The sequence below is a fragment of the Heterocephalus glaber genome, unplaced genomic scaffold (assembly GCF_053883595.1).
Source record: "Heterocephalus glaber isolate CG9 unplaced genomic scaffold, H.glaber_assembly_v1.0 deba00001687, whole genome shotgun sequence".
In the NCBI taxonomy this organism is placed as follows: Eukaryota; Metazoa; Chordata; class Mammalia; order Rodentia; family Bathyergidae; genus Heterocephalus; species Heterocephalus glaber.
Window position 1 is genome coordinate 1,957 of NW_028258412.1, and position 288,358 is coordinate 290,314.

The window sequence follows — 288,358 nt, forward strand, 5'->3', positions numbered from 1 at the left end:
CTGTTCCCCACCAGAACCAGAAGGATCCTTACCAGACCAGATGAGCTCCAGAAAATTTGGAGGGCGTCTCAGGTGTCTGCAGTCCCTTCAGTGTCAGCAGTGAGACTACGGGGCCCTGGAACATCTCAGGGGGCGCCTCCCCTGTAGTTTGCTGCCACAGATGGTAGGGATCACAGCGCGGCCAGTCCACCCACTGTGGCCATCTCACTGGGGCCTCCAGCTGTTGTGGATGAGTGAGTTCGGACGATAGAGATGTGCCACACTCTGTGCCAGATTCAAGCCCATTTATTATAGGCAGTGGCCACAGGGGACTAGTGCCCCGAATCTTTCCTCAACAATGGGAAGCAGTTTGATTTCACCTTTTAAATCATGCTTTCAGTTGGGGAGGGCTCAGGGGAGAGCAAGCAGAATCTTACAGAAGCAGAATCATGCCAGGTTAGTGGGGAGTTCAAGGAAGTTTCACACACACTAGGTGAGCTACAAAACATCCTGCAACTGTAGCAAGTTTACTGCCAAGCAGGATGTGGGGGTTTTGGGTGCTTTGTTTATGTGCAATCACTTTGTTCAAGCACAGGTACAAAATGGCATTGAGGCACAAGATAGAGTCGGGTTGGCCATCACACTAGCAGGAGCCCCATTGTGCAGCGGAGGAAACAGGCTCAGACCTGCCCCCAGCTAGTGGGAGGCAGTTTTTCTCACTGGATTATTGCCTGAGTCTGATCGGATCACAGACATCACTGAGGTGTAAGTGCTTCTGAAACCATCAAACACTAAACCCACACTAGCAGTGGCTGTTATTCCTTTATGGGTTCAAAAACCCTGAGTGTGGTTATATGGCCCCACATCTCCCCACAGGGATGATAACGGTTTTGTAGAATAGGACCAGGGCTTTCAAACTCAGTTAAGGGAGCCAGGCACACTGGGAAGAGAGTACTATCTTAATGAAAAAAAAGGCCTTGATTAATGAAGATGATTCTTAATATAATTTAAAATGATCCGTTATGACACAAAGCAAAGAGATTTCTATGTGACTGTGAAATTCTTAATAGCTGACTTTGGAACAATCTATCATGAAACCTTCCAAAGCAGAATATATAGTGGATAGATCACTGGGCAGGGGCTCCAGGCAGACCAACAGCTGCTCTTCTTAAAATAACTTAGGAGGGGAAGGGGGAGAAATTATTGCCATAATCATGTGTTAATAAAATATTCATAAATGTGACTTTCCCTTTTATCATTATAGGCTTGTAGGACAAGGACATAGGACAGGGCAAGTCCTGAGCCCACATCAGAGGGGATGCCCCCAACCTCGTCCCGGGAGAGAAAGGAATTACCCCGCGTTCCTTTCCTTCTCTGGTGACAGACTGCCAGGCCAGGGGGCTCCCATTGTCTCTGCTGTGCGGACTTGCAAAGAGGCTGCAAGGGTGAGCATGGACACTGGAAAGCAGGTCCCAGGCATCCCGCCTGGCTCCCCAACCTCTTCCCAGGCCCACTGAGGGCCTCTCCCAAATAAAGTACACATCCCCAGGTTTTCATCTGGAGCCTGCTTCTGGGGAGCCCAGCCGAAATAATCACCTTCCTTGTCTTTATTTCACTCAGCGCTCACATCGCTCCCTCCTTGTAACCCACAGGAAGAGGACACAGAAGCTCAGCGAAGTTTGGTTTGAACCCAGATCTGGGAGCCCACGCCCTGCAGTTCAGGCACCTAGGCCTTCTGGCCTCAGTATTCCCATCTGTTAAATGGGGTTGCTTCCTTTCACAAATCTCCAAGCTAAAATGTCCAGGCCCCATTGGAATTTCCATGCCTGCCTGCACTGTGCTATATAGCAGTATAGCCTCAACTGCCACTAGTGAACACAAACAGCTGATAATTTCAAGTTCAGAAATCTCATCTCTCCCAAGATGGCAAGCTCTCAAGGGGGACAGTATCCTCAACTGCCTTTCCTTTCCCACCTTCTGTCCAGCACAGAACTAGGCACAAAGTCAATGCTGATTCATCTCAGCATGACTGATCCAACATAGGCCAATCAGATGCTTCCACCCTGGTCCTAGTATCTTCAAGGTCCTTTATGAATTTGGAAGACAAGCTCCTGCCTTTCCTCCCTGCCATGAAAATCAGTAACCCTAGAGTGGAGAAGGTTTGGGGGAATCCCTCTAGTCTGGCCAGTCCACATGCTCAGGATGAAGGGAGTCTCACTTCTGGGCCTGGGGAAAGGGGCTGTGCTGAGATGTATTCTGGGAAAACCCAGAAGGCTCCTTTCTGCTGCCTGTGCAGCTGTTAGGAGCACAGATTCTGGAGCTAGATGGATGAGGTTCTGATCCCAGCCTTGCCACTCCCTTGCTGTGCAACTTTGAACAAGTCATCCAACCTTTCTGTGCCCCAGTTTTCTTTTCTATAAAATATGGTAATGATAACACCCACCTGTTGGCTTTGCTGGGTGGACATCATGAGTGAATATATATGAAATATATATGAACATGGCCAGGTGTCCAATCAGTGCTAAGTACATGCTGGCTCCTCCTGCTGTGGTTACTATGACTACCATTACATCTTAAGTAGTATGTGATGCTCCTCTCTGAGGTCCTTTCTAGGTTTAAAGTGCTATAATGACGCAAAAGGGAAAATCTCACTCCAGGCAGGTGTATCTGGAATGTCCTCCAGATTCCGTAGGTTCTGGTAGTTCCTGAACTTCTAAGGCCAAGTGTATCCACTTGGTGAAAGCTACAGAATCCATTCTGTCTGACTCCCCATTGTGAGTTCAGTGGTGGGCCACACATTATGTACACATCCTAACTGCCAGAGCTCATGAATATAACTGATTTGGAAAAGGGGTCTTTGCAGGTATAATTCAGTTAAGAATCTCATGATGAGATCCAGGATTACCCAAGTGAGCCCCAAACCCAGCAGTAAGGATGCTTAGAAGAGGTTACAGGTGGTGCAACACAGAGGAAAAGACCACAAGAAGCCAGAAGCAGCGGTGACACGGCCACAGGGCAAATAATGCCCAAAGCCACTCACCAGAAGCCAGTGCTTCCTCTACATGCCTGGGCCTGCTCTTGTTTCCTGTGCTTGGGCATTTCTTGCTCACATGTTACAAAGATCCATCACAGAAGTAGGCCATAGCTCACCCCCCCCCCCCCACCACCCCCCCAGCTGGCAACCAAAACAAAACACTCAGATTCAAATTTTCTATGCCAAGGATCAGAGGTTATTTTGTATTAATTTAAACTAAATTGTTGCATAGTTCAGATTTAATGGGCACCTCCAGATTAGGTGCTAAAGTTTGCATGTTGGAGGCCCCACAAAGGCCCATGTGCTAAAGGCCGCCCCCAGAGTGGTGCCCTGGGAGGGGCTGGAACCTTTAAGAGGTGTGGCCTAGTGAGGGGTACTTTGGTCACACAGGCGAACCCCCGAACCGGAAACGGACCTGGAGTGTGCTGCCACTTCCCCTTTCTCTTCCACTTTGACTTGTCTCCATGAGGCAAGTGGTTTTTCTCTGCCACATACACTCACCATGATGTGCCACTTGCCAAAGGCATAAAGCAGTGAGGACAACATGGGGTAATCAACCCTGGACTGGAACCTTGTAAACTATGAACTGATGTATGTCATTTCTCTTTATAACACGATCATCTTACACATTTGCTATATTAGAAGAAAGCTAATGTGTTAACCAATACACATTTCTAAAGATACTCAGAAAAGGAATTGAGGAGGGAACCAAACTGATACACTACCAAAGCAAAATAAAAACACGAAACAATAACGGAAGAAATGAGGAAAAACAATAAAGACATAAAACGTGAGAGACAAAGGTCAGTGCAAATAAATATCAATGGAATAAAATTTCCAATTCAAAGGCTGAGACTGGCGAATAGTAACATGATCTGACTCTATACTGTCAGCAGGGCATGCCGTTTAGAGCCTAAAACACAAATAGGTTGCAAGTGAAAGGACGGAAGGCATACTCCACACAACCAGTACCCAGAGATAGATGGCAAGAACTTTAAGCCAAAAACTGCTACAAGAGACAAAAAAGGATATCATATTTAAAAGGGGGGCTATCTGCCAGGCATGGTAGTACACACCTGCAACCCCAGCCACTTTAGGGGGTGAAGGCAGGAGGATCCTAAGTTATAATAATAGAATACAGCACTTACCTGGCAGTCCAAAGGCCGTGACTTCAGTCCCAATACCACAGATAAAGTGCATGTGTGTAGGGAGAACTCATCAAGAGATATAACAATCATAAGCAAATCTGCATCCAACCATAGAGCTTCTAATTACATGAAGAAAAACTTGACATTATTGAAGAAGACACAATTAAACAATTATAATAGGAGAATTCTATACTGAAAATTCAGAATGAATATTTTAACCAGAAAGAAGAGCAATAAGAAAATAAAGAACTGGAATAAAACTCTAAAGCAATTAGACCTCAGAGATATCTAATGTGCACCACTCAGGAGCCAAAAAATATGTATTTTCCTCAATTTTATATAAAAGTTTCTCTCAGTCAGACCCACAGGTTAGGCTCAGGCTCAGAAAATTGTGAAAGCCAGAAGTCATATAAAGTAACTTCTCCTCCTCTGCTCCTCCTCCTCCTCTAACAGACATCGCTGGCTCTCTCCTCCTCCTCTTGCTCCTCCTCCTCCTCCTGCTCCTCCTCCTCTCTGCTCCTCCTCCTCCTCTACCAGACATGCCTGCCTCTCTTCCTCCTCCTCCTCCTCCACCTTCTACTCCTCCTCCACCAGACATCCCTGCCTCTCTTGTCCTCCTCCTGCTCCTCCTCCTCTGCCAGACACTGATGGCCCTTCCTCCTCCTCCTCTTCCTCCTCTACCAGACATCGCTGGCCCTCCTCCTCCTACTCTTCCTCTACCAGACATTGCTAGCCTTCCTGCTCCTCCTCCTCCTTCTCCTCCTTCTCCTCCTCCTCCTTCTCTATGAGACATCACTGGCCCTTCTCCTCTTCCTCCTCCTCTTCCTCTTCCTCCTCTACCAGACATTCCTGCCCCTCCTCCTCCACCTTCTACTCCTCCTCCACCAGACATCCCTGCCTCTCTTGTCCTCCTCCTGCTCCTCCTCCTCTGCCAGACACTGATGGCCCTTCTCCTCCTCCTCCTCTTCCTCCTCTACCAGACATCGCTGGCCCTCCTCCTCCTCTTCCTCTACCAGACATTGCTAGCCTTCCTGCTCCTCCTCCTCCTTCTCCTCCTCCTTCTCTATGAGACATCACTGGCCCTTCTCCTCCTCCTCCTCCTCCTTCTCTACCAGACATCGCTGGCCCTTCTCCTCCTCCTCTACCAGACATCGCTGGCCCTCCTCCTCCTCCTCCTCCTCTACCAGACATTGGTGGCCTTCCTCCTCCTCTCCTCTTCTCTACCAGACATCGCTGGCCCTTCTCCTCCTCCTCCTCCTCTACCAGACATCACTGGCCTTCCTATTCCTCCTCCTCCTCCACCAGATATTCCTGGCCCTCCTCCTCATCATGATCCTCCTCCTTATCCTCCTCCTCCTTCTCTACCAGACATTGCTGGCCCTCCTGCTCCTCCTCCTCTGCCAGACACTGATGGCCCTTCTCCTCCTCCTCCTCTTCCTCCTCTTCCTCCTCTACCAGACATCGCTGGCCCTCCTCCTCCTCTTCCTCTACCAGACATTGCTAGCCTTCCTGCTCCTCCTCCTCCTTCTCCTCCTCCTTCTCTATGAGACATCACTGGCCCTTCTCCTCCTCCTCCTCCTCCTTCTCTACCAGACATCGCTGGCCCTTCTCCTCCTCCTCTACCAGACATCGCTGGCCCTCCTCCTCCTCCTCCTCCTCTACCAGACATTGGTGGCCTTCCTCCTCCTCCTCCTCCTTCTCTACCAGACATCGCTGGCCCTTCTCCTCCTCCTCCTCCTCTACCAGACATCACTGGCCTTCCTATTCCTCCTCCTCCTCCACCAGATATTCCTGGCCCTCCTCCTCATCATGATCCTCCTCCTTATCCTCCTCCTCCTTCTCTACCAGACATTGCTGGCCCTCCTCCTCCTCCTCTTCTCTACCAGACATTGTTGGCCCTTCTCCTCCTTCTCTTTCCTCTACCCAGACATTGTTGGCCCTCCTCCTCCTCCACCACCACCACCAGACATCGCTGGACCACTTCCTCCTCCTCCTCCTCCTCCTCCTGACAACGCTGGCCCTTTTCCTCCTCCTCCTCCTCCACCAGACATTGCTGGCCCTTCCCCCCCCCCCCCCCCCCACCCCCCCCCCCCCCCCCCCCGCGAGCCTCCGGCCCCCTGCGTGTACACACACACCTGCAGGCCCGGCAGGAAGAAGTGATGCTCAACGGGGCCTCCACACATCCCCATAGCGCCTTGGGCGCACCAGGGTGGCAGGTGGGAGGAAATATTGGGGCGACGCGGCTCGGAGTTCACCCTAAAATGGGCGCCTGGGCAGCCCCTAGAAAGAAACTCAAGCAGGGCGCCGCTCACCCGCCACCCTCTGCAGCTCCCACCGCAGCCAAGATAAAAACGTTAGCGGGTGAGAGCGGGGAGGAGCAGAGAAGAAGAAAGTATATTTTTTTCTAAAAAAAGGAAGGAAACACCGCCCCCTTCTCCATAGGGAGGAGGGAAGCGCCCCTACTTCGGGAAGTCGCCTTTTCCCGCTGACAAGCTGCCCCCGCCGGTTCGCAGCTCCGGGCTCTGAGCTCCAGATCGCAGCCCCTATCCCGGAGCGAAGCTAAGGCAACTGCGTCTCCTCTCACCGACAAGACTCCGGCTCAGACGGGTGGGCGGCGAGTAGGGCTCCAGTCACAGACTGGCGCTAGCAAAATGGAGGAGGAGAGGCAGTGTGATGTGTGGTAGAGGAGGAAGAAGAGGAGGAGGAGGGCCAGCGATGTCTGGTGGAGGAGGAGGAGGGCAAGCAAAGTCTGGTAAAGGAGGAGGAGGAGGGCCAGCGATGTCTGGTAGAGGAGGTGGAGGAGGAAGAGGAGGAAAAGGGCCAGCAATGTCTGGTAGAGGAGGAGGACGAGGGCCAGCAATGTCTGGTAAAGGAGAAGGAGGAGGAGGAGGAGGAGGGCGGCCAGCGATGTCTGGTGGAGGAGGAGGAGGAGGAGGAGGGCCAGCAATGTCTGGTAAAGGAGAACGAGGAGGGCCAGCGATGTGTCTGGTGGCGGAGGAGAAGGAGGAGGAGGAGGAGGGCCAGCGATGTCTGGTGGAGGAGGAGGAGAAGGAGGGTCCGTGATGTCTGGTGGTGGAGGAGGAGGAGGAGGGCCAGCAATGTCTGGAGAGGAGAGGAGGAGGAGGAGGAGGAGGAGGGCCATCGATGTCTGGTGGAGGAGGAGGAGGAGGAGGGGGGGGGGCCAGCGATGTCTGGTTAAGGAGGAGGAGAAGGAGGGTCAGTGATGTCTGGTGGAGGAGGAGGAGGAGGGCCAGCAATGTCTGGAAGAGGAGGAGGAGGAGGAGGAGGAGGAGGAGGGCCAGCGATGTCTGGTGGAGGAGGAGGAGGAGGAGGAGGAGGAGGGCTAGCGATGTCTGGTTAAGGAGGAGGAGAAGGAGGGTCAGTGATGTCTGGTGGAGGAGGAGGAGGAGGAGGAGGAGGAGGAGGAGGGCCAGCAATGTCTGGAAGAGGAGGAGGAGGAGGAGGGTCAGTGATGTCTGGTGGAGGAGGAGGAGGAGGAGGAGGGCCAGCAATGTCTGGAAGAGGAGGAGGAGGAGGAGGAGGGCCCTCAATGGCTGGTAGGGGAGGAAGAGGAGGAGGAGGGCCAGTGATGTCTGGTAGAGAAGGAGGAGGAGGAGGAGAGGCAGCGAAGTCTGGTAGACGAAGAAGAGGAGAAGGGCCAGCAATGTCTGGTGGAGGAGGAGGAGGAGGAAGGCCAGCAATGTCTGGTGGAGGAGGAGGAGGAGGAAGGCCAGCAATGTCTGGTAGAGGAGGAGGAGGAGGGCCAGCAATGTGTGGTAGAGGAGGAGGAAGAGGAGGAGGAGGAGGAGGAGGAGAGGCAGTGTTGTCTGGTAGAGGAGGAGGAAGCGGAGGAGGAGGAGGAGGAAGGTCAGAAATGTCTGGTAGAGGAGGAGGAGGAGGAAGGCCAGTGATGTCTGGAGGAGGAGGAGGGGAGGGGAGAGGGGGGGGGAGGGGGGAGGAGGGGGAGGGGAGGGGGAGGAGGGGAGGAGGGGCGGAGGAGGAGGAGGGGAGGGGGGAGGAGGGAAGGAGGAGGAGGGGAGGGGAGGGGGAGGGGAGGAGGAGGGGAGGAGGAGGGGAGGAGGAGGGGAGGAGGATGGGGGGGAGGAGGAGGAGGAGGGCCAGCGATGTCTGGTGGAGGAGGAGGAGAAGGAGGGTCAGTGATGTCTGGTGGAGGAGGAGGAGGGCCAGCAATGTCTGGAAGAGGAGGAGGAGGAGGAGGAGGGCCAGCGATGTCTGGTGGAGGAGGAGGAGGAGGAGGAGGAGGAGGGCCAGCTGTGTCTGGTTCAGGAGGAGGAGGAGGAGGGCCAGTGATGTCTGGTAGAGGAGGAGGAGGAGGAGGAGGAGGAAGTCCAGCAATATCTGGTAAACGAGAAGGAGGAGGGCCAGCAATGTCTGGTGGAGGAGGAGGAGAAGGAGGGTCAGTGATGTCTGGTGGAGGAGGAGGAGGAGGGCCAGCAATGTCTGGAAGAGGGGAGGAGGAGGAGGAGGAGGGCCAGCGATGTCTGGTGGAGGAGGAGGAGGAGGAGGAGGAGGAGGGCCAGCTGTGTCTGGTTCAGGAGGAGGAGGAGGAGGGCCAGTGATGTCTGGTAGAGGAGGAGGAGGAGGAGGAAGTCCAGCAATATCTGGTAAACGAGAAGGAGGAGGGCCAGCAATGTCTGGTGGAGGAGGAGGAGAAGGAGGGTCAGTGATGTCTGGTGGAGGAGGAGGAGGAGGAGGAGGAGGAGGAGGAGGAGGAGGGCCAGCAATGTCTGGAAGAGGAGGAGGAGGAGGAGGGCCCTCAATGGCTGGTAGGGGAGGAAGAGGAGGAGGAGGGCCAGTGATGTCTGGTAGAGAAGGAGGAGGAGGAGGAGAGGCAGCGATGTCTGGTAGACGAAGAAGAGGAGAAGGGCCAGCAATGTCTGGTGGAGGAGGAGGAGGAGGAAGGCCAGCAATGTCTGGTGGAGGAGGAGGAGGAGGAAGGCCAGCAATGTCTGGTAGAGGAGGAAGAGGATGAGGAGGATGAGTTGGACGAGGGCCAGTGATGCCTGGTAGTGGAGGAGGAGGAGGAAGTCCAGCAATGTCTGGTAAAGGAGAAGGAGGAGGGCCAGCAATGTCTGGTAAGGAGGAGGAGGAGGAGGAGGAGGAGGGCCAGCTATGTCTGGTTCAGGAGGAGGAGGAGGAGGGCCAGTGATGTCTGGTAGAGGAGGAGGAGGAGGAGGAGGAGGACGGCCAGCGATGTCTGGTAGAGGAGGAGGAGGAGGAGGAGGAGGAGGGGGGCAGTGATGTGTGTGGTAGAGGAGGAAGAGGAGGAGGAGGGCCAGCGATGTCTGGTGGAGGAGGAGGAGGGCAAGCAAAGTCTGGTAAAGGAGAAGGAGGAGGGCCAGCGATGTCTGGTAGAGGAGGAGGAGGAGGAGGAGGAAGTCCAGCAATATCTGGTAAAGGAGAAGGAGGAGGGCCAGCAATGTCTGGTGGAGGAGGAGGAGGAGGAGGGCCAGTGATGTCTGGTGGAGGAGGAGGAGGAGGAGGGCCAGTGATGTCTGGTAGAGGAGGAGGAGGTGGAGGAAAAGGGCCAGCGATGTCTGGTAGAGGAGCAGAAGGAGGAGGAGGAGGAGGGCCATCAATATCTGGTAGAGGAGGAGGAGGAGGGCCAGCAATGTGTGGTAGAGGAGGAGGAAGAGGAGGAGGAGGAGGAGAGGACGAGAGGCAGTGTTGTCTGGTAGAGGAGGAAGCGGAGGAGGAGGAGGAGGAAGGTCAGAAATGTCTGGTAGAGGGAGGAGGAGGGAGGAAGGATGTCTGAGGAGGGAGGAGGAGGAGGCCAGTGATGTCTGGAGGAGGAGGAGGGGAGGGGAGGAGGGGGAGGGGAGGGGGAGGAGGGGGAGGAGGGGTGGAGGAGGAGGAGGGGAGGGGGGAGGAGGGAAGGAGGAGGAGGGGAGGGGGAGGGGAGGGGGGAGGAGGAGAGGAGGAGGGGAGGGGGGGAGGAGGGAAGGAGGAGGAGGGGAGGGGATGGGGAGAGGAGGGGAGGGGAGGGGGAGGGGAGGGGAGGGGAGGAGGAGGAGGAGGAGGAGGGGAGGAGGATGGGGGGGAGGAGGAGGGGAGGAGGACGGGGGGGAGGAGGAGGAGGGGAGGGGAGGAAGAGGGGAGGGGGAGGAGGGGGGGGGGAGGAGGGGAGGAGGAGGGGGGGGGGAGGGGAGGGGGAGGGAGGAGGAGATGGTGGTGGAATGGTAGGACACACCTGCAATCCCAGCCAGCTTTGAGGGCAAAGGAGCCGGGAAGACAGCTGGAATGAGGCAGATGATGCTCTTCTGAACCTCCAGTGTGCCCCAGGATCACTGAGGTCAGCACAGGATTTGTGGTTGACATGTATACAAGGCTCACAGGTAGCCTCTAGGAGGAAGTGGCTATTCTCTTAGGGCAGCTTTGGCCTCTTAAACTCCACAGGAGCAGGTCCTGAGCTGCTGGAGGATGATTTGGTGGCTCATTCAGCAGCTGTGTGTGAGAAGCCTAGACAGAGGATGAGGTGACCCTAAAAGGCCAGCTTCCCCCTAACTCTGGCCTCATGAGAGGCAAGGAGGCCAGGGTTAGAGGCCAGCTTGCGCGTGTGGTTTGAGGCAACCTTGCTTGTCATGATCCCGGATCCCCCAGCGTGCACTGTGGTGCTTGGGGCTCCCTCTTCCCATTAAAGATCTGCTCAGTGCCTCAAAGGCAGTTACAACGTGGGGCATCTGTTTCCTCCCACAGCCCTCTGGTGTAGCTCAAGCTGCCAACATCGCTGAGCCTGAGCTTTGGTCAGGCACCTTTGAGAAGTGCTGTCCGTTGTGCTGGATTTGAGTCATAGCCCTGGGTATGTGGGTATGTGGCTGTGGCAGAGGCAGCGGCAATTCAAGTCCCAGGAGGGAAAAGAGCCTGGGTGACATTAGAGACCACCTGGGAGCTGTCATGGTTCCCTGGGCTCCTATTTGTGAATAAGGAACCCCCGAGGGCTGGCTGTGTTGTGCTGCTCGAGGCTGGAGTAGAGGCTGGGGCCAGTCCTGGAGCTGGAGCTGCCAGGGCTTTGAAATGGAGGCCACTAGGCTAGGTGGCTGCTCCATGCTGCTGCCTGTGCCTATCAATGGCCCCGGTGTGGGTGGCTTGCTAGAGGCAGAGTCAATGCGATGTTTCCCTTGTGTGGCCTGGTTTAATGGTTCCCTTGTATGGCTGGGGTTCAGTGTGGGCAGGGTGGAGGCTGTGGCTGTGCTGCCACTGGGCAAGTCACAATAGCCTGTGCAGAGGGGAAGGAGTTCCCACTGGAGCCAGTGGGAGGCCCCAGGAGGAGAGGCTCAGGGTGTGGGTGTGGTATCCATAGGGGTGACCCCGTCATCAGGCCCGGATGTACCCGTAGGGGTGACCCCTAACTGGGGAGCAGAGCCTTGGGCTTAGGAGGACGAGAGCAGGGCCCCAGGAGGTGCTGTGAGAGATGTGGCACCGGCTGCTGTGCTCTTAGCGGCCCTTGGATTCAAAGGGCCCGGGTCCTCCCCATTCTCAGTGGGCCCCTGGGTGAGTTTCCTCTTTTCCTTCCTGTGAGGAAAGCGCTCCCCTACTGAAGGCCCAGGCAAAGCAGGAGGAGCAGTCCCTGGGGTGGTCTTGCTGACCTTGGCCTGTGACTTCCCCATCAGAATATTGTTCGTGAGCCTCCATGAGGCCTCCTTCTCCCGAGCTATGTCTTCAGGGGTTACCTCATGGCATAGTTTGAGAGATGGTGGCAGGGGGGGGGGGCAGGGGCAGAGGGACCCTTGCCTAGGCCTCAGAAGGGGAGTCTTGCGTTTACCTCGCCAGAACCCTCCACTGTGGCCACGCGATTCCTCCTTGTTTCTGCCTGCCTCGATGTCACGTCTTGCCACTTTGTTCAGCGTTGGGGGAACTTGTGGGCCTGAACATGAATACTGGAAGCCTTTCTCCCTTGGATCTTTTGGAGGGGCCCCTGAGTGGCCCTAGTGTGAATTGAGGCTGGACCCCTCCTTCGCAGCCCTGGTAACCCTCCAATGCAGCTGCAGTAGCTGCTGATGTCATTTCGCCGAATCAACCAGCTCACACTGGAGGGCTGGGAGCAAGGGTCAGGTTTATCTCTGGAGGGCTGCCTGCAGAGGTTGCTAGGTAGAGGCCCAGGCCTTGGGACAAAAGGAATAACACCTTGCTGGCCTTCAACGGGCCTGAGTGCAGACCGTAGCTTCCCAGGACTGTAAGTGCGCCTCCTGTGCTGTGCCCTGGTGTGAATTGAGGCTGGACCCCTCCTTCGCAGTCCTGGTAACCCTCCAGTGGAGCTGTAGGAGCTGCTGATGGCATTTCGCCGAATCAACGAGCTCACACTGGAGGGCTGGGAGCAAGGGTCAGGTTTATCTCTGGAGGGCTGCCTGCAGAGGTTGCTAGGTAGAGGCCCAGGCCTTGGGACAAAAGGAATAACACCTTGCTGGCCTTCAACGGGCCTGAATGCAGACCGTAGCTTCCCAGGACCACAGATGCCCCTCCTGGGCTGAGCCTGTTGCTCCATGAGCCAAAGAGCCAGTCTGCTCCTCCGTACTGGGGGATGAGCTACAGGGTATCTGAAAACCGTCTGCAGAAAGCGCCGGCTTCCTCTGAAGACAGCCTGCCGGATGAGGCAGACAAGGGTCTGCCAGGAACAGGACATGTTTGGAATACTCTTTTCCCAAAGCTGATCTGAAGCCCAGAATGCTGTGGGACGTCTAGAAGTGGATCCACCAGAAAAGGTGGCTAAGCGGGATACACTCACCTAGGGTTCTTGGGCGGGTGTGGTGAGGGGTCCGGGAGATGAGCCCCAGGAGCAAGTTCCTGCCCCCCCCCATGGGGGGGGGGGTTGCAGGGCTGAGGGCCAAAGCTAGCCCAGGGAACTGCCCACCAGAGCTGTCGGGGAGTGTGGGATACTTCTTTTTCAAAAACCGGGGGAGCGTACCTCTTGGAGCGGCCAACTGCTCCACAGTCTCCACCGCAATGATACGTTGTTGCTGGGACCGCGCGCACAAATGGTAAGAAGCAGCGTGGGTGTTGGGATTGGAGCTCGAGAAGGAAGAAACTGCACGCGCACAAACTGTAAAAAGCACCTCTTGCGGACAGCAACTGTTACACCCAGCGAGAGAGAACCAACCAGAGACAGATAGTAAATCCACACAGGAGTTTATTACCGGCCGGGACCTAGCCGAGCATCGGACTCGAGCCTCGGCTGGGGGTTGACAAACATGTTTTATACACCTTTGAGGCCAACAGTTTCTAGGCCCCCCCTATGGGGTAGAACTAGTAAAGCAAGCAAAAGGTACAGAAGCAGAACGTCCTGCTGTTGGAACATTTGTAAAACAATAGTTGATTAATTGTTGTTTCTAAGAGACTCTCTAAGGGGAGGAGGTTTCTAAACTTCCTCCTTCTGAGTTCATCTAAAGGGCAGGGAGGTGGGTCAAGCAGCAATATGGAGTCTGTCTTGCTAACAAGGGTCCTTCACAACGAAGTAACATTTCGCTTGAGACTGTGGAGGACCGCGCGCCCAAACGGTAAAAAGCAGCGGGGGTGGGGGGGTGGGGAGGTGGGGGGGTGTTAGCTCAGTGGTTTCGCCGCCTGTTGCGCAAGCGCAAGGACCAGAGTTGGATCCCCGGTACCAAAAAAAAAAAAAAGGGACTTTCCTCCCCAATAAATTGCAAAAAAACGTTGCAAACACCCACGCTGCTTCTTACCGTTTGTGCGCCTGCGGGTTCTTCTTTCTCACGCTCCAATGCAAACACCCATGCTGTTTTTTACCCATCTTGCGCGTGCTGGTTCTTCCCCCTAGCGCTCCAATGCTGTGTCCCAGCACCAAAGTACCGATTTTTGTGTGTTGACCTTGTATCCAGCTACTCTACTGAATTTGGTGGGTTTTTTTTTTCCATGCTAATAGTCTTTTAATTTAATTTTTTTGAATTTAATTTTATTGATACATTTCAGGTATACAATATAATGACATTTATCATTGGGAATTTGCTCCTTTAAATGATCTCTTGGTTCTTATTTTTTTTTTCCCCTTCCCCTCCCCTCCCTTCAACCCCCCCATCTTTCCCTATTTACAAAGACTTTGTTTCCATTTTTACATTTTCTCATATTAATTCCATTCCCTTCTTTCCTTTTCCCCTACCCTCCACTTTCCTCTTCCCCTTTCACATTATCTATTATATCTGTTAGTCCTTATTTACACTTTCAGTTTCTCATACTAGAGAAACTATTTGGTATTTACACGTGTGTCCTATTTATTTCAATTAAGAGTATCATCTCAATGTGCATTCATTTAGCTATAAATGTCTCTAATTTCTCATTTTTTACTGCTGAGTAGTACTCCATTTTATTTTTAAACAAAAACACATTTTCTTTATCCAGTCTCCAGTTGATGGGCATTTGGGCAGTTTCCAAATTTTAGCTATTACAAACTGCGCTCCTATGAACACGAGTGCACATATATCACTGTGGTATGATTCTTTTAATTCTTTGCGGAAGATCCCCAGCAGGGGAATAGCGGGGTCAAATGGGACTTCCAGTCCTAGTTCTTTGAGGTATCTCCATACTGATTTCCACAGTGGTTGCACCAGTCTACAATCCCACCAGCAGTGGAGCAGCATTCCTCTTCCCCACAGCCCCAGCAGCATTTATTATTGGTTGACTGAGTTTGGTTATTAAGTCTAGAAGACTTTTGGTGGAGTTCTTGGGGTCTTCTATATAGAGTATCATGTCATCTGCAAATAATGACAATTTTTCTTCGTTTCCTATCTTTATTCCTTTTCTTTTTGTCTCTTTTCTAATTGCTGTGGCTAATGTTTCCAATACTATATTGAACAGGAGTGGTGATAGTGGACATCCTTGTCTTGTTCCTGATTTTAGTGTGAAGGATTTCAGCTTTTGACCATTTAGTATGATACTGACTGTTGGTTTTTCATAGATGGCTTTTATCAGTTTGAGGTAGAGACTGTTGATTCCAATTTTCTGTAGGGATTTTATCATGAATATGTGTTGGATTTTGCCAAATGCTTTTTCTGTGTCTATTGAGATGATCACATGGTTTTTGCCATTGGCTGTATTAATATTGTGTAGTACATTTATAGATTTGCATATGTTGAACCATCCCTGCATCCCTGGGATGAATCCCACTTGGTCAGGGTGTATGATCTTCCTGATGATCTTCCGGATTTTGTTCGCCAGTATCTTAGTAAGGATTTTTGCATCTATGTTCATTAGTGAGATTGGCCTATAGTTCTCCTTTTCGGTTGGGTCTTTCTCTGCTTTGGGGATCAAGGTGATGCTTGCTTCCAGGAATTAATTTGGGAGTATTGCTTCCCTTTCAACTTCATTGAAGAGTTTAAACAGTAGTGGCAATAGTTCTTCTTTCAGTGTCTTCTAGAATTCAGCAGTGAAGCCATCAGGACCTGGACTTTTCTCTCTTTTTTTTTTTTTTTGTACCAAGAAAAGAAATTTGGGAAAATCTTAAGTTTGAATTGTAACTATCAGGGAATAACAACACAAATGGTTTCATGCATGTACACATGTTAAGTAACAACAAGCAAACCCCAAGTCAGTACAGTACATACCAAAGGGGCAAAGCAGGCAGTCAAGTAAGGACATTGGGTCAGGTCTTAAAATGTCTGGGTTAGAATCTGGGGCTAAATAGAAACCAAGTAGTTACTTGCTGAGGTTGTGAATCAAAGGTTTGGGTTCCAATCCCTTTTCTGAACTTCGTAACTCTGCGACCCTCCCTGGGCTGAGGAAGGTTGTTGTTTTTTTGTTTTGTTTTGGTTTTGGGGGGGGGGGGGTTTGGTACCAGGGATTGAACTCAGGACCTTGTGCTTTCGAGGCAGGCGGCGGAACCACTGAGCTAAATCCCTGGCCCTGAACCAGTAAGATTTCAAGTATCGTTGCTTAGGTAATATTGATTAAATGGGGATCAAATGGGGAAGCTAGTCATGTAGTAAGCATACTTGGAAAGAACAAGGATTTCTGGGAAGAAATGCTCTGAAGAGATTTTAGTCCCCAGCAAGGTGATTGATAGCTATTTAAAATATCAATCACTGCTGTTCATCCCTAGGGGAAGTATGTGAATGTGGTAGTTCCTGTTTTTGGAATCCTAGCTTTCAGTAAATGGGTCTCAATTGTCTTCTGTATTGACTCTCTGAAGGGCTTGGCCTTGCCTGTCTTATAATATTTCCCAACTAGCTGAGCTCTCCACAATACCATCACTGACAAAATATCCAACAGCTACAACATAAAAGAGAAGTTTATTTTGGCTCAGTTTCATTGTCTTCAGTCTGTGGTTGGCTGGCACCAAGGCAGATATCACATGGTTGAAAGGCCTGGAGGAGGAAACCTGCTCATTTCATGGTGATCAGGGAGCAGAGACAGAAAGGAGGAGCCAGGATAAGAGAATTATATGAGCATTATACAAATTTTTTGGGGGTTGTTTTTCAGACAGGGTCTTGCTATGTAGTTCAGGCTGGCCCTGAACTCACTATGTAGCCCAGGCTAGCCTCGAACTCTAGCGATCCTCCTCCCTCTTCCTCCCTAGTGCTGGGATTACAGGCATGCGCCACCATGTCCAGCAGAGCATTATATAATTATATGAACATTAGACATGGTGTGAGTATTATAAATTACCCTTGATTTATACAATCAGTGCAAGTGGAGAAAAATGACATATAAATAAAATTTGTACAAATCAAAAATAAAAACCTGAATACCCTTCCAAGTCATGCCCCCAGTGATCCATCCCAACCAGGCCCCACTTCCTAACAGAACACTCAGCCAGGAGCTCATCAATCTGTTAATCTACTGATGGGCACAGCACCCCCATGATCCACCCACCTCAGAGTCCTACTTCTGAATGCTAGGTATAAACCATAACATAAATATGCCAAAAAGAAACTCATGATTCTGCATAACTAATATGTGCTAATAAGTAATTTTTTAGCAGTATTAAGAAATCGAATCCAGCACCTTTTCACTGAACTACATCCCCAGTTTTTGTTGTTGTTGTTGTTGTTTGTTTCTTGCTTTTTAAAGACAAGGTCTCCTTATGAAGTTCAGGCTGGCCTTGAACTCACTGCAAATCCTCCTGTCTCAGCCTCCAGAGTGCTGGTGATATAGGGGGAATAGATGTAACTCCCAAACCTATGAAGAATGAATTCTAAGAAAAATGGAGGTTAAGAGTAAGAAAATTTAGGGCCGGGGATTTAGCTCAGTGGTTTTGCCACCTGCTGCACAAGTGCAAGGACCTGAGTTCAATCCCCAGTACCAAAAAAAAAATTATTGGGGAATAGGAATGGAGAAATAGAATAGCTCCTGAGAGACAGGAGAGGTCCCGAATGGGTTACCAACAAGCCCACTTCTCTGAGGAAGTTTTATAGAGCAAAGTCACAATGGGTGGGTACAATGTGAGCAGAAACTATAATCAAGCAATGAGATTACCGGTATAGTCAGTTAGGTAATATTGATCCAATAGTAACAAAGGTGATGGATGACATCATTAACCTTGGTCAGATAATCTGTAGTTTAGTCATCTTAGTTTTAGTGGTTTTAGTCTTAGTGGGTGGAAGAGGATGTCCCACTCCAATGAGATATGGTCTGTCTATACAGAGGAAAGCCAAAAAGGGTGTTGCCACTATCTCAAATTTGTGTTCATCCCTTAGGGAAGTCTGCAAATCTGGCCCTTGTAACTTTAACCTTCTTTAGATGCACCTCTACCCCCAGTTTTGATGTGTTCTCATCCTCTGCATTGACTTCCTCAAGGTACACTGGATTGAACCTCGGGCCTTCCCACTAAGCTATATCCCCAGCCCTCATTTATTTTTTATTTTGAGCCAGGGTCTTACTAAGTTGCTAGATTTCCCAGGCTAGGCTCAAATTTGCAGTCCAATCCTTCTGCCTTAGCTCCCCAGAGTTTGAGGATTACAGAGGACGACATCGTGTCCAGCTTAAATTTTTATATATATGTTATTTTATATATATCTCTTATCTAAGATGTATCATATCTTAGATAAGCTATATATTTATATCTTGTCAGTAAATGTCAAAAACTACTAACACTGTTGACAATGGTGTTGAAGTAATCAGGGACAACTATAGAACCATAGAGGCAGAGGACAAACCAACTCCCAGGCCCTTAACCGGTTACTCATTAGAAGCACTATTTGTGCTTTCTTCTGAGACAATCAGGGACTTTAAAGTGGTTTTTACTAAAACCATGATTGTTTAGGCCTACAAGTGCCAAATAGGTAACCAAAAACAACAAACCCTGACCTTCATTTTTGTTTTGTCTTAAAGCTTTGGATATAGCCATGTTAATCATTTAGGAAAAGTCAGCAAAACAAGGTTTATTAGCCCTAAATTTACCTAGCATAGCTCATCCCTCCAAAAGACTAAGGATGCCATAAAAAAAATAACTAAATGGGAGGCCAGGGATTTAGCTCAGTGGTTTTCTCATCTGCTGCGCAAGCGCAAGGACCCGAGTTCGATCTCCGCCCCCGTGCCAAAAAAAAAAGAACAACTAAAGTAACTTTCAAGATTGGCAGGAATATCTGATTACCACCTTTTACAACATCCAGTTCCAGACCTCTGTCCCCTTGGAGTGACACGCGGAAGTCTCCAGCCATTATCCTAAACCTGTAATCACCAAAGTCCCAGGAAAAGCAGCGTCACATGACACTGCTGCAAACACAGGCAGTCATTTCATGGAAATCAAATCACCCAAGTCAGGAAAATTTCTCTGGTGGCACAAAACCAGTACAAAGATGAGATCAATTGGACCCCAACCCACTGCAGTACCCCATAAAACTAATTTCTATTCTTTTGTGACAGTCTGATCCTCTTCATCAGAGTGTGCCCCTTCCCAGCTACTCAAGCTAGAGTCCTTTCCTTATTTTCTCTTAGTGTACTTTCCAATCAAAGCTTTTGCTTCTAAGTTCATTTTGTCCCTTTAGTTTTAATTTCCATTATCACAAAGCAAGGACTCAGGCTAGCCAATGACAGTGTGAGGATAATTTGGTGAAATCTGTTCATACACACTTTAGAATTTGCTTGGGGTGTCCATCCTACAATTATTCTTGCAGACCTCCATCCTAATAATAAAATTCTAAGAAAAATGAGCAGCTCATGGTAAAAATCAAAATTTAAAAAAAAACAGAACACTGGGGCTGGGGATTTAGCTCAGTGGTGCCGCTGCCTGCCCCCCGCAAGCTCAAGCTCAAGGTCCCGAGTTAGATCCCCGGTACCAAAAAAACCAAAACCAAGCAACAACAAAAAACCACTCAAGGAAAAAAGGCATCTCAAACAACAACTGGGAGAACCACAAGGATTGAGATAATGAAATGATCACAAACTGTTCATGGTGGCACACACCTGTAATCCCAGCATTTAAGAGGTTGAGGCAGGAGGATCAAGAGGCCAGCTTGAACTAAATAGCAAGACCTTGTCTCAAAAAAAACCAACACCGAAATTATCACAGACTTTAATATGTTTAAAGAGCTAGAAGACAAGCTTAAAAATAGTAGTGGGGCAAAATATACACAGGAAACCTGAACCTATGAAGAATGACTAAGCAGATTTGAAGAACCAAATAGAAATCCTATAAATGAAAAGTGAATAGAGTATATTAAAGGGTTAACCTAACAGTGCCTGTTGTTGACCAGGGGTGTAGCTCAGTGGTAGAGGACTTGCCTAGAATGAGTCCAGAAAGGTCCACTCCTCAGTACTGCAAATAAGACAGTTGTAAGTAAAATGAGAATAGAGGAAGCAAAGATGAGAACTATGTCAGCAGCCAGCCAGCCAGTCTTTGTCCATTGGTGTTGCTATAACAAAATTCCAGACTAGGTAACTTAAAAACAACAGAAATTAATTTATTTCTTACAGTTCTGGAAGTTCAAGATCATGGTACCAGCAAACTTGGTATCTGGTGCTGGCTGCTCCTAAAATGGCCCTTTTTTGGGTGGCATGCTTCTCTGTTGTTTCATACGTTGCTCATAGTAAATTTTAAGAGATGAATGGTCCTGGGGCTGGGGATGTAGCTCAGTGGCACTGTGCCTGCCTGGCAAGCACAAGGTCCTGAGTTTGATTCCTGGTACAGAGAAAGAGAGAGAGAGATTAGTAGTCCACTGTGAATAACACAGTGATGGTGTAATTATTTGCACAGTAACTTGATCATCTAGGAACTGAAAATATTTTAAAGAATAGAACAGTTAGGCATAGTGGTGCATACCTGTAATCCCAGAACTGCGGGTGAATGAGGCAGGACGGTGCAATTTGAGCACAGCCTGGTCAATTTAGTAAGATCCTGTCCCAAAATAAAAGTAATAAAAAAGTATTGGGTATGTTGATGCAAACCTGTAATCTCAGACTGGAGTGATTATGACTGGAGTGATTCTCACGGAGAAACCACAGTTTCCTCCATCAACACTGTTGGCAGAATCTAACAGGAAATTTCTCCCAAAGCAGAAATAGAGCTGGGGATTTAGCTCAGTGGTGCCACCACCTGCCTCACAAGCGAAAGGTCCCGAGTTTGATCCCCAGTACCAAAAAAAAAAAAAAAAGCCAAAGCAGAAATAGAGTTTTAGTCACAGTTGGTGAATCAAAAGCAGTTTATAAAAGCAAGAAGGTCGGAGACAGCTGAAAGACAAAATTTAAGAATTGGTATAGAAATTATATCTAAATTCCAGTTCTTATGAGAATTTCCTATAGGTGAGATTTGAAAGTCCACAGAAGATTTCTATTTCCACAAAGCATCAGAGAACTAACAAGGCAATGAATAATTATGGGACCAACATCTAAGAGAAAACTAGTAAAAGTGAGCCTGGGATGTGTGCTGCTTTTTCCTAGGGGCAACTGCCAGTTCCAGGTGAGTGGCTGTGAGGCTAAGGATCTGATCTCTGTGTACCACCCTGCCTAGCTCAAACTTGAAAATTTTAAGGACAGGCATGGTGGCACACACCTTAATCCCAGCACTCAGGAGGCTGAGGCAGGAGGATTGCCATGAGTTCAAGGCCAGTCTAGGGTACATAGTGAGGTCAAGGCCAGCCTAAACTACGTAGCAGGAGGCTGTCGCCAAAACTTATTTTTGGAAAATTTTAAAACATTAACATTTATGATGTCATTGAAATAATTGGGCATAAATTTTACAAAAGGACTTTAAAACTTTTACTTTGGAAATTACAAAATATTATTGAAATAAATTATGGAAAAACTCCAAATAAATGGTATTCATTGACTGGAATACTTAATATTGGTAGGCAGCAGTATCCCCCAAACTGATCTATACATCCATCATAATCCCTATCAGGACTGTCCCTGGCTTCTTTGTGGAGACTGACTCGTTGACTCTAAAAATTCACATGGAAACTCAGAAGCCCCAAAATAGACAAAACAGTCTTGGAAAAAAACAAAAAACAAAACAAACTAAAAACTTGGTTGGAATACTCATGCTTCCTACTTTTAAATTTAAAGCAACAAAGGGCCAGGGATTTAGCTCAGCGGCACCGCACCTGCCTCAAAAGCACAAGGCCCTGAGTTGGATCCCCCGTTGAGGGGTGGGGGATTTAAAGCAACAGTGGGGTGTGGTGATCCTTATGTGAAATCCCAGCACTCTGAAAGGCTGATGTAGGAGGATCTTAAGTTTGAGCTCAGCTCGGGAAATTTAGTGATTTAGCAAGACCCTCTCTTGAAAAAAAAAAAAAGGCTGGGGGCCAGGGATTTGGCTTATTGGTTCCACCACCTGCCTCAGAGGCTCAAGGTCCCAAGTTCAATCCCCGGTACCAAAAAAAATAGGCTGGGGATGTAGCTCAGTGTGAAGGCCCCTGTGAACTTCAGTACCCAGAATTGGGGGGAAAAAAAGTGCAACAGTAATCAAGAGAGTGGAGAGTGTAATACTGGCATAAAGATGTATACATCTGTTTCAAGAGAATAGACTTGAGTCTAGAAACAACCCAGAGGTCTATGATCTACTGATTTTCAGCAAGGCTGCCAAGACTATTCAATGGGAGAAAGATAATCTTTTCAACAAATGAGGTTGGGACATCTGGGTAGACACACAAAAAATAGTGAAGTTGAGCTCTTACTTTATACTATGTACAAAAATTTACTCAGATGGGTCAAAGCCAGTCAAGCTGGCATACAGCTGTCATTCTTTTTACTTGGAAGGCTAAGGCAGGAAGATTACTTAAGACCAGGAGTTTGAGACCAGCCTGGGCAACATAGTAAGATATCATTTCAAACAAATAGACACTAAAAGGGGCTAGTGTGTGTCTAGCTCATTATTTGTTTGTTTTTGTTTTTTGTACTGGGAATCAAACTCAGGACCTTGGGCTTGTGAGGCAGGCACCAGAACCACTGAGCTAAATTCCCAGCTAGCTAGCTCATTGTTAAAAGGCCTGCCTAATATGCAAGAACCCCTGAGTTTGATCCCTAGCATGGTAAAAAGAAACAAAACCAAAAAATTCAGAAAACAGTCTTAAATGTAACAAAAAAGAAAATCTCTTAGAAAACAAGGGAGTAAGTTTGTATGACATTGGATTTGTATTCTCTTAAATATGAGAACAAAAGCATAAGCAACAAAATAAAAAATAGATAAATTAGATTTCATCAAAATAAGAAAGTTTTGTGGGGGATTTAGGTCAGTGGCTGCCACCTGCCTTGCAAGTGCAAGGTCCTGAGTTCAATCCCTGGTAATAAAAAACAAAAGAGGGCCGGGGATTTAACTCAGTGGTTCCAGCGCCTGCCTCGAAAGCGCAAGGTCCCAAGTTCGATCCCCGCTACCAAAAAAAAAAAAAAAAAAAGAAAGTTTAAAAAAAAAATAAGAAAGTTCTGTGATCTTGTTGTGATGGCACACACCTATACAGTAATCCCAGCACTCAGGAGGCTAAGGCCAAGGCAAGAGGATCCATGAGTTACAGGCTAACCTGAGCTACATAGCAAGACTCTGGCTCAAAAAAGAAAGCAATGCTGGATGTGGTGGCACATGTCTGTAATCCCAGCAATTGGGAGGCTGAGGCAGGAAGATCGCCATGAGTTTGAGGTCAGCCTGGGGTACATAGCTCAAGGCCAGCTTGAACTACATAGTGAGACCCTGTCTCAAAACAAAACAAAACCAAAAACCCCAAAGGACAATTTATAAAAGCAGAGAAAATATTTGCAAATTATGTATCTGATAATGAACTTTCATTTAGATTGTATTAAGAAATTTTACCATCCTGCTGCTGGCAAGCACAAGGAATCGAGTTAGATCCCCGGTAACTGAAAAAAAAAAAAAAAAGAAAAAAGAATTTTCACCAAATTCGATGGTAACCTGGGTATGGTAGTGCATGCTTGTAATCCCAGCACTCAACAGGCTGAGGTAGAAAGATCCTGAGTTTGAGGCCACCTTAGGCTAAATAGATCAAAACTGGTTTAGATGACATAACAAGACCTGGTCTCAAAAAACTAAAATCCATGGGCCAGGGATTTAGCTCAGTGGTTTTGCCACCTCCTGTGCAAGCTCAAGGACCAGAGTTCAATCCCTGGTACCAAAAAACAAAACAAAACAAAACAAAAAAACACACTAAAATCTAAAAAACCAAACCAAACCAAACCACACACAAGGCATCCATACTCAGGGCAAGACCCTGTCTTTAAAAAAAAATAAACCCAAACCATATCAAACAAAATAAAAAAACTAAATTACTAAATTTAAAAGTTGGCAAAGGGGCCAAATAAATGACTCTGTAAATAAAACATACAACTGGCCAGTAGCACATGAAAATATGCTCAATGTACAGTATTTGGGGAAATGCAAATCAAAACTATAATAATACTACTTTATACACACTAGGAATATTACTGGGTGTTTGGGTGGTTGGGACTCCTCCCAGAGGTGCTTTCTATGTTCTTTCTGTCTTGAACAAAGAATTGGTCAAGACAAGCACAAAAGGTAGCAAGATTTTACATTTATTAAAGGTAGGAAAAGATACATGCTCTGCAAAGTGATTATGGGCCAATTAAAAGTATGAAAAGAAGTACACTGCAGGTTGAGAGTGGACCATCATGAAAGAACTCAGTGGCCATGAGCTTAATGGCAATAATTTTTAAAAAAATTTTTAATTTAATTTTTTTTTGGTAGTGGGGATCAAACTCCAGTCCTTGCACTTGCTCGGCAGGTGGCAAAACCACTGAGCTAAATCCCTGGGCCCCTGGCGCTCTTTTTCCCCCCCTACTCTTCAAGCTGATGTCAGATCTAGGCCATCCTATTAAAAACCTGCTTGATTTCTCATGAGAAGAATTGAAAACAGCATGTTCTGATTGTATCAGATGCAGTATTTGGGCTCATGTCTCCTGGATCTCTGTGTTTGACGGGTCACACCTACTTGCCCAGCCAGTTTGGCTATTCTCTAATCTTCTGCCTCATTTCCCTCTGAGAAACATAAATCCCCATAATTCTTTGTAGGGTGCTGAGGGTGTGGAGGCCTCTATCTTCACATAATGACTACCAGCTGAAAGCGGCTGTAGGCCCTACCTACTGGGTATTATGTGCTGTAGACTACTGTACTTTGGGATGTTTTGGCTCACTGGCTGGGTTGAAAAGGAAAAGATTCCTGTTAGGAGACAATGAGAAAAGTTAGTGCCCATTGTGAGGAACTGCTGAGCTGCCTGTTCAGTGGGAGAAAGCTTGGTGAATTTATCAGGAGCATCATGGGCTGTAGTCTGGATCACTATCTTGAATGGATAAACTTTACTATTAGGTTGAGGATGCAGAGCTCAAATATGAGAAGGAGGAGTTGAGAATATTTCCTGGTCAGTCTTAAAAGGTGTGGGCTATGACAGATTTAGCAATTAGAGATTTCCATGCTTCCTGCGGTAGAGAAAGTATGGCAAAGAGGGATATTAAATTACCAAGAGCCTGAGAGCCGTAGCCCTAACAAGATTACCCACATTATGGATGTAATTAAAAACATACAGATGCCCATTTAAACTGTGGTGGATTAGGGGTCATTTGTAACTCTACTTATCAGTATCTGAGGCAGTGCTGGATTTATTTTTTGAAGAGGCACCTCAGGTCTTCCAGAGGTTCACAAGAGTACAGTGACCATTTCCCATGTAGCGTTTTTATAGCTTTCCACTGTGTCTCTTGAGGAAGGACAAGTTTGAATAGTTTCTTGGGAATGGGGAATAAGGCTAGGGTTTTGAGAAGGTGTGAGGCTGTCCTTTTTGCCTCTATACCAGCTTTTTTATTTCCCAAGGAGATTTTAGACATTTCTTTGGTGTCCTTTGCAATGAATGACAGTGACCTGCTTGGGAAGATAGACTGCCTCTAGAAGTTGTAAAATTTCCTGATTATACTTTATTTTATTAGTGTGTTCTTTTATTTCCAAATTGCTACATGGGCATATTAATGCCCAAGTAGGGGTTATGAGCTCTGCAATTTTTTTTTTTTTTTTGAGACAGTATCTCGCTGTGTAGTTTAGACTGGATTTGAACTCACTATATAGTCCAGGCTGGCCTTGAACGCATGGTAATCCTCTTGCCTTAGCCTCCCAAGTGCCGATTACAGGCATGGGCCACCACATTCGGCTGAGCTCTGTTTTTTGAGCAAGGTTCACTGAGGAAAGAGGTTTGTCCTCAGTATCCTGTTATGAATTTACAACTGTATAACCTGTCTTTTGATGTCCTATTTTTAAAAAAAAAAAATAGGGATCTTGCTTTGTACTTCAGTCTGGCCTTGAACTCAAGGTGATCCTCCTGGTTTAGCCTCCTGACTGCTAGGATTACAGGCGTGTGCCACCACACACAGTGTTTTTCTGTTTGTTTGTTTGTTTTTTTAGTACCGGGGATCTAACTTGGGACCCTGCCCCTCACACTCAGCTTTGATGTCCTTCTTGGACAAAGCTACTTCTATCAGTGGACCACACTTCTGCAGGATCTTGGAGTGACAGGTCACCGATACCCTGCCTGCCTGCATGGGTCTGAGAAATCACCTGTTCACAAGAGTGGGGTGTAAGACTTTATGGTAACCTCAAGGCTGTCTAGAAGTGTGGCCTGGTATAGCTTTGGCATTTGCCAGACTTGGAAAACTGCCCCCAGTTTTGCTAGTAAATCTCTTCCTAGTAAGAGAATAGGACACTGTGAGACAACACTTCAGTGCCTAGTGATCTATTTTTGGAATGACCATAACCACAGAACATAATGAAATGTTTCCTCTTCAAATTCTTGTCCTTGAATTTTTCTAGGTAACATATGAATTTCATGCAAAAATTCAAAACATTTCAATGTTTGGCATAAATGGGTCAAAAACTCATGGTTGGGCTGGGGATTTAGCTCAGTGGTTCTGGCGCTTGCCTCACAAGCACAAGGTCCTGAGTTTGATCCCCGGTACCAAAAAATAAACAACAACTCATGGTTGAACATTTGACCTTCAAATTGACATGTCAAAGCGGGAGTAAAGAAGCTCTGACAGGGCCAAGGATTTAGCTCAGTGGTTTCGCTGCCTGCTGCACAAGTGCAAGGATCTGAGTTCGATCTCCAGTACCAAAAAAAAAAACCAAACAAAAAACAGAAGTCAAAGGAATTGAAATTGCTTACCCATGACATTCAGGGTCACCCAGGGTATCTCACAGGAGACAGAGATGTCCATGGACAGGGAGCACCTTTAGTCCTCTTCATCACAGTGGGGGATGAAGGTTTTGGCTGGCCTAGCCCTTCTCTGGAAGTGGGGACAGGATCCCTTTAATAAAAACATTTCTGATAGTATGAACTGCTGGTATGAATTTAAACAGTGCAGTAACATTGGAAGGCAGAATGGCAGTTCATCAAATAGCTAGTCACCATATGACCTAACAATTTTATATATATATATATATATATATATATATATATATATATATATTCATGGTGCAATGCTAGGCTCAAGGGCACTAGGATTAAGGGTGAGTGCTATGCCCCCTAAGTAGTCTGGATAAGATAAAAGGGGCAGAAAGACACTGTTAAGGCCCCTTGTTGCTTTTGGTACCATATGTACCCCATGAACTGTTTCTCCTCTGTGATACGTCTGTCATCCACCCTGCCTTGAAGCCAGCAGATTATGGACTAAAACCTCTATAAACTGTAAGTTAAATATACCTTTCCTCCTTTAACTTTGGGTGTCAGGTATTTTGTCTCACCATTGAGGAAAGTAACTGATATAAAACTTGCTGGGTACCATTGATAGTTTCCAAATGGTGGAAACAGAAGAGTTGTCTATCAACAGGTGGATAGATCAGATCAGTAAGATGTAGAATAACATATAATGGAATATTATTTGGCCACAAAAAGGAATAAGGTAGTGATACATGGTTTTGTTTTTTTTTTGTACCGGGGATCGAACTCGGGTCCTTGGGCTTGAGCAGCAGGCAGCGAAACCACTGAGCTAAATCCCTGGCCCCAGTGATACATGTTAAACATTATCCTAAGTCTAAGAAGCCAGTCACAAAGACCACATATTCTGTAATTTCATATATAGGAAATGTTCTGAACAGGAAAATCGATAGAGATGAAATTGATTGATGGTTAGCTTTCCATCACTGTAACAAAATACAACTTATTTGGCTCATGGTTTCAGTCCATGGTTAGTGGGTTCCATTGCTTTGGGCCTGAGGCAAAGCAGAATATCTCGACAATGGGATCATAGAGTGGAGGAAGCTGCTTACTTCATGGCAGCCAGGAAGCAGAGAAGAAAAGAGCCAAAGAAGGGGCAGGAGACAAGACATATGTTTCACTTGATCTTAGCCAAAAGGTCGAGAAGTGATACAAGATATATGTTTCAAAGACATACCTCATGACCTACATCCTCTAACTAGGCCCCACCACCTAAAACCCTATAAACTATAGCTATAAGCTTATCAAAGGATGAGCTTAATCCAAAGATGAGGTTAGTACTTTCATGATCCAATCACCTCTCTAGGCCTCACCTCTAGATTTCTTTCTGAGGTGATGAAAATGCTCTCACAATGACTGCGGTGATAGTTGTACATGTGTGATTATACTAAAACTCATTGAACACTTCAAGTAAATTGCATACTAATTATATATCAGTAAAATGTTTTTAAAAGAGTAACATGAAGGCTCCTTATGATGATAGAAATGTATTCATCTTGAAAACAAAACAAGAAACCTAGAATACTTTGGTTGTATGTTAAGCATATCTTTTGTAAGAACTGTGAAAACTATCAAAGTGATTATACTACTTTGTTCTCCTAGTAGCAAGAAAGTTCCAGTTGCTGTGCATCCTCACTAATACTCAATATTGTTTCTTCCTTTTAAAAAACTTAAGCCATTCTAATATGTATGATTATTGTATCACTGTGGTTTTAATTTGCATTTTTTTTTGAGACAGGGTCTCACTATGTTGTTCAGACTGGCCTTGAACTATGTAGCCTAGGCTGGTCTCGAACTTGCAGCAATCCTCCTGCCTCAGCCTCCTGATGCTGGGATTACAGGCTTGTGCCACTATGCCCAGCTAATCTGCATTTTCTGAGTGACTAATGATGTTGAAGATTTTTTTATATGCCTATTTGCCATCCATGCATCTTTTGTAAAGTGTTCTAAGTTTAAGCGGTTGCAAAAGGACAAAAATTAAATTTGGTAAAAATTAGAAACCTAAATCAATACACAAATACAATATAAAGAAGAAAAATATGAAGGAAGTATTTGCCACATGTATGAGAGGACAGGACCAACAGGTTGGAAATGAGAAGAGATGATGAGCTTTGTTCTCCCTCTTGTGTGTTCCTGCGCTATGTATGCAATTTTCTGCTGCATCAAGCTATTTTGTGAAGGTCTGTGACTCTTCACATATGATCTGGAAGTCGAAGTTTGGAGGTGTCTGAAGAGATCAGGTCAGAACTCTGCAGCATAGGAAGACATGGATTACCCCAGTGCTTTGCCTGGAAACTAAGATTAGTGGACAAAGGCAGTAGGAAGAAGTCTGGGAGAAAGTAGGAAGGTGTGAACCATCATTAAATAGGGTAGGAGAGTTGGTCATCATTGGTGTAGTTATTGGGATAAGGGAGGGGAAAGCAGACAGTTGCATAAGGGTCAGTAGCAGGAGCACAAGAGAGCTACAAGTAGGGCAAGTTTTTGTCTATTATTTCTTAAAAATGAAATTTTCAGTGCTGGGTGTTAGTTGAGTGGTAGAGCACTTTCCTTAGCAGTGTGTGCAAGGTCCTGGGCTTGATCACTAGAACTGAAAAAAAAAAATTCTATCACTTTTCTCCTATCTTTTGGCCACTCCAATTCCTTATATACTGGGCTACTTGAATTTGTTCCATGGCTTTCTGATGCTATTTTCTTTTGGATTTCCCTGTCTGTTTTGGAGGGTTTATACTGCTATGCCTTCAAGTTCACTAATCTTTTCTTCTGAACTGTCTACTGTGCCATTGATCCCATGCTTTTTTTTTCCATCTTAAATCTATTGTTTTGATGTCAAAAAGCTTGATCTGTAGTTTTTATGGCCTTCCACCCCTATCCTTAACTTTCTGAACATAAGAACAGCATTATAACTTAATGTTCTTTGCCAATTCCATCAGTATAAATTCTGAATCAGTTTGGATTCAGATTATTCTCATTTTTTCTCTTTGTTTTGTATGCATTGTTATCTTTGTATGCTGGACATGGTTAGTTCAGCTTGTTGGATGTTGCATTTTTTTTTTTTTTTTTTTTTTTGTGCCAGGGATCGAACTCGGGACCTTGCGCTTGCGAGGCAGGCGACATATTTTTGTAGTTTTGCAAATCTTGAACTTTGTTCTGCAGTGTAATTAATTGGATCCTTTTATGTGTTGCTTTGTTAGATGCATCTTCATACAGTGTTACATCTAATTATTCTTCACTATTGAGCCAAGGTTTCCTGTATACTCTATTCTAAGCCTGTGAATTACAAGGGTTTTTTAGTTTGGTTACTAGGAAGAGACACTATTCCCAGATGACTGCCAAACAATTTACATTCTATTCCTCTCAGATGGTTCCTTGCCTGGCCTTTGCAGTTTCCTCATATGGTAGTTCCCTCATGTGCAGGCCCTGGTCAGTAATCAGCTGAATACTTTAGGGTTCACTCTCTGGATCTCTCTCCCTCCTGTAGTATTCTATCCTATGAACTTTAGCTGCCTTGGTCTCTGGATTTTCAGCTGTATTATAAATTGGTTCAAGTGTGAGGCTTCTCTTTTTTTGTGTGTGGTGCTGGGGCTTAATCCCAGATCCTCACACATACTAGGCAAATGTTCTACCACTCAGATATACCCCCAGCCCTCACCTTTTTCTGACATCTTGAAACTATTGTTTCATGCATTTTCACTGGTTCATCAGTTGTTTCCAGCAGGTTTGGATCTCAGACAGGTATGCTGATTTTGAGGCCATGTGCATTCTATGGCTACACAAAGTTCTCAGTGTCTTGCTGTAGTTGCCAGGGGAGCTGCCTAACCAGCACAGTCTCTGTCTCCTCACTCCTTGAAGTAAACTTCCCCCTTGCAGCCTGGCTTTTAATGTGTCTATGTCCACACAGACTTTATATGCTCCTTTGTCTGGCATGCATATACCCCTGGCCTCACCCAGCCACTTGACATCCAAGTGAGAGAGCCTTAGGTAGGAGAGCAGCCAGAGAGATGTCAGAGTCATCTAGGCTTTCTGTTTTCTGCTTCCAAGACCACAGCTCCTTCCTCAGACTAAGGATTACATGCAGCTAGCAAGGTGTCCCTTACGAGGTACAGAATCTAAGAGTAGGGAGTAATCAGTCCTCACTTGTGCTTGAAGGTTCCGATTTTAATTCTTCTCCTGTGGATTAGCATCTTCCCTACTTTCTAAGAAAATTTCAGCTTCCTGATAATTTTTTAGTACATTCAAGTCTTTACTTAAGTTTCCTTTCATGAAACTGGCCAGCCAGTGGCAGCCCAGCATGATCAGGATCTGGGGTACAGCCAGGCTAGTACCAAAGATCACGGTGCCTCACTTGGGAGATGACATGTACAAGCCAGTCTGGCTGCTAGCCCCAGGCAAGCCAAAGGTGCTGCATGACCAGAGAAGTGACCCCTCCCTACACTGAAATAAAAATTTTTTGTGGGGACATGAGTGGAGGGATCAGATAATATCAAAAGAACCTTTCAGGCTCCAGTGTTCTATCACTACTTTAGCAGAGGATCCACAGTGTGGGGAGGATAACAGATGTTGGAAGAACAAGGTGGGGAAGCTGGGATGGTTTGATATTCAATGTGTGTTCATTTATTTTACACTTACAAAAGAAAGAGCCCTCCCCTTTGCCCCATTTCCCAAAAAACATCTCTTTTTACAAACATTTAAAAATTAAACCAAATGAAGATAGACAACTTAATTTCAGTACAATTATTTTTCAGTGTAGCTGTTATAGTTAGGGTTTAAATTTCCTACAAGTGACCAATGTCCAAGTAACTTATAGGGAAATCCTGATTATTGGCCAAAAGAAAAATTCCATATACAAGTTAGCAAATTCTAGTACAAAAATAGTCCATGTGTTGGGACAGCTTTCCTTTTACATAGGTCTCAGGTCAGTCGGCTGGCTGCATAATACCTAACATATCTGGGTTTTCACTCTCACAAATGGCTCATTCATCATAGCTGAAGCAGCAAGGTGCCTGCCTTGGCAAGGGCTAATGTCCACGTTGGGGCTGTGCTGGAGATGGCAGGCCCAGGAGTGCTTCACTGGCCCCACGGCAGCTGGGCAGAGCCCCAGACCCAGCTCCACACAGGGGGCTTTGAGGGAGGGATGAGCTGGTCCCTTCCAAGGCAATATCAGGCCCAGGACTCAGGGCACATCTGCCTACGGAGCTAGGCTGGTGCTGGTATAGGACAGCCCATCTCCTGCCAGCGTTTTTCTCCTCCTATTGCAGCCTGGCCAGGTGAGAGGTGGCTCTGGGCATCATTAGTGGTGAGAGTGTGGCCCTGCTCTTGCTGCAGCATAGGCAAGCCAGAGCAGGCTACTTGTCTCTCAGGATGTCGAGCTGTTCTTGATACTCGGTGAAGAGACGCTGGAAACGAAGGTTCTGCCCGATGACTGGCAGCAGCTCCTTCAGCAACTCCCTTTTCCGAAGACCCTGTGGACACAGAGTGACAGCTGAGTGAAATGTCAGGGAGAAGACTTTGATCATATGGGACTTTCCTGATCTGGCAGAGACCCATGTCTGCCCACTGGAGAAGCCCCAGAGGAAAACCATGATATGTTTCCATGTGATGAACCTCAGAAGACCTTAAAGGCTGAGGATCAGGAGAATGGACATTTGGGACAGGCTACTCTTCATGCTGGTGCTCTCTAGGCATGAGAGGTCAAGACTAGGGTGGGCAGCAACTGTTTTTTTTAATTTTTGGTACCGGAGATCGAACTTGAGACCTTGCACTTCTAAAGCAGGTGGTGGGTACCACTGAGCTAAATCCCTGGCCCATAGCAACTGGTTTTGATAGCTCAATGCCTTTGGCTCTTGCCCATGTCTCCCCTAGGCCCAGGCACACTGCTACCACAATCTATAATAGGTGGGTTCCGTAGCATAGTCCAAAGACCAGACCCTGAAAAGGACAGCTGCCTCAAAGGGAAAACAAGCCAGAAAACATTTATCACTGGAATAAAAGGCCCAGAGTCTTAAAAGTGTGACAGATAAACCTGTATCAAGATTAGAAATGGTATGAAAAAACTAAGTGCACATATTAGGTTTAGCAGCCCAGGGGTGGATGAGATTAAGCAGGAGAATGGGAGCTAGAAAAGGCCAAATCAGAGTGGGTAAGTCAAGTGAGATGTAAGAGCAGCTCTAGCTCTAACAGGGAGGCAGGAGGAAGGAGAAGCTGTATGGGAAAAGTAATGACAAATGGTGGGCAGGGGGCCCAACATTCATATAATAAGGTCCCACAGGGGAGACAGAAGGAAATACACGCGGAAATAATATGTGTAGACTCCATATACTTAAAAATGAACAGCATAGACTGAAAGGCTCCACAGAGTGCTGTCAGGTAAGATACAGAAAAACTCATATCTTGACATATTAGATTAAAATATACATAGTTTGAAGATACCAAAAATAGAAAAATTAGAAAATTTCTAAAGAACAAGAACATATCACTTACAAAGGAAAAGATAACAAGATTCACAATAAAGCTGGGCATAAAGGCACATGCCTGTAATCCCAGCAGTCAGGAGGCTGAGCCAAGAGACCTACAAGTTTGAGGTCAGCCTATGCTATGTAGTGAGTTTAAGGTTGGTCTGAACTACAAAGCAAGACCCTGTCTCAAAAACAAAAACAAAAACAAAAAAAATCAGCCAAACTGCTATTTACATATGAGGGTGTCACAAAAATATTCTTAGGGATGCAAGTTTTGTTTCTTTTTTAGAGGGGTGGTGGTGGTACCGGGGATCAAACTCAGGATCTTGTGCTTGCGAGGCAGGTGGCGGAACCACTGAGCTAAATCCCTGGCCCTCCTTTTCTTTTTTTTTTGTTTGAAACAAGGTCTCACTATGTACCTCAGGCTGGCCTTAAACTCATAGTGATTCTCTAGCTTTGGCCTCCCAAGTGTTGGAATTATAGGTGTGCACCACCATGCCTGTGAGGGCTGCAGGTTTTGCTTAGTGGCAGAGCATATGCTTGGCATCCACAAAGCCCCGGTTTGATCCCCAGCACCATTAAAAAAAAAAAAATTTCCTAGAAAAATATGATTTATTGAAGTTGACTCAGAAAGGGGTTAATTCTTACCACATGGAAAACATTAGATATACCAGATTTTTGGTACTGGAAATGAACTCAAGGCCTTTTCACTGAACTATATCCCCACTTTCTTTTATTTTTTAAAATTCTGAGACAGCGTCTCACCAAGTAACTTAAGTTGCTCAGCCTGGCTCAAACTTGTGATCCTTCAACCTCAGGCTCCCAGGGTGCGGGGATTACTAGCATGTGCCATCATGCCTAGCTTATTTTTTATTTTTGAGACAGGATCTTGTTAAATTGCCCAGGCTGGGCTCAAACTTGTGATCCTCCTGCTGTGAGTCTCCTTACTCACTGGGATTATAAGTATGTACCACTGCGCCCGCCTAGACATACCAGGTTTTTAAAGTAACTTCTAAGAAATTTCCAAGTACCCGATTGTTCTAATCTTATACAAATTCAGAGATTAAAAAATGAAGAACTAACCCCCAATTCATTCTACAATACAAATATAACCCTGATTTAAAAACCATACAAAAATATGAGATGGAAGAATACAGGCCTATTTTACCCATGAAACCAGAAATACAAATCCTATATAAACTATTATCAATCTATTCTAACAGTGAGTAAAGAAACTATGACCAATTTAGTTTATCCAGGAAATAAGGAGGGTTTAATACCAGAAAACTTGTATCATTTACTATGTGGTGTTTAGCAAGAGCAATATGATAGGGAAAAAAAGGCATGGGATTGGAAAACAGAAAATTGAATGGTTGGGCTGGGGATTTAGCTCAGCGGTTCTGCCGCCTGCCTCGCAAGCACAAGGTCCTGAGTTTGATCCCCAGTACCAAAAAAAAAAAATAAGAAAAAGAAAATTGAATGGTTATTTAAGGTGAGTGTTTACTACACATAGAAAACACAAAACTATTAAGAGAAAAGTGAATAAAATAATAGAAATGTGGAGAGAGTTGGCTGTGAAAAATAAATATATCAATGTAAAATGTGCTTATACATAGGAGAAATGAATAAGTAAAAAAGATCAAGTAAATAACATATATCACTTAGAACAGACATAATTATAAAATGTCTAAAAGTAAATCTGATAAAAGATATGCATAGCCTAGTCCTGAAAATTATAAAATTTTATTTAAAGGCATTAAAGAAAAAACCAACTTACTAATTCAGTGCACTGCTATTATGGTCTTGATCTAAAATGTTTCTCCAAAAGTCTGATGTGTTCAGAGGTGATGCCTGGTTGGAAGCGGTGGGTCACTAAGGGCATGACTTGAGTGTATTTTTGTCCCCTTGAGTGTATTTTTGCTCCTCCTCTCTCTGCTTCCTAGATGAGTTGCTGTCCTCTACCAGGGCCTTCCACCATGCCATTTCTGCCTTGGAGTTGGCCAAGCATGGACTGAACCTACTGAAAGTATGAGCCAAAATAAATTTCTCCTCCTTTAGTTGTGGGTGTCAGGTATTTTGTCCTGGTGATGAGAAAGTGATTAATACAGAAAATTGGTATCAGGAGTGGCAGTCATTCCTGTAACTATACCTGACTGTGTAGTTCAAGAGCCTTTGGAACTGGATTGCAGGAACAGTCTGGAGAAGTTTGGAGATGCAGGCTACATAGAAATCCTGGAATACTGTGAGTAGATTTGAATTCACACCTCAGACCAGAATGCTGATGGGAATGCAGATAGTAAAGACTAGGGCTCAGAGGTTTCAGATGGAAATGAGGATTCTGCTGGCAGTTGGACTAGAGGACATGTGTTATGCCTGAGCACAAAATTTGTCCATGCCTTGAGACTTTGCAGAAGACTAAGATTAAGGGAGGTAAACTAAAGAATCTGGCAGAGGAAATTTCAAGGCAGCCTAACATTCAGGGTACTGCTGGCTGCTTTTAGCAAGATTTACAGTGAGAATCAGGAACAAAAAACAGAGCTGAATGATGTACAGCTTGGGCAGAAAGAAGAGCATGTAAAGTTGGGGCAAAGGAGTATGGTTGCCGAAAAGATTAGCATTAAAAATAAGACAAGTAGGGCCGGGGATTTAGCTCAGTGGTGCCACTGCCTGCCTTGCAAGCATAAGGTCCTGAGGATCCCCCGTACCAAAAAACAGCAACAACAACAAAAGCCAAGTACCTTGCATGAAGAAATAGGAATGATGCCTTGAAAGCATCACAGAAACTGGCCAAATCCTTACCCACTGAAAGCTCAATACTTTTACTCTTTTTTTTTGAGACAGTGTCTCACTATGTAGTTCAGGCTGGCCTCAAACTCATGGACATCCTCCTGCCTCAGCCTCCTGAGGGCTAGGATTACAGGTGTGCATTACCATCCAAAAGCTCAATACTTTTAAAGACTGCTTTCAAAAGAAGAAAGCCTGGGGGCACTCTGCTTACTCAGGGCCACATAAGCCAAGAGAAGTTCTTCCCTGAGTTCAGCTATCCAGGCACTCAGAGGTTGCTGTGGCCATGGTTCAAAATGGCCCAGGTACTGCTCAAGCTGGCAAAAGACTTTAACATCATCTGTGTGGTGCTGAAAAGGCATGTAGAATGCAAGAGTTGTAGGGTCATGGAAGCTTCCACTCAGATTTCATAAAAAGCCCTGGGAGGCCAGGCAGTATGCCCCTGAGAGGGCAATGCATAAAGCCATGAGAATGAAGCAGAAAGTATAGAGGAGACCTCAGGAAGCTGGAGATGTCAGGAATGTGGAATGTCTGCTGAGGAAAGCTACTGGCATTAAGTGGAGAGAGAGGCAAAATGTGCTGCAATCAATAGGTGGCACAGCTGCCTAAATCCTCTGGAGCTTAGGTCTTACCACAATCTGCCCAGGGTGCTAGGCCTGGAGCTATAGGATTTAATGTTTGTTTCGCTGGTTTCAATCTTACTGTGGTCCCATTTCTTCCTATCCCCATTCTACTGTTTTAGAATGAAAACGTTTACCTTGCACCATTATATGTTGGAAGTATTTAACTTTCTTTTTAATTTTTTTTTTTTTTTGAGCCAGGGTCTCACGATATAGTTCAGGCTGTACTTAAACTCACTATGCAGCCCAGGCTGGCCTTGCACTCCTGGCAACCCTCCTGCCTCAGCCTTTTTTTTTTGGTACGGGGATCGAACTCAGGACCTTTGTGCTTGTGAGGCAGGCGGCGGAAACACTGAGCTAAATCCCTGGCCCAAATGGAGAATGCGCTTCCAGCACATAATTCAGATTTTTCTTTTTTTGGTACCAGTGATTGAACTCAGGACCTTGTGCTTACCAGATAGGCGGAAGAACCACTCAGCTAAATCCCCGGCCCCTGCCTCAGCCTCTGGAGTGCTGGGATTATAGGTGTGTGCCTCCATGCCTGAGTTTCTTTTTAATTTTTACAGAGGCTCACAGCTAACTGTTTGCCTTGAGCCTCAGAGGAGTCTTTGGGCTTGTACTTTTCAGCAATGCTGGAACTGTTAAGACTTTGTGACACTTAGGGATGGACTAAATGCATTTTGCATAATGTGATGAACATTGCCTTTTTGAGGGCCCAGGAGCAGAATGTTATGGTTTAGATCTAAAATGTCTCCCAAAAGCCTCATGTGTTTGAAGGTGGGGCCTAGTCACTGATGGTGTGATGTGGAAGGGTATGTTCTCTTTTTTTTGGTACCAGGGATTGAACTTGGGTCCTTGTGAGGCAGGCTGCGGAACCACTGAGCTAAATCTCCGGCCCATGAAAGGGTATGTTCTTGACCCTGGCTTCTCATCTCTCTCTCTGATTCCTGGCTGTTAGGGGATGAGTAGCTGCCCTCTACCAGGCCCTTCTACCATGCCATTTCAGTCTTGTAGCGAGTCAACCACAGACTAAACCCATGGAAACTGTGAGCCAAAGAAACCTCTCCTTGATGTTGTGGATGTCAGGTATTTTGTGCTTATAGTGTAAAGGGGACTATACAATTTTCAATAAAATGCTCTCAAAGATTTTCAATGGAACTTGACAAGTTAATTCTAAAATTTATAGAGAGAAATAAAAGGTCAAAATAGTTAAGACAGTCACTCTCCTATCAGATATACAAGTTCATTATGAAGCAAGAGTAATTTAAGTCTTATAAACAGATACATACTTTGATATGTGAAAGAGAAGGTAAACAGATATGGTGGGAGGGAGAACTATTCAATACATGGCATGCAAGAAATGGACTATCCCTAGGGAACCAAATTAAGTGCTTCTTCAATTTACAACAAATCCCCCAAAAGTTAAGATTGTGAATGTCAAGAGAATCTGAAAGTCAGAAAGTTCTTTTTAAAGTAAAATAATGAAAATATAGTTTTCAATTTATAACACACGTAGAAAGAATTGGTTTAACAATAGTACCATACCATGCAGGCCACAAGAGGCAGGCTATGAAGCCTAACGTTAAAAGGTTCATATATAATATGTTACATGGTAGGCCGGGGATTTAGCTCCTTGGTGCCACCGCCTGCCTTGCAAGTGCAAGGTCCTGAGTTCAATCCCCGGTACCAAAAAAAACCAAAAGACTCCCCCCAGAAAAGACCCCAATATGTTACCTGGTAACCTTAAGAGAGATTGTGATAAGTCAAAGGTAGACATATGCTATAAAGTAACTATCAAACACACAAAATCCCCCAAGGAATTAACAAATGGATAAAATGCAATGATAGAAAATTACCCAATTCATTCAAAAGAAGGAAGAAAAGGAAGACAGACAAGATGATAGAGCTAAACTCAAATATAGCAATAATCATGAAATAAAAAGTCTAAATTAAAAGGGTGGGCATGTAGCTCAGTGATACAGTGTGCTGGTCTAGCATGTGTGAGACCCTGGGTACTATTCCCAGCATCACAAAAAAGGACATTAGGGCTAGGGGTTTAGCTCAATGGTTCCACTGCCTGCCTCAAAAGCCCAAGGTCCCGAGTTTGATCCCTGGTACCAAAATTAAAAAAAAAAAAAAAAAAGAAAAAGGACATTAGGGGTGGGAAGAGAAAGAAGGAAAAAAAGGAAAAAAGAGAAAAAAGGCATAGACTTATCAGATTACACAAAGTAATAATAAACTACATGCTGCTCATGAGAAACACACTTTGTACAGATGCTCCCAAATTTACAATGGGGTTATAGCCCAACAAAACCATTGTACCTTGGGCTGGGGATTTGGCTCAGTAGTTTCATTGCCTGCTGCGCAAGCACAAGGACCTGAGTTCAATCCCTGGTACCAAAAAACCCCCACATTGTACCTTGAAAATATTACGTAAAAAATGTACTTAAGGGCCGGGGATTTAGCTCAGTGGTTTCGCTGCCTGCTGTGCAAGTGCAAGGACCCAAGTTCGATCTCTCATACCAAAAGCAAAAAACAAAAAACAAAATGAAACAAAAATGTACTTAATACACCTAAACTACTGAATATCATAGCTTAGGAGCACAGCACACCATGCCACCTGTTTCCCTCTGTGACTGAAGGCTGGCTGGAAGCTGTAGCTCCTGCCACTTGGCCAGCATCACAAGAGTGCCATACCATGTAACACTAGCCCCCAAAAGATCAAAGTTTGAAAGTACAGTTTTTTGTTTTGTTTTGTTTTTTTGGTACCAGGGATCGAACTTGGGACCTTGCGTTTGTGAGGCAGGCGGCAGAACCACTAAGCTAAATCCCCAGCCCAAAAGTATAGTTTTTACTATGTGTAAAAGTTGAGTTGAACCATCATAAATTGAGGACTGTATGTATATAATAACATAAGTAGCTTAAAAGAAAAAGGAAAATAATTTTTTTTTAAAAAAGGGCTGGGGATTTAGCTCAGTGGTTCCACTACCTGCCTCACAAGCGCAAGGCCCCAAGTTTTATCCCTGGTACAAAAAAAAAAAAAAAAACGAAAGAAAGAAAAATAGCTTAAAAGACAAAGAAAAGGCTGCTGGGAATTTAGCTCAGTAGTTCTGCTGCTTGCCTGGCAAGTGCAGGGTCCAGGGTTCGATCCCCAGTACCAAAAAAAAAGAAAAAAAAGGAATAAAGGTAAAGGGTAAATTTCAGAGCAAAGATTAGCAAGATCTAGGACCTCGTTCTTCCAAAAGTAACATCAAATAAGCAACATTCAGATAAATACATCTTTGTAGGAAATCTACAAATTAGTAAAGAAGCAGCAAATGACTAACCAAGGCAAAGCCACACTCAATTTAGTGGGTGTCATGGTGCATTCTTTTAATCCCAACACTAAGGAGGCTGATGCCGGAGAATTGCAACTTTGAGCCCAGCCTAGGCATAAGACTCTGTCTCAAAATAAAAAACAAAAAGGGCTGGAGGTGTAGTTCAGTGTAAAGACCCTGGGTTGCATCCCTAGTACAAAAGCAACAACAAAACAAAGTAGGAAATTTTATGGCACTTTGCTTATGCTTGTCCTGTAGCTTCCACAGGACAGGTTGCATCATGGGAAGGAAGTGACTCAGTTCCTGGTTATTTCCTTGAGATGGAAGGAAAAAAGAGGAATTCATTTGTAATAATCTGGCTTGTTAAATGGTTGAGGGACTGGTTTCTTTTTTTGGGGGGGGGTACCAGGGATCGAACTCGGGACCTTGCACTTGCAAGGCAGGCGCCAGAACCACTGTGCTAAATCCCCGGCCCCTGGTTTCTGTTTTGACTAACTCAGAGAGCGGATGTGAATATGGGCACAGTTTGGATATCAGGGTGGAGGCTGCTAAAGGCAGTGACAGACACTGGTGTGTTAGTGGTATGGAAAAGTGTAGACCTGTGGGTACTTGGGATCAAGAGACTGAGGATATACTATATCAGAACATTTGTCATAGTTTAAATATGGTTTCAGAGTGTACCCCAAAGGATTATGTGCTGGAAGCTTGGTCTTCAGTGTGGTGGTATTGAGATGATGGAACTGTTAAGGTTAGGTAATTAGGTCACTGGGAGGATTGTCCTTGGATAGGATTAATGAGTTGTTACAAAAAGACCAAAACTAGGCCCTCCTAGTCTCTGGGTTTCTATCTTGCCATGTGGTCTTTTCTGCATCCATTCTTGCCTTTATGATACCATCTACCATCAGGTTTTCACCAGAGCTAAGTAGAAGCTGCCTCAATGTTCTCAAACCTCCAGAAAGGTGACCTTAATAAAGCTCTTTTTTATCCAGCCCTGGGTACAGTATTTTGTTTAGCAACAGAAAACACTTACACAGCTCCAAAACCTGTGAAAACCCTCACCCTGCCCTGAATGAACCTAAGACTTTCTCTCACTGAGCTACATCCCCAGCCCTTTAAAGTTTTTGAGATAGGGTCTTTTGTTTTATTTGTTTTGTTTTTGTTGGGTTTTTTTGGTACCGGGGATTGAACTTGGGTCCTTGCGCTTGCGTAGCAGGCGTCGAAACCACTGAGCTAAATCCCGATCCCGGAGATAGGGTCTTCTTCTTTTTTTTTTTTTCTGGTACCAGGGATTGAACTCAGGTCTTTGTGGTTGCACAGGAGGCAGCAAAACCACTGAGCTAAATCCCCGGCCCTGAGATAGGGTCTTTTTGCTAAGTTGCCCATATAGACTTTTTTTTTGGTACCGGGGATTGAACTCGGAACCTTCCGCCTTTGAGGTAGGCAGAACCACTGAACTAAATCCCTGGCCCAGTTGCTCATACAGACTTGAACTTAAGATCTTCCTCCCTCAGCCTCTTTAGTATTGGGATTATAGGCATGTGGCACTGCACCCAGCTGAAAAAGAGGGGTTTTTGAGACAGGGTATTAGTATGTGTAGGCTGGCCTTGAACTCACTGTAGCTAAAGCAGATCTCAAACTTGCAGGGAATCCTCTTGCCTCAGCCCCCAAAGTACTCAGATTACAGATGTGTGCCACCATACTTGGCAATTAAGGAAATTAAGACATTTTAAAGTAGCTCTGCATATTGGAATTGGAAAAAACAACAACAAAAACCAAAAATCCACGCATAGGTGTTGGGAGCAATGCTACATAATTTTAGGGAAAAGTCATTTGATTAGGCCTAGTTCTTCTGCCTACAGGCCAGCTATGGGATTTCGAGACCTAATTCCATTTTGGCCACCAGTCACAACTGAAACCTCAGTGATCTGGTGATGCTGTGATTCTCCAGGACAAGATTATACCAGCTGAAGACATCCTGGGAGGAACAAAATCTTCATCTACTCAGTTCCTCATTGTTATTTCCACTGCCCCCCAGTCATTTGTTACACTGTTTATCCCTATGTACTATACTCTCTGCAAGTCATTTGTTACATCTGTTTCTCCTGATGTACTGTGGTAAGCTGGGGGCTTTCCTCTTTGCTGCCCAGAGCAGCACTGATCAGACCCAAAACTCAGCTTCTTCTCAGAGTCTCATTTTTTCTACCTTTCCTGTATAATAAGTTAATTCACCTTGGGCTGCCGTGGCTTGCAGGAGACTAGGACTTACTGCACAGGTTCTAGTAACGTCCCCTTTCCCTATTCCCTACACATAGGTCTGTGAAAGACATATACACAGGAAAGCCCTTAGAGGACCTCAGCCTTCATGAAGGGCTGACTAGTAAACTTTCCCCCTGCATGGAGCCAGTGTAGCAAGACGGAGAGGTGGCTTCTCCCACCACCCAGGTGCAAATGTTCAATATTTTAAAAAGATCACAAGCATTCATTATTCAGACTTTTTCTCCTGAATATTATTTTCACAGAGGAGGAAAAGGTGTTTACTTTCCCAGACTTCTTTGTAATAGAGGGGCCTAAATAATTTAATAGCTTTCTATAGGATTTCTTCTGGAAGAGCTTTTCATTTCCTGATGAATAGAGTGGATGTTGCCTGTGGCTTCCTCCTGTTCTCTTTCCTTGTGTTTGGACACAAAAGCATCCTGTGGCTATGCATGAAAAGTCAGGAGAATCAGAGACAGGCTAATATCTTCCTTCTAGATGACTTGGAAGAGAAAAAAATTTATTTTAGCCACTATTAGATGCACTATTGTCTTTTTACAACCGAAAGCATCTGTCATGGACATGGAATCGAGCAGATTGCAACTTTAGGCAGTTTATATAAGGTTGAAAGCAGGCAGGACAACAGTGACAGATGACGCTGAGAGAGAAGCCACAGGTTCTCTGGGGGAAAGCCTCAATGAGGTATCCTCTTTGTAGGTGACAAGAGCAGCTGTATAAGAACTGAATGCTTAGGGTAGTGATGGTGAACCTTTTAGAGACGAGTGCCCAAACCACAACACCAAACCCATTTATTCATCACAAAGTGCCAACACTGCAATTAGACCTGAATACTGAGGTTTTAGTTTAGAAAAAAACCCAACTCATACAGTAACATCTTTTGTCTTAAAAGAAAAACAACAGGGCCGGGGATTTAGCTCAGTGGTACCGCTGCCTGCCCTTGCCAACACAAGGTCCCAAGTTCGATCCCCTGTGCCAAAAAAAATATAGAAAAACAACATGGATACCATAGATTCATCACCACTGGCCTAAAAGGACTAAAGCCAGGGCTGGTGTCCAAGAATGGAGGGAGCCCCATGCTAAATCATTCCTCCTTTGTGCTGGTAACCCAAAGGCATGTAACACAGAGCAAGGTAAACTAGAAGCAATCCCTGAGCCAACTAGTACCCAGCTTTAAGTCTAAGGCAGGCTGAAAACCTCAATCCTGAACTGGATAGAACAACTTGGAGTGCATTAGGAAGTTCACAGTAGCAAATAAAAGAGCTCTGTGGAAGTAGAGAACATCATGTTAGACTTCTAGTTTTTCAAATATCATGTCCAGGAAGCAGTCAAAAATAACCAGTAACATAAGGAGATTAATACAATATGAATGAGAAATAGTAGAAACACAGGCAATAGAAACATCCACTAAGACTTCCAAAACTAAAATTACCAGACAATTTTTGGTGGTGATCAGATCCAGGAGTGTTCTATCACTGAGCTATACTCCCAGTCCTTTTTATTTTTAATTTTGGGGTAGGGTCTCGCTAAGTTGACCAGGCTGGCCTTCAACTTGTGATCCTCCTGCCTCAGCTACCCAAATAGCTGGGATTAGAAGTATGTACTCCATGGGCTGGGGATTTAGCTTAGTGGCACTGCACCTGCCTCTCAAACACAAGGTCCTGAGTTCAATCTCCAGTACTGGCAACAACAACAACAAAAAAAGTGTGCACTCCAACACCCAACCCAGACATAATATTTAAAAATAAAATAACTAAGCTTACTGTACTCCACAGTGACCACACTGATCCAAGTCACTTTCATCCATTCCTGGGACTGTTGAAAAAGATGTCCAGATTGGTTTTCAGCTCAATGTTACCAACTCTGGGGCCCTGAAACAGTATCCAGGTCCTCGGGAGGTCTCTACTGCCTACCTCTTGCGTGTGACTCCTGCCTCATTTCACAGTACTCTCTTTTCTTGCCTCCTGCCTGCCAGTAACACTGGCTTCAAACGCACCACACCCTTTTTGTCTTCACTATTACCTCCACCAGGAAAATTTTCTCCTGGTCTCTGCAACTCATCTTTGGGTTTCATCTGAAATGTCCTCTTCTGAGTTTGTTCCTGGCCACTCTTTCCTGGGTATTCACATCTCATTACCCTGCTTATTTTCTTCTTGGTGAGAATCCACACTCAGTGTATGCTGACCTAAATGCCTACTTGCCTATGTGTGCATGTGTAACCAGACTGGAGCCCCACAAAGGCATCCTCATACAAAACCCAGAACATCTTGCCTCTCACAAGTATGGAATGGAGCTTCCCATGCTCCTGATACCCAGAACCCAGCTCCTGCCCAGTCATGGAGTGCCACTATGTCAGCCCTTCACTGATGCTGGCACCCAAGGCAGGGTGCTAAAGAAATCTTGGGGGTAACTTTCAAAGCACTTTGGCTTATTTTTAAAATCTCCACCTTCATGTTTCAAGAAAGAATTCTTGTAGCAAGAATGAAAGAAGCACCTACCACTACTGTTGACTCCCACTGGCTTCCAGTGGAGCAGTGAACGGGACCCAGTAAGTCCTTGCATATTTCTCGGAGTCGGTATTCAAACCCTAATTATAGAAAAAAAAAAAACAAAAACCAAAAAACAAAAAGAAACAGGAACACATTACAAAAGGAAATTAAAAAATCAAGAATATGCTAAATTATTTTATATATCAAAACAGAATGAACACTTATTTTTTTCCCTTCCATGGGCAAAATGCCTGTGTCTCTGTTTAGGGCATGGAGACCTACAATCACAGATTCTTATCCATTCGTGTGCTTCCCAACAGTATATACAGCACCTTCTCCATGCGCTTGGCACACAGGAGAAACAAGATATGGCCATTCTGTGATGAACTTCTCAAGATGGAGGGAAAACATAGAAAACTGTGGCAGAAGGGGGATGGGCTGGTGGGATATGTTCAAAATTAGATAAGGAGGCACCTGGTAGGAAAGGAAATGTGAAAGGTGGGAAGGTAGCATGTACATGGCAAAGGCATGATGATGCAGAGTGGCAGCTGAGTGCAGAGACATCATGGATTGTGAAAACCATAGTGTGAGTGAAGAATCTAGAAAGGCTGTAGATGGAGAATCTGGGATTTTGGCAGTCCTTGGGGAAGCTGAAGCCATAGGGAATGAACAGAAGCAAAGAGTAGAGAATAGGAGAGATGAAGCTACCATAGAATCAGAAGAATTTGGGAAGTGAATGAGGTTTTACTCTAACATTTGATTCCTCTTCTTACAACTGAAAAAGCAACAGTCTGTGAGTGTGGGGACTGGTGTATAGTCCAGGTAGCACTGGAACATCTTGTGGAAGACAAAAAAAAAGCAAGTAGAAGTGACTCCACATAAGGTGCTAGGGCCTAGAGATAAGGCTGTCAGGGTGAATCCTCCTTAACACCCGAATAAGGCAAACCAGAGAGTAGAGAGGAGGCATTTCTGGATAGAATAAGGCACAAGGCCTGAGGCGTGACGAGAGTGCCCCAAGTCTGAGCACCTTGGGGGTAAAGTATTTAGGAAAGCTGGTGTCCTTACATACGAGGAGGCCATATAGACTGGGAAGGAAGAGAAAACATCAAATTTATCATTGAAATCATTAGGAAGGGAGACAGATAACAGTACTGTTTGCTGTTATTACAAATGTGTATGAACACATACCCTCAGATTCACACAATTGGAGACAAACATGTCATATCGATTCTGGGAATTACATCTGTAGATGTTTGGTACATTTTTCTCTGTCTTTTCTGTACTTGAATTATTTTTTCTTTAAATTCTAATCAAAATGTAGAACGTGGTGACAAGAACAAAGCAAAGGGCCAGACATGGCTGAAGAAGAAGCTCTGGAAATAGGCCCAGGGCTGTATGTGAACAAAGGAGTGCTTTGGAAGGGCCAGTTCTGTGCCACAGCCCCTGGAGGCCATACTTAGGTGAGAAGAAGGGCTGAAATGAAAAGACAGACATTTGCCCAATGAGGGATTAAAGGCTGTTGGTGGTCACTCTAAGGACAGTACAGCTACCTCCTTCAGCGCACCTTGGTTTCTGTAAGCAATGCTACTGAGAGGGCACAGGTGTTCTGATAGCTCTGAAAGGGAAGACCTAGCCCAGAGAGCCATGGAGAGCTGCTGGGCAGCAGGCAGACCCTTCCAGGATAGGAGGGACTCCCAGAAGGAAAACAAACACTAACAGAAGATGCCTTCCCATCGGATGACCAGCTTGCTAACTATCAATGCTGCCAGCATGTAATGGAAGGCAGGAGCCAGAACACTGACTTGGCTGCTTCAAGGCGGGCCTTTCTATGCATGTATCCATCCTCACTCCCTGCTGCCAACCCTCCTGTGCCTCTGGGGGAACATCCTCAGGCCTACGTTGTTCAGGTTCAAGAGCCAATGAGGAGGCAAGCTGCCTGCTGGACTGCCCTGATCACAGCAAGCTGGGAGATGGGGGCTAAGGGGCTCACTTTGTTGTCAGGGAAGCAGGAGGCAAAGACCTCGAGGGGGTGACTAAGAGGACCCCTGAGGAACACACATGACTGTAGAAAGCCCTGGGCTCTTCTTTGATTCCCAGGAACTGAGCTAGGCCTCAGAGGACAGAGGGGCAGAAGGGCACTTGGGGCTGCCAGGAACTCACCTTCGTTGACAAGGTACCGTGTGTAGAGGAGGAGCCAATGGCGGTACTCATGGCTGGACTGCAGAGTGAGTGCTGCTGCAACCTGGTTCTCTAGGTAGGCCAGTGTGGTCTCCTGCTGCACCACATGAGGCACGGAGAAGAGCCGGGCAGCTTGCCTTCCAGAGCTGCAGAGACCGGCAGAGCAGGTATGAGGCAGAGGGCCCTGCCTGGGTACATGAGGCTGTTCCCAAGTTCCCTAGTGAGTTGCCACAGTATGATAGGTTCCTGGGCTGCCCAAGGGCTCCATGCACCAGCCAGTCTATTGTCCACCCCAGGCCTCTTAGCACACCAGGTATATCCTATCCTGTACCTGCCATCTAGGTCCTAGAGATATCAAGACAATGGCCCATTCCCCTGACCCAAAATACTGTACCCCATGGGTACCTATGACCCTCATCACCCCCACACTGGCATCTGGGTCCTTACAGTGACAAGGTCTGTGTCCCAGCCACTCCTGAGATATTACTGTATCTGGGCCCACAACTCACGAACCTTCCTCTCCCTCCACCTGTGCCGAGAGTAGCAGCTGGGCACAGGGGACGGACAAATAGAAACCAGGCCTGTTCACTTCCCCGGGAAGCACTGCTGACAGTGGCCATAGTGCTCAGCTCACGTACTTGGAGGTGCGGCCCTGGATTATGGCTAATGGTCCTGAGCACAGCATGGCGTCCTGGGATGGCAAGCTGCTCCTAAAGTCTGCACACTGGGCCAATGAGTCCTGCTTGTCAGAAACCAGGTTCCTGGAAAGACAATGGCAAGAGTGGAGGTCAGAAAATCAGAAGGCCTATTAAATGAGGCTGGCAAAGAAGTCAAAGAGAACAAATCCTTCCCACCAAACTAGCAGCACACCGAAGGAGGATGAGAGTCACTGTACTGTAGCCTAGGTCCTGACTGCTGGCAGGTGTCCTAGTCATGGGCCTGATAAATGATTGGTCCCAAGGAAAGGTTGCTGATGGGGCTCTGTGAACATTTTGGCTCCACAGTCTCAGTTTCTGATGACCAAGAAAGTCCCTGCATGTGAAGTGTGTTTCAGATGCTCAGTTCACATTGCCATGGCTTCCCAGGAGCTTGTATAGCCTAGACCTGCTCCAGCTGCCTGGGAATGTCAGGGCTCTGGCTCTTCTGCACCTCTCCAGTATTCTCAGGGAGGTAGCTCTTCCACCTCCTTGGCACCCTTCACATCTTAGTTAAGAAAACAATCTCCATACACTTTTTTGTTGTCGATTTTTGGTACCGGGGATTGAACTTGGGACCTGTGCTTATAAGAACCACTGAGCTAAATCCCTGGCCCCCTTCCATACACTTTTAAAACAGCTGGATGCCTTTGTAAATATGTCTTAAATACAAAGATATATTTGTATATGTATATAGAGCCAATGTGTCTAGTCTTTTTTTTGCCTTAAAAAAATAATTAATGGGCCGGGGATTTAGCTCAGTGGTTCCGGCGCCTGCCTCACAAGGACCCAAGTTCTATCCCTGGTACCAAAAAAAAAAAAAAATAATAATAATAATTAACTTGGGCCGGGGATTTAGCTCAGTGGTTCCAGTGCCTGCTTCACATGTGGAAGGACCTAAGTTCGATCCCTGGTGCTAAAAAAAAAAAAAAAAAAAAAAAAAAAAAAATAATAATAATAACTTGTTGCCATTACTATAATAATCACACATAATATACAACTGTTTTGGCAACTGGAGAGAGCAGGTGGTTGAGATTTTATTTTTTAACTGAATACAGTGATACTTTGGTTCATGAACTTAATTTGTTCCACAATTTTGGAAAAGATGGCCACATTTGTGTTTGTGTGGGAAAGATGGCCATGGTCGTGTTTGTCACCTAATGTAGAATTTGCAAACAAAAACAAAATTTTGCCAAATGCTTTTGTTTGTGAACCAAGGTACCAATGTAATGAAATATCAGTGTGAGTATGAACTTGTGCCTGGTAACTCAACAGAAAAGGGGCTAGGAGGTACAAGTTTTAGATATGAAGGACCAAAGGTATAGGCAGACAAAGAATTTCCTGGGGTAGCTGGCATACAATTTACATATTTTGTATGTCTGGGTTAAGACCTCTGATATATAAGGAGATTTTACAAATACAGAAATGGGATCCAAATTCCAAAGTGGGCAGAGGAAATGTATGAATCATATAAGTCAGTTAATTCACTAAGTAAGTCTGACTAGCTATTTTGCTCCTATTAAATTCCCTAATTGACTAACTTGACAAGGTTGCTGCTGGGTCAACTCTCCTATGGTACTGATAGCCAAGAAGGCCCAGCTGGAAATACTATTAGGAACCATAAAAAATGTCAAGTGCCTATTCCAATAAAACTGCCCTCAGAAAATGTCACAGAAAAACATCTCCCATATTTATGGGCTCTGAGGCCAGAGAAGCCACAGGCCAGCAGTGTCCCATGGAGATGGGAGGACATGTATTGGCTGTCTGAGAGTCCAGGCTCTGACTCCGAGGAGAAGCATAGCCAGGCAGGCCCAACTGTCAGGACCCAGAGCCTTTGCTCTGCTGTCTAGTGCAGTAAGACATTCCCAAGGAACAGTGCTGGGAGATAGCTTCTTACCATGTAGAGAGTGATGGATTAAAACAGTATGCCTTCCCATCGGACAGGTTCATCACTGGGATTCCATGCTGTGTCAGCAAGATCTGTGACACCGTCATATCACTTCCTGGGGCACATCACAGGAAAAAGTTCCAGTGTGTTCTGATCAGCAAGTGTTTCCATATTCATCAAAAGAAAAATTTGAACCCCTCCCTCCCATAACCCCAGCAACAAGCCCAATAATGCTGACTTTGCAATTAGGAAAGGCTGCTTGGTGTTTTGTACAAGCTATCATCACTGACAACATGATTTTTGTCATCTCTTAGGGATTTATTTATTTATTTATTTATTTACTGAGACATATATGTAGTTCAGGCTAGCCTTGAACTCACAATGTAGCCCAGGCTGGCCTCAAACGCAGTGATCCTCCTGCCTCAGCCTCCCAAGTGCTGGGATCACAAGTGTGCACCACCGTGCCCAGGTTTTTTTTGAAAAATTTTGTAGGTATCTCTTTTTTTTCCTTTGAGACAGGGTCTCACCATGTAGTTTAGACCAGCCTTGAACTCACTATGTCATCCAAGCTGGTCTCGAACTTGTAGCAATCCTTCTGCCTCAGCCTTTCAAGCACTGGGATTATAAGTGTGTGCCACCATGCCTGGCAAGAGACCTATTTAATCTTTTTTTGTTTTGTTTTGTTTTTGCTTTTGTTTCTATTTTTGTTTTGGAACCGGGGATCGAACCTGGGACCTTGCACTTGAGAGGCGGGCAGACCACTGAGCTAAATCCCTGGCCCCTAAACCTATTTAATCTTGTATCCAGTGTATCTGTCTCCCTGGTATGCAAGTGCACTCTCTGCCTTATTGGGAGGTTTGCTGGCCTGGCTTTCCATCTAGACTGAGGTACCTGTCACTCAGACCCAGGAGGTGGAAGGGTGCTGTTTCAGGGTTACCTGCCAAGATGGAGTGTAGAGACTCTTCTTTCACCACAACCACTTGCCTGTGAACATCCCTAAGAAGGAGACAGGGAACAGCTTACTCTTCACCTGAGGTAAATGCATCAAAGTTTGTCTCAGCTGTTGAGAACCCTGATCCCTGGATATATCCCCAACTCTCTGCCCAAGTCTGCAGCAGAGGTCCCAGGCAACAGAGCAACCCCAGTGCTCACATCCATTCTGGGAGAAGCTGGCTGTGGCAGCCACACCAGGAGTATAGCCACTCTCTACCAGCTGAGGTCCCAAAGCTGATGAGCCTATGTAAGAATCTGGCATTAGGCAGTATGATTTCTCACATAGTCTGCTCCAGTGAGGATGACAGCAGAACAGGCCTCATTTCCCCTCACATACTTTCCTCAGTCCTTTGTCTATATGAGCAGTCAGCCAACACAACACTGCTTACTGCTCAGGGCCTCCTCCCCAGCTGATGGCCATATTCTCTGTTGATCTAACATTTTTTTTTTTTGGTACCGGGGATCGAACTTGTGTCCTTGCGCTTGCGAGGCAGGCGGTGGTACCACAGAGCTAAATCCCAGCCCGATATTCTCTGATTATGCAGTGAGGTGGGACCTGCACACTCCTGTCCTGCCTGTTTGGAGGGCACCCCCCCCCCGACACCACCCGCCGGGCCTGACTCTCACCAGACAGACAGTGTTGCTGCAGCAGTGAGTGCCATGACGTAGGAACCTGTGCAGTGCAAAGTAGAGATAGGGGATGGCAGGAGGATGGGAGGGAGCAGGCGGCGACCACAGGTGGAGAACACCGACAGCGTTCTCTTTTCACAGGCAACACATACCACATCACTATGAAGGCAGAGAAAGGGCAGGTGTCACAGGGGCTGAGCGCTACAGGAGAGGCTAGGACTATTTAATGTATAGCCTTCCCTATGCCTGGGCCTAACCAAGGCTTTACAGTCTTCTGCTGAGCAGGGGCCAGTCAGAGCCTGCCTGAGGTCTCTTATGAGAGTCTTCTGTCTTCTGCCCACAGGGCCACTTGTGCTTCTTTGAGGTCACACTGATGTTAAATTAACTTAGTGGTGTGAGGACCCTGGAGAGCTACTGCACCTGACCAGCCACTCAGGAAATATGCCTCACTCATAAGGTGATGCCACAGAGTATCCATGCAAGTCACTTGGCTATGGCTGGCTAGGGTAGTCCAGACAAGGTCTCTGGAGAGGTAGGTTGAGACAAGTGTGGTAGTACCAGTACAAGCCTCTCAGGAGACACCCAGATGTGCACTCAGAAGGCTGTTCTGGGTGGGATGGGAGAGGCACACCACTCTCCAAGCAAGGAGTGCTTCATGAGAGATTATGTGTCTGGACACTGGTCCCTTTTCTGAGTGACCACTAGGCTCTTTAGGCAGGCACAGAACAAGCAGGCTGCTGGCTTCCCAGTGAAGGCCCACCAAAGTGCAACCATAGGTGCAGGGAACGATTGGAGCTCAGGCCCCAGGCAGTGGAAGCAGGTGTGCAACCAGAATAACCAGGTCTTGCCCACAGACGACTACACACAGTGTCCTTTCATGATTTCTATCCTGGTGAGTCAGGCCAATGAATGGAGTTACCCTTCTGAATGGATGAATGGAGTTACCCCTACTGTCAATAGGCCCAGAGTAAGGTCACCTAAGGAGTGAGCCTGCCAACTCCTTCCTAACAAGACGTCTTCCTCCAAAAAGGAAGAGGCAATGAGGTGCTTTTGTTTATAAACATATTTTGAAAGTGTGAATCAGCAAAAACTTTAAGCAGGACTCACTCGGGAACAGGGAGCTCTCTGTGGTGCTACAGCTGAATTCTGTCTGCTCATCTCTGGTCAGGTCCTTCCTTGAACCAAGCCACTGTGAAGAAAGCTGTCACACTGGGCTGCAACACCAGGGAGTAGGACTATAGGTGGAGCCTGAGTAGGTGGGACTACACAGGCTGACAGGCCCTGGTTGCCCGGTAGGCCCCCTCAATAGCTGCTGTATTGCTACAGCAGAGGCTGTGCAGACATCACTGGGCCTCAGCTAGGGGATACTACTTAGTAGTCCTGGGACCAAGAATGAGAGTGGGAGCTGATGGCAGCACCCAACACACAGGCACCTGGGATTGGGAGCTCAGTGCATTCATTTTGAGGGAGAATGCATAGAGGAACAGACTGGTAGGACCCTACTAGCCTAACAATACAAATTCACTTAGGGACTATGGCAGTGATGGCAAGCCTTTTAGAGCTTTCAATGATAACAGCCCATTGCAGCATATGTGCCATAGGTTCGCCACCAGTGGACAATGGGATTCCTAACCTAAGCCCTAAGATCAGTGTTTCCAGACATATATAAAAACATTTACATATGACTTTATGACAGACGGCTAAGGCCCTAATGAAAAGGACTGTATGTGAGTGATGATCACTGTAAAATCCTGGTAAGAGAATGTGCCACATGCTTGACTGGGGACCTATGGCTGGCAGGTGCCTGAAGAAAATGAATCTTCTCTTTAGACTGATTACAGGGAAGAGAGAGCTCTTGTTCATTGCCAGGAGCCTCCAAGAAGATACCAAGTGATTAACCATTAAATTAAGATTTTTCCCCAAAGCACAGAATCTGGAGAGGGCAAAAGTAGAGACCTGGAATAGTCAGAAACCCATCCTGACCACCCTGGATGAAAATCTGGGGTCCAGAGAAAGAACCCACAAGGAGAGTCAGTCTTCAGGAATCTTGGCCAAGCAAGGGCATAAAACCTCCAGCCTTATCTGGGTGCCTCTCAAGTGCTCAGATTCCCCATCTATAACATAGGGGTAATGAGAATGACTTCATTGGATATTGCAGGAACGTTAGATGATAAATATACATGCTTGGCCCCGAGTAAAACCCAGTGTGATCCTCTGTGGGAGGCATCCTCCCCTCAAAAAGGCTGCATTCTAGGAAAGTAACAGTGCCAGCCAGCTTAGCACAGGGTACCTCTCTCTAGGACAAGCTGAGACTGAGGCCATACTTACCAGCTGCCGGCAGCAGTGAGAATACGGCTGGTGAGTACTGTCTCCCACTCCTTGCCTTCGCGGTTGCACTTCAGGCGGCTCAGTTTCACCCCCCCCACAGCTGTCACTTCATTCTCTACCTCAATGTACATGGAAGGGTCAGAGCTCACCTGGATGAAAGAGAGTAAACATATCTTTTCAGGTGATAGCAGGACTGCTCAGACAGGGGTCCTGGGACCAGTGAGATATTCAAGGATTCTGTAGCCCTGGGCTCTAAAGCAGGGATACAGAGACACAGAGATACAGGGTAGCTGGCTGGCCAAAATAGGAGGGTGACAGCTGGTGGGGTGGCAAGAGGGCCCTATCATCTTACTGGGGAGAACACACTGTGAGTAAGGACTATAGGCAGCCAAGGACAGAGCTTGGAGTGAGACTTTGCTTATAGCCTCCTAGTCGAAAATCTTCAAAGACTAAGGTATTTGATAAGAAGAGAGCCCATGGTGGTGCTGGGAGGAAAACCTAGAAAACTCTAAGGTGCTCTCTAGTTCCTGTGGCTGTAAGCCTCAGTCTGTTCAACTGAGACTATACTGGAAGAACATCCCAGCACAGCATGAATAAAAAATGTAGAGTTCAGTGTCTGGCACCAGAGAGGCTTAAGCCTGTGTGTTTACAGAGCTTACCAAGAGATAATTCAGTATGGAAACTCAGGCTGAATCGTTGTACCACGTGGCTACACAAGAGTGTGAGCTGTGGCTACACAAGAGTGTGAACTGCAGCCACAAGCCATGTTCCCTTCAAAGACACTCAGAAACCAAGTACAGTCTCAAGTAGCACCCTGCAGTGAAGATATTGAGAAGGGCTGGAGTTTGGGAGAGGAGTTGTAGCTGCTGACTGCTGGAGGCACCACCTGCCTCCACTCATATCAGTAACAAGAACAAACTATGTGGGTCTCATCCATCGACTCTACCTGCTCCATTCCTCTGCATCATGGCCCATGGCTGGGATGGGCTGATGCCTGCACTCCAGTGCCCTGTGAGGGCCAGCCTAGATCTGGAGCAGTGCATGGCCAATGGGAGCTGACCCATACACTGGGTCCAAGAAAGCTGCCAGAGGACATACACCTGGGTTAGGTACGAAGGGTGTGTAGAGAGGAGAGAGCATGTGCAAAGACATCATGATGGCTGAGGCATGGACATGGTGTTGACCAGAGGGCCTCTGGGTATAAGGGATTATCTTCACTAGGATTGTGTTTGAAGCTTACTGTTACAAGAGGTCCAACAGATCTGATGATGACTCTGTCAGGCCCTGAGAAGTAGACAAGGCCAATGGAACCATAGGGAGACAGACCATGACCATGTAGTCCCCTGGGTCTGGAGCCTGATGCTGCCAGGACTGAGTGTGGAGATGCAGGAGAGTTCTAGAAGGGACACCTGAGACAAGTCTTAAAAGGAGGTGGACATCTAGAAGATGTAATTGTAAATGCAGCCCTGGCAGCTGGTGCATCAAGGGCAATGCCACAAAAAGAGCTATGAAGGGGCCAGGGATTTAGCTCAGTGGCACCAAGTCTGCTTGGCAAATGCAAGGTCCTGAGTTTGATTCCTGATACCAGGGAAGCGGGGAGGCCGGCTATGAGGGTGAGGAAAGGAGGCTAGCACTCTTTTTTTTGTTTTGAGAAAGGGTCTTGGTACACATTTCAGGCTGGCCTTGAATTCACTATGTAGCCTAGGCTGGTCTCAAACTCTTGGAGATCCTCCTGCCGTAGTCTCCTGTGTATAGAGATCACAGGCATGCGTCACCATGCCCAGCCAAGGCTAGCACTCTTCTCAAGACTTGGTAAGTACTCTCATCAGCTATGACTTCTTCCAGAAAGGGATGGAGAGGCACTGGATAACAGTCCCCAAAAGCAGTGGAAATACTAGATTTATAATGGGGGGGTGTGCATGTGCACACGCACACACACCTGTGAGGGAATTGGTGGAGGGTCCCAGCACTTACCTGGAGGGTGAATGCTCTCTGGGGGCCTGGAATCGGCAGCTTCAGTGCAAGTGCTGGTGCAGACAGACACATGGGCTCTTTTTCCGCAGTCAGGACAGCTGGGGACTAGAAGAGCCAGAAATGTTCCTGAGTCTCAGGCCAGTATTACTGGGTATCATTAGGTATTCAGAGGTGAGGCTGGCCTGCTACCAGAGCACTTCTACTTACTCTGTGAGGGGAAGAGCACAGGGGATGCTACAAAGACCTCTAACTCACAGACAAGGGAGCTGACACCAGAGGGGCTCAAGGGTTTGGGTTGGAGTGCAGGTAAAGGAAGCAAGGCCACCACGTGATGATGCATGGTGTTTGCATCTGAGCCAGCTGGTCCCTAAGGTGTACCACACTAATGAGGCACAGTATGGCATGCAGGGCCTCCCAGAATTGAGCTCAGGGAAGTGGGGCAGAATGGCTGTGGGCCTTACCTGGACAGAGAGTGACATGGGCAGAAGGCGGGAATCTTTCCTAGGGCGCCCCTTCTTCTTCTTTTCCACTGTTTCTACTTCGAGCTCAAGTTTGCGCTTGGATAGTGAAGAAGGCTTGGTCAAAGGGACCTTTTCATCGCTGTCACTGCTGCTTTCCAAAAGGTCTCGGGGCCTCAGCTCTTTTACTAGGTTCTGCTCTTTCAACCTGCACAGAAACATATCTGTGAGTTTCTTTTTCTTTTCTTGAGACAGGGTATCACTATGTAGTTCAGGCTGGCCTCGAATTCACTATGTACAAACTCATGGGGATCCTTCTCCTTCACCCTCCTGAGTGCTGGGATTAGAGGTGTGTGCCATCATGTCTGGCTGTGACTTTCTTTATACAACTATTAATTTTATAATTTCTAAAAAATCCATACTCTTCCCAAAATGTTAATTACAAAAAGTAGACAGGATTTGTTTTCTGCTCCAACATACAGAGTTTGGAGGCTGACACACCTGTGCTCACAATAAGAAGACTGAAAAGCTGAAAAGAAACAACTCTTCTTAGACCTATCAGAGAACTGAGGTCACAGGACCCTACCCTGAAAACTGAGAGATCAAGAAAGAAAGCCACAGCTGACCTGGACCAGAGGCCCCTGGAGTGTTTACTGTCAGACACATTTGCAAGGTAGTTGTCATGCTGCTGGGGTCTGAGTGTGCCAAGCTTGAGAGTTACAACTCCTGGAGGTCTGATGGTAGTAAGGTTCACACATTTATTATTTTTACATGAATGGGTCCCTCCAGGTTCTCAGGATAAAGATCCTCAGTGGAGATAATATCTTATGTTTTCTGGGCTTGGGGAGGAGGGGAGTAATCATTTTAAAATATGTGATCATTCATTTCCCCATAACTAAACCTTGCCCTCAAGAAAATCTATTTTACTAGAGCATTATCTTACCTGGGGGCAAAGCAGGAATTACTCAACATCTGTTCCCTCTATTGTGTCCCTCCCCTGTCCTATGCCCACAGGTTAAGGAACTCTTTTGGTAGAAGATAATGAAGCCCAGGAGTTGTACTACACTCCAGGAATTCTGGACCATCACAAGCACCACCAAAAAAGAAAGTTAAGGGCCTGGGATTTAGCTCAGTGGTTCCAGTGCTTGCCTCACAAGTGCAAGGTCCCGAGTTCGATCCCGGGTACCAGAAAAATTAAAAAAAAAAAAAGAAAGTTAATCATGAGATTATAGAATGTTTCTCCTCCTCAGTACTTTACCACCACATCAATACAGCCCCAGTATAATAATAGTATATTATAAACCATGAGAGCTGCAAGATACAGGTTCTATTTAAGGAATTTCTAGGAACTCCATGCCAGATAAATAAAGCCTCACACTATAAACTTATGCAGCTCATTTCCAATACTCAATACAATATGCCCAGCTTTCAACGAAAAATTACAAGGCATGGTAAGAGGTAAAATAAAACCAAAGGAAAAGCCAAAAAGCACAAATCAACAACAAGAAACAAAAAACATATAGTCTCAAAAGACAAAGCAGACATCAGAACCAGACTCAGAGACAGCAGAAAATTTGAAATTATCAGAGTAAGATTTTAAATAATTATGAGTAATACACAGGAAAAAGTTAGAGACCAGTAGTAGTAAAGAGAATTTAATAACAACAACAACAACAACAACAACAACAACAACAACAAAAGCTGGGAATAATAACAGTGAAGAATTTTCCAAAATTAATGAAAGATACCGAAGTAGAAGAAGAAAAAGAAGAGGAAGAGGAAGAAGAATGAGACACAGGAAGAGGAAAAAATTTTCTAAAATTTAAGATACCAAATCGCAGATCCATGAAGATCAGGGAACACCAAGATAAACAACAAATATCTACACTTAAGCATAACATACTCAGAATGAAGAAAACCGAAGACAGAAAATCTTGAAAAGTCAGGGGGAAATCCCTACCTTATGTTATGGTTTATATCTAAAATGTCCCCCAAAGCCTCATGTTACCTCATAGGTGAGGTTGGTTTTTTTTTTTTTTTTGTGGTACTGGGGATTGAACTTGGGACCCTGGTGGAACCACTAAATCCCCGGCCCCAGGTGAGGTTTTGTTGTTTTGGGTTTTTTTTTTGGTACCGAGGATTGAACTCAGGTCCTTGCATTTACAAGGCAGGCAGCAGAACCGCTGAGCTAAATGCCCTGCCCTCCAGGTGAAGTTTTCAGGAGGTGATTAATCATGAGTGTTTGACACTTGATCATGGGTGTGTGATACTGGAAAAGTCCACTAATGGGCTTATAGCTGGGTGTGATGTTGGGAGGTAAAGCCTAGTGGGAAGAGGTGGATCACTGTGGGCGTGGCCTGGAAGTATATATATTTCCTACTCTCTTGATTCCTCCCTGCTTCCTGCCTGATTTGCCATGAACTGTTCTCTGCTGCTATGCCCTTCTACCATGCCACCAGCTAACTATGGATTGAAACCTCTTTATGATTTATGAGTCAAAGTAAACCCCTCCTTTAACCTGTGAGTGTTGGGTATTTTGTCCTAGCAATGAGAAAGTAATTAGGACATCTTATAAGGAAAAAATTTAAGAATTACTTTAGGTTTCTATAATACTATAAGTCAAGTTTCTTTTTAAAAAAATTAATTAATTTTTCTTTTTTTGAGACGAAGTCTCGCTATATACTTCAGGCTGACCTTGAACTCACTGTGTAGCCCAGGCTGGCCTCCAACTCTCTCGCAATATTCCTGCCTCAGCCTCCTAGAGTGCTGGGATTACAGGCATGTACCACCACGCCCCAGCTTCAAATTTCTTGGATAAAGGGGAATATTTAAAGTGCTGAATAACAAAACCTCACTAAGATGAGTGGGGTGACACATATCTGTAATCCCAGCTACTTGGAAGGTTAAGGCAAGAGGGGAAACAGAGCAAGACCCCATCTAAAACAAACAACAAATAAAACTTTCAGCCTAGAAATTTATATCCAGGGAAACTGTGCCTCAAAAGTGAAGGTGAAATAAAGACAAAAACAAACCAACCAACAAACACTTGAGGGAATTTCTTGCCAGTAGACCTGCCTTACAAAAAATATCTGAACTGACCTAAGAGATCACTTTTTCCTCAAGCTAAAAACAATAACAATGCATTAGGTGATTATAGCTTTTAAATAAATAAATGAAATAAGTGGTAATAATGGTATAAGGCATGGAAGAGAGAAATTGGGAATATTCTGTAATAAGTTACCTGTACTATGTATGAAGCAATATAGTATTATTTAAAATGGACCTAGATTGGTTGTAAATGTTCACTAAAAACTCTAGGGCAACCACCAAAAATTAATTAATTAATTTTTAAAAAGTATAACTGATAATGCTAAAAATGGAATTATATAAAATGCTCAATTAGAACTAGCAGAGGCAGAAAAAGGAAAGATAAACAAGTGTAACAAATAGAAAACAGTTACAAACATATTAACTATATCAATAATCATTTTAAATGTGTTATAAATAAACCAACGAATGACAAATGGGTGAAAAAATGTCATTAAAAATATATATAAAGGGCTGGGGATTTAGCTCAGTGGTTCCGGTGCCTGCCTTGCAAGCACAAGGTCCCAAGTTTGATCCCCAGTACCAAAAACAAAAACAAAACAAAATAAATACATATTTTAGATAGGGTCTTGCTTTGTAATTCAGGCTGGTCTCGAACTCACTATGTAGCCCAGGCTGGCCTTGAACTCATGGTGATCCTCCTGCCTCACCCTCCCAAGTGCTGGGATTACAGGCATACACCACCACGCCCAGCCAAATAAGTTTATATTTTATTTTATGTTTATTTGTACATGTTTACTGAATATAATGATTACATTCATTGTGGGGAGTTGGTACATGTACCTAACAGATCTTAATTCTTTTTACAATGAAGTTTATATTTAAAAAAAAATTTTCTAAGACATATATATATTTTTTTTGAGATGGGGTTTTGCTGTGTTGTCAAGGTTGGCCTCAAACTTGCGACCCTTTGTTAGGGTTTATATCTAGATGTCCCCATAAAGCCTCATGTAGCCACAGGTGGGAACCTTGGGAAGGTGATCAGAATATAGGGGCATTATAGCTGACTTGCTGTTAGGAGTTGGGGACTTGGTCAAAACAAGCAGGTCAATGTGAGTGTGACCTGGAAGAGTTTATCTGCCTTCCTGGATCCTTTCTTGACTCACTCTGCTTCCTGAATGCCATGACTTGAGCAGCTTTCCTCAGCCCGTGCCCTTCCACTACACTGCTTCTACCCTGAAGCAAGCCAACAATGGATGAAGACCTCTACAAAATGTGAGCCAAATAAACTCTTCCTTTAAGTTGGTTTTTGGGTATGGTGTCCCAGCAACTAGGAAAGTGACTAAGACACCGTTCTGCCTCAGCCGCCTGAGTAGCAGAGATTATACATATGTGTTAAATACACCCAGCTTTTAATAATGTAATTTTAACCATACAGATTAAAAGTAAAGGAATGGGTTGGATGAAGGAGTAGAGACATTGCAGGGAAGGGGATTCCAACTATATGACATCCTGGAAAAGGCAAAATTATGGAGACAATAAAAATATCAGTGGTTTCTAGGGGTTGGGAGGGGGTGTTGAATAGACACAGCACAGAGGATTATTAGGGCAGTGAAAGTATTTTCTAAGATAGTACTATAATAGTAGATGTGTCATTATACATTTGTCAAAACCTACAGAATGTACAACACGAAAAGAGAGCCCTAATGTAAACTGTGAACTTTGGGTGATAATAATGTATCCTACATCAGATATTGACAATGGTGGAAGGTTGTGGATGTGTGGGAGCAGAGGACATATGGAAATTCTCTGTACTTTCTGCTCAGATTTTTTTTTTTTCCCCAGTGCCGGGGATTGAACTCAGGACCTTTCGCTTGCCAGGCAGGTGTGGTGCCACTGAGCTAAATCCCTGGGCCTTGCTCTGGTTCTATTTAAAAAAAATAATAAAGTCTATTAAAAAAGTAAAGAGATAGTGGTGGATGCCTACAATCCTAACACTCGGGAGGCTGAAGCAAGAGGATCGCTGTGAGTTTGAGATCAACTTGGACTACATAGCAAGACCCTGTTTCAAAAACCTAAAAAAAGAAAAAAAGAAAAGTAAAGGGACAGAGAAAGGCATGCTATTCTAAGACTACTTCAAAAACTGAAGTAGCTGTATTAATTTCAGATCAAGTAGGCTTCAGAGCCAGAGGGTTAGCAAGGATAAAGAGGAATATTATACAATGATACAAGCATTGATTCTCCTAGAAGATATAATAATCCTTAATAAGTATGTGCCTAACAACAAAATGTCAAAATGTACACAGCAAAACTGATAGAATGCAAAAAAAAAACAGTCAAATACATTACTATAGTTGGAGACTTCAACACTTTTCTGGAGAAACCAACAGATTAAGAAGACAGAAAATCAATATGGACATATTTAATCAATCACTGTCACACATCACCTGGATTTAATTCACATTTTAAAAAATACTTTATTGGGCCGGGGATTTAGCTCAGTGGTTCTGTCGCCTGCCCAGCAAGCTCAAGGACCCGAGTTTGATCCCCAGTACCAAAAAAAACCAAAACGCTTTATTCAACAATAGCAGAATACACATTCTTCTTTTTTGTTTTTTTTTTTGGTACTGGGGATCGACCTTGGGTCCTTGTGCTTTCGAGGCAACCGATGAAACCACTGAGCTAAATCCCCGGCCCCACATTCTTCTTAAGCTTATGATAATACAAGCTTGATGGAATAGCCATCAAGATAGTGTAACTGGAAAATCATCAATTATTTAGAGATTGAGGGCCAGGGATTTAGCTCAGTGGTTCTGCCGTCTACCTCACAAGTGCAAGGACCCAAGTTTGATCCCTGGTACCAAAAAAAAAAAAAATTTAGAGATTGAAAAACATTCTAAAACAAAAACTCCACATAGGGCTAAGAAAAAAACTCTCAAGATAAATTTAAAAATATTTTGAACTAGGGCCGGGGATTTAGCTTAGTGGTTCTGCCGCCTGCCTTGCAAGCGCAGGACCCGAGTTCGATCCCCGGTACAAAAAAACCACAAAAACAAAAACAAAAAATATTTTGAACTAGATGAAAAAGAAAGCACCACTTACTAAATGTGGCAAGTCCTTAGGGACAGAATTTATGGCACTGAGTATATATATTAGAAAAGAAGAACTGAACTCAATAATCTAAACTTTACCGTAAGTAACTAAAGATGGCAAGAAATATGAACTTAGAGTAAGCAGCAAAAAGTATAATATTTTTGAGCAGCAATCAAGTAAAATTGGAAAGCAGGATAACAACAATGGAAAAAAATCAATGAAATAAAAAGTTGATTCTTTGAAAAGATCAGTAAAATTGATAAATGTATAGCCAGGGTAATCAAGAAAAAAGGGGAAGGCATAAATTACTACTATCTGAAAAGAAGAAGCCCTCACTATTGATCCAATGGACACTCAAAGGGTCACAGAGGAGTTCCATGAACACCTCTGTCCCCATACATTTGACAACTTATATGCAATGAACCAACCCCTTGAAAGAAATAATCTACCAAAATTCAAGCAAAGAAAGATCATATAAATGGCCTACATCTATTAATAAAATTGAATCAACAATTAATAACCTTCCCAAGAAAGAAAGCACCAGACATAGTTTTACTGGTGAATTCTACCAAACATCTAAGGAAGAAATTATATCAATTCTCTATAATCTGTTATAGAAAACAGAAGCAGATGAAGTAATTCCTAACTCCTATGAAGCCAGCATTATTTCAATACCAAAACAAGGTAAAGAAATTACAAGAAAAACTACAGATCCATATTTTTCATAAATATACACCCAGAAATCCGTAAACAAAATATTAGCAACTTGAATCCAACATGTATAATTATACTCCACAGTCAAATAAATTTATTCTAGGTATACATACCAGTCCAACATCCAAAAATGAATTAACTGATTAACAAGATCAAACAAAAGCTTTATTATGTACTGGAAACATTTACTACACTTGATCTTAGCCAAAAGGCCGAGAAGCGATACTGGAAACATTTACTAATACAAATTTTAAAAAGTTTTTTAAAAAGTCTTATAATTTAAAAAAATCATATAGTTATGAGATTTAGAAAAAGTACTCCATAAAATCCAACATATACTTATGACTTAAAAACTCTCAGCAAACTAGGAATAGCTGGGAATTTCCTCAACTTGATAAAGAATATCTATAAAAATTCTTTGGCTAAAATCATGCTTAAAGGTAAAAAAACAGGTTATTTTCTCTTAGGCAAGGATACACTCTCTCATCACGTCTATTAAATACTTTATTGGAAGTCTAATGCAGTAACGCGAGAAGGAAAGAATAGGCACAAAGAATGAAAAGGAAGAGGGCCGGGGATTTAGCTCAGTGCTTTCGCTGCCTGCTGCGCAAACGCAAGGCGTTCAATCCCTGGTACCAAAAAAAAAAGAACGAGAAGAAAGAAAAAACTATCTTAATTCACAAATGATGTTGTTTTTGTTGAAAATACCAAAGAATAAACAACAAGAAAAACATGGAACTAACGAATGATTATAGCAAGACTACAGGATATAAGGTTAATATGCAAAAGTCAATTTTTGGGTTTCACCTTCTAATGCCTTACAACAGGACACAGCATCCACTACATCCTGTGGATGTAGCTTAATGTTCTGAAAATTGTAAGTCATTTTTTAAAAATTCAATAAAATACAGAAAATCTAGGTACTTTCTTGGTATGGCTGTTTCTTGAGGCAGGCGACAGAACCACTGAGCTAAATCCCTGGCCCCGATATGGCTGTTTCTTACATTGGTTCTCAATGAAAGGCAGGGAGAAATCCTCTAAAAGATCTGTCAAATCAATGTTCCTAAATAATCTGATCACATTCTGAGCTCATCTCAACAGCAGCCTGTGAAAGTCACTTTGATTGGTACTGCTTCAGCTTAGGCTGTTTCACTCTCCATGGCTGGGATCTCCTATAGAGCCCTGGGAATCCCTTCACTTTGTGACTGCCTGATACCCTATTCCAGACTCCTGAGATCAATGGCTAACTGGGAACTATACCTCCTCAACATATGAGTGGGCCTATGCCAGTGGTCACCCAGTACCCTAAAAAGTACCATGCTGTGGATCTGTAACAACTGTCCACTGGATGTAGACATGTGCTGAGGAAGAACATGGCTGCCAAGAGCTGCCCCACTTACAAATGGGCCTTATACCATGTTCTCTCTGCCTACTCCCATAGTTATAAACCCCATGTTCTATGTCACCTTGTCATATGGCTGGGAGGCAGGATGGAGTGGATGGCCCACAAGTTTACATAGCACTATCATCCCGCACCTGGGAGGCTAGCATTTGGCTCCCAGACACACATGAAGCCATTGTCTGAAAGTGCCAGTCAGGTTGCAGGGGACTCATTATCCAGCCACTATGAGGTACAATTATAAAGTAACAGGAACCAATATGTGCTGTTCACTGTGAGATAAGGACCAAGACAAAGCTTGGCACTCACTCTTCAATGTCCAAAGGATGCCTCCTATGAGGCAGGGTCTACTGTCAGGACCATTCCAATTGTGAGGCAAAAAGCTCAGAAAGACCATGTGTCTCAAGATCACTCCACCAGGAAGCACAGAGCTGGGATACAACTGCAGGATGTATGGCTGAATGCTACTCTTTTTTTTTTTTTGATACTGGGAATCGAACTCAGGACCTGGCGCTTGCCAGGCAGGCAGGCACAGTGCCTCTGAGCTACACCCCCAATCCCTGAGTGCTATTCTTACTCACTGAATGACACTGGGTCCTAAAGGAAGCCACTGATGGGTTTTTTAAAAAGGTTCCTCCAGGCTTGAATCAACGCAAGAAACAGCCATTATCAAGAAAGTGCCTATATTTTCTATAAGGCCTTTATTAAAGAAATCAGGTGCTATTTTATTCTATTTTCCTCAAATGAGGATCCAACTCAACTCTCTCTGTCTCTCTCTGTACAGGGGATGGAACCTAGGACCTCACGCATACTAGGCACGTACTCTTGACCCTTCACCTTTCACTTAGAATTTAGCACCAGGCTCATTCTGTCTTAGAAGTAGGATGCTCAGCCTCAAGTGAATGCTTGCTCACAGTCACTTTCAAGTGAGACTCCAAGAATAACAAACTTGATGGTTCCCTTATTCTATAGGTCTTGCAACATTGTATGCATAGCTAAAAGGTCTTATGAGATCTTGGGGACACAGCTGACAAAGGCTCGACTCTGATGGCATGAGGACCCAGGATATGCAGTCGAGATTTTGCCTCCAGCAGCTGCTTTTCTGTCAGGATGTATACTATCCAAAAGCTAGGAAATGGTGTGACCAGGGTCATACACAGAACCCAAAACATAAACAGAGGGCAGAAGTAATGAGTACAAGGCCTTTCTATCTACAGCACTCTGCTGTTCTTTCAAGTGGACATTTAATTTTATGTATTCTGTTGAGGAGTACATTTCCAAAACTGAGGTTTCAGCACCTTCTAGTATTTTTTGTTGTTGTTTTGGGGTTTTTTTTGGCTCAAGGCAGATGCAGCGCCACTGAGCTAAATCCCCAGCCTGTAAGTATGTTAACTCTCCTGACAACTGCCCTGACAGCAGATCCTCTTTCAGGGACTCTTGTGAGGTGCATGAAGACTCCCCTTCTCTGTCTCCTCTTCAGCTCCACCTCTGCCCTTTTGTGGCACTCTAATCAGTTTCTCAGGATGACTGCTCTTTTCAGCTGGCTTTAGTCTGCTCTTTTCACTGACTTTTCAACTGTAATAATTATTTTTCTTTTCTAAAAGTATTTTTTGGTTCATTTCCAAACCTGGTCTTTTCTGATGGTGTGCTATTCTTTTTAACTTTTTTTTTTTTTTTTTTTGGTACCGGGGATCGAACTTGGGTCCTTGCGCTTGCGAGGCAGGCAGCAGAACCACTGAGCTAAATCCCCGGTCCTCTTTTTAACTTTTATTGAGGGATAATTCACATATTATAAAATTTTTATTTTTTTTTTTAAATTGCTTTTAAAGTATAGAATTCAGTGGTTTGAGAATATTCATTATTGGGCTAGGGATTTAGCTCAGTGGTTCTGGCGCCTGCCTAGCAAGTGCAAGGTCCCAAGTTCGATCCCCAGTACCAAAAAAAAAAAAAAACGAAAACGAGAATATTCATTAAGTCGTGTAACTATCACCACTGTCTAGTGTGAGAGCATTTTTCATAATCCTAAGGAGAAACTGTACCCATGATCAATCACTCCTTCCCTCCACTCAGCCCCTGGCAATCACTAATGTACTTTCTTCTCTCTATGCATTTGCTTACTCTGGACATTTTACAAAAACAAATCATACAGTATGTAGTCCTCTGTTACCAGCTTCTTTCACTTAGCTTCATGTCTTCAAGGGCTTTGTCTGTAACACATAAAAACATTCCATTCCTTTTTATTGATGAATACTATTGTATTGTGTGGATATACTACATTTTATTTATTAGTTGTCTATCAGTTAATAAATATTTGGGTCACTTCCACTTTTTGGTTATTATGAGCATAATTATAGGAATATTCCTGTACAAATTATTATGAATATATGGGGTTGTTTTTTCTTTTTTTGGTACCAGGGATCGAACTCAGGTCCTTAGGCTTGCGCAGCAGGTGGTGAAACCACTGAGCTAAATTCCCAGCCCCTGAATATATGGTTTCAATTCTCTTAGGTATATACCTAGGTGTGGAATTGTTGGGTTATATAACTTTATGTTTAACCATTTGAGGAACTCCTAGACTGTTTTTCAAATAGCTGAATGAACATCAGACATGATGATGTATGCCTTAATCCCAGCACTTGGAAGGCTGAGGCAGAAGGATCAACATGCGTTCAAGGCCAGCCTGAAGTACACACGGAGACCCTGTCTCAAAACAAGACAAAAGAACCCAACCTTCAAAAACAAACAAAATATCAAATAGTTGAACGATTTTACCTTCCCACCATCAGTGTCTGAGGGTTCCAATTTCTTCCTATCCTTGCCAACACTTATCTGACCTTTTGATTATAATATAGCCACTCTAGTGGGTATAAGGTGGTATCTCACTATAATTTTATTTTATTTACTTTTTTCAGGTACCAGGGATCGAACTTAGGACCTTGTGCTTGCCAAGCAGGCAAGCACCACTGAGCTATATCCCCGGCCCTCTCACTACAATTTTTTTTTTTTTTTTGGTACCGGGGATCGAACTCTGGTCCTTGCACTTGCACAGCAGGCGGCACTGAGCTAAATACCTGGCCCACTACAATTTTAATTTGTATTTCACCTTATAGGTAATGATATTGAGTGTCTTTTTACACTTATTTCTGTATATTGATTGGAAAATTTTCTATTTATTTTATCTATTTAAAAATTATATTGTTAAGGCAGGTGTGGTAATACATGGCTATAATCCCAGCACTCAGAAGGCTGAGGTGGGAGGATTGCCATGAGTTTGAGGCCAACCTGGGTTACAGTCAGTTCAAGGGCAGCCTGAATTACATAGTGAAACTCTTGTCTCAAGAAAAAAAAAAAAAAATCAGTCTTTTCATTATTGAGTTTTAGTAATTCTTTATATACTTTGGTTCCTAGATCCTAATTAGATGTTATTTGTAAATATTTTCTTTCACTTTGTAGGTTGTCTTTTTATTGTGATCATATCCTATGAAGCAGTTTTTAATTTTGATTAAAGTTCCATTTTTCTTAGTTGCTTGTGTTTTAGATATCATGTCTGAAAAATAGGTATCTAACTCAAGGTCCCAAGATTTCCACATCTTCTAAGAGTTTTATAATTTCATTTCTCATATTTAGCTATCCATTTGAGTTAACTTTTATATGCAGAATATTAATCTTTTCTCATATTTTTTTGTTTCATCTTTCAGGATTTTAAGTGTATTTATTTTGTAGTTTCCACCGGACAATTCTATGATTGAAGTTTATTTAAGTCTAAAATTCCTGTTCATTACATCCCTGATATTTGTTACTTTGGATCTTAAGTTTATCTAGGCAGTGCTTTATTGGACGCTGCTCATCCTGGGGACAACAATATCCCTGCAGGGTGGATTTTCTTGTTTGCCAAGTGCCTCTAGATGTTAACCAGACCAGAATCCTCCTTTGTGTTCATTTCTTGGTTGGTAATTTCTAGAGGTAAGTGTTGAGCCCAAAGGGCTGGGGATGTAGCTCAGAGGTAGAGTACTTGCCTAGCATGCACCTGGTCCTGGCTTCTACCCCAAGGACTGTAAAAAAAAAATACCACCCACCTCAACCCACAAGAGGGCAAGCCTGTGGTAACAATCTTAAAGGAAAACTGTTTTCTTGACCTTGAGAACAGGATATTCCAATTTCTCTTCCACGTTTCTGGCTGGAGTCAGGTTTTTGCTACTGCCACTTCTCACGAGAGTTTTCCTTTTTTAAAGTGAATTTACTTTATGCTGTTGATTTAGTTCTACACCCTACCAGGCTAAGGCCCAAAACTTTGTCTTGACTCAATGTGGCCATTAAATTCAAGGTCCGTGGTCACTAGGATAGTAGTCCCCTAGCCCAGCACCTAAAGCATGGACCTGTCCACTGCTCTAGTTATTTTGTTCACTCGTAGATTTTGCCCTCTACAGACTGAAATAGTCATGCATTTTAAGGATATGAGTTATATTTAATCTAGCATTTCAAAGTGTTAACAAGCAGGAAGAGTTTCAGATCCTCCCTAGAAAAATTACTAGATAAAAAATTACATTGTGCTAGAAATGGTGATGCAAGCCTCTAATCCCAGAACTCAGGAGGCTGAGGCAGGAGGATTGCTGTGAGTTCCAGGCCACCCTGGGTGACAGAGAGTTCAAAGCCAGCCTGAACTACATAGCGGGACTCTGTCTTAAAAAACAAAACAAAACAAAAAAATTACATTGAATTTTTTATATTAAAGCAAACACAATTACATTGCAGAATAGAATATAAGGTTTTATAAGTTCACAGTAACAAACCTGAAGAAAGGGTCTTCCCATGATCCCATCCCGACAAGCAGTTTTGAGATCATGAGCGAGGTCCAGGGATAGCACATAGTGCTATAAGAAGACACTGTTCATTGCAAGGACAGGTCTTATACTAATAATTCTCTTTTTTGGTACTGCGGATCGAACTCAGGACCTTGCGCTTGTGAGGCAGGCGTGGTGCCGCTGAGCTAAATCCCCGGTCCTATAATTTTCTTACAGGCTACCTATTCACCATATGCCTGCTGCAAGAATCTCTGACCAATGTCCCTTTATTTAGCTGTTGGTGATACAGGCCAGGTGTATCTGCCCTGAGCTGCTGAGCCCTAATTGCCTCACAGCCTCTCAGATGCAACTCTCATAGGAGAGCTCTTATTGGCTCAGGTCCTGTGGAGGAAGGTGGCCTGTCTAGCTCCTTTAGTCTCCAACTCACTGGGATGTGCAATAAGCTCCCTGAGAGGAGGGAAGGCCTTCTCAGGAGGCAGAGATGCTTAATGCCAGTGGCAGAGGCTGCATACACTTGCTTTGACTGCCTCAGGAGGATGCTGTCGTGAAACTCCAAGAAATAAAGAATTTCAGCCCATAAGTCTTGCTTGCTGTGTGCTGGGAGAAGCACAAAGAATTGTTGAGCAGCACCAAGCCTTAAGAGTTCAAAAGTCTACTGAATCTTACAAAGACCTCAGCTACTTCATGTAGACCCCAGCACCCTAACTGTAAATCAGTTCCTGAGCAGAAGGCCATGATTTTCACAGTGCAACAATATCAAAGCCTTTCATCTCTCCAATCAATCTTTTACTCCTTTTCTGGACAACCCTGGGTTCCATTCAAAGGACAATATTACTCTCATCACAATGCAACAACTAACAACTTTATGCCTTTGCCCTTGTGGTCCTTTTGCCCAAGGTGTCCTCCCCCACAGCACCTTCTAGTTACCCCTCTCACTTTAAGCCACCACTCCTTTTTCCTGGTGGCTAAGGTAGGCCTCTGTGATCTTTGTTTCCTGCTGGGAGCCAGGCTACCTTGTGGGAGTCTGGGGAGGTACTGTACCTTCTTTGTTCTCTCAGGGTCCCACAGTCAACACTCACCTTTCTACAGCTGCCGAAGTCACACTGGTCAAGGAAGGAGCACCTGGTGTGGCTTTGGAACGCTCTGTGAATCGGGAGTCAAATGCTTTCATGGGCTCAATCTTGGATGGGGTTGTTAACACGGAAGGTGACAATGCAGCAGGAGTAGAGGTAGCATTCACACTGAGGAGTGAAGAAGATAAGAAGCACATTGAACAGAATCCTAAACAATGTGGAGGACTAAATTTATATTACTTGGAGCCTTTAAAAGGGGTACAAAAAAACTTCTTTCAACAAAAAAATTTCAATATATAATCTTTACAATTTTCATGTTAGAATTTTGGAAGACTGACTGAGAGGGTTGTGGGTAAATGGATTGGTATTTGCCCCTCTGCATTGTTCTAAGAACTTTTGGGGGTAACTAAACACACAGTTCTATCTCAATAACTTACACATGGCATGTCAATACAAAAATCACTCCAACTACCAGCTTTTGCCACTTTACTAATGGAGCTGATGAGAAAAGCTCCTATTCAGGATCCTGAAGCCATGGTTGGTTCCTGGCCTTGATCTTCAGTCTAATAAACTCCTCTAAGTGCTTATCCCATAGTCCTTACCTTCTACTCCAGGAGGAAAAGAGAGGCTTAGACATGAGCTTGCCTAGCTTCCCTCCTGCCAAGCCTATCCCATACTCTTGGGCCTTAAAGCCACTGAACTTCTTTCTGATCTGGCTAACATCTCTAATCTCATTTGTACATGGGGAGGCACCTTGTATAGCATTTTTTTCCTCCTCCATTACTTGTAGGGCCATCCCCTGCAATGTTTCTCAGCTCTGGTGATGTCTGTCCTTTGTAGGCATCCTTCTTCCCTGGATGCTTTGCTTCCTAACTGGTCTTGTTGCACTATTCCTTCTCTTCTGATCCACCCTCACAGTTTCCTAAGAGCAGTGACACTTGATGTTTGGTGAGCCTCCACAGCATGGATGCCTGAACCCAGAAGAGCTACAATAACACGATATCATCCCAACCAACAAGAGATACTCTCTCAGTATCAGCTGTGTGAGACAGTGGCTAAATTCAGGCGCCACTGTTTATTGGAACCATCTTCCTAAAATGTAAGTCTCAAAGTCTTCTGTGTCCCAGACCACATGGTTCAGTGTAGGAACACAACTTTTCTCCTAATCCCACCCCACCTCAGGACCTTGGAGCTTTGCTCTTGCTGTTGTCTCGGTTCCCCACCTATTTCTCCTTGGTTGGCTTATATGGGCCCTAGGGAAGGCACCTTCTGAGAAGCCTCCCTAAGACTTGTCTACCAACCCCTTGGATGGACAGCCATTCTGCCTAGGATCCTAGGAGCTACCCTGCAACCCTGTGGCTGCCTATTCTTATCAGCCTATAATTCCTGAAGACAAGCACCCACCAATCAATACCCAGAAAATGCCCAGTCCCTGAAAAATGTGCAACTGGAAGCAGGTATGGGGCAAATCTTTACTCTTGGCTCTCATTCATGTCTCCCTGGCCCTTTCTGATTTCTTAATTTTGCAGCTAATGGTCAGTGAAGACACAGGCTGAGTATGATTCTGAGAGTGTAAGGGAAGTCAAGCGCCTGTACCTGAGTGCCCTGCTCAGGATGAATGGTGGGTAAAGCTCATAGCACAGTGAAGTGGAGGCCAAAGCCCAGAAATGGGTGGTCACCTCCAGTATAGTTCTGTCAGAAGGTGGGGCTGACCTTGTGGCAGGCAACATCTCACTGACAGGTCTCCAATCTTTATAGCGCAATCCTCGGTCAGGTGAGGCACCTACTCATAGCCCTGTGCATCAGAGATTTGACTGAATAAATCCTCCCTTCTGAAGAGGTCCTCATCTGAAATCAAGCATTTCTTTTCTTTTATTATTGAAAGGGCCATGAAATGAGAACAGAATGAAATTCTCATTCTTGGAACCATGTCCACACCTGAATTCTCCCCAAGGACAAGACCAAGCCTTTGTACCCACTAACCTGTCCTTACTGACAGACTCGCCTGTAGGTCTGGCACTGGTGGCTGCCACAGGCTCTGTGCAAGACTTCGAGGCGCCAAAGGAGTTGGGGGTACTGGAGTCCAGTGGCAGTAGCTGCTGACTGTGAGAGGATAGCATGGTGCCCGCAAGAGAGCCCGAGAGTGGGATGCTGTTAAAGAATGCCGTGGAGAAGTCCCTGTTGTCAAGCAAGAACAAAAGCCAGCTGAAAATCAGATGCCATATCAAGTACCCTATATCTTCTACATAACATTTTTCTTGGTTCAGAGACCATCTATTTTCATGATAGGTAATTTGGAAAGTTACAGACAAGTCCAAAAAAAAAAAAAATCCATTAATATACTATATGTAACTGAATGTAAGATCCACTAATACTCTCTGTACCACTAAGAAAGACTACTACTATTACTACTACCACTTGTCATCACAGAGATGTTAAATTGTGTAATCATGTCTTTTGAACAGAAAAAAATGAAGCATACTAAGAGGTCCTTCCTTTTATTAACGGTGATAGGCCTTTCCACTGGATGGCTATATCTTTTTTTTTTTTTTTTTTTTTGGTATCAGGGATCAAACTCGGGACCTTGTGCTTTCGAGGCAGGCGCCGGAACCACTGAGCTAAATCCCTGGCCCTGGATGGATATATCATAATTGACCTAACTTAGTCTCTTAGCTTCTGCTGCAACAAGAGACAAGATATTGCAGTGTTAAGTAGAGGACCCTGTGCCAGACTAGCAGGGCTGACTTTTATACCACTTGCAAGGTTGTGGCCTTGTGTACTTCAATCACTTCTACTGTACTTCAGGTTACTGTATGTAAAACAGAAAGTCCTAGGACTCTTCCTATGGGGTTGCTTTTAGGATTAAAAGTTAGTATAGCACATGCTTAGCATGTAGTACCTGATCAAAAAATGCCTGGAATTATAATTACCACTACACCTGTTGATTCACCTATTACATAAGATAAATTCTTAGAAGTGAAGTTGGAGCAGCAAATGGAATGTTTGTTCTTGATTTCTGATAAACACTTTAAAAACTTCCTGCTTAGAGATTTAAATTACAAGCTATTTATGAGACTGCCTATTTCCTCATAATCTCACTCAATTTTATCAAATTTTTGATGCTTGTCAATCTGATGGATGAAAAATGTATCTTTTTTTTTTTTTGGTACCAGGGATTGAACTCGGGACCTTGCACTTGCAAGGCATGTGGCGGCACCACTGAGCTAAATCCCTGGCCCAAAAAATGATATCTTAACCATAGCTTTGGTTTGCAATTATTGTTATGTAATTTTCATATAAAAATATCTGATTTTCTTTTTTGGTGAATTCTTTATTCATATCCTTTGTCCATTATTTAATTTGATTATTGGTCTTTATTATTAATTTGAGATAAGGATTTACATATTTAACCCCCCCATTCCTTTTATGGGTAGGAAATATCTCCCCAGGATGTTGTGTTTAGATTCTGTTATAGTCATCCTCGTCAAAGACACTACTTTTGTGTGGCCTAATTTGGTGTCATTTATAGAAAAGATTTTTACCTCTGAGATTACATAAAAAAAATTTTTATACACTCCTTTCAACAAAACTATTTTAAACACCCTGCCCCCCCTGCAAAGAAAAAACCCTTGGAACTGTTTTTTATGAGATTGGGATCCAACTTGGTTTCTAGAGTGACAGTCCTTTTCATTCATTAAATTAGCTAATGTTCAATGATATGAAATACTAACTTTAAAACTCCCTTAAATATTTGGGCTTTTCTGGGGAGGAAATTCTAATTATATTCCATTGCTCTATTCATGTGTCGGTTTAGTACCTCATTATTCAGATTATTACATTTTACAAGTATTAAAATTTCTGGTGGGGTTAGTCTTCCCTGATTAATCTTTTGTTTGTCAGAACTATTTTAAAAGCTTAAAAAAACAAAAATTCAGCTATTCCTATTTACTTTTCCACCCAACTTTAGAATTACCTTGTCTGATTTGAAAATGCCTATGGTTATTTTTATTAGTTCAGGTTAAATTTGTAGGTTAAGGGAGAACTGACATCTTTGTTTTCTTCTTTTCTTTTCTAGTAGTAGTGGGGACTTAACCCTGGGCCTTCACACTGAGCTAGATTCCCAACGCTTTAACTTTTCATTTTGGGACAGTCACTACCTTACTCATCTTGGGCTTTAACGTGCAATCTTCCTGCCTCAGCCTCCCAGAGCGCTGGGATTACAGCCCTCAAGAGAACTCAGTATCATTATGATACTGGGTCATCCTAGCTAATCAATGGTATGTATTTCTAGTTGTATTTCTTTGAGCTTTCTTTTAAGTCTCTCATAGGGTTTAAATTTTGTTTTTTAATAAAGATTTATATTTCTTAGCCAGACATAATGGTTTGTGCCTGCAGTCCCAGCTACTAAGGAGACTGAGGCAGGTAGACTGCTTAAATACGTAAATTTAAGCCAGCCTGGGCAATGTAGCAAGACCCTGTGTCAAAAGAAAAAAGCAAAAACCAAAGATGTACACTTCTTGTTACATTATAGATATTTCATTTATGAATGTGATTTCTTCTTTTATCTGTTTAAAAGTAGTTGGTGATACTTGATTTCATGTTGATTGTATCTAACTACCTTATTGTCTTCTTTGATTGTCTGTGGCAGTTTTTCCAGTTGATTCTCACACAGAGCATATCATCCTTAAATAATGATACATTTTACATTCTGTTTTCCAATTTATTCTTGACTAACTGCATAGGCTTGGACCTGTAGGACAATATTAAATTATAGTCACAAGAGTAAAAAGTTATTTAGTCTCTGAACTTGATTTGAAAGAAGATGACTTATTGAGTTAAGGAACCAACTATCCTACTTCCATTTAATTGAGTTTTAAATCAGAACATTGAATTTTATCAAAATGTCTCAAGTATCTACAAAGGTGACCATACTATTTGTTTCTTTTGATCAGTTGACATGTAGACTTAACAGTACCCCCAAATCTGAATTTCCTTCCTAAAATCTTATTTGGTTATGGATATTAGCATCTAACATGCTGTAAGATTCAGCTTGTTACTATTTTATTTAGGATTTTTCATTGAGATTCAGAAGCAAAATAGATCTGTAATGTATTATGCTCTACCTTTGTTTTCTTTTGCTTTTGAGATAGGGACTCACTAAGTTCCCCAGGCTGTCTCAAACTTCTGGGCTCAAGTGATCCTACTGCTTCAATTTCCTAAATAGCTGAGACCATAGCATGCACCATGGCACCTGGCTATCTTTTTACATTTTGACGTAAATATTACGTTCTTTGAAAAAAATAAAAATTTCAAATGTGTCTTGTCTATGCACTAGAATATGTGCATCTGCATTAGTTATCTGTTCTTTTTTGTTGGTTTTTTAAGACAGGGTTCTCACTATGTAGTCCAGGCTGGCCTTGAACTCACTATGTAGCTCAGGCTGGCCTCAAATTCGCAGCAATCCTCCTGCCTCTACCTCCTGAATTCTGGGATTACAGATATGTACCACCATATCTGGCAAGTTCTCTGTTCTTTAGATTTGTTAGGATCTCCCTGTGAAGCCTTCTTAGTCCGGGGCCTTTTGGTGGTGTTAACTTGTTGATAGTGTCCTCTGTTTTCTTTTTTTTGGTTTTTAAAGACAGGGTCTCATTATGTAGTTCAGGCTATCCTTAAACTCACTACGTAGTTGAGGCTGTCCTTGAACTCGTGGAGATCCTCCTGCCTCAGCCTCCCAAGTGCTGGGATTACAGGAGTGCACCACTACGGCTGCCTGTTCTCTATGTTTTCTAGTAAATTCTTCAGTTTTAGTAATTTTATTTTCTTCAAAAACTGCCTACTCTCCCTGCCTCACAAACGCAAGTTCCTGAATTCGATCCCCTGTACCAAAAAACCAAACCAAAACAAACTATCTACTCTCCAATTTATCTGCACAGAGTTCAGCAAAGAAATCTCTCATCTTTTTTGATTTATTTTTTATCTGTGATTATTTCCCACTTAGAATTACTTTGAATATTGTATTGTTTTCTTTCTTAACTAATCTAATAACTACTTATATGGTTGTTAATTGTTTGAACATGGGAATCAGGAGGGTGAAAAAGCCTTTAAAACAAAAGGAATCAAGGTTTGGTGCCAGAAATATATACCCAATGGCAGAAAGGCCCCTACCTCCTTTGCCTACTTAATATGTAAGATCTAGAAGGATCTATAGAACAAGTGTCATCCCTGCCACAACGACATCCTTCATTGCCATAGGCCTAGCAGTGCTCAAAGCACATTCACATACTTGGTCTCACTCGATCCTAATAAAGGCTGGGCAGGTGGCTTACCCGGTGTAGGTTCACAATAAGAAAAAGGGTTAGTCAAAAGGTAAATTATTGATCTGGGAGGGATAAGCAGATCTGGTTCTAGCTAGATTTCTGCCTTGTGGGGCCTCAGTGCCCACACACCTAACATGAGAAGTCAGGTCAGCACATCAACTGATTGAAGATCTCTTTAGCTTTCAAGGAAGATCCGGAACAGCTCATGGATGGATAGCTGCAGAGTGCAGAGGACTATTGTGCCTTGGTCTCCATGAATGACTTCCTGATGTCCTAAGAGGATTGCTACACCTTGACAATGTTCTATTTTCTTCACCAGGCCTTTACCATCCTTTGAATTAACAAATATCATTTCTAGAGAACAACCAATATAAAAGCAAGCCTGACTGTAGACATTGAGACAATGGCAAATGGTGAAGGAGTCCATGTCCATCCTTTGCCCCCATGGGGTAATATCAATGTGTCTCAGAGCCCTACCCTCTGCCTAGCAGTTCCATTTCTAGGAATTATTCTGAGGAAACAGTTACAGGTATACTCCAAGGTTAATTTACAATCCAAAAAATTGGACACAAACTACAAGTCCACAGTTGAGGAGCCAGTTCAGTCAATCATGGTGCTTCATAGGACAGGAACCTGAGTAATCACCAATTGAAGGCTTCAGAGGACTATTTATTACAGTAGACAAAAGGTCAAGACACAGTAACAAGTGGGGAAAAAGATTGGAAATACAGACACCAAAACGTCAGCAAGGGTTATATCTGAAAGATTGGATTTTAGATGTTTATACTTTTCTTTGGGCTTTTAATATATATACCTTTCATCTTATAAATATGATATATATATATTCATAATAAAAAATGTCATAAAAATGAAACAAAGAAAAAATAAATCAGTCTGACTTCTGTATTCATGTGTCCTCCAGCGACCTGCCAACAGTGAAGTATGGTAGACACACTAGCTCTGAGAAGGCCTCCTGGCCTGCAGGCCATCTCAGCCCTTTTCACATGAATCAAATGTACACAGAGCTCTGGAAGGAACAACTCTCTTCCATATTTGGTTAGTCTTATTGGCCTAAGAATCTGTGAAGACCTTAACTATAAAAGTACTAATTGGTAAAAGGAGAGAGGAAGATCTCCCCAGACAAGGTCACAGAAAGTTTGGTGAATGACTGAGTACCCAGTGTCCAGCTGTGCTATGCAGAGAGGTGTGATTCTTCTCCGACCATCTGCTGTCCGAGTCTCAACTTGTTTCTTCAAAAGATTCTGGCAAAATAGAGTCACATAAATGAATGGAAAAGTTTCTGCCAACTATCAAAAAACCCAAAAAGTTGCTTCTTAATTTTTTCTTTTTGTGATAGGAATACTTAGTATAACATCTATTCTCTAGTAAATAATGTAATACAGTATTGTTAACTGCAGGTACACTGCTGTGCAGCAGATCTCTCAGGACTGACTGAGACCGTATGCTTTGGCAATACCTCCCCATCTCCCTTCCCACAGTCCCTGATACTCGCCATTCTATTGCCTGCTCTGTGAGATTGACTTTTTTAGATTCCTCATATAAGTGTTTTAATAAAAGTATTTGCCTTGTGTCTGGGTTCTCCTTAAATTATTATATACACTTATAAATAATAAGTGTATATAGCTTTTTAAAATGTCAGTTATACTTCATTATAAGCGAGGTATGGTGGCTCAGGCCTGTAATCACAGTACTCGAGAGTCTCAGGCAGAAGGATCATTATGAGTTCATAGCCAGGCTGGGCTATATAGTGAGTTCACCATGAACTACATGGTGAGACCCTGTTTCAAAAAACAATAAAAAACAAAACAAAGACAAAACTATACCTCACTATAATGAGTTGAAAACAATAAGGCTTCTAGAGGAAGAAAGAACAAGAGAACGAGGAGGGAGAGAAAGGGAGAGGGAGAGAGGGAGAGGGGGAGGGAGGGGGAGGGGGGAGAGGGAGGGGGAGGGGGGGAGGGAGAGGGAGGGGGAGGGGGGAGGGAGAGGGAGGGGGAGGGGGGAGGGAGAGGGAGAGGGAGAGAGGGAGAGAGGGAGAGAGGGAGAGAGGGAGAGAGGGAGAGAGGGGGAGAGAGAGAGAGAGAGATCCTAAGAGGGATTTTAACTTCCCTTTCTACAGCCCTTTTGGTACAATGAAATAAAGCCAGCTAATCAAAGTGTATAAGCATTTTTATCCAAATAGGCACTCAATTTCCTGTACATTAAAGAAGAAAGGACAGAAAGCTACTAGCTGAATCAACTCCAAGCATCTTCCACTCTGTCAGTACCACAGACATGGCCAGATTCCTGAGGCTGCAAGCACATGGCCAGGCTGGCCAAGTCCACCTGACTGCCATGGGGCTCAATGAAGAAATAAAGGTTCAGGCCTGCACCTGTGAGCCATATTCTTTTCCCTAAGCTGGTGATTTTCAAACCGACTTTTATCATAAGAGCCCTTCCTTCCAAAAAAGGCTCATATCTAAGGGTTCCCAGTCACAAATTCTGTCTAAATAACCCAGGGGAGGCTTGTCAACTGACATAAAACTCCCAGAGATGGTTTAAGTTCTCCAGGTAAGCTTGCTATTTCCTATCCCGCTCTTGTCCCCATTTATAATCCCTTGCTCCCACAAGTAAACATGGGCTTCCAGATGAAGAAGGGGCACCCACAAAAGTTTCCTAGGGGTAGAGACTGAAACCCACTGTTTGAAAGTCTAGAACTTCCTAGAAAGGTGAACCAGTGGAGGTCTGGCAGCTCCTATAAGAGATGACCTTCTCTAGGGCTCCCTGGGACAAGGAGGCCTTTGAAAAAGGTGCTTTAGACCCCATGAATGCCTTGTGGAGCTGTAGGCATGGGGCCAATTGGCCTCAAGCTAGCTAACTGTGTCTTGTGCATGGGTGTGGCATGTGCCTTCTTTACTAACACTCATGACTGTGGCTGTACCTTTGTGCACTGTCCAGGCTGCCTGTGCTAACTCTGCCCTGTGACCGTGTCTTCAGTGCCACGGAACCAAGTCCTCACCTTCCTGATGTCTTCCAGACTTTCTCCATTAACAACCCCTGTGACTGAGGAAGCTGAGGCTGTCTCTCTGGCTGTGGCACCTTTTTGGTCCAGCTGCTGCTGTTGCTGCCTCCGTTGATACTTGAGCATCTCAGGGTTCTCGATGACAGCAGTGGAGAGCTGAGCCTCGGTCATGATGGCTAGGCTTTTGCCATAGGTGGACTGGTGAATGCGGCTCTGTGGGAAGATAGGAGAGGCTTGACACATGGGACTGAGTATTGCTGTGGCCCACTCATTGGTACATTGAGGGTGTGCCTTCCTGGCTATGAGCAGCAGTGTCTGGGAGGCCAACTCTGGTTGTCTGTCCCTGACTAGGTATCTCTGTCAAAGTCTTACAACCCACTAGATGTTTATAGCCTTCCATTTATCTATAGCAGGGATGACAGTGAGATACTGACAAGAGAACATCAGTTACACTGCCTAGTGCAGAAAAAAAGTGGCAATAAATACTGTTGCAACTGAAATGCAGACATCTAAATTGCTAACTTAAGGTTCTTAACTCATCCCAAGGACTTTAAACACTATGGGAACCAGATCTTGAAAGCAATGGTCTGCTTTTGCTGCTCTTGTCCTCAGATATCAGCCACTATGGTGGGAGGTCCCCACAGGACTAACAGTGTCTCTAAAACCAGGAAAGGCTTGGCACAGCAGCCTGAAAGAGACCTTTCTGTGCTACCCTGTGATCCTTCTTAACATTTTCTGATCCTTCTGAGCAAGATCCCCTCCCATCTCCTGGGCCCTATTAATTCCTTGCCATAACAAGCTAGACAAGAGATCTACAAGATCAGGGACAGTGTCCCCAGCACACCATAGTGAGTGGTGCTCATTAAAGCATGACAGGAAAATAAGCACGATAGGAAAATAATAAATGTAAGGATATGCAAATGACCAGCACTGTTTTCTGCTCCGGATAGGGACTATGGTTAATGGGTATTTGTCTCATATCAGAGGATGCTGGGTTGGGGGAAGCTGTTTTCTAGGAAACAGGATTTGGGACTTGTGCCTGTAGGCCTGAGTGTAGCCAAGGATCTTCCTTAGCCATCTTGGTTTCTGCCCCCTAGCTCCCAAGTTTGTCACCTGGAATCTCAAGATATGCAGACCTTGACATCTCAGAGACTGGCCAAGGTTTCCTTAATGGGAACCTGGCAGTGAACTGGGAAATGTAAATTAAAAGCAGTTATTATATAGGCCCACATAGTGACCCTCTAAGGGAATGCACAACTGTGCCATGGTAACTGATGACAGTGACAAGGTAGGACAAAGACCCCAGGCCTGGTAATTTAAATGAAATGGGTATATACCAAGAAATGACAATATTACTAATATCAGTAGAAGACAGTGGGATGGGGAAAGTACCATAAGCAAGGACCCCTGGCAGGGGGTGTCCCAGGGGCAAAAATGTCCCTGTGGGTGGCCTATTATCAGCTCAAGAAGAGAGGTAGAAACCAATTTCATAATAGAGACTTATTAACCTATTTGCAAAGAAAGATTATACTCTATAAAAGGGAAACTACCTATTATACTTAAATTTAAAGGTGGGTGTGGTAGCACATGCCTACAATCCCAGCACTGTGGACCGCTGAGACAGAAGGATCATCAGCCTGGGCCGTAGAGCTACGTTCTGTCTCAAAAAAAACCCCAAACAAACAAATAAGCAACCACAACAACAAAAAACAAAGAAAGAAAGAATATTTCACTTTCGAATGCTCCCTACTCATCCAGAGTGGCTATCATTTCTCTTTCCTCTTTCTTTCCACCTTCAAATAAATCATCTGTTTTAAAAAAAGAAAGAAAAACCTTAAAAAAACAATGTACAGATACATGTTCATCCCATAAGAGGGTGTAGTGAAAGGGATCTCTCAGAGCTAAATGGCTATTTCTGTGGTCACAGAGCACACAGCAGCACATGGACCAGCAGCCTACCTTTTCTTCCTCACTTAGGGGGTCTCCAAGCTCATCTTGGGAGAAGTCGAGGAATGCCACAGAACCATCCATAGAACATACCAGGATACCCAGCCCATTCAGAGTCCTGGAAGAAACAGCTATCAGCAGTCTGGAAGCAAATGCCTGAGGTGGATACCATGCCACAGTGGCTGGCCTATGAGGATGGTTGGACAGTGCTCTAGGTAGAAACTCTTGGCTTCCTTCTGTGGCCCGAGGATGGGGCAACAGTCACATCTCAGACTGCCCTTGTGGCCTTTAGTTCTAGGTACATGGACCAAGTATCTCTTACCATAAAGATTTGTAAGAATTTTCAATTTTAGTTCTCTTATTTTTGTAATCATTAAAAAATATCCTGAGGATGTGTATCTATCCTAAACATGGTTTGTTTGAAAAGGCATTTTCCTTTGGCAAATCCTACTTGGGGCAGGACATTTTCATAACAGGAGGCACAGGAAGTGCTGGCTCCTGGATCTTATGGAAACCACATGTTGAGGTCTGCATTCCTTTGGGAGGGTGCACTGGACACCTTGTCCTAACCATATTCAGGCCTTATGACCTATTGCAGCCTATGTACCTTTTCCAGTTTAGATCTAAAATGGCCTCAAAGGACTCATGTGTTTAGAAGATGAATGGATTATGGGGACACAATAGCTGTCTTTTTTTTTTTGGTACCAGGGATTGAACTCAGGTCCTTGTGGTTGCGCAACAGGCGGTGAAACCACTGAGCTAAATCCCCAGCCCACACAATAGCTGTCTTGCTGTTAGGAGGCGAGGCTTGGTCAGAAGAGGCAGGTCACTGGAGGCATGACTTGGAAGGGTAAATCTCCAGGATATGAGCAGCTTTCCTCCACAGCAGGCCCTTCCACCATACCATTTCTGTGTTTGACCCTGCCAACCATGGACTGAAATTTATGAAACATCACCCAAAATAAACCTCTCCTTCTTTAACTTGTATCAGGTATTGTCTCAGCCATGAGAAAGTGACTAAGACAGCACCACAATAAGAATTCACCTTACCAAGATATATCCATAATGGATTTGTCAAACAGCTCATGTATGACAACCAGAGGCCGTTTCAGACACGTGAGCTAGAAAAAAAGCAGAAAAGATTACTGGAATTACTGACAACCCTAGTTAACACTACCTGCCTGGAAGCCTTGGTCAGAGTTTCTGCTGACAAATTATGGTATATTCAACACAATCCAGACAGTAACTGAGATCCACTGTGCAGACCAAAGCCTGCCAGAAATATGTACATTACAGGTTGCTGCCTCAAGGCTTGCTGTGATCTAGCAGAGGAGATGGCTTTATATACACAGCACCAGAGAAGACAGAATAGTAAGGGAATCTGAAGGACTGTGATCCAAGCAGGGGGACAACCCTAGCTGGGAACATAGAGAAGATCTATGGAGCAAGGGATGAGGCAGCCTCAGAGAGAATACAGCTCAACTTCTCTGGGATCATGAGTTTAGGTTACTCAACAAATGGCGTAACTTATTACACAAGTCACATGGGCTTACTTTACAATGTGTGCAGACAGTCCACAGAGGCCCCAAACTAGTATACATTCCCTTTGGTCCAGACTCAAAGTTAACTACCATTAAAACTTTGCTAATTTATTTCCTTTGGGCCTATCTTTTGCAAATATTCATTTCATTCTTCAAAAGGAGGCACATAGTATAATGTATAATATTCAGCATGTGCAGGTTCACTAGCTAGTCACTCTAATTTTTTTTTATTATTGTTATTTTTTTTTGGTACCGGGGATCAAACTCGGGTCCTTGTGCCTGCAGGACAGGCGGTGGAACCACTGCGCTAAATCCCTGGCCCAAGTCACTCTAATGTTTTTGAAAGGCAGCCTTTCTCCATGTTTCCACAACTACAGTGAGTTTCATCTCTCACACCTAAGTGTCTGCCCTCTCTGCTGATATGCTCTGAGCCACAGAATACTGGGCTAGGTGGAAATACACTTCTTCATAGGACCACGGGCTCCCACTAGCTGTTGTAGATTTGGGGAGGGTACACTGGTGAGCCTTTCACCCACAGCCCGAGTCAGGTATGCAGGGAAGGAAGAACTGTGGCCACCCTAGTTCTGAGGAAGGGCTGGGGTCTCAGCTATCTGGAATTTACATCAAGAATCTTGCTCCCTAAACTAAGCGTGGTGGCACATGCATGCAATCCCAGCACTTGAGTCTGAGGCAGGGGGAACGCTTTGTTTGAATTTAAGGCCAGCCTGAACTGCACAGTGATGCCCTGTCTTGAAAAAAATCTTATTCTTATCCTAATTCCATTTCACTAAAAAAGTAGCCTTGACCTCCTCTCATAAATGTGCCTAAAGATCTATCAGGAATCTGGGGCCTGTATGACCACTTGACCTCAGCATTTTAAGAAATATGAGCAGGACCAACAATGGGCAGCTGGATGTGAGGAGCCCTGAAGAGCATGCTCTGAACTGCCACTATGGTTCTGAAATGGGTGTTAAATGCCTCCTCCCCTTTCTTATTTCTTTCATCTGGCTAATAGTTTCACTTCTACTTTCTTGTCATCTTTTTTAGATTCCATATATTAAGGAAAATATGAGACATTTGCCTTTCTGAGTCTGGCTTATTTTGGTTCATATAATGGTCTCCAGATCCATCCATTTTCTTGCAAATGACAGAATTTCTTTCTTCCTTGTCACTGAATAATACTCCATTGTGTATATATACCACATTTCTTTATCTATTCATCTGCTGATGGGCATCTAGATTGGTTCCATATTTTGGCTATGATGAATTATGGTGCAATAAATACAGGTATACAGGTATCCCTATAGTGCGGTGACTTTTCACTGCTTCAGGTATATAGCTGAATCAAACGATAGCTCTATTTTTAGTTTTTGGGGGAACTGATTTTCATAGTGGTTATAATAATTTACATTTCCACCAGCAGTGTAGAAGCCTTTTTACCCCCCATATCCTTGCCAGCCATCATTGTTTTCTTTATTCTTCCTGATAGTCATTCTGACTGTAGTTTTTTGAGAAGTACCTGTTTGATTCACTTGCCAATTTATTGATTGGATTGATTGTTTTGGTCTTAAATTTTTTGAATTCATTATCTGTTGGAAAAGTCCCATTTTGTAGGCTGTCTTTACTCTGTTTTTGTTTTTTGTTTTTTGGTACTGGGGACTGAACTCAGGTCCTTGCGCTTGAGCAGCAGGCGGTGAAACCACTGAGCTAAATCCCTGGCCCTGTCTTTACTCTGTTGCTTCTCTTGCTGTGCAGGAACTTTTAAAATTGACATAGTCCTATTTGCTGATTCTTGCTATTATTTCCTATGCTGTTTTGCCTGTGCCTATGGCTTCAAGTGTTTCCCCTATGCTTTCTTTTAACAATGTCAAGGGAAAAACCAAAACCAAAACAAAAAACAATGTCAAAGTTTTAGGTCTTATACTCCATTCTGAACTGAGTTTTTATAGGGCAACAGACAAGGATTTAGCTTCAACCTTCTACAAGTGGATGTTCAGTTTTCTTAGAACTGTTTGTTAAAGAGCCTATCTTTTCTCCAATGTATATTTTGACTCCTTTGTCCAGAATCAGATGGCTGTAATTGCATGAGTTTGTTACTGTATCCTCTATTCTGTTCTATTGATCTATGTGTCTATTTTTGCACCAGTACCATGCTATTGTTGCTACTATGGCCTTGTAGTATACAGTAGTACCTCAGTTCATGAACTTTTTTTTTGGTACCGAGGATCCAACTTGGGACCTTGTGCTTGTGAGGCAGGCAGTGGAACCACTGATCTAAATCCCCGACCCCTCATGAACATTTTTACTTGGGAAAAATGTGGTTTGCAAAAAAAAGCATTTAGCAAAATTTTGTTTTAGTTTGCAAACACTGCATTAGGTGATGAACATGATTGTGGCCATCTTTTCCAGAACTGTGGAACAAATTAAGTTCATGAACCAAGATACAATTGTAATTTGAAATTGGGTATTTTGATGCTTCTGGCCTTGCTCTTTTGGCTTAGGATTGCTTTGTCTGTGTCTTCTGTGTTTCTGTATGAATTTTAGAATTGTTCTTTCTACTTCTGTGAAGAATGTCATGGGTATTTCAAGGGGACTTAAGTGAATCTGTAGTTCACTTTTGGTAATATGGCCATTTTGACAATGTTAATTCTGCCAATCCATGAACATGGAAAGTCATTCTATCTTCTGGTGTCTTCTTCAATTTCTTTCTTCAGTGTTGTGAATTTTCTTTGTAGAGGTCTTTCATTTGGCCAGATTGATCCCTAGACATTTTATTTGACGCTACTTTGAATGGAATTGTTTCCTTAATTTCCTTCTCAGCTAGTACATTATTGAGTAAATGATTGAGTAGAGTAAAGCTTTTTTTTTTTTTTGGTACTGGGGATTGAAATTGGGTCCTTGCGCTTATGGGGCAGGCAGTGGAACCACTGAGCTAAATCGCTGGCTTAGAGTAAAGCTATTGATTTTTCATTGTAGTATTTCCCCTGTGATCTGGATTTTGTTCATGAAGTCTGCCTACTTCTATGTCCTCAAGCGTTTTACCTATTCTCTCTTCCCGGAGATTTAGTGTTTCTGTTTTACCACTTTTTTTTTTTTTTTTTTTTTTGGTATCAGGGATTGAACTTGGGTCCTCGCGCTTGCACAGAAGGCGGCGAAACCAATGAGCTAAATCCCTGGCCCCTGCTTCTGTTTTAATATTTAGATCTTTGATCCATTTTGATTTTAGGTTAGTGCATGGTGAAAGATATGGGTCTAGTTTCAATCTTTAGCATGTGGAAAGCCAGTTTTTCCAGCACCACTTATTTAAAGAGGGTATCTTTCTTCCAGTGAAGGTGTTTGCCTCCTTTGTCAAAGATAGGGTGACTGAGTATGTCTGGAGTTGTTTCTGCATCTTCTAGTCTGTTTCATTTATCTTCAGGTCTATTCTTTTGCCACCATGCTGTTTTTATCACAGTAAAAGCTACTGATTTTTTTCCTTTTTTTTTTTTTTTTTTTGATACCAGGGATTGAAATCAGGACCTTGCGCTTGCGAGGCAGGCGGTGGTAGCACTGAGCTAAATCCCCAGCCCAAAAGCTATTGATTTTTAGATGTTGATTTTATGCCCTGCTACACTGTTGAATTAATTTACCAGCTCTGAAACTCTTTAGGGTCTTCTCAGTATAGGATAGTGGTGGTGAACCTATGACATGCATATCACAGCTGGCTATTTGTTACCACTGAAAGCTCTAAAAGGTTTGCCATCACTATTATAGGATCATATCATCTATAAACATGAATAATTTGACTTTTTCGTTTCCTATTTCTAACCCTTTTTTTCTCTTGCCTAATTGCTCTAGCTTCACTTTCAAGAATTATATTGAATACTAGTGATGAGAGTAGACATTCATGCCTGTTTCCTTGAGAAGAAATCCTTTCCCTGGAATAAAACCAACTTGATCATGTTGTATGACCTTTTTTCTTTTGGTACTGGGAATTGAACTCAGGGCCTCCCACTTGCCAGGCAGGTGTTGTGCTGTTGAGCCACATTCCCATCCCTGTATGACCTTTTAAATGTATTGTTAAAGTCAGTTTGTGAATATTTTAGTAAGGAGTTTTACATCTATGTTCATCAAGGATATGGACCTATAATTTTCTTTTTTGTGTGTGTTCTTGTCTGGTTTTGTTATAAGGGTGATGTTAGCCTTGTAGAATGAGTTTGAAAGCATTCCTTTCCTTTGTATTTCATGGAATAATTTGAGGAGCATTGGTGTTAGTTCTTCTTTACAAGTCTGGTAAAATTCAGCCATGAACCCATCTAGTCCTGGGTTTTTCCTTGGTGGAAGAATTTTTATTCCTGTGTCAATCTACTGGTTGTATTGACCTGTTTAGGTTTTGTATATGTTCTTGGTCTGGTTTGGGTAGATCCCAAGTGTCCAGAAATGTATCCATTTCTTCTAGACTGTCCAGTTTATTAGAATACAGGTTTTCAAAGTACAGTAGTCTCTAATAAACCTCTGGGTTTGTGATGTTTGTTGTAACACCACCTTTTTCATCTCTAATTGTATGATCTTGATCTTTTCTTTGGTTAGCTTGGTGAAGGGTTTATTGATCTTGTTAATCTTTTCAAAGAATGAGTTGTTTGTTTTACTGATCCTGTATATTGTTCTTTCAGTCTCTATCTCACTAATTTCAGTTCTCATCTTTTTATCTTTCCTTTCGTTGGGTTTTGCTTTGGTTGTTCTTGTTTTTCTTATCTTTTCTTTTTCCCCCCCTGAACTTAGGACCTCACACTTGCCAGGCAAGTGTGGCACCACTGAGCTACATCCCTGGCCCTGTTCTTTTCTATGATCTTTGTTTTGTTTTGTTTGGTACTAAGATCTTGAGATGCATGATAAGGTTAAGATCTCTCTGTTCTTTTTTTTGAGACAGGGTCCCGCTATGTAGTTCAGACTAGCTGGAACTCATTATGTAGCCTAGGCTGGCCTTGAACTTGTGGCAATCCTCCTACCTCAGCCTCCCATGTGCTGGGATTATAAGTATGCACCACCATGCCTGGCTCTCTGGTCTTTTAGATGTAGGCATTCACAGCTATAAAATTCCCTCTTAGAAATGCCTTTGCTGTACCCCAAGATTGTGGTATATTGTATTTCCATTTCAATTTGATTCTAGAAAATTTTTAATTTCTTCCATGATTTCTTCAATGACCCACCCATCATTCATGTGAACTGCTCGATCTCCATGTGTTTGCACAGTTTCCGTGGTTTCCCCTGCTGTTGATACTTTTTTCATTCCATTATGAGCTACTAAGATGTAAGAAATTATTTCAATTTTTTTGGTATTCGTTAAGGTTTGCTTTATGGCCTAAAATATGATGTTTTGAATAATGCTCCATGAGCTGGTGAGAAGAATGTGCATTCTGTAGTTGTTGGATTGAACGTTCTGTAGAAAACTGTTAAATTCTTTTGAACTATTAATAGTTTAACTCTGATGTTTCTTTGTTCATTCTTTTGTCTGGATGACCTATATGTGGGTGACAGTGGAATATTAAAGGCATCCACTATTATTGTCGTGGGATCTATGTGGCCCTTTATGTTAAATAATGTTTGCTTTATAAAATTGGATACACTGATGTTAGGTGCATAAATATTTAAAATTGTGCATCTTTTTGGTGGATCATTCCTTTTCCCAATATGTAGTGGTTGCCTTTGTCTTGTCTAATTCTGTTTTGAAGTTTGCTTTGTCACATATGAGTATAGCTTCTCCAGCTTGCTTTGAGGTTCTGTTTGCATGCAATATTGTTTTCCATCCTTTCACTTTTAATCTATGTATGTCTTTGCTAGTGAGGTGTGTTTCCTGTAAGCAGAAATAAGCTGGGTCTTGTTATTTTTTGGAAGCTTTTTTTTTTGGGTACTGGGGATCAAACTCAGGACCCTGCATTTGCCCATCAGACTTGGTGCCACTGAGCTAAATCCCTGGGAGGTCTTGTTATTTTAATTCAATTTGTCAGTCTGTCTTTTAATTGGAAAATTAAGACCATTTATATTCAGAATTACTATAGAAAGGTATGTACTAATTCCTGTAATTTTGTTAACTTTCTGTTTGATTTTTTTCCTAATACTCACTAATTTATTTATTCTTCTGTATCTAGGATTCCTTTAAGTATCTTCTGCAATGCTGGCTTAGTAATCATGAATTTCTTTTGTTTATGTTTATCTTGGAAGGTCTCTACTTCTCTTTCGATTTTTTTTTTTGGTACTGGGGATCGAACTCAGGACCTTGTGCTTGCGAGGCAGGGAGTGGAACCACTGAGCTAAATCCCTGGCCCCTTCTCTTTCAATTTTTAAGGATAGTTTTGCTTAATATGATAATCTAGATCAGCATTTATTTTCTTTCAGGGCTTGAAATACATCTTCCCATGGCCTCTTAACCTTTACAGTTTCTGCAGAGAAGTCTGAAGTTATTCTGATGGGTTTGCCTCTATAAATGACTTAAGAGTTTCTCCCTTATAGTTTTCAATATTCTTTCCTTGTTCTATAATGTGACATGGGTTAAATTTTCTTTAAAAAATTGTGTATGGTTTGTTTTATCAAATGTTAAACAATTGGAACAGAGAGGGATCTCAGCACTCAGGGGCAGGATGACATCCTCCACTGCATATTGAGGTACTGAAGGTCATAGAACACCAAACTTGGTGATATGAAACTTAACAATCCTTTAGAATCTTAAGTTCTTATCACAGTTCTTACCCTTTAGTTCTCACCCTTCAACCCATCACTGAATATTTGCTGAGAACCTGCTTGATGGAAGGTACTATGTTAGGAAGAGAAGGAATACAAGAGCTTTAAACACAACACTGCCATTTCAGGGGCTCCTATCTCAAAAAGAGTATAAGACCCACAGTCTTATCCATCACAGTATCATCTAAAGGGTTAAATGGACAATTAAATAGAGGTACCAACTAATTATGTAAAGCAGTCAATACTGGAACCTTGAACATTCTGCATGTCTTTTTTGGACATAAGTCCTTACTGACTTAGTTATACACTGAGGAGTGGAACTGCTAGGTTATATGCTTAGCTTTAGCAGAAACCGGCAAGAACTTTTCTCAAGTCTCGTATCAACTTAAACACCCCTGAGTAATGCATTACTTTCAGCTAAGCAAATCCTTGTTAACACTTGCTACTCTCTCTTTTTTTGTTGTTGTTGCTGGGGATTGAACCCAGGGTCTCACTCAGAACTCTATTCCCTGCCCCTACTTTTTGTTAAACTTAGTCATTCTATTCTTTTTTTCTTTTTTTTTGGTACCAGGGATTGAACTTGGGTCCTTGTACTTGCGCAACAGGCAGCGAAACCACTGAGCTAAATCCCCAGCCCTAATAACATCCATCATATGGAATTTGCAAGTCATTCTATTCTTAAGTTGAATTTTTTTGAGGGGGATACTGGGGATCAAACTTGGGACCTTGTGCTTGCCAGGCAGTGGCAGTACCATTGAGCTAAATTTCCAGCCCAGTCATTCTATTCTTAAGTACATACTCAAATGAAAAGAGAGAACGTATGTCCACTAAAAGACTTACATAGGAATGTTCTTATCAGGTCAGGTGTAGTGGTACATACCTATAACCCTAGCTATTCAGGGGGCTAAGGAAGGAAGACTGCTAGTTCAATGCCAGCATGGACAACTTGGCAAGACCCTGTCTCAAAGTTTAGAGGACTGGGGGTATAGTTCAATGTTCCCTGGGTTTAATCCACAATACCACAAAACACACACTCTCTCTCTCTTTCTCACAAGAAAAAGAAAGAAAAAAGTTGCTTTTTATTAACTTTGGTAAAAATATCTCACAGCTAGAACAACCCACATATCCATTAACAAGAGAACATATAAATTGTGATATGCTCCTATTGTGGAACACTACACAGAAATAACAGGAGTAAACTGTTAAATACAGCAGCACACACAAATCTCAAAACATTATGCCAAGTGAAAAAAACCCACAATACTCAAAAAGTAAACCCTCATGAGTGCATTTATATGAAGTTCAAGAGCAGAAAAAATTTACCCATTTGAGAAAGGCTGTTAGAACTTTTGCACTGGTAAGGCTGGGGGAGGGTCTTGACTGGGCAGGGGCAAGAATTGTTTGGGCAGCGGCGACACTGGTGTAAACGTAGACAATTATTCACTAAACTAAATCTTTTAGGTCAGTGGTGGCAGACCTATGGCACACATGCCACAGCTGGCTGTTTGTTATAACTGAAAGCTTTAAAAGGTTCGCCATCACTCTTTTAGGTGAATACATTTTATATATATATACTATATGACAATACAAAGAATTTTTTAATAGGAAGTACACACAATATGCCAACTATGACACTGACTATGGAAGGTGCTGTCTGAGTATGGACACAGAGCTGCTCTGGCTGGGGGTCAGGGTAGATGGTCTTCAGTGTTTCCTTCTACCTGAAGGAGACCTTTCAGGTTTTTAAGGAGGGGCTGACTCCTGGGGCAGGGTAGAGGTGTACACTGGACACCATCAAAAGCAGCAGGCCTCTTCTTTGTTCAAAACCTCTGGGTATGCCACCTTCCCAGCCCATACCTCCCACCCTGCAGCAGAAGCTCAGACTGGTGGCTCACCCAGACAGAGAGCGAGCGGTCCTTGCTGCCAACAGCACAGCAGCAGTATGGGCAGCTGGGCTTTGCAGAACTCCCATTCTTCTGCTTCTTTTTGAAGATTTTTGGGTTGAATTTCTAAAGCCAAAGAACAAATGCTAAAGTAAGTATTTAAGCATCCACACCCCATGCCCAGGCATTAGAAATATCAAAGTCCTCACCCACCAATGGAAGTCCTTTACAGAGCCTGAACCCATGTTATTGGGGTATGTTATTTCATTTTCATAACTACTCAAGAAGGTATTTTGCTGATGATACAAAGGAGTTTCAGGGAGGTCTAAAAACATACCAAGTCACTAAATGAGTAAGCAGTGGAATGAAAATTTGAAGTGAGCACTACTAATAACTCCATTTCTGGAGACAACAGCTAAGTAGAGGGGATGGGAGTTACTGGAACTTGCCCTCTCAATTCTTCTTCGCCTGGGAGGGTCAACAGTAGGACCTGGTGAAAAGTTGAGCCTGCAAGGGAACTTCAGGGACCAGGACCTGTGCATTTCCCATCTCCTAAGGGAGTCCAAAGGGACTGGCAGGAGAGACTTAGCGCATTTAATTCCTTTTCTCCTCACTGTATTTGTTGTTCACAGCCATACTTACTTACCAGATATCAGCTCAGCCCAGCCCAAGAGGCTCTCATAATCTCACCAGGCCAGGGACAATGGCTATGTCCTTGACTGGCTGCTCAGTCAGGGAACTGACCACCTGTGTAACCTGCCTGTTGCTTTTGGAAAGGGTGGGAACACATGAAGAGTTCTCTGCTAACTTCCTGGACTGAGAGGCTGTGGGAGGTAGTGGAAGCTCTTGGAATCCCAGGCTAGGACATCTAAGGGCAGATGAGTGGTATCTCCTGGAGGGGTTTTCACTCCAGAGCATAGTTAGGAATGGCTAATGGTGCACAGTGACTGGAAAACATGGAACACGGAGGAATGAACATGGCTTGAGTCTCCACAACCACCAGTAGGTATAGGGCCTTGGGGAGCCTCATGGCTCCCCCTTGAGGCAGGAGTCATTTTCTCATAAAGCAGTTGCTCTTAAAGTGGCCATAAGGCTCACATGAGAGAAAAACATAGAAGTGCTTGCTAACTATTAAGTGATGATTTTCAAAAATTTTAGCAAAAGACCCTATTTTCAAACAAAATCCAATATGGACACCAACACAAAAAACTTAAGGAAGCAATATTTATTTCTATGGAATTTCCATTTTAAGGTATAATACATGATACTTATTTTCAGCCAAATGAGCTCGATTTGATCTGGGTCTTGGATAAGCTTTTACTTTCATCAACATGAATCTGCCAATCTTTTTACAGTAAGTCCTTGACTTACAAACGAGTTCTGTTTTGAAAGAACATAAGTCAATTCATTTGTAATGTGACAAAGTGAGTCTTATACAGTATACTTGTGAGAAGTTTGAAACTTGAACGTTTGTAAGTTTATTTGGTTGTCCAGTGGGAAGAAAATCTTGATTGACACAGGTTATTAGCAACTACTTAACTGTTTGTCTTGGGCATTCTCACAACACTCTTCAATTAAAGTCATCCAGATTGGTGTATATTCTCTCAAGTCTGAAAGATTAGCACTCTGGCCCTCTTTATCCTCCACACAAAGATAGGACGAGCATGCTAATGACCCCAGCATAGATCGACAGCTTTGACTACCACTGCCAAACATGGGGACAAGCATGCTGCTTCAGGGGTACTCAGAATTGCTCTGTGTTCACTGGAGCCAGCAAGTGAGCATGGTAGTGGAGTACCTTTGAACAGACCTAAACATGTAGAAGGCTAGTGTGGAGCTATAGTATTCCTAACAAAGAAGGATCTGGGTGATAGTCACCATTAAAACATTAAGTATTTACCGTGAAACAAGCACCACCATGTGCTGCCTCTCGGAGGACATCACTGCAATTTCCCATGTAAGTCACTCAACCTTGGTGAGGATTCCTGGAGAGTTTGGCACTCCCCAGGCTCTAAGGGCACATGTAAACTACTGCAGTAGGCCACTCAGGGTGGTGCTGACAGCTGCCAGGACGTCCAGAGTCCAGGCATACTCACCACAACAGTCACAGCTTTCCGGTGCCCCACGAAGTCCATATTGGTTTTCCAGCCCTCCCGTTCAATGATCTGGGCAGTGGGGCCAGAGTTGTTCATGGCATGGGCAGATACCAAGTAATGCCCATCAGGTGACCAGCTGAGCCGCAGCACATGGGTTGTCCCTCCACACTGAAAGAAATATTTGCATTTGAAAAGAGCTCAAGGACAACTATGTGACCAAAGCTGTCCTCCAGGATAAAGGTGAATTGTGATTTACAAACATGTTATGATGGAGCATGCATCCCAAGCTTCTGGCTGTACTTAACACTGTCACTCCAATCTCTCCAGATGGCACAATGAAAAGGGGGTTTTGGGGGCTGGGGATTTGGCTCAGTGGTGCCGCGCCTGACTTGCAAGAGCAAGGTCCTGAGTTTGACCCTGGTACCAGAAAAGGGGCTTTCGGTCAAATGAGTATGGGACCTGTGGTATCCTCCACTCCCCCATAGGACTAAAGAGAGAACAACAGCACAGAACTATATTCCCCAAGAAGATCTGTAGGGAGGCCAACTTTTGAACCATCAAGTTGGCATGGGGCAAATCTATCTAGTCCCTGACCTGCTGCTACTGTATATAGCATGTGTTAACCTTAGTATACAGTGTACATACAGCATCCTCAAGAAATTCTATAAAAGCCAGTGGTGGTGCATGCCTGTAATCCTTGCCCTTGGGAAGCTGAGACAGAAGGATGATCTTGAATTTGAGGCCAACTTGGGCAACACAGCGAGTACAAGGACAGCCTGAAGCCAGCCCTAAAAGATTTAGGGGTTAAGATCTTGAACAGAGAAGGACAGGACAAAGCAGAGCATAGATACAGTGATATCACCTGCCTCAGACCCAAAGGCAGGATGGCCCCCCAGCAAAGTCTGCAAAGTCCTACCAGTTTCCACTGCTATTCAAGATTCTCTTGTAGCTGTCTCAGGAGCCCAGCTCTTGGGAACCCCAATTGGCTGACAGAGCCCTAAGGAACTCCAGAAGGTATGAGGGCCACACTACCTGCACTAGGCAGCTACAGGTAAGGAGGACAGGACTAAGTAAGACCCAGTCCATGAGATTAGTTTTCTCCTTGTAGCCATCCTTGACTAGTGGGCAAATACTTATTCTTCCTGCATGTCTTCACGTCTGTGTCCCTTGCTCTGAGAAGCCTTCCTGACATAATTACCTCTTCTTGGCTGTTACTGCCCACTCTGGACAAAGGAATCATACTTAAAGAGCATGTAAATGTGTCTTTCCCACAGAGATTCCATCTCAATCCACTTTTATTTCTCTGTACCCAGTACTGTTTCACAGACAACTGGCACACTTAATGAACATCTAATGAATAAGAATGATGTATAGTTGCTTCTACATGAAATCAACTAAAATAAAGGAATAGATAGTAAAATACTACAAAAACCACCCTGATCTATACCTGTTCTACAAACTATACTGCTAACTCCACCCAACAAAAAAAGTCAGCTGTCCTGCAGAACAGACATCAATAAGCAAAGAGACAAACATTGCTAGGAACATACATGAGTCTCTAAAAAAAAAAAAAAAAAAAAAAAGAAACTCCTCCATGTTCCTCTCCTGCAATCCAACAAGCTGCTCAGTAGGGCAGTTCAAGGTAAATTTCCCATAAGGAATGGCTATATCTATGTCTATGGCATGAGCTAGGGGATATAATCCTATAAAAACAGCCCTAAAGTTCTCTTCAGCTTTAAAAATCTATGAATCTTTTTTATTTCCAAGTTGGATATTTAACATCTTCTCAGAAAGCAAAGACTTGTACCTTAGGGCCAAAGTAAGCACTCCAGAGAACATTGACTGGCCTACTCAAGCCCCAAGACTGCCTTCACACAGGTAGTCTAAACCATAGCATGGAGGTTAGGCAAGGACTGGGGTCAAGCTCTAGGCAGTCTCAGTTACCTCGTCAAAAGGCTTGGTGATGCTGGTCTCTAACTGCCAGTCCAGTGTTCTCCACACCTTCAGGCTGCGGTCGTCAGCTTGAGAGGCAATATATTTACCAACAGGGTCCCAAGTCAACCCCTTCACCAAACCAGAATGACCTCTCAGAGTTGCAAGAATTTCTATGAAAAAAAACCAAGAAATTTAGACAGACATTACTCAGGAGGAAAAACAATTGAGTATAGAAAATACGAGTGGCACTGGGCCACGTAATAGAAATCTAAGAGAAGGGAGTTAAGCAGTCCAATTTGGCCATCTCCTACCCCTGGGAACAAGCAAAAGAGGTCCTTAATTTGATCTCCATCAAGGCAAAAGCAACACAAAAAAAATGACTGCATCAAGAAGACAGGCACAGGTGGATTTCCCTTTAGCCACAGCTAACATCTGAGGGGTTGCACATGTCCCCAAATGAAAACGGAACAAGGGGCCTATGGCTGGGCCACTGCTGCCAATTCTGGCTCCACATCTTATGGGGTTGCCTGTGGCTGCTTTTGATGGACTAAAGCCTGGCAACCTGAGCTGTGACTTGAGCACTTCTGTAAGAGTCACCTTGGCAGGCCTACCTAATACCTTAGGCTACTGGCACTCAGCAGCAAGTCATTGTAAGTCCATGTGCACAAGATCACCTCCTACAGATTTGTAATATAAATGCTATACGGGTCCCCTTCCTCTGCTGTGGCCAAACTGCGTGTCCCCACAAATGCTTGTGTTAACTTTAAAAGAAATTGAAATGTCTTGACTCTAAGACCATAAGATGTTGCATCTTAGCCCATGAGGAAATATACTCCAGATACTGAGTGGGAATGTAAAAAACATTTAATTAAAAAAAAATTTATTAGTTAAAAACAGTAGCACTATAGCACTAAACCATCTCTTATGGTTTTAAATATAGTGAATAAGGAAAGTTAATATTTTGCAAAACTGGATTTATGTTAGCCTTCATTGGGTAAAGGACTTTACAGAGTAGAAGGCAACTGAGCTGAGAGGCCAGAGCCCAGTGTTGAGATGTAAACAGCATGTATGTGAATGCTAGAGTCCTCAAAGCCATGTCCCAAACTACCTTATGATCTGTGGCACACTCATCACAGCACTCAGCTACTCTTTTTCTTTAGCACAGACCTCTTTTAAACCTTAAACAAATGTAAATGAAAAAAAAAAAAAGAATTGGGTTCCTGATAAGACACACAAATCCAGGCCAGGGATTTAGCTCAGCGGCACAGTGCCTGCCTGCCTGAGTTCGCTCCCTGGTATAAAAAAAAAAAAAGCCAAAAAGGCACACAAATCCTGGGCCACTGTGATATACTTGGTGCCATCAAGAAAAAGTTGGGCCAGGCCAGGGATTTAGCTCATTGGTTCCACCACCTACCTCGCAAGTGCAAGGTTCTGAATTCGATCCCCGGTATCAAAAAAAAAAAAAAAAGAAAAGAAAAGAAAAGAAAAAGGAGATAGAAAGCCCACTCTCCCACACCCAATCTTGCTCATAGACACTGACAAGCAGTACTGTTGGCAATGGCCTATATCTGCTATCAATCAGCAGGGAAGACCTCAGACCTGGAAACTTCACGGCGTTCCAGATGACGACAGTGTTATCCACGCTGCATGAGGCTAGCCAGGCATCATGGGGAGACCATGCTACATCCATTACATCTAGAAGAAAGCAGGGGACTTGTGGTGAGTTCCCTCCACCCAGTACCCCAGTACTGGGGATTGAACCCAGGGGCTTTCATGCTGGGCTACATCCCCAGCCATCTGAAATTGTTTTGAGACTGGCTGGGCTCACACTTAAGCTCCTCCTGCCTCAGCCTCCCAAAGTTCTAGGATTACAGGCATGTGTCATCATGGCCCAGCACCAACACCTTTGTACTAGAACTGCAACCTGACACTTCCTGGGAGTGTGGCCTTAGGTCTGCTTCTCAACCTGCTAACATGCTTCTCCAGTCCTTCTGGCACTAAAATGAAACCCAATAGGGAAAGCAACAGAATATCAGGCACACAATCACATCAAGAGTTACTAACTACCTGAACAAATTTAGGCCTTGCTCCTGATCATGACCTGGATCTCACCTCCAACATGCTGTTAAGGAGGAACCCCTCCTTATGTAGTCCCAGACAGAATTAACCATCACACTATCATTTACTTCTTTTTTTTTTTTTTCTCCCGGTCCTGGGGATTGAACTTGGGACCTTGCACTTGTAAGGCAGGCGCCGGAACCACTGAGCTAAATCCCCAGCCCTCATTTACTTCTTTGTGATTCAGTTTTCTCATCTATTAAGTGTAAGGGCCAGGGATTTAGCTCAGTGGTTCTGCCATTCTGCCATCTGCCTCGTAAGCACAAGGTCCTGAGTTTGATCTCTGGTACCAAAAAAACTCCCAAAAAACAACCATCCATTAAGTGTGGACTAAAAAACCCTACCTTTATAGGGTTATTATAAGGATTAAATATGAGAAATTACCACTGAACAGTGCCAGGTACACACCAAAGATCAAAGGTCAGCTGTGAGATGAGTATGGTGGTGTACACCTGTAATTCCAGCACTGGTGGGTGGCTGAGGATTGAGGACCACAAGTTTTTTTTGTTGTTTTTTTTTGCACAGGGGATCGAACCCGGGACCTTGTACTTGTGAGGCAGGTGGCAGAACCATTGAGCTAAATGCCCAGAGGACCACAAGTTTGAGCCCAGCCTGGGCAATTTAGCAACTTAGTGAGATCTTGTCTCAAAATAAAATAAAAAGGGATGAAGATGTAGCTTAGTTTGAAGGCCCTAGTTTCAATCCCAGTATTGAGGGGAAATGTCAGCAATGAGGACTATAACTTTTCCCTTTCTGATTAATATACTGTGTATCTTTTTATAAGTAATAATTTTACTTGATTATTAGTGAAAGTGAAGTTTTTTCATGGTTTATTATCTATAATAGTTTTGGGGATGAATTTGCTCACAACTTACAATTAATGGGAGGTTTTTCTGTGTACTGCACATAACAAACATGAATGCATCTATGAAAATGTAGAAAACAATTACTTTTTCTAGGACCTTAGAGTCCCACAGAGGCAGGTGTGTAAACATGTAGTACCTAAGTCCTAGAGCACAGATGTGATCAGAAAGGAACTCAAGGAGATGTGATTTTCTTAGGGATTTCCAGAGACTACTTACAATTCAGACATTAGCTGCAAACCTCACCTTCCTTACAAGTTTTATATAGTAAAGTCAGTTATTCTTTGTGATTTCTTCTGTTGCCTGTTAACCTTGAATAATGTTCTAAGCTGATCATGGTGGTGCATATCTGTAATCCGAGCCCTGAGAGAGGCTGAGGCAGCAGGATCACAAGTCCAAGTCCTACCAGGGCAACTTAGTGAGATCTTGTCTCAAAATAAAAAAAATTTTTTTTAAAAAAAGGCTGGGGGGCCAGGGGTTTAGCTCAGTGGTTGCGGCGCCTGCCTTTCAATCACAAGGTCCCAAGTTCGATCCCCAGTACCAAAAAAAAAAAAAAAAGGCTGGGGACTTTGTAAATAGGGAGGGGTGGAGAAGTCAAGGAAGGGCAGGGGAATGGGGAAAACATAAGAGCCAAGATGTAAAGGTACAAGTTCCCAATGATAAATGTAAATCTATTGTACAGCTAAAATGTACCAACAAAAGAATTTAAGGAAGGGCCGGGGATTTAGCTCAGTGATTCTGCTGCCTGCCTTGAAAGCACAAGGTTCTGAGTTCGATCCAGGTACCAAAAAGAAAAACAAACAAACAAACAAACAAAAAACCTTGTACAGAAAAGGAAAAAAAAAGCGGGGGGGGGGGGGATGGCTGGGGATTTAGCTCAGTGGCGCTGCACCTGTCTCCCAAAGGCAAGGTCCTGAGTTCGATCCCTGGTACCAAAAAAAAAGGCTGGGGATGTAGCCTACCCAATGCAAAAGGCCTGAGTTCAATCCCAATACAAAAACAAGTTCCATCTATAAGGAGTCTCAGATATTAAATTCTATTTTCTCCTGGTTTAATTATGTACAGTTTTAGGTGTCTGATGTATTTTGTAAGGATCCAAATTAATTTCTGCACACTCAGAATCTATTTCATAGTTACTATGTCATATGTAGGGAGAATTCTGTCCTTTTTGATAAAGTCATGCCTCTACCCAATATACAAAGTTCTTAGATACACTGCAGCTTCCTTCAGTGTTTTAGTTTTATCCAAAACCCACAATGGTTCTTTCATTGACACTTTCAATGTTTTTATCTGCAACACTCTCTATCCATCCAGCTGCCCTTCGGAGTCACTGTCCAGTTCTGCAGAAAATCTACATATATTACATCATGTTTCCTCTGAAGTCTGGCTCTATAGCTCCCATCTTTTTTGTGTGTGGGGGGATTTTTGAGTCAGGGTCTCCCTTTGTAGTTCAGGCTGGCCCTGAACTCACTATGTAGCCCAGGCTGGCCTTTAACTTGCAATGATCCTCCTGCCTCAGCCTCCCAAGTGCGGGGATTACAGGCATGCGCCACCACAGCCGGTTTAGCTCCCATCTTAAATGTATATATACCATCCCCTTTCCTTCTTGTTGCAGATCAACACACGCCTAAGACCCTCCCATGCTTAATTAAAATATAACATCATTGTTCTTTTTTGGGGGGGGGGAGTGGATCAAACTCAGGACCTTGTGCTTGCAAGGCAGGCAGCGGCACCATGGAGCTAAACCCTGGCCCTGATCACTGTTGTCATCATTCTTACACCCCAAGTTCTGGGTTCCTTACACTTCTTGTTCTCCTTCAATAACCTTGGCTTCTATTATATTCATTCCCATAGTCATGCTTGGAGACCTTCCATGACAGATCACTGCAATCCCCACTGGTTTTAATTCCTACCCTCCCACACTTCAACATCAACTTCAGCTCACTCTTCACTCCAACAGCACTTTAATAGTGCCAGGCTATGACCCATCCAGGCTGTACTCTTTTCCACCATCTGCTGTCATGTTTTCACCTTTCTTCTCCAGTCAAGATCCCAGCAATTCTTTCCCTCTTCCATGTCTTACTACAGTATACCCCTGCAAAGTTGAGGTTCAGAGTTCTTGGCCTCAGTTATTTGTGGATTTTTCCTTAGAACCTAACTAACAATTGTTCATGGAAACTCCTGTAAGTTAGCAGAAACCACAAATACTGTATCGTCTGCAACTGATTTTTTGGCAGGAGGTTTGCAAGTAGCCAATCTGAAAGGGTTATTCAGTTCTCCCTGCTGCTGATTTGCTGCTGCCCTGTAACCCGTCTCTGGCAGATGCACCAGCATTGGCAGATGCACCAGCATTCCCACATAACAGGTTGCTGTACTGCATGTAGCTCTCTCAAGTATTCTTCTTAAAGACCTAAGGTCCCTAAGATGCCATCAAAGTACCCTGCCCCTTCTACAGCTTCTGGCAATGAACCTAAGTGCGAGAAGAAGTGTAATACTCAAAGAAAAGGTTGAACTACTGTACAGGTTTTTAATTAAATTATTACAGTACTGCATACAGTATTTTATCAAATTAAATTACATAACTGTGGGAGACATAGCATATTTAGGGTCTAAACTATAAAAATAGGCATTTATAGGCAATTTTCTGACCATATCTGAAATTTAGGGGGTTTTTTTTGTTTGTTTGTTTTAGCATTTCAAGACATCTGTTTTCAGGGATAGACTACAGTCACACAGAGGTGGTTTGTTCCAACGTCTATCTCAAGAGCAAGGGCAGTCAGCTTCCACCAGGCACTGAGACATGATCTGGAAAAAATATTTTCACTTTCCTAAAGTTATATGTCATCTTCAAGTTCATCATTATACACACACTCACACACCCACACCCACACACACACACATATATATATCTGTCCCTTTCTGTCAGCAAAAAAAGGAACATTTTTTTAAAACAAATAATATCTGTGTAGAATGAAGTCAGAATTTTTGTTGTTTTTAAAATTCAGAACAGAGATGAAATCAGAAAGTCTATAATGGTCTCTATATTTGCATCTTTCAAGTCTTTTTCTTCTCTCACATGAATTCATCTGAATCACTGTCATCCTGATTTGAAGACATATTCTCAGCTTTCATTAATGATGAATAGCTCCTAAGCTCATCCATTTCCTTCTTCTTCTTCTTCATTTCTTCTTTTTCTCTCCTTTTCATTTCCTGAATTTGGGCTTTTTTCTTATTCCTCTCTTCTCAATCTCTGCCTTCTTTCTCCGCTGCTAGGTCTGGGAACTGTCCAGTTTGGTCTTTTCTAATCGGTTCAGGATTTCATTCACTTTCTTCTCCACTGTTACAATTTTTACATCCTTCTGCCTGTGAAAGCCTATCTGCCCCACGTCCATGTCAGCTGTCTTCTTCAGGTTCGATCACAGTGTGTACACCATATTAACGTTGTTCATCTTGCAGCCTTGAATGCTATTGGCCTTCACAAGCTGGGCACAGTCCACCAGCACTTCCTTGGGAATGTCTTCTATCTTCTCTCCCTCATGCAATTGAAAGTATACATGACCCAAAGAGATTTTGTCCACATGAAACCAAGTATCTTCAGGCCAGCCATACTTTATCAGATCTTCATTTTCATATTTATCCTTTCCCATGTAAATGGTGTAAGAAGATGAATTAACACTGCTGCTGATGAAGTAGAACACCATGATCTCGGTAGCTGTGAGCGACACCTGCACCAAACTGCAGGCCTCAAATTGCAAAGCTCAGGACACTCACAAGCATAGCTGCTGCCTGTCCCCTAGAGAAATTCAGTTTTTCATAATTCACAGGTGCTCTAGGAATGTTACCCCACAAATTTCAGGGGCCACTGTACTGCAGTCTTTCTCAAGCAGCTCCCAATGACCCAATGGCACCAGCATGAATTACACCTGCCAAGGCCATAAGTCACCCTGTCCCCTCCCATTCTATCAAGTCCAAAGATCAATCCTTAGCCCCCACTTTATCTCAGTGAACATGGTGCTTATTCCTTTCTCCTTCAAATGTTTCCTTTACTATCTTAACTCACTTCTCTTGCTGGCTTCATCTCTCCAATTTCTGGACTCTGTTCCCACCCCTCTCCTCTACTCAAGATTCCTATTTCCAAATGCCTACCCAGCATGTCCTCATACTGGCAAACTTAACATATCTACAACTACTCTAAACATTTCTCGTAATGAACCTCTCTATCTTGACTTATAGAAACCATAGCATGGAAATCTGACCTGATTCTTCTGCTTATTTCACACTCTAGGATGGATTCACCAGCAAATTCACCTCTGACCATTCCTCATCTTCTGTGTTATGACTCAGATCTGAGCTATCATGATCTCTTGTTTACTTTATGGCAACAGTCTCCTCACTACCCAGTGCTACCCTTAACACCCATGATATAGCTGTCACAGGTCTTCTCAACTTCTCTGTTTCCCATCTTGCTCAGAGAGAAGCCCTCATGATAGTCTTGAACCACCTCTGGTGGTTCCTTGAACATACCAAGCACATGTCCACACTCAGAACCTTTGCCTGGGTTGTTTGTTATCTCCACCTAAATGACCAAATGGTTGGCCCCACCTGTCTGGTTTCCTCTTGGATGCCACTTTCTCAGTGAGGCCTAACTTTGAGAACCATGCTTACAATGGTACTTTCCTCCCCGTTTTGCTCCCCAGCACTCACCAACCAGTTCTTTTCATGACTCTCCTGCTATTGCTCATCCTCAAATTTCTTTCATGACTAGATTATTATCTGGTCCCCTGCCCCCTTTTTTGGGTACTGGGGATCGAACTCAGGACCTCAAGCTTGCCAGCCAGGTGCTGTGCTGCTGAGTTACATCCCTGGCTTATCTGTCCCTTTTCTAAAAATGAAAGTTCTAAACATAAAAGGGAAGAAGAGGGCCTAGAACACAGCACATGCTCAATAAATTTTTCTTGCATGAGTAAATACTAATTTTGGAAAAAACAATGTATTTTATTTTATCTATTTATGAAGTGCTCATTTTATATCTTTCAAAAAAGGTTTGTGAACCAGACATGTTGGTGCACACCTGTAATCTCAGAACTCTAGGAGGCTGAAGCAGGAGAATCACAAGTTTGAGCGCAGCCTGGGCAACTCAGGGATTAAGTGAGACTTTGTCTCAAAATGTAAAGGAGGAAGGGAAGGAGGAAGGGGGATATAGCTCAATCCAAAAGCCCTGGGTTTAATCCTTAGTACTGCAAAAATAAATGAATGAATGAGTGAATGAATAAAAACTGTGGTTTAAGACAGAGATCTTATACATTTTTTGGTAAGATTATTCTATTGTGTATGAGTTTTCTCTTTATGATTAGATATTCCAATTGGCTGTTATTAGTAAAAGACAAATACTTAAAATTTGTACCCATATGAGGCCAATTTAATAACTCATTAGTTCTGCTCTTCAGTGCTTGCTTTGTACTAAGAGCTTCAATCTTTTGTTTTGTTATGATATGCAATAATACCACCCCATTTTATTTTTATTTTCCAGTATGTCTGCTTTTTTTTTTTTTTTGGTACTGGGGATCGAACTCGGGTCCTTGCACTTGCGCAGCAGGCAGAGAAACCACTGAGCTAAATCGCAGGCCCTAGTATGTCTACTTTCTTCAGATTCCTATTTAATTGTACTACAGAAATTCCAGAACAATAAATTCTTTTCTCATTTAACTTCCTAGTAAATTATATTGTTTCCTTATATATAAAATTCTTCCATTATGAATCATAATCACAGTGAGTTATTATTTTCAAATATTATCATTCACTAGTATTGTTAGATTTTTCTAATTTTATTCATGTTAATATATCTTTTCATTGTTATTTTTTATGAGATTCTGGAAATCCTGGGTTGTATCTTCTTTTGACAAATATTTCTATATTTTGTATAATTTTTTTCTTAAAAAGCTTTACATAATAGGGCAGGGGATTTAGCTCAGTGGTTCCGGTGCCTGCCTTGCAAGCCCAAGGTCCCAAGTTCGATCCCTGGTACCAAAAAATCCCCAAAAAACAAAAACAAAACAAAACAAAAAACCAAAAATAAAGCTTTACATAATACATCAATAAGTAATTTAGGGCCAGGAACCATCTGTGAAGACAGCTTTCAAGTTCTGCATTAGTTATTACTTTGTTCAGGTTTTCCTTACCTTTTGACAGTGATGGTAAACCTTTTAGAACTTTCAATGATAACAAACAGCTGGCTGCGGCACATGTACCACAGGTTTACCAGCACTGCCCTATGGTATTAGTTTTGAGAACCTATTTTTATTTTTTAGCTTAATGTATAAATAATGTTTTTTTTCTGTCTAGGTTAAATATTTTTCTGGACCTTCACTTCTAATTTTGTCTGTTTTTTCTTCTTACACTCCAATTAAATATGCCAACTATATACTTTTCACACTTTGCTTTTCAAATTCAGGGCTTTCTTATTTATCTGTTTTTCACTCTGTTTTTCTTCTTGAATGGTTCTGCCCATACCTGCTACCAGGACTAGTGAATAAGGAGTACTAGGAACCTCAGCTGAAGGTAGCCAACCCTACCTGCCTGGTAAAGGAAACCAATGGGGTGGTGGGGCACAAGAGATGCTGAGGTTACGGCTTGACACCAGACTCAGGTTAGGGCCCCCGTAATAGTCCTTATTTGAGGCCCCAACTAACACTTAAACACTTCTTAGACATATGTGCCAAGTTTCAGAGAGGCCTAACTAGCCTCTATCATTGAGTTGCTATAAAATAAAGGCAAATTATAGATTTTTATTGTTATCAAATAATATCACAAGACTGTGTCAGGATTCATAAACATAGACTAAACTTGGCTTACCAAGAGATAAGTTTGTTTACTTTTTTTTTTTTTTTTTTTTTGGTACCGGGGATCAAACTCGGGTCCTTGTGCTTGCACAGCAGGCAGCAAAACCACTGAGCTAAATACCTGGCCCCAGTTTGTTTACTTTTAAACTGTCTACAGAATATTTGCCGATCATATACTGCTAATGAATTATATCCAATGCCTCCCAAACTACTCACTCTAGCCCCATCTTCCCTTAGAGCTCTAGGCTCAATTCTAATGGTTTCTTGATGTTTTCTTCCTCACTCCCTCAAACCTGGCACATTCTCATAGGCCTGTTGTCCATATGGCCTCAGTAGGACACCTCTGGTTATGAAGGCACCCAGCCAAGAATCTACATCATCCCTCCCTGTTCCCTGATCTAAGCAGTTTTCCAATCAGTCTCCTACTCTTCTTCCTCTCTATTCCAGTGATCACAGGTCTAGTTCCGGCCTTGACAGCTTTCATCTGAACCAATGAAACCATCTACTTTATAGAGAGCTGTCAGAACAACCTCTCTTGTGCTTCAAAGCTTTAATAGCCCCTTGTCTCTTTTATAACGAGGAACATTCTCACTAATAGGACATATGAGCCTTCTATACCTGGCCCTCCACACTTAGCCAGTCTAACTTTGTGCTATTGCTCTGCCTTGTCTATAAAGATACAGCCAGCGTTGGCAAAATGCCTCCAATTCAACATTCACACAAAACCCTTTTCCCTTCTCCTGTCCTGCCTGGAAAACCCATCAGTTTCTTTCTGGGCTGGACTATCAGTTTCCTGAGAAAAACCTAAATTGTATTACTTCAGTATCCAGGTAACTGGTACATAAAGAATACGAAGTTGAGACAGCCATGGACTAGTCCTCTGTCTCTTCAATCGAAATCTGTAAGGTGTGCCTCTTTCTAAACTACATCTATTTAAAACATTTTGCAAACATATTCAAGGTCACATTGAGAAACTTTTTCATTGGATATAGGTGGGCTGGTTACTTGGGAATAAATAAAGTATGCTTATAGACTTAGTGATTCACTAATGAAAGTACTGATTCTGTTCAGCAGGATAAGACATAATGTGGAGAGTTCTACATTAAAGATACAAACAAGGGGCCGGAGATTTAGCTCAGGGGTGCTGCACCTGCCTTGCAAACCCAAGGTCCTGAGTTCGATTCCCAGTATTGGAAAAAAAAAAGATATAAACATATATCAATGAGGGAAGGAGTCGGCAGGGGGCTGACTGCTGCTGAAGGCAGGCAGCAGAGACAATGACTGCACAGACTGAAGGACAAGCAGGTAAGCAATGGTGATAGAGAGGGACATCACAAATACTGCTTCAAGGAACAAAGGGTTGCACAAGGGACACAGAGGTGATGCTGGTGATCTGAAGTAGCTGCCAGGGACCCATCCACCCCAACAGGCAGCCCCACTCACCACCTGAGTGACTTCGGAGGATAGAGACACAACGCCACTGCTCCACATTGGCAAGCTTACCACTGGATCCAAACACAGTGCTGGGTCCAATGTACCTGTGTAAAAGAGGAATCAGAAAGGCACTCATAGTATGCTTCAGGGACTATACAGAGATGCTCCCTGCAGCACAGCTCATCATGGCACACAGAACAATAGAACAACAGATAATGGTGCAAAGTATTAGGCTGTTGTACACAAAAAGCTGATTATATATTTTGCTATGCATGTATTTAATGAAATACTGTAGAGACTTTACAAATCTTGCACAGGAAAATGTTCATAATAGATTAAGTGAAAGAAGCAGGCCACAGAACATCATATACAGTATGATACCAACTTATACAAAGGAAAAAATACATGTATCATGGATATCATCTATGTACAGAATAAAGCAGAGGGATATACACTAAAATATACCAAAATATTGACCCTAGTTTTGTTTAGGTAGTGGGATTGTAAAACATTTTTTCTTTTACAATTTTTTTATTTTCAAAATTATTACTAAATGTATTATTTATATTAGCTATTTAAAATTGCAAAATCAACAGGTTTTGGGGGGATGGTTTGGCAAGGCTCTCACTATTTTTCCCAGGGTGTCTTGAACTCTTGAGCTTAAGAGTCTTTTGCCTGTTTCCTGAGTAAATGGGACTACTGGCATGTACTATCATGCCTCGCTAAAAAATCTACAGCATTTTAAAGTCCCCTCATAGTGAATTAAGTGGCCCTATTTTACCCCTCAAGAAACCAAGAAAGCTGAAGGTACTAACTCCTTCAAGATGAGCTGGCACATGAAGATGGACACACCATGCTCAGAGCCTCTCTGAATACCTTTTGCTTTTGTAAAACTCTGCAGCAACCCACATAAAGAGCTCATGAAACAACTAACTGGGCCTAAGGAGATGATACAGTGTCTTAAAGCCAAGGGCTTAGGACCATTCTGGCTGAATGCTGGATATGGTGCCCTAGCCTGACTGGCCCAGTTACCTGGAGAGTTTACTGTGGGGCAAAGGCCTAAACTCAAAAAACCTTTACTTAAGGGATAAAGAAAAATGTAGTGTTCTAGGTGATGGTTAGCTCATTTGGGTTGCAGAGCAGGGGCTGCCACAGGTTGAGGCTGCTACAAAATGAGATAAGTGGCAAAGAAGATGGACTCTGGATCCCACCCCTAAACGCATGAGAGCACCTCAACTTTTAACCAGTTTGTACTTGGAAATGTCATGTGAAGTTTCATATGAAGAACAAAACAAATGAAGCTACCAGGTCAACACCAGAAGAGACTATACCTTTTTTTGGAGGGGAAGAAGCCCTGTATCACTGCAAGAGGGCAACTGACTATGCTAGCAGGCAGGTTAGTGGCCTCCCAATTCCCTGGTCAGGCCTCATCTCCTTCTGACTTATGTGTACTTCCTGCTACTTATGAAACCAGAGCTCTGGGGATTTCAGCACTAGGGTAAGAAAAGTGACTGTGATAAAGACCAGAAAAGAAGCTTCTAAAAGTTATATGTGAAGAAAGGAAAATGATGCTTACGTAGCCCGCTTCCACACCATAATCAGTTTGTCATCTCCCCCAGAAGCTAAATACATCCCACTGTTTGACCACCGCACACAGTTCACACATGCTGGGAAGAAAAAAAAAATAGGGTGATGAAATCCAATAGTTATGCCCATTTGATTTATGAACAGTCTGGCAAGATGTAAAGGTTTTATAAAATCTAATCTGTCTAATCTACTTAAGGCATCTAATGTGACAGCCCCAGAGAAACAATTCGGTCAAAGCACTAACCCACCTGTGCTATAACAAATTATCAGAACAGTCTGGAGGGAAAAAATATGCATAATCTGAGAATTGTTAGTGTTGGATGAAATAGATAACAGGAGGCTTATTTTCAGGAAAAGTGGTAAATTTCATTATTTCAAAAGGGCTGTCTATTGATGAGATGTGTTTCTGAGCAGGCATTATTCTCAAGATGAAAGCCTGTGGTAAGAAGGCTAAGATGCCTTTTCCAAAACTTTCAGGGGAATAGCTTGGTAGAATATAAAACTCTGACTCAATCCCACTTATCAGAGCTAGTCCTTTTAAATTTGGATTTTCTGAACTTATGAGCACTGCAATTTGATTGATTTTGCACTTATAAACTAAGACTACCAGAAATCCCCCAGAGCCTCTGCTAAGTCAGAGCCTCTAAGAGCATATATAACTCAGCCTTTGGGAGACATGAAATATGATGGACACCAACAAAGTCGTGGCCAGGTATGCTCCAGTTGTTTCAGGTATGTTGGGAGGACAAGAACACGCAGAGCAGAGAAAGGGACTAACATCTAAAGGCCAATAACTGTTAATGGAACATCTCAAGGGTGGGACACTAAGGTTCTATGCAGGAAAGGAAACTGTGACACTGTCCAATAGCCCAAAGAGTCCTGGGAGAGAGCCTTGGAATGACACAGTGCCAATCTGAGACATTTCATTGTCTTTTACATACCCTTCCCCAAAACCCTACTGTGTCCAGGTCGCTGGCCCCAAAGCCCCATGGAATAAGGCAGTAACGACTCATGAGCAGGAAATCACCAGAGGTACCTGCAGACTGTCCATAGATGGTTCTGTGGGCGGGCCGAGTCTTCTGCCGAGTAACTCACCCAGGTGTGCAGCCAACATCTGTGCCTTCAGACAGCAGGCCGAGGGGAGTTACCGCCGCACGGGGACTTATCTTTCTAATTACAAACACATGTGCTAACCTTGGGCACTCTGCCAACAAGCAAAGCCTGCAAAGGGCCACTCTGTAATACCTAAGTGATTGTCCATCTGGCAAAGCATCTTGGGAATATTTTCATCCTTCTCGTCATCCTCCTGGAGGACTGGAGACATATTCCAGATCACAACCTTCCCAGAATCCTGCCCTGGAACAAAGAAGCAGAAATAGCTTAATGTGCAAGGAGTAGAAATTTCATTCTGATATGTAATATCAACTATGGGAAGTCCTCATTTCCATAAATCATTATAGACTAGATCTAAGGAGACTGAACTTGAATTACTAATACAGATTACAGAAAAGGTGAAGAAAAACAGGTAAACATGGGGAACTAAAGGAGTGGATTTAGTAGTAGCTAAGGCCCACCTGACTTTATGAAAAGAACTCTGGACTAGAAATTAGGACGGGGCTGAGCTCTGGTCTGGCCAGGGGTCTCTACCAGGGGCCCTTAGAAGGTCCTTGTTATGGCTTATATCTGGATGTTCCCTCAAAAGCCTCATGTGGTCATATGTGGGGCTTTTCAGAGGTGGCTGGATCTAGGGTGTGTGATATGAGGATCAAGAATGTGATGCTGAGCCGGAGATTTAGCTCTGTGGTGCCCCCTGCCTCACAAGCACAAGATCTTGAGTTCAATCCCCGGTACCCCCCCCCCAACAAAAAGAATGTGGGCCAGGGATTTATCTTAGTGGTTTTGCCACCTGCCTTGAAAACACAAGATCCCGAGTTTGATTACCGGTACCAAAAAAAAAAAAAAGAATGTGATGCTGGGATTGATTCATGATGCCGATGCTAGGATTAAGGCTGCCCTACCCTGGGTATGAGTACTACCCACACTAAGGGAGGGTATCCTGGGTGGAATATAAGGGACAAAGAAGATCACTGCTTGACACTTGTCACTTGCTGCTTTTGCTCTCTTCTGAGTGCCATGAACTGTTTTTCCTCTGTGATGCCCCTCTGCCATGCTGCCCTGCCTTGGAGCCAGCTAAAAACTCAAAACTGTGAGCTGAAATAAACCTTCCCTCCTTTAACTTGGGGTGTTAGGTATTTTGTCTCACCAACAAGAAAAGTAACTAAATTAGAATTTATCCGTGCCTTCAGGTTCCTTGATAAACTAAAGAGGATGGAAAGTTGTATACCAGGACTCTTTCAGGTCTGTGCGTGTACACGCTAGAAAGCAAGAAGAAAAGACACAGTCCCTACTAGGGTTTCTCTTCAGGGTGCTGCCTGCCTCACCAAAGAAAAAAGGGCTCATTACTTAATCTGCCCTTTGCAGTCACCTACGGATGGGACATCAACCAAAAGAGGGAATTTAAGATTCCTATAATCATGAGCTGATGCATGCCTTTGTTAAAAAAATGTATCTGTGGGCTGGGGATTTAGCTCAGCGGTTTCGCCACCTGCTGCGCAAGCACAAGGACCAGAGTTCGATCCCCGGTACCAAAAAAAAAAAAAAGTATCTGTGCATTTTATTAATGATTTCTCTGGGTAAGCTATCCAGCACTAATACCTAATGAAAGTAATAAAAACAAATGAATGTATAGAAATGAACATACCAAAGTGATGATGAAATGCTCAAAATTTCCTCTTGACTAGTATGTAAAAATATATTTTAGACATCTCTCCTTGTTCTATCCCAAGTAATGTAGAAGATCTATTTCCCCTGGGACAAAGAACAAACACTCTGGTCCTCTCAGCTAAATTTAGCTTTCTTAGTGAGGTTGCAGGCTCCTAGTACAGCATGCAAGAGAGAAAGGCCTTCCTGCCAGAGCATCCCTTTACTTCCCTCTCTATTCCTAGCATCTGGGCAGAGGCGTTAGCACAAACCCGTTGTGCAGCACCCGGCCTGAGGATATACTCACAAAAGCACTATCAGTTGCTGCCCAGGGACTCTGGTCAGAGAGAGGCCCTACTGGTAGGGTATTGGGTCCACAGGAATACTACTGCCTGTCACTACACATACAGTCCTGGTGTCCTGGCATTAAAAATGGCTGTGTCTCTCCCAACATGGTCACGTTACCACAGTATTGCAATGGATGCTGAACGAAACAGTGACAAATACTATGGATCCTATTTTCATTTTGTTACCCACAGTACACTTTTGAACCTTTTAATGAAATACGGGATCTAATAATTACATGATATGGTAATTTAACACCCTTCCTGCTTTTCAGATGAGAAAAACCCTGACAGAGTTCTTGCCTCTGGTGTTAGACTTCATCCAGAGAGATCTGTCACTCTCCACACTCAATAACCCTCTCTATGGGGGATGAAAATTTATTGTAATTTTAACTCAGTAAACAGCAATTAGAATAAGTCTGTATCAAAATATTTATAAAGCTCATATTACAACCAAAAACTTTTTTCTTTTTTAGTACCAGGGATCGAACTCAGGACCTTGTGCTTGCCAGGCGGGTGCTGTGCCACTGAGCTAAACCCCCAACCCTAAAAACTTTGATTTTAATCCATTCAGATAACAGATTAGCCAGAGTTACATCCACATTGAAAAGCAGTAAGTTGGGCCGGGGATTTAGCTCAGTGGTTCCGGCGCCTGCTGTGCAAGCGCAAGGTCCCAAGTTTGATCCCCGGTACCAAAAAAAAAAAAAAAAAGAAAAGCAGTAAGTTATCTCTTACTAACCATGGACAACCAAGAGAAGCAAAGCAAGGTGGCAGAACCCTGATGCTCTCCCTTGCAAATTCCACAAACATACCTTGTCCTCCAGTTGCGAACTTGGTCCCATCGGGGTGAATATCAACTGAAAAAATTGGCTTGCCTGGAAATGAAGAAAAACACATACGTCTAACTTGGTTTTTAATCACCAGAGAAAAGCAACAGACTTGAAATTTTAAAACTCTTTTGACTATTCCAGTAACATCTCTAATTGCTGCACCTAAAACATAATAACAGACTGCAGATAAACTGTCCATGAATAAGAGTGGAGCAATCTAATAGTTTCAGTTAAAGTCTGAACTGCTGGAAGACTCTTCAAGCAACATTAGATAACTAAAAGTCCAGCAGGGGGGCAAAGGATTCTGTCACTGAAGATAGTGAGCCCACAGGACTTCTGAGCATTCGCCTGCCATTTTTCATGCACATGTGTTTATAAAGGCTATGACTGGCTTGCAATAAAAGCTCTGAGTCACAGATGCTTAGTAAGAGGAGCACACAGCTACACCTGCAGACATCTCCCTATCACATGCATCTGCACTTGACTGGCAGCCAAAACTAGAGAGACACTCTCCTTTTCTGACTGGTTGTCTAAAGCCTGAGCAGGACAGTGGTTGACCACAGTTCAGGGCTTTCATCTCCCTTGTCAAGTTTCTGCTTCCTAAAAGGCCTCCTGTATGTTTGTATTGCATCCAAGTTCATAGAAAGTCTGTCTTTTCGGCCTCTCCTCTGATGAAAACTTCACCACATACCAGTGAGACCGCTTGATATTAAAATAGATGTTCTGTCCTTGCAGAGAAAGGGCTATGGCTGGTTCTTGGAAGCTACACAGGGCCTACTACGGGCCCAGGCCTACATAAGCAGCTCATGGACTGGATTGGTGAAAGTGCCATAAGAGCTTAAAACCAAGTAGACTATGGAAGGTAATGCAGAGGTCTCATTCCTACTGGGCATTTGTTCATCTCCTTGGTCTGCTTCCAGCCCAAGGGCATGAAAGCTGCAAGTGGCACATCAATTACTGTTGAGTTCATTCTTGGATCCTCAGCCTCTAGGACAGTACCTGGTGAGTAGTAGCTCAATATTTGTTCAGGGACTAATTAACGCATGAGAAAGAACTAAGCATCAGAAATTGCTGATACAGACAAGAAGCTGTTGCCAACCATCACTTAATTGAAAACATTCTGCTTCTGTCATCTAAGACAAGGTAGCATGGATACTTGGGATAAAAGCCAACGTCTATAAAATTACACGACAAGTGCAGGTGGGATGAGTTCAACCCCTTACACTGCAAAGGAAGGAAGGAAAGGGATTTGAAGCTGTGGGTCCAGTTACTTTCTCACTTTCTCTCCCCTCTCCACTCCCCGTTTTGGAGACAGGATACCGCTATACAGTTCAGATTAGCCTTGAACTCACTCTGTACTGGCCTCAAACTTGCAGTAAACCTCCTTCCACAGGCTCCTAGTGCTTGGATTACAGGCATGTGCCACCATGCCTGGTTTGTGAGTGCAGTTTCAAGCCATGCAAATGATATTGCTCCAATAGATGTGATGAGCTGGAAGACCAATTGTGACACCCAGCACTGCGATGTAGGTTGTGAGTTCTGCCAGACAATAGCAGCATGCAGTGATAAATTATTACTACTATGAGTTGTGTGAAATTTAGAAGAAGTATGGTAAAGAGAGTAGAAGGTGAGACTTGGTCCCAGCAGTACAGCTACCTGTATGGGTGTCTGCTGGGGTAGGTGCCATAAGCCAGGGCCTGGAGGTTCATTCCAGGAGAGCTGGAGCCATATTAGGGTATATCCCATAAAGCACTGCCTTTTGAAGGTCAGAACCAATTCTCCCCAGCCCAGGACATGTTCTTGAGCCTTTGATCAGCCCTTCAAACTCTGCAGGAGGCATAACACCCAGCCATTCTCAAAATTTTCTCTGACAGATACTTTTGATATTTTCATTTTACACAAGGAGGAGGAAACAAAGGCACACAGGTTTGAAAAGTTGCCCAAAGCTACACAGCTGCCTGGTAGAGTCCAGGTATCTGGCTCCAGAGCCGGAGGCTTTAAATACTAAGTTTTATAGCCCAGCTAAGTGACAGATAGTGCTGGTGTGAAGGTAGGGATGACATTGCCTGGAGGGAATTCATGCAAAGCCTACATATGGAAAGCAAAGGTGGGTGGAGAGTATGTGAATGTGCAGGTAATCATACCTAGTCCTGATGATCTGATGAGAGCTGTTGGGCTTGCTGTGCTGGACACTTAAAGTCCACAGGTTATGTGAGAGACCACTGCTTTGCTACGTCAGCAGTCTCCAATGAACCACATTTCTCTAGGACTCCTGACCGTATGTGCCTTGAATTGGGATTGGTGCAATGACATGCTTTAACTAAGAGGATGTGACAGATGCACTGCTGCTCTAGCTCTAAGTTAAAGCCTAAAGAAGATCTAGCAGTTCCACTTTTGCACTCTGGAAAAATCCAGAAATCTAATTTCCCATGTGAGGAGTCCAACTACCTTGAGACCACCATGCTTAGAAGCCCAAGCTGGCCACATGGAGATGATCAAGGAGCCCAGTAAGTATCATGGCCCTGGACATAGGCAAGGTGCTAGCCCTAAGCTGCTCAGGCCATCCCAGAAGACTCCATAGAGCTGAGATGAGCTGAACCTAGTAGGCTCTGTCAAACTGCAGAACCATGAGCAAATAATAAAAATGTTTGCTTTAAGCTCATAAGTTTTGGGGTAGTCTCTCATACAACAGGAGATAACCCAAAATGCCCATTTGTTCACTTTTCTGCTTTAGCCAACTTGAGGTGAGCATTTGTGATTTTAACCACAGAAGTTCTATGGGATGAAACATATGTCATGACAGGTATTGGGGAAGAGTCCCTGGCCCTCAGACAGCTTTACAGTCCTGTAAGTCTGTAAGACAACCTATAGAACCAGCCTTCCCAGGAAGTATATCAGAAACACTTCCATGTCACAGGCCTTCCTGAATACCCAAGAGCATACACAGGCTGAATCATTTGCATCATCAACAATACTTTCTCACCTAGTCTGTATTTGTAGATACATACAAATGTGTCTGATTCTGGGCTAGGCAATGAGAAAGTAAAGATAAGTATGTCATAGCCTCTGCCCTTAGGAAGCTGCCAGATTTGCAGACAATTACAAGAACACCAGTGGTAAGATAGCCAATAATACTGAACATAAAAAATAAACAAAAGGGCCAGGATTTAGCTCAGTGGCACTGGGGCTTGCCTCGAAAGCACAAGGTCTTGAGTTTGATCAGATCCCTGGTACTGAAAGAAAAACAAACAAACAAAAACTTGAACTGAATTTCAAAGGCTGAGGAGGAGTCAGAGAGAAGACTGACTGCATGGAATGGAAGAATGCCCTGATGTGGTGCTACAGAGCAGAGCTCAAGAGAGACATGCAGGGTCCAGCAAGGCACCATTAAGGAGCTCGGATCTTTATCTAAAGGTACTTCTGAAGAATGGGAATGCCAAGGTCAATTCTGGCTCCACAATCACTTTTTCTCTTTTTTGAGACAGGGTCTCGCTCTGTAATACAGGCTGGTCTTGAACTTGCAGTAATCCTTCTGCCTCAGCCTCCTACGTGGTAGGAACACAGGCATGTGCTACCAAGCCCAGCCAGCTCCACAGTCACTTTATGGATGACTAGGGGAGCACAAGGATCTAGGGCGGTGGTACGCAACCTATGGCATGCGTGTTATTTGGTTTTTAAGACCAAAGATGTTAATGTATAAGTTGTTTTTTCTAAACTAAAACCTTAGTATTCAGGTTTAATTACAGTGTTAGCACTTCGTGATATAAGTGGGTTTTGGGTTGCAGAATGGGAACTTTCTAAAAGGTTCACTGTAACTGCATTAGGAGACAATGAAAATGAGAGTTGGGAACATGTGTAGGTTTTAGCATTAAACCTCCCTGGGTTGCATCCTCACTCCTGCCTACTACCAGCAACATAGCCTTGAGTAAATTATTTCATCTCCCCAAATATCGGTTTCTCTTTTCTTATTCTTTTTGGTACCAGGGATCGAATTCAGGAACTTGTGCCTGCAAGGCAGGAGTGGTGCCACTGAGCTACATCCCCGGCCCCTCAAATACCATTTTCTTAATCTGCAAAAGTGGTGAGGACATATTCACCCTTATATGTACCTTGTTAAAAAGATTAGGAGGGCCAGGGATGTAGCTCAGTGATTTTGCCACCTGCCTCACAAGCGCAAGGTCCCAAGTTCGATCCCCCATTCCAAAAAAAAAAAAAAAAAGAATTAAGACACTATCATATTGATTCTAAGATGCATCTGTTTCATGTTTCAACATTTCTCAAGGGCCAGGGATTTAGCTCAGTGGTTTTGTCGCCTGCTGCGCAAGCGCAAGGACCAGAGTTCGATCCCCAGTACCAAAAAAACCCTATTTTGGGCTGAGGATTTAGCTCAGTGGTTTCGCCACCTGCTGCGCAAGTGCAAGGACCCGAGTGGACAGTGTTTCCCTTCTTAGTGATACACAGCAGACTAGATGAAATATGGTACTGGACTTACCTACATAAAGCACCTGCTCCCTACTTCTTGTACCACTAGGCTTTTCAGTCCCAGAAGGCAGTCATTCACATCCTGTCAGTAGGAAGGGGCCTTTTCTAAAGATCTCTCTGAGTGGAGCTGAGAAAGATCTTCCAGTTTGGCTAGAGAACTTTCCCTGTGGCACAGCCTGATAATGATAAGGGTGAACCCCCAACTACCTCTAAGCCTTTCTTTATATAGATGCAGACAAAATATAAATCAAGTCACAAGTGGTGGCTCACATTTGTAATTCCTACACTCATGTGGCAGGAGAATAACAAGTTCAAGGCCAGCTAGGACTACATATAAGCATGGAAGATAAAGTAAAATTGTTTCCTCCTTTATATTAGGACAAAGATTCTTGGAGGGAAAGAATTCCAAATATGCAAACACAAACTGGGCAGAGAGGTAGCCAGAGGATACTGCCTGGTGGATTGAGTTGTAAAAAATTCTGAGCCTAGGGCTGGGGATTTAGCTCAGTGGTTCTGGCGCCTGCCTCGAAAGCGCAAGGTCCTGAGTTCGATCCCCGGTACCAAAAAAAACCAATCCCCCCCCCCAAATTCTGAGCCTCTCCCCACCAACAGGGTCTCACTTTGTAGTGCAAGCTGGTCTTAAGCTCCCAGTGATCCTCCGTCTCAGCCTCTCAAGTGCTGGGATTACAGCTGTGTGTCATCACACCTGACTTTTTTTTTTAAAGATGGGCTCTCACTATGTTGCCCAGGCAGGCCTTGAACTTCTGGGCTCAAGTAATTCTTTTGACTCAATTTCCCAAGTAGCTGGTACTACAGGTATGCGCCACCACACCTGGCTTTCTGGGCTTTTATACTGATGCCTCAGTGGGTAGATCAGATTGGGACGTGTGTGTGTGAAAGTTCAGCTGGAGTAGAGCTCAGAGAAGGCATTTACTCACTGTACTGTTCTCCTGGGAACCACCAAGAGAATTTGGTTTAACAAACATCAGCAAATTTAGAATTTAAAGGCCAGGTATGGTGGTGCATGCCTGTAAACCCAGCACTTGGGAGGCTGAGGCAGGAGGACTTCTGCATATTCAAGAAGTCTGAGGCCAGTTTGAACTACATAGCAAGACCTGTCTCAAAAAACTAAAAAAAAAAAAAGAATTTAAAGTAGGTAAATGATCAAAGCATTTATTGAATAGTTGTAAAAAATATAAAAACAGAAAGTATGTAGGTGATCTACATATAGATTTAAATGTAGAAAACCCAAAATATTCCACAAAAATACTACTAATGTGGCTGAGGATGTAGCTCAGTGGCAGAGCATATGCTTAGTATGTGTGATGTCTTGGGTTCAATCCACAGTATCAAAATAAAAACAAAAATAATTTACACCCCCTAAAACACACCAATCCTGTTAATGTCAATAGAAGAATTCAGCAGAGTTGTAGGTTACAAAATTAATAAACAAGCCATGTGTTATGGTACACACTTATACTCTCAGTACCCAGGAGGCTGAGGCAGGAGCTGAGTTCAAGACTAGCCTAGGAGTGATCCTGTCTCAACTCCACCCCTTCCAAATTAAATTATTAAACAAAAATCAGCTGCACTTCTATACACTAACAATAAAATGTGAAAGAGAAATTAAGAAAACAATTCCATTTATACTCTCTCTCCCTACCTCTTTCCCTCCTCCCCTTTCTTCCTTCCTTCCCAGACAGGTGCTATGTAGCCCAGGCTGGGGTCAAACTTGCTATTCTCCCACCTAAGCCTCCTGACTGCTGGGATTATTACAAGCATGCATCACCATGTCTGATTCTTATTCTTTATTTTAATCAGCTCTTTATATGTGATGCAAAATTCTAGATTCTGAATTTTAAAAATTCTACCAAGAAGTGTTGTTAAAGACTTTTGTAATTGTAAATAAATTATCTCTTGAAAGTAACAAAAAAATTCATTTATAATAGAATCAAATCCAATAAAACAATTAGAGAAAATAAAAGACAAAAATAAATGAAAGACATCCTTTGTTCATGTACTGGAAGACTTAATAACTTTAAGATCTCAAAATTACCCAAGAAGTGAGTTCAATGCCTGGTACAAACCAACCAACTAACCAACCCAAAACTACCCCAAATCATCTATAGATTTAATGCAATCTCTTTTGAAATTCCACAACATATTTTGCTGAAATAAAAAAAAATCTATCTTAAATTTATATGAAATATTAAGGAGCCCTAAAGAGAGGACAGAATCTTTAAAAAGAACAAAGTTGGAAATTCACACTTTCTGATTTCAAAACTTCTTACAAAGCTATAGTAATCATAGCGTGGGGCTAGCATGAAGACAGACACATAGGCCAATGAAAACTAACATGGAGCCTTATGTATAAGGTCAACTGATTTTTATATTTGTTTTTGCTGTTGGTGCTGTAGATTACACACAGGTACTTATGTGCACACTCTATGGCTGAGCTTATACCCCTAGTCAGCTGACTGCTGACAAGTGTGCCAAAACCACTCAATGGGGAAAGGACACTGTCTCTTTAACAACTGTTTGGAAAACTGCACACACACAAAAGAATGAAGTTGAATCCTTACCTAACAAAAACTAATTCAAAATGAATTGAAGACCTAAATGTAAGACCTGGCTGGGTGGGGTGGTGCATGCTTGTAATCCTAGCACTTGCGAGGCTGAGGCAGGAGGACTGCTGTGAGTTCAAGGCTAGCCTAGGCTTCATAGTGAGTTCAAGGCCAGCCGGGACTACATAGTGAGACCCTGTCTCAAAAAAACCAACCAAACAAAAAATAAATGTTAAGACATAAAGCCAGAAAACTCTTAGAAGAAAACATACTGGAAAAGCATTATGACACTGGACTTGTCAATGATTTTTTTAGGTATGATACCAAAAGCACAGGCAATTAAAGACAAAATGGACTTCAAGAAAATTAAAATTTTTTGTGCATTAAGGGCAACTACCAAAAAGGTAGAAAGGCAATCCACAGAATAGGAGACATTTCTCCAAAGAAGACATTCAAGCAGTCAAGAAGCATGCACGTACAGAATTGGAATCCTTTTGCACTACTGGGGGAAATGTAAAATGCAGCAGCTGCAATAGAAAACAGTAGAATGGTTTCTCAAAAACTTAATGATAGAGGGCTGGGGATTTAGCTCAGTTGTTCCAGTGCCTGTCTTGTAAGCACAAGGTCCCAAGTTCGATCCCTGGTACCAAATAAATAAATAAAATTAATGATAGAATTATTATGATCCAGCAATGCCATCTGAGTATATATTCAAATGAGCCAAAAGCAAGATCTTCAAGAAAAAAATTTCTTTTTTTTTTTTTTTTTTGGTTTTTTGAGGCAGGGTTTCCCTTTGTACTTCAGGCTGGCCCAGAACTCACTATGTATGTAGCCCAGGCTGGCCTTGAACTTGGGGTGATACTCCTGCCTCAGCCTCCCAAGTGCTGGGATTACAGGTGTGTGCCACCACACCCAGCTCTTTCAAGAAATTTTTATATATCCATGTTCTGGCAGCATTATTGACAATAGTCAAGAGATTGGGAGTTAACTCAAGCATCCAATGACAGATGGACAGGTAAACAAAGTAGGGTACATCCATACAATGGAATATTATTCAGCCTTTTAAAGGAAAGATAGTTTTTGTTTTTGTTTTTGTTTTTGGTACCAGGGATTGAACTCGGGTGTCCTTTTGCTTGCGAGGCAGGCAGTGGAACCACTGAGTTAAGTCCCCAGCCCTGGAAAGATAAGTTTTTATATGCTATAGTATGCATGACCTTCAAAGACATGCTGAATGAAATAGGCCATTCACAAAAAGATTAATAGTGTATGACTATTTATATAGGTTATGTTAGAAGGGAGGCTGAAGGAAGATTACAAATCGGAGCCCAGTCTGCGCAACAGAGAGACCCTATATTAAAAACTGAAAAAAGAGCAATCAAGTCAAGGAGAGCTTACAGTGAAGTACTTTAAGCCCTCAAAGAAAACAATCTCCAACCCAGATTGATATAGCCCACTAAACTATCTTTCAAAAGATACTTCTATGACAAAGAACACCTGAAGAAATTCATGACCACAAAACCAGCTCTCCAAAATGTTCTGGAGGACATTCGTGAAAGAGATAACAAGAACTACAACTCCATGAACCCTAACAGAAGGAATCTACCAGGCAAGGCCACCAAGTAAATAGAGAGGAAAATAAAGGAACTAACAACAGGAAAATAACTTGACAAGGATAAGTCAATACATATCAGTTATAACCATCAATGTAAATGGTCTCAATTCAACAATCAAAAAAGAAAGACTGGCAGAATAGATCAAGAAGCAAGACCCCAACAATATGTTGCATACAAGAAACACATTTAATTCAAAAAGAAATTCATAGACTGAAAGTCAAAGGGAGGAAAACATTACTCCATGCAACAGGAACCTGGAAAAAAGTAGGGGTAGCTGTTTTATTTGCAGACAAAGGAGATTTCAAGTCAATACTGATCAGAAGAGACAAAGAAGGTCCTTGTAACGGGAACATCCTTGTAAAGGGAACAATCCAAGAGAAGAGATAACAGTCATAAATATATACGCACCAAATGCCTGTGCACCCAATTATATAAAACAAATTTTAATGGACATGGAAAATCAAATAAACACTAATACAATTGCAATGGGGGACCTTAACACCCCACTGTCACAAATACATCAACTAGACAAAGAAAACAAATACCAAAACTGAACCAAACTTTTGAACAAATGGACTTAGTAGATGTTTATAGTGTTCCCCCCACAACATCAGAGTACACATTCTTCTCAGTTGCACATGGGGTATTCTCCAAAATAGACCACATACTAGCACATAGAACACGCTTAAGTACATGCAAAGGAATTGAAATTATCCCATGTATATTATTAGATCATAGTGCAATGAAATTGGAAATCGATGGCAAAAGAAACCATAAGAACATCATAAACACAAGGAAATGAGATAACACCCTCCTGAACAACCAATGTGTCACAAAAGAAATTAAAGAACCAGTTTATACAATTAAACGATAATGCCAATACAACACATTGGAACTTATGAGACACAGTGAAAGCAATCTTATGAGGGAAATTTATAGTGGTGAATTCCCTTATCAGAAAAACAGAGCGAGCTCAAATAAACAACCTAATGTTGAACCTCAAGCTTCTAGAAAAAGAAGAGCAAGTCAAGCCCAAAACTCGTACCAGGGTGAAAATTATAAAGATCAGAGCAGAAATTAGTGCAATGGAGACTTAGAAAACAATACAAAGAATCAATGAATCGAACAGTTGGTTCTTGGAAAGGTTAAATAAAATTGGCCAACTGTATAAAACAAAGGGAAAGACTCAAATCCATGCAATTAGGAATGAAATGGGTGAAATCACAACAGATCCTACAGAAATCCAGAAGATTAAAAGAAAAAAAAAAAAGAAATCCACAAGATCATCAGTACCTACTTTAAGAACCTGTATTATAAGATAGAAAACACAGAAGAAATGGACAAATTCCTAGTTACATATGAATTACCAAAGCTGAATCAAAACAATATAAAAATTCTAAATAAACCAATATCAGTCAATGAAATTGAAAATGTAATTAAAAATTTACCAACAAAGAAAAGCCCAAGCCCTGATGGATTCATCGCTGAATTCTGTAAGAAATTTAGAGAAGACCTAATGGCACTACTTCTCAAACTCTTTAAGGGAAATTGAAAGGGAAGCAATACTCCCAAATTCATTCCTGGAAGCAAGCATTACCCCAGTAACAAAACCAAAGAAGGATCCAACCAAAAAAGGGAACTACAGGCCAATCTCCCTAATGAACAGAGACACAAAAATCCTTAATAAGATACTGGCAAACAGTGCAGCAAATCATCAAGAAGGTTATACACCATAACCAAGTAGGATTCATCCCAGGGATGCAGGGGTGGTTCAACATATGCAAATCAATAAATGTAATGCACTGTATTAACAGAGCCAAGGACAAAAATCATATTATCCTCTCAATAGATGCAACAAAAGCATTTGACAAGGTCCAACACTCATTAGTGATAAAAATCCTACAGAAAATTGGTATAGATGGTCTTTATATCAATCTGATAAAAGCCATCTACAACAAACCAACAGCCAACATCATAATAAAAGGGCAAAAATTGTACTGGGGATGTAGCCCAGTGGCACCGCACCTGCCTGGCAAGTGCGAGGTCCTGCATTTGATCCCTGGTATTGCAAAACAAACAAACAAAAAACAAAAAAACCCCTAAAAGGACAAAAACGGAAAGCTTTCACTCTAAAATCAGCAACAGCTGGGGATTCAGCTCAGTGGCACCGCACGAAATACTTCAAAGAATCAACAACTGGGACCTCATCTCATTAAAAAGCTTTTGCATAGCAAAAGAAACCACCAATAGAGTGAAGAGACAACCCACAGTGTGGGAAAATTTTTTTGCCAGCTATTCCTCAAAGAACTACTATCTAGAATATATAAAGAACTAAAAAAAATCAAGACCTCCCAAACTTAAAGACTCAACCCAAAAATGGGCATCTGAAATTATTGAATAGACACTTCTCAGATGAAGAAGTAGAAACAAATAAATATATAAAAAAAAGTTCAACATCACATCACTGGTCATTCGAGAGACGCAAATTAAAACAACGCTGAAGGGCCAGGGATTTAGCTCAGTGGCATCAGTGCCTGCCTAGTAAGCGCAAGGTCCTGAGTTCGATCCCGAGGCGGGGTGGGGGGGAACACTGAGATCCCATCTCATTCCAGAAAGAATGGCTGTTAGCAAGAAATCAAACAATAACAAATGCTGGAGGGGTTGTGGGGAAAAAGGAACCCTTCCCCACTGTTGGTGGGAGTGTAGACTGGTGCAACCACTGTGGAAATCAGTGTGGAGATTCCTCAAAAAACTTAAAACTAGAGGTTCCGTCTGACCCTGCTATTCCCTTAGTATCTTCCTGAAAGAATTAAAAGTATCCTATCACAGTGATATATGCACATCCATGTTTATAGGAGCACATTTTATAATAGCTAAATCTTGGAAACAGCCCAAATGCCCATCAACTGATGAATGGATAGAGCAGATGTGTTTTTTTTAAACAATGAAGTACTACACTGCCATAAAGGATGAGCTTCAGACATTTCTAGCTAAAAGGATGCATCTTGAAAACATACTCTTAAGTCAGATAAATCAGACATGTGTTTAAATACCGCACTGTTTCTCAGGTATGAGAAACCAAAAGTGTAAATAATGACCAAAATTTTTTTTTCCCCATTAACTTTATTGGTACATTTTAGGTATAAAATACAGTTACATTCATCACTGGGATCTTGTACCATTACATGAGTCTCTTGGTTCTTACCTTTTTCCCCCTTCCCTTGCCCTCCCTTCACCCACTCCACCCTTCCCTATTTGCAAAGACCTTGTTTCCCTTTTTTCCCTCTTCTCATATTTTTTCCTTTCCCTTTTTTCCCCTCTTCTCATATTTTTTCCTTTCCCTTTTTTCCCTTCCCCTACCCCTCCCAATTCCCCTGCTCTTTTAGACCTTTTCTTCCTGTTACACAATATCAGTTACACATTTTTTAAATTACAATATTAAGATCTAGGAGACATTACCACAGATTTTACAGAATTTAAAAGGATATACAAAGTATATTACAAAAATCTTTTTTGAAATAAATCTGACAACTTCTAAGAAGTAACTTAGAAGACAAATTAATGAAACTAACTCTGGAGGAAATATAAAATTTGAATAGCATCTATTAAAGAAAGTATATTCCTAGCTTGAAAACCTACCTATATGACAACAGCAGGCTCATAAACATTTTAACTGATAAATTATATCAAACATTTAAAGCAGAAAAAAGAAGGAACACTTCTCCCCTCATTTTAGGAAATCAACATTGTGCTAATCCTAAAACTGGATAAAGATAATAGAAGAAAAAGGTATGAACATAGAAATTTGTTTAACAAAACAAACTCTTACAAGTCAGATCAGGCCTATGTAGAAAGTGGTTTTATTACAGGGATGGCAGTGTTGGTTCAGCATTGGAAGATCCACCCCCAAAAGTAATCATTTTAACAGAGGAAAGGAGAAAGCCATATGATCCTGTCACTAGTTGGAGAAAGAGTACTGGACTAAATTCTACAGCTATTCATGGTAAAAGCTATCAGGAGACTAGAAGTAGAACAGAACCTTCTCAACAGATCAAAGACATGTACTCCATACTTCCAACAAAAACTCCTTTTATGAATGGAGACAATACAATGCTTTCTCCCTAAAGTGGGGAACAAGGGCATATATGCCTACTCTTCATCTGTCCATTAGACTTTGAAACATAGGTCTAAACCAAAATAGTCTGGCAATAAAATGACACAACTAGGATAGGATTGGCACAGCAGAAGCAAAATCTTTATATGTAGATGAAATGATCATCTACAGAGAAAATACTAAGAAATCTCTAGGAGCCCCTAGAACTTGTACTTGAATTTAGCAGGATTAGAAAACACAAGGTATATATAAAAATTCAGGTCTGTGTATACTTGCTATAAATGAAGAATTGGATATTGAAATTTAAAAAGTTATGTAGGAGTACAAAGGACCCAGAAAAGCCAAAAACAAAAACAAAAACAAAAACAGTGTTGGAAGATGTTTAGTACCCAATTTTAAGACTTCTTCTAAAGCTACAGTAATCAAGGCAGTGTTGATGTAAGGAAAGACATATAGATCATTTGAATAAAACAGAGAATCTAGAAATAGAACCACACATATATGGAAGGACCAAAATTTATAATACATATGTGGAAATGGAAAGAAAATTTTCAAATGAGAAGGGGACCAAGGGAGGGAGGAAGGGGAAAGGAAAGAAGGGACAAGACAAAAAAGAGAATAGAAGGAAAAAAACAGAAACAAAGCTTTTGTAAATAAGGAGAAAGGGATGGAGGGGAGAGGAATGGGAATTAAAGAAGAAGCAAGATATGTCATGTACATGAACCAGGGATTTAGCTCAGTGGTTTTGCCACCTGCTGCACAAGTGCAAGGACCTGAGTTCGATCCTCAGTACCAAAAAAAAAAAAAAATCATGTACAGGTAAAAATTTCCTATGATGAACGTTATTATTTAACTATATCTAAAACATACCAATAAAAAGCACAAAGAAATTGTATAGAATGACACACACACACACACACACAAATGAGTAAAATAAAACTAGAGTAATCTGAGTAAGATAGGGGTTTGTGTTGATGTCAATGTAGTATTATGTTACAATTTTTCAAAATGTTACCAATAAGAGAAATGGCAAAGTGGCACAAAAGATCTACATTTTATATAACTCCTATGAATCTAGAATGATCTCACACACGTGTAAGAAACAAAAATACACATATAAAGCCTGTTTTTTAAAACTACATATGTTTGTGTATTAATATCTAAAAGTACAGCCAGGGATATAGTTCAGTAGTGTTATGCCTGCCTGGCAAACACAAGGTACTGAGTTCAATCCCCAGTACCAGGGAAAAAGAAAAACAAAAGTAATAAAGGTAAACATCAAAATACCAGTAAGTGATAATAAAACCAATGTTGGGCTGAGGATGTAGCTCAGTGGCACCACACCTGCCTAGCAAGGTCCTGAGTTTGATCCTCGATACAGAGAGGAAACAAAACAAAACAAAACAACCAATGTTTTTCTTGGCCATGTGACAGTATACTCCATAGCCACTGGCCCCTCTGGAGAAACTTATCACCTAAGCACATAAATGTGACCTTTATGCAAATTAACTTTTTTTTAATTTTTCATTTTTTGCAAATTAACTTCTTCAAGCTGACTACTTTCCTTTTTTTTTTTAATACTGGGGATCGAACTCGTACTTGAGCTTGCGTAGCAGGTGGTGAAACCACTGAGCTAAATCCCTGGCCCCTACTTTCCTTTATTGTATGTCTGTGGACCCCACTCAGCACAGTATAAACCACAAGAGCTTAGGAATTTTTGTCTGTTTTATTTATTGATTTATCCCCAGTATGTGATCTGTCACTTGGCACAAATTAGTCATACAACAGTTGCTGAACGTCTGAAGGAAGTCCACAATAAAAGTACTAAATTCAACCCCCTCCTTCAGTTTCAAGAGTATCTCAATTTCTGGGGGGCAGGCTTCTAATACCCAGGAATGGGGACTCATTTCAACTGCTACCTGCAGGTGGGAGCACACCCTTAGCTGTCTCACAGAATCATCTGCTGTTGTTATCTCTATCACTTTCCACCACAAAAACTTCTCCCAGTCTTTAGTAAGCATCACACTGACATCTCATAGGTGTCAAATAGTTGACAGACTGAAAACATACAACACAGGATGAAAACTGTAGCAACTACACAACTGATTTTTTTTTTTTTGCCTCCAACTAATGTAAGAGAAAGCAAGGAGGTATATCATTTAGAGACATCAATCACTTCTGCAACATTTGCCAACATATCATAGGGTATGCTTTAAGTGAGAAACACACAGCAACATTTTAGTTATTTCAGTTACATGTACAATGTGTGGTCTTTTTTTTTTTTTTTTTTTTTTTGGTACCGGAGATGGAACTCGGGTCCTTGCGCTTGCGCAGCAGGCGGAGAAACCACTGAGCTAAATCCCCGGCCCCCAATGTGTGGTCTTTTAAGGGGTCACACAGAAAAATGATTTTGCTATAGTAATAGAGATTGGCTAAGCTCTAAAAAATACAGATATTTTTATTTATTTATTTATTTTCAACAATCACATAAGGAAGCATTTATTTGGGGTTTAACATGAAATCATACAAAGAAAAAAAATTTTTTTTGGTACTGGGGATTGAACTCCGGTCCTTGTGCTTGTGGGGCAGGCGGTGAAACCACTGTGCTAAATCCCCAGCCCACAAATAAAATTTGTATAAACACAAATCCACACTGAGTCATAACACATAGCAAAGGACAAAGTAAAAACAAAGAAACTAATTGGCAGCTATACACAGTTGGATACAGTTGTGTCTTGTACACTAGAAAGTCTTTTACAAAATAATCATCAGAACAACAGAAGACCAATCTTCAATGTCATCCTGCAAGATATCTTTAGCATTGGGCCGGGGATTTAGCTCAGTGGTTTTGCCACCTGCTGTGCAAGAGTAAAGACCCGAGTTCGATCCCCGGTAACAAAAAAAAAAAAAAAAAAAAAAAAGATATCTTTAGCATCTCCTGTTTTCTCCAATGTCTTCCTCTTTAATATGGCTGGTAATTATTTTATTTTGGTGATTGCCACCCCCTCTAGATGCCTTGCCATAAGTGCTCTGTTGACCACTGTAGTCTGCATATCCCTGTCCATATCCATAGTTCCCACAGTTATACCCAGTATAATCATATCCGCCATAGCCACTATAGTTTTGATCACCACCATAGGCACTATTATAATTTCCATATCCCCGATCATAAATTATTAAATCCTTGGTTTCAGTTTTGGCCCTGACCTCAGCCTCGACCCCTAGTATCCTCTCGCCCACCAGCTGCAGCACCTCTTCCTCCTTTTTGTTGTTGCTGTTTCTGCTGATATATCTCTTTGGGTTGTGCAACTTTGATTTCACACTTTCCAGAACCAATTTGGTGGTATCTGCTTTCTAACAATTTCTCGACTGGCTCTTCATCTGTGTATGTGATAAAACAAAATCATCTCCTTACATTTGTTTTTGAAACTTGTTTGCTTTGTCTTTATTGTAATTGTTCTGCTCAATTTTTTTTTTTTGGTACCAGAGATCGAACTTGGGACCTTGCGCTTGTGAGGCAGGCAGTGGAACCACTGAGCTAAATCCCCAGCCCTCCTTTCATTTGTTTTTGTGTCCATGGGAAGTTCAATATTTTCAATCTCTCTAAAGGCTCCAAAATATTCTTTAATTTGTTCTTCAGAAGTATCTGGGCTCAATCCACCCACAAAAACCTTTTTGGGGGGTTCTTTCCCTTTTAAAGCTTTCCTTGTCTTGGGTTCTATCAATTTTCCATCCAGTTTGTGTTCTTTTAGTTCCAAAACCTTATCAACGCTAGTAGCATCTGTTTGTTTGGCTTGTTTTTTTGGTACCGGGGATGGAACTTGGGACCTTGTGGTTACTCTAGCAGCATCTTTGAAAAGCACAAATCCAAACCCTCTTGATCTTCCAGTGACTGGGTCTGTTTTAATTGTGCAGTCTACAACTTCCCCAAATCAAGACAAATATTCCGACAGATCTTTCTTGCCTGTATCCCAGCTCAAGCCTCCAATAAACATGTTACCGTCATCCTGCTGGTTTTTGCGTTGATCTTGGAGCCCTCGGCGAACTCCTCTTTATTGCTGTACTCCCTCATGTCCTCCATGGGGGCAGGAGCGGTCGGTAGGGGTGGGGGTGCTGGTGGCGGCAGAGCGTTGTGTGGAGCTGGATTTAAAATGGTGGCAGAAGAGCCAGATACTTTTATAATGTGATGTGTACTCCAGTTTTTTTTCAGTACTGGGGATTGAACCCAGGGCCTTTGCCCTGAGATACATCCCCAATCCTTTTTTAAAATTTTGAGACATGGAGGCTGGGGATGTAGCTCAGAGGCGCCACACCTGCCTGGCAAGCACAAGGTCCTCAATTCGATCCCCGGTACCGGAAACAAATTTTTTTAGACAGGTTCTTGCTAAATTACCCAGGATGGGATTGAACTTGGGATCCTACTATCTTAGTCCCCCAGACTGCTGGGACTACAGATGTGCCCCATCATGCCTGACTTGCACTTACTTATTTACTTTTGGTATCATGGATCAAACTTGGGACCTTGTGCTTGCGACACAAGCGGCGGACCCACTGAGCTAAATCCCCGGCCCCCTTTGTATTCTTTTTTAAAGACTAAATCACCAAATTATTTTTTTACAAATGTTCTGAAAAACCACATTAAAAATAGTCTTAACAATGTGATTTCCTTTTTGCATTTTCTAATTTTTCCTAAGTTGAACATGTTATTTTTATAATGAGGAAAGTTATTTTAAATTCTATAAAAGCAAAAATTGTAAAGTGCCTCATCGTCTAAATCCACACATAATACAATATAAGTAGTATACCAGTGTAATTACACCTGACGATGGTCAGTAGGTGAAAATTCAGATGTTTGTTCTATTCCCTAACAACAATTTTAGAATGGAACTCTAGTGACTTCGGAAGAAAGAAGGTAAGAGAGACCATACTCAGCAAACAACTGGTTATGGAAGGCCCCATTTGGCACATACCATCTAAATTTGAATCCAGAAGCTACCCTCAAATCTGTGTTTTTGCAGAATTACTAAGCTCAGCTGACAGTAACTCCCTTCTCATAGAAGCTATCCATCCATTCTTTACTATAAGCCACTTTCCACCCCATTGACTCTACCTTCCCAATATATCCATAACTTGAACTTTCTAGGAAAATGTAAGTTTTCCTTATCTTGACCAAAGAACAGGTTATGAATTCATTTGTTAAAATCCATTAACTTGTCTACTTAAGGTCTGGGCATTTTATTATGTAAATTATACCTAAGAAGAATTTTCCTAGCCAGGCATGGTGGCACATGCTTGTAATCCCCGTACCCAGGAGGCTAAGGCAAGATTACAAGTTTGGGCCAGGGATCTAGCTCAGTGGTTCCATCACCTGCCTTGCAAGTGCAAGGACCTGAGTTAGATCCCCGGTACCAAAAAAAACCAAGATTACAAGTTTGATGGGCTACATAAGGCATTCAAGACCAGCCTAGGGGCTGGGGATTTAGCTCAGTGGTTCCGCCACCTGCTTCGCAAGCACAAGGACCCGAGTTCAATCCCCAGCACCAAAAAAAAAAAAAAAAAAAGACCAGCCTGGACTGCACAGCAAGAGGCTTTCTCAAAAAATATAGAAAGAAAACTTATACGTGTATGCATAATACATAATATATAATATATTGTATCAGTTATATAATATTCTATGTATTATACAAAATATAGCATCTAATATAAAAACACATTATTTATAAGATGGGAACACAAGTGTCTTGGATTTTTTTTTTTCCCTTTGGTAACGGGGATTGAACCCAGGGCCTTCACACTGAGCTACATTTGTCCATCCGTTTTCTCACTCCATCCCCAAGTGTGGATCCCAAGAGTACTCCCCAATAATACTTTCGCATGCAAGTATCTCCAGCCCAGATTTAACCTCCGCCACAAGGTCTTTGCTCCGATTTTACCTTCTTATTCACATTTTCTCAAGTTATCCTGTTTAAGATTCTTTTACCTCTCCCCCACATCAGCATTCCCCATCTCTATGTCTGCTGATTCTCCTCTCATTAACCTGGCTACAGCTCTCTGTAATGGCTCTTGTTTGGGTTGTCTGCCATGTTTCTACAGTAGGCAGTTCTCTTACACCTCCCTTTTATAGTACACACGACATCCCCAGCAGATGCTCACTCCAGTGTCAATGATAAGAATGTATCATGTGCCACCACTCCACAGAGCATGGCATGCTGCTTCACTGCTGTTTGCAGTTCTTAGAGCCAGCGCTGGTAGACGGCTGGCACTCAGTATTTGTTGAACGAGTAAATTTATTGAAAGTCCCATTTATGCAGTGTCTTTGTTGGGAGCACATCACAGGCCTGGAATCTGTTCCAAAGATCTATCTGGTTCTCAAAGGAGGCCTGCTCCTCTTCACTACAGTGGCTTTTGCTATGGGAGCCTCTCTGTGACTTAGCCTATCCTAGATTGATTAATGTATAGAGGCAGATACTGCTTTTTAGGAGGAAAAAGTTTTGGTCTAAATAGATTTTGTTTTTGTCAGAGATGTTCTAAACCATTTGCTGTATGTTCTGTTTCATCTACTCCTCTTCCTAAAATGGAAAGTTCCAAATGACATAATCATGTAAATGAGCTTCTTAAAGTGGGCAAGGTGCATGCCTATAATTCCAACATAGAGGGAGGCTGAGGCAGGAGGATCACCAAGTTTGAGTCCAGCTGGGGCAACTCAGCGAGACCTTGTATCAAAATAAAAAATAAAAAGGGCTGGAATGTATGTCAGTGGTAAAGTGCCCATATGTTTGATCTCCTGTACCACAAAAACAAAAATTAAATGAGCTCCCTAGATAGAGGCTCGGGCAGAGTGCTTCCTCTCATCATTGGAATCCTCCAGTAGAGTCCACCAAAAGTCTGCTCTATTATGAGCCAGTGAGGATGAACAAGATATTTTCTGAAGCAAGTCAACTCTTACCAACCAAGTGTAGCAGATGCTGTTGACCACTCACCCATGCCACCTCCCATCATCTCCTTCCAGTATTCACCTCACATAAACATTTACTTAGTACTACTGCAATGTGTGCAGTATCCTGGCACCATTCTTGGCCCTGGGAATAGAGCATGAGTCAAGACAAAGCTTCTGCCTTTTCGCAGCTAACTCTCAGTGTGGAGGTCTCTAATAAGATCCCAATTTTATTCAAGTATTTATCCCTCTCCCATGAAAGCCAGTAGGCAATGATGATTAGTGCAAGACAGGGCATACGATCTAGTTCCTCTAATTGGAAGATTCAAGGGGAATCTTCAAAGGGGAAGATTCAAGGTCCAAGGCTGGGCCATAGGCCTGTCCTTCTCACTCCCCCCGAAAGTATTCTGATGATATCCCATGACCTGAGAATTCCGAAAAAACAAAATGCTGAGAAGGTTCACCAAGGACCTGAAGAGAAATCTACCAGGTTAAAAGCTCCTAGGGACTCCGAATTACACAGACAGCCATAAAACAAGTTTTGAAGGAGGGATGGACTCCTGGTGCTGACATACACCATGTAGGTTCTGAAAGCTGTCCCTATGAGGAGGAAAAGGGCCCTAATCCTCTCCAGGACAGAAATGGCCAGCCTCAGCATGAGACTACTGCTTGACAAATTAGAAAGAGGGGGCCGGGGATTTAGCTCAGTGGTTCCGCCGCCTGCCTCACAAGCGCAAGGACCCAAGTTCGATCCCCGGTACCGAAACAAAACAAAACAAATTGGAAAGAGAAAGCTTGGGCTCAAGCTAGAGTCTGGGCGTGATTCTCTTCACATCTAGTGCAATCTTGGGGAGGTCACCTCATCTCACTCAGTTTTGGTTTCCATCAGCAAACTGTATTGCTGGAGGTATTTTCTTTCTGCTACAAGTCACAGAGAATTTCATGAGTATTTCACTAACTCATATAACAAGTCCTGAGATAAGTCAGCTTCAAGGTTTGTAAATTTAGCAGCTTAGAGCTAAGTACTTTTATCTTCTCCTCCAGTATTCCTTCTCAGTGTGACCTTGTCCTCCATCACAAGCTGCCTGCTGCATGCTAATCGTAAAGTCCAGCAGAAGAGACTAGTCCCCCCAGAGTCCTGAGCAGAGATGTTCCCTCCCAGTCTTACTGGCTAGAATGGCATCGCATGGCCATTAATTATTCAACAATTCTTATCACTCCTACATACCAGTTTAGGGATATCAACACACTTTCTATAGGTTGGCCTGCAGAAGAAGGCAGACAAAAAACTGGGGGTTCTACTAGTAAGGAAAAGGCAGGCAACCCACAGTATCTGTGACACTCCTCCAGGTGTTGTTGCTGATCTTGGCAGGATGATAATTTGTGCTTGCATAAATTTTTAGTCCCCAGAACTCATCCTAGATCTGTTTCATTTGCTAAACACTTTTGAAGTCTATAAGCAAACAGCCTCCTAGTTGAATAGGTTAGGCTAGCCACCTCTGGGAAAAGAGAAAGGTAAAGGCAGACACAGAGTATCCTCTCCCTAGTAACACACAAGACTTGAGATTGACACAATGGTGCCAGGTCCCCTACCTGGCCTTGGTGGTCAAGGCAGGAGATACTCAGAGGCCTCTCCCAGCTATTTAACTATGGTTCTGCTTATAAAGTGAAAATATCTTTTCAACCACTTCTCAAATTAAAATAAATGTTTAAAGCTGGGTATGGTGTCCTATGCCTGTAATCCTAGCACTAGGGAAGCTGAGGCAGGAGGATCTCTGTTTGAGGCCAGACTGGACTACACAGTGAGACTCTGTCTCAAAAAAGCCAACAGTGAGGGGCTGGGGATTTAGCTCAGTGGTTTTGCCACCTGCTGCGCAAGCACAAGGACCCAAGTTCGATCCCTGGTACCAAAAAGAGGCCAACAATGAATGAATGAATGAATGTTTAAGCCATGCACGCTGGCACATGCCTACAATCCCAGTACTCTTAAAGGGCTGAAGCAGGAGGATCATTAAATTTGAGCCCACCCTGGGCAATGTATCAACTTAGCAAGACCTTGTCTCAAAATAATAAAAAAAAGCTCTCCTGTATAAGACTCTAGGTTCAATGCCCATTACTACAAGTAAATAAAATGTTTGAGCAAATTCCATCGCCTGACTCTTACTGTTACTTTCTGCAGCACACTCAAGAAATAAACTTAGAGAGTGACTTGAATCTACAGTCATTGGCCTATAACTTCTAAGTACCATTAATTCTACCCCCACCCAGTCTTCAGTGCTTCCCCACTCTTTCTCACCTCTCCTACCCCTGACCTTGCCTCTCAGCATCTTGCACCAAAACCTGGGAATGGCCTCCTTAACTTCTCCAGTGCCTTTCTAAGACACAAATGGGGTGTTTAATCCAGTTTCCTCAGAAACCTCAATGTTTTCCTCCTCCAAGCCTAGAGAAGAAAGTCCAAGCTTCTAAGGAAGATAATCATGGCTTGGCCTCCTAACCCCATTCTCCTTTCCCTGTTGAGCCATACCTTTAACATGCTCTATTTCTCCTCCTACATGATCTTACTCTGCTGACCTTTGGTCCTGCCTAAGAGCAGCAGCACCTTTTCAGACTCCCAATCCTACTCAAGTCAAGGATCAGCCCAAGGGCACATCTACAAATCTGACTGGGAGAAGAGCCCTTCCTCCCTGGGGCTACCACAGCTCATAGCCCTTAGCTTTTGACCCACCCCCATCCCCACCCAAGGCTATCATGGAATATAGTATTTCTGTAGTTTTTGTTTCTATTCCCCTGCATTCTAGAACACAGTCTAAATACCCATTTCTCCCACCTTCCAGCCAGCTTTCCATACACAGAAAGCCTTGCTACCTTAGGGTTCCCATACAACAAAGATTCAAAGTTTGGTGCATAGAGAAAATTCCATTGGCATATTAATTATCCAAAGCACAATCTCAACCAGTTTTCTTCTGAATCCTCTTCAGATATTTTCTGGTTATTTTCCTAAATCAACCGTATCATCTTCAGGCATAGTTCATCAAGAAACACTGTGAGCCAGGCACTCATCCTAGGTTGATGAGGGAAGAGGATGGAAAGCTTGAGCCCAATCTGGGAAACTTAGCAAAACTGTCTCAAAAAAAAAAAAGGGCTGAGGAGGTAGCTCAGTGCAAAGGCCCTGGGTTCAATCCATAGCTCTTCCAAAAAGAGAGAGAGAAAGGAGAGAGCGAAGAGAGACAAGACAGAGATAGACACTAGAGAAAACACATTTCCTGAGCAGGTAAGGCAAGTATTACTTGCTACATTGAACAGATCAGCACAAAGAAATAGGAAACAAACCAACAACAACAAAAACCCAAACTTCGTGTCATATTATTTAGTTTTACTTTTTTGGGGGGTTACGGGGGATTAAACTCAGGACCTTGTGCTTGCAAGGCAAGCAACAAAACCAAGTAGTTAACTGGCAAGTAAGTTATCCTATTATTGGTGGGATGGTGGCACACACCTCTAATCCCAGCGCTTGGGAAGCTGAGGCAGGCAGATAGCTGTGAGTTTGATGCCAGCCTGGACTACACAGCAAGACCCTGTTTCAAATTTTGGCCAAACCTAAAATAAAAATATAGTCAAGAACACTATATCCAGGAAAAGAAGGGGCAAGGGGTATGTGTGTAAAGTGTCTGGTATATAAATTCTATCTAGACATTACAGTATTAGTTATTATTTTATAGCTTAAGACAGCCTTTTATATTTGGTATAGGGTAAACTGATTGAGATGAGTCTTCATACAATTCTGCCAAGAACTAGAAGTAGGGTTATAAGCCCAATAATCCACAACTAGTAAATAATGGCATCTTGAATAGTCTGATTCCTTGTCTAAGGCAAATTTCAATACAACAATACCAAAATTTATTAACGTACAGATAATCTTAAACCAGAATGTCTTGACTGGGGGTGATTTTGGCTGGCAGCAGTGGATGCTGGCAATGTCTGGAGATATTTTTGGTTGTCACAATCAGTGATGGGAGCAGGTATTTCTAGCATGTAGTGGATAGAGGCCAGCCGAAAGGGTACTCATAACAGATACATGACCCAAAATGTTAACAGCGTTAAGGGTGAGAAACCCTACTTCAGAAATCTTGAGAAACCTGCCAGGAAAATGAAGACCAAAGTATGTCTATACTACCTGGGTGTGATGGTGCGTGCCTATTATCCCAGCTACTTGGGAAACTGAGGCAGGAGGATCAAAATTCAAGGCCAGTCTAGGCAATTTAATGACATATCGCAAAGTGGGAAGGAGCCAAGAATGTAGCTTAGTCATAAAATGCTTGCGTAGTGTGTACAAAGCCTTAGGTTCAACCCTCACTGGTAAACAAACAAACTAAGCATGCTTATACTACAAAAAACACTTTGGGGTTTTTTTTGGGGGGGTGCGGTTTGCAGGGGATTCAACTCAGGTCTGTATACATACTAGGCAAGACAAGTATTCTACCACTGAGCTTTTTAAAAAATTCTGAGGCCAGGGATTTAGCTCAGTGGTCCCTCTGCCTGCCTCACAAGCAGAGTAGGAAGTCTGATCGCTGGTACCAAAAAAAAAATTTTTGAGACAGGTTCTAAGTTCTGAGGTTGACCTCAGACTTGTGATTTTCCTGCCTCAACCTCCCAAGTAACTGGGGTTACAGTTGTGCACTGTCATACCTGTCTTCCTTCTGCTTTTAACCTCCCCTATTTTAGCTAACTTATCCACCCTGTTTGAATGGATTGTCATCCCAGGGAAGAATGTTGAGCTTTTTTCTCCCACTTTGGACTCTCTGATGACAGAAAAAGTATGCTTGTTCTGTATAAGACAGGAAACATGAATGCACAGTGAGGAAACCAGAAACTGCAATGGTGTGCTTTCCAAAACATCATAGTTTTTGTTTTTTCATCCAAAGGTAGCACAACTTTACTAGCCACTACTTACAACTCAGGCTGTGAAGCCCCTACCTCAACAGCCCCTACTTCTTACTTCTATCTATAAAGGCCTGCTCAGGAGTTATTCAGACCAACATCCTTTTTCCTCCTGTAGCATGGTAATTTATCTGACAGTCTTCCTGACCACTCCATGAGACCAAGGCTGATTTTAGGAGATTTTAAAAGAAATTTGATAAAGAATAAGTTTTTTTTAAAAAAAATAAACCTCATCCAGATTCTTTTATCACAACTTATTATCCTTCAAATTTCTAAAGCACTTTACGGTTTGGGAAGAGCTTTAATGCCTCTATTCACACCTGAACTTCACAATCATATAGTGAAGAAGGTAGAGCAGATATCATGCTCCATCCCAGGATTGCAGGAAAGCTGCCGGTCCACTGTTGTTATTGCTGTCAGGCTGGTACATTTGCCGGCTGACTTGGTTGCAGATTTTCATTCATTTGTATCTAGATAATTGCTTAAGCATCTTGATGTACATTTGCTTACACAGCATAAACATCTGTCCCAGCCAGGATATGATGGTGCATGCCTGTAATCTCAGCAGTGTGGGAAGCTGAGGCAGGAGGACCACAAGTTGGAGCCTAGCCTGGGCAACTTAGTGAGACTGTGTCTCAAAATAAGTAAAAAGAAGACTGGGGATACAGATCAGTGCAAAGGCCCTAGTATTGAAAATCAACAACAAAGCACTTCTGTTCTACAAAGGAGATTATCAGAAAACAAAGTATATGGCAGAAGGTAGAAGAGAGACTAAAGAATGAAGGCTATAACACAAACTTGACTTAGGTAAAGCATTTTAAAAATTTAAAATAAAATTCCCTCAAACTTTCACTTCCAGGAGATCAAAAGAAGAAATAAAACCACAACTCTAGACTTATGTTTTCCCATACAGTAAACCTAGTTATATCTTTGTAAAGTATGGAAAAAAGTAGTCATAACTTCGACACAAAGCATAGCACAGGAACTGAACGCAGCACATCCATTTGGATAAACTGGCAGAAATGGCTTCAAAAGAGTCACCTCAGCTAGGCCCTGAAAAAAATGGGGAAGATGTCATACAAGAAGATGAAAGGAAAAAGCACTTCTGACCAAAAGAATATAAGATATGATGTGTTCAGTTTGATTGTAGTATACAGCATCCTGAGATTAAGTTCAAAATGAAAAAAATTGCATGTATTAAAAACAAAGTCTGGCCAGGGATTTAGCTCAGTGGTTTTGAAGCCTGGTGCACAAGCGCAAGGACCCAAGTTCGATCCCCAGTACCCCCCCCCCCAAAAAAAGTCAAAGTGCTAGTCTATTCTCTCTCTCTCTCTCTTTTGTTTTTGAGACAGGGTCTCACTGTGTAGTTCAGGCTGACCTTGAACTCACTATGGAGCCCAGTGATCCTCCTGCCTCAGCCTCCCAAGTGCTGGGATCACAGGCTTGCGCCACCACGCGGGCATTACTCTTGTTGCTTTAAAAGAAAACTGTAGCTCCCTCTAGTTGCACTGCAAAGCAGAAATGAGGAACAAGACAGTACCAGGATGACTGTCAGCAGAGTGTGTGTGTGGGGGGGTGGCCTTTGCCTGATGGTGCCTTTATGATGCTTCCTGGGATTCCAGTACTGTTAGCAGGGAAAGGTTGCCTCTCTCCTCCCCTCTCTGAGGAGTAAAGAACAACTCCACCAACAGTCTCTCTGTACCAGAGTCAAGATGGATGAGTCCAATCCACCAAGGTAGTGCTCTGAAGCCACCACCACAGAGCTTAAGGACGATCCTCTTCTAAAACACACCTGTGCCCTATCAGGTCCAAACTTAGTCATCCTAATACCCGAGCTCAGCATTAAACGTGGTGTCTTCCTGGTCCTCCATGGGACCTTGACTTGAGCCTTCCTATTCCGGGATCACAGTTCCCGAGTGGGGGCACTGTCACCAGCTCCTGACTCCCGCAAGGGCATTAACTGCCCCTCCTGCAGATTCTAGATCTTCACCCCACACTGAAAGGCCACAAGGAGGATACTACCCGAGTTTCACACCCAGGACCATCTGAGCACATCTTGACTGGAGCCAATGAGTGAGAGAACTTGGCTGGCGCCCAGGCTTGCTCCCCGGAGCCAGGCCTTGGCTCCTTCGCGGACCACGGGTGAGGGGAGCGCGGGGTTCGCACCAGTGCCCGGAGGGAAGACAGACTTCGCTGCAGCCAGCCCAGAGCACGTGCCCGGGAACGCCAGCTTCCTGGCGCGGAGGACAAAGTCCGCCCTTGCCTGTTCCGTAGCTCGGGCACCCGGCACCGGGCGTCTGGGGCAAGGCGGGCAGGGCCCATGTGCGACCCCAGCCTTAATCCAGACCCTGACCCCACTTCAGGATCTGCCTCCCGGGACCCCTGCGCGCACTCACCATTGTGGTTGACCCAGGTTGGCTTCAGGAGCTTCATTGTTCGGCCGCCGCCGGGCTGAGGCGAGAGCCGCGTCCCTCAGCGCGCTCGGGCCATGGAGCCACCGCTGCTGCTTCCTCCCGCGCCGCCGAACCTCCGGCCGCCGCCCGCCCCACGCCCTCAGTGCCGTCGCGCCATAGCCGGCCCGCGCCCCCCGCCGCCACCACAGTCGCCCCCCGCGCTCGGCCGCCGCCACCACAGCCGCATCCCCTGAGCCGCTCCTCCTCCGGCGGCTCCCGGGCAACGCCGGAAGTCAAGGCGCGCACCTGCCAAATCGCCCCGGCGGGAAACCACTTCCCACCCGAACCGGGCCGTTTGGGCTCTAGCAGGCGGGGCAGCATAAGGTGGCTCGCTTTGGGTAGAGCCCAGACGTGGCCGGTGACGAGGGACGGGGCAGCCGGAACTAGCGGAGGGCAAGCGGACCCTTGAGTAGCAGCCTGGGCCGTCCTGGACGTCCAGAGAGCCAGGCGGGGCCGACGTGTCCTGGATGGCCTGTCACTAGCTCTACCTCACTGGTTCTTAGTCTGACTTATTAACTAGGTTCCGTCATTCATCAACACTATTGGGCATCTCTCGAGTGCTGGCGCCGGAATGCAGCCACCGGCGGGCGGACGAATGAGAGTAATGAGCCAGCCCCGGGGAGGATGCAGGAGAGACAGAGGCGGGCGCGAATTTGGAAGATCTGGAAGATCTGGGCCCGTCTTTAAGAGACCTGGACACGTGGACCCTATGGAACAGAGAGACGCCCCTTCGGTCACTCCCGCTACACCGCGGGGCCCAGGCCTTGGCGGACAGGCAGGGCAAACATCTAGGCAGTAGCTAGCTTTGGTATTCCTGCCGTACGGGCGGGCTCACCGCGCCCAAGAAGGCAGAAGGGAAGACTTTGAGAATCTAGAGGTGAGAGGCGCCCACAGTGCGTGGCGCACGCCTGCGACGCTCGGGGCGGGGCTGCGTCGGGGGCGGAGCTAGAAAGCGGGAGTGAGTACCTCCGCTGCTTGAGGTTGTCTGTGTTAGACGCCGAGGTCAGAATCGTAGAGAAGCGCCCCCGGAATCTCCCCACGGGAGTCAGAAGAGGGCATGGCCGCTGTGGCGCTGCGATCTTCTGCGCGGGCTCTGCGTCTGTCAAGTGGGTGAGTCCGGACACGGGCTAGGTCACAGGGTGCCCAAGGCACATGCTGATTCCGGTCCCGGCTTTTCTGCGCTCCTTCCGTACTGTCCTTCTCCACGGACATTACAGCTGATCGTGTCTGTCTTGAGAATCCTAGGACCCTAACGTGTAAGGGCCTTGATCCAAGTTGTGTGTGTGTTTGAATAGAGAGTTTAGAAAAATCTCCACGTTGACCCTGCTATCATATCTAGTACTGACAAATACCTCTACATTTGGTGGGCACGGTTTGTGCCCACTGTGAAGTGGGGAGAATCAAATATTGATACATACCCTTGCCTCTTTCAGGCTCCCTGGAACTTGGTGGACACAAATCAGAGATACTCACCAGCGAGCTTCATTGTTCGCCTTCTGGGAACTCGTTCCCATGAGGTAAAACTCAAGTCTGTGACCTCTTAGGGGTGTCAACACAACGGAAGGCTGTGACCTCTCTGGGGGGCCACAACAGGTGTACATGTTACTGGGACAAAGCAAAACTGCTTGATATTTGGTTTGCAAAATCCACAGCTTACAAAACTATTCTTAGTTGAATTTAGGCAGATGCTTTTCTGTCTTTTCAATATTTGCTCAGTTAGCTTAAAGGGAGTCTTATGTGCTTTAAAGGGCACAGCTTGTTTCTCTATGAGCCTTTCTCTTTCTCTTCTGGGGAGAGGGTGTTTCCAGGACTAATAAAGTTTCCACCTGGGATTCTTTTCAGCGCCTTGACTCAATTTTAATACTAAACGATTTGGTTTTCTTGATAGTAAATTATAACTGGGAGATGTTCCTAAGAGTAAAACAGGTTTTTGCCAAAGCTCTAAGATGAAAAACTTAAGAAATCCTGACAATATAGACATGCCAGTCACTTTTACGATATTGCCTTTATTAGTCATAAAGCATTTTCATAAATCAAAGACCCATTTAAAATGTGACTCATGGGCCGGGGATTTAGCTCAGTGGTTCCATCACCTGCTTTGCATGCGCAAGGACCGGAGTTCGATCCCCGGTACCAAAAAAATAAAATAAAATAAAATGTGACTCATATGCTTCTAATCTATCATTTTGATGTTTCCATTTTTCAATACAGTCCCAATGCACACCTGAATCCCAGCCCTAAAGATGAATACTTTCCCTTACTTTATATGTGACAACCTACCATGTGAGTTGATGGTACCCACACAGTTCTCAAAAGGACATTAGGGTGGAACCTGCCTCCCTGTGCTTTGAGTGTAGGGGGTCAGAACTAAGCACAACTCCTTCACCCAGTGGAGAGCTCAGTGCAAGTATGGGGCACTTCATTTAGCATTATGTCTCTCATGAGATTGAAAATGAAAACATTTGTTTACTTTTTATCCATTAGAGCAGAACCTCCACGAAAGAAGAAGAAGGTAGATCCTAAAAGAGATCAAGCAGTAAGGGACCGCTTGAAAAAGAGGATACGAAAACTGGAGAAGGCTAGCCAAGAGCTAATTCCCATTGAAGATTTTATTACCCCTTTGAAGTTCTTGGATAAATCAAGGTAAAGATTCTCCTCTGGGCCTGAAATCCATCAAGGGCAGAATTCCATCAATTTTGGGGAATAGTTCTAGACATGAAGTTCATGTCTGTGATGGAAATAGGTTAGTAGACTGGAGTTGACTCAGTTCTGGTCTGAGTCCTTTTCTGCTTGATTGTGCCTTTTGAGAGTTAGAAAAAGTTTTCCTGGATGGTGCCTTTGAATGGCTAATGTTGGGGAAGAAAACCAGACAATTATTTGATAAGTTCCAGCTAGATGTTCAAACAAGTTTGGATCAACTCTCCTCTGAGGTTCATGTCATTCTTTTGCCTGAGGAACCTTGGCTGTGACACATTATATCAAGGGTGTGCAGCTCTCATCCCGTCCCAGTAGTAGAAAACCTTTGGCCTCTTATTTGTCATATATATGGTCATAGTTGGTGTATGTTGTGATTGTGGTGGTGCTGGGTTAGCATCTCTTGCTGCTTTCTTGAAAAAGTGTACATAGTTCATAAAGCAACACCTTGGCATGCAAGTGAGAAACAGCAGATGCTTTTGGTGCTCCAAGGCTTAAAGAGGCTTTTTGTCTCCCTGGGATTTTGGTGTGCATTTCACTTTACTCCTGCATCACCTCTCACTAAAGGGAGCCTTTGTCTAGGGCAGAGAAAGTGGTACCATGGTTTTCTAAGGTCATGTTTCTTCTGGCAGAAAGCATATGACCTTAGCTCCCAGTGTGAGTTGCAACCTCTGCCATGCTCAACATTCCATTTCTTAATTTTCGCCAGACTTCCTCTTTTCTTTCCTAAATCCTGTCAATAGCAGGAAATGGAGATGACTGGGTCATGTGCAGTTGCACAGGCTCCCTTGCCAGTGAGGTCAGTATTCCCCAGCCTCACATCTTTGGACTTTGTGTTCACAGACAACGACCTCAGGTGGAGCTCCCCTTTGAGGAGAATGAGCAGAGAGCTCTGCTGCTGAAGAAGTGGGCGCTGTACAAGCAGCAAGAGCATGAGATGGAGAGGGATGCCATCAGGGCCATGCTGGAGGCCCAGCAGAAAGCTCTGCAGGAGCTGAAACTTGAGTCCCCAGAGCTCTACACTGAGGCCATCAAGCGGGACCCCAGATTGTTCCCCTTTGAGAAGGAAGGGCCACATTACACACCACCAGTCCCTGACTATCAGCCCCCTGAAGGCAGGTACAATGACACCACCAAGGTGTACACACAGGTAGAATTCAAGAGATAGAAGTAAAGTCAGCTATCCTCAGAACATACTGTCCTCCAGGAGTCAGAATGGCCAAACCCGAAGTCTGCTTTCCAAAAGATCAGATATGCTGGTAATAAATAAAGGTTTAATCAAAAGTGCCTTTGTCTTGTGTTACAATCATTTACAGATGGATGGGAGTGAGAGACGGTGTCCCTCTGCCAGCTACTGGGAAGAGGATGACAAAGACATCAACACCTACCCCCCACGGGAGGGAAAAATACTGGCAAAAAGGAAGATTTCAATTGTGTAGTGAAAATACCGCTTGCGGGAGGCACATAATAACCCAAAGGTCGCTGCCTGCCTCACAAGCGCAAGGCCCCAAGTTTGATCCCTGGTACCAAAAAACAAAAAACAAAACAAAACAAAAAAGCCCAAAGGAGTGGAAGTGAAGGATGTGCAGGATTTTTGTGAGCTGGGAAAGTGTGCTAAGAGAAACAGGGTCTTCCTAGTGGGACAGAGAGAGGAGCTACCTTTAGGGCATAACCTGGGCAGGGAAGCTTCAGAGAACAGAGCAAGCCAGGGACACATTAGTTAGGGCTCCTCTGTCCTCCAGGAGGCTGAGACCTGGCTGAGGAAGAAGCCTCACAGTGTTTATTACTTGTATTAGTCTGGAATAGAAAATGTATTAGTATGCTTGGGATGCAGTAACAAAATATCACAGACTGGGTGATGGTGGTGGGGATTGAACCCAGGGTCTCATGTATGCTAGGTAGAGTATGGAGTATAACTCTACCACTGAGTTACCCCCAACCCCTAATAATCTTAATTTCATATTTAAATGTTTTCCTGGCTTATTTGTATTAATATTTAGAAATTAAAATCTGTCTGAGGTTGTGTTACTATGAGCCACCAAGAAATTGGCACTGTTCTTACACTGAACCTTTACTGTTACGGGCAGCATTATCCCAACCAAAATTACTGTGTTGAAGTGCTTAACCCCCAGTACCTCAGAATATGTATGTATTGGAAGTAGAGTCCTTAAAGAGGAAATTGGGTGCCTTAAGAGATTGTAAGACTGAAGGCAACCATATGAATACATATGGAGAAGGTAGCTATCTGCAAACCAGGCAGAGAGGCCTTGGAATGAGTTCTAGAAAATAAACCAGGCATAAATTTCTAGTGTGTAAGCAACCCAGTTTGTGATATTTTGTTATAGCTGCCTGAGCAGACTTATTTTGCTTTCCTTTTTCTTTCTTTCCTTCCTTCTTTCAGCACTGAGGATTGAACACTAGGCCTTGCATATGCTAGACAAGTGGTCCACTACTGAGCTGCATCTCCAGCCTCACAGCCTTTATTGCTGTTTAATGTTTATCATTCCCCTAAACTACAACAGAAACTCTTTGAAAGCAAATTGTCAGTTTTAAGACTGTGACATTGGCTGGCAATGTAGCTCAGTGGTAGAGCCTAGCTGAGCGTGAGGTTCTGGAAGTGAACACTGGAATGATACAGGAACATTCCATCCAGAGAAATTATCTATTGATGTGAAACTTGTTCTGAAGCAAAGGAAAGCAAAATGCAACAGTGGTACTGCAGAGGAAAGACTTGAATGCTCAGATTCAAAAGAGCAAGAGGCACTTCTTAGCTGTGTGTGCAGCTTTCATACAGCTCTGCCAGCAGGTGATGGGACATGGCTGCAGGGGAGGGAGCCTCTCACAGACTGGTATGAGGCTGGCTCCCTCAGACTTTACTTGCATGTCCCAGCCCCTGACCCCCACCCCGGGGACTACAAGGTAGTTGGTGTAGTTCCAGGTATTATGTCCAGATTGCAAAATTCAGATGTTTCTTTCCTGTGATTTTTTTTGGGGGGGCGGGGTACCAGGGATCAAACTGGTCGTTGTGCTTGTAAGGCAGACGGCGGAACCACTGAGCTAAATCCCCGGCCCTCTTTCCTGTGTTTTACATGTGAGAAAAATTCTTACAGATCTTTAGCAGACTGCTCTCTCCTCATTGGCTGGAAATGCTCATTATTAATCAGTCACGGCAGCCTGAAGATTCACTGCTTAACTTAGAAACATTAAGGGTGATCCCTTGGATGGAGAAACCTTGACTCTTCTTTATACTCTCCTCTGTTCTTGAGATCCCATGAACATATAACCTCCCACTATTCATAGAAGCACAGGAGAGGAAATTTTATTCTTACTTTGAAATGATCAATTATTTTGCCCCAAAGAACAAACTAAAAGATATTCAATCCACTGGCTGCGGCCAAGAAATGGTGGTTCATATAAATATATTTTTAAAACAGCTAGAGGGAATAAATACAAAAATATTACTGTCTGAATTGATTGTTAGGTATGAAGTCTGACAAATGTGCATTTGATTTTCAACTTTTATTTGAAATCAAACATGTGAAATGGTTTTTGATACATTTTCAGGGGAAATTCTGAGGGAAGGAGACCTAAATCCCATGTACTTTGGTCTTGGTTTTCTTTTGCTTTTTTTTTCTTTGCTGAGCATGGAAGCCACAACCTCACATATGCCAGGCAAGGTCTCTACCACTGAGCCACACACCTAGCCCTTTGGGCTTGGATTTTTTTTCTTTTTATTAGTACGTTTCAATACATAGTGATTACCTTCGTCATGTAACACTGAACATATACATAACTCATCTTAATTCTTTTAACTTCTCCTTTCCCTCCCTCCCTTCCTTCCCTCTTCCTTCCATCTCTTTATGGGCTTGGATTTCTTTTTTTTTTTTTTCCAGTACCAGGGATTGAACTCAGGAACTTGTGCTTGCCAGGCAGGCATGGTGCCCCTGAGCTAAATCCCTTGGTCCTGGGCTTGGATTTCTTTTTTTCTGGTACCAGGGATTGAACTCAGGACCTTGGACTTACAAGGCAGGCACGGTACCACTGAGCTAAATCCTCAGCCTTTCCTGGGCTTGTATTTCTTAAGCAAAGACTCCACACTATCTTGCTAATTTGTATGTGCTTTTTGGTTTTGTTTTCTGCAGTATTGGGGAATCAACCCAGGACCTTCATACTGAGCTACATCCCCAGGCCTTTAAAAATTTTATTTTGGGACAGGGTCTCACTAAATTGCCAATTTGCCCAGTCTGGGACTGAATTTGTAATCCTCATGCCTCAGGCTCCCAGAGTGCTGTGATTATAGGCATTTGCCACCATGCCCAGCTAGGTTGTGTGTTTTTTAAAAACTGAATTCTCACCAGGCAAAGTGGCACATGCCTGTGATTCTAGAATTTGGGAGGCTGAGACAGGGGGATTTTGAGTTTGAAGCCAACGTGGCCACACAGTGAGTTCAAGGCTGGCCTGGACTATACAGCTAGACACTATGTCAAAGAATCAAAGAAAAAAACCGAGTCTCTGAGGGCCTCGCTGGGAGCCTTTGGTGAAGTGTGCTGGTGCAGAGGGGCAGTGAGGCCTGTCTGTTTGGCATAGTCCACCTACCTCTGCCGTGGAACTGAGCAGAGTGTGAGCCCCCTGCTTTGATGCCAGGGGCTGGCAATATATGGTAATCACCAAGCCTGGGATGTGGTAACCTGTTTCCCAAGGACAGGAAGAGGTGTTCACAGTAGCACAGCTCTTGCGACCTCTTTCTGACCCAGTCATGTGTCTGCAGGTCAGAGCTACCACTCAAGAATTTATCTGAGAATGCTACCCCTCAAGACTACCACCTGTGGTGCTAGGTCTGATTGAGCCTGACCTGGCTGTTCACAGGTACCTGCCACAACACTTGGTTTCCTGGAAGCTGTGGAGTGGCCTTAATTGTCTCTCAGAGACTTGTGGTGACAGCATTCCCTGATGCAGGTAAGGGAAGGGCAGGTGGAGCTGGAGATGTCCTGCTCTGTGTTTCAGGCCAGGCAGGAGCTCACAGGGATGCACTAGTGTTTGGGATGGTTATAGCCCCACTTGAAGCAGACTTGAGGAAGCCACACAGGCCAAGGGCAGGGGTGCTCGTCACTTGTCCTTCTCTTGTGGTAGAGGGAGGTGCCAGTCTGCAGGGGGACTCTGCCTCAGGGCCCACACCAGGGTGTGCTTCCGTGCAGCTTGCACACGCGCCTGCTCGCTCTCACACAGGGATCGCTGTGCAAATGAAATTCTGGTTACTTTCTGCCTCACAGCTTGATCCCAGGGCCCCCAGCATCCCCTGTACTGCCCACTTCCTCAGCACTTTCCAGAACACAGATGGCCCAACAGAAGTCTAAGGTGCACAGTGCTCCACAGCTCAGCTGCTTCTACTTAATATACCTTGAGGATTGTTCATATTAGTACACAGAACCAGGTTATACTTTCTCATATGCTAGCGTGAAAAACTACTGTGTAGATAAACATAATTTTAGGAATTTTAAAACATCTTCTCCTTAGGACCTGATGGCTTTAGCTGGCCTGGTGAGTCTGGGGCAGGCTGACCTGGCAAGTGTAAGGGCAGGGGTGCTGAATGAGGGTGACAACAGTATGAATGAGCAGCTGTGGGGAGAAACAAAAGGCTAGACTACCCTGAGTGGGGCTGTGTGCAATAGGTGCTTCTCAATTTACCAGCTTCTCTCAGCCACTGACACCAAGACAGGCCCAACACAGTGTATTGTGATAAGGTGACCTTGGTTGTGAGCCCTTGGTAGGTGTTAGTTGCTATGTGGGTCTTTTTACACATATACATAATTTGTTTACTTGCCTCTCCCTCCCCGCTCCAGCACTGGGGATAGAACCCAGGACCTTCACTGTGAGCCACATCCTCAGTGGTTTTTTCTTAAATTTAATTTTCAGCAGGGTCTTGCAAAGTTGTTCAGGTTGGCCTTGAACTTGCAGTGATCCTCCTTCCTCAGTTCCCTGAGTGCTAGAATTACAGGGGTGCACTGCCATGCCTACCAATTGTCTACTTATCTTTTTGTTGTTGTTGTTGTCGTCAGTACTGGAGTTTGAACTCAGGGCCTCAAGCATGCTAGGCAAATGCTCTATCACTGAGCTATATCCCAGTTCTGTCTACTTATTTTTGTTTAGGCTCTTTTTATTTTTATTTTTTTCTGGTACCAGGAATTGAACTCGGGACCTTGTGCTTGTGAGGCAGGTGTGGTGCCACTGAGGTAAATCCCCAGCCTTTTTTTTTTTTTGAGATAGGGTCTTGCTAGGTAATTGAGGCTGGCCTTGAACTCACTATGTAGCCCAGGCTGATGAACTTGTGGTGATCCTCCTGCTTCAGCCCACTAAGTGCTGGGGTTACAGGCATGTGCCACCATGCCTGGCTCAAATAAAAATTTTTTGGTAAAAAAGAAAGGGGCTATAAAAATAATTAGGATGTGTTGTGTACATGTACTAACTCCCTACAATGAATGTAATCATTGTGTATTGTAAACATCTACTAATATAAATAAACTATTTTTGTGGTGCTAGGGATCAAAAACTAGGCCCCTGTGCATACTACATAAGCACGCTACCACTGAGTTACATTCCCAGCCCCTTAAATAAAATGTTTTTATTAAAAAAGCAATCAAAATTGTAATTCCAGCAATCAGGAGGCGGAGGCAGGAGGACTGTGACAAGTTCTAGGCCAGTCTGGGGTACATAGTGAGTTCAAGGTCAGCCTGAACTAGTGAGGCTCTGTCTTGAAAAAAAGAAACATAAATAAATAAAATGCAAGCAATCCAGCCAGATGTTGTGGTGCACACCTGTAATCTCAGCAGTTGGGAGGCTCAGTGAAATTTAGATCATTTTCACTTTTTGTACTATCATAAACAGTGACACAATGAACATTTTCAACTTTTACTCGTGCACTGTCATCTAACCATTTAGGTAAGATAAACTTTCAGAAGTAAAACTTCAGGGTAAAAAGGTGTGCATTGGATATATAGGTAATTGGAACACTGGACAATCTCACCAACACTGCATGAGTGCCCTGCATTCTACAAAACCCTATCAACACTTCTGAGTTTCCACTTGGCCAAAACCACTCTGACTGTCATTTTAATTTGGACACTTAGCCATTTGGTTTTCTTTTTTAATGAACTGCTTCTTTGTACCTTTTGCCTATTTTTCTATTTGAAATCATCTCCAGTTTTTGTATTGATATTTAAGAGCCAATACAGATATTAACATAGATAAACAATAGATAAACACAGATATTAAGGGTATCAATCTTTTGTCATATACCTGGAAGCTTTCTCCGTGGTTGTATTTTTATTTATATATATATTTATTTGCAGAACTGGGGACTGAACTCAAAGCCTTTACACTCAACTACATCTCCAGTCCTTTATTTTTATTTTGAGACAGTGTCTCGCTAAGCTAAGTCACTTATAGTCTAGGCTGGGCTTGAACCTGCAATCCTTCTGCCTCATTCCCAAGGTGCTGGGATCACATATGTGCACTGTTTTATCCAGCTGTGTGTGTGTGTGTGTGTGTGTGTGGTGGGGATTGAACCCAGGGTCTAGCTTATGCTAGGCACATACTCTACCACTGAGCACATCCCCACCCCTGACATATCTCCATATTTTTTATTTTTATTTATTATGGACTTGTCATCATTTTCTTTTATACAGCAGCTTTTTTTCACATTGGTTTGTCTGTTTCAGAATAGTCACATACATAGCCAGGCATGGTGGCAAATGCCTGTAATCTCAACACTTGGGAGGATTGCTGTGATTTTGAGACCAGCCTGGGCTACGTTCTGCAGTAAGTTCAGTGCTATCCTGAACTACATAGTGAGATCCTGTCTCAAACAAAACAGAATACTCACATACATTTAACAGTGCTGATGCTCCAGGCTGGTCCTGGTGACTCTCCTTCCTTGTTTCCTGGCACTCCCAAGGAGCCCTTCACCCTGACATTTTTTCTCTCTCCATCTCCCCTTCTCTTTTCCCACAACAGCTCCAACGTACCATAGTATTCTTTTTTTTTGGTACCGGGGATCGAACTTGGGATCTGGAGCTTTCGAGGCAGGCGCTGGAAACACTGAGCTAAATCCCCGACCCTACCATAGTATTCTATATTAGAGTGCTCTATACTAGACTCCATACTAGAGTTTCAGCAGAGCTGGGCCTCCAGTCTCATCACACTTGTACCTCCAAGAGCATGATAAATACCTGCTGAATTAAGGGACCACCCTCTTACTGGTCTCTCTGACCCTCTACAATATACTGTCCACACCCTGGTAGCCAAACCGATCTTTTAAAGATATAAATCAAATTATGCTTCTCAGCACACTTTTAGGCTAAACGTTAGACTCTATTCTTTTTTTTTTTTTTTTTTTTTTTTTTGGTACCGGGGATCGAACTCAGGACTTGGCGCTTGCGAGGCAGGGGCCAGAACCAGTGAGCTAAATCCCCGACCCGTTAGACTCTATTCTTTATCAAGACTCATCAGGTCCCTGGTACTTCTCCACCCTCATCCCCAGGGCTCTACAGCCCACCCTTCCTCTGCTGCAGGCACTTAGGCCTTCTCCCTTTGCCTCATTCGTGTCAATGGGGCTGCGTCAAGGCTGTGAAAGCTGGCTCCTAGTCATTCAGGACCAGCAATATCATATTCTCTAAAGGCCATATGAAATGAAGACCAGCAATAATGGAAGGTTGGCCCTCCATCTCTTCTTGCTGTTTTCTTTAATACCGTTTCAAAGTCCCGTGGATATACTAATTTCTCAAAAGAAGGGAAGCAAAAAGAGGGGAGGATCCTGGTGCACCTGCGTTTCCCCAACCTTCCTTGCGGCGCACCTGGGCTTCGGCTGTCCGGCGCTCCTCCCAGTCGCGGCAGCTGGCCAGGTCGCGCAGCCACTGCTCGCAAGCCGGCCGCTTGCCGTGTACATAGTAGTGATGCAGGAAGTGCCTGGCGCTGCGGCAGAACTCCCACTCGGCGCGGTAGGTCTCACAAGGCCGCGGCGGCTGAGTCAAAAGGCAATGTCTGAGCGGGGCCGGCGCCGTACCCACGGCCCCGGTTCCGTCCCACCCCCATGCCCGGGGAGGAACCACTTAATCTTGAACCACTCGGATAACCGTGGTAACCCAGTGCCAACCACACTCACCCGCCAGCCGCCACTGTCTGCCATGTCAAGAATACCGCCAAACCCCGCTACCCCACCAGCCAATGAAAACTGAAGAAAGCTGGCTCTGTGTGACTGACAGACACAGAAACCAATGAACTCCGAGATATAGCAACCAAATTCTCACTCACTTCCTCCAGAAGCGCCAATAAACAGAACCCAGCTCTGAACCGAGCAGCTAATAACAGGCAAAGAAGATGCCACGCATCGAGGGGCGGAGCCGGGGCAGGGTGGGCCCGGTGGCTTGTTTCCAAACTCCGAGGGCCTGGAGCTGGGCTGGAGTGACAATGCGATGACAGCATCCATCTGCCTGGTGCCTGGCTGGAGTCCTGAGCTGCGCAGTTATGGTTAACTGTCCTGAAACCCTATGGTTCAGGTGACTTCTTTCCAGCAAGCTTATTTTTTTCAAATCTCTATGACCTGGTTCACTGTTGTAAGCACATCAACTCAAGACAGTGAACCTGCCAGGTACACAGCTACAGTAGTCTCGCCTGAGTGTCCCCTCAGAGCAGAGGTGAACTCACAAAGTAACTGGGATTGGTTGGGGCGTGATGTGTGTGGTGGAGACCGGTGAGTGGGGCTAGGGCGCTCCTATAGCTTCCAAGAAACCTAGGCTGGAAGTGCAAGCTGAGAAGTGTTCCTAGCAGAAGCAACAGAAGTAAAGGCAGCTGGTGGGCCTGCAGAAAGGCCTTTGCAATACTTTCACAATGGTCTTCCGATTAGAATCAAGTAATCTATGGGAGGTGGGGGGCTTACAAAGCAGTTACTGGACCTATCCTAGCAATGAGTCAGTTAGACTCCCTGAAGATAGGAGAGAAAACTGCAGTTTTACTAGGGGTCTTAGTGTTGAGGTAGCTGGCTCACCCACCAAGTTTGGAGAAAACACTAAGTGATGCTGCAGGCCGTATGCACCTGGGTGAATGCTCCAGGTGACTACACTGTCATTAGAAGGCCCCAACTACCACCAGAATATCCAACAATAAGTTCCACTTCTCTCTCTGGCCATAGAGTATGTCTTCAGCAAAGGACTGAGTTTCACTGCACACATAGGTGTGGCTTAGGGAAGAGAAAAACCAAGGGCCAAAGCCTACAGTAACTTCATTGTGTATAAAATGACAATTTTTTAAGGCAATGTGTTCCTGCAAATAGAGGCTGCCTACTTGGCAGGAGGGTTTTTATCTCTGCTACAGAAACTGAAACTAAGTGGAGGGACTGGCCCTCATCACACTGCTTCATCCCTCCCCAAATCACATCCACTGCCAGGGAATATTTGTGCCATAAAACAGCTCCGAACACCCTGACATTCATTGGTGGTCCTCACGAAGGACATGTGGGGAAACCCTGGGGCTGCCAACCTGGAGAGGGCATCAATTCCTCTCCTGAGGTTTTTTCCTACCAAGAATTGAACTCAGGGCCTTGCACTTGCCAGATAGATGCTGTGCCCTGAGCTACATCCCTAGCTCTTCTCTTGAGTTTCGAAGAGGAGCCCTGTCTAGGGCAGGACCTTTCTGCCCACAAGAGGACAAATCCTGGTACCTGGGAGACTTTCTGGGCCTAACTATTCTTATTCCAGGAGTCAGGGAGTTCATTTGTCCCTATATTTTCCAGAAGTCCTAGGGGAGGAATTTTCTAACCAGATGGTACGGAGCACCTGCAAATAGGCTTTCCTCTTAACTTCTGGTCAGTGGCCCAACCACCAATATATGTTAGTACCTAATCAAAAATTTAGAGGTGATCTAAGTTGTAGTCATTGCCTGTTTTTACTTGAAATTCTTGATTTAGAATTATTCTCAAGGAAAAAAAATTAAAATAACTGGATTAGTAGGCTAGATTTCTTATTACAGAAAGTGAAGATCTGAGGCTAAATTAAAACTAATCAAAACATTGGGGCTGGGAGTGCAGCTTAGTGGTGGAACGCATGCTTAGTATTCACAAGGCCCTGGGTTAAATCCCAGAAAATGAATGAATGAATGAATAAAATAAATAAATAAGACAAAAAGACAAACCAGCAGAACCTTGGAAAATTTAATAAATTAAAATTGAAAATTGCAAAGTGGGGGGTAGGGAAGCAGGGAGACATACCTTTTAGCATTTATTTATTCTAACATTTATATTTGGCTTCATCATGGAGTTGTTTTATTCTAGAATAAGTTCACTAAGGAGCCAGTAATTTCTATGTTATCAAAACAAAAGTGTGAACTCAACTGGATCAGGTTTTCCTTTTGAGGGGTACTTCTGAAAACAATCAGTATGTAAAATAAAATAGAAACACCCTTTCTCAAACACTTAAATAGCAGCCAGAGTAGTGAGATAGGCACTATTTATAAAGCACATATCTATTTAAACTCCTTTTTTTCTAGACCAAAGACAATGCCTTTGCATATGACCTGGAAAAAGGGAAAATGAAGAAAGAGAAAGAACACCTTGAATGACACTAATTCAATCCCCTCCACTGGTTTGTTAGAAATTAAGGAACTCTGTTTTGCTGGGGCAGGAGGAAAGTCCTTGAGCTGAAAGAATAAAGTAGAAGGTGGCCATCTACAGGACATTAGAGATAGCTTTCTCTTTCCCCAAATCAAGCACACAACCATGTTCTGCTCCTCCACTTCCAGGTCAAACTTGGTAATTCTTAGGTAACACTAAACAAACCCTTAAGTAATAGCATTCTCTTGATGATGGTCTCATCCTTGTCAGAGCCAGTAACTAAAAGCCATTATGTTGCAATTGTTTCCTTTATTTTCTAATCAGCCAACAGTCTGGACTTAAGGCTTTCTTCCCTTTTTGCGCAATGACTGTCCTTCTCCAGAGAAAGCAACAAATCTGCCTCCAGCTTCATCCTAGGTGTGAAAAATAAGAAACTATTTTCATAAACTCTCTGGAGTTTTTAAGGGATTTATTTACAATAGATGCCTTATTCTGTGAACTTGTGTATCATTCACCCATTGTCCTTCCACATTACTTATAATAAGAAATGCCACTGGGCCAGGGATTTAGCTCAGTGGTTCCGTCCCAAGCCTCACAAGCGCAAGGTCCTATGTTCAATCCCCTGTACCAAAAAAAAAAGCCTCAGAAATGTAAGTACAAATCATAATTTATTGTGCTGAGACACAAAATCATGAAATCCAAACTATGAGTCTTCCACTGCCTTTGCTTTCAGGTTGAATATGCAAATGCCTTTTACTTCTGGAGGGGTTATGTCCTGATAAACTCATTCTAAGTTGGAAATGTCATTAAGTTGAAAATGCATTTAATACACTCAACCTAACAAACATGGTAGCTTAGCAACACAGCCTATCATCCAGGAATGGTTGTTTCCCCTCTTGACAGTGTGGCTAATGGGGGAGCTTTGACTCAATGCTGCTGTCTAGCAATACAGAGAAGACCGTATTGCATATCACTAGAAAACGAAAAGATCAAAATTCCAAATTCCAAGTACAGTTTCTAGTGAAGCACATTGCTTTCACACTGTTATAAAGTAAAAAAATCCTAAAGTGATCCATAAGATTTTTATATATCCTTATACAGAATAATTTTCAATATAAAAATATAAAATATATCCCTCAAAGAAAAATCACCCAGAACTTCATCACCCAAAAATAACATTTTCATTCACATTTCTGTACTTGCTTATATTAACTATTTTCTCAATTTCAAAGTCTTAAGCCAATGAATTCCTTATCTGGCACACTCCAAAGGCTGCAGAGTATTCTGTTATGTGGGAGAGCCAGTCTTCTGGCACTGGATGTCCCTGTTACTTTTTTTTTTGGTATCAGGGATTGAACTCAGGACCCTGTGTTTGGGAGGGAGGTGGAGGCACCACTGAGCTAAATCCCGGCCCCATGTTACTTCTAAGTTTGCAGTACTATAAACTAGTATGGTGAGCAGTTTGATGTGTTTGTACACAGCTGAGTTTTTCTCAAAGTAGGATTTCTAGGTAAAATGGTACACATTAATCCCTTTAAGCTTTTATTGATTTGTGGGTCATGGTAATGGGGATTGAACCCGGGCCTTTGCACTGAGCTATATCCCCCAGCACTTTTTAATTTAAAAATTTTTATTTAATTAATTTATGTAGTCCAGGATGGCTTTGAACTCACTATACAGTTCAGGCTGGCCTTGAACTCACAGCCATCCTCTTGCCTCAGGCTCCTGAGTGCTGGGATCATAGGCGTGCATCACCACACTTGCCTTATTACTGTTAGGAAATGGGGCTTGGCTGGAAGACATCTCTCCCAGAGGTTCCTTCCTTCTCTCTGCTTCCCGGCTGCCATGATGTAAGCACTTTTTCACCCTCTTTCTGCTATGCCACTTCTCCTTCTGCTATGCCATTTCTGCCTTGGAGCCTGTGGATTATGAACTAAACCTTGAACCAAAATAAACCTTTCTTACCTTTTCTTTCTGGTATACCAGGGATCGAACTCCGGACCTTGCGCTTTCGAGGCAGGCGGCAGAACCACTGAACTAAATCCCCATCCCAAGCCTTTCTTCCTTTAAGTTACATGTGTTGAGTATTTAGCCCCAGGGACAAGAAAGTGACTAAGATACTGAGGCCTCCCTGAAGTCTGAGTCTGGCAAAAGCCAACCTGTAACTGAAGTCCTAGTCAGGGGCTTACAGAGGTGCTACAGGGTAAAGCCTGATTAGGGGACCATATTTTTTTCTCTAAGCACGGAAGGTCCCCACCACTTGTATCACTTTGAGGAATTTTTTTTTTCTTTTCTTTCTTTCTTTCTTTTTTTTAGGGAAGGTCTCACACTTTGTAGTTCTGGCTGTCCCTGAACTCACTATGTAGCCCAGGCTGGCCTTGAACTTGAGGTGATCCTCCTGCCTCAGCCTCCCAAGTGCTGGAATTACAGGTATGTGGCACCGCACCCGGCAATTTGAGGAATATTAATGCTTGAAGCAGCTGTAAGTGGTGCTTGAGTATGTAAACAGCACTGCAGTCTCTGTTCCTAACTAACTCAAATGCTAGAGAAGAGTTCAGTTGTTAGGAGGGCAAGTGGCCAGGGACTGGTCCTATCTGGCAGCTCACCTGGAACAGGCTACAGCACATTTGCCCTCCACCTGTTCCAGATGGGCTGCCAGACTACTCCCCAAGCATCCAATCCTTTAAGAAAAGAAACCAGAAAAGTTGTCGGTTCTAGAAACATTCATCACACTCAGATGATTGTGTCTTAACTTCAGTTGCAGAGTGTGCTGAATTTTATGACCAAGGCCAGGACCCTGGAATAAGTTCCCACAAGGTGGACGTTTTCCTTAGCCAACTGCTCCTCCTGCTCCTGTGACAGGGGAGTGTGCCTAGGCAAGGGAGGCCTGCTTTTCAGATGTCTAATTGAAGGTCACTTCCAGAGTGTTGTGGCATGAAATGGGATATACAGTGGTCAGGAGCTCTGCCCCTGGGTCCAGGGCATCCTTACCTCTGGATCTTCACATATGCACTGAACAAGTGTAGACAAAGTATCCTGTTCTGATGATTAAAGTTGTTACACATAAAACATTTAGCATGGTGCCTGCTACCTAGCAAGGCAACCTCTGCCAACCAGTACTGTGCTGGTCACTATTGCTAGGTGGTACCAAACAAAGTGTGACAATATTGGGAGACAGGCACTTAAATCCCACTGCTTCTCACTGCCCTTGTGGTCTGGGCAAGCCGTTGTCACAAACAGGTGTGCCTACATGCAGGACACCCATCCAACAATCTTCATACCACACCTTGACCACTGCTTAGGGCCACGCACCTGCTGGTGCCTCAAAGTGTTCATGCCTACAGGAGGTTCAGCCCTAACCTCTTATCCCATAACCATCCTGCTTGGCTAGAAGGTATTGTCCTGAGATTACTAGAAGAAAGTAAAGAGAAGAAAAAGCCCACATAGGATGCTCAGCTCGTTGGTGACAGAGCTTGGAGGCTTGGAGGTGGCTCCTGACACCAAGATGCCAGGCCTTAGCCTATACAGGCTCACACAGGCTCTACAAAAGAAGCAGGCCATTAAGGAGAGGAAGGCTTCAGGAATGGGGAAAATATGACAAAAGGTTCCTATTCAGAATAGTAAAAACCTCAGTCACCACTAGAACTCACCTCTTCAACTTTTTTGACCAGTGGACGTGAATTTCTGATGAAAGTGATCTTACCAAGTTTAAATTCGTAATTAGGAATTCCTCTGTGGAGGAGACATGGAAAAATGTTAGTTTCAGGAAGAAAGGGCTGAAATTCTCTCTTGATAATCAGGAGAGAACAATCATAAAAGACAAGTGTCCTCTTGGTGACTCTTTCTGGGAAATAGTGCTGCACCCCAACCTAGGTCTTTGTCTAGCCCTTGGGTGCTTTTTAGCATTTTTGTAGCAGAAAACCAAGACCAAAAGGGTCCTAGTTTAGCATAAATACCGGGCATGGTAGATGGGCTTGACTCTGGGCCTGGCCTGTGATGAGGGGTCTTCTCAAGCTTCACAAATCCTTCTGCAATGGTTATATTCATTTGACGTTTTTAGAGACCAGGTAAAAGAAACCAACTCTAGCATTCTCCTTTTGCTCACACACAGTAGGCAGCTGACCCATCTTGTCTCTGGCCCCACTGTGACAGCCACCAAAGGAAGGGTCTGTAGTGAGAGTCACTGGACCCAACGAAGTCAAGCCCCACCACACCTGGAAAGCAGATAGGGATTTGAGTTCACCCACTAGCCTGCTACGCTAGCCCAGGGTTTGTTTCCTCAGGAGGCTGGCTCAGACTTTCCTTAGACAATAACAAAACACCTGGCAGGGGCACAGCCAGGGCAGACTTACCTTTTAATGTCTCCAGGCTTGATTGGGGAGGGACTAGGCTCAACCCCTTTCTTCTTTCCATCCAGTCTATTCCCAGAACCTGAGAAGGCCTAAACAGGGAAGCAGGAGTCATACACTGAGCCCTGAAATGGAATGCAGATCTGCCCTTTGCTCAGAGACTGCTGTAGGGATATGAGCGGAGGGTGCTGCCCAGATACCCTCAGGACTAAAGCCCTTGCTCCCCAATTGCTGGAGTCTTGGCAGATGATTTCTCTCCACCGAGCCTACAGGGGACTATGGAGGCTGCAAGAGCCATCTTACCCAAGGGCAGCCAGCAGCCAGTGACAGGTTGAAAGGCCTAGCCCTGACCTTTGCATGGGCTACTCAGCTAAAGCTCCTGTGGGTGGACTAAGGCCTCTGCCCCTAGGCTCAGCTTCCTGAATGACCAATCATAATCCCTCCACTGCCTCCTGGTACGCCAATGCCCACACATGAAGCAACTCCACCTGCTTCCCAGGTAGCCTGGCTGGATCCTAAGGGTCATGTTTCCTTACTTTCAGTCTGGGCAAAGAAAAACAGGACACGCTTTTAGAGAGAGAGAGATAAAAACAAATGTGATAAATAGTAGTGAACTTAAAACAGTGGTGGCGAACCTATGGTACTCATGCCACAGTGGGCATGCAGAGCCCTCTGTCAGCACATAAGCCAAGTTGCCCCAGCAGCCGAGCTTCAAATAACAGCACACATAGAGGCCATGTGCATGCTCAGAAAGGAGCACTGGGTGTGATTTTTTAATAATTTGTTCTTAATAACACAAGATTTTAGCTTTGAGTTTTCTTATGAAAAATTGAAATTTAATATCTAAGATTTAGCAAAGAGATGCTCTAATTAAGAGATGGAGATTCTTTTTTTTTTGGTACTGGAGATTGAACTCGGGACCTTGAGCTTGCAAGGCAGGCACTGGAACCACTGAGCTAAATCCCCGGCCCTAGCGATGGAGATTTTTTTAATGTTGTACTGTCCCTATGGCATATTTGAATCTGTAGCATCATATTTAGTGGTTTGTGAAGAATTTATAAAACAAGAGCAAGGATATTTATTTGCTTGGACTGGCTGTGATTTTAGCAGAAGGCCCCACAAGGTAGGAAATGCACTCAGATGCCTTTTTCAGAGCCGGCCAAATGCTGGTGGTTAGTGGATGATTGCCCCCTTGCTAGTGGTCAGCAAATTCAAGAAGAACCCCAGCTGAGAATCACTGCCATAGATGGTTGATTCAGGGAATATTCAAATCTTCAGTGTTAAGTAACAGTGTTAGCTGTTTTTGGGATAGGAATAGACTTGTATTGGGTGCTTCATTTTTAAAAAAATTTTGTGTTTTTGTAGACTCCAAATCTTGAACACCAAAAAATGACTACAGCTAAAAAAGCAGAATTGAAAACAGATACTGGAAGATCATTCCAAGAGGCCTAGACAGAGTCACTTGAGAGTGACTGAATGTTATATATTCTGTGCAGGGAAAGTGTTGTGTGTCACACGTTAAGTGTCAGATATTCTCAAAGATGTCACAAAAATGGTGAATTACATCATGGCTCAAGTTCTTAATTTTTTACAGTTCCAAGTACTTCTGGATGAGGTTCAGGTACAATATAATACGTTGCTTATGCACAATAATGTCTAGTGGTTGAGCAGAGTACATACGAGTCCTGGAGAGATTTATAGCCTGCTTGGATGAAATTAGGCTGTTTATGAATGAAAAAGGGCAGGAATAACCATAGGTCACTGATATGGCCTGGCTTAACAATCTCATGATTTTTTTATAGATTTTACACTACACTTCAATGTACTGAACAAAAACTACAAGGTGTAAGGAAAACAGCAGAAAGGATGTTTTGTGATATCAAAATATTTGAGAGAAAACTGCAGGTTTTTGAAAGAAATCTTGAAAATGGGCAGCTGAAATATTTTCCAAATCTAAAAATGCATTCAGGAAATTCTACATTTCCAGACAACCTTACAAGCCATCAGGAAATTTACAAGGAATTTTCTAGCATTGTAGCAGCTGCAACGGAGAATTTTCTTTCTTTTTTTTGGTACTGGGGATTGAACTCAGGACCCTGAACTTGCCAGGCAGGCGTGGGACCACTAAGCATTTTAAATCCCCAGCCCTAAGGAGAATTTCAGTAACAGAGTTTTACAGTTCTGTAAGATGGAGACAAACTTGTGTTTTTTTACTTATGCAGATTAAGCCGAATTTTAAGAACTTGATCTTTCTTGCTTACACTAGCTAAATTTTAGAAGTCTAGAAATAGAGCTATTGGAATTTCACGAAAGCTCTATCTCGAAAAATAAATTATATGACCTGCGTGCAACCCTTGAGAAGATAGAGTGTGAAGGGATGACAAAGGACAACACAGTTAGTAGTTCTGCAAATGAAATCCATAAAGTGTGGAATTCTCTGCCAAATAATTTTAAGTCAGTGAAACACTTGGGATTGCTTACCTTTGTTTGGGTCATCTTATGATTGTGAGCAGCCGTTTTTAGCTTTTTTGAATTATATCAAATCCTGATACAAGAAACAGACTAACAGATGACCTGAGTGCTGCATATGTTGCTCTCAAACTAATGAAGTATGAGCCGAGGTTTGACAAATTATCAACATGCATACAACAGCAAAGATCACATTAATTGTGCAAAAGGACGCCAAATGCTAACTTTTACATTTCAATAACAAGCTGTTTGTATCATTGAAAGGTCTGTTATTATGTTTTCCTTTTAAGATAAAAGATGTTAATGTATGAGTTGTTTTTTTCTAAACTAAAACTTCAGTATTTAGGTTTGACTGCAGTGTTGGCACTTTGCGATAACTAAGTGGGTTTTGTGTTGTAGTTTGGGCACTATGTCTCTAAAAGGTTCACATCGTTGACCTAAAAGAAGAGTATTCATGTGTCTGTCATACTAGTTTAAGTTTTTGGTAGAGCAGAAATCTTTAAAAAGAACAAGAAAAAGTTGAGGCTACCTTATAGGGTTGCTGGGATTGCATACAATGGATATATAAAAGGGTCTGGTAACTAAGCAAGTGCCTAATTAACATGTGCATGGTTACCCAGAGCCCAACCCCTGGTGATGTCCACAAAATATCACAGACAACAGCTTGCAGTGAATGTCCTGGTTCAGGAGAGGACAGAGTAAGATGTACAGCTTGGTACTCACACGGAAACCCAGCTCTCCAGCATAGCCACTGTGGTCAGCTTCATTTTCCTGATGGGAAGATAGAAAATAGGAAATGAGTTTCTTAGCAGGGACACCTAGCTTTTCCATCAGTGACCAGTTTCCATTGCTGCCCTGCTCCCCTCCTTCCAAGTAGGATACATTGTGCTCCTAAAGGGCAAGGTAAAGAGAAGCTGGAAATGTAGAGGTGCCAGACCCAGCAAAGGGCAAGCACAAAGAAGCACTGGAACAGAAAAAAAAAGAAAAAAGAAAAAAAATAGCAAAAGTTTGATATGGGTTGGGAATAGCCTCCAGAGAAACCACTTACTGTCGACTCCTCATGCTGGACTTGTCTTTCGGGTTCTTTGTAGCCCAGAGGAGCATCAAAGTCCACCTGTATTTCCCAGATGAAAAGTAAAATATTGAGACATGGCCACACTTAGTTCTTTGGCTGTTTTGAGAAAACCACAGATTCATATATAAGTCTAAGAAATGACACTGAGAGATATACCTGATATACTTTTGCCAATGACAACACTTTACAAGTTACTGTAGGACATCAACATTGGCAAACATTGTAAAGTGGTCCCAGTTCATATATGTGTGTGTGTGTGTGTGTGTGCATGCATGGATGATTAGTTCTATTTAATTTTGTCACTATGCAAGATTGTGTATCCACCACCACAGTGAAGATACTGAACACCTTCACTACCACGAGGATCCTATTTCCTTGGCAACCACTAATCTGTCTTCCACATTTGAAGTCTTGATACCTTAAGAATGTCACATAATGGAAAGCAGTCCCATATGCAGCCTTTTGGGACTGGCTTTTTTGCTTGCATTCAGGATGTCGTATGCATCAGCAATTTGTTCTACTCAGGAGGCTGAGAAGGCTTCTTTAGCTCTTTTGTTTTGGTTTTTGAAACAGGGTCTCGCTTTGTAGTACAGGCTGGCCTTGAACTCTCTATGTAGCCCAGGCTGGCCTCAAACTCTCAGTGGACCACCTTCCTCAGCTTCCCGAGTGCCAGGATCACAGGCATGTGCCACCATGCTCAGCTCTCCTTAGTTCTTAAGAATATAAATTTTTTGGCAGGTCTGAGCAGACTATAAATTCAGCCACCTCTGTGCTGGTAGCAAAGTCTCCCACCCCTACTCTTTGGTATGGTTCACTAGGTAAATAGTCTCCTCATGAAGTTCTGACAGCATCTTCTTTCCACAGTAATCCCAAGCACTGTGGGACAACCTCTTGGGGCCCAGGGCTGAGCCCAGTGAAACTATAAAAACCCACTCACATTCATGTCACACTCAATGATGGACACAGCCTTGTCAGGTTTGGTTTCCATCACCCGTAATTCATAGATCTGCAGGAAGAACATATAAATTAGCTGGACAGTTTCAAGGCAGCATTGGTGGCTAGCAACATCCAGTTACTAGGGTTTTCTACCTGTGGACAAAACCTTCATACCCATGACATCAACCCCTAGTTGCACCTCTTCCTTCAACAATGTTGCTGAGGGGTAGGCTGCTTTTACGTTCATTGCTACAGAGATTTTGTTCCCAATATATGGTTCCAATTAGACCATTAGTAGTTCTTTTTTTTGGTACTGGGGGGTAAAACTCAGGACCTCGCACTTGCCAGGCAGGTGCCGTGCAACTGAGCTATATCCCCAGCCCCATTAGTAGTTTTATGTGGTCATTATGCATCATATTGTGAAAGATACTACCTTTTACCCACAAAGTTTGCTTCTAGGAATTTCTTCCAAGTAAATAATTAGCTAAGTACCTCAAGGAGAAAATTCTAAGAATGCTCACTGCAACACTGCTAATAATAATGTACACCCAAAATGCCTGTCAGTAGATTAACATTAAGAACAATAACATGGCAGGGCCTGATGGTGGATGCCTGTAGTCCCAGCACTTGGGAGGCTGAAGCATGAGGATTAACAAGAGTTTGAGGCCAGCCTGACTACTTAGTGAGTTCAAGGCCAGCCTGAGCTACACAGACCCTGTCTCAATAAAACCAAAAAGACAAAAAAAAAAACCCAAAACAAAAAACAAAACCGACCCAAAACAAAACCAAAAACTGAGTAACATGAAGGCTGAAGGTTGTCTATAATTAATTATAAAAGCTTAAACTATTCAGTTAAGCTAGATAATACCTAAAACATTTTCCATGAAAGGAGACCAAAAAAAGGGTACATTTTTGTATATTTTTATACAAAAAAAAAGGTGTGATTTGAAAACCACAAACCTGGCAAGGAAGGGTTATCAGTATCAGATGCCTCAAATATAAGGAAACTACCAAAGAAGCTAGATCCTGACACTGACATCAAATGAGTAACTGGCCTCTAGATCCAGTTATTCTGTAAGGGAGGACCTGGCTGGCTCATAGATTCCTGTAACATGGCTGTAAGGGCTCCAGGGTGGAAGAACCAGGGAATGTTGTGAAGGAGCTGAGCACTGGTGTCAAGGAAAGCCAGGGTAACCCAGGCTGGGGTCACTCTTGAACGCTGAAGGTTGGCACTGGCAGCAGCTTCCTGAGGTCAACTGTTAACTGTCATAGTGGATGACAGGCACCTACACTGCTGTGGCCAGTGGCAGAACTTCCAATTACCACATCCTCCTTCAGACATGTTTCCATGGATAATGGGAAAATAGACACCTTCTTGAATTTTGTGGGAATGCATTTCATTTTATAGCTAAATTGTCTAGAATCAGACATCTAAGAAGCGTGGAATAATGACTGAACATAAGAGGTATTTTGACCCAAAAGACCTATGTCAGGAAGGGACAAGCCCAGAGGAACTGCTAAGAGAAAACTGAAGTTAAAGAAAATGTGGGCTAGGGCCGGGGATTTAGCTCAGTGGTTCCACTGCTTGCCTCACAAGCGCAAGGAATCAAGTTTGATCCCCGGTACCAAAAAAAAAAAAAAAAAAAAAAAGAGCAAGAAAATGTGGGCTCCCACAAGAAGGAGAGGTAACCCCAGAAGGTATTGTCCCCAAGCAGAGTCAGGCTCTGCTTCCAAGGTGCCTAACAGTACTCAGGGCCCTGCAAGGGCCAGTTCCTTAAAGGTCTGTCTGCTTCCAAGGGAGAGCATCAAAAGGACAAGAACCTGACTGATCTGTTTCTGGGTCAAGAGAGAATAGCAAATGGGCTTAGCTTAGATTATAGGTACAATGACCTTTTTAACAGAGGTGGAATTGGCAACATTGCCACTGTACACAGTAGTATGATTAATAAATATAACATTAAGCTTATTAATCTATAAATGCAACCAATCCTTGAAACAGAGTTGCTGAGTGAATCAGGGCTCTAAATATGAATCTACGGGCCGGGGATTTAGCTCAGTGGTTCCACCGCCTGCCTGACAAGCGCCAGGTCCTGAGTTTGATCCCTGGTACCAAAAACAAAGAGAAAAACAATAAATATGAATCTAAAAAAAAAACAATTTTTTTTTTTTTGAGACAGGGTGTTGTTGTGTAGTTTAGGCTAGCTTTGAACTCAATATGTAGCCCAGGTTGGTCTCAAACTCACATAGATTCTCCTGCCTCAGGCTCCTGAGTGCTGGGATTACAGGCACATGCCACCACACCCAGTCAGAAAATTTTAAAACATAAACAATAGGCAGTGATTATATGATAGGATCCAGTAATACCTTGTTTAAAAAGAAGCCTCATTCAAACAGAAGAATGGACAATGCAAGTGGCCCTTCTTAGGTAAAAGCTGTGTCAAGGATGGTTCACATACCTTCTCATTGTAGTTGATGGCAATCACATCCCCAGTGGTCAGACAGGCAAAGTTTCTTAGTGCATTTTCTAATCTGTGGACACACACTGTCAAGGTAACATGGCAAGATGCATGCCTTCAATATGTAATGCATGTGTGTGAGAGGTTGGATGGTTACTACCAGGTAGGTAAATAGGGAGTATGTACCATGCTGGTACTAAAACACACAGCTCTGGGCTTGGGATGAAATGAGGTGGCACAGTGCTTGCCTAGAGCACTCAAACAAATCTGAGTTTGATCCACGGCATTGCAAAACTAATTAATAAAAAACACACAGCATTAATACAATGGAACAATATTTCCAGTGATGCTGCAAGGGAGTGCTCTGATTTCCACTTAAACATGGAGGAGCTGAGCCTAAGTTGAGTCCTAAAATCCAGAACACTTGGCCTGTGAGGTTAGAGCCGGCTTCTTGCATTACTTCTGCAAGCCCTGGAACAAGCTCTGGTGTAAATTTGCTACCTTCTGTGTTTTACATAACTGGCTGCTTCCCAGCTGACAAGTTATTTCTGCATTAACAAGTTAACTATGCTGATAGAAACAACTTCTGAAAATAGTCCTGTAAGTCTAATTTGCAACGTGTGAAAATACAAAGATCAGAAGGAGCTATGGCCGCAGAAACAGGGGGTCCTTCTGATCAGTGATAGCCAAACATTTCTAGGTCAGAGTCCAAAGGAAAAATTAAGAAGCTCTTCCCACAGGACGTCCCCCAACCTGTAGGACTGGAAGCTTCCATCAATGACTGTACCATGGGCAGAGTGCCCAGCATTCCTCCAGATCTAGGACATGGCCAGCAGGGGGCTCAATATGGCCACTGCGTCTAGGACATGGTCAGCAAAGGGCTTAATATTGCCCGTTCACATCTAAGACATGATGCTCTGCAGCTTATTGCTAACAATGGGCCTGGAGACAGCAGATGGAAAGGGAGGTAGCAGGCCTAGATATAGTGAGCAGGTAGAGGAGGCAGCTTTTTTTCCTTTTCTTTTAATTTTCCATGTTTTTCAGTGTTTCTTTTTAACTGTGCATTTTAAATAAATAGGGCTGGAGACGTAGTGGGAGAGTACTTGCTTGCCATGCACAGGGGCCTGAGTTCAATCCTCATAACAATGCTTGTTATGCTATGTAGCCCAGACTAGTCTCAAATTTGTTAATCCTACCTGGTGTATGCCACCATGTCTAGCTTGTATTATGATCTTAACAAGCCAATTGGAGCCATCAAACTAGAGATGATCTTGACCACAGTCTACATACAGCACAACTCTCACCCACACTGGTGACTTCCTTACATATAAACACATATACCTGGCTTAAGCTCTGAGTGAGTATTAAAGAAAAAAAATCACTAGAACCTAAAACTTTTGCTTTCTGCTTGCTTATGGAGACAGAAAATGGTTTGGAGTGAATGAGCCTAAGCCTGGGAATATAGTGGGATTGACTGGCTAGCTCATGGCTGAGCTGAGGGACCAGGGTTCCAAAGAGAGGGCAGAGATGAGGGGAGATGAACCATTCCTCCTCCCACTAAATGCACTGTGCATCCTGAGCTTTGTGCTAGGTGGAAAAGTCCAACTGAAGTCTGGAAAATGATCATGAGGCCCATTGAATACTCAGTGCATTTGGCCTAGGCTGAGTGAGGAGGATGTTCTGGTTAAATACTATTTTTTCTTTTGAGACAGGGTCTCACCATGTAGTTCAAGCTGTTCTTGAATGTACTATGTAGCCCAGGCTGGCCTTGAACTCACAGTGATCTTCTTGCATCAGCCTCCTGAGTCCTGGGATTACTGGAGTGTACTACCACACCTGGACAAATGCTACTGTTCTTAAATCACTTCAGTCACAAATAACTACGTGCCCCCCAAAGTACGGACAGATTTAACTTGATGGTTAATGAGTGCTAGAGCACCCTTCTTTGAGGAGCCTTTCTTTTTTAAAATTTTGGTGATAACAGGGATGGAAACCAGGGCCTCACACCTGCTGGGCAAGTGCTCTACCACTGAGCTACATCCCCTGCCCGACTCTTCTTTTTTGGTACTGGGGATCGAACTTGGGACCTTGCACTTGCAAAGAGGCAGCGGAACCACTGAGCTAAATCCCTGGCCTTGCCCAACTCTTCTTATTTCAAAAGGATACACTGCTTTGGGGTTGGTGATGTCCAGGAAGTCCGGGCTCTGAGGCTGAAATTTGGAATATGTGGCCACTTGCAGGTTGACACTCTCCACCTGAACCAAGCCCCCTTCTTCCAACAGCAAATTCTGCATCATCTAAAAGTATTCAGAAGAAAACCATGAAACTCCTAAGTGGCTACCATGGCTGCCATCTACCCATATACTTGGGGACAGGTAATTTTATTGTGATACAATGTCAAGGAAGAAAAAAAAATCAAGTGACAGAAACGTGGAAGGAAAAAGGCCAAGAAAGGGTGCTATGAAGGCTGCTTAGGCTACTTCATTGTCAGACCATGTGAATTGGCTACCAGGCCTTCTTGAGTAAAACCTTTCCCTGGGATGCTCAGCTCAACTCCTGGCTCCCAAGCTGACAAAAAAGCAGCTTCCAAGGCCGAGTAAATAGGGCTGCAGGTAAGGTGGGAGGAGGACAGCACAAGGTGAGGATGACCTTGCATGGAATAGCTTGTCATGATTGAGGCTGTGATGTAGTTACAAGGTGCTAGATTATGTCTGCTACAGAGGGATATAAAAAAACCTGACAGACACCCCCACCCACCTCTTAAACCAGCCAGCAAGGCAGATGATGGCCGAGGAAGGAGATGGAAGATATAAACAAAGCCAATGAGAATCTGGCATGTGGAAAGCCAGGACAGTGTAGTGTGGCCAAGTCTCAGGTCAGTGGCAAGGAACGAGGAGCCCTGCACATCCTAGAATAGATTATTTACTTTTCTTATGTTAAACCTTCTTGAAGAGAATATCAGACACACAAGCTGAGAAAACCATAGAATCTCCACCCACCATCCCCTGACAAGTAATCATGGTAATCAAGATGAGGCCCAGCTCATTTCATTTATCAGTGCCATGGCATTCCCAATCCCATCCACACTAGACTGTCCTGAAGGAAAGCCCATGCATCACATCCCTTTGAGAATGCTACAGTAGGAGCAGCAGTTAGAAGGTGACTCAGTCCAAGGAAAAGAGGGTAGGAGGCCTTGGGGCCTTGGGGCAAGTCAGAGGGGGAAGCTTATCTGGAAAGAGGGGCATGCCAAGAGCTGTACCTGGAGGAAGACTGGGACCAGTCAGGAGTGAAGGATGACAGTGAGTGGGTGCTGAGATGAGCCTGTGGAGGCCCTAACACAGTAGTACTGAAAGGTGCTCATTAGGATGGAAAAGACAGAAATGGAGGAGTAGTTGCCCCTCCAAATGCCACAGGCAGCCAGAAGAAATCATAGCAGGATGGTAAAGCAGCTGGCTTTGACAACTGAGGGTTCTGTGATGCTGGGGAATGAAAGTGAAGAGAAAGCACAGGGCTCCTGTGGGGAAGCTGGCCAAGGCTACCACTCATGACGGACCCTGGGACCTGGCCAAAGAAGACAGTCATCCCCACAGTGGTGTGAGCAAGGTTATTGCCCGTAGGAGGGAAGGGACCTTTAAAACTTGTAATCACCTTTAATATCAGAGAGAGGAAATGCCACTTTTGAATGTGTGGTAATCACCGTGATAGGAACCAGCAGGAGGTTTTGAGGGCTGTGCCTCAGAACACTCCTCTTGTGGCAGTGGGGCCTCAGGTGTAGCAGTTAAACCACTCTGTATGTTCTCAACCCTGCCCAGTCCACACAAGGGACTCCTGACACCTGACATAATTAAAGCACAGAGCAAAAGATACATGTTTCTCTTTGTGGGCTTCCCAAAGCTAAGGATGTCACAACTGAGAGGGTGGGTGCAGGGGTGGGGAGAAGAGAAGGGAAAAGGGAGGTACATGGCTCTCAAGGCTACCTATGTGGAATGCTCACCACCTCAGGCTCCTCCCTTCACCTCTCTGATCAAGCTTTGGAGGCTCTTGTGCCTTTAATGTCTAGGTGTGCAGTGACATCCTTCAAGTCTGCCAGACCCATGTGTCCACAGCCAAATAGAATGTTTAAGGCATAGCAGAGTGCACTGTTTTAAATCCCTTCCTCTCACTCGACTATTCTGCAGGCGAGCAGGACTCTTGAGTGTGCACACACATGGTGGGTTGGGGGTCCCTATCTATGAAGCCCTTATTTGTGACAAAGGGTCGCAAACTCCTCAGGGACCCTGGGAGCCCCACTCACCCAGTGTGGGAGGTAGCAGATGCCCTCATCAGCCACGAATTCCAGCACACCACAGTGTGTCATGCGGTCCGAATTCTTATTGGTCAGTTTGAACAGCATGGGATAGGTAATGTTAAGACGGCCTAAGAAGAACAAAGATGTTATGAGGTTCAGGTAAGGTACCCTGAGGCATGGCTCCTGTGAAGGAGAGAAGCCCGGTTCATCCAATACTATCCCTTGGAAGGGACCTCCTCACTGCTCACAGAGGTTTTGTTCCCCACACTTGAGTATTTACCCTCCTACAGCTTCTGCCCTCCAACAAACCCCTTACTGCTCAAGGTAGGGATGCATCACTGCCTGAAAGAAAACACAGCATAACCCAGAGGAGCTTGGGAATGTCTGGTGACTCAGTCATGAAGCACCTGTACCAACTTGGCCTTGTACAAGCTGGGCAAGGACTGCTGTATTGAGCTACATCCCTTACCATGAAATCACAATTTTAAAAAGTAACAGGTTCATTAACTTGTCAGTAACTTAAGTGCCAACCACGTGCTAGACAAAAATCTCTACAGTCAAAAGTTTCAAATTAGAAAAATGAGAAAACAAACACGCATACCCAGGTGCTACAGGTGGTGTGGAAAGGATAGGGTAGCAGGGGCCAGGGTCTGGGCTACTGCAGACCTAGTTCTCCGGGCTAGGGAGAGAATCCAAGTACAGGGGCCAGAATAAGCAAAAGTATGCAAGGGAAGAGCCCAGGCAGTTCGTGCAAAGATAGACAATTGGGCAAGGCAGGCTATGGATTGGTGTAGAAATGGTCAGGAATGGAAAGGGGGATTGGGATGAGATACCATGAAGGGCAAAACCTAGTTTGGGTCCAGTAGGCAGTATGGGTTGAGCGTGATCATGACACAGTGTATCCCCTCACTCCACTGATTGATGAGGTGAGAACTCCATGGAGTGCAGGAGCTGGCAAACAGGACTGCTGGCAGGCTGCCTCAGGAGGTACAGGGGGACAGAAAAGAGAGGCTATCTGGGAGGCAGGAGACTAGGGCTCTGAGGGAGGAATCTGAGAATGTAGTGATGGTGGTGTCCTGTTCCAGACTTGTGTTCAGTCTTCCCAGAATAGCCCAGGAGGTATGATTATCATCTCCCTTGTATCTATGGGCAAGCTGAAGCATGCAGGTAAAGTAGCATGCCTCAAATTACACAGCTTGAGCTGTGCTGCTGAGATCCAAATGTAGCCACTGAGGTAGTCTTGACCTTGTCAGGTTAGGAAAACATATCAACAGAAACTCATTTGGCATCCAGAGGTAAAGTACATTCCTGGGCTTTCTCTAAAGTTCTAATAAAGAGAAGCAAGTGAAGAGCTGGTGCAGGAAGCTTCAGAGAAGCCCAGGAAGCAGCACCTCACCATGGAGGTGCACTAGAGATGGGTCCCACCACTATCATATCAGTGACTGATGCTAGCAGCCCAAGAGCCCAGGGACCAGGCCCTCTTCTAAGGGTACCTCCCAGCTGTGGAAGCTGGAAGCTGACCTAGACCTGGCCTGAGGTACACCGACTCAGGCTTCTGTCAAGGGTTCAAGATTGATACAGCTGAAAGAGACAGATGTTTCTTAGTCCATGATTCCCAAACTGCAATGTGTGATTCAGAACTGCCTTGGGGCTCCAGAGCCCCCCACATCAAACAGATGAATGACTCTTTTTATAAAGTAGGACTCCTTATATTATCTTATTTGACATAAAAGAGTTTCTTCCATTATTTAAGAGATCTAAATAACTTATCTGACCTTAACCCTACTGATCCAGTTGCTAAGTCACTTCTGGACACTTGTGCTAAGGGTCACACCCAGTGCCTGGCTCCTGGATCAGCTCATCCTGAAAACAAGGCCTCTTTAGAGCATCACTCCCTCTTTATAATGACAGGTGTATGAACATTACTACAATTGTGAACTCCATGGCTTTATCCACCTGCTGGCTAAGCCGAGGACTCCACTGGGTATGGCCATAGCTCAAGGGTTTTTCCTCCCTCTTCATGGCTGGAATCAGATGGGCTTGGTTTGTTTATATTCATGCCACAGCAGCTCCAATGCACAAGGGCCGTGGATGTCCCTGGTTAAGGGACACTGAGGTCCAGAGAAGCCAAGTAATTAATCTAGAGTCAGGCTGGGCAAAATGCAATAGCTAAGCATAGTGACAGCAAAGTCAGCATCTGTTCTCCACAAGCCACAAAAATGTCCCCATGACCAGTGTCTAGTCTCCTGCCTTCCACAGGAGGAATTAAAAGTGGAAACACCTCCAAGTCTTAAAAGAGAAGACTGGGGCTGTCCATTAGGATTTTTCATTTCTTGGTTGCTCTCTTGAGATAAGGGGTTTGGGGAAAGAGAGAAAGTATGTGGCTGGGCCTTATCTGCTGGTCTTAACAGGTGGGAGCCTCACAAGAGAAGATGATGGCTTAATCTTTAACCTGCTCAGGATTCAATGGCACACTGGGGATGAAAAAATGTGGGTACAGGGGTCAGGAAAGATGTTTGGAGAGGAGATGAAGAAGCCTTGCACTGTCCTCTTGTGAAAAAAACCAAGCCAGTAAGTCCAGCCAACAGCATGAACCACATCAGCACTGTAAAGCATTTCATCTTTGTACCTTCATTTAACTCTGACAGATTCCTGAGACAAGCTGGAGGTAGTTCAGGGAGAGGAACTCCTTTCACAGAGGGGGCAGTTGAGGGGCTTATGGCAGTAGGAAAATTGAGTGCTCACTGGCCCAGGCCTGCACAGTAGGCCACAATGACACATTACCTTGTCCTGGCACATGTAGCTGGTTCTCCCAGCCCAGCATGTGCCCACCAGGGGTGAATCCCGACTAGATATGGACAAAGATCGTCTGTGTCTATATGCATGGAAGAGCCTATGCTGATTTGTGGAGTCCATATTTATATTATGAAAGTTCTCAAGTCACTTGGAAAATACTTACTGAGTTGATCGAGGGCTGAAGGCGGCATAATTACTGTGGAAAAAATATTTGAGAAATATTAAGAAAATAAAAACAAAAAGGACAGACCAAGGGTAAGGGGCAGTTTCTTTTATATTTAAAAGAAGTTTCAAGCAATATTTTTAGGGTAGACAGAATTTCATAATGATTTTTCCTAACGAATCTTTCTTTTTTTCTTAGTAACAGGGATGGAACTCAGGACCTTGAGCTTGTGAGGCAGGCGTCAGCACCACTGAGCTAAATCCCTGGTCACGAATCTTTGATATGATTTATTTTGGGAGACTGAATGTCTCCTCATCATAAATCTAATCATAATTAGCACTGTACTCCCACCATCCCCGTCCACTTAGTGAGTCTGAGACGTGACTTTTTTACTATAAGGATAGCTTCTGGTGCTCACATGCAAACTACAGGCTGGGGAAGGCTACAAGCTTCATAGACTTAGGGCAGGAAAGGTTACTATTCAAAATAAAAACAAGCACATACTCTTCCCTCCTTTCTCCACATCTGACCTGTCATTAGGCCCTGCTAGCATGGACACTGAGAAGCAGCGGTATTGTGTGGAGAAGCGGTTCTGGAAGACCCGAGGAATCGGGTGGTCAAACATGTTGAAAGAGAACTAAAAGAAGAAAAGAGATACTAGCATTAGAACAGAACAAAGGTACATTTTTAAATTTTTTTTTTTTTTTTGGTACCAGGGATCGAACTTCGGATCTTGTGCTTGTGAGGCGGGCACCAGAACCACTGAACTAAATCCCTGGCCATTTTAAAATTTTTTGTGATAGGGTCTTGCTATGTTGCCTAGGCTAGTTTCAGGTAGTTGGAACTACAGATGAGAGCACTGTGCCTGTCACAAAGTTACATTTCTTCTAGCCAAAAGCCAAAACATGTCCAGGTCATTAACACTGCTAAATGTGGTTGAAGAACACAATATACTGAAATCTTCTAGTATTTTTTTTCTTTTTGGTTCTGCAGATCGAACTCAGGACCTATCGCTTGTGAGGCAGGTGCGGTGCCACTGAGCTAAATCCCCAGTCTCTGAAATCTTTGTTTCTTTGTTGTTTTTTTTTTTTTGGTACCAGGGATTGAACTCGGGTCTTTGCACTTGCGAGGCAGGCAATGGAACCACTGAGCTAAATCCCCAGGCCATTTTTTTTTTTTTGTACCAGGGATCGAACTTGGGTCCTTACACTTGCAAGCAGCCTCTGAAATCTTGATTACACAGAAAGTTCTAATATCTTCAGCAGTAGTACACTTCAAATCCTTTGTGCCTCAGCCAGTCTCATCCATCAGATATAATTCCACCATCTTTAGTCAGCACATCTTATTAAAATATAAAGTTGGCTACACCAAAGCTACCCCTATTATCTCTCAGGGCTGCTTCCATTCTCAGGATCAAGGCCGAACCTCCTATACACAAAGACTTGTTACTGACCATTCCATAGTCTCCTAACCTAGACTAATTCTTCCACTTGGAACCCATTTCCTGTTACCATTAATTTAAAAGCATTTATTCATTGTGAATTATCTCTGTTTATTGAGTACCTACTATGTGCCAGGCTCTGATCTGGACACTAGGACAACATTCTAGTGACACTTGTTCACTAACACAACAGATACCACACTTCTGCCCTGGTGGTGTTCAAGACAAGAGAGATATGCCAAAGAAAACACGTCAGGTAGTTTTAAGAAGTAGGGTAAAGGGATACAGAGCTCCTGGGAATGATATTTTAACAGGTGGTTAGGAAGGGACTACCTGTAGGGGGACCCACATGCCATGAGAGGGAGCAGGAAGGAAATATGAAAAGGCATTCCAGATTGCACTCCTCTTGGCTTTCAGTTACTATCCTTTCCTTTCTCCAGGAGGCCTCCTTTGCTCTGTCCTGGGTCTGCGCAAGTGCTTCTCTAGCATGCTCTCACAGCATGCAGAAGGTATGAATGTTGTGCTACATTATGGTGCTTTCTCACATCAACAAGCAAAGTCAAGATATATAAAAAGGTAAGAGCTTGGCTTTTAACCTGTGTGCACTAAGACCATGCTTGGAACATGTTACGGATCAACGTGGGGTTTTCTCAAAGTATTTCAGGTACTATGGCATTTCAGAAGAGAATATAAAAATCTCATAGAAGGGTATATATATCCAAAAGAATTGAAAGTGGGAACAGTCCTGCTCATAACAGCATTATTAAAATAGCAAAAGGTGGAAGCAACTTAAATGTCCATGAACATATGAATAAACAAAATGTGTTATATACACATAATGGAATATTGCTTATCCTTATAAGGTAAGCAAATTCTGTCACACGGCTGAGCCTTGAGGACATTACGCTAAATGAAATGTAACAATCACAAAAGGACTTATACCAAATGATTCCAATTATATGGAGTATCTACAGTAATTAAATTCATAGATACAGAAAGTGGAATCATGGTTGCCATTGTCTGTGAAAAGGGAAAAATAGTGCAGGAAGTACCTAGTGATAAGTAGTTATACTCGTAATTACAAAATTAGCAAGCTGAATCAGCTATTTCCCTAAAACGGACATATAGCACGTGCCTGCTTAAAATCTTAAGATCGTTCTTCACTACCTAGAACTCTAGCACAGTATTTTCAATCATTCTGTCTCTCTTATTTTAAATGCCAGAAATGTCCAACTCAATCTTATATAGAAGCACAACATGAAACACCTGAATGACTGAAGCCAGAGGAGTGGGGGCCTCATAAAAAATCCCGTCACTACACACCACCCCATCTAAGCCACTTCTTCTCTTCCAAACATGAAAGAGGAAAACGTACACAAACTACGTAAACCCTTAACAAGCCATCTCCAGTTCATTTTCCAATGAACCTCAACTTCTGTCCTTCCCTGCTTACTTCTGACCGCATGTTTTTCTTTTACTGCAGTCAGACAATATTGGCTTCAAATCTCCACTCCTCACTTTTGTAACCTGGAGTAAACTCACTCTGAAAACTAGTTTTCTGTAGTGTAAGACGACAATAATCATCTTTGCCTCCAGGGGGACTGTTGAGATTAAAGAGGGTAAAATGTGCTGAGGGGCTACAGGTACGACAAAAGAACCAGAAAACACTAGTTATGATCATCACTACTGAACATAACACAACTATGTATATCCGAAGGCATGAATCCAGGCGCACAGAGCTGACAGAACTGAGGTAAACAGCTGGATGTCCTTCACGCCCACGGGGATGCCCTCTGCGGATTCTTCGTGGGGAGCGCCTGATTCTGCTCCCTACTCCCATCCCTACCAACTTTCTAGTTAACTTTGAGTTTATGGAAACCTGTTGAGTGTCAAGCACTTTCGAGATCTATGGGTAGACACGAACGTACGATCTTCCTACCTACATACAAGGAACTCAAGCCTAGCTAAGAGGAAATACAAATCATGTTCCAAACAAGCGGAGCTGAACAGACGCGGCTCGTGGTCCATCATCTGGCTCAGGCTCCAAACGCCCGGGACTGGCAGGCTGGCCGGACTCAGGCCGAGGTGACTCGGCATCTGCGCCGCCGTCCCGTCCTGCCTCACTGGGCACCAGTCTGAGCCCTAACCTCAGTCCCAGCTCCCGACCGCTGCCCAACCGCGCTTACCATTAGGGACACCGCTTCGCAGACGCTGCTTCTCTCACGAATTTTACGATACAAACCCTGGGGGAGCTCTCTTTACAACCACTACAGCCGCCTTTCTGAAACTCAGACCCTCGGGAACCTCACCGGAAGTGCCCGGCCTGAGACCCACAGAGGGGGATCAGAGGCCGTCGGCTGTAAGGGGAAAAAGCCAGTCAAAGACCTAGGATCTAAAAATTACTCGACATAAACATTAAAATATCCTTTAATAACTTATTTTCTTGTATACTAACAGTTTTAATTTAAATTATATTTTGAAATATTCCCCTCCAGATGAACTTGGTAGGGTCCATTCTACTTAGAGACTACACTACCCAGAATGCTTCTAAAGCTTTCCGGCCTTTGGTTTCACCACCTTGAACTCGGGCGGAAGTAAGCTACGCACCCACCTTCAAACCGAACCAAAAGCCTTCTGAAAATTTAAATGGCACCTTCAATCGACGTGTAACTAAATTTTAATTTATCAAAATTAAAGTATATCAGAGTATATTAAAATTTGAGTATATTTTCCCGAGGGTGCCCAGTGTGAGGCAGTAAATTTTTCTTCCCAAAGTAAAGATGTCCGGCGAGCGTGGGGGTTTATGGATAAATGAAAGTCAGAGTTGAAGGAAGCAACCTTGTTTGGGTCCACCCCCGGAGATACAGTAATGCTTATTTGGCAGACTTTTCCAACCGTGAATGGTGGAGCGCTATTGCCCACCCCCAATGTAGTCCAATCAGAAAAGAGGAAAGTTTGGAAACTTAGAGGGTATTGGTTAGTAGCCTGGGCCAATCAGAAGAGCTGGGATTTGGCGGGAGTCTTGACCCCTGCCCAGTTCTTGGTGTCTCAGTGCAAGTGCTGGGTGTCCGGCCTCCGAGGCTATGTTCGTGTCCGATTTTCGCAAAGAGTTCTATGAGCTGGTCCAGAGCCAGGTAACTCAGTGCAGGACCCTGGCCGAGGCCTTATCTGTGGGGAAGGGACAAGGGGGAGTGGTCATGATGGGCCTGGAGATTGGGGAGCAGCCAGGGTTTAGGTCACTGCGCTCAGCCCTCCCACTTTCTCCCCCCCCCCCCAACAGAGAGTCCTTCTCTTTGTGGCCTCGGACGTGGACGCTCTGTGTGCTTGCAAAATCCTTCAGGTGAGTTCTGCGGACCTAGGAGGTCAGGCCAGGGCGAGAGGTGAGGGAACAGTGTGGGCTTGAGTAGAGGTGGTGGTGCAAGGTTGGCTTAGGATGGGAAGTGAGGAGTAGGTGAGAGGAAGGAGACTCAGGTCACCCTCCTGGCTGGACAGTGTTAGGAGTTAGAGAAGGGAAGGAGATTAAGTATTTTTACAAGAAGCCAGACAGAAAAAAAATGGTTTCATTTGGGAGGACTTTGGACTTTCTTTTTCAAACGTGAGGTTTGAGAGAGAGAAATTGTTTGACAACTAGCGTCAGCATCAGTGCTGGAAATGCTAGAGTCCCTAGTCTACTAGGGAAGGTCATTAGTTTGGTTTTGAATGTGGTAGTTTTACACCGAACTTGGATCAGGAACTTTTCAGAACATTTGAAATAAAGATCAACTTTGGCAGTTTTCACAAATTCAGCAAAATTGATAGAACTGTACATTGGGCATGAAAATCCCTACAACCCAGCTTCTCTCATTAATATTTAGTAACTTTATCTTGTCACATTTTACCCCCTCAGCACCTCTAGTTTTTGTGTGTGGGTATTTCAAAGCACATTGTGGGCATACTAAATAAGATAAGCTTGAAAATACTCTCTTTCCAGGCTCTTTTTCAGTGTGATCACGTGCAATACACACTGGTTCCAGTTTCTGGGTGGCAAGAACTTGAAACTGCATATCTTGAACATAAAGAACAGGTATGAAAGGTGCATTTTAGAATAATTAAGCTGTTTTTCTACTGAAATAAAATTACTTAATACTTAGCATTCTTTCTACTTCCAATAGGTTGATCAGATAATTAAGTATCAACTTCATTAGGCAACATGGAAGACAAAAACATGCTATGTATACTGATGACTTACCTTCAAATTAAGGAGACAGAATTGACAAAAACATACTGAATGTGGACAGCATTTAACTCTGAACTTTCTTTGCAGAAATTTGATTGTAAGATGCTTGGAATTTAGCAATTTTTAATATGACTTCATGAAAATTATTTTAGAATACATCACTATTTGGTCTTAGCTCTTTAAGAAAATGTATCCTGGGCCAAGGATTTAGCTCAGTGGCACCGCACCTGCCTCTCAAGCACAAGGTCATGAGTTTGATCCCTGGTACCAAAAAAAAAAAAAAAAAGAAAAGAAAAGAAAAAATGAACCCCAGTTTTCAACTTTAAATTTAGAAATGAATATTCTCTCTTTGGAATTTAAACAACAGAGGCCAGGACTCTTCCCATCATGCATGGGGCCAAGTAAGAAATGGGATATAATGGGGCATGGAAGAGGGTCCTATAGTCCCTGGCCGCTTCTAGAACTGTTTTGGCAGAGATAAATTCTCCCTTGGAGTTTTGGTCATAACTTGAGGGATTTGTGCTAGTTGGGTATTTCTAAGGAAAGGTTTTTCTATAGTGATAGAATGTGAAGGAAGACTTAATATTTAGATGCCCATAAAGTATGGACTACCTATACTATTAGCATGGGGAGGCACACAGTCCAGATACACCAGGAACTGAGGAGACCCTATTACATGTTTGAAGTTGAGGTCTGCCCCTTATAAGCTTCTTGACCCTGTGTACAACACTTGGGGTTGTTGAGCTTTAGCATGCTCTTCAGAAAGTGGGAAAAGCAAGAGAGCCTACTTCACAGTATCGCCTTGGAAAAAAGATACCTATAGAGTATGTGTTTTTGTTTTATTTTGTTTTTTTGGTACCAGGGATCAAACTTGGGACCTCGCGGTTGTGAGGCAGGCACGGTGCCACTGAGCTAAATCCTTGGCACTATAGAGTATGTTAAAACACTTAGCACTGCCGGGGATTTAGCTCAGTGGTTCTGCCTCCTGCCTTGCAAGTGCAATGTTCTGAGTTCGATCCCTGGTACCAAAAAAAAAAAAAAACAAACACAGCACAAGCCAGCCATGGCTATTTATTGAGGCTCATGCTAGTCCATCTGGGCCTTGCTGCTACATGTCAGGGGCTTAACTGTGTCTCAGCAGAGACTCAGGCTTAGTGTGGTAAAGGGAAAGGGGCCTCCTCCGTGCAGTTATTTTACAATGTTTCCCTTCTTTTTTCAGTTCCGTTATTTTATTCTTATAAACTGTGGAGCTAATGTTGATCTACTGGATATCCTTCAACCTGATGAAGATACTATATTCTTTGTGTGTGATACCCACAGGCCAATCAATGTTGTGAATGTTTACAATGACACCCAGGTACCTGGACCTCTGGGGTGTGCTATCCCCTCAACCTGTCTGTGCCTTTTTATGCTGTGTATATTGTTCCATCTGGCATGGTGAAGCATGTGTGCAGTGCCCCCGTGGAATTGTGGGTAGCCTGACTATAAGAACCTGATCTTGTCTATCTCTGATGATAGATATGGGACCTAGCCCTTGGGTTTATACTGAATGCAGTTATGGCATTTGCTTGATCTGAAAAGTATAGGGACCAGAACTTTATGGTCTAAAATGACTACTGTGCTTATTCTTTGAAACCCTGGACATCAAGAATACAACCTAGCACTGAGCAAGCCAGCTGAACTCTCTTTGACTTGAACTTTTCTACCCACCAAGGTGTGAGACCCTGACATTCTCATAGGAGGACTCTGTCCAAAAGAAGTCAGCCTGGAATTGGTTTTAGAGATAGGAGTTGTATTCACTTAGGAGTCAGTATCTGTCTCAGTCCATTTTATAGTGCTATAAGCAAGCAAATACCTGAGACTGGGCGCGTTATAAAGAAAAGAGGTTGGGCGGGGGTTTTAGCCCAGTGGTTCCGTCGCCTGCCTCGCAAGTGCAAGGACCCGAGTTCGATCCCCGGTACCAAAAAGAGGTTAATTGGGTGTGGTGACACATGCCTTAATCCTATCTCTTGCGAAGTTGAGGCAGGAGGATTGTGAGTTTGAGGCCAACCTGAGCTACATAGTGAGTTCAAAGCCAGAATGGACTATATAGAGAAGCCCCGTGTCAACAAAACAAACAAAAACCTCAGATTTATTTAGTTTACAATTCTATAAATTTAAGAGCATGGTGCCTGCATCTCCTTGGCTTGGCTGTAAAGAGGGCCTCATGGTGGGTGGTATCACATGAGAAAGAAAGAGAGGGAGTGAGGGAGAGAGAGATATCACATATTGAGATAGGGAGCAAGAGAGTAAGTTGAAACTTTGAAACAACCCATGTTTGCAGGGAGGAACCACTGCTAGAAGACCTGACCCATTCCTGAGAGACATTAATCCATTTCTGAGGGTGGAGTGGCCAAAACCTAATCACCTTCCAGGAAGCAGCCTGCCTCTTAATGGTTCTACCACCTCAACACCATCACACCAAGCTTCCAGGATATGTTACTTTGTGGGGGCAAACCACATCTAAACCATAGCAACATCTTTACGTCCTCCATAACAGTTCAAGTTGTGGGACATTCATTTTGTTACATGTGGCATAACAGGGAGCTGTTTTTCCAGACTTAAGTAGATGTAGGTGGTTTTTAAAAAATTATTTTCAAGTTTTCATAATTTCTGCATACCATGTGTTGCAACTCCAGAGCCTCACTAAATGGTAATGAAAACAAAGAGTCACCTAAGAAGTCTGAACTCTTCTCAGACAGGTGGCTATGTGTCTGTACAGAAAACTTGAGTCAGCCAATTAGAAACGATAAGGTTCTACAGGAGAAAAACACCTGATGAACTGTTTTTCAGGGAGAGACAAGAGACTTGATTGCTTTTCTGTTTTAAACTTAGATCAAATTACTCATTAAACAAGATGATGACCTTGAAGTTCCTGCCTATGAAGACCTTTTTAAGGATGAAGAGGAGGATGAAGAGCATTTGGGAAATGACAGTGATGGGTCAGAGCCTTCTGAGAAGCGCACACGGTTAGAAGAGGTATGTTTGGGCCTCTCGTGGCATCCTGGGGTAACCTGCGTTCTCAGAGGTCATCCCCAGAGCCTGCTGGGACCAGGAGTAATGGTGGGGGAGGGGGGCAGGTGGAAAATGGAAGAGTTAGCAGTTGTGGGTACTGATCCTGGGCTCTGCTATCTCCTGGTTTTGTGACAGGTGACTGGACTTCTCCAAGTTGTAGCTTCCTTACCTGTAAGATCCTGTAACATGTAATGAAATAGGACAGCTCAGCTTTATGGCTTGGTAGCAAATCTGTTTTGTTTTTTTTGAGACAGGGTCTTGTTACATAGTTCATGATAGCCTCAAACTCTCAATGCTCCTGCCTTAGCCTCCCAAGGGCTGAGATTACAGATTTGTCTACACATAAACAGTGGATGGGACTCCACCATGTACTGTGGGAAAATCAAAGAAATCTCAGGACACAGGAGTTTTGTTAATCAGCTTTATTGAAGCATAATTTCTTTTTTTAAATTTTAATTTAAAAAATTCTTTAATTTTTTTGTGGTGCTGGGAATTGAACTCAGTCCCTTGTGCATACTAGGTAAGTGCTGTACCACTGAACTACATCCCCCATCCAACTTTTTTTTTTGGGAGACAGTTTTGCTCAAATTTTCCATCCTCCTGCTTCAGCCTCCCAAGTAGCTGAGATTACAGATTATGCCCAGTAAGACATAATGTCTACTTAGTTCACCAGGTATGTAATTTGATGAGATTTGACAAAAGTATAAAATCATATTATGATTATCACCACATCATGATGAAAGAAAAAAGTTAGGAGGCTGAGGCAGGAAGATCACCACAAGTTTGAGGCCAGCCTAGACTATATAGTGAGTTCAAGGCCAGCTTGAACTACATAGTGAGAACCTGTCTCAAAAACAAAAACAAAAAATAAAAATCCATGGTCCTGAGACTTCTGCTTCTGGAATTATGGAGTAGAAGTATTTTTCTCTATATGTCTGCTAGGTATACCTGAAACTCCTGGATATTTTAAGTAAAAGAAATTAAGAATCTGAAAGGTTGAGGCAAAAGCAGAGCAGTCAGGGACCTGGGGCCTGAGAAAGGACATAGTAGTATATGTCTAGGGTTTTCTTTTTGGCTCATATAGCCTAGACTTGCAGATGAAGAAGCCAGCAATCTGGAAACACCCACTACAGACAAAAATATATATATACACACACACACACACACACACACACACACAAAATATATTAATGTATATATTATATATCCAACAAAAGCTACCCTTTCTAGCCAAAAGATCTGGAAGGACCAGCCCTGAAAGACAAAAAACTTATATAATAACCGCTCTACTCCAGCCAACATCACTGAAAACACTCATCCAACCCAGCAAAGGCCAAGCTGGGGCTTAGTTGCCCACCCTGTAAAGCTGTAACAAGGCATCCCAGTCTCTCTGCTGGGGATGTCAGAGGGATCAAGTAGGAAGCCATTACTGCCACACTTGCTGATCTAGAAGTATCTGACACGACTGGCTAGGCCCATGGATTTTTATAACCACTACACTGTCCATCCCTTTGTGGTGAGAATTAAATGATATTGTCCACGTAAAATTAGAATCATTGCTGGCACATGGGAGAATGTAAGAAACACTAGCTCTTGTAAATCCTGATGGGGACTCAGGTACAAGGTAGTGTGAACTTGTTTTGGATCCTATTGTGCTGTGGTGGTGGATAGCTGGAGTGAGCTAATACAGAGTACAATATGGAGCAGGCCCTCAGGAAGCCCTGGCTCCTCTGTCCATGGTGTCTGTGGTGAGAGGAGCCAGAAGGGGCCTCGGCCTTCCTCTGTCTCAGCTCCTCCCTCCTCTAGGAACAAGTTGTGCCTTGAGCGTAGAAATGACCCCTCTTCTACAGAGGTCTGAGCCCAGCAGCTTCTACCAAACTGAAACCTCAGGCTGTGGGGATAAACCTCAGGCTGCTGGTACTTTCACTCAACCCTTTGTTCTCTTTATTCCTATTTCAGGAAATAGTGGAGCAAACCAGGAAGAGGAGGGAGCGGAGAGAGTGGGAGGCCCGGAGGTGAGTCTGGCATGCAGAATCTCCCCAGTGCCTGCTCTCCCTGGGCTCTGTGGTACCACTATGGTACAACTAATACCTTTTATTTTTCCAGGATGCTGCATGTGCTTTGTTTTTTCATTTTAGGATAATGCCTTTAGTTTAGAACCTCAGGGCCAGCCACTCCAGGAGTGACCATGTAGCTACCTCATTGGAGACAAGCTTGGGTCACTGTCTGTATTGCCTTCTGGTCCCAAGAGGGACAGAACAGGCCCAAATCCATTCCATCTGTTAGGGGTGATGGCCCTTGGCTCTTTATTTTTATCAGATTTTTCACTGTAAATACTTTTATTATAAAAATGTTTATTCATATATGAACAGAAACTAAGTTATCCATAATACCTCTTCCTATTGCAGATGTAAGAAAAAGCATAGTACTTTAAAATGGAAATATTGGAATGGTCATTCCAGCTTGAGGTAAACATGCAGCAGTGCTTTGAGGCTGGGCACCCTAGGGAATTTCTTGCTGGCTCTTTCCTTAAAGGTCTTGCTGGGCCATGCAGCTGTGATTTCTGCTGTTCTAGCTGAGGGCTTGTGCTCCTGCTGGCCATGGGAGAAGGCTGCCCCCTCCTATAAAAAGATATTCTAGGGCTGAGGATTTAGCTCAGTGGTTCTGTCACCTGCCCAGAAAGCACAAGATCCTGAGTTTGGTCACCGGTACCAATTCCAGTACCATTTTTGGAAGTACAAAGAAAGATAAGTGAGAATATCCATATCTTACCACCTAAATCAAAGAGATTCTGGGTTTGGGTTTCTCTTACTGAGTTATCCGTACTTATGCTTATTTTACATGAAATATCCATCTACTTTTGCATTTTTCTATATAATGTAACCATTATCAATCTGAACAGCCTACATAAACCGCTTAGTACTTAGTTGGCAATATCCTGTCTTCCTTTAATCCTTTATTCTCTTATTAGCACATGTTAATTATACATATTAATGGGGTTCAGTGTGATATTTCCACACATATGTACAGTATGCACTGGTCAAGTCCAAGCCTCTGGGTTCAATCCCAAGCACCACACACACACAAATATCAGAGTGTTCACTCCTTTTTGAACTGTAGGTTACTTCCAATATTTTACCATTACAAATAAGGTTGAAATGTATAACTTCGTTCACCCAGAGTATTTTGTCTTGTTGCGTTGAATTATTTTGGGATAATTTCTCAGAATTGGAATTTTTTCAAAATTGGAATTCTGGGACCATGTGTTTTTACTTTGTACATTGTCATAAACAATTTGTGTGGATTTTACTGCCTTCCCAGTGTGTACATATATATTCTACTAAAGAGTCAATAAGGGGTCCAGAGATTTAGCTCAGTGGTGCTGCTGCCTGCCTCTGGAGCGCAAGGTCCTGAGTTCAATCTCTGGTACAAAAAAAAAAAAGAGTCAATAAGAGAAAACAGTGGTAGCATGATTTATTTTGCATTTCTTTGAAGGCTGTGCAGTGTCTCGCTATGTAGTTCAGGCTGGTCTTGAACTCACTACGAAGCCCAGATTGGCCTCAAACTCACAGCGATTCTCCTGCCTCAGCGTCCCAAGTGCCAGCTTTATAGGCATGAGCCACCACTTGTGGCTTGAAGACTGAAATTTTAGCATTTTCCAAACATTTGGTTTCCTATTCTGCTGTTTCCTATTAAAGACTCTCATTTTATATCATTACAGACGAGATATCCTCTTTGACTATGAGCAGTACGAATATCATGGAACATCTGTAAGTATGAATAGGTGTAACTCACCATAAACTTCTGACTCTAACAATCAGCGTCCTAAAACGTGAGGAAGGGGCTAAAAGATTTTAAAGCCACAAAAAACTGGTTTGGATTGGAGTTCCACATCTTCCTATGGTGTGATCTGGGGAAAGTTGTACCTTCTCTCTTAGCTTTACACTCTAAGAGAATATAGATTGTTTCCAAACTTATAAAGGCCTTGTATCTTGTGATTTTTCAGCTTTTGATGATATGAAAGCAATGCATGTTCAGCAGAAATTGTACCTTGTACTTTTTTTAACATTTGAAATGGAGTCTCACAATGTTCCCTAGGCTGACCTTGAATACCTTGGCTCCAACAATACTGCTTCAGCCTGCGGAGTAGGTGGGACTAGTGGTGCATGCCACTACTGTGCCTGGCTAATTTTTTTTTTTAAAGATCATACTGGCTTTATTTTTGTTTTTAATTCTAGAATAGGGCAATACTTTATTCCATAAAATAAAATAAAAGTTTGAATTTTGATATTTTCCTGGGCTAGTGACAGGCTCTGGCAATGCTGGATAGTGACAGCAAGCTGAAGCTCCTAGTCAGCCAGGAGCTCATGATGAGAAACAGCCAATTCTGTACAGTGTGCTGTGCTGCTCAGCTAGGGTGTTGGGTAGATTAGGTGTATTCAATCATTTTTCACCTTATGATACTTACAATTGCTTTTTTTTTTTGTATTAAATTCTTTTATTGGTACATTGTAGGTATACAACACAATTACATTTCTCATTGTACCTTTATATAATGCATCTTGGTGATACTTATAATTTCTGATGGGTTTATCAGGATGTAACTCCTTCATAAATTGAGGAACATCTGTAATCATCATTTCAAAAGCAATTTTTAGGATGGTCCCATGCATTACTGTGTGCTCAGAACAGCAGCTATTATTTTTTGTCCATCAGTGATTTAGAACAAATCTGTATTAATTTCTGTGCAAGAAGATTAAACTCTAGACTTACACTGGCACATCAGTGTGTGTGTGTTTTATGGAATAGAATTTAGTATAGAAAACCTACTGTGTTGACTCTGTTAATGTTGAACAGAGCTCAGGGCCTTAAATAGCTAGAAAATAAATTTCCAATAACACATCCTATATTAGAATATGATCCTTGGACCTTGAACTCTGAGCACTATATTTCCATGTCTCCATTGTCTTTTGAAGGACCTTCCATTGGCCTTCTCTGGTCATCCTTTCAAACAAAATTCTAAGCAGTGGATAGCGAGGGTGTTGACATTTGCTCAAATGAGATGCCCTCTCTCCAGATACATATGTGGACGCTTCCCTTAGAAATTGTCTTCTGGAGGAAGCTCAGCATCTCATGGCTCAGAGGACTTCAGAATCTTCTGATCAGGCTCCAATTTCCCCTCACAATCTAGCAAACCCATCCCTCTGATCACAGATTGCTAAATACATCCGTTGGTAGACATCCCTCTTGGGAAGACTATCTTCACAAGGATCCTGAGGCCCCTCCCACTTTTGGTGGGGTGTTTTTAAGACAGGGATTCACTTTGTAGTCCAGGCTGAACTTGAAATCCCTATGTAGCCCATGCTGGCCTCAAACTCACACTCCTGACTCAGCCTACCGCGTGCTGAGATTACAGACATGCACCCCTATGCCTGTTTAATATGTGGAGGTTTCTCTCTCTTTTTGTTTCTTGGAAATTTTATTTGGGGGTACTTGGGATCAGACCCAGGGCCTTGTGCAGCTAGGCAAGCCTTCTACCACTGAGCTACATCCCCAGCTCCTCTCTCTCTTTAATATCCAAGTAATTGTTACCAGGGCCCTCTCTCACCTCACCCTGGGAATGTTTTTGAGGCTGACAGTGGGGTCTCTTGACCATCAGGTGTCAGGTCCTGCCTTAGGCATCACTAAGAGACCCTGTGAGATATATTGAGGTCCCTGTGCCCTGCTTTGGCTGCCCCCTGGGTGCAGTTTCTTCCCATTCTTCCCTTCTCATATGATGAAGTACATAGGTAATAATGACTTGAGATGGTAGAGAACATGCAGGGCAGCTGAATTATTCTCAGTCTTCTTCCTCTTGGTTTAGTGTGGGTTGGTTCCTCATGTCTGGCTAGAATCCACTGCCTTGATCTACAGGGCCTCGGCTTAGGGGCATTTGTCTAGCTCAGCTCCATTGCCCCTCCCACAAGTGCAGTTGCCTTGGCCCTCAGGCTTCTCTGCTTTCTTGCAGTCAGCCATGGTGATGTTTGACCTGGCATGGATGCTGTCCAAGGACCTGAACGACATGCTGTGGTATGTAGTCCCCACACAGTGTCAGTGTTGGGAGTCCTATTACTAGACCCAGTCAGTGCCATATGGTCCTCTCTTGTATCCATGGGGAATATCAGATGCAGCCCCTGTCTGGGATGGTGCCTGACCTTGGTCTTCTTCCTGTGAGGTTCTTGGTGCGTCACACAACTCAGGGAGCATGTAGAGTAGGGCTTGGGTGCACTTCCATCTTTCCCACCCCTGCCACTTAGCCTTGTGCTTGGTAAATCAAGCAACCAAAGGAGCATAAGATTTGAACGAGACAGTCATTGCTAGGCTTTTTTGCAACCCTGGCATGTGGTAAAATCTGATAAGAAAACCATCCTTGTAAGCTGGGCGAGGTGGCACACTCCTGAAGTCTCAGCTATTTGGAAGGCTAAAGCAGGAGGATTACAAATTCAGCCCCAGTCTGGGCAACTTAATGAGACCCTGTGTCAATATAAAAATTTTAAAAAGTCTAGGGATGTAGCTCAGTGGTAGAGCATTTGCTTAGCATGTGCAAGACCCTGAGTTTAATTCATACTGCAAACAAAGAAAGGGGGAGAGGAAAAGTGGGAAGGAGGGAGAGACAGAGACAGAGAGAGAAAGAAAACCGTCCCTGCCTCTGATTTCTCTGGGCAGGCTGCAGGCAGGGCTTTGGCACACAGACCAGGCCTAGCTGGTAGTTGTCAACTTGGTTTGGTCTAGAAACAAAAGTTCACCGTCTTTGAGTGATGAGAACATGGGTCTGGCCTCGCTCTACCACTCTGGTCTTTGCTCAGGGTCCTGGTTTCCTTCTCTGCAAAATGACATTCTATTGTGGCTGCTCCTGGCTCTGACCACCCACAGTGTTGATTGTAATGGTGCTGATTCTTCATGGAATCAGGGCCTCAGGATAGCCAGGGTGTTCACAATAGGCCTGGAGTTCTCTGTCTGCTTTGTTGCAAGGAATCTGATCCTTTGGCCTGTGCCAATCCTCAGTTCTCATCCCTGTACAGTGACCCACCCTGCCATATATCTACCAACTGTTCTCAGCAAGATCTCAGGCCCTCCTCTGTGGTGTGGAAATCGTAAACCTGGGGACTGGGATCAGAGTCTTGTTACAACACCCCTGCAGGTCAGGTAGAAGCCCTATAGCCAAGACGTAGCACCTCACTGCCATGTTGTTTTGACTTCTCCCCCAGCTAATTTTGGGTCCCTGTACCAGAGTCACTAGCAATCTGGCCCTAACAGAAAATGGAGTGGAGCTAGATATTTACAGTGTACTTTTCATGAATAACCTCTTTTACCTGGCAGATGGCCTAATTCCCACATGTCTGATTTGTGATGAGGGGCCCCTTACACAGAAAACTTGTTTACACTGGCAGATGCCTTAGTGGCGCTTGTCTGATCCATATACAGCTTATGCCTGCCTGACTTGCTTTTGTGCTGGGAGCCCAACTTTGTGTATTCTCTGATATCCTGGGGAAAACCTGGCCTGGGATAACCCCTGGTTCTTTATATGGAACATACAAATGTAATATGTCGCCACAATAGAAAATAAGTTCAGTGATCATTACTTACATATCCTGGGTAGGGAGGCCACCATAAGCCAGGAGCCACACTGGCAAGGTGCTGCTGGGAATGTTGAGCCTGCACTGCCCATCTGTCTCCTGGCTCCATACCCCAGGCCCCTTTAAGCCTAGGTGGCTGCAGCTGGCTTCATTGCCTTTTTTGCTTCCAGGTGGGCCATCGTTGGACTGACGGACCAGTGGGTGCAAGACAGGATCACCCAGTAAGGACATGTGCCTTTGCTTTCTGGGGTCAGCCCTGGACAGTGACCAAGTGATAGCCCCTGGATTTGCAGAGGGGAGATGGGAAATAGTATCACTGTAGGCCCCATGGAGAAGGCACAGGGGCTGGCCCTCCTCCTTGTGTTGTACCTTTGTTATCAAGGAAGGGCCTAGAAATCCAAACCTTTGCCAGTGGCTGTGGCCTGCTTTGGCCTCTTCATCACCCCGCCGAGTCCACTAGGTGGAGCCATCACTGGGAAGAGGGAGCACAACCTCCCTTATTCTTTTGCAAGGCTTGGAGGCAGGTGTTGGAGTGTGGCCCATGGATGGTGGGGATTAAAGGGGAGACATAGAAAAAGGTAAGGAGAGGGAGGAAGGGGCTGTGGGAGTGGAAGCGGGAGGCCTAAGTGTCTTGCCTGGGAGTGTAGATTTGATCACAAAGGCAAAGGGGAGGAGACTGGTGTGAAAGTATCTCTTTTTTGCCTGTCAGTGGGTGTGACAGGGTTCCCTTCTTTTAGTCTCCGACCATGAGCTGAAAGGTTGCCCCAATGTAGATACTACGGGGGGTGGGGGGGGACCTTAAACAGCACCATGTGGCATCTCCTATCCCTTCTCCTTCACAAGGCCACTCAACCTTCTCTGGCCATGAAATGATACATCTAAGAGAATTGACAGGGACATCAACCCTGAGAAACTAACCCTGTTCCAGGAAACCCATAGCTGTCACCTCTCGTAGCTTCTAGTTGGTCACTAGACTCGTCATGCAGTTTGTACAGATCTTTGTGCCCCCCCATCCTGCCCCCCCTACCCTGTCCCTGCCTTCCTCTTTCTCAGTGGCCCAAGAGCTTGAGATTCCTGAGTCTCAGACCTGGGGTCACTCTCTGGACTACCATGTTACCCCAGCCTACTGCCTTGCTGTACCTCAGGCCCTTCTCTATTAAGGGTAGCTTGGGGCACATGTGTGGATAACACGAGGTCTAGAAACAGCAGTGCATGCAATACCAGGTACCATCCCTGGCCTGTGACCTCAGCTGAGGCCCTGTTGTCACCATCTTGATTGGTGGCCCTTTGGGATCTAGAGTGCTACCCATTCCTGTGCTTGGTACTATCCTATGTGGGTCTGCACTTTCTTCTGTGGGAATTCCTATCTTTTACAGGGTCTGTCTACTTGACTACATAGGCTGATAGGCCTGGCTGTGCCTCCACAGTACCTGTTCATCAGGGAAGGTGATGAGGCCAGAGCTTACCCTGCCCAACTGGGGCCACTCACATCCCCCAGCTGCTTAGTTTCTATGCAAGGGGTCACTAGACTTGCTCAGTCTTCTGCAGGAGCAGCCTGCATGGTGGATAGCCCCAGAGAGCAGGAGGGTGCTGCCCAGCCTGTGGTACTTTGTTTCCAGAATGAAGTATGTGACTGATGTTGGCATCCTTCAGCGCCATGTGTCCCGGCACAACCACCGGAATGAAGATGAGGAGAATACCCTTTCTGTGGACTGCACGCGGATCTCCTTTGAGTATGAGTATCCTTGTACTTCAGGCCCTTCAGGCATAAGCAGTGTTTTGCTCAGCAGGTGCTCTTTGCTTAGTCCTTATGTAAAGGCTCCCACCCATATTCCTCTGTAGAGTATGCCTGCCCTTCTAAGAGCTATGCCTGGGTTGGGTGGAAAACTGCTGAGTTGAGGCAGGGAAGATAACAGCCTGTGAGGGACATAGTTGGTGTGGGGGGACAGCAGTGAGGACAGGAGACACCAGAGGAGCAGTGGCAAGGTGCCAGGATAACTGTGGGAAATAGGCAGGGTCAGCCTGAATACTGTGGAGCAGAGGCCTATTGTGGGGCCTGTCAGTGCTCACAGCCTCAGTCAAAGGACCATGGGTGGTGAAGGGCAAGTTCAGTGAGAGGGCTGAGAGTGGGAGGGCTTTGTGGATGGTGTCCTATTGGAGGGCTCTTGGAAAGGATAGGTGGTAGCTGGGCTGGGCTAGGTGGGGTTGGCAGGAGCAGGACAGTATGGCAGCTTGAGCTGGGAATTCCCAGCCTTCCACCTTCTGTGTGGCTGTGACTGCTCTCTGGCCACAGTAGAGGGTTTTGCAAACCCCCTGGACCTCAGTTTCTCTATCAAAGGGAAAATGGTGTGTATCCACCACCTCACAGGCTGTCTGCATGGGCCAAATTGTTCCAAATTGCTTTTGTTCAACCTGGTTGTACAACCAAACCCCTCGAGGCAGGCTCTAAGAATACAACAGGCCATCTGCTGAGAACTGTGGGTGAGGCTGTGCACTGCCAAGGTTGTGGGTCACTGTGGAGCTCCAGGTGGGCATCGGACACCACATTTGTTCCTTGACCTTGGGTCCAGCCTCTGCCTGGCTCTCTACCACCACTGGTCCCTCTATGACAGTCTGTGCAATACCAGCTACACCTCAGCCAGATTCAAGCTCTGGTCTGTACATGGGCAGAAGCGGCTTCAGGAGTTTCTTGCAGACATGGGGTGAGTGACTGCCTTGGCCTGCAGAACTCCACCTTCCCAGCCTTCTATGGAGATGCCCCTCTGCTTTGTTGTAACTCACAGAGTTGTTAAATGCAGCTGCTACCCATTCCTTCATCACTTCCTCCCCTCCCAACCCCAGAATGTCATCTGAGTAAATGTGCTAGGTCCACAGTGGTGGCGAACCTGTGGCACACGTCTTATTTGTTTTTCTTTTCAGACAAAAGATGTTAATGTATGAGTTGTTTTTCTAAACTAAAACCTCACCATTCAGGTTTAATCACATTGTTGGCACTTTGTAATAAGTGGTTTTTAAGTCGGGGTATGCGTCTCTAAAAGGTTTGCCATCGCTGTGCTAGGACAGCTCTCTGTGGCCACACGGTGATGCTGCTTGCAGCCTTCTTTCTATTCTGTTCACTATCTCTACGACCTCATTCATGTGACTTGCACTTACTCTTTTTAGGCTTCCCCTGAAACAAGTAAAGCAGAAGTTTCAGTCTATGGACATCTCTTTGAAGGAGAATTTGCGGGAAATGATTGAAGAGTCGGCAAATAAATTTGGGTAAACACATTTTTCTCTGGATTAAGTTGTTTGGTTTTTTTTGTTTGTTTTGTTTTGTTTTTTGGTAATGTGGATTGAACTCGGGACCTTGTGCTTGCGAGACAGGCGCCAGAACAACTGAGCTAAATCCCTGGCCCTGGGTTAAGCTGTTTTAAAATTAGGGCTTCTGCTTTAACTAATAAAATAATGTGAAAATAAATTAATAACCCCAAGAATGTACAAATGAGCATGACCTGAATTTGGTCATTCCTGAATGTTCATCTTCTCTTTGGTTTAAAAAATAAACTTTCTTGGGCCAGGGATTTAGCTCAGTGGTGCTGTACCTGCCTCCCAAGCGCAAAGTCCTGATTTCAGTCCCTGGTACCAAAAAATAAAAAATAAATAGACTTTCTTAAAATGCCCATAAATCATAGGATCCTTAAATCCTGGACTATGGTGCAGACCTGTGAGATCAACCCTTCTCCTTTCTCATTGGAGACATGAAAAGAGCCACTAGGGCCAGTTTTAGGTGACCAATGTCTGACCAGCTCTTTGGGCACCACTGAAGCCCCTGTGCTTGGCCACTCTTGCCCTGCCAGCCGATGTGCTGGGGCAAGGAAGAGGAGCCTGCCCAGACCATGGGCCTAAAGGCTGCTTATGACTGGGTGTTCTGACCCACCTCTTCCTCTGAGCAGAGGGTCATAATGAATATTGTTGGGGACCTGTGAAGGACCTTATGGCATCTGCTGGCCTGTCCTGGCCAAGAGAGCAGGCTCATGACTTGATTGTGACAGCCCCATTGCTTCCTCTCATGACAGGATGAAGGACATGCGAGTACAGACTTTCAGCATCCATTTTGGTTTTAAGCATAAGTTTCTGGCTAGTGATGTGGTCCTTGCCACCATGTCTCTAATGGAAAGCCCTGAGAAGGATGGCTCCGGGACGGATCCCTTCATACAGGCTCTGGACAGTCTCTCCAGGTAGTGGGTGTGGCCAGGGGCTGCTGTCACCTTGGGGCTGCCTCCAGTCCTCAGTTTCACACTGCAAAGGGAGGCTGGTTGCAGGGAGCTCCCTAGGTGAGACACTCAGTGATGATCCCGCAGAAACTGCAAGTGTGAGTCAGAATCCAACACACTGCCTGCCTGCCTCCAGTACAGCATTTGTCACTCTCCTGAGTCCTTTTCATTTCTTTTTTTCCTTTTTAATTTTGAAAAGTTTTCTTTTTTTCATTTTCTGTATCTCTTAGTCCTTGTGTGCAGGCCCCCACCCATGTCCCCTGTAGAGTGTTCCTGCCCTTCTCAGAGCTGTGTCTGGATTGTGTGGAAAACTGTAAGATTTGAGACAAGGAGGATGGTATTCTTGTTCCTTCTAACTCATTCTTCACTTCTGAGTTCTTTTATTTCTAATCCTTTCTTCTCTCACTTCCTGGGATATTTTCTGTTGTTGTTGTTGTCCTCATCGTTTTTTCTTGGTTTTTTTCCCTGTGCTTGTAGTGTACCATGAAATAGAACATGTCAGTTTTGATCTTTTGGGGGGCATGTTGGATATCTTTCTAGCCAACTTTTAAAAATTTATTTATTTATTTTGTTTGTTTGTTTGTTTGTTTTTGAGACAGGGTTGTGCTATGTAGCTCAGGCCAGACTTGAACTCACTATGTACCCCAGGTGGGACTTGATTTTCAGTGATCTTCCTGCCTCAGCCTCCCAAGTGCTGGGATTATAGGTGTGCGCTATCAGACCTGGCCTAGATTTATTTTTATGGTTGAAGGGGATTTTACTGTGCCTCTTGTGCTTTTTTCTAACAGTGACTTTGAGAGGACTTCAAAGGACTTTAGTCTCTGTTCCCTGTTATTTGTGAATTTTGTTCCCCTGACTTTTTAGGAAGAGGCATGATTCAGATAGCTTTTCTAACTTCACAGAGCTGCTACTTCTGTTGATTTTGGGGGCCTGCTTTGTGGGATTTCTGAGTTCTTCATGGTACACTTTTTTTTTAAAACATGGCTTTATTGAGGTATAATTCACTCATTTAAAGTTTATAGTGCATCGGCTTTTAATATACTTACATATTATGCAACATTACCACTATCTTAATTTTAGAGCATTTTCAGAAAGAAATTCTATGTCCCTTAGCCATCACCTCCCAAATCCCTATAATAATTCACTACAATTATTTACATGTTTTATATTATATACCACATTTTATTTACCAGTTCATTAGTTGATGGACATATGAGTTATTACTACCTTTTGACTATTATGAATAATGCTGCTGTGAATTTACATGTATGTATAAGTTTTTGTGTAGTCATCTTTTCATTTCTCTTGGTTACATATCCAGGAGTAGAATTGCTAGATCACATAGTTACTCTAGGTTTAACTTTCTGAGAAATTGCCAGACTTTTCTATTTTACATTCCCAGCACAGTGTATGTGAGTTCTGGCTTCTCTACATCCTCACCAACACTTCTTGTCTGTGTTTCAGATTCTAGTCATTCCAGTGAGTGTGAAGTAGCAGCTCACTGGTTTTGATTTACATTTTCCTGATGGCGAATGGTGTTGAGCATGTTCTCAGGTGCATTTTGGCCATGTGTAGCATTTTGTTTGGAAGTTTGTCCAGATACTTTACCTATTTTTAAATAAGGTGTTTGTCTTTATTATTGAGTTTTAAAAGATACTTTTTGCATATTCTAAACACAAGTCCTTTATCAGATATGTAATTTGCAAATATTTTCTTCCATACTGTAAGTTGGCTTTTTAGTTAGTGTCCTTTGAATCACTAATTTTGGTGATGTCTTGACTTATTAACTCAATTCATTTTTGAGGATTGGTTGTAACTCAAGTTGGTCAATTGAAGGCTCACCCTCCTCTAGAAAGTCTCTCTCCTGTACACAGGCAGATCTCAGTGTCCTTAGAGAGACATTGGCTCAGGATTTCTCAATTAACCCCACACAGGAAAGGATGTTGCAGTGTTCTTTCCAGAACTCTTTAAGGGTTAAATCTGTATCTGAGACCATCTGGAAGCACAAGCAGTCGGCATTCGGATTGTAACTCAAGACTTAGTTTGCAAGTTAAAACTAAAATTCTAGTCGTAACCTAAGTTGTTTGTATGTCTGGCCAGTTGTAACTCAAGGGTCTACTGTATTTTTTCTTCGTTTGTTGTGCTTTTTGGTGTCATACCTAAAAAGCTCTTGCCTAATCCATGATCCCAAAAATTTCACATTATATTTTCTACTAAGAATTTTGTAGTTTTGTCACCAGATGGGGTTCAAGGAGGTTTCCCAAAGGGAAAATGGGGACCTCACCCTTCCCCACCACCCCATGGGGTAATAGTAGGCTTGTTGACTTCCATCACAGAAAGAAAATTTCAGGACCCATCAATGTGAGGCATAGAGGGGTTTACTGGCAGAGTTAGAAAGTAAGGGACATGAGGAAAAGACTTCAGCTTGAGTAAATGGAGGAGGCACATTCTGATGTAGGAGTTCAGACTGGCTCACACAAAAGCACAAGACCGCTTTTAAGGATTAGCAGGGGGCCGGAGATTTAGCTCAGTGGTTTCACTGCCTGCTGCGCAAGCGCAAAGACCCAAGTTCAATCTTCGGTAGCAAAAAAAAAAAAAAAAAAAAGGATTAGCAGGGGTGGGCTGGGTTCTGGTTAATCATTATCTCAGTTCTAGTTTCCATAGCTCCAGAGGAATTTTCATGGCTTGAGTGGTGATTTGGTCCTTTGAGATGATTGCCTTTGCTTAGGAGGGTAATCTCATCATGGGGTGGTCTGTGAGGCTCCACTTTTCCTGGAACTCAGGTGACTACAGGTTGAGGACAATGGCTGTAGACTTCTAGGCATTGCTCCAGGAAGGTCTGGAATTGGACGTTTCATAAGCTGGCAATTGGGTGTCTCTAAAAATTAGTAACTTTTATCTTGGTGCCCCCAGTCTTAAAGGGGGATAAGATAGATTAGGTAAATTTAGGGTTGAGAAAACTTGTTTTGTCAACTATTCCTAAATGATTGACGTTCTTTTGTGCAAAGCTAAGCACTGATCTGACCCAGAGTTTTAAGGTAGTAAGAAGACAAAAATTGAGTTTCCAGCTGGGCATGGTGGTGCATTCTTATAATCCTAGCACTGTAGGGGGCCAAGGGCCTAGCCTGGGCAATTTAGTGACTTATCAAGACCCTGTCTCAAAATTTAAAAAGAAAGGGCTGGGGCTGTAGCTCAGTATGAAGGCCCTGTGTTCAATCTCTGGTACTGCAAAGAGGGAAAAATGTTTCCTTGTCTCCTTTTTAACTATTTTTATTTTTTCTGTCCTACCTCAGTTTTAGTTATTTCATTTGGTATATGATTCATTTGAGATTAATTTTTGTGTTTATCGTAAGGAAGGAATCCAGTTTCATTCTTTTGCATTTGCACATCTACTTGTTCCAGAATCATTTGTTGAAAAAACTATTTGTCTCCCCAATCCATGTTGAAAATCAATTGACCATAAATATGAAGATTTATTTCTAGAGTTTCAGTTCTCTTCCATCCATCTATATGTCTATCTTTATGCAAATATCACACTGTTTTGTTACTGTAGGTTTGTAGCAAGTTTTGAAACTAGAAAATATGAGTCCTCCCATTTTCTTCTTTTTTTTTTTGGTACCAGGGATCGAACTCGTCCTTGCGCTTGTGGGGCAAGTGGCAGAACCACTGAGCTAAATCCCCAGCCCCCATTTTCTTCTTTTATAAATGATCTTGGTGACTTGAATTTCCAAATAAATTCAAATAAATAATAAACAAATTTAAATAAACAATGTATTTCTACATAAATATTCTAAATGTCTTGAATTTCCAAAAAATTTTGAGATCAGCCTGTTTTTTGGGGGGGGTTTTTTGTTTTTTTTTGAGATCAGCATGTTAATTTCTGCAAAGAAATCAATTTCTGTGTAGAATCTATAGATTAATTTGGAGGGTATTCCCATTTTAAGAATATAAACTGTACTTTTAAAATAAAATTTACTTCTAAATATTTGGACATTTTCTTTTTTGCAGTACTGAGAATTGAACACAGGGCCTGGGCATGCACTCTATTGCTTAACTATACATCCCCAGCTTTTTTTTTTTTTTTTTTTTTTCTCTTAAGTCTTGAGACAGGCTCACTGAGTTGTCTAGTTGGCCTCAAGTTTTCAATCCTCCTGCCTCAGCTCCCCGAGTAGCTGGGATTATAGGGATGTGCCACTATGCCTGGCTGGACTTGTTTTCTTTCTTTTTTTTTTTTTCTTTCTCTTTTTTTTGGTGCCGGGGATCGAACTCGGGTGCTTGCGCTTGTGAGTCAGGCAGTGGAACCACTGAGCTAAATCCCCGGCCCTGGACTTATTTTCTTAATTTCACTTTTAGTTTGCTCATTTGTATCATATGGAAATGCAACTGAGTTTTTTATATTGATCTTACTCATTTCTTGGTTCTGTTGGACTTTTTTCCCCTCAGTGCTCGGGATGAAACCCAGGAGGACCTTGCAAAAAATCCCCCCAAAAACAAAAAAAAAATGCAGTGCTTAACCACTGAGGTATACCCCAGCCCTAGGTTTAATAGTTTTTTTAAAAAATGGATTCCTTAAACTTTTCTGTATATTATATCATATCATCTGAAATACAGTTTTACCTCTTCCTCTCCAATGTGAGTTCTTTTTATTTCATTTTCTTGCCTAATTGTCCTAGTTAGAACCTCTAGCACAATCCGGATACAGTTTTATCTGTACTTTCTCTTTGCTTTTTTATTATTTCACCCTTGCTTAATTGTTTTATTTTGGTACTGGGGATTGAACTCGGGACCTTGCACTTGTGAAGCAGGCGCCAGAACCACTGAGCTAAATCCCCGGCCCCATTCTCAGCAGTTTGTCCTCAGTGAGAGGTCTAGTGCAGAAAGAAGCTCTGATGGGTCAGAAGGGACTTTGAGGGGCTTGACTTCTCTGGCCCTTTATACTCTTAAGTGTGGCTGGCCCTTTGCATTTTTCTTTGGCCCCTTGCACTTTGCTTTGGTTGCTTGTACATGGCCCATTGAACTAACCTGCTCCTTTCAGTTTTGGCCACTGTTCCCCATTGCCTGGAGTTTTTAACTGTTTTTATGTTTCACCGCCTCTCCATTTTCTCCCACACTGATGCTGACAATGTACTAACCTTGTAGCTGGTTGGTGGTCTTTTCCTACCTGCTTACACTTTGGGGTCTAGGGATGTAGCTCAGGCCCACTCTAACCTGGATCTGACTATTTAGGCTGGCTACCCATTGTCACCATAGATGTCCCTTGTCTATACCTCTGTAGTTAGAGCCAGCATTTCTTAGTATTCCTTGTCTCTGTTTCATTTACTCCATCATTTTACTAGAGCACAACGCTCAACTGATTTTCAAAGAAAGGGTGCATATGCAGTAAACTTTGAGTTCTGTGTCTGACAATATCGTTTTTTAGCCTCATCTAATTTCTGTTGAGCTCATATAGAACTCAAGATTGAAGATGATTTCTGGTGACTGTGGATTCCATTGTGCCCCTGTCTTCCAGCAGCCAGTGCTGTTATGTCAGTAAGAAGTCTGGGCCATTTTGAGTCTTGTTTCTTTGTAAATGCCCCACCCCCCACCCTACTTCCAGAAGTTTTCAGGATCTCCTTTGTGGTTTTCAGTATTCTAGAATTTTGTAATGCTTTGTCTAGGCACATCCTATTCACTGCATTTCACTGCATTCTCAGACGACCCTTTCAACCTGCAGACCCAGGTCTTGGAGCTGCAGGAGTGCTTTTTTACTATTTCTTTATCATTCACCTCTCTCTACACAGACATCATGTTTTTAAATCTTGCTTTCTGATTTTCCTGGAATAATGTTCTGTATATTTTTGTCTTTCATTTTCTGTGGCTTTGTTTTGTTATAGATATTGAGGAAGGTTTTCTTGACTTTATCCTCTAGGTTTTGAGTGAATATTTTATTTTTTGCAACTATTTTAATTTCCACCTACACTTTCTAGTTTCTGATGGTTCCCTTTTTTTTTGGTACTGGAGATTGAACTCAGGACCTTGTGCTTGCAAGGCAGGCAGCGGAACCACTGAGCTAAATCCCCGGCCTGATGGTTCCTTTTTTATAGCATCCTGTTCTTGATTTAGGAATGTAATAATTGCCTAAATCTCTGAAGATAGTAGATTTCAAGTTTCTTCTATTTTCTAAATTATCTGTTTCCTCCCAGGATCATTTTTTGGTTTTTTTTTTTTTGTTTGTTTGTTTTTTTGTACCAGGGATCGAACCTGGGTCCTTGTGCTTGCAAGGCAAGCAGCGCAACCACTAAGCTAAATCCCCGGCCCCAGGATCATTTTTTAGGCAACGAGTGTTTCCCAAATTCTCTGGTGTCTTTCATATTCAGAAATGGGGCTATGGAATCTTGGCTGAGCTCTGGGTATCTGGGCACAACTTGCTGGCCAAAACATCATTCTAGCAGGCAGGCTGGCAACTGTGATGTATTGGGACTCTTAATTGCTGGGCATAGAAGCTTTGCTTGAAGACTCTACTTCTTCAGAGGGTTCTTTCATATGTTAGAGGGGAGCCTTCCCTTTTGGAGGGGAAGAGTAAACATCTATCTGTTGGATGGAGGAGTCCCCTGTACCTCCCCATCCCCTGCCCAAGCCTCCCCTCTGTCAGAGCCTTCCAGGCACTTTCCTGTGACCTCCTTTGCAGGATCTTCAGTCTCCCGTCTTCTGATGCCAGCACCCATTCCCCCCTCTCATTTCTGTCCCTCTGGGTTTATACTTGTTTTTATTCCTTCCTTTCATATGAAAGAGAATTCAGGGGGAGAGAAGATAAACTTATTTCCAAATCTCTTCCTGAACCAGGAACCAAGTGACCTATTTGTGACTTTGGTATTTCACTAAGAGTTCTGGACATGCAATGTCTAAGGCAAATGTCTGCCCTGTTTTAGGAATAACCTGGACAAGCTGTACCTGGGCCTGGAACTTGCCAAGAAGCAACTGCAAGCCACCCAGCAGATCATTGCCAGCTGCCTCTGCACCAACCTTGTTATCTCCCAGGGGCCTTTCCTCTACTGCTCCCTTATGGAGGTCAGGGTTCCCTTGATGCCTACATACATACCAAGCCACGCCTGCTAGTGGCCTCCTCTGACTTTTGTCTCCCCATCCCAGGGCACTCCAGATGTTGTGCTGTTCTCCAAGCCAGTGTCCCTGAGCCTGCTCAGCAAACAACTGCTCAAGTCCTTTGTGTGTTCGGTGAGGAGCCAGGAGGGTGTGGCATGGGTACAGGAGGGCAGATGCTCAGTGAGTGCACTGAACCAGGTGTTAAGGCAGTGTCCTGTAGGTACCTGTAACTATTCACCAGCAGTGGGGGCTGGGAATATCCCTTGTATTTTCTGACCTGTACTTTCCTCAGCTGACCTCTAGGAGCTTTCTGGTTTCTCACAAGTCCTGATTACATCATTTGCTGTCCAAGTGGCTCGAAAAAATAGAGGCCTACATAGAGGGGTGGGGCTGGGGCTTATGTTCAGAGATGACAGAGCAAGAAAAGATGGAGTTGGTTGTAATACCGATTTACTTTGTAGCAAATTTGTCTTCTAGGCTGACTTTCTGTGTATGAGTTTATTTTTCATGTGGCCTAACATGCTTCTTTGCCTTGGCTTGGAACACAGTCCTAACTCAGCTGGTATTTAGTCAAGGGTCCTCACCCTGCGGACATCAAGCTCCTCCCCGGTGTCCTCCCAGGTGCTACTGCAGAAAAGATAGTTCCTGAACATTTCAGAAATCAAAGTCTTACTGTCCTTCAGAATGAGGGCTTATGTGGGGGGCTGTTCTAAGCAAAATGAGTAACAGGGAATTGAAATTTACTCATGCTGCTGAAGTAACCAATAAAATTATGTAAGTGTTCTGTGAAGACAGTCAGGTACAATCAACCATCGATTTCTGCAAGTTCTGCATCCTCAGATTCAACCAACTATGTATGGATCAAAAATATTTTGGAAAGGCTGAGGATATAGTTCAGTGATAGGGTGCTTGCCTAGAAACACACACACACACACAATTCCAGAAATTTTTAAAAAGCAAGCTTGAATTTGTTGTGTACCATGTAGTACACTGAATCCATGCAGATGAAGTGATGTATAGGGACAGTATTAGGTATCGTAAGTAGACTAGAGATGATTTAAAATACACAAGAGGATGTACATAGGTTCTATGCAAACACTACACCATTTATATAGGAGACTTAAGCCTCCTTGGGGTTTGGTATCCATGGGGGTTCCGGAACCAATCCTCAGTGGCTACGAAGGGATGACTATAATGTCAGAAAATGAATTAGGTGTCAAATATGAGCTTTTAAGTCTTCTAGGCTTAGTTCAAATCTCAACCTCCTCATTTATCAGTTGTGTGATGTGAGGTAGATTATCTGATCTCTGAGCCTCCATTTCCTCTTCCACAAAATAGGTTAACAAATACCCACTTCACAGGATCCATTCAGTAAGACATTGGGACTTTTTTTTTCAATACCGGGGAACGAACTCAGGTCCTTGCGCTTGTGGGGCAGGTAGGTGGTGGAACCACTGAGCTAAATCCCTGGCCCTCAATAAGACATTGATTAACTCTCACCTGTCAGGCCATTTTCATAGAGTGATCTACCCTCTCAGATCACTCCTAAGTCCTGCACAAATCAGGACATTTAGTCACATTGGTTGAAGGGTATGGGAACTGTTAGTTAAGGAGTGAGGAAAGCGTTCGGTCTCCATCCTGAGGGAGTGCACATGCAGGTGAGGGGACTACATGAAGAATGAGGGCGTGCAGTTTTAGATAGAGGCTCACACATCAGAGAGAAATAAACAGGATAGGTACAGATCCTGAAGGAGGTGACAGCTGCAGCAGGACCTGAAGGAGGTAATGGGGGAACACCACAGGGCAGAGCCCCTACAGGGAATAGCCAAGGTGCATTAGGGTGAGGCTGGTGGATGATGGGAATCTGGTTCTGAAGCTCCACATGGGGACTCTAAATCTCTTCTGGTGATGAACAGTACCCGGAGGATTTTGGGGAGTGACCTAGCACTGTTGGGGATCCTGAGTGCTAGATGGTATGCTCCACCCATGGAGCTGGATCTGGCTATGCTGTAACTGAGGGTGCCCTTATCTATGTAGACAAAGAACCGACGCTGCAAGCTGCTGCCCCTGGTAATGGCTGCCCCCCTGAGTGTGGAGCAGGGCGCAGTGACCATGGTGGGCATCCCCCCAGAGACTGACAGCTCAGACAGAAAGAAGTAAGCTGCTTCCATTTATCCAAAAATGGCAGGTGTGGGAGGACTTTGGAGGTATCTGCACATTGGCCCATCAGCCCTGTGCCTGAGCTGAGTGATGTTTGGCCTTCAGTGTCTGTCGGGAGAAAGAAGGGTCCCTTGTAGGTGGCCTGGCCTGCAACATGGCTGTCCTCTGTCTGCAGTTTTTTTGGACGTGCGTTTGAGAAAGCGGCAGAAAGCACCAACTCTCGGACGCTGCACAACCACTTTGACCTCTCAGGTGAGAGTCCCAGCTGTTTTGGCCATACTTTTGCCATCTTTCAAGGTCAGTGATGGCCTAAGAACCAGGTAAGCTAGCGTTGATTAGCCCAATCTGCCCAGCAGTCCTCTTGTTCTCCTAGAACCAGTCCCGGGCAAAGCTGCTCCCAGAGGCTCAGGGTGCTCCAACTCTGGGGAGCGGGATGCGCAGCTGTGGCTGTACAGCCCGCCCCGAAGATCACTTTCCGCCAAGCTTGGAGGACTGGCTGTAGGAACCTTTGGGGCCCAGCCTCACCACTCACTGTTGTGTCTCTAGTGCCCTGGTGTGGGCCAGGAAACAGCAGGCCTGCAGCAACCCAAACATGCCACCATGGCTCAGGCCAGAGCCTGTGTCATTGTGGAAGGTCCTGCCTGAGGCCACAATGTGATCTCAGTATGAGGGCTTGACTTCTGGCCCCTCTTATGCACTGGGAGGTCCCACACATGAGAGAGAGAGGGTCCAGCCTGACAATAACTTCCCCAAATGCCAACCTGGAACATGATCCATGTTTAGCTGTGTTTGTCTTTTTATTCTTCTTAACATTTTAAAGTTAAACAGACTGATCATCACTCCTCCCACTCTAGTTTGTTGGGGCTGCAGAGCACTGCAGACTGGGTGGCTTACATAGGTTATTTTCTCACAGCCCTAGAGGTAGGTCCCTGAAACCAAGATATCAGCCAGGTTGCTTCCTTCCACAGCCTCTTCCCTGTAATTTCACATAATCATCCTTCTTTGTGTATCTGTATCCTGATCCTCTTAAAAGGACACTAGGCACACTAGATGAGGAGCCACCCTGAAGGTCTAATTTACTTTATTCATCTCTTTGAAGGCCCTGTTTCCTAATACGGTCACGTTCCTAGGGGCTGGAAGTCAGAGTTTCAGAATTTGGGTGGCACACTTCAGCCTATAGTACCCCGCAGTATTTTACCTGCATCTCTCAGAAAGGTCCTTTTCTTACATTATTACCTCCTGTATTCAGGTTGCCTTGGCTGTCTCAGAGCCTGCTTCCTTGTGCCGGAGCAGTCACACTGTGGAGCTGTGTGGTATCAGTCCCCTCTGAGCAACAGCCCCTGCTTCCTCTTTCATGCCCATAATATGGAGAGATTGATTACAGCTGGCCTGCAGGGTGTCCCACCTCCGTTATACAAGGGAGGATTTGGGGGTGGGAGTTGCCTAGTTTCCCCTGAGGACTGGAGAGTCCTGGATGAGGAGTGTGGAGTGAGCCATGGCCAGTACCTACGTGGGTGGGCTGGGCCTGGACCATTGTCAAGATAAGCCAGCTGTATTCCAGAGCCTGGTTTTGCACTGTCTGAGGAAGGTTGACATGCTTGGCTGAGCCTAATGGCTCTCCAAGGTGCATACAGTTTGTATTATGGCTCCTTCCACAGAAGACACTGAAGCTATAGTACTGGCCAGAGCAGGCTAAAGTGGACTCCTGCCCAACCTTGGGCCCCCCACACCCACGATGGAGGCAGGCGTCTACTGCCAGTGTGGGAAGGCCCAGCCCTCTCTGGGTCTGTACTGCTCTGAGTTGTTACATTAGTCCTCTATTGGCTGTTATTGCTAGTCTCTGGCTTCCCAGAGTCTTCCCTGTAGGCCGTGGCTCTGAGCTCTCCACCAAATGCAGCCAGCAGATGGAGAGATGAATTGAAGTCATCTAGAATATCCCAGGCCATGGAAGCTCCTGTCCAGTATGGAATGCAGTAGAGGGCTGCTCCCACTGAGAATGTCAGGAAGAGGGAGTATATGTGCCCTGCTTGTTTTTCTCGCTCCTCCCTTCTCAAAAGATGTTTTTCTTTCATTACTTCAGTAATTGAGCTGAAAACTGAGGATCGGAGCAAGTTCCTTGATGCTCTTGTCTCTCTGCTGTCCTGAGGGTGAGCTGTCCGGGCTGGGGGTCCTTGGGATGGTGGGGTGGCTGCCCTGTCACAGGCCTGCCCTGACTCTGGCTTTAGCCTCCCTCAGTGAAGGCTTTTAGTTGGGTTTCAAATCAGGGCTGGGTTATCAAGGAGATCTGGAGCCAACACATTTTTCCCAAGAATGTCTGTCCTCAGGCTGCCAGCAGGGCCACAGTGGGGCATTTTTGAGGAAGCTAATTTCATTAAGTCCCTTTGATCCCTTTAGAAAGACTTGGCATTCACCCTCCTCTGATTACACTGCAGGGCTGGGCATTGTGTATGCAATGTGTGTGATGTACAGTGTCTGTGGTGCTGCCCCCAGAGGCCATCTAGAGCCTCCTGCCCCCAAAGTCTTCATGTCAGGCCCCAGGGGAGCCCACAGAACCAGCTATCGGGGCTTTTATATGTGAGACCCTTGAGAAAGCAAAGTTGTTGGCACCTGCCTGACTGCAAATTATGAAATGTCAGTCCTTTGTGAGCCATCAACCAATGCATAGCTATCCTGAGAGGCCCATTGCAAGCTACTGACGGGTCACTGTGACCCAGGACACCTCCTCAGCTAGGTCCTTCCCACTGACCCACATGATGCCCCTTGGGAAATGATACAAGGGGTCCTGCCCTGTGTCTGTGTGGCAGTCTCACTCTAGGGCTTCTACCACACCCAGCCCTGCCTCTGTCTGAGCCCTAGGCTAGAGGCTACTCCTATGGCAGATGGCTCTGCCAAGGCTCTGACCTAGAGGTTCCCTTAGTCCCTGTTCCCCATCCGTGGTGAGTTGGAAGCTAGAGGGCATAGAGGCCTGGGGGACAGAAGGGGAGACTGGCCAGACAAGGGGAGAAGCCTGTGTGAGCCCAAAATGAGGCTATCCCAGGGGGGACATGCAGCTGGTCAGGGAATTATAGGTGAAAAGATGCTAGAGTCCATGAGTATGTCCAGGGCTGTCACCCCGGTGACAGGCTGGACCTGGGCTGGGCATCCAGTGAGGACAGTGGGTTCCTTAGTGGACTTGGGATGACCTTCCACCCCCGCATACTCACCCCTACCCCTAGGTTTGAGGCTGCTCAGAAGCAGGAATGTGCAGTTTGTCACATTTGGGGAGATACCAGAATTATTTGCAACTTTTTTTTTTCTTTTCCAGAATTTGATTTCTTCAGAAATGACTTCCTTCTCCTTATTTATATTACCTGGCTTTTATTTAGATTGTAAGTTATGGACAGTTTCAAATGCAAGGAAGGTGGCTTTAATGGAATAAAATACTTCTTTTAGGTTCTGTTCCCCCTCATGGCTCTGGTCTCGAGGCCAGCACTTGGGTATACCCTGAGTGTTCCTTGGGTCCAGGGAACCATTGGTCCTATGCTCCTACCATCCTCCATGCTGAGCAAGTAGCACAAGGATGTGGCCTCCACTTAAACCCATGACAAGGTTTCCCTGCCCTTCCCTCCCAGCCTCCCAATGGCAGTGGGTAGAGGCTGGACCTTTTAGCACCTCGTTCTCTTCACAGTCCCTCCACCAGTTGCTGGTAGTGACCCAGCAATGCCACATAGGACCTATTCTGTCTGTCTGCCCATTGCTTCTTCCTGTCCACCTGGCCTTGACTGCAAGAGCCCAGCTGGCTGAGCAGGTCTTGGATGGAGACCCCCAGGCCTTGCCATTGGCATCACTCACAACCTTGTCCCAGAAGATCCAAACTGGTCAAGACCTCAACAACCTCCACAGCCCCAGAGCATCAAGAACTTTCCAGTCAGGGGAGTCTTGGGGTCAGCTGCCCCACCCCTCACAGATGGACCCTGGCCATGAGTGTGGAGGGGTTAACAGGTGAGAAGAGTGTGGTTCCTGTGTTTCCTGCCCTTGCACATGAGCTGTTCCCATGAGCCTCCTGTAGCTACTTCCTGGGGACACAGGTGCTGGGGAAGCAGGTGGGTGGGGGAAAGGTCCACCTCTGAGGCACTTGGAGTGCTGGAGGAGGCAGTGTTGGGTGCAGTCCTTGAAGTCAGGAGTTCTTTGGGCAGATTTAAGTTAGTGGGAAAAGCCCACAAAGTGGTTTGGAAGTGAGACCACAGTAGGTGGGGCTGTCCTTGAGGAAGGGCAGTGGGCACAGTGGGGCTGGGCTGTGTTAAAGACTGGCTTCTCACTCCCAACCTATTGTGGTGCCAGTAGCTACCAGCTGGAGTTAGCCCCTGCCCTTCCTGGCATGAGTCAGGTGGATGGTGGCCTGCTCTCCAGGACCCTCAGGCTACCCACACTGGCCATTTGCAAAAGCTTTGAGGCTGTACCGCCACCCTGAATGCAGAGTACACATGGAACAGAACTGTGTGGGATGAGCTGCCCAGGGCAGCTCCTGGCTACGTTTCCTAGCCCCTGCACTATCCAGCCCCAGATGTATCAGGGTCTTTTTTCTGGTTCTGCCCAGATTGTGACTCCAGGATCACATGATCTAGGCCAGGGCTGTTCTTAGTCCCTGCTGCACAGGCCCAGATAGGGCTGCAGTTCATGCTGTGCTGAGGACCTCTCTCTCTCTCTCTCTCTCTCTCTCTCTCTCTCTCTCTCTCTCTCTCTCTCTCTCTCTCTCTCTGTGTGTGTGTGTGTGTGTGTGTGTGTGTGTGTGTGTGGTGGGGTGGTGTCCCTCTTCTGGTACCTCATCTCATTGTTGGGCTTCAGGCATTGGAGCGATTAGCCTCCTTAGAACTCTCAATGGTGGCTCCCCCATGAGTTTGAGAATTTGCCATGAGCCCATATCCTTAGGACTGTGCTCCATGATGAGAAACCTGGTCAGGCTTGCGAGACTGCCACTAGATAATGCCCTAGGTGTTTCTGAGCAGAGCCTCAAGGCCAGAGTTTGGGGCAGATGCCAAGCCTTCTTGCTGGCTGTCTTGGAGCACCTTGCAGTCTCCATCCCCATCTACTGCTGTACTCCCACTGCTGGCCTTTGGGCAGAAGAAGGTAAAACTACCAATTCAAAGTGCCTAAAACAGGGCTGGGGATTTAGCTCTGGTTCCAGCCTCTGCCTTGCAAGCACAAGGTCCCGAGTTCGATCCCCAGTACCAAAAAAAAACAGCACACAAAGTGCCTAAAACAGATGGAAACAATGAGTTCAGTGACTATAATAAATACCTCTGCCCTCATAGGAGCTGAACTCTACTGGTTTCTAGTCCTCCTTCCAGTAGTTAGGTCACACAGAGTGTTTCCAGTAGAGCCAGCACAGAGGTACAGATGGCCGGCACCAGTCTAAAATGGGCACAGACCCTGGACAGAGCCATGCTGTGACTGGCAGAGGAGCCAGGACAAGGGGCTGGAGCCAAGCCAAGGTACTCTGGGCAACAGGCCCCTCCTCCCCATGGCAACACTGTTGACCTGCAGCAAACCCTGCTGGAACCAGCTCCCGTCGAGGATTCACTCCTTCATACCCCATTGTTGAAGAGGGCCTTGTCTGGCTTTGTACAGATAGTACTCAGCTAGGTAAGCACTAGAGGGCAGGTGGAAACATCACCCTGTGGTATGTGGGGGGGGAGTGGGCCTTTCCTCGGAGAAACAGCCCTCTCCAAGTCCCTAATGGCAGATCCCTAGTGTGGAGTTCCAACCTGATCCCCTCTGCTGGGGACTCCCCCACCCCCACGAATCAGTATGGAACTCTTCTCACTTTCCTGGGTTGCTGTGACCTATATCCAAGTCTCTGATGGGAAGGTGACCAGATGGCAGGGAAAGCAGGAAAAGTTCAGTCTACAGGAATCTTTGGGAAGGAGGTGATGGGTAGGTAGGTGAATGGGAGTGCTGGGCATTGGGGTGACTGGACAGAGGACAGGACACAGTGGGAGTGTTCAAACTATTTACTAAGCAAATTCTTAACCTCTCCAACCCCCTCCAAGCTTGGAGGAGGGCAGTGGACCAGCCCCACCCAGGCTCCGGTGTCCACAAGCCTCACTTGGGGGGCTGCGGAGGTTACACAAATAGGTCCAAAGGAAGTCAATTGGTCCTTTGGGCTCAGTCCCTGCTGAAAGGGAAAAGGCCCTTCATACACATCCTTCCGGGCTGGGGTCTTAGGCCCTTCACCTGCCCGCCCAGATCTGTCGGAGGGATGGGAAGAAAGGCAGCATCCAAGATCCCTCCCACGCCCACCCCATCCCTGGGTAGAGAACGAAATTGGCATTTGTAGTGGGGTGCCCACTCCCCAGTTGAGTTCGAGAGCCCCGCCCATGTCATGGTCAGTGCTGCACACAAAGGAACTCTATCAAGTCCTCCTAAGTGCTTGTCATCTATTCAGGGAAGGGCGCGGGCCAGGGCCTGGGTGGTGGCCATCAGAGAGGACCAACTAGGCTGTGAGCCGGTCGGGTCGATACACTGAGTCCGACATTCGGTGGAGTTTGTGCTGGGCGCGACCCAGCGGTGGCTGCAGCTTCTAAGGCCGCTCCTCCAATTCGCGGGCTTGGCTTAAGGAGGGGTCCCCGCCGTACCCCGCGCAGTCAGACGTAGTTCTTCTTGTCGTAGTCGCCGCTGGCCGTGGGTCTCCGCGGGGCTGAGTACTTGACTGGGAAGCTGAGGTCTGGGCGGCCGGCGCAGCCCCAGGCGCCGCAGCACACGAGTCCACCACCGCACAAGAGCAGCGCCGAGGCCGCCCACCCGATGTACAGCGCCGCGCCCAACTCGTACTTCTGCGACAGGGGAACCGAGGGGTCGTAGAACTCACGGACAACAATGTTGGCGAACCAGCAGATTGGCACGAGTGCCAGCAACCCACAGAACACGTATAACGCACCGCCAGTGAGGGCCACGCGCGCTTTCACCGGGCCCGCGGGCACGCATGTGGTGCACTGCGCACCAGCCAGGGTCACGAAGAGCGCGATCAGCGCCAGCAGCGCGGCGCCCACTGTAAGCGCCCGTGCCGCCTGCACTTCAGAGCTCAGCGCCAGCACAGACTCATACACCTTGCACTGCATGTGCCCAGTGCTCTGCACCACGCAAGTCATCCACAGCCCTTTCCAGGTGATCTGCGCCGTCACGATGTTGTGGTCCAGGAAGGCAGTCACCTGCCACATGGGGAGCCCGCACGCCAGGATCAGGCCCAACCAGCCCAGCAGGCACAGGACTAGACCCAGGATTTCCAGCGATGCAGACCCCATGGCTGTAGGCGAGACGCGCGCCCGATGGTCCCCGGGCCGCCCTGCGCTCGGCGGCGGCGCTTTGGTTGGCTCGGCTCCCCGCGTGAGCCCTACTGCCCTTTAGCCCGCGTTGCCGGATCTCCGCCTGCAGTTAGCTCGCCGCGCGGGTCAGATCACCACCTCCGGTCTGCTGGGACTTCTTGGGGGCTCCCCATTTGAAGTCTCCGGGGCTGGATCTGCTACCTCCGGACCCAACCCCCGGGACCAGAGCAACCAATCCTTGCGCAGACCATTGCCTGCAGCCAATCCCAGGCTCCCCATCCCCTGAAGTTGCAGACAGAAAGGCTGGGGTAGCTGAGGGCTCAGGGACCGCACCCAGTTGGGCCACAGACCCCTCCCACCGATGTCCTAGTTGCAACCCAGAGCGTTCTGGACTGGCTTTGGGCGTTCGCTCCTAAAGCCACCTCTGGCGCGTCCTGGCCCCGGCATTTTGGGAGCTCATGACACACAGACTGAACTGCCCCCTGCATCCTCCATCCTGGACCAAGCCTGAAGGTCCTTCACAGGGGAGCTAGCTCTGCTCTTCCCTGACCATTGGCTCCAGGAGCCAACCCCACCGCAATATCACCCTGCAGAGGCCTGCTTGGGAGGCTCTCGCAGTCCTTTCGTTCAGCTGAAGTAAGTACACTAGGCCTTTCTCCAGAAAGCCTGTCCTGGAGATCAAGCCAGGCCCATTTCCTTGCACTTTCCCTCCCTAGTGCCCTCAGCCTCAGCACTGTGGAGGAGCCATACCAAGCAGAGATGGCAAACCTGTGAGAGGTCAGACCCAGGATCCCACCCACACCCAAGGACCTGTCCAACACCACCAATACACTGCCTCCCTGGTGGTCAGGCCCTGGCACAAAGTGGGCAGCACAAGGGCCTTATCTAGGCAACACCTATTCTAACCCTGTGTGGTGGCTTCCGAGACCCCTCTGCATTGGCCTGCTGCTCCTCTTCCTTTGGCGCTGCTTATCCTCCATCCTTTGAAGTCCAGGTCAGGCAGCACCACTTACGAAAGTCATTGGCTCTGTTTCCACAAGCCCCAGCTAGCCAGCCTACTTTGGTTCTCAGACAGCAGAGACACAAAGGGACATAGGGGCTGTGTACAACCCTCCCACCAGTGGTGGTGGTGCCTGCCACCCCAGCCCCCAGGCCACCTTCCGGAAGCCAACTTGGAGTTTCCTGGCCAGGAGGAAGAGCCCCCATCCTTGCTGGAGGAGGGAGGCGCGGGGATTTCCGGGCATTCTTCTGCACAATGGCCCAGCCATTTCTTGAAAGGTCCACTGGGGTGTATGCTGTGGGCCCCCTAAGGCTCAGGTGGGGGCCCTAGGCCACAGGCCCATGGGGCACCAGCCCTTTTCCAGTAGTCTCCTCCCCATCCCCTGATGGCCCGTTTGTTTCCAGCTAAGTCTGGACTCCCAGCCCTAGACTGAGACTGCTGGGTGCATTTTTTCCTCTGGCTCAGAGTGCTCAGGCTCTCCATTGAGTAAGTGGCTTTGTTGAGGCCAGTCATCAACATGACTTTGATAATCTCCCCCTCCTGGGCCCTAGATTTCTTCTCCCTCTTGGAGATGTCTCTGAGGGCATAAATGAGGTAAGGCCAGTGTCTGATTCCTCTAGCATGGGAAGGTGCTGAAGGCAAGTTTGTTGGATCCTGGGGTGGAGGGAAGTGGTTTTTTTTGAGGGTAGTTTTTAGAGTGCTTGCTTGCCTGCAGCTTCCCTTCCCCAACAGAGTGGAGCACCTCCTTCCAGCCATCGTATCCCTGGATGTCTTCCTCCTGCTGCAGATTTATAGATCACTTCTCTCTTACAGGTCCTCCTGCAAGTCCCCTCACCCATCCACCACAGGAGCCCACCCTCTTAATTCTGCTTCTCCTTGGCTCCATTCTGGGACCTTTCCTAGCCCTCCCTCTACCTTCCACACCACTATCTTCCTGGGTCAACTGCTGCTGCAGCCTTCTCAGCTCATCCAGCCTCAACCCTTGGGGTACAATCTGGATAAGGCTCTCTCCCTTCACCTGCCTACCTGGTTTCCCTCTCTTGACCACTTTGGGCCCATCCCAGCCTGGCACCCTGCAGTGGCCCCAGTGAGCTCCTGTCTCTTTGACAACAACCTCACAGTATCTCCAGGACCTTTTGTGAAATCTCAGGCTGCATGTGTGGTCATGGTGCCCACTTACAGTAGACCCAGAACCAGTACAGAGAGGACCTGGAGGGTAGCAGAGCTGACACTGCTTCCATCGAACCTGCCCACAGATTGAGGATAGCCTCTAAGTGACCTAGTCCAGATCCAAGAGGGGCATGAAGACAAGCCCATCCTTCCACTCATTGGAGATTTGACCACCTACTGTGTGCCAGGCACTGTCTCTGCCAGAGCACACAATACAGGAAGCTTGAGAGACTGACAATAAACCATCAACCAATGTCTTGACAGGAAAGAGAGTGGCAAAAGCCTCAATAAAGAGGTGACATTTCAGCAGGATTCAAGGAAGAAGTTCCCAGCAGAGCAGAAGAAAACATGGGAGCAAATTCTGAGAGGTACATGGGTACATTTTGGGCCGCAATGTGGTTCACTGGTAGAGCACTTGCCAAGCAAGTGTGAAGCACTGGATCCCATCCCTAACAACGTGAAAAAAAGATAAAAGATACTAGGGGTGGGATGGGCCTCAGAGTCAGTCTGGGGACAGAAAGAGGCTGGTGTAGCCAGATTGACACAGTGGACCAAGGCCTGCCAGCCAAGGTCAGTGTGTGTCAAAGAGGGCCGTGCAGGAACATGAATCCTGATCTTTTGTGAGGGGCTTGAGGCAGGCCTGGCCATGGCCATCTGCTCATTTACAGCTATTGTTCTGCTTTCCCAAGGGAAGTGCTGCAGGATCTCATTAATTGTGTGAGAGAAAGGCCTGAGTCGGCAGAAAAGCAGTTTATCTTAAGCAGCTGCCGACTGACCCTGCCCCAGGGAGACCTGTTGATCTTCCAAGGACAATCTAAATTTAGGCTCCAGGTTTCTGGGGATTGAGGTTTGGGAAGCTCCTAGCTAACAGATTTCATTTCAAGGGAAATGGAAAACAACACTCCTATCTTTTAGCTTTGAAAGTTAGGAGTGTTTCCCTCCCATTCAGCAGATCTTTACAGAACCTGGTGCCCTTTCTTGACAGGAGCCAAAAGCCTCGGATATGGCAGCAGCTTGGGACTTCTTGTGTTTCTGACCACTGACCTGGGTAGGAGGCCATGGGTGCCACCAAATCTATGAGGAGAGCCCTGAGTAGCACCTAGCTTCACTGTTGTTAGTCCTGCTGCTGTTCTTTGTGCCCAAGAGCAGGCACAGACTCAGATTCACCCCTGCAAGCTGTCAACTTTCTGGACTGGTAACTCGGCCTTAGTTTCCCTGTTGATGATGAAGCCCTGTGCATTAGAGACTGAGATTGCAGGGGTTGGTGGTGCTGATGCTGATCCATCCCAAGACCTCTGCTCCCATTCTTGAGAGGCTTTCAGTCCTGTGACCTTCGTAGCTCATCTGACCTCAGTCTCCTCTCTCAGGATGGGTCCCACTGGCTGTTTGTCAAAATCTAAAGTCACTATGACTTTAACTTCCTCAGCAAGTAGGAGGATTGGGGCTAGGGAGCTCTAGTTGACAGAGCCTTTGGGTCCTATAGGCCCTTTTCCTATTCAGTGATGTAGCACAGCTGGACATGGGGGTGTATACCTATCATTCCGTAACACTAGGCGACTGAGGCATGAGAATTTCGAGCCTAGGTAACTTAATGACTTATCAAGATCCTGTCTCAAAATAAAAAAAAATTAAAACACTGGAGATACAGCCCAGTACAAGGGCCCTGAATTCGATTCACAGTACTGGGGGGGGGGACTGTATTGCTTCTTAGTGGTCTTTCCTCAGTCCAGAGCATTTCAGGAGCTGCAGGGAGGCCAAGCAACCCCCTGATAAAGTGGCAGTGGTGTCTTCAGGGTGCAGAATCCACCCTTCACTCCTTTCACTTCTTGTGTCTGAAGGGCCTCTGTAGCCTCCATCCACTTTCTCTGTGTACCGCATTTTGCATCCATTTTATACTCTTCCACTTTAAATCATGGAGCCGTTTAAGATTCTCCTTTGTTGCTTGGCATCATACTGTAAACACTTCCCTATTTTGTTAAAAATACACCATGATTATTGTTGTTTACAGAGGCCTGAGATGGAATTGCTCTCTGCCAGTCATGGGTGGGGTGTGAACACGGGCAATTTGTTCTGAAGTTCCAAAACTGAGGAATGATAATGGGCTTGATATCAAAGGGTTGTGAAGGGGCTAAGTGCAAAGCTCGTTCTAGGTTTAGATGGAAATTGAATTGATGTTAGTGGTGGGATTACAGTTGTCCCTGGGTATCCATGGAGGATTGTTTCCAGCACCTCATTCCCACCCCTTGAATACCAAAATCCACTGATGCTCACATCTTTTATGTAAGTGACATAATATTTCATACAACAGGGCCAGGGATTTAGCTCAGTGGTTCCGCCACCTGCCTCGCAAGTGGAAGGATCCGAGTTTGATCCCCCATACCAAAAAACTATATATATCTTTCATGAAACCTAGGTACATCTTCCCATATACTTTTTTTTTTTTTTTTTTAGTACTGAGGATTGAACTCAGGACCTTCCACTTGCGAGGCAGGTGGCGGTACCACTGAGCTAAATCCCCAGCCCCTTCCCATATACTTTAAATCATCTCTGGGATGTTTATAATACCCAAGATAATATAAATGCTATATAAATAGTTGTTCTACTCTATTGTTCAAGGCCTAATGACAAGAAAAAGTCTACATATATTCAGTACAGATGAATTTTTAAAAATATTTTCTATCTGTGGTTGATTGAATCTGTGCACGCAGAACCTGCAGATCAGAGTGCTGTCTTGATTCTGGTAATTATTCAAACATCCCTCTGGAATACCTCCTCAAAGCCTCACATGTTCAGACATGGCTGGATCACAGGGTACTGTACCCACTGGTGAATTCATCCCTCAATGAGTTCAGGAGCAAATGTGCTGGTGGGAGGTGGGGTCTGTTTGGAAGAGGCGGTCACTTGGGGTATAACCTGGAAGGAAGTGTCTCCCTCCCGGGCTCTTCTCTTCTCTCTCTGCTTCCTGGCCACCACAATAAGAGCAGCTTTCCTCTGAGGCAGGCCCTTCTACCATGCCACTTTTGCATTTGAGTCTGCCCACCATGGACTGAAATTTCTGAAACTGTGAATCTAAATAAACTTCTCTTCCTTTAAGTTATGGGTGTAGGAAATGTAGGAAATGAGGAAAGTAACTAAGACATAGGTGATAATTTTTCTACTATAAATAGTACTGTTATGAGAGCTATCATTTGTAAGTCTTGATATTTTGAAAGTTTTCCTTAGGAAAAATTTCTAGAAGTAGAATTTCTAGATTACACCGAGGAGGCTATATCATTGAGATTTCTTACCTGAGTGTGTAGGGAACAGGGAAAGGGGATGTTACCAGAACCTCTGCAGTAAGTCCTAGTCTCCTGCGAGCCACGGCAGTACACGGCGAATTACAGGAAAGGTAGAAAAATGAGACTGAGAAGAAGCAGAGCTTTGAGTCTGATTAGTGCTGCTCCGGGCGGCAAAGACAAAAGCCCCCAGCTTAGGGCACCTTTTATTCAGTACTCAGTACCACCGGGAGAAACAAATGTAACAAATGACTTGCAGAGAGTTCAGTACATCCAAGTAAACAAGATGTAACAATCCAAGAACAATGAGGAACTGAGTAGATGAAGATTTTGTTCCTCCCAGGATGTCTTCAGCTGGTGTAATCTTGTCCTGGAGCATCACAGCATCAGCGGACCATTGAGGTCTCAGTTGTGACCGGGGCCAAAATGGAATTATGTCTCGGAATTCCATAGCTAGGCTGTAGGCAGGAGAACTAGGCTAACCAAATGATTTTTCCCTAAAATTATGTAGCTTTGCTCCCTAACGTGACTGTACCTTTTCACAGCCTGTCACCAGCTTTAGATACCCATAGTATTTTAACAATTCTTTGTTAGTATAGCTTTGCAATATGTAGTGATTACATTCAGCTTGGAGTACTGACACACATACTGAATCTGGATCATTTTTACTCCCTCTGCTCTCCTACCTGCCACAGTTTTTAAAGTTTACTATTTGCCCAGGTAGAAAATGGTATCTAATTTTAATTTTCATTTCTTTAAATAATAATGAGAATACTTATTTTCTGATTTAGTCATTTTTACTTCCTCGGGTGAATTGCCTGTGTACAATTAATAATGAGCATGAATGTTTCCCTCATTTTACATGTTATAACCATTAATTTGCTACCGTATATATGGCAGATATCATTTGCCATTTGTTTCTTATTCTATAATCATTTTTTTCAAGATGTAGATATTTAAGTTTTTGTTTTTGTTTTTGGTACTGGGGATCAAACTCAGGACCTTGCACTTGCGAGGCAGGCGGTGGAACCACTGAGCTAAATCCCCAGACCTAAGTTTTTGAATATTCAACTTTATTAAGAGTTTCCTTTATGATTTCTATCTTTATTTTTTAGCTACCAAAACTCCTTCCATAGCTAGAAGATAAAAATTAAGCTTTTAAAAAAAAGTTTTCTTCTACTTATTTTCACGACAAAGAGACTTTCCAATTCTGATCAAGATAGATAGGATTAACAGTAGACTGGAATTTGCAAAAGACATTTTTGATGAACTTGAAGGCACAAAAATAGTAACTGTCCCAAATAAAACAAAGGGAATTGAAGAAAAAAGAAAGAAAAAAACATGATGTCAACCTCAAACAGATTACTATATAGATAATTAGAGTCCCCAAAAAGGGAGGAAAAAGGGGGGAGAAAATACTTAAAGAAACACTAATTGAAAAATTTCTAAATTTCATGAAGACTATAAATAAACTCACATCCAAGATTTTCAACAAATCCCAAGCACAAGAAACATGAAAATGACAGCAGAATACATCTTAGTTGAAATTGCTTAAAATTAGAGCTAAACAGAAAATCTTTTAAATTTTATTTATTTATTTAATGTTGGAGATTGAATCCAGGGGTTCATGTATGCTAAGCATAGGCTCTACCATGAGCTATAACTCTAGTTCCTGAAAAAGAAAATCTTAAAAATCATTAAGGAAGAAGAAACATTATGTACAGAGGAATAAAAATAAGGATGGGAAGATTTTTCAAAAATAATGCAAGTTGCCAGGGATTCAGTGGCATTGCACCTGCCCACAAGCACAAGGTCCTGAGTTTGATCCCCAGTACCAAATAATAATAATAATAATAATAAAAAATATAATAATGCAAGTGAGAACACAATATAGCAATACTGTTAAAGTCCTATAAGAAAAAAATAGTCTGATTAGCCTAAAATTCTATACTCATCAAAAATATCTTTCAGGGGGGTGGGGATTTAGCTCAGTGGTTTCACCGCCTACTGAGTAGGTGCAAGGACCCAAGTTCGATCGCTGGTACCAAAAAAAAAAAAAGTAAACCTTGTGGGTTGCTGTACTTTCGAGATAAAGTTGATCCCTGAAGGGCCAGGGACTTAGCTCAGTGGTTCTGGCACCTACCTTGCAAGTGCAAGGTCCTGAGTTCGATCCCCAGTACCAAAAACAAAACAAAACAAAACAAAATTTTCAGGGCCGGGGATTTAGCTCAGTGGTTTCACTGCCTGCTGCACAAGTGCAAGGACCCAAGTTCGATCCCCGGTACCAAAAAAAAAAATTTCTTTCAAAAATGAAGTCAAGCTGGGAATTTAGCTCAGTGGCAGCATGACAGCCTTGCAAGTGCAAGTTCCTGAGTTTGATCCCTGGTACCAAAAAAAAAAAAAAACCCAGAAAGGAAAGCCAGGCATGGTGTTGCAAACCTGTAAGCCCAGCACTTGGGAGGCTGAGGAAGGAGGATCATCTCAAATTTGAGGCCAACCTGAACTCGGTAATGAGATCCTGTCTCAAAACAACAACAACAACGACGACAGAAAGAAGAAAGAGAAAAGAAAAACAAAACAAAAGCCCCAAAGACCAAAAACAAAACCAGAAAAGAAATGATAAAAGAAGGAAGCTTCATACATCATCAGGAAGACAGAAAGAACATGATAAGCAAGATACTGGCAAATACAATAGACTTGCTTTCTCTTTAGGTTTCTAAATTATGTTTGATGGTTGAAGCAAAAAATTATACTGCCTAAAGTGGTTTTCAATGTATGTAGAGGAAATATCTAAGATAATTATGTTACAAGTAGGAGAGGTTAAAGGGAAATAAAGATTTATTTATTTATTTATGGTACCAGGGATTGAACTCAGATCCTTGCGCTTGTGAGGCAGGCGGCAGCACCACTGAGCTAAATCCCTGCCCCAGAAATAAAGATTTTTATACTTCATTCTTATTGGTAAAATGTTCACATTAAGAAAATCTTGAAAATCATTTATTAATAAGTACTCTGTACTTTTTCCCAATACTGGGGATTGAATGAAGAACCCTTTTTATTTTTTTAGTATTTTGAGACAGGATCTCTCTAAGTTTCCCAGACTGGGCTCAAACTTGAGATCTTCCTGCTTCAGTCTCTCAGAATATTGGAATAGGTGTGCACTATCACACTAGGCCATACTACAAATGATAATCCTTAGTCAGACATATGCATTCAAACACTATTTCCTAATTAGTTGTTTGGGTTTTTTTATTTGTTTGGTTTTTTTTTTTTGAGACAAGGTCTTGATATGTAGTACAGGCTAGACTTGAACCAGCTATGTGGTCCAGAGTACCCTTCAATGTGTGATCCTCCTGCCTCAGCCTCCCAAATGCTGGGATTACAGGCATGTACCATCATATCTGGTGACATCAAGAGACTTGGTGAGTTATGCACACATAGGATAATCTTATCACAACCACTAAAATTGTATAAAAAAGGTAATACTTCAAAACACTATACATAATTAAAAATGGAATTTTAGAAAATATCAAGTAAGCCACAGAAAAGCAGGCAAAAGTAAGAAGGAAAAAAAAAAGATGGGAAGGTGGGAGGGAAGAAAGGAGGACAAACAAAACAAAAATAAAATGCCAAAGTTGGGCCAGGGACTTAGCTCAGTGGTTCCACTACCTGCCTTGCAAGCACAAGGTCCCAAGTTTGATCCCTGGTACCAAAAAAAAAAAGCCAAATTTAAGTCTTACCATTGCAGTAAATACATTAATCCATATACAAAATAAAAGAGATCCATATACAAAATAAAAGAGATTGGAAGAGTTAACAACAACAAAAAAGGACCCAGATATATGCTATTTAAGAGAAATTTATGCTGAGCAGGGTAGTGTAGGCTGAAGCAGGATGACTGCAAATTTCAGGCCAGCTAGGACAACTTAATGACACTCTGCCTTAAAATAAAAAGAGTTAAGGATGGGACTTAGTAGTAGAATGCATGTAGAAGGCCTGGGAGCAATTCCCAATAACACCAAAAAATGAAATAAAATAAAATGAAGAAACTCGTTTCAAATGCAATGAAATGTATAGGTTGAAAGCAAAATGATAAAACAATGCCACACAGACATTAATCAAATGAATACAGAATTGGCTATATTGATATAAAATAGACTTCATTAAGAATATTAACAGGACAGAGAAAGACATTACATAATGATAACGCCAGTCCAGCAAGGAGATATAACAGTTCTAAACATGTATGCACCAAACAACAGAGCTGCAAAATATGTGAGACAAAACTGAAGAAACAGACAAATGTACAATTGTAGCTGAAGATTCAATGCTCCTCTCTCAAAACTGATGGAACAACTAAACAACATTAGCAAGAAGAAAGAATGTTTCCACAACACCATCAACCAACAGGATCTAATCAGCATTTATAGAATGCTACTCTTCAACAGGAGAATACCCTTGTTTTTTTCCTTTTTGAGACATGGTCTTGCTACATAGCCCAGGCTGGGCTTGAATTCACCGTGTTATCAGGCTGGCTTCAGTGATCTTCCTCCTTCTGGCTCCCAAGTGAAGGGATTACAAACATGCATTGGCATACTAGGTTCAGAATACACATTCTTTTCTAGTGCCCACAGGCCACATACCAAGGCACACAATATCTTGGGCCATGAAGAAAAAGACTCTCAAAATTAATGAAACCAAAAGTTGGTTCTTTGTAAAGTTCAACAAAATTGAGAGCTGTTAGTTAGAAAAAGAACTCTCAAATTACCTAAATTAATAATGACCTTGTAGAAATGAAAACAGTTACAAGGGGATACTATAAACTAGGGTTATCCAACCCTTTGGCTTTCCTGAGCTGCACTGAGTGAAGAGGAAATGTGGGACACATATAAAACATACAAATAGTTAATATATGTAAAAAATGAAACTTTTTTTGTATTTTTATTATAACATAAGAGTCTCCAAACCTCAAAGTGCAGGTTGAACACACCTAATAGTTAATCTATATAAGCATCGAAATGTCTTCTATTTAAAAATATTTTTATTATAACATTTCTAGTATCAGTGGTGTCATATATGTGACTACAACAATATCATGATAAAAATATTTGATACATTTTTATACTCCTTATACTACAGCAGCTAAAAATCTATCTCATTTATGAAATAACACAAAATGCCCAAGTTCAATAATTAAATAAGAAATCTTACACATCTGCTTAATAACAATGAACACCAGTCTTCACAGGTACACAGATGTAGAGGTTGAAATATTATTGGTAATCACTGTATTTTACTTGCCAAGTTCCACAATTGTGTATAACATCTGATACATGCAGGTTTCAATTGAACTGATTGTGTGTGGCAGGTGTAGGAGGCAGAGTTGGCAACATACAGCACCCTCCCTTGCACGGTGTTTTGTTTCTACACAGTCTTCACTTTAGCACCATGCAATTGAGTCATGAAAAATATCATTAAAATCAACATAATAAGGGCCGGGGATTTAGCTAAGTGGTTTCATCGCCTGTTGAGCAAGCGCAAGGACCCGAGTTCAATCCCTGGTACCAAAAAAAACCAAACAAACACCAAAACAAAACATAATAAGCTGGGTATGGACATGTATTCCTGTAATCCCAGCACTTTCAGAGGCTTAGGCAGGAGGATCTCAAGTTCGAGTCCTGCCTGAGAAATTTAGCAAGATTCTGTCTCAAAAAAAAAAAAAATGGCTACAGACGTAGCTCAGTGATTGAGCACTTGCCTAGCATGGGCTCATACCCCTGTACCTTACCACTGTCCCTCAAAAACTAACGAGATACTTAGAAGAAAGTAACAATAATTAAAAGAGTGTGATACTGATATGATAGACATATTGACTGAGGGAACAGAATCAAGAGTACAAAAAAAACCCCTTGGAGCACAGAGGAGGTGAGCTGCTCCCAGTACACAGGAGGAGGCTTCTGGGCTGCTGTACCACCACCAACACCCCCAGCACAGAGGAGGTGAGCCGCTGCACGGACGCCAACAGCAACCCCCAACCCTGTCCCAGTCGAAATGAGAAAACATGTAAACAAGTCTCAAAACCAGACTTCCAGATCACCTAAAGCAACCCCAAAGGGAAATGAGATGGAATACTCTGATACTCAATCAGCTGGACTCCCTGAACCAGCAACAAAAGAGGATTTGGAAAAAATGAAATCTGAAATAATTTCTCACATAACAGCAGAGATTGTGCCCATAGTGCAAGACATGATTAATAAATCTAGAGAGGACACAGATAAAAAAATTGAGGAGCTGAGGAACAGGATGGAATCCCAACCTAGGAAACAAAAGGAATCCATAAAACAGATACAAACAGATTTCCAGGAGATTAAAAACTCCATTAAAAGCTTACGCAGCAGAATGAGGCAATGTGAGGACAGAATCTCAGATATAGAAGACAAGATTGCAATTAGTGACAAGGAAAAGAAAAATTTCTTTAAAATTGTAAGGAACCACGAGAAATCAATCCAGCAGCTGCTAGACGATGCAAAGAAGAGTAACATAAGACTGTTTGGAGTCAATGAAGGAACAGGAGAGAGTGCAGATGACATTAAAAAAACTGTTCATAGAAGTGATGGCAGAAAACTTCCCAAGCAGGGGAAAAGAACTTGTCATATAGATAAGTGAGGCATATAGGACTCCAAACAGGCTTCATCAAAAAAAAAATCTACACATAGACATATAATTGTTAAGATTCCAGAAACCCAACAGAACAAAATTCTACAAGTAGTTGGAGAAAAGAAACAAATTACATACAAAGGAAAGCTCATCAGAATCACAGCAGACTTCTCAACGCAAACCCTCAAGGCAAGAAGAGCTTGGAGTGACGTATTTCAAGCCCTAAAAAAAAAAGCCTCCAACCCAGATTGATGTACCCTGCAAAACTATCAAAATTGATGGAGAAATAAGATACTTTTATGACAAAGAGCACCTTAGGAACTTCAAGAATACCAAACCAGCACTCCAAAAAATTTTAGACAGTATCCTAGGAAAAGACAAGGATCACAACCCCAGAAAGCCCAGCAGAATGAATCCACTGGGTGTGACAAGAAATTAAATGCAAAGGGAGAGAATCCAACAAAAAAGAAAGTCATGACAATGATAAGTCAATACGTATCAGTTATAACCATCAATGTTAGTGGTGTGAATTCACCAATCAAAAAAAAAAGTCTGGCAGAATGGGTCAAGAAGCAAGATACAACAATATGCTACATACAAGAAACACATTTAATTCAAAAAGAAACTCATAGACTGAAAGTTAAAGGGTGGAAAACAGGGCTGGGGATTTAGCTCAGCGGTTCCACCGCCTGCCGTGCAAGCGCAAGGTCCTGAGTTCGATCCCTGGTACAAAAAAAAAAAAAGGTGGAAAACAATACACCGTGTGACAGAAACCTGAAAAAAAGCAGGAGTATCTATCCTCTTTGCAGATCAAGTGGATTTCAACCCAAAATCTGAAAGACTTCTGGCCTCAAGAATTTCAGATAAGCAATAGTCAACTTGTATGCACAAATCTATTGTGAACATGTGCTTTCATTCCTCTTAAGTAAAAACTTAAGAACAGAACTGTTGATTCTTAACAGTAATACAAGAAATTTCTATATTGTTTTCCAAAATGGTTTTGTCATTTTATATTCATATTAGCAGTATTAGACAGTTCTAACTGGTTCACACCTAAGCTGACATTTGTTCTTTTAAAACTTTTAACTTCATCTCCCTAATGAGTGTATAATATGATCTTGTTATTGTACTGATTACTATTTTTCTGATTCTAGTGTTGCACACCTTTCCTTATGCTTACTGGCTATTTATCATCTTCTTGTGTCTACTTTTTAATTGGGTTGTTTATTAATGAGCTCTAAGTTCTTTATATATTCTGGTCTTAGGTTATATGTATTATAAATATGGTCTCTTTAAGGACTACTTTTCATTTTCTTAACGATGTCATTTAAAGTTCTAAATTTTGATGGAATCTCATTTATCATTTTCTTTCTTTTATACATCATGCTTTTTGTATCCTAGGAAATTCTTGCCTACCCTAAATTCATGAACATTTTCCCTTATAATTTCTTCTTAAAGTTTTATAGTTTTAGTCTTTCATATTTAGGTTCATAGATCCTTTCAACTTATCTTTATGTATGGAAATAAAGAGTTGAGGTTAATTTTTTACATACAGATAACAGGTGTTCTAGTACCATTTGCTGAAAACACTATCTTTTCCTCTGCTCTTGAGTTGAGTTTATGTTCTATAAAATGTTAAATAATCTTTAAAAACTCAGTGGACCATATATGTGTGGTTCTATTTCCAGATTTTCTGTTTTATTCCATTGATCTATATGTCTTTCCTTATGCCAACACTGCCTTGATTACTGTAGCTTTAGAGGAAGTCTTAAAATTAGGTAATAAGGGCCAGGGATTTAGCTCAGTGGTTCCGCCACCTGCCTTGCAAGTGCAAGGTCCTGAGTTCAATCCCCAGTACCAAAAAAAGAAAGTTAGGTAATAAATGTCTTCCAACACTGTTTTTTTTTTCTTTTTACTTTTCTAGGTCCTTTGTAGTCCTACATAACTTTTAAATTTCAATATCCAATTCTTCATTTATAGCAAGTATACATAGACCTGAATTTTTATATATACCTTGTGTTTTCTAATCCTGCTAAATTCAAATACAACTTCTAGGGGCCCTAGAGATTTCTTAGTATTTTCTCTGTAGATGATCATTTCATCTACATATAAAGATTTTACTTCTACCTTGCTAATCCTATGCTAATTGTTTCTTTTTATTGCCAGACTATTTTGGTTTGGGCCTGTTCCAAATTTAATGGACAGATGAAGAATATGCATATCTGCCCTTGGTCTCCACCGTAGGGAGAAAGCATTGTATCTTTTCCACTCATATAAGGTGTTTTTGCTGAAGTATGGAGTACATGTCTTATCCGTTGAGAAGGTTCTGTTCTACTTCTAGTCTCCTGATAGCTTTTACCATGAACAGCTTAGAATTTAGTCCAATACTTTTTCTGCAGCTACTGACAGGATCATATGGCTTTTTCCTTTCCTCTGTTAAAATGATGACTTTTGGGGGTGGATCTTCCAATGCTGAACTAACACTGCCATCCCTATAATAAAACTACTTTCTTATTTTTTAAACCACTTTCTACATACTGCCAGATCTGACTTCTAATAGTTTGTTTTGTTAAACAAATTCTTATCTATGTTCATCCTTTTTTCTTCTGTTATCTTTATCCAGTTTTAGTATTAGCACAATGTTGATTTCCTAAAATGAGGGGAGAAGTGTTCCTTCTTTTTTCTGCTTTAAATGTTTGATATAATTTATCAGTTAAAATGTATATGAGCCTGCTGTTGTCATATAGATAGGTTTTCAAGCTAGGAATATACTTTCTTTAATAGGTGCTATTCAAATTTTATATTTCCTCCAGAGTCAGTTTCATTGATTTGTCTTCCAATGTACTTCTTAGAAGTTGTCAAATTTATTTCAAAAAGGAGTTTTGAAATATGCTTTCTATATCCTTTAAAATTCTGTAAACTCTGTGGTTATGTCTCCTAGATCTTGATATTGTAATTTAAAAAATGTATAATTGGTATTGTGTAACAGGAAGAAAAGGTCTAAAGGTGCAGGGGAAGTGGGAGGGGTAGGGGAAAGGAAAAAAGGGAAAAGAAAAAATATGAGAAAAGGAAAAAAATGGAAACAAAGTCTTGGCAAGGAGGGAAGGGTGGAGGGGCTGAAGAGAGGGTAGGGGAAGGGGGAAATAAAAAGAACCAAGATACTCATGTAAAGGTACAGGATCCCAATGATGAATGTAACTGTATTTTATACCTAAAATGTACCAATAAACTTAATGGGAAAAAAATGTATATGAGCCTGTTGTTGTTATATGGGTAGGTTTTCAAGATAGGAATATACTTTCTTTAATAGGTGCTATTCAAATTTTATATTTCCTCCAGAGTAAGTTTCATTAATTTGTCTTCCAAGATACTTCTTAGAAGTTGTCAAATTTATTTCAAAAAGGATTTTTGTAATATGCTTTCTATATCCTTTAAAATTCTATAGTCTGTGGTAATGTCTTCTAAATTTTGATATTGCAATTTTAAAAATGTGTAATTGATATTGTGTAATTGGAAGATAAAGTCTAAAGGAGTAGGGGAAGTGGGAGAGGTAGGGGAAAGGAAAGAAGGGAGAAGAAAAAATATGAGAAAAGGAAAAAAATGGAAACAAAGTCTTGGCAAGTAGGGAAGGGTGGAGGGGGTGAAGGGAAGGCAGGGGAAGAGGAAAAGAATAAGAACCAAGATACATCGTGTAAAGGTACAAGATCCCAATGATGAATGTAACTGTATTTTATACCTAAAATGTACCAATAAACTTAATGGAAAGAATCTACAAAAAAAAAAAAATCTCTAAGCATCATGGGAAATTATTGAGGCGTATTAGTCAGATATCAGCAGCACAGAGAAGCTCACCTGCTTCTACTCCCAGGAAACTCCGTCACTTGACTCACACAGAGGCTGTCAGTGCCAGACTAACAGCTGCAGCCCTCCATCTCCCGAGCCTGTGCCCCTTTCTCTGTGAAGCTTCTTGTTGGTGTTCAACTCAGCCCGGTTTATTCCACCATCTGATCCCATCTGCTTCCTTTTTCCCCAAAACCGTCCAAACTCTACAAAATTTCTGGTAGACTTGATTACTTTCCACATTAATATAGGTTTATTAGTTTTCAATAAGTTCCCTGTTATATTAAATGGGACTTGGGGAGAGTACACATTCTGTCTACTATCATAAACTCTTTCCCAGTCTAGAGGTGTTGGCCCTGCCCCTGCCTCACTCCTGCCTCTGTTGTTTTGTTTTGTTTGTGGTGGTGGAGGATGGAACCCAGAGTGACCCTACCGCTGACTCTTGCCTCTTTGTTCTTGAGCTTAGGGCAATCAGGGCTGAGAATCTGGCAGCAGACCCCATGGGACTAGAAGGCCTTATGTTTTGCTAAGTCTCCAGTGTATTAGTCTATTTTCCACTGCTGTAACAAAATAGCTAAGGCTTAGTGGAGTGATGGTGAACCTTTTAGAGCTTTCAGTGATACAAACAGTCCACTTCAGCACATGTGCCATAGGTTTGCTACCACTGGCTTAGTGTTTTGAAACGAAAAGAGGTTTATTTAGTTCACCATGTTGGAGGCTGAAAATCCCAAATCCGATGGCCCCATGCGTCAGCGTCTGGTGAGGACCCCTTGGGCCACATCACATCATGATGGGAGCATGCGGAAAAGGAGAGATTACATGAGACAGAAAGCTAGGCAGCAATTCACTGGTCAGCCTCCCTCTTTTTTAACAACTCACTCTATGAGCGCTACCTTAAGGCCCATGATGACTAACTTACTCACTCTGAGTTAGCACCCCCAGTGATCTAATCAATTCTGCTAGCCCTACCTCTTAACAGCACCACATTAGGAACCAAGCTTCCAACAGATGAGTAAGAATTGGGGAACACATTCAAATTATATCCAACCCATTCAAACAATAGTATGTGGCCACCCAACCAAAGGCTACACTTCACCTTTCTTTACAGCTAGATGTGGCCATGTGACCATTGTCAAATGTCAGTTTCTGGGAAACTTTAACTTCACGGCCATCTGAGTTCCCAGCTTTGGCATGGTGAGTCTCTTCCAGACCACCACCAACCTCATCCCATTGGCACTAGCCCCCCCCACCGCCCCGCTGCTCTGCTGTTGTCCCATCCCCACCCACCAGTGCTTGTTACTACTTAAGCCCAGGATTTCTTTCCTGAATGCCTGCTCCCACCTTTGCCTTAGTGAATTTCTACTCATTCCTCTGAGCCCAGTGTAAAGGGTAGCTTCTCTCTACAACTTCCCAGCTTCCCAGGTGGATGGCTGTGTCCCCCGTGTCCAACCCTTCTTTATCCCATCACTTGAGTCTGTAGGGTACATTCACCTCCCTTCCTAAGTGTAAATAAGTGAACACATGGTTTGCGTCAGAGTCCTCTACAATGTGTGCACATGTTTAGCCAGCACATGCTCCAGGGACAGGCCCAACCAAGGCCAGTCAGAAGCTAGGGCATTCCCAGCTTATGCCTCTTTTTTTACAGTGTAAAAATCAGGGAGTATCTGCAGGAAACAAAGAAGGGGAGCTGGGGGACAAAGACATACATGGCAGCAAGCACCTCAATCTTGCTGTGACCAAGCAGGAAGGCACAGCATATCCTCCTGGAGCACCTTGGCTCCCCAAGAGCAGATCCCGGAAGGCTGCAAGCCTGAGAGAGTGCTCTTATGTCCTCAGCACAGTTTAACCTAGCCCCGAATGTCTGGCTCTGGCTGGCTCCTTGTTTGGGTAAATGCTGACCCAGGCCAGGCCCGAGAGCCAAGTCCCAAGTGCTGGACAAAGGCAGCAGAGTGGCAGATAGGATCTGAGGTTTGGCTCCTGGTAACAGTGTGGGTGCCCGCCCTGTGTTTGTATCAGCTTCCTGCTCCTGGGCTTTCTGTCTGGCCAGCTGGGCATGGCCACTGTCTGAAGAGGTCAGGGAGGCAGGGACGGAGGCATTTTTTGTGATTATAGGTACATTTGGATTTCTTTGTAACATCTTATACCCGACGCTCCCACACTCTCCTTTTCTATCTTCTTTTGAATTAATTGATATGTGTGTATTTCTTCTTCCCTGTTTTCCTTTCTACCTTCTTGGCAGCTCCATGTTCTGTATGTATTTCAATGCTCACCCTCTAAAGTTAATAATGTTTGAAATTACCATTTTTGGCTTCTTCCCACCCAATACCAGAAACTTTGGATGTTTTAACCTTGCCACCAGCTCATGTGTGGGTGCTGCCCAGTGGTGCACCAGGCTAAATTACATAACAAGACCTTGTCTCAAAAAAAAAAAAAAAAACAACAAACAAATGACTCACTGTGTAGCCCAGGCTGGCCTTGAAGTCGCAGGATCCTCCTGCCTCTGCCTCAGCCTCCCAAGTGCAGGGATTCCAGGCATGTGCCACCACTCCTGGTAAGCCTTCTAATGACATGCTACAAGAAATTCTAGCCAGAGCAATAAGACAAGAAAAGAAAATAAAGGTATAAAGATTTAGGAAGAATGGTTTCACTGCCTGCTGCACAAGCGTAAGGACCCAAGTTTGATCCCCAGTACCAAAAAAAAATTTAGGAAGAAAAAACCAAAATTTTCATTATTTGCAAATGATATAATTATGTACATGAAACACTCAAAGTAATCTATAAATAAATTATTAGAATTAAATAAGGTTTTGAATTCCAAATGAAATTCATTTGAGGAGAACAAGGGAGGAGGGAGGGAAAGTGGAAGGAAGGGACAAGAAAAAAAGTGAAAATAGAAGGAAAAAATAGAAACAAAGCTTTTGTACATAGGGAGGGGAGGGAGCTTGAAGGAAGGAATGGGATAAAATAAAATTTATTAAAAAGCCAAAAAACAAATTAACCTTAAAAAAGAAATTCATTTGCATTTCCATACACTAGCAAAAATCAGTTAGAAAATTATTACTTTTTAAAATATATAATTTTTTTTTTTGTACCGGGGATCAAACTTGGGTCCTTGTACTTATGCAGCAGGTGGTGAAACCACTGAGCTAAATCCCTGGCTGAAATATATAATTTTTAAATGCAGTATGAACATACCTAATCCAAAAAACCAAAATATGAAATGTCCTAAAATCCAAAATTTGTTGATCACCAGCATAATGGTGCTTAACAAGCTTTGGATTTCAGATTTTCAGATTAGTGGGGCAAAATCTGAAAATATCTTATATCGGAAAGACTTCTGGTGGCAAGCATTTTACATAAAGAATATTTTAGGGCTGGGGATTTAGCTCAGTGGTTCCAGTGCCTACCTTGCAAGCACAAGGTCCTGAGTTCAATCTCCGGTACCAAAAAAAAAAAAAGAATATTCAATTTACAGCAGCAAAAATTGAAAAAAAATCCAAGAATAAACCTAGTAAATAAAAGAAGAATAACCCTATACTATAATCATTATGGTAGTTCTTATGGGCCAGTTACTACTCTAAGCACTTCAGTACATGAGCTGGTTTAATCCTCATGATAGCCCCAAGAAGGTGTCCTTATCTTTCCACCTTGTGGCTGAGGGAACTGATCTATTCACCCAGGGTCTACGGCCCTGGAGAGAGGGTTCAGGCACAGCCAGCCTGGCCCTAGACCCTGGGTTGTAGCCATTGTGCTTCTCTGCCTTGCTTGGTATTTGTTGTCTCAGTTTAAATATTATGCATATTATGTCATAGTCCATTTCCTGTTACTATAATAAAATACTTCAGGCTAGATGACTTATAAAGTAAAGAGGTATATTTAACTCACAGTTTTGGAGGCAGCAAGTTCAAGATCAGAGAGCCCCATTTGTTTAGCCTCTGGTTGTGTCATAACAAGCAGACAAACAGAAAGGAAAGTTTCTGACAGCAGAAAGAGCCGGAAGTGTGGAATGGGCTCACTTTCTAACAACCCACTCTCACAAGAACTAACACCTGTGAAAACTACATTAATCTCTTCTGAGAGTGAAGACCCCGTGGTCCAGTTACTTCCCACTGGGCATTACCTTTTAAAGGTTCCACCATCTCAACACTGCTACACTGGGCACCAAGCTTCCAGCATGCAAAGATTTGGGGAACACATTCAAATCATAGCATATTGATACTAGAAAAGTTGATAAAACAGGAAAAAAGAAGTAAAAATAAACCATCCCCTCTCCAATGTTAACCTTGTTCACATACACTCTCTGACCTCTTCTTTTCGGGCTCTTCCCCTGGCCTCTGCATTAATCTATAAAGGGACACTTACATTGTTTCTAGTTTGGGATTATTATAAATAAAGCTGTTATGAACAAGCATGTGCAGGTTGTTGTGAGGACATAAGTTTTAATTTCTCTGAGACAAATGCCCAGAAGTATAGTTGCTGAAATACATGGTAGTGCATGTTTAGTTTTTTAGGAAACTATTGAATTATACCATTTTACATTCCCATCAGCAGTGTGTGAAAGATTCAGCTGTCTCCTCATCTTCACCAACATTTGTTGTTGCTATTTTTAAAATTTTTGGCTATTCCAATATCTTAGAACACTCTAATACCTCAACAGTATCTCTATGATCTCATTATGATCTTATATTACATTTCTCTAATGGATAGTGACATTGAAAATCTTTTCATTTGTTTATTTTCCATCATCTTTGGCGAAATGTCTCTTCACAGCTTTTGCCCAATTTCTAATTGGATTGTTTGGGGTTTTGGGCTGGATTTTTGAGAATTCTTTATACATTCTGGATACTAGTTCTTTATTTGATATGTGTAATGCAACTATTTTCTCCCAATGCATAGTTTGTCTTTGCATCCTTTGGGGTCTTTCACAAAGCAAATGCTATTTTGATGAACTCCAATTCACCATTTTGTTCTCTCCCCCGCCCCCAAGGATTAAACCCAGGACCTTCATAATGAGCTACCTCTCTGAACCTTTTTTATTTTGAGATAGGGTCTCCTGAGTTGCCTAACTGCTCAGGCTAGGCTCAAACTTGAGATCCTTCTGCCTCAGCCTCCCCATCTGCTAGGATTACAGGTGTGTGCTACTATTCCTCTCTTATCATTTTCTTTTTTTTCAACATATTTTTCTGTCACATTTATGCCCCAAAGATTTTCTCTTATGTTAATCTTCTAAAAGTTTTATAGTTTTATATTTTACATTTAAATCTAGGATCCATTTTTGAGATTTTTTTTATACTCTGAGGATTAGAATGAGGACGTTTTGTTTTGTTTGTTTTTGCCTATTTGATATCCAATTGCTCTAGTACAGTAGTGGTAAACCTGTGGTACCATGCTGCTGCAGTAGGCTATTTGTATCATTGGAAGGTCTAAAAGGTTCTCCATCACTGCTCTAGTACATTTGTTTAAAAAAGACTACCCTTCCTCCACTAAATTATTTTTGTTTTGGTGATGTTGGTGGTAAAATACATACAACATAAAATTTATCACAGTAACCTTTTTAAGTGTACAGTTCAGTAGCATTAAGTGCATCTGTGTTGTACAAACTCCACCACCATTTATCTCCAGAACTTTTTGATCATCTCCAAATGAAACCCTACCCATTAAACCCTAATTCCCCACTACTCCTTCTGTCAACCCCAGGCTATGCCATCCTATTTTCTATCTCTATGAATCTGGCTGTTCAAGGTGCTTCATGCAAGTGGAGTTATACAATATTTATCCTTTTGTGTTTGGCGTCTTTCATTAGCATAATGTCCTCAAGTTTCAATTGTCTTGTGGTAGGCATTGGAATTTCTTTCCTCTTAAAGGCTGAGTGATGTTCTGTTGTAAGTATATGCCATTTTTATATTTGCTTGTTTATCCCTTAATCCATTGGTAGATTCTGGATTATTTAACCTTTTGGCTGACATAAATAGTGCTACTATGAACACTGTTGTACAAATATTTGTTTGAGTCCCTGCTCTCACTTCTCTTGTGTCATTGAACTGCTTTTGGATGTTGATCAAAAAAATTAGTTGGTGGGCCAGGGATTTAGCTCAGTGGTTCTGCTGCCTCCCCTGCAAGCGCAAGGACCTGAGTTTGATTCCGGGTACCAAAAAAAAAAGTTAGTTGGCTACACTTGTGTAAGGCTATTGCTGAGTTCTGTCTTATGTTGCATTGAACAAATGTATCTCTAGAAACACTGTGTAGTCAATGTAAGTCTTAAAATCTGGTAGAGTTATCCCTCCATTTTTTTTAGCTTTTTCAGAATTGTTTCAGCTATTATAATTCTTTTGTTTTCCATATAAATTTTAGAATAATCTTGCCTATTTCTACAAATAATCTTGTTGAGATTTTGAAAGGAATTGAATTATTCACAGCTTTACCACGTTGAGTCTTCTAATATATGAACAGGGCATGCCTTTCCATTTATTTAGATCTTCTTTGACTCCTTTCCTTGGGGTTTTGTAGTTTTCAGCATGTAAATCCTTGTCCACACAAGTCTATATTTGTAAGGTTTAAAGCTAAGTATTCTGCTCTGGGAATGATTCTAAACAATGCCATTGATTCTCATATGTTGATTCTAAATCCCTATAACTTACTGAATTCATTTATTAGTTCTAAAGCTTGGATTTAGCTCAACGGTACCATGCCTGGCTCACAAGCACAAGGTCCTGAGTTCAATCCCTGGTACCAAAACAAACAAACAAACAAACAAAAGATTACATGGGAAATGCTACATAGACAATTACGTCATCTGCAAGTAAAGACATCTTTAGTTCTTTCTTTCTGGTCTATATCTCTTTTGTTTCCTTTTCTTGCCTTTTCACAGTGGCTAGAACTTCTAGCAGTGAAAGGTGAAAGCAGAATTTCTACCATCACCCCAGTCTTTGAAGGAAAGTATGTGTTCAGTCTTGTGACAGTATGTATACTGTTAGCTGTAGATTTTTTTGTAAAAGTCCTTTATCAAGTTGAGGAAGTGTCTCTCTACTTTTAGTGAGAGCTTTACTAGGTGTTGAATTTTGTTAAATGCTTCTTTGGTCAATTGATACAGTCATGTAATTTTTCTTCTTTAGTTCACATTGATTGATATTTTTCAGTATTGAGGATTGAACCAGAGCCTTTGCACTGAAATCCTCAGCCCTCTTTATTTCTTATTTTGAGATAGGGTCTTGCTAAGTTCCTTAAGGACTCAAACCTGAGATCCTCTTGCCTCAGCCTCCCAAAACGCTGGGATTACAGGCCTGCACCACCACACTTGGCTTATTCTTGAATATTAAACCAACTTAACATACCTGAAATGAATCCCACTTGATGTGGTGGAAAATGATTTTTATATATGGTTGAACCTATTTTATAAAATTTTGTTATCACTTCTCGGCCTTTTGGCTAAGATCAAGTGTAGTCTAAAATTTTGTTAAGAATGTTTGCATCTAAATTCATGTGAGATATTCTATAATTTTCTTCTTTTTTTCCCACTGTCTTTATCTACTTTTGGTATCTAAGTTATATTGGCTTCATAGAATGAGTTGGGAAGTGTTCCCTCCTCTTGTGTTTCCTAGAAAGTATTATGTAAAATCAGTGTTAATTCTTTGTAAATGTTTTGTAGATTTTTCAGGCAAATTATCTGGACCAGATTTCCTTTTAGGAGTTTTCTTTTTTAATGTTTGTGACTTTTAGTGTCTTTTTTATTTTAAAATGTAGCAAAATACAAATACCATAAAATTTAGCATCTTAAGCACTTTCAAGTGTCCTTGAGGTAGAGTTAAGTGTACTGACACTGTTGTACAACCAATCTTCAGAACTTTTTCATCTTGCAAAATGGAAACTGGACCTATTAAGCAACTTCCTTTTCTCCTCTTCCTCCAGCCCCTGGCAATCACCTCTCTATTTTTTTTGTGTGTGTGATTTTGACTACTCCTAAAGACCTCACTGTAACCATTAATCATATGTCAGCTTTACTGAATTAAGAAGCATCTAGCATATTAGTCAAGCACAGTTCTAGGTGTGTCTGTGGGGTGTTTCCAGAGATGACTGGCTTGTAGGTCAGCAACTGAGGGGAGAAGACCTACCCCAGCTGTGGATGACACCAATCAATAGTCTTGTAGCCTGAGGGAATAAAGAAAAAAGAGAGAAGAGAAGAAAGAAATTGGCAGGATTTTGATGAGCTCCAGTTTGTATGGGTGTGTCTTTTGCCTCTGTTTCCTTTGAACATCAGTCTCCAGTCAGCCTTCCAATGCAGACTCAGCAGAGACTCTCTAGGAGCTTCTGGGGCCTGACCTCAGATTGGCACTGTATCTTTGATCCCTCTTATTCTGAAGCTTCTATCTTCTTGGATTGAGCAGCTACTGAATCTTCTGGTTCTGCAGTGTGCAGATTGTCACTGTGGAATCTCGTGCCTCTGACTTTGTAAGCCTGCTTAGTACAGCCCCTCACAGAATTACACAGCACATGTTTTTCCTATTGATCCTGTCCCTCTAACCCTAACCAACACTTGTAAAAAATAGAATAGTGTATTTGCCTTTCGTGACTGGCTTATTTCACTTAGATTTACTTATGTTATAACAGGTGTCAGAATTTCCTTCTTTCTGAAGGCTAATGTTCCATGACATGTATATACCGTATTGTGTTTATCCACTGAGAGACATGGGCATTGTCCCTATCTTGGCTATTGTGATTAATGCCACTACAAATATTGGTGTTCAAATATCTCTTCAAGACCCTGCCTTCAGTTCTTTTGAATATACATCCAGAATTGGAACTGATGAATCATGGTGATCCTTTGTTTAATTTTCTTGAGATTCATCACTAAGTTGCTAAATTGACCAGACTGAGCTCCAAATCGTAATCTTCCTGCCTCAGCTTCCCAGAGTGCTGGGATTTTAAGTAGTTACTTTCCAGTCAGTCCTCATTACCCACCTTACCTGCCCAGCCCTATAATAGCCACTAAACTACTTTATTTATAATATAGATAAGCTACTCTGCATATTTTATATAAATGCAACTTAAGAGCTTTTGTGCCCAACTTCAACTTAGCATATTTTCTAGGTTCATCTATGCTGTACCCTGTACCATTCATCCCTTTTCATTGCTGAATAATATTCATTTCTTTGGCTATATTACATTTTGCTTAACCATGGATATTTGGGCTGCTCACATACTTTGGGTATTGTGAGTAATGCTGCTACAGACATCTGTGTACAAGTTACCACATACACTGTCATTTCTCTTGAGTATACATCTAGATGTAGAATTACTGGACCAAGTAACTGTTGTTTAACATTTTGAGAAACTGTCAAATTGTCTTCCAAAGCTGCTCCACAATTTTATCATATCTGAGAAGACAATGCCTAATTAAAGAACAGAAAGATTTACCTTATTTAAAAAATGTTTTTTGATACCAGGGATCAAACTTGGGACCTTGCACTTGCAAGGCAGGCAGTGGAACCACTAAGCCAAATCCCCGGCCCAACCTTTATGTTTTTTTCTAAAAGTTAAATCTAGGCTAAGTCTAAGAATGCTTGTCTAGCATGCATGAAACTCTGGGTTCAATCCCCAGGACTGAAAAAATAAAAGTTAGGTCTATGATTCATTTGGAGTTATTTTTTCTGTAAGGTGTAAAGAAGATGTTCAACTTAATTCTTTTGCCTGTGGACATCCATTTTCCTAGTATCATTTGCTGAAAGATTTCTTTCCTCATTGAATTGTTTTGGCATTCTTACAGAAAATCAGTTGACCATAAATAAAAGGTGTTTTGGGGCTGAGGACTTACTTAGTTCAGTGGTACCACCACCTGCCTTGCAAGTGCAAGGTCCCGAGTTTGATTCCTGGTACCAAAAAAAAGTGGTAATACAAGGGTTTTTTTTTTCCCCATTAAATTTATTGGTACATTTTAGGTATAAAATACAATTACATTCATCATTGGGATCTTGTACCTTTACATGATGTATCTTGGTTCTTATTCTTTCCCCCTTCCCCTGCCCTCCCTTCACCCCCTCCACCCTTCCCTACTTGCAAAGACTTTGTTTCCATTTTTTCTCCTTTTCTCATATTTTTTCTTTTCCCTTCTTTCCTTTCCCCAACCCCTCCCACTTCCCCTACTCCTTTAGACCTTTTCTTCCTATTACACAATATCAATTACAGATTTTTAAAATTGCAATATCAAAATTTAGAGGACATTACCACAGATTTTACAGAATTTTAAAGGATATAGAAAGCATATTACAAAAATCCGTTTTGAAATAAATTTGACAACTTCTAAGAAGTACCTTGGAAGATAAATTAATGAAACTGACTCTGGAGGAAATATAAAATTTGAATAGCACCTATTAAAGAAAGTATATTCCTATCTTGAAAACCTACCCATATGACAAAAACAGGCTCATATACATTTTAACTGATGAATTATATCAAACATTTAAAGCAGAAAAAAGAAGGAACACTTCTCTCCTCATTTTAGGAAATCAACATTGTGTTAATATTAAAACTGGATAAAGATAATAGAAGAAAAAAGTATGAACATAGATAGAAATTTGTTTAACAAAACAAACTATTAGAAGTCAGATCTGGCAGTATGTAGAAAGTGGTTTTATTATAGGGATGGCAGTATTGGTTCAGCATTGGAAGATCCACCCCCAAAAGTCATCATTTTAACAGAGGAAAGGAAAAAGCCATACGATCCTGTCGCTAGTTGCAGAAAAAATATTTGACTAAATTCTACAGCTATTCATGGTAAAAGCTATCAGGAGACTAGAAGTAGAACAGAACCTTCTCAACAGATAAGACATGTACTCCGTACTTCAGCAAAAATGCCTTATATGAATGGAGAAGATATAATGCTTTCTCCCTAAGGTGGGGAACAAGGGCAGATATGCTTACTCTTCATCTGTTCATTAAACTTTGAAACAGGCCCAAACCAAAATAGTCTGGAAATAAAAAGACACAATTAGCATACGATTGGCAAGGTATAAGTAAAATCTTTATATGTAGATGAAATGATCATCTACAGAGAAAATACTAAGAAATCTCCAGGAGCCCCTAAAAGTTGTATTTGAATTTAGCAGGATTAAGAAACACAAAGTATATATATGTATACTTGTTATAAATGAAGAATTGGATGTTGAAATTTAAAAGTTATGTAGGAGTACAAAGGACCAAGAAAAGTAAAAAGAAAAAAATAAACAGTGTTGGAAGACATTTATTACCTAATTTTAAGACTTCCTCTAAAGCTACAGTAATCAAGGCAGTGTTGGCATAAGGAAAGACATATAGATCAATGGAATAAAACAGAGAATCTAGAAATAGAACCACACATATATGGTCTACTGAGTTTTGAAAGATTATTTAACATTAACATTTTATAGAACATAAACTCAATTCAACAGCAGAGGAAAAGATAGTGTTTTCAGCAAATGGTACTAGAACACCTGTTATCTGTATGTAAAAAATTAACCTCAACCCTTTTTGTCCATACATAAAGATAAGTTGAAAGGATCTATGAACCTAAATATGAAAGACTAAAACTATAAAACTTTAAGAAGAAATTATAAGGGAAAATGTTCATGAATTTAGGGTAGGCAAGAATTTCCTAGGATACAAAAAACATGATGTATAAAAGAAAGAAATTGATAAATGAGATTCCATCAAAATTTAGAACTTTAAATGACATCGTTAAGAAAATGAAAAGTAGTCCTTAAAGAGACCATATTTATAATACATATAACCTAAGACCAGAATATATAACGAACTTAGAGCTCATTAATAGACAACCCAATTAAAAAGTAGACACAAGAAGATGATAAATAGCCAGTAAGCATAAGGAAAGGTGTGCAACACTAGAATCAGAAAAATAGTAATCAGTACAATAACAAGATCATATTATACACTCATTAGGGAGATGAAGTTGAAAGTTTTAAAAGAACAGATGTCAGCTTAGGTGGAATCAGTTAGAACTTTCAAATACTGATCTTGTTTCTTGACCCATTCTGCTAGTCTATTTCTTTTGAATGGTGAATTGCGACCATTAACATTGATGATTATAACAGATACATATTGACTTATCATTGTCATGACTTTTTCTTTTTGTTGGATTCTCCCCCTTTGCATTTAATTTCTTGTCACGCCCAACAGATTCATTCTGCTGGCCTTCCTGGGGTTGTGATCTTCATTGTCTTTTCCTAGGATATTGCCTAAAATGTTTTGGAGTGCTGGTTTGGTATTCATGAAGTTCCTAAGATGCTCTTTGACATGAAATTATCTTATTTCTCCATCAATTTTGATAGTTTTGCAGGGTACATCAATCTGGGTTGGAGGCTGTTTTCCTTTAGGGCTTGAAATATGTCACTCCAAGCTCTTCTTGCCTTGAGGGTTTGCGCTGAGAAGTTTGCTGTGATTCTGATGGGTTTTCCTTTGTATGTAATTTGTTTCTTTTCTCTAACTGCTTGTAGAATTTTGTTCTTCTGTTGGGTTTCTGGAATCCTAACTATTATATGCCTATGTGTAGATGTTTTTTGACCATGGCTAGTTGGAGTCCTATATGCTTCACTTATTTGTATGTCAAGTTCTTTTTCCCTACTAGGAAGTTTTCTGGCATCACCTCTGTGAACAGTTTTTTTTATGTCATCTGCACACTCTCTTGTTTCTTCATTGGCTCCAATCAGTCTTATGTTATTCTTCTTTGCATCATCTAGCAGCTTCTGGATTGATTTCTCGTGGTTCCTTACAATTTTAAAGAAATTTTTCTTTTCCTAGTCACTAATTGCAATCTTATCTTCTATATATGAAATTCTATCCTCACATTGGCTCATTCTGCTGTGTAGACTTTCAATGGAGTTTTTCATCTCCTGGAAATCTGTTTGTATCTGTTTTAATGGATTCCATTTGTTTCCTATTTTGGGATTCCATCCTGTTCCTCAGCTCCTCAATTTTTTTATCTGTGTCCTCTCTAGATTTATTAATCATGTCTTGCACTGTGGGCACAGTCTCTGCTGTTATATGAGAAATTATTTCAGATTTCATTTTTTCCAAATCCTCTTTTGTTGCTGGTTCATGGAGTCCAGGTGATTGAGTATCAGATTGTTCCATCTCATTTCCCTTTGGGGTTGCTCTAGGTGATCTGGAAGTCTAGTTTTGAGGCTTGTTTATGTGTCTTTTCATTTCGTTGTGGGGGGGGGGGGCGTGCTGCTGGCGACCGTGGCGCTCACCTGCTCTGCGCTGGGAGCCGTGCTCTGGTGGCCCGGGAGCCCCAACCTGGGTGCTGGGATTGGCTCACCTCCTCTGCATTGGGAGCTGGGCTTTTTTTGTAGATTCTTTAGGATGCTGTATATACAAGATCATGTAATCTGCAAATAAAGGTAATTTTATTTCTTCCTTTCCAGTTGGGATGAATTTTATTTCTTTTTACATCTAGTTGACCTCTCTAGAACATCTGTTGCATGTTAAGTAGAAGTGACAAGAGTGGACTTCTTTGTCTTGCACCTAATTGCAAGGAGTAAGCTTTTAGTCTTTTGCTGTTACAAATGATGTTAGCATGGGTTTTATCAGATTAAGTTCCCTTATTTTACTAGTTTATTACATGGTTTTATCATGAAAATTTTAACTTTGTAAAATACTTTGTCAAAATTTTCTGTGTCTGTTTAGGTGATCTCATGTTTTTCCCCTTTCTTGTATTAATATGATGTATTATATTGATTGATTTTTGTGTCAGTTTTGTATTCCTAGCATAAATTCTAGTTGGCAATGGTGTACAATTCCTTTAACATGCTGCTGGACTCAGTTTTCTAATCATTTGCTGAGAATATTTTTGCATCTACTTTTATAAGGGATCTTGGTCTGTATTTTTCTTGTGATGTCTTTCTCTGGTTAAAATTGGATTCCTAGAATGAGTTAGAAAATATTCTCTCTCTTATATTTTTCAGAAGCATTTGGGAAGTATTCTATTAAGCCTTTAAAAATATTTTGTAATGTTTACCAGTTATCTGGTCCTGGGTTTTTCTTTGCTAGAAAAAAAATTTCATTACTAACTCAAAATTCATCAAATTTGGGGAAATTTACCTGTTATTTTTTATTGAGAATTGGCCATTTTTCTTGAATGTTTTTCCTAGTTTGAAGTAAGCTTTTGGTTCCAAAAAAAGTTAATTTCTAGAGCTTTTGTCAATTTTTTTTCATTGCTTTTATGGAGGGGTGAGATTTGGATTTGTTTTCACTCCTCCATTTTCACTGATGTCACTCCTTGGTTTGGTTTCTGATGGAGTAGATATGAACATCCTAATTGATGATTTATTTATGGTTATAAAGATAGGTATAGGGATGATCATTCTCAAAATTTATTGTACTTAAGAATTAACCAGGAAAAAAAGAATTAACTAAGGGTGATGATTATAAATACATATTAGTAGATCCAACCACAAATTCTAAAAATTGTAGTCTTGGGCCAGGTAATCTGCATTTTAGGCAGATGTTCATAGGACCCTCTTTAAAGACACTGGATTAGAAGAAGTAAAAGCAATAAACAAATTGGGAGGCTGAGAGGAGGGGAGGCTGCATACATGTGTTCATTTCACTTTTTTTTTTATAGAATAAAGCCAGGAGAAACTGCCTACTCTCAGAGAAATCAAGATGTACACTTTACACTTCACAGTTGGGGAGTTACCTATAGTAAGAACAATACTTCTGCTCCAGACAGCAGAGCTGGAGTGAGACAGGACAACTTTTACTTTTTTTCTTTATTGTTTGACCTTTCTTTCTCAAATGCAATTGTTATGTTTATAATGAAACAAATTCAAATAAAATGATGGGGGCTGGGGATTTAGCTCAGTTGTGCCACCTCCTGCCTCACAAGCAAAAGGTTCTGAGTTCAATCCCCGGTACCAAAAACAATAACAAGAGCAACAACAAAAATCAAATAAAATGATGGAAGTAGAAAGGGGCTATTGGCCAATATCTCCATTTCCCTTCTCCTGCTGTAGCCAGCACAATCCTACCTACCAACCATTCAGGATCTACTGCAGATGGGGTGTGTCCTGGCACAGGAAGGACATTGTGGAGCTGGGCTCCTCTCTTTTAGCATGGGCCATGCCCTATCATCTGCCTCTAGAGGCAAGCACAGGTAATGGAGTTGGAGCAAAATGAAGAGCACACTGGGATATAAAGAATTGTTAGCTGTTGCCTAAGAGCTGCAGGCTGGAATCACAGGGCCTGGATTCTCAGGGTTGAGAAGGACCTTTTGAAGGTCTCTCAGTGACCCAGTCCCTTCCAGAACCAGCAGTCTTTGGGACTTAAAAATAGGCATAAGCCAGGCATGGTGGAACATGCCTATAATCCTAGCTCTCTAGGAGGCTGAGGCAGAAGGACTAAAAATTGGAGCTCAGCCTGGACAATTTAGTGACCTAAAGAGACCCTGTCTCTAAATAAATATAAAAAGGCTGGAGATGTAGTTTAGTCAAAGCCTTGAGTTCAGTCCTCAGTACTGGGGAAAAAAACCAAACAAAAACATAGGCATAAAGTAAAAAACAAACTTTGCTTGGAAGATAGCTGTGGCAGTTGGCCTAAGCTCACACATGGATTCACCAGCCAACTGTCTCAGAGGCCTGGGCAGAGAGGTCACCTTAACAGGATGTGTGGGAACCCAGAGCTTTGGAACATGCAAGCGAGGGTGGGGCATGACAGATGTGACTCCCAAACAGCGGAGGAATCTTGCTCCCTGACCCCTGTTCAGAAGGGCTGGCTCCTGGGTGAAGTTTATCGAGATTGTGGAACCTAAAGCCTTCCAGTCCAAAGCCCGTTCCAGAGACTCGGTGTCCTTTCCATGGTGGAGGTGTTTCTCCCTTCCAAAACATCCTGTGCTGACCTGGAAGTGCCTCAAAACAGAAAAGTAAAAAATCAACCTTGTCCATAGTGCCCAGAGTCCATGGGGGCTGGAAGGAGGGCACCCACGGTTAGGAGGCCAGGCTGCATGTGGCCTAGGGGGCCAAAGGTGACAATCCTCTGATGAGCAGAGGGGTTGAGTCGGAGAGTCAGTGTGGGGAGGTTTTGTCACAGTGCTGTGAGAATTCGGGATGGACCTCTCAGAGGGGAAGGGGAAGGCTTTTCAGATGGAAGAGCACTTGAGATGAGCCTTTGAAGGGCAAGCTTCAGAATATCACCCTTTAAATAACAGGGGGAGATGCCCTAAAGGACAGTATTAGCCTGTGGTGCACACCTGTAATCCCAAATACTCAGGAGGCTGAACCAGGAGGATCACAAGCTCTAGGCTAACCTGGGCAACTTAGTGAGATCCTGTCTCAAAATAAAAAATAAAAGTTCTGTGGTAGAACATTTGCCTAGCATGTGTGAAATTCTGGGTTCAATCCCCAGCACCACAAAGATAAAACAAAAAAACCATGATAACTAGGGAGCATTGCAATGCAGAAACACATGCCATGACACTGTTAAAAACAAAATGAGGATTACATAAGACATGTTGAAACAATAATTCATGGCTGTAAAGATCAGTAACAAGATGTCATCAGCCAAGATTGGATAGACAGTTGTTGGACAGGTGACTTCGCAGAAGTGTTTCTGTGTGAGGCGGGTTGCAGGGGCCTTTCTGTAGTCTTTTTCTTCTTTTGGTACTGGGGATTGAGTAATCTCCCACTAAGCTACATTCCCAGCTTTTTTTATTTTGAGACAGGGTTTTACTAAGTTTCCCAGGTTGGCCTCAGATTTTCAATCCTCCTGCTTCAACCTCTCAAGTAGCAGGTAGCAGAGATTCTAGGTGTGCGCCACCATGTCATGCTGCACTGGCTGTTTTTCATGACAATTCTTTTTTTTTTTTCTTTTTTTGGTACCGGGGATTGAACTCTGGTCCTTGCGCTTGCGCAGCAGGAGGAGAAACCACTGAGCTAAATACCCGGCCCAACGTAAGTCTTTTTTTGTTGTTGTTGTTAAATTCTTTTATTGGTACATTGTAGGTATACAACACAATTACATTTCTCATTGGGAATTGTACCTTTACATAATGCATCTTGGTTCTTATTTTTTCCCCATTCCTAGCCCTCCCTTCACCCCCTCCACCCTTCCCTATTTACAAAGACTTTATTTCCATTTTTTCCATTTCTCATCATTTTTCCTTTCCCTTCTCTCCCTTCCCCTGCCCCTCCCACTACCCCTAGCCCTTTGGAGCTTTTCTTCCTAGTTTGCATTATCGATTATTCATTCTAATTATTGGTACATTTTAGGTATACAATATAATGACATTCGTCATTGGAAATTTGCACCTTTACATAATCTCTCTTGGTTCTTATTTTTTCACCCTTGCCCAGCCCTCCCTTCAACCCCTCCAGTCCTCCCTATTTACAAAGATTTTATTCCTATTTTTTCCATTTTCTCATATTAATCCCATTCCCTTCTTTCCTTTCCTCTACCCCTCCCACTTCCTTCCCCTTTGCCCCTTTTCTTCCTATTTCACATTACCTATTATACATTTTAGTCCTTATTTACACTTTCAGTTTCTCACACCAGAGAAACTATTCAGTATTTATACATGTGTGTCCTATTTATTTCTTTTCTTTTCTTTTTTTTTTTTTTGGTACCGGGGATCGCGTAGCAGGCAGCGAAACCACTGAGCTAAATCCCCGGCTCCGTCCTATTTATTTCACTTAAGAGTATCACCTCAATATGCATCCACTTAGCTATAAATGTCTCTAATTTCTCATTTTTTATGGCTGAGTCATACTCCATTTTATTAAAAAACCACATTTTCTTTATCCAGTCTCCAGTTGGTGGGCATTTGGGTTGTTTCCAAGTTTTAGCTATCACAAACTGCTGCTATGAACACGGGCGCACATATATCACTGTGGTATGATTCTTTTAATTCTTTGGGGAAGATCCCCAGCAGTGGAATAGCAGGGTCAAATGGGACTTCCAGTCCTAGTTCTTTGAGGTATCTTCATACTGATTTCCACAGTGCTTGCACCAGTCTACACTCCCACCAGCAGTGGAGCAGGGTTCCTCTTTCCCCACAGCCCTGCCAGCATTTGTTATTGGTTGATTTCATGATAGCAGCCATTCTTTCTGGAGTGAGGTGGAATCTCAGAGTTGTTTTCATTTGCATCTCTTGAATGACCAGTGATGTTGAACATTTTTTCATGTATTTATTTGCTATTTCTACTTCTTTGTGTGAGAAATGTCTGTTCATTTCAGATGCCCATTTTCAGATTGGGTCTTTAAATTTGGGAGGTCTGATCTTTTTGAGTTCTTTATAGATTCAAAATAGTAGACCTTTGAGGAAAAGCAGGTGAAGATTTTTTCCCACATTGTGGGTTGTCTCTTCACACTGCTGGTGGTTTCTCTTGCTGTGCAGAAGCTTTTTAATAAGAAGAGATCCCACTTGTTGATGGTTTGTGCTAGTTTACAGGCAACTGAGGTTTTGTTCATAAAATCTTTTCCTACACCAATGTCTTCAAGAGTTCTACCTAACCTCTGTTCCAACTGGTTCAGGGTTTCTATTTTAATATTTAGATCTTTAATCTATTTCAATTTTAGTTTAGTGCATGGCGAGAGATACAAGTCTAGTTTTAATCTTTGTCAAGTTGAAGCCCAATTTTTCCAGCACCATTTATTAAAGAGGCTATCTTTCCTCCAGTGAGGGTGTTTGGCTCCTTTATTGATGATGAGATGGCTGAGTGTTTCTGGTGTTGTTTCTGCATCTTCTAATCTGTTCCACTGGTCCTCAGGTCTGTTTCTTTGCCAATACCATGCTGTTTTTATCACAGTAGCTTTGTAGTATAGTTGCAGGTTGGAGATTGTGATACCCCCTGTCATGTCTCTGTTACCTAGAATTGCTTTTGCTATTCTGGGTCTCTTCTTGCTCCAAATGAATTTTTGGATTGTTTTCTCAAGGTCCATGAAGTATGCTGCTGGGATCTCAATTGGAATTGCATTAAATCTATATAGCAGTTTTGGAAGTATGGCCATTTTCACTATATTAATCCTTCCTACCCAGGAGCAGAGGATGTCTGTCCATTTTCTGATGTCTGTCCATTTTCTGATGTCATCTTCAATCTCTCTTTTCAGAGTGCTATATTTTTCAGAGAAGAGGTCTTTGATTTCTTCATTAGGTTGATTCCCAGGTATTTCAGTTTTTTGGATGCTATTGTGAAAGGAATTATTTGCCCTATTTCTCTCTCAGTGAGTCTGTCATTCATGTAGAGGAAAGCTACTGATTTTTTGTGTATTGACCTTGTAACCAGCTACTTGACTGAATTTGGTTATTAAGTCTAGAAGACTTTCGGTGGAGTTCTTGAGATCTTCTATATATAGTATCATGTCACCTGCAAATTATGACAATTTGACTTCTTCATTTCCTATCTTTATTCCTTTTATTTCTTTCTCTTGTCTAATTGCCGTGGCTAGTGTTTCCAGAACTATATTGAACAAGAATGGTGATAGTGGACATCCTTGTCTTGTTCCTGATTTTGGTGTGAAGGATTTCAGTTTTTGACCATTTTGTATGATATTGGCTGTTGGTTTTTCATAGATGGCTTCTATCAGTTTGAGGTAGAGACCATCTATTCCAATTTTGTGTGGGGTTTTTATCATAAATGCATGTTGGATTTTGTCAAATGCTTTTTCTGTGTCTATGGAGATAATCATATGGTTTTTGTCCTTGGCTCTATTGATATAGTGTATTACATTGATTGATTTGCATATATTGAACCATCCCTGCATCCCTGGGATGAATCCCACTTGATCAGGGTGTCTGATCTTCTTGATGATCTTCTGCATTCTATTTGCCAGTATCTTATTAAGGATTTTTGCATCTATGTTCATTAGAGAGATTGGCCTATAGTTCTCCTTTTTGATTGGGTCTTTCTCTCCTTTGGGGATCAAGGTGATGCTTGCTTCCAGGAATGACTTTGGGAGTATTGCTTCCCTTTCAATTTCATTGAAGAGTTTAAACAGTAGTGGCAGCAGCTCCTCTCTAAATGTCTTGTAGAATTCAGCAGTGAAGCCATTAGGGACCGGGCTTTTCTTAGTTGATAAGTTTTTAATTACATTTTCAATTTCATTGGTTGATATTGGGTTGTTTAGAATTTTTAGGTCTTCTTTGTTCAACTTTGGTAATTCATATGTATCTAGGAATCTGTCCATTTCTTCTGTGTTGTCCATCTTATTGGCGTATAGGTTCTGGAAGTAGATATTGATGATCCTCTGGATTTCTGCTGGATCTGTTGTAATTTCACCCTTTTCGTTCCTAATTGCATGGATTTGGGCCTTTTCTTTCCTTTTTCTGATAAGGTTGGCTAAAGGTTTGTCGATTTTGTTGATTCTTTCGAAGAACCACCTCTTGGCTTCATTGATTTTTTTGTATTGCTCTCTTAGTCTCCATTGCATTGATTTCTCCTCTGATCTTTATAATTTCCTCCCTTGTATGAGCTTTGGGGTTGTCCTGCTCTTCTTCTAGAAGCTTGAGGTTCAGCATCAGGTTGTTTAGTTGGGCTCCTTCTGTTTTCCTAATATGCATATTCACTGCTATGAATTTCCCTCATAAGACTGCTTTCATTGTGTCCCATAGATTCTGATATGTTGTATTGTCATTGTCATTTAATTGAAGGAACTGTCTGATTTCTGCTTTAATTTCCTCTGTGACCCATTGATTATTCAGAAGTGTGTTGTTCAATTTCCACGTCTTTATGAAATTTTTCCAGTTTCTTTTGCTATGGATCTCCAATTTCATCACACTATGGTCTGATAATATACAGGGGATAACTTCAATTCCTTTGCACTTACTTAAACATGTTCTATGTGTGAATATGTTTTCTATTTTGGAGAATCACCCATGTGTAGCTGAGAAGAATGTGTATGCTGATTTTGTGGGGTGGAAGACTCTGTAAACATCTGTTAAGTTCATTTGTTCAAGAGTTTGATTGAGTTCTAGTATTTCATTACTTATTTTTTTTCTAGTTGATCTATCTATTTGTGACAGTGGGGTGTTGAGGTCCCCTACTATAATTGTATTAGTGCATATATGACTTTTCATGTCCGTTAGTCTTTGTTTTATATAGTTGGGTGCACTAGTGTTTGGTGCATAGATATTTATGATTGTCATCTCTTCCTCTTGGATTCTTCCCTTTACAAGGATGTAGTGTCCTTCTTCGTCTCTCTTAATCAGTGTTGGTTTGAAATCTACTTGATCTGCAAAGAGGATAGCTACTCCTGCTTTTTTTCGGGTTCCCGTTGCATGGAGTATTGTTTTCCACCCTTTAACTTTCAGTCTATGAGTTTCCTTTTGAATTAAGTGTGTTTCTTGTATGCAGCATATTGTTGGATTTTGCTTCTTGACCCATTCTGCCAGTCTATTTCTTTTGATTGGTGAATTGAGACCATTAACGTTGATGGTTATAACTGAAACGTATTGACTTGTCATTACCATGACTTTTTCTTTTTGTTGGGTTCTCCCCCTTTACATTTAATTTCTTGTTGTGCCAGATGAGTTCAGTCTGCTTTGTTTCCTGGGGTTGTGATCCTCAATGTCTGTTCCTAGGATATTGTGTAAAATTTTTTGGAGTGCTGGTTTGGTATTCACAAGGTGCTCTTTGTCATGAAAGTATCTTATTTCTCCATCCATTTTGAAAGATAGTTTTGCAGGGTACATCAATCTGGGTTGGAGGCTGTTTTCTTTTAGGGCTTGGAATATGTTGCTCCAAGCTCTTCTTGCCTTGATGGTTTGTGTTGAGAAGTCTGCTGTGATTCTGATGGGCTTTCCTTTGTATGTGATTTGTTTCTTTTCTTTAACTGCTTGTAGAACTTTGTTCTTCTGTTGAGTTTCTGGAATCTTAACAATTATATGCCTATGTGTAGATTATTTTTGATCAAGGCTATTTGGAGTCCTATATGCCTCACTTATCTGTATGTCAAGTTCTTTTCCCCTGCTTGGGAAGTTTTCTGTCATTACTTCTGTGAAGAGTTTTTTTTAATGTCATCTGCACTCTCTCCTGTTTCTTTATTGACTCCAATCAGTCTTATGTTATTCTTCTTTGGATCATCTAGCAGCTGCTGGATTGATTTTTCGTGTTCCCTTATAATTTTGAAGCAATTTTTCTTTTCCTGGTCCCTAATTGCAATCTTATCTTTTATATCTGAAATTCTGTCCTGACATTGGCTCATTCTGCTGTGTAGACTTTCAATGGAGTTTTTCATCTCCTGGAAATCTATTTGCATCTGTTTTATGGATTCCATTTGTTTCCTATATTGGATTCAATCATGTTCCTCAGCTCCTCTCTAGATTTATTAATCATGTCTTGCACTAGGAGCACAATTTCTCCTGTTATCTGAGAAATTATTTCTGATTTCATTTTTTCTAGATCCCCTTTTGTTGCCAGTTTAGTGGGTCCAGGTGGTTGAGTATCAGAGTGTTCCATTTCATTTCCCCTTGGGGTTGCTGTAGGTGATCTGGAAGTCTGGTTTTGAGACTTATTTATGTGTTTTCTCATTTTGACTGGGGGGCGGGGGGGTGCTGTTGGCACCCACGCGGATCACCTCCTCTGAGCTGGGAGAGGTGGGATGGGCTGGGAGTGGTGAGAGGGATGGTGGCCCGGAAGCCCCTTCCTCTGGACCAGGAGAAGTGAGACAGCGGCTCAGAAGCCCTTTCCTCTGGGCTGGGAGCAGCAGGGGGGATGGTGACTGGGAAGCCCCTTCCTCTGGACCAGGAGCAGTGGGACAGCATCTCAGAAGCCCCTACCTCTGGGCTGGGAGTGGAAGGAGGGATGGTGGCCTGGAAGCCCCTTCCTCTGGGCCGGGCAACATAATTCTTTCTTTTTCTTTTTGGTACCAGGGATTGAACTCGGGACCTTGTGCTTGCGAGGCAGGCAGCGGAACCACTGAGCTAAATCCCCAGCCCTGACAATTCTTAATATCAAGCTTGCATGCATAAAATCCTCTCCTTCATAACCTGGCACCTTCTTCCTCTTCTTCTCTTTCTCCTCCTTCTCTTCCCTCCTCCCTCTTCCCCTTCCTCTTCTTCTTCCTCCTCCTCCTTCTCCTCCTCCTTCTTTTTTCTAAGACAGGGTCTTGATAAGTAGTCCAGGCTGAATTTGAACATGCTATATAGCTCAGGCTGGCCTCAAACTCATGATCCTCCTGCTTCAGGCTCCTGAGTACTGGAATTATAAGCCTGACCCACCACATCCAGCTCCCTCCAGGCTCTCTCTCTCTCTCTGGATTTGAAAAAAATTATTTCATTTTTATTCTGACAACTTTCACAGGACACAGGAAGTGGCACATCCTGCTTTACTCTTAGCAGACAGGAAGGGGCACAATGATGTGACCTGTTCTTCTCAAGCCAGTCTTGCTTCTTGCTCTGCAAGCTTCAGAAAGGAGCTCTGGGAGGCCCAGGGAGCCCTCCAGGCGATACCATATCTGACCCCACCTACAGACCCCACCAGGTCTCCATCTACAAGGTAAACACTCTGCTCTTTACAAAGAACCCATGGCTCCACTGGGATTAGTTCTGTTCAGAGGGAGGTGTGAGAACCAACTTTGGTTTGCCCCCTGTTCTGGGCCAACTGACAGTCAGCATTTCCCATATAAATTCAGCTTCTTTACCTGTCAAATGGGCTGATACCAGTTGTCATCACAGTGGCAAAACCCATCCAAGCCAAGCAGCCTGTGACATATCAATGACCACATCAGCAAGTATACTCCCATGGCAGCTGCAGAGTGCCAGGCAGGGGACACACACACATGATGCCTCCTTGGGCTCAACTGCCAATTCCCCCCAAGCCCCGTAGAGGGAAGACAGAGACATGGCATGGCCTAGAAGTGGCAGAGCCCACATCTAAACATCAGTTATTCTGAGGCTGGGCTCTTGGTTGCTGGCATTCTGCACCTGTTAGTCCATGAGAATGTGATTTGTCATCTCTGTACCTCACAGTCCAGCCAAGTGCCAGACACTTAATTACAGTAAATATCTGTTTAAATAGTACCCATGTGCCTCCAGTATATAGAACAGACTGTTATTGCAACTGCAAAGGTTATGGATGAAAATGATAGACAGACACTAGTCCTCAGCTGACACAATAAAATGAATGGTGTCAGTGCTTGAGTCAGAGTGGCAAACTACTTCCTTCATATCATAATAATTAGGGTCCAGGAGTGGGGTGTAGTTCAGTGGTAAAGTGCTTCCTTAGAACATATAAGGTCCTCGGTTCTATCCCCAGCACTCCCCGCCCCCCAATTTTTAAAAAGAAAAATAAATTGGAGATCCAATAGATAAGGCATTCCACAGCATTGAGGACACTCAAAGGAACTGGTAAGAATGCACATCTCCCTCTCCTCAAAAACGTGTATATCAGTTTTCCATTGCTGCTCCCATACCAAATCACCATAGACCCGGTGGCTCAAGACAACCCAAGCTTATCATGTTGGGCAGGTCAGAGCCTGGGCACAGTGTGGCTCATCTGTTTCTCAGCTCCAGGGTTCACAAGGCTGAAGTCCAAGTGTTGGCAGGGCTGTCTCTTTTCCGGAAGCTGTAGGGCTGAAGCCACTTCCAAGCTTACTCATGTTGTTGGCAGATTTCAATTCCACATAGTTGTAGGACTGAGGTTCCTGATTTCTTGCTGGCTGCTGACGAGGGGGTGTGTCTCTCTCAGCTTCCAGAGCTGCCTTCATTGCCTGGTTTGTGGCCCTCTTCAAAACATACAATGGCAGGCACTTGGAATATCTTTGTCCTCCCAGCTGCCTCTCCTCAGATCTCTGACTATCCTGCCTTCAGCTGCTAATTTAAGAGCTTGCTATGGTTTGGTAAATGTCCCCCAAAGACTGGTATGTTAAAAGGTTTTGTCCTCAGGAGATGCTATGGGGTGGTGTTGTGTGTGGATTTTTAAGAGATAGGATCAAGTGGGAGATTGTTAGATCACTAGAGGTGTGCATTCAAGGGGGTTGGTGGCATCTCTGTCTCTCTTTCTCTGCTATAGTTCTAGTTATGATCATTTACTCCTTTATGTACTCCCACAATGTGCTGCCATCCACAGCCCTCACCAGAGGTCACTTGATCTTAGACTTTGAACCTTCCAAACTGTGAACTAAATAAACCTTTTCTCTTTATAAATTTAGTTCCCGCAGGTATTTCATTGTAGTAACACAAAGCTGACTAATACAGAGCTCATATGATTCCATTGTACAGAGCTCATGTGATTCCAAGGTGAACCACGATAATCTTTCCAACTTCAGATCAGCTGAACATAACCTTCACGCCATCTGCAAGTATCCTTCACAGTAGTACTGAGATTAAGTGTTTGACTGAATAACCAGGGAACAGAATCTTGAAGGGCCAGCTTTAGAGCGCTACCTACTGCTGTGGGTCTTTGGGAAATTAGGCCCAAAGAACACCAAAAAGGATAATAAAACTTAGTAATGCAAAGAGAGTGTCAGCAATAAACTGGTTACTGCCCACTCAGGAAGCCCAGTTCTGGCCAAAAAAGCTGGTGTTTCATAACAATGGAGGAGCACAGGGCGTTCACATGATCAAATGTGGAGGTAGGGCATGGCATGAAACCTCCACTGTCAGTATGATCACAAACAGCAAGAGCTAGCGCCAGCTCAGTAGTGACAAATGAAGAATGCTCTGAGTCCAGGTGTTTAGTCTTAAGCATATCATAATTTAGAGAGTCTTAATTTATTAACTTTTAAATATCAGAAAATCTGTTTTGGTGAACTATGTTCTGATGAAATAGTAAATAAAATGGAAGTAAAAACAAATTGTTGTAATTGCTCACTCATTTTTGTATTTCAGATGTCTCTTTTTTTGTGGTGGCAGTGATGGCTTTGTACATGGTAAGCAAATGCTCTAGCACTGAGCCTCACCCTCATATATGAGTCTTTGAAAGAGTATTTCTGGAACATCTCTAGGGTAAATCATTATATGTAGTGACATTCATGGTCATAGCCAAACTTTCCACCAGATTTGAAAAGTGGAATGCATGCTGACTTGTAGGGTCCCATGGATTGTGCAGCCACATGAAATGCAAGCAGGTGAGTCTTTCCTGATTTCCCAAGGCTAGATATTCCTCCCATGGCACAGGGAGCTGAGACTGGCTGGGGAGCAGGTCATCTGAGCACAGAGGAGGAGCCAGCTTCTGTTCTGCACTGGGTTGATGGATGCATAGCCTGCATTTCCACTTTGAGTCCTTGAAGTCCTGTTAGGGCCAGGCATGCAGCCATTGCCAGTCTTGGAACACTAAGAAGTGTGCCACCCCTTCCCCTGCAAGCTTGTCATGGCTGTGGCAATGAGACAGGGCCCTTCTTTTCCTGAATCCTGGAGCCAGATAGCTGCCATCCTTGTGGTTTCTCACTAGAAGCCTGGGCATTCTTGGGGCCCAGCCACTCCGCCTTCTAAGCACCTCTCCACACCCACTCAACTGTATAGTAGTAAGCACACCAATGGGTGCTTCTGATTTGGATCATCTTGAATGTTTAAGAGGCTGTGAGCACAGTTCTTATGACCTTGGACTCTTGAGTTCAACAAGCCTAGGTACACACACACACACACACAGACACACACACACTTATTCTACTATTTCCTAGCCAAGTGCAATTCTCATACTGTTAGTGAGTTTGTCTCTTAACATGCAACATGATGACAGCGCCTTCCTCATAACATTGGAGTGATTCACCCAACAAATATACAGTGAGTGCTTACAGTGCAGTAGATGCTGAAGGTATAGATGGATGGCTCCAGAGTAAGACAGGAGTGGGCAGGGAGAGGGAAACTGCCAATCCCAGTGGGGCCAGTCTAGGGTGGATCTTCAGTGCCCAGCTAGGAGCCTTAGCCTTGATCCTCAGCATGGTGGGAAACCACTGGAGGCTTCAATTATGTTGGGGGCTGGGGTATCAGTTCTATCTGGACAAAGGCTGCAGCCTTTGTGTTGAGGGACGTGGGGGACAAACAATTGGAGTTAGGGGTGCTATATAGGGATTGGCAAGGATTTTGGAGGCAAGAGAGGAGGCCTCCTGAGTTAATGTAGTGTAAAGGGAACTTGGGGATGACTTGATATCTAGGTGACAATAGCTGTTGGCCTGGGTTACTAATTCTGCAAGTGTGCATACCTGTTTGTGAGTCTGTGTGTGTGTGTACGGTGTCATGCCACTTGGATAGACAGTTGGAGCACTGGGGACAATGATAAGCTGAAATTGGGAGATGCTGAATTCCATGTGCCTGTGAGACAGAAAGCAAGAAATCCAGCAGGCTGGATATCTGAAACTGAGCAGAGATCTTAACTGAGGAGGAAAAGATTTGGGAATTCAGGTTTTCAGTGATAATTGGCAGAGAACTGGGAGACCAGCTGGGGTGGGGTTAATGTCACAGATTCTGTGTCTATTTGGCACCAATTCTTTGCAGGGCCGATTATATTAACGATACTCTTTTATTCTCTACATATCTGATGCTCTGGTATTTGGGGGCCTTCAGACTGGGGAGAAACTGCCCTTCCCAGGGCTAGTTAATTTCCAGAGATAACAGGTTTCTGTAGCACAACTGAACAATCCATTGTTTATATCCCCAGCCACTTCCTTATCTCATGAACTTCCCAATATTCACTGCCCTTCCACATCCCAGGAATAGGTCCCAGGCAACTAGAGACCATCTTATGCCCAAACCCTGCTGGAACTCTCTAAACTAGCCAATCCTAAATTGTTCATTCTGCTTTGATTTTCTCCTCACTCCTGTCCCTGCCTCCTGGTCCTGAGGTTTCCCTGTGGGCTCTGTGTAGTGTTACATGTCCCTGTCTCTTGAGAAATGTAAAAAATAAATTCTTCTTTCAGTGGCATTGGCCTCTTTATATAAACACGTAGCCATATCTCTAGCAATTAAATTCCAGGTAAAATCTGTGTCGGCTAAGATTGAAGGTAGAAAGGAGAAGTGGTCCCGAGGGGTTCAGTACTTTCTCTATTTACTAAGAGGGTTCAAAATGTTTCTAAATGGCCATTTTTCTGGGGTGTGGCTGTGTACTAAGAGATGATAGAAGTCCGAATAACCAAATCCTCCCTCCCATGGCTGGAGGTGGTACATGTGTGTATGTCTGTGAATGTAGGTGGGTGGATAGAGCACTTTCAGGGCTATGGAGGACAAAGTACATCCTCAGCTTCCCCTGTGACCTGACACTTGGGCAGAGCCTGGATGGAACTACTGTGCTGCTGGGCATGAAGCCAAGGGTGATGGTCCCGTGCTCAGGGCCTGTGATATGCTGCCCACCAATCCTGAAGAACTTAGGGGTCAGGACCACTCCTGCCACGGCAGCCAGGTCCAAAGCATCATGTAATTATACCCATCAGACTGTGAGGCCTGAGCAGGCTACAGAGGTCTGCAGGAGCAGTGCCCATCTTGATTTAGACTATTTTGCGGGTGCACCCAGAGCTGAGATTCAGTCTTTTCCAGCAATTTACACCTGGTTTGCCCCTGGTGATCCTCTTAAGTTTGTGAGCCTTTACCCCCCTAAGCATCAATCTCTTGCTTTCCAGGTAGAGGGCAGAGGGGCAGGAGGTACTTCAATCCCTATACCTGTGGCTTTAAGTCATTAGTAGGACTTTGGAAGGGAATAAAATGTGTTAACGCCTCCACAGTCACCTGGAAGTCTGCAGTCATATATCTGGTCCAGCTCCTTTACAGGGCAGAAACAGGGCTAACAACTCAAGAGCCAGGTGAGGTGTGGCTGGGCTTGCTGTTCTAGCTGCCCAGGTTTGTGCCCAGTGAAAGGCTGGTTAACCTGTTTGGGGACCCCAAGGAGGGCAGCAGGTCGGGCTGTGCTCAGGATTGGAAACAGCCTCCCCAGTTCCTTATTTCTCAAAAAGCTCTTTACTTTTAGCCCTATCGTGGCTCTTTTATTCTGGTAGATGTCTCCCAGTCCTCAGCAGAATCTATTCTCATTCTTGTGCCCAAAGGACAATATTGGCTCTGCTGTTATGCCAATAGGAATACTCCCTTGAACTCCTGTCTATCTGTCTATCATCTATCTGTCCATCTATTTATCTATCATCTATCATCTATCTCTCAGAATTGAACCCAAGGCTTTGACATTGAGCTATATTCCCAGCAGGTTTTTCTTTTGTCTGCCTGCCTTTCTTTCTCTGTCTCTCTCTCTTTCTTTCTCTCTCTCTCTCTTTCTTCCTTCCTTTCTTTTAGTTGTTGTTTTTTGAGACAGGGTCTTGCTAAATTGTGCAGTCTGAGCTCAGCTTGCAATCCTCCTGCCTCAGCTTGTCAGAGAGCTGGGCTTACAGGCATGTGCCACCACATCTGGCACTCTGACTCCTCTTTACAGACAAAAATTGGGGGATTTCCACAGATAAGAATTATACTTTCAGTGTCTACTGATAAAGAAAATGCACAATGGCAAAAGCACATTATGAAATATAGACAAATAGGAAATAGGGAGAAGTTCAAATAATTCCCCAAATAATGTTTTGCTGTTTCAAAAATATTGTAAGATATATGCTAATGTTTCATTTATATTACTAGTTTCTTTTGTTCATTGAAAAGAAAGTTTTGTCTTTATTTGTTTGTTTCTTCTTTGTAAGAAAGAATCTCTTTTTTTTTCTGGTACTGGGGATCAAACTCAGGACCTTGCACTTTCGAGGCAGATGCAGTGCCACTGAGCTAAATCCCCAGCCCTAGAAAGAATTTTCTTTTGTCTATGATTTGTACCCTGAGTAACATTTTGTCCATTCTTTTCAGATCATGATACACAGTATATTAGCCATTGTTATTCTCTATTTTGTTATGAAATTTTGATTTTTTTTTTTGGTCCTGGGGATCGAACTCGGGTCCTTGCACTTGCGCAGAAGGCAGCAAAACCACTGAGCTAAATCCCCAGCCCCTTGATTTATTTTTTCATAGAAGAAAAGTATTTTTATATTTTCTTTATTAATATCTACTTTATTAGATTAAAGTAAAAATTTAAAAGCACATTATGAGTTCTGTAACATTTTCAGTGGTTTTGTATTTTATCAACTGTGGTGGCATCTTATATACATTTGAAAAATACGTAGGGGAATATGAGTGACACATTATAGTCCACCCTCTGTATCTGTCAGTTCTGCATCAGTGGATTCAGTCAACCAAAGATGGAAAATATTCAGAAAATTGCATCTGTACCCAAAAAACACACTTTTTTCCACATGATTCCCCAAACAATGTAATATAGCATCTATTTCCATAGCATTTATATTGAATTAGGTATTACAGGTAATCTAGAGATGATTTAAACTATAAAGGAGGATTTCATAGGTTATATGCAAATATTACACTATTTTATATAAAGGACTTGACAAATAATCACCATACCTATGATACAGAATATTTTTCCCGTCCCCAAGTTCACTTTGTGCTCCTGGGCAGTCAACCTGTTCCCCAGACTCTCAATCCCTAACTACTGGTCTGCTTTTGCTCACAGTAACTTTACCTTTTTAGAATTTCACATCAAAGAAATTCTCCTTCCCCTCCCTTCCTCCTCCTCTTTCTTCTCTTTCTTTTGCAGTCCTGGAGATTGTACCCAGGATCTCACAAATGCTAGGCAAGTATTCTACCACTGAGCTATATTCCCCCAGCCCTTTTGTTTTGGTACCGGGAATCGAACTCAGACCTTGTGCTTGCAAGGCAGGCGGTGGCACCACTGAGCTAAATCCCCAGCCCTCCCCAGCCCTTTTAAAGAAGGCTTTAGCAAATATGAGGTCACAAAGATTTTTCTTCTAGAGACTGTATAATTTTAGCTTTTATATTTGTGTCTATGATTTAATTCAAATTGATTTTTTATTATGGTCTGCTGTAAGGTTTGAGCTCACTATATTGCATATGAATGTCTATTGCAAAAGACTATCCTTTCCTGGCACTTTCACTGAAAATCGGTTGATTTACATGTGAGAAACTATTTCTGGACTCCGCTTCTCCATTGGTCTGTGTCTAGATACTGGAGCTTTCTACTTTCTTGAAACCAGGTAACTTAAGTCTTCTGACTACCTTTTTGCTTTGTATTGGTTTTTTGAAACAGGGTCTGGTTATATAGTTCAAGGCCAGGGTTGGCCTTGAACTACTATGTAGTTTAGGCTGGCCTGAAACTCACACTCCTCCTCCACCTGGCTGCTTTCTATTCTGCTTGTCCGGTGGTGGCTTGCTTTCTTCGGAAGTGGTTTTAAGTTCTGCTCAAGGTCCTGTGTGGTGTTCTCAGTGCACAGTACTCTGATATGGAAAACTGGGCTCTAGCTCAGCCTCTGTTATCTCCAATATCAGAGGGCTCGTGCTATCAGTGGTATCCTCAGTGGTATCCTCAGGCTGAGCCCCTGGCCTAGTGGATGGGGTTCTGGCATTGGAGAGTACAAGCAATGCGCCCCTCTGCCGCAGCCCCTCTGGCCAGAGGTCTCTTAAGTTTATTAGACTCCTTCTAAACCAGGTATAGTTGCCAACTAAGAAGTGCACACTGTCTGACCAGATGGCTAACCAGGGAATAAGAGGACAGCCTCTCTTTTACAGGTGTCTAAAGAGCATTATGAAGATTTTGCACATGGTGGTGCACGCCTGTAGTCCCAGAACTCTGGATGAGGCAGGACAATCGAAAGTCTGAGCCCAGGCTGGGCAATTTAGCAACTTAGCAAGACTTTGTCTCAAAAGAAAAAAGGGGATGTAGTTCAGTGCCAAGGCCCAGGGTTCAATCCCCAGTATTGAAAAAAAAATTATGGAAATTCTCTTAGAACTACTCTATTGGCTTTTGTAACAGCAAAGCACCCTCCCTAGTTCAAACCCACAGGCTGCTGAGGGAAACTCCTGTAGTAGTTCCTCCTGCCTCACCTGTCCCCAGGGGTCCAGTTAGGTAAGTCTAGGTAGGGTGGTAGCAGTAAGGGTGGAAGGGCTGGCTCTGCAGCCCTACAATGAGCTCTGGTTGCTTCTATATTGAGGATTCTCTTTACAGGGTGAGATGATAAATGCCTATGGGTCTTCACCCTTTGTGCCCTGACTCATAAATTCCAGGGTAACAGGAAAAGGCCCATTAAACAGTTCATTACACACAGTTCTAATAAAAACAGTAATAATAACACCAAAGCCACTCATATGGTGCTTGCTACAGCACATCTCCCTCTCTACTGTTAGCAGCTCATTCGCTTTTCACAACAGCTCAGCTTCTAAAGTAGGATCATTAAGCTTTTCCAGCTGAGGAAACTGAGCACAACAGAGGCAAACACCAAGCTCACTGGGCTGACTCTAGGTGGAGTCCACCCTGACGCCTGCACGCGGAAGAGGCAAAAAAAGCTGGATTCACAGCGGTCAGCTGCACAAAGGGAATGGATTCGGCTGCGTGTTCCAAACGAAACAAGGGCCAACCTAGTGAATGGAGAAGGCACAGACCTGGGGCTGCTGCCTGCCTTTTGAGCCCTCCTCCACAGCACACAGTTGGCGACGGTGATGGTGCAGCGCGAGGCCACACTCTGACCCCTGACACTCGGCTGTCTTTCCCTGCTATAGAGGACACGGCTGCCACGCACTGGGGTGTAGGGAAGGGACACAGCCCCTCGCCCTCCCCTCAGCTGCCCCCGTCCACCCACCCAAGGGCGCTCACAGCCGCAAGGGCAGAATGTAGGGCAGTCACTTTTCACCTCACCGGCCGCCTGAGACCCTGCCACTTGCCGGACCCGACGGGGGCCGGCTCAGAAGTCGCAGGAACTTGCGGGAGCAGGGGCGGCGGCGCTGGGTGGGACAGGCAGGCAGCCAGCTGCGAGGCTGGTTCAGGGGAGCAGTACTGTGCGAGTCCTCTCCCTGCACTTGCGGAAGAAGCCTAAACCTCAACTTTCCCCCAAGCTTTCGCATCAGCTGCGGAAGGAAGAGAATAATTCTAGTGTGGATGGGGACTGAATACTCAGGAGATAGACAGACTTGAGTCCGCCGTGCGGAAACAGTCTGCCGTTCGGAAACAGCAGCGGTCGCGCACTCAGTACCGTGGATAAATGCCGGGGATCGAACTCGGGTCCTTCCGCTTGCAAGGCAAGAGGCGGAACCACTGAGCTAAATCCCCCGCCCCTTATAAATAAGATTTCTAATCGGAAGGTCTAGATCTAGTGTGGCTTTGGGCCAGGCACGTTATACTGGAGCTCTTTATTCCCACTGTAGAGATGGGGAGGGCGAGCAGAGTGTTGATCACTGCCAGTTATTTAATTAAAGGAAAGGAAATACTGCTTGAGTGACTCGCTGGACGCGCTCTCGATGGGGCTCTATAACCTAGTGCCAGGAGAGCTGGGGGAGAGGTGTAACGAGGTGCCAAAGGTGTAGTAGGGGACAGAGTGGAAGCGAGGGGTGAGTTCTGCGAGGGACGAGGAGGCACTTGGCTCAGGCTCCGTCGGGGAGATGATTTCTGAACTGCATCTGGAAGGGTGAGGTGGGAGTGGGGTGCTCCCGAGAAAAGGAATGCCGGGAAGCCTGGACAGGCCGTGGATGTGCCTGCAGAGGTCTGGGCACGGCTGCTATATCTGTATTTGGGGTGTGGGAGGCAAGAGGTAACCTTAGGGGAGGAGGTAGGAAAGGAGCACAGAGGGCCTTGAAAACCCTTTTCACCTGCGTGATGAAAAGCACATCGCCAGGCATGAACCTGAGGTGTGATTTGTGTTTTAATGAAGTCACTCTGGTGGGAACTAGACCGGAATTGTAATTGTACAAAGGGACTGTTGGAGGAAGGAAGTTCATCTCATCCTCCCGGGGGGGAAGGAGAGCCTGAGCCTGGGGGTGGAGTGGGGGTGGAATAGGGGTGGAGAAGGAAGCTCGGTTTCAGAGATGATCATCAAAGAGCTTCTGTGGCTCCAGTGAAAGTGGAGCGTGGGGTGAGCGCTGTATTTGGAAAACTGGACCCTTGGTCACCACGTGCTGGCGAGGGAGACAGAGGGCTGCCTGTGTTTGTTTGGACAGCCTTGGTAATCATGAAGGCATTTAAGTGTCTACCAAGTGCAGACCTTGCACCAGGCGCTCAGCTCCCAAAGATTAAAAAAAAAAAAGCCTAGCCCCTGCCCTCCATGTGTTTGTAGTTGAACAGGGGAGCTGGACACATATCTAGGTAGTTATATCCTTGTGGTGCAGAGATCTATGTGTCCCTATTTAAGGCAGAGTTAGAATGAAGGCAGGGAGGGCATCCTGGAGGATCTGGGCTTCTGGGAAATGGGAACTCCCAGGTAGTCTGGGCGAGGGGACCCCAGGTTCAGGGATCAGGGAGTTTGTGATGTTCTCCCCAGTATATAAAATGGGAAACTTGAATTTCACTCTCTAAGGGGATAGGGAACCATCACTAAGCAGAGAAGTCTTGTTCAAACTTGGATTTTGGATGGGTTACCCTGGTGCATTGTAGAGGACAGCTGTAAAGGAGAGAAGCTCACAGGAAGAGGTGGTGCTAGGAATATGGGAGGGGGGCTGAATGTGGCAGGGGTAGTGGGAACAGGCGTACAGGACTGATGTGAGCAGAGGGGCGCGGGAGGCATGTGAATTCAATCTGGCACACCAGGCCCCAGAGACACCCAGTGGAGATGCCTAATTGCATGGCCTTAGCTAGCCTAGTGGTCTTGGGGTTAGTCCAAGGGTAAGGCTTGGTGATCTTGGCTCATAGGAAAAATCGGGATGACAGGATCTGTTGTGTAATGTTGGGGTGATTCACTTGACAGATAGTTTACTGAGCACCTGCCAGTGTTGTAGATGTGGGGATACAGCTGGATACAGCTGGACTGCAGCAGCATGAAATACATGAAAAATGTGAGTCAAGCAAAAAAATAAAGCATATAATTAGATGCACAAACTTGGCTATTATCCATAATAAGGCACATAGAAAATGGGAAAGTGAGCAGTGAGTGTTCCCCAGCTTTAGGGCAAGACACAGGATGTTTGTTTGCACCGCACCCCCTTTTAAATGGCAGGGATTGAACCCAGAGCCTCATACATTCACAAATTAGGCAAGCGCTTTACCACTGGATCTGTTTGAATGTCTTTGGCAAAGCATGTTTGTAGGGAACAGGGAAAGGGGACGTTATTAGAACCTCTGCAGTGAGTCCTGGTCTCCTGCGAGCCATGGCAGCACACGGCGAAGTACAGGAAAGGTAGAAAAATGAGACTTTGAGAAGAAGCTGAGCTTTGGGTCTGATCAGTGCTGCTGTGGGTGGCAAAGACGAAAGCCCCCCCCCCTTCTAGTTGGCTGCACCTTTTATTCAGTGTATCAGGAGAAACAGATGTAACAAATGACTCAGGACAGAGAGTTCAGTACAACGGGACAAACAAGGTATAACAATCCAAGAACAATGAGGAACTGAGTAGATGAACTTTTGGTTCCTCCCAGGATGTCTTCAGTTGTTGTAATCTTGTCCTGGAGAATCACAGCATCACCGGATCATTGAGGTCTCAGTTGTGACCGGGGGCCAAAATGGAATTAGGTCTCAAAATGCCATAGCTGGCCTGTAGGCAGGAGAACTAGGCCTAATCAAATGATTTTTCCCTAAAATTATGTAGCATTGCTCCCAACACATGTTTAAATGACAGTTTGGTTGTTCAAACTCTTGTGCCAGTGCCATAACTTCTGGGGCTCATCTGTGTGTCTCTAGACAAGGTAGAGAGCAAGCTGCCCATGTGAGCTAAATCCTCCATTCTGAGTCTCATAGGACCATCAGGCCTGGAACTGTCCTCCTCACTTCTGGCCCTCTCTTCTGGGTATTGATGCTCAAAACAAAATAAGTACTGTTGAAGGAATGTGTATTTGCTGGGTTGGTAAATGTGGGGCAGCAACTTTTATTATGTCTTAATGAAGTCTCTACTCTTCAGAATAGGTTAGTTGTTTTGTAGTTGTGAAGAATAGGGCCTGGTTGCTGAGGGTGGTAGTAAGCACCTGTAGTCCCAGCTACTTGGGAAGCTGAGGTAGGACAATCACTTGAGCCTATGACTTTGAGAGCAACCTGGGCAACATAATGAGACCCCCGTCTCAAAGAAAAAAAAAAAGAATAGAAAAGGAACTGGTGGAATCAGATGCCTTGCCAGAGGCCACGCAGTTACCTAAAGACGTTTTCTTTTTTTTCACTGAACTATGTCTCACAAATATTTCATACCTGCAGTCAGATCAAAGTAATTAGCAAATTTATATTTTTTAATGAAGTAAATAAATGATGGCTTACTCTGAGTTAATTTATAAATAAGCCTGTAGTTTTTAGTCACAATTTTTAACCAAGTTTAAAATCTTGTTTCACATGTATTTTCTTATTTATTTCTCACAACTTCCCATGAGTTAGGTGTGACCATGATAACCTCTCTTTTACCAACAGTCAACTGGGGTAAGTTTAGATCAAGGTGAATCAAAGTGGAGTAAGTTTGAGGTAAGGTAGGATACAGTTGGAGTAAGATTGAGGCAAGGCGGAGTAGCATGGGAGAAGGTTGGGGGAAGGTGAAGTATGGCGGAGTAACTTGTCGAACATCATTCACTTAGTGAGAGGCTGATCCAGAACCTTAGCTCTTGAAGGTTAGGCATTGCCATATATTTTGTCTTTAAGATTTGAGACTCTGTCTTTGCACACCTTTTCTTACCCTTCTTGTTCAAGTTCAAAAAGAGGCAGCTTTCCTCTTCCATTTAACCTAAGTACACATCCACTGGGGGATTTGAGGGAATACACAAATTGTGCTGCTTTGCATTGCCCGTGCTGAACAAGTAATCAGTGTTGGCCTCTGCCCTCTGGAGGATGTCACAGCAGTTGGCGGAGGTGGGATCCCAATGTGAGCACTGGAGCATATATCAGAGGGTGGCTTTGGACCGAAACCTCACTTCTGGTACTTGGCATATGGATAGATAACTTTTCTAAATTCAGTTATGGTAGCACCTTTGAGTTTCTCAGATTCTGGTTTATCCTGGGAAGGCTGAGGCCCATATACATTACTTTCCTCTGTTAATGAACACCTTTCCCTTGGATGGGATTCTCTGGGAATCTCAGTCAGAAGGTGGTAGAGATGGAGCCCAGCTGGCCAATTTGGCAGAGTCTGAGGCACCCTTGGAGAAAGGGATGAGGGAGAAGGAGGGATAGTTGAGTGTGGGTGGTAAAGTCTGTAGCCCAATGGGCAGGAGAGGGACTGTCAACCTTGATTTTCTCTGCAGCATTTTTGTAGGTTTCTGGTCAGTAGATCTGGCCAAATGAGGCAGTTTGATATGGTCACGTAATCTGACCTGATAAGTGGGTAAGATATTGGCTATAATAAATTTCTGAGATTTTAAAAAAACCTTCGAGGTACTTTTAAGTATTGACTATTAAAAACAAAACTCATCCCTTAAACTTAATTTCCTTCAGATGACGTTGTGCTTCAGGCTGTTGGAGTTTTGCCTGAGGTGACGCTAATATACCATGAGCCCACAAGAGCAGTGGCTGCCAGAAATAACAGCTGTGAAATGATTCGTGATGCTGTTCAGGAGAAACATATTTGTCCCTTTGCATTTTACGATCAGTGAGTGCTAGGAGTGTTGTTATTTATAGATGTGCTTTACTCTCATTACTGTATTTCTTCATTTTGAGGTGGTCACAGGAAGAATATCATTCGTGCATTCCTTCAGGTAGGAGTCATGAATTTGGGTCCTCTGACCATGCAGGGCTTTGTGCATCAGGCCCTGCACAACTGGGCTTTCCTGTTTTTGTCATCGTGGTTTACGCGGTAGGAGTACTTTGTATAGGAGAGAAAAATACCCATGAAGGAAGCTTCCAAGGAGGTTACTAGATGCATGGTTCAGCCAAGTGGGGGACCCCACGGGATGCACCTCTTTGTGTTTGCTCAGGGCGGGAAGGGTGTGACGCATGTTGGAAGAGCCTCAGCTCATGGCCAAATAACTTAACCACCTGAGGTATGAGGTAGTTCCGCCACATTGCCATTCCATTGGGCTTTAACATCACCATTTGAGAGACAGAATATGGGAAAGTACACAGCTCCACATGGCACCCGAGGTGCATAGAGAATGATTTCTATTTGTGTGTGTCTCATGGACTCCGTGGCCTCAGACACATACACAGAGTTCCTCCTGTAAATGCATTAGTGTGGTAAAAGCTTATCTACTGACATACTGAATATTTTATGAATAAAACAAGAAAAAAAGAAAAAGAAGGATGAAGGATGGATAGGTAAAACAGCAGAATATTGACAGTTATGGAAACTGGATGATGGGCAGTTTGTCAGTCTCTTCTCTCTACTTTTGTGTGTATGGAAACATTTCCCAGATTAAAAGTTTCTATGAATATGTATAGTATTTGCCTTAGTCCATTTGTGCTGCTATAACAAAAGACTTGTCACTAGGTAATTATGTTAGTCTGTTTTCTGTCATTATAACAAATACTTAGGATAACTTCTATAGAGGAAAGGTTTAATTGGGCATGGTGGCACATGCCTGCAATCCCAGAACTCTAGGAGGTTGATGTAGGAGGATTGCAAGTTCAGGCCCAAACTGAGCAACTTAGTGACTTAGTGAGATACTGTCTCAAAATAAAAAATAAAAATAGGAAAAAGCAGGAAAAAAGCTCCGTATGCAGGCTTTTGGTTCAATCCCTAACAGTGAGGGGGTGAGGAGTGGGGGGGGTAGAGGGGTGTTAAGTTTAGCTCATGTGTTTAGAGATTTCAGTCCATAATAATCAGTTGGCCCTGTTGCTTCTGAGCCTGTGCTAGCACATCATGGAAGGAGTGTGTGCTGCAGCAAAACTGCTCACCCCATGATTGGAAGATGAAAGAGAGAGAAAGGGACTGTGGTCCCACAATTCCCTTTATGGGCAGGCCCCAGTGACCTAAAGACCTCCCACTAGGCTCCTTCCCAAAGTCTCTACCACCTCCTAGTAGTACCCCTCTGAGGAGCAAGCCTTTAGCACATGGACCTTGGGGGACACTATGGAAGTAATTTATAAAAAACAAATTGATTTCTTAGAATTGAGAAATGAGCTAATATCTGACTATGGATTAACTGGGCACCATGGGGGAAGGGAGAGAGAGAGAGTCCCAGCCAATAGGACTTGTTCCAAGGGGCAGGGTAATAGAGCCCAGAGAGAGGGAACAGTGGCTGAGGTTTCCAGGTCTTGTTAAGGACTAGGGCTTGTTCCTGGGTGCAGTGAGCAGTCATTGAAGGGTCTAAGCAGGGAGTAACTGCAGACCAATTTCCTGATCTGCCAGGTGGCTGTGTGCAGAAGGTGAGTGGTAGATCTGGATTGGTGTCCAGGAAAGAGAAGCGGCTCCCCAAGACCGAGACTCCAGGCAGTGGTGGCAGAGGCAGGAACAGACGTGTGTTTGAGAGAGATAGCAGATGTGATGATGGTATGGATGAGGGTCAGGGAGAGAGAGGGGTCAACAGGGAGGGCAGTGGGGTCATCTGCAAAGAGTGAACTCGGGAACAGAGGACCTGGTATGGAGATGAAATCCTGCATGTGACTGGGTGGAGTTGGAAGGAGATACTGTGAAGGCACTTGGTTTTGTAGACTTAGAGCTCAGAGGAAACATCCAGCCTTGAGAAATGAGCCTGGGGACTCTCTGACATGTACCTGATGAGAGGATGGAGGAGCTAGTCAGGGAGATGTACAAACTAGCAGGACAGTGTGGGATGATTCCAGCACATGGAGCCCTAGCTTGGCTGGGGTTTTTTGTAATTAAACAATCAAGGGCTGGAGGTTTAGGTGAGTGATAGAGCACTCACCTAGCTTGCATGAGGATTGGGTTCAATCCCTGGCATCCAAAAAATGAATAAATGAATAAATAAATAAATAAATAAATAAAATTTTAAAAATCAAACAAGTTATATTTAGGCCTTCTCATTGTAAAAATTTTAAGCTATAAGAAATACATACAGATACAAACCCTTTTTCTAGATGGTTTTACTTACATACGTACATATGGATATAACTTGTTCTGTATTTTACATAAATGGGATCATACCATCACCCCAGCAACTTGTTTCTTTTGCAGAGGTTTTTACTGATTATAAGCATAATACAAAGTTATAATATAAGCCCTCTTCTGAAGTCCTATCCTCCAGGATAATAAATCTATTAACACATTCCTTCCATTTTTCCTCATATTACATGGATACATCATTATTTAATCATTCTCCTATTGAATGACATCTGGATTGTCTATAAATTTTCTCCTATTTCTAACCAGCTTGGGCACATTTGTGACTTAGTGATACCTTGTCTCAAAACAAAAATTTTAAAAGGCTGGGGATGTAGCTCAGTACAAAGGCCCTATGTTTACCCCTAGTACCTCAATAGAAAGAAAAAATATAGTGCTGCAGTGACTGTCTTTGAGTGTGTATATTGCTTTGTGTACATTCATGAGTAATTTTGTAGGCTGGGTTTCTTCAGGAGGAATTAACTGGGACAAAGGAAATGCATATTTTAGAGTTTTAACAGATGTTGCCAAATTGCCTGAGGATGCCTATTTTGTTTTTTTGGTACCGGGGATCGAACTCGGGACCTTGCGCTTGCTAGGCAGGCGCCGGAACCACTGAGCTAAATCTCCAGCCCAGGATGCCTATTTTCCCACACTTCCACTGATCCTGGATTTTACTCTTAATTTTCTCCTATTCTGTGGGGTGAAAAAGTTGCCTTATTGATACTTTAATGTACAGTCCATTGATGGCTTGCAGGTTTAAGCATCTTTTTAAATGTTTAGTAGCTATAGGCAATCATCAAGAGAAAATTATTTTTTGCCTGCTTTCTTTTGTGTTGCTTTTTTATTGAGTTGTTACAATTCTTTATATGATAAGGATATTGATTTTTAACATAAATTAATTGTATTACTTGATTAAGAATCAACAAAATTGATTCTTAAATCTAAGAATGCCTCCAAATTTTGAAACCAGTGTGAGAAATTCCCTTTCTTCCAGGTCACCCTCAGGGCCCTGTGTCATCTGTCACCAGGCTCTGCTTGTTTTCCTTTGAAGCATCTTAACAACTTTGCTTTTGTCTCCTTAAGATACCGAGACACAGTAAAGAGCATTCTCTGCAGGGTTCCAGTGGTGTGGGGTGACCTTCCCAGGGTCTCTTGTTCAGCTGGGGCCACCACTGGTCTCTGATTCTGTGACAGTTTTCGATGATATGACATTCAGTGTGGGCCTGGAAGGGCTTGCCCTGGGCTGTCACTGGAAGCATCTCGGGCCACCTCCATGTGGATACTGCAAGCCTTGCCTCTACCATCTCCCAGGTGACCACTAAAGGAAAAGAGGCTGTTGGCAGGGCATGCAGACGCTTGGTTTCACATGAAGAGCTCAGTTCTGGGATGCAGGGGAATCTCCCAGCCTCCATGCTTTGAGGCCCTGGGGAGTCATTCACATTGTGAAGCTGTGAAGACTGATGGTTCAGGAAGATGTGAGTGGTTGCTAGAAGCATCCTAGTGTGGAGTGTGGTTCTCCTGTGGGGTAAGCAGGAAGGGGAGTGATTTTCCTGGCCATGTCTTCTCTCCCAGTCACTTCTCCCTGGGTTTGGCAAGCCCTGTCTGATCAAACAGCTTGCTGTGGCTTTAAAATTCCAGGTTTTACCCAGCAGCTTCTGCCACTCACTGATGAGAGGATGCCAGCTCCTGGAAAGATACCTCCAGACAAGAGGATTTTTCTTTCAAAACAGCATCGGTCGCTTTTCTCTTTCCTAATAAAACCTCAACCGTTTCCAAACCAGAGGTCTCTGTGTACATCCTGGTTGCAATTCTAATTTTTGTATACTATTCCTCACCCCTTCTTTCTTTTTCTGCTTGGAGATTCAATATTTATTTTATTGTTAACAGTAGTTCCCAGGCTGTGTATCCTGGCCTTTTTGGCCTTGGGTCTGGGCACTGTCAGCCTCTTCTACTTCCCTCTTCTTCCTCTACTGGTTTTGTTTGTTTTGTAGCACCTTTATTGAGATACAACATACCATACAATTTACCAACCCAGAGTATGCAATTCAGTGTTTTTCATTTTTATTTATTTATTTTTTTGGTATCGGGGATTGAACTCAGGACCTTGCGCTTGCGAGGCAGGCACTGGAACCACTGAGCTAAATCCCCAGCCCAATTCAGTGTTTTTTAGTATCTTCACAAAGTTATCCAACTTTCACCACAATCAATTTTAGGACCATTGCATCACCCCCAGAAGAAACCCTTGTATACATTAAGAAATCTCTCCCATTTCTGCCACCTCCAAGGCACTTGCTAGTCTACTTTTTGTCTCTATCAATTTGCCTTTTCTGGACATTTCTCATCAGTGGAATTAGATGTGTTCTTTTGTTTTCAAGGTGAGCCAGACTGTTGATCTCCAAACTTTGAGTGGAGGTCAGGTTGGCCCAGTAGAGGCCTGAGCAGGGTTGGTTCTGTGCCCATCCTCCCTGGATGGGCCTGTGAGCTGGGATTTCCCAGGGCTGTGTTAGCAAGGCCAGATATCTGAGGCAGGACATGGAGCAATCTGGACCTAGATGAGTCATAGGTACCCTAGAGGGAGCTTTTAACAAAGGCTGTAGGGAGCTGGGCATCGTGGTATGGATCAGATGAGAACTCAGGAGATCAGCAGTGGTCAGGGCAGCAGCTCTGTGGGACCTCTAGATCTAGAAAGACTCAGAAGTTGAGCTCTTTTGTCTGTGTGTCTTGGATCCTGTCCCCCCAAACGGACATACTTCTTGGGTGCTATACCCAGCTTGAAATGTGTCCTACTAGAAATGTCATCAATTAGACTTTGGGTTCAAAAACACTTTCCTAACCTTCTGTGAAAGGCTTTGCCATTCATTTTCATTCATTTCCACCTTAGGGTGAATTGTTTTAGTTTGGGTACTTTCTTAAATCATTAAATCTATTACAGGTAATGAAAGGGCTCAGGATATAGTTTAGTGGCGGTATCCCTGAGAAACTGAGCCCTGAGGAAATGAGAAACCAGGTTTTCCCTTCCTTGGTCCTTGGTCCTTCAAGCCCTTGATGAAGGAATTCAGTCAAAACTTAAGACAGCTGGTTAGATGTATAGGTAGAATTTATTGTAAAGACGATATATAGAGAGTTACATTTTCAGGTGAGAAGGCTGTGTCACAAAGACATCTGCAACAAGACATTTTTATGCACACAAAGTTACTCCTGGTATTTTGAGAACTATGATGATTATCATTGTTTTATTTACACAACATATATGGTTAGTGATATTTCTCTTAGGGATTACTTTGGAATGTCAGTATGTTTTTAAAAAATTTTTTAAAAATTAATTTTATTGGTACATTTTAGGTATACAATATAATGACATTCATCATTAGAAATTTGCACCTTTACATAATCTCTCTTGGTTCTTATTTTTTCCCCATTCCCCTGCCCTCCCTTCAACCCCTCCATCCCTTCCTATTTACAAAGACTTTGTTTCCATTTTTTCATTTTCTCATATTAATTCCATGGAATGTCAGTATCTTAAAAATGCCTTCCTTGTTCCTTTCTCATGGTCAGAGACCTTAATCATATAAGAATCTCAATCAGGTCTCAGCCCATGGAGGTAGGGACTTTAAAGAATGGCCCCCTTTCTGATATCATCAGGTGTAGGCTAAGGCACCCAGGAATGCTGTGTGCCTTGTTTTAGAAAGCACAGATAGTGGAAAGAAGACACACACTGTGTAACCTTAATGTCTCATGGTGCTCTGTAGGATTGCTTTGGGTTTGAAACCCAACAAGTGATTAATAAATGGGTTATACATTGAAGCCTTTATTTCTTAACTATAACTGGCAAAACATGCTATTTTGGACCCCAACCCACCCTGCTTTGTCCCTCAGGTTCACTAATATTTATCTACCTCCTATCAGTGGAGCATTAGCATGGCACAGGCAAGGTCCTGGGTTCAATCCCCAGAATCACAAAAATAAAGAAAGGTAATGCAAACCCTCGTCTGTGGCATTTGTTATGGCAAGTGCTGTGCTAGGGAAGCCCTGTAAGAAAAAGCAAAGTCAGGCAGCTTTCACCCAGAGACTTTCTTCCCAGTGGTGTGGAAGGTTAAGAAATAACTCCCTGAACAATGTCACTCCTTTCTTCCACGTCCTGCTGTGGCTCCCAATCACTCAGAGTAACAGAGGCTGCACAGCAGCCATGCCCTGAGCTAGCCTCTTGTTTGCTGTCCCCCACTCATAATGGCCACTCGTTCCCTGGCAGACCAGTCATACTCCTGCCTCAGTGCCTTTGCCCTGGCTGGTCCCTCTGGAATGGCCCCTGGTGGAACTCACTTCCCCAAAGTCGGCTGAGATACTGCTTTTGCTGTTCTGAGGAATGGGCTCTAGTAAACACCTGTGGCAAGGATGAAAGACCCTCCTAACATGAGTGTGGAAAGTCGGTTCCCATAGAAAAGTTCCTGGTCTTTCTGGGCCTCAATTTCCTGTGGCCAAGAGAATGGTGTGGCTCCTTCATTCACCCAAGAGTTCTAAGACATGGAAGTTTGAGAGAAAGGGGGCCCTGGCAACGGGTCTCTTCCCCTTGGGACCTTGAGGAGGTGGTGAGCCCTGCACAGGGCTGGAGGGCCAAGCTCCCCTCTCCCTACCTGCATCTTTTTTTTTTTTTTTGGTACCGGGGATTGAATTCGGGACCTTGCGTTTGCGAGGCAGGCACTGTAACCACTGAGCTAAATCTCTGGCCCTCCCTACCTGCATCTTGAGGCCAGCCTTGCCTCCATCTTCCTTGGGCTGGCCACTTGGCACCTGCTGGCTATGGAATAGGTTCCTGGTAAGGTTTGCCTTGCTTTCCTCATCACCTGTAAAAAAAAAAATAAGCAAATAGTGGTTGGGATGTAATCAATGAGCCCTGTGTAAAGGCAGGATCTATCTCTCCCAAATACAGGCCACAGTTTGTACCAGGGCCTACAAGGCCTCCTGCCCACTGGGCCTAGGCCCCCAGCCCTGCTGCCTTCTGCCTTGCTGGGCTCTGGCCTCTACGCTGCCTATGATTTCCTATCCACTCCCCTGCAATAGGACACCTGCCTTCTGCTGCTCCTTTGTGACAGAAGAGGGCCCACTGTCCTGGAACGGAATAGTTTCTCAATAAATGCGCATTGCATGAACAAACAACACAGAGTTCATTTATAAGACCTTTCTGGCTTAGTTTAACTCTAGTTAGGTTGCACTCTTATAAGCTGAACACTCTTGTTTTCATTAAAGGCAATAATAAGATTTGATGTTTGTGGTAGAGTGCTTGTCTAGGACATGGGAATCCCTGGGTTCAACCCCCAGCACTCCTTCAACCCAACAGAGAGAGAGAGAGAGAGAGAGAGAGAGAGAGAGAGAGAGAGAGAGAGAGTTGATGTTTAGAAAATAACAAGGAGAAAAAGGGATGAGTCTTATTGTAGTGCTAGAGACCAAACAGGGCCTCATATTTCTAAGCAAGTGCTTACTACTGAGCTACATCCAAGGGCCTCAGTCTTCCTTTAGACCTTTTTTTTTTTTTTTTTTTTGGTACTGGGGATCGAACTTGGGACCTTGCACTTTCGAGGCAGGTGGTGGAACCACTGAGCTAAATCCCTGGCCCACCCCCAGTCTTCCTTTAAAAACAACTTTATACACTTGATCTTAGCCAAAAGGCCGAGAAGCGATAAAAAAACAACTTTATAATGGAAAAATACAAATCTATACACAAGTAGAATAGTATAATGACACCTCCTTCTCCATCCCTGACATCATATCATACTGTCTATAAGCACTTCAGTTAGTATCCAAAAGGAAACTTCTAGAAGGAAAGGGTGAGGAGGAGATGAGCTGCTGAGGAGGAGATGAGCCACGTTCAGCCAGGCCAGGGTAGGGACAGTGTCCTGCACAGAATCACAGTAACCGCCCCTGGTTGCCTGAAATCTAAATGAAACTAACCCAGCTCCACCAAGGCACAGGTGTTCTGTAGTCATTTCCTTCCTCTGTTGGCCAGGAGCTTGGTCACCAGCTTGCAAACTCTGAGATGTTTTCCCTTTTTGTATTTCCTGTCACTGCTTTGAAACCAAGAGGAAGAGAACATCCTCAATCTGACAACCATGTATTTACTATCAAAGTTGATGTTATATATTTATAAGGAAGTATGGCCTGGGATCATGAATATTGATAATTTGAGGAAAGCTAATGTCTGGCAGGACTGAAAGAGTCCGGGATCTTCTTTTTGAGGTTATACACAAATTGCTTTCTGCTACACTGCTAATTGTTGAACAAGATTTTCTGTGGAGTACTATATGTATTAAGGAGAGAAATTTAAATCTTGTCATTTATATAATTATCAGTGAAATGAACAGATAAGCATAACAAGATGTATACTTGCAATGGAATATTATTTAGTCTTAAAAAGGAAGGAAAGTCTGACATGCTACACCGTGGATGCTAAGTGAAATAAGCCTGACGCCTAGGGCAAACAGTGATTCCACTTACATGAGGTATCTCGAGTAGTCAAATGCACAGAGACAGGAAGTAAGTAGAGCAGTGGTTACTGGGGCCTGTGGGGAAAAGGGAGGGTATTATTTAATGGGTACAGAGATTCAGTCTGGGATAAAGAAAATGTTCTGGGAATGGATGGTGGTGATGATTAGACAATGTAAATGTACTTAATGCCACAAAATTGTACTTTTAAAAAAATTGTACTTCAAAAAATAAAGTGATCGTTTTTGTGTTATGTAGGTTTTACCACAATAAAAAATGAAAAAAAAAAGCTAAAGAAGTAGAATGAGATGGATCATGCAAATAAAATTCATGTGAACACTGAAGTGACATTTCTCAAAGTAGACTTCAGAGCAGGGATTGTAACTTGAGATAGTTCATACTGATGAAGGTGACTGATTCGTCAAGCAGACACAATTGTCCTAAGTATGTATGCACCTGATACAAAGCTTCAACATACATGGAGCAAAAACTGACAGGACTAAAAAGATACATAGATAAATGCACAGTTATAGTTAGAGATTTCAACACTTCTCTCTCAGGAAATAATGGAAAAAGGAAGCAAAGATCAGTTTAAGGAACAGAATTCCTGAACAACCCTATCAAACAATTTAATTAATATACAGAGTATGTTTTCTGACCACAACAAAAATTGAATTAGAAATCAACAGAAAAATATCTGGAAAAGTCCCAAAATATTTGGAAATTAAACAAAACATTTTCATATAACCCATAAGCTAAAGAAGTCACAAAGTAAATTAGAAGATACATTGAATTGATTAAGATGGGAAAATAATAACATTTGTGAAACACAGCTAAAGCAGTATTTAGGAGGAAATGAGTGTGTTTCAAATGTTTGTATTGGGAAAGTGGAAAAGTTGTTGTGATTTATAATCTAGGTGTCCTCCCAAAGCCTCATGTGCTCATAGGTGCGGCTTTGGGGAGGTGGCTCAATCATGGGGTTGTGATACTCATCAGTAGATTAGACCATTGCTGAGTTTGTAGCCAAATGTGATGTTTGGAGATGAAGCCTGGGGGAGGAGGTGGGTCTCTGGGGATGTGGTCTAGAATGGGGTATCTCCCACCTCTCTCTCTCTCTCTCTGCTTCCTGCCTGGTATGCTGTCAGCTGTTTCTCCTCTGCCATTCCCCCCTGCCATGCCGGCCTTCCTGGGAGCTACCTGACTATGGACTGAAACATCTATGAACTTGTGAACCAAAATAAACCCTCCTTTCCTTCTTTAAATTGTGTCAGGTATTGTGTCTCAGGGATGAGAAAGTAACTAAAACAATTGTAAAGGTACATGAGCTAATCTTCACATTTAAGAAGCTGGTTAAAAAAAAAAAAGGAGAAAAAAAATTAAGTTGGTTGCAATGACACACACATGTATTCCCAGCATGTGGGAGGCTGAAGTGGGAGGATTATTTGAGCTCAAAAGTTTGAGATCAGCCTGGGCAACATAGAATACTGCATCTCAAAAACAAACAAACCAAAGGGGGGGGGGCAGCAGGAGAATTAAGCTTAAAATAGAAGAAAAGAATAAAAAACTGAAATCAAAAAAATATGAAGCAAATAATAGGCAAAAATCAATGAAACCAGTTCTTTGAAAAGATCAATATGATCTACAACCCTTTAGTTAGATTAAAAAAAAGAGAGAAAGTGCAATCACCCACAATGCAGGAAAGATCACGATAGATTAAAAAACATCAAAAAGAAAATATGAAAAATGGGGAAAAAAAGAAAATATGGGAACATTATGAACAACTTTATGCCAATAAAATTTAAAACTTGTATAAAATAAGTTATCTGAAATACCCAAATTACCAGAATAGAGTCAAGAAGTCAGAGAAACTCTAAGTAGCTCTACATGCACAAAGAAATTGTATTTTAAAACCTTCCCACAAGGAAAACATGGTTTCAATGGTGAATTCTAGCCAACAGTTATGAAAGAAATACTGCCAATCTTACACGAATCTTTCAGAAAATAGAGGAGGAGGGAGTATTTCCCAATTCATCTCATGTATTACCTGTAGATACTGTACTTTCCCATCTCTGGGACAAAATACCTGACACCTGAAACTTAAAGGAAGAGAGGTTTATTTTGGTTCATGCTTTTCAGAGGGCTCAATCTTTGGTTGGCAATCTCCAAGATAGAAAGATGGAATGGAAAGGCATGGCAGAGGAAAGCTGCTCAACCCTGCAGCCAGGAAGCAGGAAGGGAGGGGAGGAGCCAGGGACAAGAATATACTTTCCCAGGTCCTGTCCCCAGTGACTCGCCTCCAACCAGACCCCACTTCCTAACAGCACATGAAGTCATCAATGGATAAATCCCCATTGTCTGGCCAAAAGCCCTACTTCTTTTTTTTTGTATTAAATTCTTTTATTGGTACATTGTAGGTATACAACACAATTACATTTCTCATTGGGAATTGTACCTTTACATAATGCGTCTTGGTTCTTATTTTTTCCCCATTCCTAGCCCTCCCTTCACTCCCTCCACCCTTCCCTATTTACAAAGACTTTATTTCCATTTTTTCCATTTCTCATCATTTTTCCCTTTCCCTTTTTTCCTTTCCCCTGCCCCTCCCACTACCCTACCCCTTTGGACCTTTTCTTCCTATTTTACATTATTGATTATTCATTCTAATCATTGGTACATTTTAGGTATACAATATAATGACATTCATCATTGGAAATTTGCACCTTTACATAGTCTCTCTTGGTTCTTATTTTTCACCCTTGCCCAGCCCTCCCTTCAACCTCTCCAGTCCTCCCTATTTACAAAGATTTTGTTCCTATTTTTCCATTTTCTCATATTAATCTCATTCCCTTCTATCCTTTCCCCTAGTCCTCCCACTTCCTTCCCCTTTGCCCCTTTTCTTCCTATTTCACATTACCTATTATACATTTAGTCCTTATTTACACTTTCAGTTTCTCATACCAGAGAAACTATTCGGTATTTACACATGTGTGTCCTATTTATTTCACTTAAGAGTATTGCCTCAATGTGCATCCACTTAGCTATAAATGTCTCTAATTTCTCATTTTTTATGGCTAAGTAGTACTCCATTTTATTAAAAAAAACCACCTTTTCTTGATCCAGTCTCCAGTTGATGGGCATTTGGGCTGTTTCCAAGTTTTAGCTATTACAAACTGTGCTGCTATGAACATGGGTGCACATATATCACTGTGGTATGATTCTTTTAATTCTTTGGGGAAGATCCCCAGCAGTGGAATAGCAGGGTCAAATGGGACTTCCAGTCCTAGTTCTTTAAGGTATCTCCATACTGATTTCCACAGTGGTCGCACCAGCCTACACTCCCACCAGCAGTGGAGAGGAGTTCCTCTTTCCCCACAGCCCCGCCAGCATTTGTTATTGGTTGATTTCATGATAGCAGCCATTCTTTCTGGAGTGAAGTGGAATCTCAGTGTTGTTTTCATTTGCATCTCTTGAATGACCAGTGATGTTGAACATTTTTTCATGTATTTATTTGCTATTTCTACTTCTTTGTGTGAGAAATGTCTGTTCATTTCAGATGCTCATTTTTGGATTGGGTCTTTAAATTTGGGAGGTCTGATCTTTTTAAGTTCTTTGTAGATTCAAGATAGTAGACCTTTGTCTGAGGAAGAGCAGGTGAAGATTTTTTTCCCACATTGTGGGTTGTCTCTTCACACTGCTGGTGTTTTCTTTTGCTGTGCAGAAGCTTTTTAATAAGAAGAGATCCCGTTTGTTGATTATCTGTGCTAGTTCACGGGCAACTGAGGTTTTGTTCATAAAATCTTTTCCTACACCGATGTCTTCAAGAGTTCTACCTAACCTCAGTTTCAGCCAGTTCAGTGTTTCTGTTTTAATATTTAAGTCTTTACTCCATTTTGATCTTAGTTTAGTGCATGGTGAGAGATATAGGTCTAGTTTTAATCTTTGTCAAGTTGAAACACAATTTTTCCAGCACCATTTATTAAAGAGGCTATCTTTACTCCAGTGAGGGTGTTTGGCTCCTTTGTCAAAGGTGAGGTGGCTGAGTGTGTCTGGCGTTGTTTCTGCATCTTCTAATCTGTTCCACTGGTCCTCAGGTCTGTTTCTTTGCCAATACCATGCTGTTTTTATCACAGTAGCTTTGCAGTATAGTTGCAGGTTGGGGATTGTGATACCCCCTGCCATGTCTCTGTTGCCTAGAATCCCAGCAATACAATTTTTAAAAAATTAATATCATTCACCATATTAACACAACAAAAAGCAAAAAGAACACTAATCAACTATAAAAAGAAGGAAACTGATGGACGAACTCATGTGTTATGTTGGAAAAAAGAAGCTTGGCAAAAACAACAACAAAAAAGAGAGTTCATACTGTATGGTCCATTTATAGAAAACTCCAGAAAAGATAAAGCTAATCTAGAGTGATGGAAAATAGATCAGTGGTTCCCTTGGGCCTGGTGTGACCAGGAAGAGTCACGTGGGAGCTTTCTGAGGTGACAGGAATGGTCTGTGTCTTGGCTGTGATGGTCACTTATGCAGGTGTGCACATCTGTCATTGAATTGTACACTGACAGTGAATGCACTCCAAGCTTTACTTCGGTAAACTTAACTTTTAAAAATCCTTTAACTGAGGTTAAAAACTTGTGTATTGTATATTTATTCTGTGGTTCCTAAAATAACAATAGTTTATATCAAAAAAGGAATGAGGAATATTGAATGTGGAGAATAATGCCCATAGGAGTGCTATTTTAAAATAATCTATTTATACATATAAATAAATACATACAGTAGTTTATAAAGATCCATTATTACTTTCACCACGTAAGCCTTTATAGCTTTTGAATTTTTTTGTTATGGGCATCCATTTCCTAATAACAACAAAAAACCTCTGGTCTGCATGAATCCTCCAAAAAAAGAGTTCAATTTGACCTAGGATTAGCCAGAACATTAACCCGAAATATTATAAGAAAATCAAAGTGCCCTCTAAGACTTTTTTTTTCCTTTAGTGCTGGAGATCAAACCCATGGCCTTGGACATACTAGGCAAAGCATTCTACCCCTAAACTACACCCCTGAGTCATTAGCCACTGAGTTACACCTTCTACCAACCTCCATCCTCAGTCTTGTCCACAAGTGGTAGCATCGGCAAGTGCCTGGGGACAGGGCCAGGAAGTGGCAGCATTTGTCCAGGGCCTTCTACCAATGGGCAGTGGGACCCCAGTCAGCTCTTTATTCCTACCATTCTCACTTTCCTTACCTGCTAAACACATGTTAGGCACAGCAAAAATCCAACTTATTTGAAGATACAGGTTAAGTATTACAGATGTTTGCATAAGTAAAGGCTGTGTGCTTTCCAAACAAGATACTGTATTTGTCCTCAGCTTTTTGGATACTATACAGTCATTCCAGTATATGGCCTAAAATCCATTGTGATCTAAACATGTCTAATAATCAGACATTGAATTCTGCTAACTTCAAGAACAATAAAATAAGACTTATTTTATTGAACAGATTCTAAGGAAAAGCTTAGAATCTAGAGCTGTATAGATGGCATTTTAAAAATCTGGGACTCATTGTTTCCAGTGAAGTTTAATAAAGGAAAAATCCACGTGACTGCCAAGATTTGTTTATTTCCAGTCTGTTCTTTGAACTCTAGGATAATTACTGCTTCAAAGGAAGAGAATGAATGTATCAAAGGTTCTGATCTCTTGACTTTTTAAAATCAAATTTGTTGGACTCTAACTCACAGACAATAAAATTCAATTATTTTTACGTGAACTAGTCAGTGTAAGCACTATGGCCATCAAAACCCAGAACATTCTCATCACCCCAGGAAATTTCCTTGTTCCTCAGTCTCAATCCCTTCGTTTACAGCCTCAGACAAACACTGATCAAATTTCTGTCATGGAGGATTAGATTTATCTTTTAGAGTTTCATATAAATGGAATCATTCACTATATGTTACTTCTTGTCTAGTACCAGTTCACAATGATTTTGTTTTATCATGTTTTGCATACATCAGATATTTATTCCTTTTGATTGCAAAAAAAAAGGATTCATCAAATGATTTTTTAAAAATCATTACCTGTTTCTTGCTGAAAGATCTTGGAAAGTTAATGAATGAAAATCATGAAACAATCTTTCTATGTTCCTGAATAATTAAACCAGCAAGCAAAGTAGTCATCTATTCTGTTGACCAAGCCAGACACTTTGGGAACTATTTCCGATTCCTCTTCCTGCCCCCTTTTTAAATCCAGTAACCATGTTGTGTCAATTTTAATTTGCTAATATCTCTTACATCTATCTATCTCTTCAGCCACTGTTTTAAGAAAATCTTCACTATTTCCTATCTGCACCCATTTTTCTTTCCTTCCGACTTCCCTCAATCCATTCTCCATCTTTAAACCATAATGATCTTACTGAAAGGAGCTGCCTACAATCATTCTCCATGTGCACATGTGTACACAGCCTTCTCTACCTGTGGGCTTGGTAGTCACAGAGTCAACCAAGATCAGATCGAAAATATTATTAAAAATTGTGTCTATGCTGAACATATGCAGACTTTTCTCCTTGTTTTTATTCCCCAAACAATAGAGTGTGACAACTATTTACATAGCTTTGACATTGTATTAGGTATTACAAGTAATCTAGAGATGACTGAAAGTATGTGGGAGGATGTACCTAGGTTATAAGCAAATACTGCCCCATTTTAGACTTGGGACATGAATCTTGGTATCTGTGGGGAGAGGGTCCTGGAACCAAATTCTCCATGGACACCAAGAGTGCATATATACTGCATATGTGTGTATGTATACATGGACTTTTTCATCACCACAAACATAAACTTGGTACTAATTAGAACAGATTTCCAGTTCTCTCTCCACCCAGCCTTGGTAATTACCAAATCTACTTTCTGTCTGTATGAATTTGGCTATTCTGGTACCTTATGAAAGTGGACTTATACAATATTTGCCTCTCCATGTCTAGGTTATTTCACTTAGCACAATGCTTTCAAGGTTAATCTATTTTGTAACATGTTAGGGTTTCATTCCTTTAGAAGCCTGAATAATATCTCATTGCATGTGCTATATTCTGTTTATCTACTCATCTGTGGATAGACATTTGTGCTGCTTCTACCTCTTGGCTATTGTGAATAACACTGCTATGATTGTGACAGTGTCTCAGTTTCGAAGTCGCCCAGGCTGGGCTTGAATTTACCATCCTTTTGGTCCTGCCTCCCAGAGTTCTAGGATTATAGGTATGTGCTACTTTTGCTTTCAATTCTTTTGGGTGTTCACTTAGTAGAAGAATTCCTGACTCTTATGTTAATTCTATATTTAAATATTTAAGAAAGCATCATATTGCTTCCTAGTGGCTGCATTATTTTACATTCCCACCAGTAGTGTGCAATTTCCTGAATCTGATAGAGTGAACAACAATGAAGTGTTCTGGTTTAAACTCTGTGTGTGTGTGTGTGTGTGTGTGTGTGTGAGAGAGAGAGAGAGAGAGAGAGAGAGAGAGAGAGAGAGAAAAGGGATCTCAGTGGCTAGCTAGCTGTTCAGCTTGGGGCAACTTAGGCTCTTTGTGCCTCAGTTTTCTCACCTCCAAAAGGGAGATAATGATAGTATCATTCTTAGGGTTGTTGTGAAGTTTAAATGAGTAAATACGTGTAAAAGACTGGGAACAGCACCTAGCAAACATGAATGCTATAAAAACAAATCATTGTTAGCTCATCATCATCGCTACCATTCAAAACCAGTGTGTCTGAAATCTGCAAACCACAACCCACACCCCTCATCTGGGTCTCCTTGGGCAGCACAGAGGGACAGTGGCTGGGAGCTGAGGCTGAGTCAGACAAGCCTGTGGAGATAAGAACATACATACATACTCAGCTGCAGATGGGCAGGGTGCGGAGCTCTGTGGGAGGGGCACATACTGTGGAGGAGCAGCTAACCTTAGATGTCGTATCCCACAATCCAGTCCTTTTATCTTAGGGAACAGGAAAGTGAGGCTCACAGAGGTTGTGGGATTCCTCCAACTCACATTTCCCATGAAGGCATTACCAGGACTTGGAGTGACTCCCTTCTTTCACTCTAGGCCCTTCTTTCACACCTGCTTTCAGAGCTAATCAGTAGGGCCTGAGTGAAGGTTCTGGTGGAATCAGGCAAGCCTAAAACAAGCCACAGGTGTCCCTGGCTGCAATCCACCTGGGTTCATACACCTGGTTGTCCTCATCACTGTTTGTAAGTCATTTGATGACTGTGGTAGTTGGATGTATACTCTTTCAAGATGCCAGTGTACAAAGCCTGGCCCCAAGTGACCCTGATACACTGCCTGGTGCCTCCATCCTCAGGATCATTGCTATTCCTACCAACTTGTCCAAAGAGAAGCTCTCTGATTTCTTCCCATGATGGAGAGAGCCCTCACATTGTAAAGTTCCATGTCCATGGTAGCATGGGTTTTCATTTTAAAACATGCATGGGCTGGGGTGTTGCTCAGTGGTAGAGCACATGCTTAGCACATTCAAGATACTGGGTTAGATCCCCAGCACCCCCCCAAAAATTTAAACAATAAAATGTACATACTGTACAGTGAGGGTAATTCTGTAGCTCTCCCTTCTGATTGGATTTGCTATCCTTTCCAGCTTCTTCAGAGGCCACAGAGTATGCGGGCCCTGCTGTCTCCAATCTGGCAGGTCCACAGAAAGTCTGCCAAGAAGGACTTGGCTCTCATCCATGTGGGACCTAGGGGGTCACTTCCTCTCATATTACGATTGTTAAGTTTGAATAGTACTGACTGCTGGCATGAGGCAGTCTCTCTAAAACTTGTTTTAATTATTAAAGATTTATTATGGCCACTTTGGGTAAACAAGAAAAGTATGTCATCATTTTCCCATCAGCCTTGGACAGTTGCTTTCATTTCTACAGACTTTCTTCTAGTTTTCTCTCCTGTGGATGCATGTTTTACATTGTTGGGATTATCATATATGGACAATTTGGGGTCATTCTTCTCAGCTTTGTAAATATCTATTTCTGTAACTTGATAAAAGGATCTACAAAGTGCCTACCCCTAGCCGCATGCTCAGTAGGGAAAGACTGAGTGCCTTTCTTCTGAGAACATAACAAGGGGCGGATGTCCAACTTCACCACTCCTATTCACCATTGTACTGGAGATCCCAGCAGTGCACAAGGCAAGAAAGAAAATTAAAAGGCACACAGATTGAAGAAGAAGAAGAAATAAAACTACCTTTATTTGTAGATGATATTATATGTTATTTAGAAAATCCAGTGAAATCTGCACAAAAGCTACTAAAACTCCCAAGTAAATTTAGCTGTCTACTAGCAAAGGAATCATTGGAAATTAAAACCAGAAACATTTCAGGCTGGAGATGTAGCTCAGTGGCACCATGCCTGCCTGGCAAGCGCAAGGTCCTGAGTCCAATCCCCAGTACCACAAAAAAACAACAACAAAAAAACCAAACAGAAGCATATCGATTTACAATAGTACTCCCAAAGTGAACTATTTAGGCATAAATCCTACAAAATATATGTGAGAGCTATATGCTAAAAACTGTGAAACTTTAATTAAAGAAATGGAAGAATTCCTAAATAAGTAGAGAGATCTCGTGTTAGCTTTCTGTTACTATAACAAATACCTGAGATAATAATCTTTAAAGAGAAAAGGTTTATTTTGGCTCACAGTTTTGGGGGCTCCCATCTATGATCATCAGCTAGCCCCATTGCTTTTTTTTTATAGAGGAGGGGTTTAAACAGTCTCACTATGTAATCTAGGCTGCCCTTGAACCCATTATGTAGCCCAGGTTGGCCTTAAACTCATAATCTTCTTGCCTCAGCCTCCTGAGTCCAGGATTGCTAGTGTGCACCATCATGCCCAATGTCTTAGTTACTCTCTCATTGCTGGGGCAAAATACTCAACACTCACAAGATAAAGGAGGAAAGCTTTATTTTGGCTCACAGTCTGTAGAGGTTTCAGTCCCTAGTTGATTTGTTTCAAGGTAGGATGGCATGGAGAGGAGAAAAAGCTCATGGAATGGCAGGCAGAAAGCAGAGAGGGATCAAAGAAGGAGGAGAGATACATACTCTTTCAGGCCAACCCCACGATGGCCACCTCTTCCCATCAGGCTAATTTACTTCCCAACATCATACCCAGCTATAAACTTGTCAGTTTATAGCCCCACCTATGAGTTCATGATGCTTGGAAGGGACATTGAGATTAGGCATGTGATGGACACCACATGATGGCAGAGAGTTGTGGTGGATCAAAACTGCTCATCTTGGGCTGGGGATTTAGCTCAGTGGTTTCACCGCCTGCTGTGCAAACGCAAGGACCTGAGTTTGATTCCCAATACCAAAAAACAAAACTGCTCATCTCCTGGCGGAGTCCCACAATCCTTTGCAAAGTCACACCCCTAATGATATAAAGAACCTCCCCCACTAGGTCCTACTTCCTAAAGGGTCCTTCACCTCCCAATAGTGCCACACTGGGGACCCAGCCTTTACCATGTGGACTTTCAGAGATACTCAGGATCCAAGCTATAACAAATCTATTGAGTTCAGGGATTTGAATAGTCAATATTGTTAAGATGTCTGTCCTCCCCAAATTGATCTAGACATTAAACTTAGCCCCAGTCAGAATCCCAGCTAGTTTTATTATAGATATTGATAAGCTAATTCTAAAATTCAGAGGGAAAGGAAAGGAACTAGCACAGATCAAAAAACTTTGGAGAAGAATGCGGTTGAAGGACACACACTTTCTGATTTCAAGATAAAGCTACAGTTGTTCAGACAGTTATCTAGATGGTTCAGCCATCCCATCCAGGTGGTACTGGGGATAGACACATAGATCAATGGACTGAATAGAGAGTCCACGTAAGTGTGACTAATTGATTTTGGACAATGTGTAAAATTAGCTTAGTGGGGAATGGATTGTTTTGAGTTAAAAGTTCTTTTGAGAGGGCCGGGGATTTAGCTCAGTGGTTCCACCACCTGCCTTGCAAGTGCAAGGACCTGAGTTCAATCCCTGGTACCAAAAAAAAAAAGAGAAAAGCTCTTTTGAGATATCTAAAGGGCTGGTGGTAGAATAGAGGGTCTGAAATTCAGGGAGAGTTTCTTGGCTCCAGAGAGCAGATTTTGGGGGTTATTGACTTAGAAGAAATGAAAGTCATGAAAGTTGTGGCCTTTTTCAGAGAAATGGGAAGATGGAGAAGAAAGTCAGCGAGGATGCATTCTAACTCTGGAAGAGGAGCAAGACAGGAGGAAGGAGGGACCTAGATAGGACCCAAGCGTTTGCTCGCTGGTGGCCATACATGTAGCAGTGGCTGGCCCATGTGTCAAGTGATGCTCCTAAGCTCAGGTCCAGCCAGGCTGGAAATGGGGTCAGTGGATTGTGTGGAAGTAAAGAGGTGAGGAGAAATGTGAGCTGCACATCAGCCTGGTGACACCCTCTGTCCCTCATAGAGAGAAGTAAGGATCATGGCAGCAGCCAAACAGTTTTTCTTATTAGTGGATTTTTGTCATACTGGACCAGCCAGAGTGGCCCAGTTCCCCAATACCTGGTGGCAATTTAACCTCAAGGGTTATGTTACTTCCAAGTTGTGTAGGCCTTTTTATCCTTTAATCTAATGATAATCCAGAGATAGTTTCTGATAAGTCAGTTTATTGCACGGTACACAAAAGCAGAATCAGCAAAAATAAGCAAAAGGAATATATAAAAATAAAGTCAAAAATAGTTTACAAAGTGCTGGTCATGAATCAAACACTGCATCCATGGAAAAAATGTTCCAAATGGTCTGAGATACCAGTCTTTTCAAGGTGGCACTCATACGGGCCTGGAATTCCATTGCACTGCCAGTGATGAAGGCAGAAAGACTTTTCACTCAGGCAGGGCAGCTGGTGGCTGATGCCTTTTCAAAATGAAAAATGACACAGTGAGATGTGTCTCAAATGGTGACTTGGAGGGACTGGTATTTATGGTCCCAGGAGGTGTATTATCTCAGCTCCCAGATGTCTGTTTTGGAGGAAAAGATCCCAGATACCAGATACCTCATTTGCTTATCTATGCACAGTTGTCATAGGGCCAACAGCCAGCCAGGTGTCAAGGTGACTATCAGCAAGCCACATGGCTCAGTTGTAGCTTGTTATAATAGAAAGTTCAAAGCATAGTCACATTAATCATTATTAAAATATTAGTTTGCTTAGATTTGCGAGAATTGTGACATGGCAAAACACACACATCTAACCTTTTAAAGAAACACAACTATGTGGGATGCTTTTGAAGTAGCAAATGCTGCCCTACATGCTTCACAAACATCACACTGCTTTACCCATGCGACTCTCGGAAGTGGAAACTATCACCCTCATTTTACATATGGGAGAACTGAGGCCAGACCCTGCCTTCCCCACCTTTCTGAGCTGTTGAACCCAGCCTCAGGCCTGTGGGCTTCAGATGGTGATACAGTGCTAGAGATCCCAGGAAAAGACTCCAGAGGGCCTTGGAAAGTTTCTACGTTGTGCCTGCTTCTTTTGATAGCCTGCAAGGTAGACAGAGAGGCCAAGAGTACTCAGGCTGCACACCTGGTCAGGTGGATTGGAGGCCAGGTGCAGGCCCCACCCTTCTGGGATACCTGAACCTGGCATGTGCTGGACTGGTCTTCCTCTGGGAGGTAGATTTCAGGAGGGCTGATGTACCTAAGTCTCAGGTCATTCTCCCTTGTTTCTGCAGCCTCTGCTGCTCAGCAACAAATGCCACTCAGTGTGCCCTGCAGAGTGGCCCGCCGAGATGGGCTTCCAGTGCTGTGTCACTGCTTCCTGCACCCTTTGGGGGCTGCCTCTAGCATCAATTTCCACCACTTTCCATGGACAGGTTTTGAAATGGCCAAGTTGTCTAGTAGTGGGGAAGGAAGTGGCTGGACAAGACTAAGTACAGATCTGAGTTTGGAAAAAAAAAAAAGCTTCGTGCTAAAGCATTGAGGCACATTAATTTGAACAACTTCCTCTTTGAACTAAAAGAAGTACAGCTCTTTCCAAGTTATTCTGAATAGTATTAACCACTTCCAGATGAATGCACGCAAGGCCTTCAAATATATGAGAAAGGCCGGTATTTGTTTTCTTTTTTGCTTACAATGAGCTTGAGGCAGGAGGGTCACAAGTTCGAGCTGAGCGTGGGCAACTCAGCAATTTAGCAAGACTCTGTCTCAAAATGAAAAACAAAAAAAAGGGCTGGGGATGTAAGGTCTGGGTTTAAACCCTAATCCTGAAAAAAAAAAAAAAGACGAAGAGAGAGAGATGGATCCAATTTCATTGTTTCCAACTCACTTGATATTTTTGGTCTCCTGTACCTTTTGTAACTTCCCCTGATAAGAGGAAATAGATTGCCAATTATATTTAATTTAGTTTAAACAAATCAAAGCATATATTTCTACTTCCTGTCTGTGTAATACTTGACTGTGGACAGCTTCAAAGGGTAAAATAACTATGTTCTTGAGTGATTGTGTTTCAGTTGTATTATATTATAAACAGTTCAAAGTTTTGTATTGTATAGACGCAAGTGGAATAACATTTAGATATCATTCTCTGTGGGAGTAACAGCAGAGCACTTTTAATTGTCTTGTGTTTGTTAGTAGATTAAACTTAGATATTTATAGAATACATATTTATGTAAAGCCTTAGAGTTTATTTTTTCTGTTTTCTGTAGCATTGTATCTGAACTTGTTCTCCGAAATGTTTATCACAAATGCCACGTAGTAGTTGGAAGAGGTCTCTCTCTCTTCCTTGGTCTAAACTCCCAGGTTATTATATGGGGTGTGACTGATATATATGGTGAAGGTTTAACTTTTTAAAAGAATTTTGGGAAGGCTACTGAGCTGTAAGGATGAATTTATTTTTTATTTTAATGTAATAAAAGTAGATTTTATAAAGAAAATATAAAAGAATCCTTATTTCTATGAAAAATAAAACAACATTTTATAACAAAATAATTAGAGAATAACATTAGTTAATACACTGTATATCATGATCTTAAAAGAATGGCCAAAATGTTAGAGTACAGGTCATAGACAAAAAATACTCTCTCTTACAAAGAAGAAACAAGCAAAAGGACCAAACTACCTTTTCAATGAACAAAGAGAAACTAATAGTATAAATGAAGCAGATTAGCATGTATCTCAAAATATCTTTGAAATAACAGAATAGATAATTTGGGAAATTATTTGAACTTTTCCCTACTTTCTATTTATCTGTCTTCTATTTCTCTGTCTTTCCCTTTCTTCCCTGCTTTCTCTCTCTCTCTCTCTCTGTATATATATTGAGTTTCTCATATAAGAGAAACCATGTGATATTTAAGCTTGTGTGTCTGACTTATTTCACTTAACATTATATTACCAAGCAGGCCAGGGATTTAGCTCAGTGGTGCCACAGCCTGCCTCACATTATATTATCAAGTGGCATTCATTTGCATATGAATGCTTTTAGTTTATCCTTCTTTATGGCAGAGTAGAGCTCCACTGTGTATAAATACCATATTTTCTTTACCCATTCATCTGTTGATAGACATTTATGCTGTTTCTAAGATCTAGATAAATTGTGCTCCTATAGACATGGGTATGTATGTATCCCTGTATTATGATGACTTTAACTCTTTTGAGTAAAATTTTAAAAATGTATCACAGTAAAAGGCACATTGCCTTAATCCCCCCTTACAATACTCCCCCTTGCGCACACACACATTTATCTCATTATTCTTGCCATTTTCTTTCTTTCTTTTGGGGGGGGGAGTACCTGGGATCAAACTCAGAATCTTGCGCTTGCGAGGCAGGTGGTGGAACCACTGAGCTAAATCCCTGGCCCTCTTTCTTTTTTTTATTAGTATACGTTTGTCCCCTTTCATGTTTACAAGATATGATAAAAAATGTGAATGCTGCTGCCAAGAGCCTGCTAGTGGAAAAGCACGCTTGTAAAAACTTTATGATGTGTTTTCATCTACCTTATTCACTGGATCTGGGGTCACGCAGTTTCTGGCTATTCCCCAAAGTCTAAATGACCATGAAAGGTAAACACTTAGAATCAGTTCAGGACATTGAGGCAGCCATGACCGCTTAACTAAAGACACTCACAGAAGAGGACTTCAGACTGCTTCAGAAAGTAACAAGGAGGACAAGGTACATGTGTACAAAACAAGAGAGAGTATTTTGATGGGGATTAATGGCAATATGTCTTTTACAGAAAAAAAATTTTTAAAAGATATTTAAACATTCACCATTTTTTTTGGTACCAGGGATCGAACTCAGGACCTTGCGCTTGTGAGGCAGGCGGCAGCTGAATCCCTGTCCCAACATTTACCTTTTTTAAAAAATCTTCTCATAAATGGCAGTGGGAAGAAAAAAAATACTAAAATAAAACCAAAATGCTGACTTAGTGTTTGTTTTCCTTGCAGATAAATCAGGTTTAGGAAACTCACCCAGATCAACAGCTACTTTCTGCCATCCTTTCCCCAGTATTCCCAGATCTGTGGGTGGCAGAGGGGCTTTGGAATCGGGTATTCCGAGGGCTGGATGAGTCCACCAAAGTGGTAAGGTCCCTGGATTCCTGGTGCAAAATCATTTGTTTTAGAAACAGTTCCCCGAGTCTCTGTGGGCTGCTCAGCCCTGTGTCCCCCCTGCCATGAGGTCCAGTTCTGCCATCTGTGTGGTCTGTTGCTGGTTCCCATAGTGTGACTGACGCTGGCACATGGGAAAAGAGAAAGGTTTGCACACATGTGGCCTCTGTGGAGCTCTCTCCTTCTTAGACACTGGGATTTGAAGGACATGTAGGAGCCACCTCAGCTGGGAAAGGCCCATATGAGAGCTTGAGGATAGGGATGAAGGAAGGCTGGACTCTAGTCAGCACCTAAGGTACACAGGGAGGCCCAGTTCAGGCCAGGGCCAGCCAGGGCCTGGGGTGTAGGACACATACGTGACACCCCTGGGCTGGAGGTGGACCAGGGAGGGGTCCAACAGGGCAGCCTCACAGCCTGGGGAGTCCCACCCACAGGACCTGGAAGTACGGGCTCAGCCAGCATGTGTGGAGCTAACCTCTTAGGAGCACAGCTTGTGGGGACTCCAGGGCCTGGCTGGACTGACCTGACATGAGATGAAGAGACTCCATGAGCACCCAGGGTGAAGTCTGCAACTTCCATGCACCTTGTGATCACATCATTGGCCCAAGCAGGGCTGGCTGTGTCCTCGTGTGTGGTCAGGGTGGGAGGGGGGCACTGTGTCCACTGTCCCTCAGCGGCATGGGCAGCTCATGTCTTTGCTGACAGGAAGTGTGTCAGGAGGCTGTGGGAAGTGCAAGGGCACTAATCTTTTGCCCATCTTTGACCAGTTACTGTGAGAGTTCCAATTCCCTGTTTTCACTTCTTTGGAAGTGCTGATAAGATGGCAACAAAATAAATCAAAAGCAAAGCTACATGTTTCCTGGCTTAGGAAGCAAAAAATGAAATGTGACCTTGGGAGTGATCCCAAACATTTATTTTATTCCCCACAGTGATCTTTTCTTCTTTTAATAAAATTGTGGTAATATATATGTGTGTGTGTGTGTGTGTGTGTGTGTGTGTGTGTGTGTGTGTGTCTGTTTAGTGTGGAGAATGGATCCCAGGGCTTCATGAATGCTAGGTAATTGCTCTACCAATAAGCTGCACTCTGCTCCTTGACCATTTTCAATTGGGTCATTCACTGGCATTAAATAATTCTAATTGCTGTGCACCCATCACCACTACCC

The 288,358-nt window shown here is 43.3% G+C and overlaps 6 protein-coding genes, 1 long non-coding RNA gene and 4 pseudogenes across 16 annotated transcripts; 4 read left to right on the forward strand and 7 right to left on the reverse strand.

The window, feature by feature from the left end:
- Window positions 1-12,110: 12,110 nt before the first annotated feature.
- LOC110348843 (uncharacterized) lies at window positions 12,111-59,411 on the forward strand. The gene is made up of 3 exons (XR_015446201.1): window positions 12,111-12,881; window positions 56,338-56,528; window positions 56,870-59,411. It is a non-coding gene; the product is annotated as an uncharacterized LOC110348843 (long non-coding RNA).
- Window positions 31,364-139,545, reverse strand: Hira (histone cell cycle regulator). Of its 4 annotated transcripts, none has more exons than XM_087198140.1 (25): window positions 139,259-139,545; window positions 112,200-112,262; window positions 109,529-109,639; window positions 108,273-108,363; window positions 106,706-106,800; window positions 97,042-97,137; window positions 95,452-95,612; window positions 93,508-93,675; window positions 91,424-91,537; window positions 82,321-82,391; window positions 81,283-81,388; window positions 79,321-79,536; window positions 77,478-77,563; window positions 71,968-72,162; window positions 69,991-70,152; window positions 55,859-56,063; window positions 55,398-55,502; window positions 53,424-53,572; window positions 51,093-51,254; window positions 50,410-50,468; window positions 49,482-49,587; window positions 47,528-47,650; window positions 46,872-47,035; window positions 44,721-44,809; window positions 31,364-32,237 (listed from the first exon to the last, which is right to left on the reverse strand). In XM_087198140.1, exons 1-25 carry the CDS (start codon window positions 139,293-139,295, stop codon window positions 32,121-32,123), a joined length of 3,051 nt encoding a protein of 1,016 aa, XP_087054266.1. In that variant the 5' UTR covers window positions 139,296-139,545; the 3' UTR covers window positions 31,364-32,120. The 4 variants fall into 4 exon arrangements, with proteins under 4 accessions (XP_087054266.1, XP_087054265.1, XP_087054268.1 ...); XM_087198142.1 differs by lacking the exon at window positions 31,364-32,237 and adding an exon at window positions 34,997-35,250; XM_087198141.1 differs by lacking the exon at window positions 31,364-32,237 and adding an exon at window positions 36,803-42,706.
- Window positions 62,809-62,934, reverse strand: LOC147821921 (U2 spliceosomal RNA; annotated as a pseudogene).
- On the reverse strand, window positions 99,271-102,195 carry LOC147821922 (coiled-coil domain-containing protein 25 pseudogene; annotated as a pseudogene).
- On the reverse strand, window positions 127,953-128,985 carry LOC147821923 (heterogeneous nuclear ribonucleoprotein D-like; annotated as a pseudogene).
- Window positions 139,546-139,598: 53 nt separating the features above from the next.
- Window positions 139,599-143,296, forward strand: Mrpl40 (mitochondrial ribosomal protein L40). The gene is made up of 4 exons (XM_004843245.4): window positions 139,599-140,425; window positions 140,749-140,832; window positions 141,800-141,958; window positions 142,853-143,296. Exons 1-4 carry the CDS (start codon window positions 140,373-140,375, stop codon window positions 143,175-143,177), a joined length of 621 nt encoding a protein of 206 aa, XP_004843302.1. The 5' UTR covers window positions 139,599-140,372; the 3' UTR covers window positions 143,178-143,296.
- A 2,217-nt stretch (window positions 143,297-145,513) lies between these two features.
- CUNH22orf39 (chromosome unknown C22orf39 homolog) lies at window positions 145,514-153,052 on the reverse strand. The gene is made up of 3 exons (XM_021257045.2): window positions 151,167-153,052; window positions 150,859-151,026; window positions 145,514-147,241 (listed from the first exon to the last, which is right to left on the reverse strand). The coding sequence occupies exons 1-3, from the start codon at window positions 151,188-151,190 to the stop codon at window positions 147,116-147,118; spliced, it is 318 nt and encodes a 105-aa protein (XP_021112704.1). The 5' UTR covers window positions 151,191-153,052; the 3' UTR covers window positions 145,514-147,115.
- A 143-nt stretch (window positions 153,053-153,195) lies between these two features.
- Ufd1 (ubiquitin recognition factor in ER associated degradation 1) lies at window positions 153,196-175,949 on the reverse strand. 3 transcript variants are annotated; one of them, XM_004843247.3, is made up of 12 exons: window positions 175,768-175,949; window positions 172,645-172,777; window positions 172,141-172,173; window positions 169,188-169,309; window positions 167,060-167,190; window positions 164,894-164,966; window positions 162,439-162,507; window positions 161,475-161,540; window positions 161,150-161,197; window positions 157,961-158,049; window positions 157,259-157,340; window positions 153,196-154,021 (listed from the first exon to the last, which is right to left on the reverse strand). In XM_004843247.3, exons 1-12 carry the CDS (start codon window positions 175,768-175,770, stop codon window positions 153,947-153,949), a joined length of 924 nt encoding a protein of 307 aa, XP_004843304.1. In that variant the 5' UTR covers window positions 175,771-175,949; the 3' UTR covers window positions 153,196-153,946. The 3 variants fall into 3 exon arrangements, with proteins under 3 accessions (XP_004843304.1, XP_004843305.1, XP_021112703.1); XM_004843248.4 differs by having other exon boundaries at window positions 172,671-172,777; window positions 175,768-175,905; XM_021257044.2 differs by lacking the exon at window positions 172,645-172,777 and having other exon boundaries at window positions 175,768-175,915.
- Window positions 175,950-176,515: 566 nt separating this feature from the next.
- Window positions 176,516-205,394, forward strand: Cdc45 (cell division cycle 45). Of its 5 annotated transcripts, XM_021257047.2 has the most exons (20): window positions 176,516-176,715; window positions 176,862-176,921; window positions 177,552-177,644; window positions 179,017-179,154; window positions 180,672-180,815; window positions 182,811-182,866; window positions 184,573-184,621; window positions 186,859-186,920; window positions 188,638-188,688; window positions 188,980-189,045; window positions 190,087-190,206; window positions 191,038-191,169; window positions 191,630-191,728; window positions 192,526-192,687; window positions 199,632-199,770; window positions 199,852-199,935; window positions 201,841-201,959; window positions 202,139-202,215; window positions 204,044-204,110; window positions 205,268-205,394. In XM_021257047.2, exons 1-19 carry the CDS (start codon window positions 176,665-176,667, stop codon window positions 204,106-204,108), a joined length of 1,767 nt encoding a protein of 588 aa, XP_021112706.1. In that variant the 5' UTR covers window positions 176,516-176,664; the 3' UTR covers window positions 204,109-204,110; window positions 205,268-205,394. The 5 variants fall into 5 exon arrangements, with proteins under 5 accessions (XP_021112706.1, XP_021112707.1, XP_087054269.1 ...); XM_021257048.2 differs by lacking the exon at window positions 192,526-192,687; XM_087198143.1 differs by lacking the exon at window positions 179,017-179,154.
- A 2,544-nt stretch (window positions 205,395-207,938) lies between these two features.
- On the reverse strand, window positions 207,939-210,424 carry Cldn5 (claudin 5). The gene has a single exon (XM_004843250.4). It carries the CDS (start codon window positions 209,241-209,243, stop codon window positions 208,587-208,589), a length of 657 nt encoding a protein of 218 aa, XP_004843307.1. The 5' UTR covers window positions 209,244-210,424; the 3' UTR covers window positions 207,939-208,586.
- Window positions 210,425-232,611: 22,187 nt separating this feature from the next.
- LOC147821924 (U2 spliceosomal RNA) lies at window positions 232,612-232,685 on the forward strand (annotated as a pseudogene).
- Window positions 232,686-288,358: the final 55,673 nt, after the last annotated feature.

Coding starts and splice junctions, on each gene's coding strand:
- Hira (XM_087198139.1), bottom strand. CDS start 139,295: ATGAAGCTCCTGAAGCCAACCTGGGTCAACCACAATG. Junction 56,064..69,990: donor ACTTCGGCAGCTGTAGAAAG/GTGAGTGTTGAC, acceptor GTTTCTGTGCAG/GTTGAAAGAGCAGAACCTAG. Junction 47,651..49,481: donor AATCCATCACTCTCTACATG/GTAAGAAGCTAT, acceptor TTGTCTTTCCAG/GAACCTGGTTTCTGACAAGC.
- Mrpl40 (XM_004843245.4), top strand. CDS start 140,373: ATGGCCGCTGTGGCGCTGCGATCTTCTGCGCGGGCTCTGCGTCTGTCA. Junction 140,426..140,748: donor GCTCTGCGTCTGTCAAGTGG/GTGAGTCCGGAC, acceptor TGCCTCTTTCAG/GCTCCCTGGAACTTGGTGGA. Junction 141,959..142,852: donor AAGTTCTTGGATAAATCAAG/GTAAAGATTCTC, acceptor TTGTGTTCACAG/ACAACGACCTCAGGTGGAGC.
- CUNH22orf39 (XM_021257045.2), bottom strand. CDS start 151,190: ATGGCAGACAGTGGCGGCTGGCGG. Junction 151,027..151,166: donor CAGACAGTGGCGGCTGGCGG/GTGAGTGTGGTT, acceptor CTTTTGACTCAG/CCGCCGCGGCCTTGTGAGAC. Junction 147,242..150,858: donor GCCGGACAGCCGAAGCCCAG/GTGCGCCGCAAG, acceptor TCATTTGCACAG/CGATCCCTGTGTGAGAGCGA.
- Ufd1 (XM_004843247.3), bottom strand. Junction 169,310..172,140: donor TTCAGCCCTCGATCAACTCA/GTAAGTATTTTC, acceptor TGTTCTTCTTAG/GCCGTCTTAACATTACCTAT. Junction 158,050..161,149: donor CTGGAGAGCTGGGTTTCCGT/GTGAGTACCAAG, acceptor TTCCCTGTTTAG/GCCTTCTCAGGTTCTGGGAA.
- Cdc45 (XM_021257047.2), top strand. CDS start 176,665: ATGTTCGTGTCCGATTTTCGCAAAGAGTTCTATGAGCTGGTCCAGAGC. Junction 182,867..184,572: donor AGAGAGTGGGAGGCCCGGAG/GTGAGTCTGGCA, acceptor ATATCATTACAG/ACGAGATATCCTCTTTGACT. Junction 186,921..188,637: donor GACCTGAACGACATGCTGTG/GTATGTAGTCCC, acceptor TTTTGCTTCCAG/GTGGGCCATCGTTGGACTGA.
- Cldn5 (XM_004843250.4), bottom strand. CDS start 209,243: ATGGGGTCTGCATCGCTGGAAATCCTGGGTCTAGTCCTGTGCCTGCTG.